The sequence below is a fragment of the Nesoenas mayeri genome (genome assembly GCF_963082525.1).
Source record: "Nesoenas mayeri genome assembly, chromosome: 1".
Taxonomy (NCBI): Eukaryota; Metazoa; Chordata; class Aves; order Columbiformes; family Columbidae; genus Nesoenas; species Nesoenas mayeri.
The window spans coordinates 55452362-55693027 of record NC_137541.1 but is presented as its reverse complement, the minus strand read 5'-3'; the positions used below and the strand labels follow the sequence as shown (position 1 = coordinate 55693027).

Below are 240666 nucleotides of genomic sequence, written 5' to 3'. Positions count from 1 at the left end.
CACAGGATACGCCAGTATTCTCCTCTTGGAGCTGGCACCTTTTGTTCAAGTGAGCTGATCATTTAAGACACAAAAGTGCAGAAATGTACTTTTCGTTATTGTTAAAATAACTCCCTGAGGAGTAACATTTAATAGCCCAGGACACACTGCTCAGTTAATGGCCACTCAACCTCCAGGTGAATGAGACTAATTTTTTAACATTACCAAGGTTAGGCTAGCCCAGTAATTAAGGTAATCAGTTACAGATGATCTCTGTTGTTCATCTGTTATTCTATATAAAACTTCCTGGAACTCAAGGGACAGATTTTCACAATGAAGAATTTGTTGCCAACAATGGATATGCCTTGATTTTCTTGTCCATTCGCACTGGCATGTTTTTAGTTTTGCAGTTACAGATGCCATCAGTTGACTTTGGCTGGCACGTTCGTCCTTCAGGAAAAAAAAATCAACCAATGCCGAAATTATGTATGATAAAGTCATCTGAGTACTTATCTTAATCCTTTATCTCTTGTGGCTTTTGAAGCAGTGCAGCATACAGCTGGAGAACGATGCCTGAAACCACTTTGGATTAAACAGAGGATCAGTCAGCCATTGCACAATACCTATTACCATGTTTACTTAGCTTTAATTTAACTGGGGTCCATCTGTGCTGCACTGCTTAATGTCAGTGAAATTCCTTTCAGCTCGCTATATTTAAGAAGTTTGTAAAGTGATTTGAGAAGCAAAATAATGTTATAAATGTAAAGACTAGTTAAAGAAAGCTTCTTTTATCAGAACTTTTTTAGCTTGCAGAAAGTCCTAAGGGCTTGTGTCTTATTTTTATAAGCATGTTTGAAATATTTTGATCAGATATTTTAAACTTGAAATTGTTAAAATTCATTTAATAGATTTTTAAAGTAAAATGTGTAAATATAGAACTGTATTTATTATTACAGTGAAATGCAACCACAGTAAAGGACATGAGATTAAGGCCTGTACAGTTTCATATTGATATTTGCTATATTTTCTGCTCATATATATTACTAAATTCATTATCTGTAAATAATATAATGTAAATGTGTAGTGATTGTAAATAGGTTACATGCTTTCCTTTCTATCAGTGTTCCAAACATACGTAAGTTGTAATAAAATGTGACTACACAGTGAAGAGCATTTAATCAGGACCTAACAACACCTCACAAAATAGCGTGCATCCTCAATTAATCCTTCCCAAGCTGTTGTAATACTTACACTAACCTCCTCAGATGTCCGAAACTCTTGGCCAAGTAGAAATTACAGGTTGCGTGCTCTCATTAGGTGCCCAGGGAGAACAAATAAAATGAAGAATAGTGTTTCATCTGAAGACAGACTGTCTTTTACCAAAACTTCGCTCGCAGACCCTTACGAACAGATTCTGCTCGCTGTCTGTGTCCCGGTGACAACTTCTCACACTTGCCACGTGTGAGACTGGCACCTCCAACCGTGTGACAAGGACAAGTGGCAGGTCTTGCGATGGATGTGGGTGAGTTGCCAGCAAGCTGCAGAGCTCACTGGACCACATGAGGTTCTGCTGTCCTAGGCTGCTGCTTCTGGTGAGACAGCAAATTCTCCCACATGCTTCCTTACTTTCTCTCCAGTCCCTTATGTGGCTGGCAGAGCGGGTCAGGGGATTACCAAACAGCTGGCAAAGCTCATCTGATGTACAGCAGAGAGGCAATAGCACCATCACATATGAAATGCAGAGGATGCAGATGCTGAGGGCAAATGAAAGGTGTTGCCCAGAACATGGGACTTGGCAAGAGTCAGGTTGTTCAGTCTGCACGGGAAGTTACAGCTCAGTTAAATAAAAGACGGGCAGCATGAGCACAGTCATGTCATCATCTGGGCTTTGAGGAAAGGCAAGACAGGGGATGCAATCCCTTTAGGAATGACTGTAGCACAGGACAGTTGCATGTGCTTGGTTTCTCAGATATTGTGATTGTAGGTCATTTCTGAAAGAACCTGAAAGAAAGGGGTAAAATACCAATGAAGTAAAAACTCTGAGAAAGCAATTGTTTTGTCAGGAATTCACTCCATATAGTAAATAACAGATTTAAAATATTTTTTTAAAAATTTCCTAGATGCAAATTGATCTTAGCAGGGAGTGTGCAGGTTCTCAGCATAGATAAGGGGGCTAGAGCAGATGGGGTCATTTCAGCCAGAAGGGCCAGTGGAGAAGTAATAATTTTAGTTTCAGACTAATCTTATTCAGATGGGACAGAACCAACAGTGAATGGGGATCAGAAAGACATTAATTACCTTTAGGAAGAAAAAAAACCCAAAGCATTGCATAGATAGCACAGGGAAGTGCATGAGCCAGGGAGCAGAGAGGGCTTCAAGAGACAAAAAGCAAACAGGAGCAGAGTTTGATGAGATATTAAGAAAGGCGGTGGAGTTTTGTGAAAGATGAAGAGCTCAGAGTGGATACAAAAGGATAGAAGCAGTGTGATGGCTGAGGAGATTGAAATGTTGAGTAAAGAAGCAGTGAAGATGCTTTCACATGTTTATTTGCACCAGACAGCATATGTAATATTAGAGCTGGGAGCCATAAGGGAGAAGAATGAAATTGTGTTATTTGAGGAGGGGGATACTGTAGTTTGAACATGGAAGGGAAAGAGAATAACTGCAAAGGAAGGATAGGCTGGTTAGTGAAAGCCTCAATGCAGAAAGGGAAAAAAAAAGGCATCAAGGTTATACATCTTGGTACATGGAAGGAAATTTTTATTTTTGTACCAAATAGTGAGCAGTAGTGCCTGTGGTCACAACATCAGTGTTCCAGGCAATGTACTATCACACATAAGTACAGGTGACTTCTCCCTTAAAGCACTCATGCCACTGACGCGTAGCGTTATCTGCAATAACAACTGAAGGAGAGTTTCCTGCAGGCTCATGCAATGGGTTATTTAGGTAGAGCAGACAGAGCACGCCACCCACTTGCTGCTCTGGCACACCAAATACATCACTGAGTTTTATCTGGGAACTTGGTCCTCAGGGAAGCTGCAGATACCTGAATGGCCAAGGAAAAAAATCTTGTCAGAGATGCAAGTGAAAGCCATAAGGAAAACTGATGACCTGTAATAAAAATGGATGAGGATAAAGGCCAAACCTGAGCAGATGCCAGCAGAGAATTACAGAGAATGATGCTGCAGGAGAAATGCTGCATCAGCAGGGCATGCGGCTTCAGACCTCGTTCCCAAAATGGGGGAGAACATCCCTGGGTAATTTGGTGGTCATACTTGATCTCGAATTGAGACCAACAAATTGCACAGTCCTTGATGTTGCTCCTGCTCCATGTTTGCTTTCTGCCTTAGTGGCCTACATATATTAGACAGCAAGAAAGGTGCTGCCACACAAAATATCAAACTATCTATCTCCTATCATCTACAATAGGAATTTCAGCTTTACAGTATTGGGCACCACTGATTTCCTCTGACTGCTGTATGAAAAAATGGAACGAATAATCTCATTATCAGACATTTCTCTGTCATCAGTTTAAGTTGCTGTATGAAAGTTAAGGTCTTGCTGAAAAACCTCATTACTCAGCCACTTAAGAAAGGCTCAAATAATTAAAAATGTTTGTGGCAAACTAATGTCTTCCCATGCTTTCTTGAAGGAAGAACAAGTGGAGATGGAAGAGTAAGAACGTGAATACAGGAAAGCTAACCATAAAAGATCAGAACTAGGATCACAGCAGTGTTAGAAAATCCTTTCCAGATCCATGAGGCACAGGAGTTGTGCAGATCCTCAGGTGCTGGAGGAGAACATAGCTCTCAAACAAGTAGACCTGTATGGCTTCCACCAGCAAAGTATGGACCAACATCTCCACCAACCACAATAAGCACCTCATGCTGTCTTTGAATAACATGCCAAACAAGAGACAAATCTGTCATTCTGCAACAATGTTATTGTTAATAATGTGGGTATTGTTGTATGTTATCTAAGCCTAGGAACTTGATTCAACTCTTTGTCTGTCTTTGCTGGAAGAGAGTCACAGACACGTGAGATTAGAAATTTTAAAGAAAAATGCAAATTTACCTGTGCTAATAAATGAAGTAGAAGGAATTCCATGTGTTATACCTAACGCTTGCAAGCTTACTGGAACGAAAAGACAGTATCAACATCAAAACATCTTGTTCACATAATGAGAATCACAGACTTGTGCTCCAGTGTCTCTGGAGACATAGGAAATTTGAGTATGTTCCCTCCATAAAACAATTTGTTGTGGCATTGTCAAAATTATCTAAGGATCCAATCTCAGTCATAGGAAAAAACAAACATTAAGAATATTCCTCTAGAGAGCTGGCCCACAGCCAGGATTTCTGAAAAACTCAATCACAGACAAAGAGTCCACTCAAAAATCCCTATTTAATCTTTTCACAGGTGGCAACATTTTCCACTTGTCAAGCAAAAAATATGCTTCATCGACTAGGGAAAAAACTGTCCATCTGTGAATCTAAATACTTCCATTAAGTACTACACATGCATGTACCAAGAGTCTTCTCCAACTGGCCTTGAAAGTCTCAGGACTCCAAAACTAATCTGTGAAGGAAGTTTCAAGCATCTCCTTTTGCATCTGGTGTGATTCTTGATACCTAATCACTGTTTTGACAGGTGTCTGCAGTTATTAATTTGGTTCCATGCATAACAAGAGCTTCTCAGGGCTATCTATAGAGTCACTGTAGTTATTATCAGTATTTCCAGTTTATGAACTGACCTTTTCCTGGAGGAAGGAGCTCTTCTGGCCTTCTAAGAAAAAAAAGTGATTGGGGAGATTGTTCTACCAGAAACAGAGGTTTCTTCTCCTGTAGGAAGTACCACAACCTTCTGTGAAATCCTCCTGGCCCCCTTTTCTGGTTAACTATGAAAATGAACTCCAAGAAGTTTTGTGTAGCCAGGGAATAAATTTGAGGATTTGAAATCAGTCTTGAATCTGCAATGTTAACAAATGCCTCAGCATTTCTCTCCCTGAACATCGTCATCAGTCAGCAAACGAAAGAGGAGCCAGGATTATTGTTCCAGGGAGGTACATAGAACGGAGGATTGATGAGAAGGTGTCTAAACCATGGCAAACCAGCCAAGTGGAAGAGGCAGCCATCAGCATCTTAATTCATGAAGCAGAGAAATAGTTCCCTGACTTAGTCAAGTGCCCTATTATGAATGCAAAGTATGGATATACACTTGTCCCAGTACACAGACAGTCTTCCATCTTGTTGGATTTTCCTGGGAGTTGTTTTGGTTTGAGGTTTTTTTTTGCAGGTTTGAACAACTGGCAATATCCTGGAGTTTGTGAGATTTCAGCATATTCCTCAATACTGAAGTGTAACTGTGTACAAATTTCATACACAGATTTATCTGAGCTGACTATTCCTCAAGGAAACCGGCCTTTCCTTGCCACTAGGGTAGTCACAGTTCTACGTTTTCTCTTTTGTTTGGTGATGACATACAGAATCATAGGGTCATAAAACTGTTTTGTTCAAAAGACCTTTAAGATCATTGAGTCCAACCATTAACTTAGCACTACCAAGTCCACCACTAAACCATGTCCCTAAGAACCTCATCTGTGCATCTTTTAAACATCTCCAGGAATGGTGACTCAACCACTTCCCTGGGCAGCCTGTCCCAATGCCTGACAACCCTTTCCATGAAGAAATTTTTCCTAATATCCAATCTAAACCTCCCCTGGCACAACTTGAGGCCATTTCCTCTTGTCCTATCACTTGCTACTTGGGATAAGAGACCAACCTCCTCCATGTTACAACCTCCTTTCAGGTAGTTGTAGGCAGCGATAAGGTCTCCCCTCAGCCTCCTTTTCTTCAGGCTAAACAGCCCCAGTTCCCTCAGCTGCTCCTCATCAGACTTGTGCTCCAGACCCCTCACCAGCTTTGTTGCCCTTCTCTGAACTCTCTCCAGCACCTCAATGTCTTTCTTGTAGTGAGGGGCCCAAAACTGAACACGGGATTCAAGGTGGGGCCTCACCAGTGCTGAGTAGAATGGAACGATCTCTTCCTTAGTCCTGCTGGCCACACTATTCCTGATACAAGCCAGGATGGTGTTGGCCTTTTTGGCTACCTGGGCACACTGCTGGCTCATGTTCAGCTGCTGTCAATCAACACCCCCAGATCCTTTTTCTCCTCCTAAGCCTGTAGTGCTGCCTGGGGCTGTTGTGACCCAAGTGCAGGACCGAGCACTTGGCCTTGTTGAACCTCATACAACTGGCCTCAGCCCACTGATCCAGCCAGTCCAGATCCATCTGTAGAGCCTTCCCACCCTCCAGCAGATCAACACTCCCACCCAACTTGGTGTTGTCTGCAAACTTACTGAGGATGCATTTGATCATCAATAAAGTTATGAAACAGAACCGGCCCCAACACTGAGCCCTGGAGAACACCACTGTGACTGGCAGCTAACAGGGTTTAAGTCCATTCACCACATCTTTTGTAGGCAGTTGCCACATTTGCTAGTGTTCGAACAGCTTGAAAGTCTAACATGGACACAAAGCGTCTGCTCCTCTGGATACTCTGTACTGTTCAACCTGGTCACCCAAGTGGGCTTCTCAAGGCAGAGGAACGTATCCTATTCTAGCGGGCATGGGAAGCTAGAGACACCAAGCCCTGAGACATTGGGAAAGGGTATCTATCTAAGGAATCGTGACATTCTTGCTTCGGAGTAAGGACACAGGATGGAATCAAAGCTAAGAACACCTTCAGCAGAGTTTGGCATGCATTCAGTATCACAAAGAAAAAGATTCAATGTGTTTTGTGAGAGAAAAATACAATTTCACCATAGTAGTTGGGCAAGGAGGCAAAGTCAGGACAGACTGGAAACTCTAAGATCACCATGGGCCAGAAAGGTTGTACAAATTACCTTAGAGAAATGGAGACTACAGGTCAGACAAATATTATTTTGGTATAGAATTCTTCATAGAACATTCCCCGGCTCTCCAGTCCGAGCCCTCATGTTGGAGGCTTTTGTCTGTGCGGTGACTGGTGCCAAAACATTCGCCGCAGGAATTGCCACCTCTGGGACTGGATGCAGCCTCCATTAGCCCTCCTTGCTCCAGGCTTAAAGTGCTGCGAGCAGAGCACTTAGCATAAATCGCCCATCTCTAAGACAGCAAACACAAAGAGATTGTACAGAGGTGGATGAGTGGAATTTTGAAGGAACACAAGGAGAGATAACCTTTGAAGAAGCTGGAGCAAAAGTATTTTTAAAATCTTATAGTCACCGAGTGCCTCATTCCAAAAAGCAGCAAAGAAAAACGGAAACGGCAGTGGGTAAACTGTGTGTGCACCAATGTACTGGGCACAGGGGAGGGCGGTACAGCGCCCGTTATTGCTATTGTAAAAGGGGAAAGAAACATCTCTAGTCTTAAATAAAGACGTGTGTTCATCCACACTATGAGACTGTTTGTGGAGCATCAGTCAAAGAAAGAGGATAACGATACTCACGCAGAAACAAAGCATTACCATGAAAAACAAAAAAAACACACCTTTATACACAGTTCAGTAGGAAACAAAAAACAATAAATCATTGTGTTCTATCGGCTTCATCAAGTGTTAAGTTTTGTGAACTGAAAAACTAGTCTAAATTCAAATACTTTTTTTTTCTTCTATTCACTCCACTTAAATAGGAATCAGTGACACTAGCTTGTACAGAACTGAAATACAGGTCAAAGTAAATGACCAGTGTTAATTATTTAGTTCTGTTCTTCAATACCGCTTTTCTGCCCACAAGAACTGTTAGGCCCTCCCTTGAACAAACATTCTCCTTTTACCGTACTCTTGACACTACTCTTCACACAACACTGCTGATGAACACAGGCCTTTCCAGGTCTTTAAGCAATTTTTCTTTCCTCAGAGGGCTTTACAGTAGTAAGAAATCTATTTCATGAGCCACAGGTGAACTGTTCTCAGTATCGATCTCTCTCTACTTTCATTATTATCTGTGTTAGGAGAGCACTTTGGTCATGGACCAGCATCCCACTGCTCTAAGCACTGCATAAATACAAAAGGAAAAAGGCTGCTTGGAAGCTCCCAGAGCTAAACTGTGTCTGAATGCAAGTAAGCATGAAGAGAAAGGGAAAAAATGGGTAAGAAAGCCCACAGGCCTTCCCAGCTTGGAATTCAGAGGCTTTGCAAGAAGCTTCTGCACTTCAGTGGATTTCAGAATGTTTTTATTTCCATACCAAATATTTCTTTTCACACAATAGAACTTCTCACATTTGTAGGCAGTGAACTACAGCATAGTCCTAAAAACCGTTGCTTTATGGTAGAGTGAAGCACTTCTCATCAAATCTGGGACCTCATAAATGATACACTAGGTCTGATTTTTTTTTTTTTAGAAGGTAAATAAGTGACGAACAATAGAGCCATTGTCCACTAAGTACCATTCTTACACCAAGAGCCTTTCACAATGACAGAAGCATCATAAAAGTGCTTTGATCTACGAAGGATCAAATATCTTTGTTTCCTATTAACATAACTTTCTTTCCCAATGGAGCACAGAGCATTTCTGATAATGGCACTCTATTAGGATAATTAGAAAAAGATTGTTCAGCTCCATTTTCCCCTTAGAGCTCCCTGGCAAATTTCTCCTTTCGTGTCATTCAGATTTTCTACCCCAAATACCTCTGTCATAAGGAAAAAATTTAAAAGTTTCACATTTTATTGGCTCAGAAGTTTAGACTGCCAATGTGATGTTAACCAGCCATTAAAAGATTCTGAAGAAGGACTTAGACTTAAAATTAAGCCATCACCTTTTAAAAACTAATAGGTTTTTATTAATCTGAGAAAGATTTTTGATAACTATGTCATAGATCTTTTAATAAGGTAACAGGAATGTGACCTGGGTTTGTTTGCAAGGGAGCCATGAGAAAGCGTTACAGGAAACGCTTGTCCCAAGGGGGTGGAGGGTGTAATACAACCAACAGCAGAGTTCGTACAACAGATGACAGACAAAGGAAGACACTTCCTAAGAGACTATTCCCAGACATCTGATGGGAAACCTTGATTTCTTACTTTGTCTTGCCATTGCCATGCGATACTCGGGCTTTTGCCTCTTCCATCCGGGATGTAGATCTGCGGTTGCAGGCAGTTAGGGCCAGCTGGAGAAAGTTGGTCTTTTTTCACCAGACACCCAGTGTCACCATGCACCCAGGTGTGCCTCACTGCCCTTGTGAAGCACTTATTGCCCTCTTCAGTTTCTGGTTCAGTGAGTCGTTCCTTTTCCAGAAAGCTCGTAACAAGAAGTTGAGGAAATTCCCTGTGCAGGTTTTGGCAATTCTGGAGGAAGGGGTGTTCCCAGGCTCTCCCATGTTGGTGGTGGTGGAGATGGGCACAAGGCTGGCACTGGGAGCCCTTAACCTTCAACGGTTTTCCATCTGAAACACAGTATCCTTGGTCAGCATGATGGTTGCCAGTCACGGCAAAACACTCCAAACTGTGCAAGGGAAATAATCAATGAAGAAATCAACTTATAAAACTGATGAAAGGGCTCCAGCATTATAAAATAAAAGGCACAGAAAACAGACCCTAACCAAGCTGGGGAAACACGGACTTAGGAATCATGGCCAGAAGGCTCTCATCTGTACCAACGAGCGGTCAGGAAATCAAGGAAACTAAGTGCATTGGGACTTACTTTCGTTCTTATCTATGCATTTATTGTTCTATAAAAAGCACATGTTCCTGTTTGCTTCAGCTGTCTAAAAAGGTAAGCTTTACACCCAAAGTATTTGGAAGACCAGAGATGGGACAGGGATGTCCTGAACCTGCTGAAGTGTTACAGTTTCCAATTCCAAAATCTTAAGGCAGGTGGGACATCAGAAAGTGTGACGGAGAAGCCAATAAAATGGTCAGTACTGCAGCCCACTTTGACAGCAGCCTCCCAACCCACATGTGTAACCTAAATACTGCAACCCAGCCAGTGTACAGGTGCACAAACTACATCAGAGATGTGTGATGAGACTTAGACTCCTCAAAAGTGAAAATGCTGTAGAATGTACCACCATCTGTACACATTCAACTGCTTAGTAAAACTGGGATCTTCATTGCCACTACCACCACCAGTTTCTATAAGCCATATGGAGAAATAATCACTTTATTAGGAAAGCATCCCCTCTTTCACTCTGCATAACTGTTTACATACTTGTTCTTTAATCACTACAGTCCTAAGAAGGATGACATTTCATGCTGGCTCATGGGACCTGAAGGAAAAGAGATGTGAGCTGCACTGGAGGGCTGCAGCTGAAGGGCACATAGGCAGTGCCAGCAGCTCAGCTTAGACATCTCACTGCCTCCAAGAAAAAGCGTCAGGATCCCATCGTCAGCAGTTTGGGCACTCAGGGCTTCCAGGATCCCAGTTCCATCCAGAAAAAGCCAGGAGGTTCCCATCAGTGTGCATGGCTCTGTGAGCACCTCTGGCTCTAGAGCACCAGCACACGACCTGACTTGTGCCTTTAGATGAAGTGGCTACGTCTGTGCTGTGAATGAAACAGTCTGGGGCTATTCTCTGCCTCAGGGCATAATTACTATGCACACTTACAATCCGTCCATTCCCTCTTTCTCTCAAAACAAAGCAGTCTTGTCCATAAACCATATTGGGAATAGTGTCTGGTCCACGCTAATTTGCCAAATGATACCTGCAACAGATGTTGTGTGGGTCAAAACCACACCAGGGAGCCTGCTAACAGCGTGTTGAATGTTAGCCTGCGCTCCAGTCCATATATTGCCCAAACACACTAATATAACCAATGTTTCTGGAGTTTCTGGCACAAATCAGATGGGTCCAGGGTTTAGGCTTAGTGTCCCATCAGTGTGTCCAGCAGACCTGGACACAGTGTATCCCAGGCAACCAGGTCCATTTCTGACTTTGCTTAGAGACTTCCCAGTCCACCCCATTGTCTCATTGCCTGTGACGTAGCGAAGACAAAAAACCAATTTTGGATAAGGCCCAGTAGCCCACCAGTGGGTGCTTTGTGACTGTATCAAGGCTTCTTGACTGTAGGTTTCTACGGATGGTTCTCTACACAGTCATTTGTCCCAGTTATGATTTTAGAACTTCCACCACATCAGAAATCAGTGAATCAGAAATCACAAACAGGGAGTGAGCTCAGGTCCCAGCATTGTACCTTCATGTTCTCTACCCACCTACATGTTGGATGAGAGAAGGCCAGGCTGAAACAGTTTTCTTTGCTCATTTCGACAAATGCTTTTCATAATTTAAAGCTTCTGGACTGCTTAGTAGAATTGGACAGAAAAAAAGGTAGAAAGATATACAACTATAGTAATCAAGTATAACCTTTGATCTAGGTTGATCTGATAAAGCCCTGGCACAGGGCCTTCAAAAACAATTCAACATAATGCTCTGGAAGGATTATGCTGAACAAGTGATAAAACCACAGAGCTTGCGTTCAATGACACTTCACAGACACTGACCCACCCACGTGCTCATTTCAGACAAAAACATTGACTATTTGCCTCACAGATTAATTCCAATAGTCATTTTCCTATCTCCCATCACACAATTCTAAATCCACTTACATTATTTATGGTGCAATATCTTTGTTTCTCCACATTGTCCTCCTGACAATCTATCAGATTATACTGAGGCTTTACAACCAAGAAAATACATGGAAGCAAGAGTCCCTGCTTACTGAGTCAAAACTGTTCCAGTCGGAGTTGGTACACAAGCGCAACATGCCAGTCCCCCCAGACATTGCTCAGCTGGAGCAAACAGGCCCACTATAAAAACAAGGAGCAGAAATTCTTTGCAGACTAAACAAGATTCTTGCCCATCATTCAGTCTTAGGCTTTATCCAAGTCTCCCACATTTGGTTTCTGACAATTTAGCAGAAAATAGGCCACGAGTTGCTGGCTGAAAAATGTTTTAAGGGCAAACCAGTCTTGCCTCTTTTTTTCTGTATCCAGGGACAGAGGGGAAAAAGAAAAACACAAAATCACCTTACCCTTTCTCTGAGGGAATTACTGTCACCAACCCATGCTTGCTTTTATGATCTTATCCAACTTCTGCTTAAACACACATCTACACAATATTCTTCCAGTTAGTGCTTTGTGTTGTCCACAATGCTTTTATCAAACATTTGTGCTGTAGGGAGCACAGTAACACACCATTAAAACCTTTGGTTTCAGATCTACATGGAATGAATGCACTGCAAAGATCAATAAAATCCTCTGGATAGTAAAAAGCACATTATCTTCTGCAAATAGGCTGAGGCCTCATTGGTGGACAGGGAACGCCAAATGCTGCTGTGAACAACTGTTCCCAGCACAGCACATGTACCCCAAAGCCCTTGTCTATATACTCTGAAGTTTATCGTGGGTTTCTTAGTCCATAGGGAGTGCTCTTGCCAAAAACATCTCCTGCATTAGTCATCAAACCTTCAGATAACCTGCACTGGTGTCTTTAGGCACAGTCTAAACCATCTTAAGACTTTTGTAAATATCATTTTTTTAAACCACTGAGTTTGTCCTCTGTGCAGGCGGATCTTTCATTGATCCTCACTCAATGACTTCACAGGAATTATGGTGTCACGCCTGTAACCGCACAGCTTACAACCACTGTCCTTTTGAAAGTATGTGTCAGTCTTGTCGGTCTATTTAAGTCATGTAAGGAAGGCACTGCCACTCTTTCCTGTTGTCTCAACAAGAAATTACAGAAGTTTGTCTTTTCTTGGCTGTACAGAGATCTGAACAGTGCAGGTCTTGACAGTGACCTTCCTAACACAATGTATCTAACCACTCCCGGCAGAAAAAGGTGCCTTAACATTTCTTCTAGAAGAGAAAGGAAGCTCATGAAAGGTTTCAGAGGGAGTAGGAAGCCTCAGGAGGGAAAGGTGAAAGCTGATGGGAAAGGCAGACATGATTGCAGGGGGCAGGAACTGAAAAACATGGGCTATTTCCACATCACATCATCATAACTAAACCTTCCTCATACAAGATTGTATGAACGATTGTATGAACAGTTCTTCCGCATTCCTATTCGTGTCATGTTAACTCCGGTCAATACAAGAGAAAACACCATTGTCCTCGAGACCCATACTAAGAAGTTCCCCAACCACCTCTCCTCAGCCACACAAATTTCTCAAACTGACCAGAAAAGGGACTGACGTAACTACAAGGGTCACAAATGAGAGCCAGAATGACAGCTGTCATGAAAATAAAACCCAAATATAGGTATGAGTGAGGATCATCATCTCAAAGAACAAATGTTCCTCACAGATTGCCTGTGACCATCACACGCTGAGGTAGCAGTGAGGAATCAGTTAAAAATAATTACCTTTTTCAAAGATGCTGAGTTTTCCTCAGCTCAGACTCTATGAAGGAAATAACTCATACGACAGCAACACTGTGTTTTCTGTGCTATTTTCTGCTAGATCAGCCCCCACCATCTGCACTGAAAAGCTTCTTCCCATTTACTCTTTGTCCACACTTTATTGAGCCATGGTACGGTCACTTGTGCCAGTACCCCAGGTGCAGCACCGCAAACTTATGATTGGATTTTATGCTCCCATTAACAGAGAGCAAACAGACACATAGATAATTCATTGCCAACAATTCTACAAGGTTAAGTTTCAGTTACAAGCCATACTTGGCTTTATTATCTGCTACTCAGGACAACAACAAATAGTAGTACGCAATAAAAAGGAAAAGTAGCAGTTAACGTCTATATGTTCTTTTAAGCCAAATTTTGATCTTGGATTCCTAGCAAACATTAAGCCACTTTACAGATAAGGATTAGCTAACACGCCTGCTCTGTTCTTCAGGGCAAGATAGCCCCTGGCACGAAATAGTGGCTGACTCTGAAAAACAAACCTTTTCTGCTCTCATCTCATTCCCGACCGCTCCCTAAAACCAGCAGTAGGATGACCCCAGTCTTGGGTGAAACAGCAGGACGTCTAAGGCCATCTGCTGGCTTCATTCTAGATCTCTCAGGTAAGATACAGCTCCACCTATTCCTATGCACTATAACTGACTCAGTAACCTACTTGGAATTTCTAAAGGATTTGAAAGATGCTGAAAATTTTTCAAGTCAACGCTGCTACATCTTTCTTGGTGCTCTATCCAAGCTAGCTAGGGGCATCACCACATCTGCAATAGCACACCTGTTAAAGGCCAGAGGTATAACTAGTATATCTTATATGCTGGATGAATTAGGTAGACATAGTCAACAGTCTTTTCATTAGATACATAACCCACACATTTATTAGCTTGTAACTTAATACCACCAAGACATAGATGCTTACATTCAATTCACTTAGAAACTCTCTTTGAAATTTTTTTGATACAAAGATGTGACACAGCATCTAGCAAAACTATTCAAATTATTTCCTTTTGAGATTCCCAGCACCAAGGAAATAAAGTACTTTATTAGGCAGATGCTGAAAAGTAAACTAGGCTTTAAGAAACAACTGACAAGGAAACTCCATAAGCATAAATGGGCTTGATTACCTGCAGTTTGTTAAAAATTCTGTATTCCTAAAACAATGTAAATACTGCACTTTCTCCCTAACCCACCAAAATCAGTGTTAGTGAAACAGCCTGTGATTTTCTGAGGATATAGAAATGGTGCCCTTCAAACCAAAAGGATGGAATTCAGTTTGTTCCATAACAGTTCAGGAAGCTACTGCCTATCAGGAAAACAAACAAACAAAAAACCCACAACATCAAAGCACAGAAAACTAACAGAGATGTGACCAGAGTCAGTCAGCATCACACCTGCAAAGGGAAATGGGACTGCAAGTGGTTTGACCAGCTGACCATTGCTTGGGAGCCCTATATTTGAAATCCAAAGAAATATTTCTAGTGGGGAGAAATTACATTATCGATCAGATTGTGTTTCCATGTTCACATGGAAGAAGCCTGCTTAGCATCCTAAAAAGCTGGTCAGATGACTGATGCACTCATCCCTCAGTTGAATTGCTCCATGACATAAATTTGGGTGATCAGACTTCTGATTTACTCACACGAAACAGAAACATTGTTGCCTTGTAATTCTGAATGACATTTCTTGGGACATGAACTCAAATTACTTGTGAGGAGGAAATGGCTTAGTCAAGTCTGACCAGCTTAAGGAGAGATGCAGGTCCATGAGAGCTCTGGAGCCCCAGGGACACAAGTCCATCCCACAGATCTACTGATGGGCAAGTCAAGAATTAGGGTTTTTTCTTCCATCAAAAAATTCATTCAAGTCTATCCTACTATATACACTATTTGGTTATAATCTATTTTGATTATTTGAAAAATCACCTTTCACTGATGATTTGCCTGCTTCCAAGAGGCAACTTTCTGTGATTGCTGCCCATTCATGGTGCGTGTTTCCTATTGCTCCTCCTCCCTAGAGGCCAGAATCTCTGATACCTCTGACTGAAGGGTCCTCCATTTTAATTGTCGTGTGAGCATCTTGGACAGCAGACTTTCTCTAGGGATTTGCATCTTACAGATTTTGAAGACTATAACTGTGACAGCAACTGCAGTGACACTGAAGACTTTATGTATCTTAAGCCCACATTAGGACCATCAACTGCTTCCTCAAACACATTACAAGTGAATTTTCCATCATCAAGGAACGTTCAAGTCATCCACAGATTGCTAACTGTACATTGCTGAGAAACATGGTCATTAATGCTACTGGGATGATTGCACCCCTGTGAAAGTCATCATGGTTTGCAATTTTAAAACATCCCACCTCAGGAGTGCTCCAACTCTGATCACTTCTGCTTGTCTCAGGAAGGCTTCCTTTGACACTTGCTACATACCTGCTCAAGCAGGACCACCTGGAACTGATTGCCAGGGCCACATCCAGATGGATTTTGAATGTCTTCAAGGATGAGGACTCCACCATCTCATTTGGCCAACTTGTGCCAGTGCTCGGTCATTTTCACAGTAAAAAAGTGTTTCCTGATGTTTAGCCCAAACCTCCTATGTTTCAGTTTCTGCCCATTGCTTCTAGTGCTCACTGGGCACCAAGAACTTGGCTCCATACCCTTTACACCCTACTTTTGTACACATTGATAAAATCCTCCCCATGAGCCTTCTTTAGGCTGAAGAGTCCCAGCTCTCACAGCCTTTCCTTATGCTTGAGGTGCTCCAATCCCTTAAATTAACTTCATGGTCCTTCAGCAGGCTCTCTCCAGTATCTCCATCCCTCTCTTGTACTGAGGAGCCAGAACTAGACACTTACTCCAGGTGTGGTCTCATCAGTGCAGAGGTGAGGGTTCACTTACCTTGACATACTGGCAATGCTCTTCCTAATGTAGTCCAGGAGATTACTGGCCACCTTTGCCACAGGGGCACACATTGCTGGCTCATGTTCAACTTGGTGTCCACCAGGAACCACAGGGCCTTTTCTACAAAGCTGATTTCCAGTCTGTGATGGTACTGGGGCTTATCTCTCCCCAGATGCAGGACCCTGCACTTCTGTTTGTTGAACATCTAAAGGTTCCTGCCAGCCCATTTCTCCAGCCTGTTGAGGTCTGTTGGTACAGCAGCACAACCCTCTTGCACGTCATTTCTCACAATTTTTTGTCACTAGCAAATGTGCTGTGCGTACAGCCTGCCCCATCATCCAAATGATTAATGAAGACAGAACTATAGCCCGTGTTGACCCCTGGGCTACACCGCAAGTGACTGACCTCCAACTAGACTTTGTAGCACCAATCAGCACCCTCTGGGCTCAGCTGTTGAGCCAGTTTTCAGTCTACCTCACCATCTGCTCATCCAGCCCACAACCCACCAGCTTCTCTGTGAGGTTGCCACACCACTTCCCACAGGTATTGTCCATGGAAGAACCCTGCATCTTGCCCCCACGTAATTCTGCAGTCTAGTGTCCTTACAGACACCTAACTTGGTATGAGAGACAGCATCACAGTGGCTGTTAAGTGGGTTGTCAGACACAAGAGACATTGCTTATTGAATCTTCAATGTCAAATACCAGCATCCACATATGCTTATAAGCACTGGTCAGGTTCTGAGGCACAGCTCTAACTCCTCATGTAGTCACAAGATACACCAGTGCTCCAAAAAATAAAGGTACCGGGATAATAACTGTGAGCATGGGTGAACAGGAGGAAGCATGGTTTAATTGGGTAAAAAGATCTATTCTTTATGTAACTACATGTTTGGTATCTTCGCAGTTTTATATAACCCAACCAGGAAAAACTGTCCATAATGAGTTAAGCCAAGGCTTTGTTTTTCCTCTCTTCACTCAAGCCTTGTAATCTGGATAGAAAATATAGAAAAGCTTGCTCTTTGTCTTCACAGTATATCCTACAAGCATGAAGGATAAGCAGCTTGAGAATCTACCATCGAAGCACAGAATGCAATTCATGTGGGAACAGCACTAACTTAGCACTATGAGCAGAAACGAAAATCAACTAGGTAGCCTCACATGACCAGTGACTGCAATTCAAAAGCCTGGATGCTGCTGCAAAACAACTTGCTAGATGTGGAGGCCAACAGATTTAGCTCGTAGCATTCAAAACTTCTGACATAAGGAGCCTGATGATCACTCGTAGTCCAACACATCTTACTGACATCTGATGTGCAATAAGGCTTAATAACTAGAGCTTATATGAAAGATGGAGACTTTTTACCAATGGCTGTAGTGGCAGGAGAAGTGGCAGCAATTTTAAACTAAAAGAGGGTAGGTTTAGATTTGACCTAAGGAATCATCTTTTTTTTAGGATGAGGGTGGTGAGGCACTGGAACAGGTTGCCCAAGGAAATTCTAAAACAAGTTCTACGAAACCTCATTGATATGTTCCACATTGATTGTATCCCACATCCACAATAAGGAGCTCAACCACATTCACTTGGCCTTTTGATCAAAATAACAAAAGACAACATTTTTTTTTAAAAAGGGTCAGTTTGTATTGAAAATATCTCTATAAAAACACCCGTAATACTACAAGGTAGTACCAACACAAAACAGATCAATATCAACTTTCTTTAAAGTGTTAAACTTTATTATAAATTAAAATTTCTTTACAAAAAATTGCACATAATTGACCACTCTTAGGTTCTGATGCACTGGCATTTGCAATAGTTTCTTTAATCTTCAAGTTTAATAGTCTCTGCCGTGAGTCCAATGCAGAAAGGGGCAGTAAGCAACCCTCTTAGAGCCTTCAAGTGCAAGAAGCATACTTGTGGCCACGGCAGTTACACTTTCCTTAAGAGCGGCTGCTTTTGTTTTAAATCCTGTAATGAAAAAGTCTCAAAAAAGGTTTAAAAAAGGAAAAACCCAAAATGGACTACTTGCTTTTTACTGTAAACACGGCCCAGTAAATTAATCCCAAACACAGATCTCTCAGGCATCAGCGAGAGTGTCAAGTGAATCAGGAAGAGCAAAACAAAGAAAACAGAAAATAAAAACATAAAAAAATAATGTCTGTCATTTTGATTAACTATACTTACGTACATGACGTTATGAGAATCTGGCAGGGCCCAGAAGCAAGGCCAGACAGGGAGTTCATTTTTCCACAGGAGGGTCATGTTAATTGTTTCCAGGTTGAAGGAGAGCAGACTGGAGACTCAATACGCTCAGCAATACTCATCTGCCTTACACAGATCTTAGGCATGGATCAGCCTGAAGAATCATTCAACTGATTTTGGCATTTAATAGGACTTATGGCTGACCGTACCCAGCGTTCAGCGATTCTTGCTTTCTGTTCTGTAAGTGTTTAAATTTAAAAGCTCATCTAGGCTGACTCCAACCTCTTGGCACTTGGAAACTAGTTTTCTCAGGTTATCAGTTTTACCTCCTCCTGATGCTTCAAACAAGAGTTGCTGTAAGAGATGGGGAAGCAGATATAAGATTTAGCCAGAGCTTGAGCATCACCACATCTATGGATATGGGATATGCAGAAAATTTATATGAAACCTCAAACTGAATCATAAGGAGAAAACATTACATCTTTCCACAGTGTTGCACATAGAGGTAACTTCTGAAGGGCTCTCTGATATAAGTGATGGACCTGTAAAATAAAAATGAGTATTAAAAGTCAGCACAATTTTGTGCATTTAAAATGAGAGATTTGAAGCACAAAAATCTCTTGTAATAATTTTTAAAATCTGTTTTTAAAAAAGGTTCAAAATCAAACATTAAATCGCTACTAAGAGCAAAGGCAAGTTTATGTCTGATGTTAATTCTGACCCCTGTATGCACATGATTGACTACACAACGTTTCATTTTTCTTCCCAACACTCTTGCCTCATTCATTGCACAGGATGGAACACGCTCAGGGAATGAAGCACCTTACTGAATATTTCTCCTTTCCTACTCAATACGTAGTCTCAAGTTCTTGCTTATTGCATATCACTTCAACCCTGCAATGAAAATAACTTTCACAGTCTTTTTTTCCTTCAGCATCTACCTAGTCCTTTAATGATCGTTATGTGCCTGTCTAAAAAAAAAACAAAAAAAAAACCACAGAACAGTTTTACCATTTTATGCTCAGAAATAGAGAACCAAAATGTTTAATCCAAGTATTTACTCAAGTCTTCTTCAACTACTGGTATGTGAAGTACCAATTCCAATCACAGAGTCATTAGAGGAGGTATTTGTTGCATTTTAAATACTCATGCCCATTTTTACATTTTTTTAAAAAAACCTTTACGTGACCTGCTTATGGGAACAAACGACAGGTTTTCCAGGAACAGGAAATCCAGAATCTGAATCACTATTCAATTTTAAAACAATATCCTACCTGTTTACTAGAAAATCCAGTTATCTGGAACAGCCACTGATCTACATAAACAGTTTTAAGTGCTCACTACATCCCAAACTAATTACCCCCCAAAAAACACAACTGCACTGTATGCACCCACCTAAGTGATTTTACTCCACACTGTATAGTTATTCAGGTGGTTACAGAAGAAAACCACAAGATCCTGTCTGGGTATAATCCAGTCACAGTGTTTTACATACACCTTCACTCTAACCGGTTCATTTTCTTTAAGGCCTTTTTGATTCATTTGAAATATATTTTTCTAAATTCCTAACCAAACATAACAGGCATCTTTTAAAACAGTGGCCTCACTATAGGCAACAGTGCCTTCAAATGTAGCCCATCTAATCCAATGACTGAAGCACAGATCTGTAACTAATTACAGATTACACCAAACCAACACGGAGACGGAACTGATGCTAAATAGGCAACCATGCCTTTGATATCTCCTGACTTTGAACTATTTAATCTTACAAGCCAAATAACTGTCTGCTTGTGGGGTGTACTTTTTAAACATTGTAGGAGACAATAAAAAAGGAAGAAAGATTTCATGTGAGTCTAACAATAGCCATGCTATCTAGTACGGATCAGTTAAAGCTTGAATACCATTTCAAAGACAGACTACAGACCGAAAAGAAAGATGCTGAGAATCAGCCACTACAAGAATAATATGAAATAAGATACAGCAGAGCTCTAGCTCAGAAACACCACAAACAAGTGGTGAGTCACAAATCCAGGGCCTTCTGTACCCCAAAATACAAAGCATCTTTCCGCAGGCAGAATAATATTTTGAAGGTGGTAGCAACACTACCAGGAATATAGAACCATTCTGTTTCAACTGAAAAACTATTTGGTTGCTGTGCTCTCTTGCATTTGTATACAGAGTGATAAGAATATTTCCCTTCCCAAGGTACCAATGAGTAAACTTGTCACTTTTGGAGAAAAAACTGATGTCTTTGGTGTGGTTGGGAACTATTCAAACTCTTTACATGGATTGGATTGGCTTGGCAGACTCACCCTTCCAACTACTTGTAAAGATAGTCAAGATAGTCACTAGCATCTTCCAGCATAGCAATCCTTCCTTCCCTCTACTGTATTTCAAGTGGCAGAAATAATACAGCCCCCTGAGCAAGGGAAATACGCACGCAAAGAGTCTGCGCAAGTACTCATGATGAAATCCATTCTACCTTGATCACCGAAGGTATTTCTCACACATGAGGCAAATGCCTCAGTGCCTACATGTAGAGTATTTCAACTGTCTAGAAAAAGTGAGTTTGAGAGATGATTGTTGCTTTGGATAAAGCCAAGGTATGAAAAGTTTTACAGCATTTTATAATTACTCATTTTAGTAATCTGTGTTGACTTACTTCTCTTTGTCCCCTTAGAAAGCATTCGGCAGCAATGGCTCTGAGGAAAAGAAATATACAAAAATACTTATTCTTGCATGATTTTAAATGCCATTAGTGGCAGAATACTGACTGACTGTGGAATGGAATTACAAATTCCTTGAGAAGAAACTAACTTCCAATGATGTTAATCTACAGTGAGAAGACAAAAATAGCCATTTTTTAAAAACAACCTTACATGAGCAAGACATTTCAGTGGTTCCCCATTATGAACAAACACTGAAGAAAAAGATCAGTTCAGCATCACTGGATAATGGAGATTACTGCTATTGTGATATATAAAGGGGGAGGGGGTAGAGAGGGGGAGACAGAAGTCAATAGTTGAATTAAAAAGGCAACTTGTAAATACATCATTCATATTTATCTGCATAATATCCATTCACATAAGTTTCCCCAAGAGGGAAATTCCATTTCTTATTTTAAGGAAGTGACAGTACCTCTGTCTGTTGTAACAGTTACTGTTTAAATACTAAGATAATGAAAGAGAAACTTCCAGTACAAGCCCAACTGGAAGGACATTTCTGATTTACCTTTGTGATGTAAACCTTATAAACAAAAGCAATATCTATGAAAACAGATGTATGACTGTTGCATTACATTTTCCAGATGGCCAGGCATGTTGGGATATTATATGTAAACATCTTGGCTTGCAGTTTCAGAATTTGAACATTGCTCTCCTCCCAGTATTGCAGCAGCAGTCTGTAAAAGGCATTCATGAAAAAGGAACACTGCTCTAATCACAATCTAAAGATAAAAACATAGTACACAAAATATAGTATATCTCATCTGAGCCTAGAGTTGCAAGTAGGAAAAAAAACAAGCCACCATATACAAAACTGACTGAACATGCTCCCAGAACAAAAAAAAAGTTAAGGTACTCTTTCAGAGAACAACTAAGTGTGAAAGCAGAGAGAACATATGATCTTGGCACTAACAAGATCCACTGTTAGCATGCATAAGGTAACTCTTTGAAAGGAGGCTAATTAGTTTTACAGTTGTGCTGGTTTTGGCTGGGATAGAGTTTATTTTCCTCATAGCAGTTGGTATGGGGCTATGTTCCAGATTTGTGCTGGAAACAGTGTAGAAAACACAGGGATGTTTTAGCTGCTGAGCAGTGCTCACACAGAGTCAAGACCTTTTCTGCCTCTCACACCATCCCACCAATGAGCTAGGGGTACACAAGAAGCTGGGAGGGGACACAGCTGGGACAGCTGAGCCAACTGACCAAAGGGATATTCCACACCACATGACATCATGCTCAGTATACATGTGGGTAGAAGAAGGAGGGAGGGGGGCACATGTGGAGTGATGGCATCTGTTTTCCCAAGTAACCATTATGGCTGATGAAGCCCTGATGGCCTGGAGAGGGCTGAACAACTGCCTGCCCATGGGAAGTGGTGCATGAATTCCTTGTTTTGCTTTGCTGGCATGTGCAGATTTTGCTTTACCTATTGAACTGTCTTTATCTCAACTCATGAGTTTTCTCACTCTTACCCTTCCAATTATCTTCCCCATTCCACTAGGAGCAGTGAGCAAGTGGCTGCATGGTGCTTAGGTGCTCGCTATAGCAGTTGGGTGGCAAGGGGACACTGTTCAGTCAGTTCTGCTCACCCATTTGATGTAGTATTGACATTGTCTAAGGAAGCTGCAAGTTCCTCTAGACAGAATCACAACTTGATTTAAAATGCAGCCATGCAACCTCGTGTGCCAAAGGCAGGTATGTCATATTATTTCTCCACACTCCCAACCATACACACTTATCTCAGAACTTTTCAAAATTATTCAATTAAACATTCATCAGTTCACTGCAGCTGAATAAAGTAAAACACAGACTCTCTAATCCTGGAAGAGTACATTTTGAAATGCTGTTTAAGTAACAATCAGTATGATGCTTTTTGCTTACTAAGAGATTTTTTTTCCAAAGAACAGTTATCTTTGTTAAATAAATGTCAAGCTAAGCCTTAAGGTAGGATTGTTATACATTAGTATACCCATTTTTATTTGGTTTATGCTGGAACTATACTTTTAATAGATCATTGAGTAACAACACTATTTTAATATATATGTGACATTTCTCTACACACTTGAAATTTTGACCATTTGTACTCATCAGATAAAATGCAGAGTTAATTCCAGTATAATTATAACCTTTCCATGGACAGAACAGAACTCTGTCAAACACAAGTCAGATTGAGATGATGTCAGAAGGCACAACATGCCTCAAGCAACATGCAGTAATAGAGGAAGAGTTTCACTTTTGCAGTAGAAAGCAAATCATGCATGTCTTGCACAAACAACAGTAGTTACGTTAACCAGCTGTTTGTCTTGATTACAAGTATTTTTACATACCTCAGTGCAAGTCCAGGATTAGCAGGCATGGTAGAACAAAACCGTTCCAAGGTTTTGGAATGTTGAGATTTTGGAATGCAGCTCAAATAAAAAAGAATAACCTGTAGAATTTGAGTTATAGCATTAATCTACTTTATAGCTGTCTAACTTTGCTAAGAATAATGGAATGACAAACTAGGAACATGACTAAAGTGAGCTACCACCTACAAACCTTATTCCTCAAGAGTACAGAAATCAATTTGTGTAATAAGAAGTTAGTGTCAAGTTGCTAACACCATGTATTTTAGTCCTTCTAGCCTGCATTTATTGAGTAAAGAGAAATGCACTGGATATTTGCAAAATGGGACCCAGGATTTCTATAAGCTTTATTCCATCTATATATGCTCAACTCGCTTTTATTCCTACTTCTACTTTATTGCTTCTGTTTCTTAACCACTGTAATTTTTATGATCAAAACTGACAAGCCTAAATACTGTTTCCATCTGTAAGTGTTACAGCTCTGCAGACCCTTTTTGCTCAACCATCTCTTCCCTCCCTTACACAGTTTCTCTTTTCTATAAGAAATAAGAGTTGGTCATTAACAGCTGCATTCACCATACTAAAGCACATCACAAAGTTTTATTTACCTTACATGCCCTTTATTCAAAAGATCACTGCTAGACAGTCTTCTGCTCAGAACACCACTCTCCTCAGATACTTGTTTCTTTTCTACTAATTCCTAGCTCTCAGTGTTGTGCTGTATTTGAACAAGTCAATTACAGGCACCTACTAAAAGGCCATAAGTTTTTGTTTAATTTAAACTTTCCACAGACACATTTTTACCTTATTATGAAACTCATAATTGGTCCAATAATCAGCAGTACTAAAAGGAATTGGGTATCGTGTGGGGACTGTAACCAGACATCTGTTCACTAGGTCGGTAAAAAGCTTGAACTCTTGGGCTTTGTTGTTGGATCCAACAACTTTGCTATTGATAAAAACAAGGTAACTGGAAGGAGAAAAAAAAAAATAAAATAAAATGATGGTTCTGGTAGCCTTCCCTTAATAGTTTTGAGATTAACTTACTTCCCTCCCTCAAAAACTTACTCCAGCCAGATGTTCTGAACAGTTTCCTGCTGCATCACTGCCCCTAGAGCTGCTTCGTAAGCATCCAGTGCTTCACCAAAACTTGCATGAAGAGACTGGCATAAACTGTTGATATGGAAAGTTAAAAAGTGTCATATGTCATAAACAATACATGTTCTTACATATTAACCATAAGAAACAAGAACCTCCTATTCTGAGATACAAAAAAACCCAGAGATATCAATTTAGCAGCATTATGGACTAATTTAACAGTTCACTTATTAAAATGGGTAAGTCTCAACTGCAGATAATAAGGAATAATACAGAAATCATGCAACTTAAAAAGCAGCTCTTAAATAGAAACAAAATATTACTAATTGTCTTCTACTCTTGTAAAGCACCGTTTTACTAATCCTTGTAATAGGGATGCTCTGGCTGCTACAGAATGGAGACAATTATCAAGCTTCCATTTGGAACAACAAATTTCAAAGTCAGATTAAAACCACTTGACAAAAGGTATCAGACAGGGACAAGAACTAGTTCTGACACAAATACTACTGGAGATCTGGGGTAGAAATATCATATCATTTGAAAAAAAACCCAACAAACCTGACAAGAATGTTCAAAAACCCCCTTTTCTTCCACAGCTTCTCAAAGAAACATACGGTCCAACCAACATATAAAACCTCACAAAAGACAGTAGAAGACTGGTTGGTTTTTTTTTTGTTTTTTTTTTTTTTTACAAAGATTCAGTGAACAATCCTTAATGTGTAAAGTTAATAGTGAAAATAAGGCAATACAGTATGTCATAAGAGGAGGGGAAAACAACAACAAAAAAAACCTACAAACAAACCCCCACAAACCAACATACAACACACCTCTCCCAAAGACGACGACTACAGAAATGCAAAATAAGATAGAGCTGATGTTGTTCCCTTGCTACAGAACCCTCCCGATAGTTATAGATGGCTAATACTTTGGTGCTTGCCAATCCTGGATATCAGTGCTAAGGAAATGTTCGAAGAAAAAAAAAAAACAAAACCAAAACCAAAAACAAACAAAAACTGTATACATGACAAAGATCTGCCACCTTTGCAACCTCTCGCCGAGGAAAAGGTCACTTTGCTATGGAGGGGCATCTGTGGCTAGTTCCAGCTTTTATAGACTGTTGATAACCGGCTGAAACAATGAGTCAGGGTAGGTGGAGAGAACAAGGCTAAACAAAGTTAAACAGAACGGGGGAATGCTTGTATAATAAAAGAGAGACAACTGAAAGCCAGAAGGAAAAAGAACACTACTAGTAGTAGCAATGTAAAAGTAAAACAAAAAATCATTTTGTGATATGAACACACCTATTACTGTTCCCATAGGGAAGAATTTCTGAAAGATTTCTCAAGTGGCAAATTTAAGTTGACGTACAATTCACAGTTCCATAAAATTGTCTCTGTTGTGCAGCAGACAGGTAGTTTCTCTAAGGACTGGCAGATCATTTATTGAAAGAACCTTAAGCCATACACCCTCAGACAAATTTTCTGCTTTTGAAAATGCAATTTACTCAGACTCAACAGCTGTTTCTCAGAAACACTTCAGAAAGTCTCACCAGTAGATCTGCCACAGATACGGGATTTGCTGGTTTACAACATCATCGGTAAGATGCTCTTTATAGAGAGGTGATGTAAATTCAATTGGCATTGGAAAATTCAAGAGATATCTACAAGAGAAAAAAATAGTAGCAGATGACAATATGGAAGAGTCCTATGTGGATGTAACATTTACTTCTGAAATCCAGCTCATGGGACATATTAAAAAGATGCACTTTCCCTAGATTTTAGTTTAACTCCAGAAAATTTATATAAAAAAACATTATATGGAAATATAGAAGCAGTTTATGTAGAAAGCATTTACTCCCTCATTACGTATATGTTACATGTTCCTTTCTGTCTCTGACCTCTCCCCTCACATCATAAAATTTAATCAAGTAAGGTACAATCGCATACCTACAGTCAGCTAAGTAGCATCGCCAGTACTAAATTTAATGCAAAAAAACATAAGCAGGAATAAAAACTAACACCTAACTTGGAAACAAAAAAAAAACCCAAACAAACCACATTTCAAAGCCTCATCTGCATAAGCTTTAGCACAGAAGGTCTCCCTTTGAAGGCCTTCAGAAGCATCTATTTTGACTATAGGAAACTTGCATATTTCAAACCTTCAGTAGCCTGTGCCTTTAAATAATTATCTGCTGATTAACAGCATGCTGGACATCTGCATTGAGGCCTTTTGCAAGTGCCTAAATATAGTATTTTAGGGTGCAATTTTAGGCTTCTAGCTTTGCACAAATCAAATCGACTTTGGCATACATATGACCGATTTTCCATTTCCCAAAACTTGATATTAAACTTGCCGGCTGTTTCATCTTTAAATATTTGAGGTTTTACAATTCAGTGTATTTGCACAAACAACGAGCACAAACCTTATAAACTACCAAAACATAATTCACTGAAGTTTTATCAAAACATGTCAAGCTAAAAATAGTGGAGTTTAAAAGTTCTAGACTGTCTTGTTTTTCAAGAAAACGCCAATATTACCTAAATTTAAATAGAAAAATAATATTCTAAGTGTACCTTAAGAGATCCATGGGACTGTGCTGTTGGCATGTATTCTCAAAGAAAGCTGCCACAAATTCTTGCAACAGTGGAAGAATACTGCTTGACCTTTCCTGTTTTTGGGTTTTATTATTTTAAAATAAAAACAAATAAAGTCAGATATCAACCTGAAAATGATAGGAACGATTTAAGCATAATAAATAACCAGCGGTGTCTCTATCTCTGCAATGCTCCATTGTCTTCGCTCCCTCAAGAATGAAGTCTAACTGGGTCAGCCTGCAGGTAGCAGAAAGCCGAAAACAAGTTACAGGGTTTCCTGTTAACATCTGTTCTTGCGTAAGGATATTAATGCTGGATTAGAACAATCCAAACTATAAATTTATGACTGCACGTAATTCCTTCTATTATCTTTAGCCATGTTGCTAATCTTGCCACTTCTATTTTTCCCATCTATATCAAAGAGAACTAAACATTACCAAAAAATCATGAAGATCAATTGATTTGAAAAGTATTTAAAATAACACATTATCAAGCCAGCAGATCAACAAAATGACTTGGAGAGGAGTATTACCTGTGAAACAAGGAATTTACACAACTGATAAAAAATTTCTGCATTCTGAGGATTCTTCTCAAATGCTCCAATCCACACTTCGTAGGCATTGTCACTCTGCCCCATCTGCAAATACAAGGTGGCCAAACTCTCCAAGAGCTGACAGTTGTTAGGGCAGAGCTCCAATAAAGATCTACAATGTTCTGCAGCAGACTCCCACCTTAAAGAAAATTAAAGGTAAGTTTTCAAAAAAGAAGAGTTGTGTAGTCCAATTAAAAATGTCTTGAAACAACTTACCTTTCAAGAAGTTTCAGCAAAGCTATCATGTTTTTGTAAAGAGGAAAACAGATAGCTATTCTTTTGTCAGCCTCAAGGCTTTCATCAGTACATGCTTTGACTGCATCTTCAAAACAAAAGTACAAAAATCAAGCATTTAGACCTCAAGCAATGTCAAAGTTATTTGAAGTCTTAACATAATAAAAAGTCTCATGTAACATAATGAAAATACCAAAATGTGGAAAAACATTTGAGAGTACTGCTTTTGCAAAGTATTAAAAAAAAAAAAACAACAAACCAAAAGCTCTCTTAACACTTATCACCACAGTACAAAGACAAAAGCCTTTCAGAAGATTCACCCCTCATTCATTTAAAAAACAGGAAACATCCTACCAACTAAGAGTTAAAGCCACATTACAGACAGCAGTGCATCACTATATTTAAAAATTCACTCCAGGATTTCCAGCATAGCTGCTGAAAGCTATTGAAACAAAAGCTAATATATTATTTTTCTTCTCAGCACAATAAAAAGTTACCCAATAATGACCACCCAGCTACCATGGCTAGACTGCCTTCATTCCCACAGCTGGGCTACTCAACCTGTCCCTGAGTACTTCTACGCTGCATCACCATCTGCAGCACAGATATATTTTCAGTGGCAATTCAATATTGCTGGTAGCTAACATGCTAAGTACTGACATTTACACAACCCCATTATAAAGTCTACCTCTGGCAGCACCACAAGTCAAGAATTCAATTTCTTCTAGTATCTTCATTTTATATCTTGAAGAATTATTCAGCTTGCTTAAACTCTGAATGAAACACACACATACATTGCTCTGCCTCTTCTAAGGAAATACATTAATCTTCCAGGGAATTAACTTTCCAACAGACACATCCCACTGAGGGGACAGAGGGTGAGAGGGACAACAGAAGCTTGGCTTTATGCTTGCATAAGCCCAAGAAAACTAGCAATGTCATACTGGTCTTTATCTTATTAGAATATCATCATTCCAAGAAAGACCTATGGCTTTGAACCATAGATTAAAAACCCAGGGTGTATGGGTGTTAAGTATCTGAGAACATGCACTTTTCCCCAGTGCTCTGTTCAAATCAAGATGAAATATGAGTCCAAATGGCTTTGGCTTAACATGGTCATCAACAATATTGTGCTGCCTTGAAATTCCAAAAGTTGGATAGTATTTCTTGATTTATAACAAGTGAGTGATGTATTAGGTAGTTTACCTCCTTAATCTTACCTTCAAACATAGCTAACAGCATATCAGGATCGGTCTTCACATCTTCAGCTGTTTGCCATGGTATTAAAAATGGCTCTTTGTTCATCATCCTTGAAGGACTGACATTGGCTGGATCATAGAACTTGGCTGGGAGACAACCGAATTCACTCAGATGTATGTAAGCCAGCCAAGCCAAGCAACGGTCACTTACAACAAGGTGTTTTGATATTGTCTTTTCATTTGCTGATTTTAAAGCATTCTGTAAAGGTTAAAAGAAATATAATGTATTTCAACCACAAAATTTTTAAGATCTAATAATGAGAAAAGGAAACAGAAAGAGTAATTTTTAATATTCTCAAATCTTTTCAATAGAAAACACAGGAAGTAATTCTTAACATCCATCATGATTCTATTTGGTTTAAGTTAATACATTACTAGATTCAAACAGTATGCATAATTTCTAGTAACATGTTTAGAAAAACTGTAGAAGATTATTATTTTGAAAAGTGAACAGAGTTTGAAAACATCCATCTCCCAACATGTGTTCCGTCTCTCTGCTTAATTCTTGGACAATTATTTCCAGTTACACAGAACTAATACATGAGCTCTAGAGACAACCCATGTGCAAGCTGGACTCATCTTGCTACATCCTACTGATTTTATGGTCTGGGGGTTGTTTGTTGTTTAGGGGTTTTTTTCATAAATTTCTAGTTATACAGCTACTAAGTCACAGCTCTCCAAGCCTACTGAAAGCACCACCATGTCTAGAGATATTGTTTAAAAAAAAAGTGTTGGAAACATTACTGAGACCAAGGACACTGCTTCAAATTTTCCTCCCAGTCATATGCAAAACTAGAATAGCCCAGTTAAATTGGCAGATCCCAAAGAAAATCATTAGAGCACGCAATCAGACAAAGTCTAAATACAATTGCTCCTAAAACATAACAATCTCATGGCTAGTGATGTGCCAACATTTTTTCTGGATAAATGCAGTACGATCAAACAATGCACTTTCAAGGGAATGGAAATACTTGCAAATTCAGGCAAAATTAAGAAGGAGGACACTTGTCCTGCAAAAACTGTTGTTTCAAAAACATTTTACTTATTCACCCTTCCAAATATTCAGCAAATTTCCTTTTAAGTTTATAAAGAGACACATTACTACTCACTCTGGAGTAGCATTTACTTAGAAATTATCTTCTTTTACATATGGTTTCCACAAGACATTCTTTTCAACTACGCATTTCAGATTAACATTAAAAAAATGGGGAAAGGTAAAGGCAACTAACCCGTGTTATTCCCCCAAATTGATTTCCAAATCAACTTGATACAAGCTTTTTTCTCCCTCTGTTCTTTTGGTTCATTCAGTCAAACATACAGAGTTACATTTATCAGTACTGCTGTGTTCAGAACAGCTTTTGGAGGAAGTCAACACAGCATTACACTTTTCTATTTAAACTGGACGTAGAAGAAAACATTATGGTTTTAAACGACACAACTGAGAAATATGTTTTAGGGTGTAGCAAGCAGCCGGTGCCACCTGCTGGGAGGAACGAAACATTTGCCATTGAAAATACAGCAGCTCCCACTTTTAGGAGAAGCCAACATCAGCATTTGATTTCTCACCTTCGTCCACCACTTCTGACTATAGAACAGCAACCGAAGTTCTTTCTACAATCACAATAAAAGCCTGAGATAACTAATTTTGGAGCAGGGCAATGCTGGTAGATATCATATTATGTTCTTCCCAAGAATGACTGGTTTGATAATTGTGTGTATCAATAAACATTCAAGCACCTGAGGCAAGATATTACTCAAAAGCCCTTCTCTGCGGAAATGTATTCTACTGCTTACCAGAAATAAAGCAACTCCCTGGGAATGATTTCAAGCTGTAGTGGTCTAGACTGTTAGCTACACAAGCAAAGCAAAATAGAAAACAAAAACCCCAAAAGTATATCCAAATTTTACAATGGCATCATATCTCAAAAACAGGAGTCTCTAGGAGAATTTACTTGGCAAATAAATGAAGTAACAATTCTTCTAAAGTTGACACTATCAGAGTCACAGTCATTAGAAAGGTGAAGGTGTGAAGACAATTCCTGGGGTAGTAACCTGGAAGTTACCTGCAGCAGAACAAGAGCATTCTGATGTCTTCCTGTAAACAGGCTTAAGTGGACCCTGTACAGGAGAGTCTCCAGCAGCTGAAAGGACACAAGATTTGGATTTTCTTCTCTCACTTCCATTAGGAACTGCAGCGTCCTCCCACACACATAGTCTTTTCCATCAAAGGAATTCTCCAAATTCAAAAACTAGAAAGAAATCATTCATGTTTGTAATGAATTACTATAGTCAGAATACTACTAAAATCTTCCAGGTTTAAGTTTAAAAATCATATGAATCACAAACTTCAGATAAGGTCTTCCACCACTTTATGAACCATATTTCCCTTCCTCACACCAAATTTTCACATGAAATATCAAAAAATACTGTTAAAATATTAAAGATTAATTAGTCAAAGAATTTTTTCAAGCTTAAGTAACAAAAAATAAGAAATGTAACATTTTGATTTTAAATAACTCTTAATACCTGAGGAAAAGTGATGATTTCTACAAATATCCTGCAAACAGAACTTCGAATTGCTTAACTTTCTGAGCAACTTCTGAGTTTTCAAAAAGCTGCAGTGTATTTCATTTCACACTGTCACACATACTCGTTTGCTACAGTAGAAAACACACACTTAAGTAAATATTTCACATATACTTTTTTTTTTTTAAACTTACTGTCCACCAGATTTGGTAAGAGGCAGCATATTCCACTGCTGTTTCACACATTTCCTGTATCTCCTCCTTGGTTCCTCTTTTTGAGAAGAGTCTAAGGTAATGACACCAAATTTCAGAGTTTTCTTTGTTGTTCTCAAGGGCTCGAGCCAAAACATTTAAAGTAGAATCTAAACACTCAGATGATGACCTATAAAAATTAAAAAAGCATTCACATCAACTGTGTTAGCATCACAACTTACACAATATAAAATATTAAAATGGATGGTTATAATTAAAATGGAAGTGACACACTATCAGCCATCTTTTTTCTTTTAAACATGTCCTTTACTATGAGAGTTTCAAAGTTTGAGTAAGTTTCTATCCTTCAAAGGTTATTATTAGATGCAATTATCATAGTGGATAGAAAAATAAATATTCTAGGAAAAGAATGCAGATTCATATCAGAGTCCAATTTAATTGAAAATGGGTAAGATTCATCTGTAAGGATAAGTCTCAAGCTGCAATCACATAAAGGCATTTACAACATACAGACTCAACGCAAGTAGAAATTTCAAAGGCTGAGCAAGTTAAAGTCGGAATTTTTGTTACATTTTTATTTACTTTCTACAATCAAATTTAAGCCTTTATTTCAGGTTGCTATGCATGCCATGCAGGTTTTTTCTGCCTCTAAACCATTAAATAAAGGAGATCATACTTTTTGAGGTAATTATTACAAGATGATACAAGATTAGCTCAAATAACTGACTATGTTGCAAACCACAGAGCTGAGCTTTAATGCATAAACAAACTTCCATAAAACCACAGAAAGCTTCTGAGGTCACATTTATTTTAAAACCATCTTTAGAAATTACTTTGCGTTGCCATTTATGAGAGGAAAAGCACATGTCCGAAAACGAAACTAATACAGTCAACTGTGTTTAAGTCTCAAACCTTCTCCAACATTCAGATCATGATTGCCACCTACCAAACCATTCAGTTTCTTCAGAGTACTAGAAAAGGGAGGAGGAGGTGGTTGTTTTAAGAAAAGGATGCATTGTCTCCCATTAGGTTTTCTGCCTTCTTTTCTTGGTCTTTTGAAAGAGAGATGGTCCTCTCCATTCCCTTTCCTCCCTGCTGCAGCTGCTTAAGCTAGTACCTCACTATTAAAATCAAAGTCCACTTCTAAAATGAAATCATCATGACAGAACCCGTACCGAAATTATCTGATTGCCAATAAAAACATGATACCTTGCAGAATAATTTAAATAACAAACTAGAAAAACTTAGAAATCCAAAAGTTAAAAAATTACAAAATAAGACAACAAGTGCTCAGCTGCACCATTTCTACAGAGATAAAACCACTGTTCTTATAAAAAAGCTTTCCAATGAAAGTAATTTCAAACATTATTCCAACCATTCACTCAAGAGAGGAGAAACTGATTTGAGTTTATTGGTCTACTACGTTATCACTGAAAGTACAACATTCCACTGTAATCTTGGGAACACAGTAGCTTGTGCACTTTTCAAACACAAATCACTTCTCCCACGCTACTTTCCATCAGCTTCCATCCTGAATCAGAACCTATCTAAAGATAAACCACCAGTGTAATTTGTTACATACTATACTGCCTACAATAGGAAATCTAATCTATTTTTTAGCCTGCTTTTAAGTAATACATTATTTGTGGCATTGTTGAAGGAAGTTCTTTAACATCAGAAAGGAAACTTGATCATAGCAGCATGGGTAAGGCATAGATCAAATCCAAAATGTAGCAGACTTACCCTTCATTTTGATTCAAGTATTTGTATGCAAGTTTAATCCAAAGCTGTACATCACAGGGGTTTTCTTGAACACTTGCCTCCAAGTTGGAAATGTCATCAGTCTCACTTGTGAAATACCGGACGTCATCTGGAGTCACCACAGCATCAAGAGCTGGGATTCTTTTTTTATGTTCTGTGGGATTGGCTGCAAATGAAAAAAATTTTACAAAAAGATGTTTCATTTTAAAAATGAAGTGACCTATAAGATAAGAACCCATACAAAATGTGGCAGTTATATATTTCAAGCATAGTCATTGACCAGAACAAAACACAGTTATTTCAACATCCTCTAAAACTTACAACTGTGTAGTCCGTAGAAAACTGGTTATATTTCATATGTGAAGGCAAAAAATAAAGGCTGCTTTAACCAACAGACACTAATTAAGGCAGTTCATTAAGCAGCATTAGGAAATGAACATATCTGACAAAGAAAAATTCATATAAATTCTGAGTCTCTGAAAATAATTTTTACAGGATTTGCTAACAAATACTAAAGCTCTCACTTGCATGAGTCACATGTGGAAACACTGTTGGGTTACTGATGCTCTAGCAAGCTTCCAAGTCTAAAATGCCATTTAACAGCAGCTTTTATTTAATTTCTGACCTCAACACCGAATACTAACTCTATACAAATTCAAAATAATCAAGCACATAAAGTTATACTACTTTTAGTTCTGGGAGGGTAAAAGTAAAATTTAAAAAATCCTAAAGGTCTATGAGCAAAGCTGAAACATTCTAGGAAAATAGTTCCTTATACTCCTTTTAAGAACAGGTGAGTAGAAATTCCACTTTAACTTCCAGACACACATTATACTAGATTTTTTTTTTCCTTAACTACAACAAATTTCGGTAAAACTTTACCCAAACAATTATGCAAAAAAAAGTTTACATGCAGGAAATACAAAGTCAAGAGAGCTACTAAAAGCATCAGTTTTCTTAAGAATCACTTTAAAAATTAGGGGATGGGAAGAGATTGGTAGGTATTTTCCCCCAGTACTCATTTTTAATGGATGCCACACATCCAGATTACCATATTTAATAGGTCCACCACACTGTTCCTCTTCACTGCTGCTACTATCTAACAGAGGTTTTCTCCAGTACTTTGGTCTCCATTTCCTTTTATCTTTCCACGTTGTAAATGGAGGTGCTGTAAACAAGCAAAGTAGAAGAAACTCTTACTTTTCTGTATTCAAGATTAAAACCTTTTTGCTAATAAATATTTTAGATAAAAACATCCTGTGAGTGAAATTCAAGTGTGTAAGTATCAGCCCTACTTATTTAAAAGCTATTGTGCTTAAGTGCATAAATCAATTTACCAGATTGAGACTCAAACTATTATTGCCTTAAAACAGACTCTGCTGCCTTTCATTTATGATAATCAGAGTCTATAATACTGAGATAAACTACTAAAAAAATTATTCTTGGTTCACAAAATCATCAAGGTATTATACAATATGAAGGTTTTAAAAAATTTATTTAATCTACAAAGTTACTTACTGTGACTTTTACTCTCATTGACATTACTGGCCAGAAGAACAGCCATCTGATCCACTGACATACGGTCTCTGTTTATACCAAAAAGTTTTTCAACATATTTTTCTGAAACAATAATATTTTTATCTTGGGTAAATACATACATGAAAATGGATAGGTAACTTAACAGAAATTTAGCACAATCTATGCTAAATTCATGAAATGTGACTGCTTTAAGAGGTATCGTAACATATTAGAAAAAAGAAAGGCAAAACTGAAAGTTCTGTTCTGCAATTTGCCTATATGGCAACAGCATTATTATAAAACTCCAGATTCACTGAAGCAGACCAGTCCAGTAGTTACAAAAAGCAGTAAGGAAAGGGAGAAGGAAAGATTCCATGCCCAAGGCTCCCCAATCCCCCTTTTTGAGTGAAATGTTCCACAGATCAATGATTTTTTCTTTCTGTAAAGACATCACGGTAACTATCACTACAAAAGACTGAACTGCACAACTGCAGAAACCTATTTTTTCATATAGCTGTATCTTATACATTGCTTTACATCAACCTCCTTGCACCCAGAGCTTTTAATGAAAGCCATTGCCTTCAGAAATGAATGTTTGTGAACAAAAGACTCTTAACCTGTGGCAGTGCTGATTTCCTCATCAGTGCTTTTTTCTGAACAGCCAATCAGTTCTAAATCGTAAGATAGAATATCTTGAAACAGTTGCGTACGGCTAAGAGTGCAGTCTTTCATGTGCTGCCTAAAACAAGAAATAAGCAATTTATATTTATCACAACAAAAATTTTATAAGGCTTGTAACTAGAAAGCTGGTTTTAGTGCATGCTAGGGTGAGGTATAAAGTAAACAATACCCACAGAAAACACTATAGCCTACTCTGAAATTTCTCTTAAATATGCCGCAGTCTTCTCTAAACTTAAACCTGCATCAGTAACTTAATCCTAGTCTTCATTATTTCACTACAGGCTAACTCTTTAAAATAAACCTCTACATTCTCATTTTGCACTAACATAAACATAGTATTTAGAACTTCCCATGTCAAACAAGGTAGTTATAAATAAAAAGTAATACCCAATTCTTATAAGACTGAAACTCTGGTTTGATGGTAACAGCTAAAAACTAATCCAAAAAGGTGTCTGCCTCTGAAAAGGACAAAAACAAAAACAAACAAACAAAGTCCACTCGTATTACATATTTCCAGTAGTGAGAAGATTCCAAACTGCATTTATTCCTGACCAATTCATATCCATTTGCTCTTGTACCAACTTTTTAGATATAGTATGCAACATTAACAAACTATTTCTAATATAATTTAACACCAAGCTTCAAAGAAACAAACTTAGCAAGTATTTGCCCAGAAAATTAGAATTCCACTACTACAATAGTTTTTTTTACATAATCATATAATATTTGGTATATGCTTTTGTTTTGTTAGCAGCATGATACATGTTTAGTGTGCTTAAGAGTATCAACCACTACCTGAGGTTCCATGATGGTCTGAAGTTATGCTGAAGCTATAAACCAAGGAGTCCCATCTGAATTACAAGGCAACCAAAAGGTGAAATATTCTCTAACAGTCCATACTGCTTTTCTAAATTTACATCTAAATAGCCTCCTTTCTTCATGGTTTAGATGAAGGAGTTTTTGTCCTGCCAACCAAGTATCTGCAATAGGGTATTAAAAATAACCTTTTCTAGAACTTGTGCACAGGGTCATAAATCTACACCTTTTAAATGAATGAAAAACATTCCTATTTTGGTCTTTAAGTCAGAAATCTAAAAGAAAGATTTAGTCCAAATAAAAAGTTAAAAAGAACTCACCACTGGCAGTCATCATCATTACATGTGCCTGTTAAATCAAACCGGCAGAAACACTGTTTTGGCTCAATCATATTGCTATATGTTACTGAACTGAGGTACAGTTTTTCCTTAGTTCGAAAATACGGACTAAACCTAAAAAGAAACAGTGAATTATGACAAAGCTTACAAGGTAAGACATCAGTATTACTAAACAAAACATGTTTTAAAATAATCACTTCTTCTGTATTAAACCTCTTATTTCCAAGACCCTACTACTAACCAAAAGCACCACTGACCTATGAGTTAAGAAGAAGGTGAAAACAGTGGGAAAGAGAGAGAACAAAACAGTATTTCTCAACCTAAACAGATTCTGCTATAACATTCTCTTCTTCGTTAGGTGTAGAACTTAATTAATATAAAAACAGGAAGGGCAGTAATCATTCAGTAGTAAAAGTGAACCACTGAAACTGAATTTTAGTTTAGTTCTAAAAAAACCCTGCACTCATGCTTCGGTCAGCATAAGATCATCGTCAAATGGAAGTATAAAGAGAATCATTAAAGATTAATCTGAAAACAGTGAAAAAATCCACATCAGATTTTAGAACATATAAACAAACAAAAAGTCTGAGATGAGCAGACTAATGCTTTTTTAAAATCTTTAGGTAAAGTTTGACTATGTCAATTCAGGGACTTCTAGCTCCTTAGGTAATTGAAGTCATAACCTACAAGTTAAAATGAATACTCGTTTATGATGCATTCTCAATCTTTTGCTGCTTAAGAACACAGAAATCAAAAACCTGAAGTACATGGTAGTTGCTGCTCTAGTTTAAATTCCAAACTCTTGTTTCCTAAAAGTTAATGTTCAGGAACCAAGCTCTCTTTAGACAGAAGACAGCTGTGGTCTCAAATTGATTATATTTGCAGGTGCCTACTTTAAGTCAAGATGAATGACTGTGCTCATGCCTCTTTCCACTGAGCAGGAATCCAAAAGTAGGTGATTCGCTCGATCTTGACTCAGACAATGTAAATCCTAGCGAAGTTTAAGGACTGCATAATTGAAATACATTTCTGTTAATTATTTCCTGTATTTTAGATTGCTTCATAATGGCTATGAAAATCTTAACTGTTATTTTTTAATTTAGTTATACAAAACAACAACCCAGTTGCAGGGAACAGTACACAATACAACATAAAAGCAGCATACTGCACTAAAGCAAGGGACTCCTGCCAGAAAAAGGAATTTAAGCCTAGTTTAGGGAACATAATAATAGAATAGTTTCAGGACAGTCAAGTTTCTCACTGCAACTTGTCTTTCTGTACATGCCTGGCTATGAAGGAAGAGCACTGAAGAATACTTGAACAAGAACACATACAGACAGAATTCAAACAGCTGCTACGGTCTTCATACCTGTAGGATTTAAATACTAGAAGAGGACTATGATACGGTCCAAACGGAAATGGTTTCACTTCAGTTTGTTTATTTTGCGACGTAACAAAATCCATATCCACTGAAATTTCCTAGGAAACAGATAAACAGATATATAGCAACTGCAATACCACCTAATAAAGACAACCTTCAGCTTTAGTTTTAAAGCATTTACCTGACCACATAACAGATCTTCCTTGGGTACTATAGAGGCAGTACTTTTCTGTAGCAGCTCTTTCAAGCTGTCAGCTTTAGCATAAAGTTTTTTCAGTTCATCAACATTTAACCCAAGGAACAACTCAGGCTCCTCTGATGCCTTTTTAGAAAGTTTGTTTATAGTTTCTTGTTTTGGAGTGTCCATGTGTTTAAGATTTGGTTTAGTAAAAGAATTAGATTCTCTGAAAGACCTCCTTCGTTCTCGGTTTGAATTAGACAGAACTTCATCATCAAAGTAGTTTTCCTCACTGTCCAAAGACAATTTATCTTGTGTAAGATCATGAAGCGACGGCTGAGGTAATGAAAAGTCAGATTCCTCTTCTGCATGAGGTGCAATATTTGATTGTTCCTTAGTTTGAAGTGCGCGGGCCTCCTTAAGTTTCTGAATCTTCAGAGCATACTCATACTCCAGTTGCTGTAGCCGCTTTTTCTCTAGTGCAATCAATTCCGCTGAATGCTTTTTTGGACTTGACGCAGGCGAGGTCTCCAATTTCAACATTTTGCTTGGCTGAAAGGAAAAAAAATCCCTTTATTTCATGTTCACATTTACTGATCTATTGACAGGAGGTAAATGAAACATGGGCAAGATATTTAATTTAGAGTTTATAAAAACGTATTTTAAACTCCTGCCAGAAAAATTCAACAAACAGCAGGAAAACCACAAAAGGGTTTGCCATGATTCGACTTGCATGTTTGCAGGTTTTCCAATAAAAATTACGATACATCACATACAGGGTTTCAACAGAAGCTCTAGCCGCATTTAGAAGGTGAGCCATAAAACAAGTATGCAGAGAGTGTTGCGGGGGGGAACACACAAAAAAATTTAGTCTTCTTTTTCTATATTTGTTTTTCAAAATGAGAAGATCAGATCCCCACTTCAGCATCTTTGCTAGATAGTTTTAACAAAATAATTGATGTCTACAGGTACTAAGTATCTCCTTCACAGGCATATAGTTCCTGTTATTACTCAGCTATGAATGACATTCCCTTGGCACAGAAATGAAGGTATTGAACAGCCTTAAAATATTTAATGCTTTTTCTGTTGAATTCTCAAAAACATAGGAATCCCATAAGAAGATTCCTACAGTGCTTTTGAAATGTTTACCTATTTCCCTGAGATCTCATTTGAACTAAGTTTTCTAATCAAAGCTGCTACTGCTTTTCAAGTACAGCAAGGTTTAAAAGCATGCAGACTTACTCCAAGATGATGTTGCTCCAGTTTTCTTTTCCCAATTTCCTTACTTGCTACTGCTTTCGCTCGAGCAAGTTCTTCCCCATATTTTAATGCCAGAGCTTTTTTTACCGTAACTCGTTGTTGAACTTTATGAATCTGGAAAAAGAAAATAAAGAAATACTACAGTAAGATGCAAACTTTCAGATATGACCACATAATAAAATATAATCAGAAAAGACAGGGGAATTAATGATTAATTCAAAGAAAGACTACTGCCTCCAAAAATCAGGCTTCCCATTTCAAGATTTCAAGCTCTAGAAAACAGAAACATTTCAAAATTAAAGTTACTTGTTCCTGAAGCTTCTTGAGAAACATCTTGTTAGCATTCAAAATCTTCTCTGTTGCTTGCAGTTGTTCCGCCAGCTTGTTAATCTTATTTTCAGCAATTCGAACATTCTCTCTTTTTTTGGCCTCTTGTTGCAATAAATGTTTCAGGACAGATTCATCTTTCATCAATAGAAGTCTAGAAGCAGAAAAGCCACGTAAGAAATATTTTTCCAAAGGAACTTTCTCAGAGCTATTGCTGCTCCTCTGAAACACTAGTTATTTAAAACCCAGCTCTTCTTCACTTGTCAACAAACAACATTCCAAGTTTTTCCAGGAAGTCATAACATCCATGACACATTAAGTACATATGACAGATTTCCATATCCCAAGTCCACAATGTCAGTGTAAAGGAGATGAAAAACATTCTAGTTATGAGGACAAGGGAAGGTAAGCAAGTGATTTATCTTTGATATTGCTTTTAAAATTAAGACATCCAAGACACAGATATTCTCGCTTTCTGTTAAGTAACAACCCAACGCTTAACTTAAGGCACATACACGCATTAGCAGATTACATGCCATAGTATTACAGTGCAAGAGTGGAGTAATCAAAAAGTTATGCATGAAAAGAAGAAAGATAAAGACCTAGATAGATGGGTGTGAATAAAGGCAGGGTGGAAGAGTGTCCCTCAATTTATGTCTGACCAGGAACCAGCCTGCTCACAAGACCACACAGAAACAATCACGTGGCAACAGAAGTAGAGAAGGATGCAAAGCACTTGTATTTTCCAAGGTAACTTGGAAGGAGGGTGAAAAACAGGGAAGAGGCATGCTAAAAGAGAAAAGGTGTACAGGAAACACTTCAAACAGCATACGTGTCTGCAAAAACATTCATTTTTACATATTAGTCACACCACCCTCAAAGGTAGGACTTATGACAGTGAAATACGTACCTGTTTTTCTCAAGCTTTGCTTCTGCTTCTGTAACTTGTTTTGTCACTACTGCTATTCTCCCAACTCCATCAACTTCACCATCAGAATTTGCAGGGGAAGAATTGTTCCTCAAAGGATCAGATTTAATTAAGCGTTGCTTCTCACGACTAAAACAGATATTAAAAGCAAATATGTTCAGTATCTTCAACGTTCATTTAATTGTGTACTCCAAATACTTTTAAAATCTTCAGAAAAGTAGCAGGACAAGATTTCAGGTTAAAATACAAAGAACTTTCCACAACTGCAATCAACTACTGTAAGACAGCACAAATCCAAACACTTTCTTTAGACTCTTATGTTTTCTTACTAAAAACTGAGTAGGGGGAAAAGCCTGAAGGTAATGGCAAGGTTTTCAAACTGATTTTCCTTCCAGTTACAAAATAGACTAGTGTGAAGGACTACAAAGAACATACATTTTACTTTAACAATTCAACTCTGTACCTGGCAATCTCTTCTTTTAAGAGTCTGTATTCTATCTTCTTCTCTTCTGGTAAAGCTTCTGGAGTTCTCATTGGATCATTTTCTTTTTCTGATTTTGGAGGGGCTTTGATTTTTGAGGCCTGTTACAACAAGGTTCAAGTCAATACTAGTCCCACAGCTATTTACTCCTATTTTTAAGAAGCACTTCAGCACAAACTTAAAGCTGTCCAAGGCTAATCATATCTTTTAAGCCAGTATTTTTTTTCTAGTAATGAAATACATACTGAATTTTAGTTGAAAAATGAAATCAAAATACATTAAAAATTCTATCTTCAGGATACCATCTTAACCAAAAAAATAATTTTAATTACCTTCTTTAATCCAAATTACAATGTAATGGTCCAGATAGGAGTAACGTACTCACTCTTGCCCATTTCTGATGTAATCCAGCATGTCTTGATCAAATTCTGAAGTTTAAACTCCACATACAAAGCAAAATCATTACAAAATAAAATGCTGATAATGTTTACCTCAACATTTCTCCTTGCTTCTTTTATCATAGATTCCAGACCTCCAAATACACTGTTAGTGGAGTTAGATGGCTCTCCATCAGACTCGCTATCATCTGAATCATTTAATGTGACCACAACAGACTTGTGTTTTGGAAGCTGTGGGGAGAAAGAAAAAAGTTTTATAGCAAGAAGAAAAAGCTACAGAGACAGATACAACTAAGTTTATGTTCACTAGAACACCAAAAGGAGGTTAATTCCTCTTGTTCACATGGCACACCAATTCCACATAATAAGAAAAAAAAAAAAAACTAAATATTTGTGCATCTCTACTACAAGCCAGAGATACTGTACCCATTCTTGATACCGTAACATGAAAAGCACTCTAACATTTTCAACCTGTTCCCAAGTATCTGCAGCATATTCACATCTCTATGGTCATAACAGACAAATCTCAAAACCTTTGACTCCTATACTTCATAAATTATTTCAAGGGTAATGAAAATTATCTGCCATTTGCAAGCAATTTTTTAAAGTAATGAGAGGTAACAATTAATCAAGCCTGCACTAGAAATGCTGTGACAGACATAACAGAACCTCCTCATCCTTCAGCCACGCAGCTGAGATGCCGCTTGTCCTGCAGTTATACTTTAGCTGACCTTACAGTGAGCTGCTCAGGCAGTTAAATTGGCACAACACTAACAGTACATAAAGACCATATGAAAAAAGATTCATCACTTTTCGCCAACATCACTAACTGAAACAGCTCACTGAGGATCAGATGACTGTTGATTACAGCACAAAGATGCAGAAACGAGCAGATAATTTAGATTAACCTCAAATGCTCTGGAGTTACAGCCTGAAAAGAAGCAACATAGTTTACATTTCCAGGACTGCTCTTCCCATCTCCAGTGTAAGTCTGGGCAACTACACTTACATAATTAACCTCTACCTCAGGACAGGACCTCTTCAAAGCTCTCAAGTCTTTTAAAGTACACACCTCACAAAACTTCCTGCTTTTTCAAGGGAAAAATATACAATTTTTTACATTCTCTTTCTGGACAGTTCTTAAAATAACGATTGTAGCTACTGCTCCTGAATATATTACAGCTCCATCATTTTTACGCCACCATAGCATAGGTAGGTGAAATTCCAGTTTGCATTAGTGCAAGAAAACAGAACAAGGCACTGGTCCTCTCCTCATAAATATTCTCTGACTGCAGCTCCATGGAGACCTAAATTAATCAGGCAAGGCACCCCACCCTTCTCATCTTTAGATGCCAGATACACCCCTTCCCTTTCACTGGCTCTTGGTATTAAATGACCAAAGCTGCCAAGCTGCTTTGGGCACAGGTGTATAGGTTAAACCATCCCTAACTGCCTTCCTCCTTTTCTTCTACAGGAAAAGCTAATAGTGGAGAGGGTCAAAGTCAGCTTTTCTCAGGTGTTTTTTTTGATGTGGTTCAGCAAACTGTTTAACAATCAGTAAAGTAATCCCAGGTAACTCCCATCACACTGCCTTCAGTAAGATTAGCTTCTAGTGCAGGGGAACCACAGCCTCAGCTGTAATGCAAGGATCTCTCTCCATGATGTTCTCAGACGTACTGTCAATCTGTGACGAACATATCCCTGAGTGTCCACAACTACTTTGGAAAAGGGTTACAAGAAGTAATTGAAAAAGTAAACTAGTATCTGTAGACAGAGAGGTCCTCAACTCCACAGAAGAAATCCCAAGATTTGTAAACTTAGAACCTCCTCTAAAATAAGGTACAGTATACTCAAGTCTGCAAGCTACCAAGACTCCAAAACTATAAAATCAGATCTCAAAAACCTGAATTTTCATTTTCTATACCTTTGTGATTTTCCAATTTCTGGATATATTCAACAATGCTCCCAGGAAAACTATCAGTTTTTAAGGTCAAACTTAAATTCTCATGAATTCACTTTTTTTAGGCTCTACACTACTAAAGGCAAAAAAATCATAAGTATTCAATGCAAATTGTTTCTAAAAGCTTAAACTAACAAAAGTAATTGATATTATTTTCACATCCAATTGTTTTCACAGAGGATGGAAGTTGTGGCCATTCTTCTGTGAACACTATGTGGCCACAAGTTCTTAACACATACACACATCTCTTTAATATATAAATATTCTATATCCCAAGCTATTTAAAGAAAATTGTTAATAAATGCAAAAATGCTTTGTTTCTCTAATTAATTTTTTGTAAAAATTACACTAGCCAAGTCAGCTGATTCAAATACAAGGTATATCTGTCATCTTCAACTAAGCTAACCATCATTAGCAACAGGCACTAAATTTCAGTTGCAGATTTTTAACATTTACATAATGCCTTTAAATAGCACGGCTGATAAAAGACACTTCTTACATTACTAAAATAAGCCAACAGCTCCCTGGTAACACACGTTCTCCCTCATTCATGCAGCAGCAGTTCATGAGGTCTCAGGACAACAGAATACATGGTAATTCAGAAGACTTACAAATATGTAAGTAAACATGAAATTATTATAGAAATTATTTAAGCATGCCCACATTGAACAATTACTCTAATATCTAGAATTTAAAGTAGATTGTATAGATGGGTATAGACAAAAAAAAAAAATACATTCACTTTAAGCTTAAGAGCAGAGTTTTCCTACAGAATGGAAAGTAGGCCTTAGAATGCCCCAAGAGGAACATTCAGGTCTGTACCATGTTAAACTTCTTTTTTCCTATTATGGAATCAGGTGACCAAGTAATCATAGAGTCTGTATTTATAAGCAAGAAAGCTGCTGGCCAGCTACAGCTAGATTTGATAGTGATATTATAGTACCTATGATATACAGGGAGCTTGGGCCAAATTTCAAAGATACAGTGATTTAATATTGGTCCATATTTTTGAAATAACCTGTATATCCCTCCAAATTTAGTAAAACGAATAGTTTATTAGAGATACCATCCACTGAGAGAAAGGCAAAGGTATGGACTCAATCATACTATTCATTACAGAATCTGCATGCAAAAGAGCTACGAAACCCAAGCTTTGTATGATGTGTTGTTAAAATGCAATCCATCCAACATGTATGGTTCTCTGCCACAAAGAGAACAGAAGATTACACGGCCTTCCAGTCTGGCATAACACAGGCAAGTATGTTTTTATAACACAATTCCAACAATCCATGAAGACTGTAGACATCTCAAATCAAGTGCTAGCTGCACATACCTCCCATAACCATTCAAATGAAGGTCAGGTTACAGAATATGGCTTGAGCTAATGTAATGAAGACTGCCACGGCATGAAGAGAATACTCTCTTCTGTGTCTTCCAGCCCCACTCACAGACATGCCATCTGCCACCACTTCTGTGCTAGCTCTGATGCTCACACAAATTTCACTGAAAAAATTCAACTCCCCCTAGAAGGAAAAGTCCTTTTCCCCACCCCCAAGGTTAGTTTTCTAATTAGTTTAGTATGCTGAATAACTTAAGCACCAAGATTGATGCTCCAGACCCCAGTTTAAAAGAAGGAAGACAGTATTTGGTCAGGAGCAGGACAAAGAGCAAGACCACCTCTTTTTTTTGGCAACAAATAGTGACTATATTGGCTCAGCTACCCCTGAATAGCACCCTTTAGGCTGTGCTCATCTGGCAAAGAAATGACTTGAGCTACATATATGTACAGTCTCTTTAAGTTCAGATGAGTGCTAGCATGTTCTGATGCTCTCTTAAGCTGCAAGTTCTTATTTCAGTGTCAAATTCTTTCTAGAGAGCATATGGATTATGAAAGTTACTAGTAATTCAAATGTTTAACTCAAGCTCCACCATTCTGTGCTACACCACTAGAAAACCTTAAGTCTATTTGCTGTTCATTTGAGCCGAGGAAAACTTCAATTCATGGTCTTATTAATAAAAAGCATCAATATTTCCTTACTGTGATCACTGCCCGTGGAGGCCTGGGTACTCTAACAAACTTTGTATTTTGTACCCGCGGATGAGACACAGTGTTAATACTGACAGCAGAGAGATTACTTCTTGGCACAGACTGCAAATTATCTGGAACAGGAGGGGAAGGTGGACCACTGTTACTTGAGGTTTCCTAAGAAAATAAAACAGAAATACGGTCATAAAAACACACTACACACATCTGTTTTAAAAGACAAGTGTCAATGAGGTTGTTCCATACATGCCTTGGAGCCTGGAACTGTAATTTAAGCAAACTATCTAAACATATTACAAAAATCTTGCAATTCTGCAATAATATCCAAAAACACACACAAGAATATGCCAGTTATTCAAAGGTTAACTGAAAAACATATGTGACCTTTTAATGAGGTCAAAACCAATGTAAATTTTGCTTCTTACTCCAAAAAAGTAAAAAAAAAGGAACAACAACCCCCCCCCAAAAAAAGCCACAGAGAAAACAAAACACAAAAACCAGAACAGTTAACCTCTAACTCCTTTTGCTAGAAGGCTGAAACAACATTAAGCATCTTGTTTTCTAACTAACAGCTGATAAACCACAAACTTTTTTTTCAGAAAATAAAATCCCCATTCCCCTGAACATACTCAATTTTTAGTACCTTGAAGTTTCGTAATTCCTTCAGAAATAAAAGACAAGCTGCAATTCTCAACTCAAAGGGTGTTCCAGGGTGGGGGTTTTTTTTGTTTCTTTTGGAGGGCAGAAGGTGATGGAAATTCAGAGTTGGATTTTTTTTTAAGTTGTGAGAAAGGCAGCATAAAATAAAGCCTGAAATCCTCACTTAGTAGGCTGCATTTAAGTTTTGGTCAAGATTGCCATCTAGAGGTTTACATTCAAAAACCAACAGAGTACCTCAGATCTGAAAGCTCGTTTGTTGGCTAGAGATTTGAGTAATTCTTCTCTTAAGAGCATCTCCTCTTCTTCTTCCTCATCTGCAAATGGAGGCTTTGGTGGCTGTTCAGGTTCTTCAGGGGGAAGAGGTGGAAGAGGTGGAGGTGGCTCAAGAGAAAGACAAGAAATACCCTCCACATAAAGTTGGCTCAAAGATGGTACAGGCTGAGATAAAAAGGAAAAAAAGGTTTGAAACTTCAGAATTACAACTACTTTATGATTATTTAGCAGAGGTTGAGACATAAATTATTTCATGGTTTAAAACTAACTCAAACTGCTGTGTATTTAGACCACTGCCAAAGGCTGCTGCTAAACAGTATGTAATTATTCAAAGACGATAAACAAAACACCAAGGTTACATTTGGATAATACAGTAGCACAGACATACAAACTAAACATAAATGAGAACTCAGAACCAGAGATAGTCTAGCCACACAAATATGAGTGACCAAAAATGTTCAGACTGCTTGAAAAACAGTCCTAAATCAGTTTTATGTCTATGTCTAAGCTAAAAACATTCACCATTTCCCTTAATCAAAAATTCAGAAGCTGTCATGGCAGGGAAACGCAACTTTCTACTGCTTTACTAAGAAGGGTAAGAATCATTCAGTGAAAAAAAGTGGCTGGAAAAAAAACATGTGAATTTCCACATGGACTTTAGGTGAGAAGATAGACAGCATATAGACAAAATGCACGAAGTTTGAAAGAAGGATTGTGATGAGCTACATTTTTGTTTACTTCCACCCCCCCAGGTAACAAGTCAGAGAATAAGCATATCCACATACATGACCCAGAGATAAGAGGCAAAGTTGCCTTGCACTAATAATTCCAATTCATTAATTTTCCTTGTGTGCTTCAGGCAATTTTTGCTCTCTGTTATGAAACAGCGTAACTCTAACAATGGGGAGGAAAGTTTTAGCTCAAACAGGGAGAACTTCCATTAAACGTGAATTGGATCAGCCAAAAGACAGCTAAAATAAGTTTTTAGAAAGCAAACAAGTCTATCAGATAGTTCCAAGGGAATCACCAAAGAATCATATTACAAACAGAATGTAAATTTAATCTCAATTTTAGTATTAGAAATAATATGGGAATTAAGAATTGTCAACATCTGAAACAACACACACCCTTCAAGGTTACTTACTAGAACTGGAGGTGGCAGCGGCAAGGAAATTGGTGGTACTGGAGGTGGAAAATATCCTATGGGACACTCATAGAAAGGAGGCTGCACTGGAGAAGACGCTGTAATTATAAAAGTATTGTGTGTAAAAAAATATGGCAGGTAACTACTAAGCATCAATTCATGCTTATCACAGAATGACAGAATGTTAGGGATTGGAAAGGACCTCGAAACATCATCTAGTCCAATTCCCCTGCCAGAGCAGGAACACCTAGATGAGGCTACGCAGGAATGTGTCCAGGTGGGTTTTGAATGTCTCCAGAGTAGGAGAATCCACAATCCCCCTGGGCAGCCTGTTCCAGTGCTCTGTCACCGTCACTGTGAAGAAGTTTCTTCTCAAATTTAAGTGGAACCTCTTGTGTTCCAGTTTGAACCTATTACCCCTTGTCCTATCGTTGGTTGTCACCAAGAAGAGCCTGGCTCCATTCTCATGACACTCACCCTTTACATATTTATAAACATTAATAAGACCACCCCTCAGTCTCCTCCAAGCTAAATAGACCCAGCTCCCTCAGCCTTTCCTCATAAGGGAGAAGCTCAACTCCCTTAATCATCTTTGTTGCCCTGCACTGGACTTTCTCCAGCAGTTCCCTGTCCTTTTTGAACTGATTTAACACAGCAGGAGAAAATGTTTTCACTATGCACCAATTTGAAAAGTAACATCAGACACAAAGTGCATTTATTTCTTACATATATGCATATAAAAAGAGTAGTTATCTGTCCTTTTTCTGCTTTATATACAATATGCAAGTACAGGCAAAGAGTACTACTGGGGGAGGGGGGCAAAGAGACCACTGGAACGCCCCAGCACCTCTTTGCAGAACTCCTGTCTATCTAGTCAACACCCTGAGACTCTTTATTTCTACACAGTTGTTTGGGAATTTAAAAGAATAAACTCTCCAGTACTGCAATGAAAATGGTATAACATTGTAGACCTTGAAAATACCACTACAGTAAAGGCAGGGAGGAAAGAGCATTAAAACAAGGCAGAACTAGCTCACTTTAAAATGGTAGTTCTGTAAATGTCGCATCTCAAAATAAAGATTTTCCTTGTAAAATGATAGCTCATTTCCTACTTTTAAACTATTTTTATCAATCACCATATAAGAAAACTGTAAGTCTTACCTGGAGAGTTAGTTTCACTATCTGTATCCATAGCAACTTCATCATAATTATCATACTGATACATGCCTCCTGCCCTATCTGTAGACTGCTTATCCAAAGACCATCTCAAGTCCGTATCTGAAGACTAAACACAAAGAAAAGTGTATTTTATTTAGTTGGTCTTTTTAAACACCTATTAGGTCATTACGTATCTGGTAAATTGCCATGGTTATATATTTCTGAAAGACTGAAAGAGAATTAAATACTTTACTGTTTCTGTTAATCTGTCGTGGCAATTATCAGGAGTGCTTAAACTAGCCTTGTTAGACACAACACAAAATTGCACAAGGATCATCTTCACTGTGACAAAGGCTGCGCGTTTAGGTGAAACACGTTGTGCTGACATCTCAGGCAGAGAATCTTTCTGTTGTCCCAGATGGAGCCACATATCACACTGAAACATGTCCAGAGACTGTCGACTAATAAATCAGATTTCTCAAAGAAGGCCTAACACCACATGGGTGTCAACCAATGTTCAGTGAACGAAGAAAATGCGCAAGAACATGAAAGTGTGATTTCTTACACTCCTCAATTTGTATCTTTCAGAGGCAGAAATTCTGGTAGCTTTCAGAATTTCTGCTGTTTACAGTTAAAACACATTTAGCCTTCATTTTCCACTCATCATTATTATAAATGTGATCCTTCTATAACATGACCTCAAATAGGGAGGTCCATTTCTCTTAGAGTTTCACTTCTCACCCCAGCATCAGTAGCTCCAAACACTAGAAGCATGTAGCTACAGCAGCTATACTGCTTCTATGACAAAAGAATTAATGCTGAAGAAACACTGTAATTTTTTTCAGTAACATTTTAGAGACACAACATTAGTGATACAAGTGTCTTTTGCTAATCTCAAGATGATAGAATGAAGACAGCCCATAAGTGAAGCATGATGACCACTGCAGTAACTATTTCTTCATAAATTTAACACCCTTCTGAAGCTGAGGTAACTCACTATCTTTTGTGTGTGGGCATATTTTGTAACTTGACAAATTCAAAAAATACTACAAAGAAACCAAACCTCAGAGGACAATTTGAAAGAAGCAGACCACTGAAGTTGTATAAACACAAGAACTTTGAAAACGTAGAGACAAAACTGCAATCTGACAGAAGACAGACAAGAAGGTTTGGTTGGTTTGTTTGTGTTAAATGACAGACTGATCACAACGTTCAAAATATCTTTAGGCACAAAATATTTCACCACTGACTTGCAAAATCATGCAAAACTGATTTTACCAAACCCAAAGGGAATGTCTGTCTAGCTTGGGATTAAAACACTGTAAACACGGAAATATTTTGAGCTTTTCTTTTAAGGGGGGCAAGGATAGGAGGGACATAGAGCCAAGAGAGGCATAAAACCAGAAATCACTCCTGAATCACAAATATAACACCTGAAAAACATAATAAATTTGTTACCCTGCTTCTCGATCTCCTCTTTCCTCCAACTAGCTTCATAAATCGATTGTACTGCTCCTCTTGATTTGAGAGGTCCCTGATTTTTCTGATTTCTTCTTCTCTCTTTCTTCTCTCCTCTTCCTCTTCTTGTTTCCTCTGATCTTCCTCTTTCTGACGCCTGTCCAGCTCCTTTTGCTGTTGCATCTTCTTTGATGTCTTTGTCTGTTGTTTCCTCAAAGTTTGCTTGCCTTAAAAGAAAAAGATACATGATTAACTTCACCTTACCTAAAAGGTTCCCCCTAATCCTAGATTCTTCATGAGCTTTGAGTAGATGTATGGGCTCTTAGAATTATTAAAGGCTCACTGCTCAATGTTTCACATAACATTCTATGTTTTTTATTTCAGAGGTCATGACATTGGTAGCTATTTCAGTAACATTAAATTTATTACCTGTAGCACTAGGTTTTTTTGTTGAATGTGCTTTTGTACTGGCTTTGACTTTCGGGGTTACACTTTTCGTTTTTGTTAATTTCTCCTTGCTTTCCTTCATCACCTGTTGTTCTTTTTGTTGCCATTTTTTACTAGCAGACTGAAGTGCAAGAAGCCTAAGTTGCAATTCAGACATCTCCTCCTCATCATCAAGCAGCTTCTTGAGAAGAAAGAATAAGACAAGAAGTCAAGAAACATCACTGAGTAACTAAACCTTTCTTGAAAAAGTCTTTTGAAGTCTGTCCCAACATTTTTACCAGGAGAAAGCTTAAAAATCTTACTGTAGTGTTATCATTCCTTAAGAATGCACTGTTTCTATTACTGAAACATTTCTGGACTGTAATATGGAAAAAGCCATCAGAGTATCATAATGTAATTATGTCTCATCTACAGAGAAATACTTTCTTACCTTTTCAGATGTAACATCTGAACTGCTAAGCTTTCGCACTGATGTTTGTTCCTTGTCTTCTGCACCTTCCAAAAGAAAAATACCGTATTTTTGAATACACTGATTCTCATGAGGCAAAGCTACATTAAAATGATGCACAGAATTTAATCCATACAAACTTATTTTACCAGTATGTACCAGGTACATAGTGTAAAACAGAATAGCAGTTATACATATGAAAGCACATCAACAAACAATAATAGAAACTTGGCATGTCTGATGAAATACACATCATAGCGATGCCACAAGCCTAAGGTAAGATTTGTCATTTTTTAATAATTCTGTCTTAAGTTTGACACGGACTTCCTCAAGCAGAAAAACACACAGACTTGGAGACAAGGGGAAGAGATTACTTCTTGCCATTTGTTTTATGCTACCATCTCATATCTGCTGCTGTTCTCAGCATCTCATATTACACTGGCAGCTATTCTGAGTAACTGATCAGCCTTTTGCAGAATTAAATATAAAGGCCCAAAGCTGCAGTAAGAACACTCTTGCTCCATTTCATGCCAAAGGACAATAGAAAAGAGTTATCCTATGGAAATTAATAATAAATAGTAATGCTTTCCTGTTAAACATTAAGATGTTGACATATTAATTTGTTAGACTGCCCAATGCCATCTATCCGTATATATATATATGTATATAAACACACTATTTTTTATATATAATATACATAATACCACATATTTACACTATTATATAATTTATTATAGCTAGTAATTATTAATATAAGTGGTAGAAAAATTATAATTGTATTGACATAATTTATACATAATCACATATATATGCCTATGTGCATCAGAGAAAGGAAACATATAGAGAGAAGGCTAGAGATCTTTTGCTATATTAGCCTTTCTTCAAAGAGATTCATTCCCACACAAAATTTGAATTTATAGAAAATAAGTTTGTACACTGTAGAGCTTTTACTCTTCCTAGCATTTTATAAAAAGTCACATTCACAAGGACACTATTTTAAATACACCAAGATCTTATATCTAAAGAAAAATCACATCTAGCAAATGCTCAGCGCCTTCCTGCTTACATATGCATGTATTTTCTAAAACCACACATACAAAATGAAGGAAAATAATATCTAATACCCATATGTGTAATAAAATACAAACCAGTTATTACGCTAAGCAAAGATCCTAACCAGATCACAGGACTGAAGTAGGGAGACACAGATGGTACACTAGTTTCTGTGATGCAGACAGACATATTCAGGGACATACTACACAAACTAAAATGCTTTTTCAAACCAGAAAGGGACAACACAGGCAGAACAGACTAATGGGCAACAAGGGAAGGAAAGTGAGGAATACTGTAAAGCCTCTGTCAGAGCAGCTGAACCACAGAGAATGAATTCTGGAAGCACCAACTTCCCTGAGTTTCAAGAGGAGTTCTTCATCATTTAAAAATAAATATAACGGGAAAACCAAATGTCACCTATTTCCTAATAAATGCATAATCAAGTAGTATACATTCCTTTGAGGTACATGAATCTGCAACAGCTGAAATCAGCTGAGCTGTTCTACTTTCGAAACGTGTATTACATTGTCATAAATGGCCACTCATACATAATCTGCTTTCAGATCATTTTCATGTCATATATTTGAGTGGTGTGCAAAAACTAAGATGTTCTTAATGTGTGTGCTATAGTGGCTATTTTCACCATCATATGAACTATATTTTCAACTTCAGTGTTTCTCAGTTTTGAAGCTGGATTTTGTTTGAGACTGTTCAGCTTTTTAAATAGCTCTTTTACTTCTGCCTTGCTATGTTCTCTTCCTGCAGGCTACTGGCTTTTCTTCTATGGTCAAAATCTGTTGGTTTAGCTTATGTCTCTCATTAAAAAAAACTGCATTACCTCTTAAAGACTAATAGAACATATTTTTTTTCCTTTTTTTAATAGTAAAGAAGTAAGTGGAAAAATGCCTAGGATGAGGTGGGGTTTGACTACTAAATATCAGTCTTCTCTTTTGATTTCTTTACAGGCTCTGTCTTATAAATTCTCATTCTGAAGTTACACGTAAATCATTCTGACTTTCAGTGTTCTAGCCCTAACCTTCTTCATATTCCTACCAGTTACTCATCTGTGTCCTTAATCCGTCCATTTACTACTTTGCCTCTTCCCAAATTGATAGTTTACACACATTAACAAATTAGCTAACACAAGATGACAAGTGATATCCACGAGCACACCCTCAACCACAGCAAACACTTATTAGAACTAGATGATGCCTCAGAACAGGAACTTTGAATCTGCAGCAAAATAAGGCAGCTAACTTAAACATAAGCTCAAGGACTTTTATGACAGGTGAGCTGAACACTGTAACTTGTTTCTTGCTAACCGGTTGATGCATCTGAGCAATCATCCTCCTTGAGCTGCTATCCAGAATCACCTGTACAAGATACTTATTCTACCCTTTGGCTATATTTCTTCTACTAATCCTCTCTATTTCTGTGCCATGATTTCTTCTCTATTTGTGAATATCATTTATGATCAAATTCTGGTGAAAATATCTCATACAGGCTCATTACACTGAAGAATACAAACAACAAAGATGAAATACAGAAAAATATGTCTATATATGTCATCTTTTCAGCTTAAAAAACCCACATTTTGCTTCTGTAAAAAAAAAAAAAAAAACCACACAAACAAGGGAAAAAAAAACTAAAGAAAACCTTAAGCTAATGATTTCTGCTATGAACAGCAATTAAAACCTTCAAGTCTTACCCTCATGCTTTTTGCCAAACTATCTGTTAGTCGATGAAAACATATTAGTTAAAAAAAAAACACACACAAAAACATGCATCCAAGCGTGTTTATGTAATTCAAGGAATTACATTTACTATACTTAATTCCTGTTTTATGTAACCCAGTTACATAAAACAGGAATTAAGTACATTAAATCTATAACTTAAAACATTTAAGACTTTAAAATTAGTATTTCAATTAAAGTACAACTTTCCCCCACACTTAATAAATCTGACAGATAATGGCAAGTAAAAACAAATTTAGAAGCTAAAACAACTTGGCAAGTATTTACCTTGGCCAGATTCTGTGACTTCAGATTTTTGTGATGGCTGTTTTGTTCCTTCTTTGCCTTTTTTTAATCTGCTCCTCTCAGCTGGAGTAGGCAGTTTCTGTCTGAGAGGTTTCAGTTCAAATGCCTGAAAGGCTATAACCGGATTTTTCTCCTCAGGAGATACTTCTTTTATAGCATCCGTTGTAATACTGTTATTTTCTACAGTTATTTGGTCCTCAGTGTCCACTTTTTTATCATCATCTTGCTGTTCACTTTCCTCCTTGTTGCTCAAAGCCAGTCTTTCATCTTTATTAATGCATTCGAGCTCTAATTGTATCTGCTTATACTTCAAGAGCAGATCCTCAAAACTTTCTTCCACGGAGTTTTCATTTTTAGAAGAGTAGTTCTGCTTTCTAGAGGGGGACCTTCCAAAAGTTTTGGCTGAATTACTGGTCAAGAAAACTACAACAAAACCATGTATAACCTTAAAACAGTAGCGATAACACCACTGAACTCTAAATCATGACAAACAGAAGATCCCCCTCATATACTTTAATTTACCTTAAGGCTAGCTTGAAAAATATCCCTTACAAATATGAGCAGCATGCAAAAGATATATCCCTTATTATATATTGACAGCTTAAAGGAACATTTTCTCAAACTAACAATTTGAAATACCCTACTTATGACAAGAATTTCTTGAGTTGCTGAGAAATCTTGACTCTTGCTCACACCATCCTCTCAGAAACAACAGCTGTAATGCTGAGAAGGCTCCCTATCACAAAGAGTAAGTCATATTTCCAGCGTTCGTAACTCAAGTATTGACTCCCCACCTGACATTCTGGAAGAGACAGGTTAAATTCACGCTCATTTTATCCTTTCATAAAATGCCAAGTCTAGCCACAGCACAATTATACAGTGCAGTAACTCTACCTCAACAAAATAATCACAGAATAATCAACATCTGAAGGGAATAAAAACAGGTGGTTAAAGACTTGCAATCAAAACATTTAAAAAATGCTAAAATAGGACTGGGAATTACTAATTACTCAGAAAAGCTTGTCTATCCATGCCCAGGGGACAGATTTGCTTGAAAACACGTTGACCAAGGCAGGCAATGGTTATATTACAGAGTTTAAGTTCTCACTATTAGAGGTTCACTTTCTCTTACCTTAACCTGACACCTGAAAGGCTAAACTATCCTGTAAAATACTCATGCTCCAGGGGAAATCTTTTAGGATACCAAGTCAGGTTTGACTCGTTTGACTTTCAGTATCAACCCTGCTGTGATAACAGCTGACTCACTCCCAGTTATGTGAAATGCTTTTTCAGCAATGTCATCTCTTAAACCAATACATGGAGTAAAACTAAATGCTAAAATAAAGTCTTCTCTGAATGCAGATATACTGAATCCAGAGGAAGAAAAATTTATGTTTGTATGCTGCTCACAACATTCATCAACATCTTGGATGTTCTGCTATGTTAGCTTCTAACATAATAATAAAGAATTTTGGTACGTATCCTACAAAAATAACTTCTGGAATGTTTTGCTAAACAATACTTTCTTAAGCATCAGCATAAAAAGCATAAACTAGTAAACTACATAAAATCCAGAAGGCAACCAAAGAATCTATAAATATGCTGAACATACTAAGAGCTGTGTGCAGTATAACGGCAAATTGTGTAGTAAGTGTATTTGCCAAATCCACTTCCAACACATTTCTACTTCCAAAAAGACAACTATAATAGTGATTTTGTGAGTCACAGCAAACTCTGAAGCTAATGAAATTATTTAACATCATTTATAAAAATAAGCCTATTATTTGATATATAAATACTTCAAGAGCTTCTGGAGTCATCTGAAGTTGGATAACAAGACAAAGCTTTGAAATATTTTTTGTGCTTAGGACGCTAAAATTTCTAAAGCTCCCACAATCAGAATTAATCAGAAATTCTGTGCTTCACATATGTAGAAATGGTTTTCGTGGTTCTACACATATCATGCAAGACTACATGGAGTGTTGTGAAAGGCAGACACACATATATGCATTAAAACAACAGTTATTCTTCAACTTTCAAGGATAAAGAAAAAAGTCACCTCTCTCTCTTAACAGACAAAAATTTCACTTTTGGGAAAGAATTCCAAATACCACTCCAGGCCACAAGCCTCCTTGTACCAGTTGATGTGAAGGTCTCCTCTGAAGTCACATGCTCATGAACTATGCCCCCATCTCCACGAATATTAGCAACACAGAGGCACCTTAATATTTAGGAATCTTGTAATATTGACTCCTTTAGGTGGCAAGGATATGAAAATTACAGACAAGAACTTACTTTGAGAGAAAATCAGGGGCCTTCCTTAACTATATGATCCATAAACAACTGAATGTCAGTTGTTAAAGAGCAAAAGTATTAGAATCTTCTCTATCACGCTTACACAGAAAAGCAATCTTAAGTATCAGGGAAAAAAAGATTGTCATTTTCTCCTTGTGAGTTGAAAATGGAATTATCAGTTTCTGAATGTTCTTTTAACTACAAGGGAGAAGGAAGCTCTATATCAGTATTAACAAGCATTGCAAGGTCTGTTCAGGACGATCAGTGCATTTGTCCTGCAAATTACTCATTACACAGAAAGGAACCATTTCCTAGGACTTAGAGCAACACTGCACATTAAGAGACTTAAAATCTGTTTTCAGCACTAGAACTGTCTCACTGTGCGACCTCAGGCAAATCAAATCTTCATGTGCTGCCTCTTGAAACAACATCCTTCAACAAAGATCATCATCAACATAAAACATCTTATATCTAAAATAACATAAAGATCCCGTAAGTAGTTTTCAAAGCTCTAAGTGCTGTGTCAAGTAGGAAAAATTCCAGTTCCTTGCATCAACCAGCACAGTCAGCAAACAGTACACATCCTTTGACTGTTGGTACAGAGAACAATAAAACACTGCAAGATTCTGAAGAATAGGTTTTAACCACCAGTACTTTCGCTCAGTGTTTTTTACACTTGTCTACACTTTCAGTTAAGCAACAATGTAGTTACGTCAAGTTTCAGTACCAGCCTGTCCCTGAGTTACGCTTGAAGTCGATTCTTCATGTTTTTTCTATGGCAAACCTGGAAAATGAGAGGAGCTTTCTTCCATCACTTTAGCAGTTCCTACTCCTAAAAGGTAATATCAGAGTTCTACTAAAAGCTACCTAACCAACCCTAAGAGCAATCAGTGGAAAACAACCTACAAGGACTGCCTGGTATTGCTTTACAGAGAAATATCGCTTTCTTATATTATGCTAACTCCCATATAAGCCACATTATGTGCATACAGTCCCAGTTTAACTCAGGTTTAGCTCTAAAGCTAGCTTTAGCTATGTGTAATAGCCTCTAAAGGGCTGGAAGCAAAACTGAAAAAACAGTGGATCCCTTATTGCCCAATAAGGGAAATTAACAAGCTTCAGGTTTTAGCTTTACAACTGTGACACTTTAATTACACACATTAAAACTGCTGCACCAAAGGCTGACCCTGCTTCAAAATAGTCACACTTGGGGCTAGAAAAGTAGTCAACTGGCATCCAACCGACTAAGGCTTTGTTTCAGGCTATGCTTTTTCTTTTTTACCCTACACGGGACTGATCAGCCAGCGTACTAGCCAGGTCATGGCAGTAATCCGGCCTCCCAGCAGCCTCTCCTTGAGAAGCAGCGCCTGCTGCCCCAGCCAGCCCCTGGGACTGGAAAGAAAGCGTCCCCTCCCTTTAGCGCTACGGGATCCCCAGGGCCAGGGCGGGAGGGAAGTGCGTCCCTTGCCAGCGCTTTCGGCCACGTCCCGCGGCACTGACACACCCCGGCCCACCCGCCTCCGCTCCCTCTCACGTCTCAAGGATACATTTCCGAGGCGAGGGCTCCCTCCAGCCCTGGCTGCCACTGAATCCGGAACCACCTCCCCCTCCGGGCGGCCTTCCCGGAGGGTTGCCTCCCCGATCGCCGCCGCCTCGGCTCCTGCCCCACCACCCTCCGCCCCCGTACAGCCGTCCTCGGAAGCGGAATCGGTCCAAGGCATTGTGGCTGCGCTCCCAGAAGGAGAGCCGGGGGCCCGTCTCGGAGTGCGAGCCCGACTGCATCCGCGGCGCCGGCATGGGCGGCGGGTGGGAGCGGAACGAGTCCTTGGGCCGGTACCCGCCGTGGCCGTGCAGGTGCCCCATCTCCGGCGGGGGCTGGTGCCGCGAGCGGGGGAAGCGCTGGCCGGAGGAGCAGAGGGAGGCGCCCCCGCGGAGGCCGGCAGGCGGCCTGCGCCTCGAGTAGGGCCTGCTGCTGACGAGGCTGCCGCCGGGCTCAGAGCCACCGCCGCCGCCGGGCCTGAAGCCGTTGTTGTCATCGTCGCTGATTTCGCCGTCTTCCAGCTCCCCTTCTTCCTTCGGGGAGAGCCCGCTAGGATCCAGCGCCGCCTCCGCAGGCGCGGCCTCCGCGGCCGCCATGGGGCCCAGGCCAACGCTCTCGGCTCGGCAGCGCGCGGCTCCGCTCGGCCACTTTCGTTTCCTGCGCAGGGCGGCCCGCGCCGCGCCCCCTCCTCGCGCTGCCCCAGCCCCACGCGCTCTCGCGAGACCACGCCCAGTCCTCCTGCCTGGGAAGGGAGGGGCGGTGCGTCAGAAATAAAAGAGAGGGGTGGGGCAACTCCCCGAGCGCGGAGTGTCCTGGGTAATGGAGTTCGCAGCGAGCCCGTGTGAGGCAGGGGGCGGGGAAAGCCGCTGGCTCAGCCTATAGCGGGGCTGTGGCGGGGGGTGGAGGCCAATGGGCGTTCTACCCGCCATGTTGGTAGAGGAGACCGAGCGGGAAGGCCGCCATCTTGTTGAAGGGAAGCGAGCGGTCTGAAGGAGGCGGGTTGTGAAACAATGCTGACCGGCTCTGCTGCTCTCTAGTGCAGGATTGTCAATGGCAACTTCACTTAGCAACGTTCGGGTCAGCGCCAACGATGGCGCTTATGGGGCAGGAGCCCTTGTGGGTGCCTATTCTCATGGGCCGCAGACTCCTTGAGACCACGTATGGAATATTGTGTCCGATTCTGGGCCCTTCACTTCAAGGACAGGGAACTGCTGGAGACAGTCCAGTGCAGGGCAACAAAGATGATCAAGGGAGTGGAGCATCTCCCCTATGAGGAAAGGCTGAGAGAGCTGGATCTCTCTAGCTTGGAGAAGAGGAGACTGAGGGGTGACCTCATTAATGTTTATAAATATGTAAAGGATGAGTGTCATGAGGATGGAGCCAGGCTCTTCTCGGTGACAACCAGTGATAGAACAAGGGGCAGTGGGTATAAAGTGGAGCACAGGAGGTTCAACAAGAAACTTCTTCTCAGTGAGGGTTACTGAGCACTGGAACAGGCTGCCCAGGGAGGTTGTGGAGTCTCCTTCTCTGGAGACATTCAAAACCCACCTGGACACATTCCTGTGTAACCTCATCTAGGTGTTCCTGCTCTGGCAGGGGGATTGGACTAGATGATCTTTTGAGGTCACTTCCAATCCCTAACATTCTGTGATTCCTTCTCCTTTAGTGGGGCCTATGTCCTGCGGACCACCAAACAGCATGTAAATTTGCTAAAGACAAAAAGCAGTGGGTGTTCTGGCAGCACCCAGCACCCTGGGTAGGCATCGTTAACCCAGCAGCTCTGTCTCAGAAGCTAAAGTGCTGTTAAAATGATTAAGAAAGTGGTTTCTGGGAAGCCTTCCTGACCTGTAGTTGCTTTGAAGTTCAGATAGGCCCTAATGGCTTCTGTGACAGGAGTAAAAAGTAAGCATCAGAGAGGGTAAAGCAATTACATAAATAATTTGTTTCAATTTCACTTAGTTTAGAGTATTCTGGTGCTACCTTTTTTGTTTCAGAGACTTGGCCTCCTACCAGCATGTTGTCAGAAGAGCACTGATGGCTTACTTGGGTAGGAGAAACTTTTTGAATAAAGCCTTTCAGCCTTTCTAAGTCAAATGGTTGTACCTGGAAAACTCCCAAAACTTGACGTTCAAAACTAGCACAGTCCCTGAGCATTTCTTTGCAATGATTATGCATGCTAAATGTCTTTGCAGATTTTCCATGGTTTTAAAACTTGGAAAAAGACTGCTGCCTTTTTGTGCTTTTCCTGAAAGTGAATTATGAAGGGGTTTTGTATAGATGAACTACAAAAGCACAAGTACCAAATTAAAATTCAGAATAATGTTACTGTTTATTATTCTTCTTTCCCTCTAGGTTTTCTTTAGATCCAACAAGAATAGGAGAGTGGATAATGTATATGCTTTGTAAAGCACAAAATGTTGTGCCAAACAAACGTTTCTTTGCTCAAAACACTTTGCATCCTCTTGTTTTAACTGAACTGGACAAACTACATGACTTAAAATAGATACATTTTCAATGACTTGGCTTCACACAAAACTCAGGGTAATGGAATGTGTATATCATGTCCTTAATTTCTCCTATTTAAAAAAGTGTGGAGTCTATTAAAATATTTACAAGAAACAATAAAGCAAGTTAAAAGTTTGCCTTTTTATTTTTTAAAGGTATTCATCATACTACCGTAGTGTGTTATTTGCATCAGTTCTTCTATTCAAATAGATGTTACCTCTAGAAATGATGCTTCCTTGATGGCTTATGCTGTTTTACATATCCCCCAGTACTAAGAACATCCTCAAAAGGCCCACAGATGTGACACAGGACCTACGGAAAACTCTGAAGTAGCAGCTAGAGGTTGGTCTAGTTTATTAAACGGTGCTTGGTGCCTGTGTTTGTGTCTGAAATTTGATCTGCTGTAGTTACAAAGAAGTTTCAGTATCACTACATCTAAGCTGCAGAAGTTTCCCTCCCAGCAGACGTTTGCTTACTTGGGCATCTGAGAGCTTTGTATATATCTGGTTCCAGTTTGCTTTGCATTATTACCTTTATTAGTATCAGCATCTTTTAGCGTGGGAAAGAAGACATTTATAGAACTGCAAAGAAGCAGCCACTCTATGGGAAATGAACCTTATGTGGATATTCCTGCTTTATTGATTGTTACTGTATGTTTGCCTTGAGTTAATTCAACAAACGTGCTGAATTTATTCAACACTACTGTATGATCTGTATTGTAAATTTCTAGCTGAGATACTTAACCATCTGAAAAAGAAGGTCCTGAGAATCTTCCAGTGGTTTTGTGTATCCTATGGTATCATATATCCCTCCTTTGATTTCAGTCATCAGATACTGCCTGCTTTTTTCTCTCATCTAGGGTTATCAGGCAAATAATTTTATGTCTAAATTTTCAGGAAGAAGTGGATTCATCAACTGTACTCAGTTGATAAACAGGGAAATTTATAGTGTTAAACTCTCTTCTGTAAGGGGAAGAAAATGGCATGTGTAAATAGAATGTGTTGATCTGGTGGTTTTGGTATCTACACATGTGAACAAGAAGTCATAAACATTTGAAAACTGCAAGAGAGCTGCCATTCAAAGAGAAAATTTTAAGAAACTTCCTTGCTTATGGCATGGGTAAGAGATGAAGAATTTTTTTGTGAGGTTTCATTGCAATTTATAAATTTAAGACAAAATCCAAAGTAAAGATATTTTATCTTAGCTGCATTTTACTTCATTTCTCTTTAAAAGAGATCTGATATAGCTGCTGGAGCACAAATTTTTGTGTTAAATACTGAATATGTTTTCAGTAAAATACAAATGTAATAATTTAAAATATAGGAAAGCATATGTCTTAATACTGGAGCATAGAATTTATTTTTTATCACATTCCTGAATATTATCTGCACCTCTAGACATGGGCAAAAAAGCAGTGGAGAAATAGCAAGTTTGTGAAGATGTACTTGGGTTACTGAAATTTGTCTACATAAGCAGCTAAGACTTACTGAATTAAAGATATCTTCAAGATCTTTTCTTGTGGCTCTGCTCATGCAGTTGGTAACAAGTTCTGTGTTTGAAGGTAAATAGCAAAGGTCACGGGATGATTATAGATTATACATCTTTAATGCAACTAAGGCTAATATGCATGCTTTACAAATTTGAGCCATGACTATTAGTGCAACTATCCTAATTCTAGCATCATTATTTCTATTACAGTTTTAAATATCCCTGATATAAAAATTAACATATTCTCATTTTCTCATGATGCCTGTCTCAAGCTCTTTATCCAAAGCTGAAAAATAATACTGGAGTTAGTGGTCTCAGTGACATTTTTGCTTTTAGTGACCTTTTTTCTGGTCCACAAAACATTAAAAAATCAAATTTTCAAAGTCTGAGGCAGAAAATGAGTAACATGTTTACCACATAAATTAAATGGTTACAAGTAAAGTGGAATCTTGTTTTTCAGAAGCACAATCTGAGCTTTAAGGAATGGGCCACATTTCAGAATATAAAAGATGCTAAGTGCCTTGTGGTTCTATAGTGTTCACCTGAGGCTAATTACATTATTTTTGTTATTTTTCTTCCATTCCTGCTTTTTAAGTGTCAGTTACAATTGTCTGATACCAACAGTCTAGCCAAGTTTAAACTTAATTCACTTTACCTTAAATTGAAACTCATATTGGTGAATTTGGTCTGGCAGGGATGGAGTTTCTTCATCGCAGCCTATATGGTGCTGTGTTTGGGCTGTGTGGCTAACACAGCGCAGATCCCACACCTGTGTTTCGGCTGTTGCTGAGCCCTCCCTGCACAGCCACAGGGCTCCCTCTTTTTTTTCCACTCTGCCCATGTCCCCATGAGCAAGAGATATGGGGAGGGGACGCAGCTGGGACAGCTGACCCAAACGGGCCAAAGGGACATTCCACACCACAGAACCTGGCGCTCAGCAAGAAAAACCATTAGGGGAAGAAGAAGAAGGATAGTGGGGGGTTGTCTTCCAAGCTGACCATTGCTCAAAGACTGGCTGGGCATCAGGCTGCTTGTGGGAGACGGCAAGTGATTCCCTTTGCGACACTTGTTTTTTTATTCTTACCTCACCTGTTTACCTGGTTTTTATCTCAATCCAATATTTTTCTCACTTTTGTGCTTCCTGTTAACCCCCAGCCCCCTTAGTGGAAGGATGTGGATGAGCGAGTTGGCTGTGTGGCTGCTTAGCTGCTGGCAAGGGTCAGCCAACACAGTTGGATATATAACCTGTATGCACAGCATATACACATGCTACCAGTTAGCGCTCATTCATACTCACTTTTTTTTCCCACCCAAACTTCTGACAGGCTGAATTGTAATAACTTTTGTACAATATTTTTTTCTGGAACTAAGAGACTTCAATGCCTTTTGTTTGCTGGTATGTTTATTTTATTCTTGGTATTCAAACAATTATAATTTTAAATACAATGGACTCTGAATAATGAGGATTTTTTTTTCTAATCAAGAAAATGAGGTGGTTAAATATTGAATTTGGGAAAATGGTGAGGATAAAGAGCAAAATGCTTCTTCGTAGGTTCTGAAGGTGTCAAATTTTATGCTGAAGGCATTCTACAGAAATAGTTCAACACTATATAGATTTTATTTGAATTTCTGGGAATTATATGCAGTTAATCTGTAATCTGACATTATGCAAGTTGCACAATTTCACGTCAGTTTTTTGCTCTGTTTCCTACATAATTTCTTATTGTTATTTTGTTCTTTAAAACAAACAAACAAACACCAAACAAACAAAAAAAGCCACCACACCTGTGTGAAATCTTCCTAAGAAAGAGGTTTATATCCCAGGAGGAATATCCAACTTCAAAATAAGCGTCAGGTGTAAGCAAGTACTTCCTGAACACATTTGATACCTTCAAAAGATATGTGAAGTTAAAAAGAAATAAAAATTAGAGGAGACAGATTGAAAAGAAGAATGAAGAATCACATTCAAACAGCAGACAGAGCTTCACAATGATATATGAAAATACTTGTCTAATCAGCAGCTCAGAATCAAATAATATTTGACCAAGAGACATATCTGAGCAAATTATATTGAATACCTTAAGGAATCTTCCCTTGGATTAGTTAAAAATACAAGATAAAAATGTGAAATATTTATATGAAATAAGAGACTAAAATGAGATATTTTTCTGAAGACTATTTATAAAAGCTTTTCAAATCAAAAAGTAGTCTGTAATCTTTACTTTGGTACTTATGCTGAGTTAATGCTAAAATATGAATCAGCCCCATTGATACACTCTCAGACATCCACTCAGTGATGAGAAAAATCTCAATTTTATGACCACTCAGTTTTTCAGTACTTGTCAGTTACTAATGAAGACCTTTAAAATCTGGAAGATGTTAAAATGGTCTTTTAAGTTTTCAGCTCAGATAGTTGTGTGAATGTCACGGAAGATTGGCGAGAAGGACTGTAAACATGCTGAAGCGAGTTGCAGCTGGCCTGTCGAATAACACATATATCACACTAATTGTTTGGCCTTGTGTGTCGGACAAGTAGAACATCTGTGTTTAGATAACAGGCCTGTGAGAGACTTACAAGCACCTTATCGAACATGCTTGAGATTCCTGCCATGCTGCAGGAAAGATGAAAGCACCACGGTAAACTGTGCCTGCGTGAATTCCAGACTCACAGGCAGAAACAGCAGGTCTGGTGATCCTCTAGCAAGGACCAAGCTTGGCGGTGTCCATGTCCCCCCTCCTCTGCCCGGGTGCTGCTTTGGGGGTCCCCTGGTTCACAAGGCAACAAAATTTGCTCTTTGAATTTCATCCATGGTTCTGTGGTTGTTCCTGCACCATGCCTGTGTCAGCTCACACAGTAATAATGGTGTCTGATGGAAGAGCTGGGTCTATGAGTTCAGTCTTCCCAGTGCATACAAGTGCATACAAGAAGCCTTTTTCTTTTGGCAGAAGCTTTATTTTTAGGAACATAAAATAATTGCTGCAGATAACTTTAGATGGAACACATTCAACTTGAGTAGCAGTTAACTTCTTCCTCTTAAATGCTGCTAAAGAGAATAGCAGTTTCCTCTAGACAACCTCAGTGCCCTCTCTATTATCCGCAGATTTACAACTGAGGATACTGTGTTGACACTAGACTCTCTACACAAGCCCCTCTGTAAGGACTCATAGACATAATGGCATGTCGAGAAGTAAGCAAGCAAGGTCAGAAATTGAACCATAGAACTTATGCCCTCTTTAAGTCAAAGAAGACTGCAGGCTTTTTCTGTTGAGTTTGTATTGTACTTGAAGCTTATTCTTCTATTGTGCTTGTACATTTAGCCCAGGGTCAACTCCAAAGACACTGGTGAGTGTGTAATGCATATTTTTGCCCTTTGGTGGCACGACTGCTGTTCCTTAATTAGGATAAGAGAATCGTAGGATGTCCTGAGTTGGAAGGGACCCACAAGGACCATTGAGTCCAGCTCCTGTCCCTGCATATGACAACCCCAAATTCACACCATGTGTCTGAGGGCTTGTCCAGTCTCTTCTTGAACACTGTCAGGCTTGAGGCCGTGACACCTCCCTGGGGAGCCTGGTCCAGTGCTCCACCACCCTCTGGGGGAAGAACCTTTTCCTGATGTCCAACCTAAACCTCACCTGGCAGATCTTCCTGCCATTCCCTTGGGTTCTGTTGTTGTTCACCAGAGAGGAGAGATCAGCACCTGCCCCTCCTCCTCCTCTTGTGTGGAAGCTGTAGCCACCACAAGGTCTCCCCTCAGTCTCCTCCAGGCTGAACAAACCCAGTGACTTTAGCTGCTTCTCATACAGCTTCCTCTCCAAACCCTTCACCAACTTCATGGCCCTCTTCTGGACACTCTCCAGTAGCTTTATCTCCTTTTTATACTGTGGTGCCCAAAAATGCACACAGTATGATCAAAATAAAGAGCTAGAAAGATCTGGTTGTGTTTTCCTTTCATTTCTCATTCTACCATATGGATGTATTTTTACTAACAAAAAATATCGTAGAGTTTAATTTCTCTTCAGATAAAAGATCAAGACAGTTGTTATTCATAGTACGTGGATGCTACAGACTATTTCATGTTAGAGAGATTTAACAGATCAAATGTTCGTGATAATTTTTTACACTTTAATAGGTATGCAAGTATATATATAGATGGTTAAGTGCAACAATTTCCATTTTTTTGTTATTTTCATGTTTTTCCTAAATGCTTTTTAAATACTTCAAATATTACTTAAAACAAAAAATCTGAAAATAAGGGCTCAAGTTAACGTGGCTTAATATAAGCAGTTGTACCTTTTCTATGGTAACACTGCCATAGGTTGGGTTGCACACAGAATGTTGGAAGGAGAAAGAAATGAAAAAAAATAAACCTCACATTAACTTCACATGAGACATTTTTTCTGATGACATGCATGAAACTGTACTATAGCATTTTCATATAGAAGAAACATATAGTAGCAATACCCTGTTATGTCCTGCAGTTTTTCTCAGTTCTTAAAATTCCTCAATATAAACATTTTTAAAGTAGTGTTTCCTACAGCATATACTCAGAGCAGAGGATAATAAAATTGGTCTTGGACACAAGTCACATTTTAGTTGTTGCAATAATAAAAGGAGCCTTTATTAAACATCTTTTTGGATGGAGGGAACAAAGGGTCACAAGACAGTACTCATTTATTTGTATTGGTAACGAGTGGAGATTTGAGCTGTTGGAGACATGGGGGATAAGAATAATAACTCCTCCTTTTTGACCAGGAAATAGTTTTCTTTATCTTAACCTGTCCTTCAGAATTGTATTTCTGGATGACTGAGACTGCATTTTTTATCTAGGAAATAAATGACTTATCATGTCACTTTGCATATTACTTAAATAGTAATTTCTCAAGTGCAAATACTGCAGAATGTATTAACCGTCTTCTTGTGTATTTCGACAAAATGCTTTCCAAGTAAACCAGTTTAACTGGTGTTAAATTGCATTGGGTTACATGGCAAGGTTTTGGTAGTGGGAGGGCAGCTGCAGGGGTGGCTTTTGTTAGAAGGCACCAGCAGCTGTCTCCATGTCAGACAGAGCCAGTTCCAGCCTGCTCCAAGACAGACCTGCACTGGCCAAAGCTAAGCAATGTTGGTAGGACCTCGATGATAATGTATTTAAGAAATACATTTTCACCAGGGGCCACATCAGCCTCGCAATTGCCTTCAAAGGGCCGAATGTGATTTTAGGACTGTATAAATGTAACTACTCCTACATTCACACAGACCTAAAATCACATTCGGCCCTTTGAAGGCAACTGCGAGGCTGATGTGACTCCCCTGGTGAAAATGAGTTTGACACCCCTGCATTATTGGGTTGTTTGGCTTTGACTGCCTCTTTTTTAATGTGTTCACTCAAATCATGAATGGCTTCAGAATGGTCTGGGATGGACATAAAACATTATTTTCGAATGAAGGTAGATATTTTACCTTTATGAGCCAGCATAAAGTGAAGTGTTAACCTGTTTTGAAAGGGGGATTGTACAGATATCAGTCATTTAATTCATTTGACAAGCAGAATGTGCAGGATTGTTAACAATTTGCTTTAAATAGTAACTAATGAACAATTTTTCAAATGATTCTTGTCACCTCGTATATGGGAACCATAATAGTCCCAAGTTTTTCAGGCTCTGAGATAAGTTGCCTTTTCTGAGAATATTCAGAAGGGAGAAAGGACAAATACTGAATAGCTGGGGTTATATACCCGATATAACATGATCCAAATGAGTCCCATGAGAGCCACAGGTATGCTAATGTATCATGAATTAAATAGGCTCCCAAGGAAGTAGCTATAGAAGACAACATCAACTCACAGTTTCGTAAGTTATCAAATAAATATCTAGTATAATTTTGATAATTAATTGTTTCAGTACAATTACTCTGTCCCAGGTAGCATGTTCCATTTACTTTCAAGTAAGAAATGTTCCCAGGGGCAACTAATCCCAGGTTGTGGGTAGGAGTTGGATCTTCACACACTGCTGTATTGGTTAAACTTGGATCAGTTCTCATTTATTGTCAGTGGGAATGTTCTTGGATAAGGAATTTCTGCCCTCTGGGGATTCCAGACTGGTCTTTTTACTGACAAATTACATGCTATAGAAAGCATAGTGACACCTTCACTAGAGTGATAAGGGAAATGGGAAGATATCCAAGATTTTGAAATGTGTAGGTCTTTAGCATAATGGTAGGCAAACTGAAGAAAGGTACTTTAATAGTGTATGTGATGATATAAAGACTTTTGACTCTTGGAGGACAGGGCATCTTTATGTTTGTTGATCATGAGTTGTCCGTGTGTCACCCTGCTGTAGACTCAAGTCTCCAGGTTGCCAAGAGTGGCACATTCAGAGGGAGGTTCTAGAAGGGCTTCTTTTACCTGTGAGTGAATAGTCCTCACACATTTTGTTAGAACCCTGCAATAATTCGACATTCAGCAGTGTGGATTACGAAGAGGTCAGTGCTGGAGCTGCACACAGGTCCTATTTATTTAGCACTATAAATTTATTGTCGAAGTCTTCTCTCTTAGTTAATGGAGAAAGACAACTTTCTCTACTGGTTGTTTCAGTTCATCTAATGTCAAGTGACTTCAGAGGGGGATACATAGCAGAAATTGCTTTGTATTAATTAATAAGAGGAGAATGGCTTCCACAGGCTGAACTTAACTTTTATATGTACAACACCAGTGTCCTTAGGACAATGAATCTGTGACTATCATGCCATGAGCCATTTCTGCAAAAGTTTCAGTACCTCACATGAGCCAGCAGCTACTAGTGGCACAATTGTTGTATAGAGAACTTTTAATTACTAGTTACCTTTTGGATGTATCTTCTAGTGAAACTTTAAGATCAGTTTTCAAAAAAAAAAAAAACTTCAGAAGCTCTTCTGTGTGGCAGCACCAACTCTGGAAGAGTTCTTGAGTTCCTCACTTGCAAGAAATAAATTGAAAGCCTTTGATAAAAGTTATTGGAGGTTTGGATTTTTAGGAAAAAAAAGCTTTTTTAAAAATGCAAGTACTGTGCTCACAAAGACTGGAACAGCCCCAGCGTGCCTTAGGCTTACAACTAGAACAGTGGCTAACATAAAAGAAATTAAACATGTAAGATGAATTCCAGATAGTTGCACAGATGTACAGGTGGGAAGCTCAAATAATTAACATAAAAGCAGGCTGGGTGAAGGCTCAAGACAGAAGAATGCAAAATATATCAAAAAAATCATGATCTGTTCTACTAAAATAATCACGAATGTTAAAAATATTTGCTTTTTATTTGTGTCTTCAGATTTCTCCTGAGAAGATTTTGTTTGAATCCAAGTCACTCTCCTTTCTGCATTCATATGATCCAATGCCTATGTCATCAAGAAAAAATACCAAATGTATCAAGACATGGCAGCCATGAGATAACTTCCTGTTATAGCAATGTCTTAGACTTCCCAACATGGAAGTATCTCAGATTTATGTAGAAAAGCAGAGCATTAAATTTTTTTTAATTTTTGTTATAACCATGCTAGGAAATAAATACAGACTCCTTTCACAGATTAAGAATGCATTTTTTTTTCCACAGCTAGTCAAAAATACAATCTTTTCTGAGATTAAAACAGTGGTACCTTAGAGTGTTGTACACAGTGAGGGTGCTCTGCAACTTCAGTACCAATTTATGACACTGGGTGGATCTCTGAAGTCAGAAAAACAAGAAAATAATTATTTAATTGACGCTGTCTTGGCATGGGAAGCGTGAATTGGGATCCACCCTGTTTGTCAGCATCTTGATTTCTTAATTTTTTTATATACTTCATGACAGGATGCTTTGCTGTGGCATCACTTTACTGTGTGACTGAAAGAATGGGAATAAATTATCACAGCAAAGCAGCAGAATATATAGTTATTCTTTTTCCTGAGAAACTTCAGTTGTTGAAAACGTTTGGAATCTAACCTTCCTCTGGACTGCATTTGCAAGTATTTTCCTTTTAAAAAACTACACTTATGCCTTCACAGATATTTGGGCACCCATTGCCAACTGAAATCAATGGGAGCTTGGCAATCCTGTACAAATCAAGGCCTAGTCACTAATAACCTGGAAGGCAATATTTTTTATTAAGACTTTATTCCATATCTAGATTTAGCTTTGTTTCATCTCCTTGCCCCCCAGTATCACTTACAAATTATTTTAAACAAAGTTAATAATAATCTTAAATCTTTAGCAGTATTTACCAGAATTGTCCAATTCCGCTAAATACCCTAGAGGTAAATGTGATGTAGTTCTTTTGCTGAAAATCTTAAAATCTAACTGTGATCAATGCAGAAAAAGAAATATGTATGTGCATAGTGACTTCACTTCTGCTCTGTCTGCCTAAACAGGTCAAACTGCTGATTTGAATCATTATGTGTGACAAGTTACACCCACTTGTGTTGAGGCAGACATGGAAGGACATATGTTTTCACTGCCTAAAAATGTATTTAACTTAATGATTCTGAATCACTCAAAAGTTATCCTGTTTCAATCCTGTTCCTTCACATAGCTGTCATTCTGTCAACACAGACTGTGGTCTACCTAGCATAGTAATACAGAACAACGAAGCAGCTTTGATGCAAGTCCCATGGTTGTTCTCATCCACCGTATGTCTGTATTCATTTCTCAAAGCAGTTCTGGTGTACATGGGCTAGATTCCTCCTGGGTGAGCCAAACCTCCCAGTTGCCCTCCAGACACACTCCAAGGCTTAAGGGGTCTAACCCCACATGTAGCCCATGCCATCGCAAAGTGCTGCAGCATGTCCTGCAGCATGTACCTAACAAATGCGAATTAGAGGTTCTCTAGCATGGCAGAGCTCTCACACATCATGGTCTGTCTGATGCTCTAGAGAGCCAAATGCCATGGGAGTGTTTGCCTCAGCTGCCAGCTCTCAATCCATTCATGAAACTCTGCTGATCCTTCCTCAGTCATCCACATTCCTTGTGCATAGTCCTTTCACCTCTTTACTTGCCTTTCTTCCTATGATTCTATCCCACTATTACCTTATTTTCACAATCTAGTTCAATCTCTTTAACTTTCCTGCTGTGTAAAATGCCTTCCACCTCTCAGAAATCCACTAACAACATCAGTTGTTCATCTGAAAGTGACAAAGGTATCATGAAAACAGTAGGATAACTCAAGGACAGTGCCAGGAGGTTGCTAACCTCAGGACTGCTACCACATATAAGAGGATCGCTGAGCAATAATGTATTAAAGTTAAAGCAAGTGGTCTTCTCAAAGAACTGAACACTCCAGGGGGATGTGTCTTGGACTGGGAACTGGATGGTAACGTGGATCCCCTCAACACTCTCTCACTTTTAGGGAGCTCAAAAGGACCAAAGGACAGAGGGAGTTCACTGGTAGAACTCAGAACCATTATTCAAACATGGAGTGTTTCACTGATGGCCTTGAAGACTTTGATCACTGTTTTGGCTACAGTGGACAGTCTATGCAAAGCTGGTTAGCCACTGGTGAGTAGGAGCTGAGGGTTACCAGACTCCACAAGGTAGTGAGTGCTCTTTTCAACACAAGTATGGATTCTGAAATTTGTGCAAGAATGGTAAAGGAACGAAGCCAGGTCAGAGATACCTTCAAAAGGTGCCCCTCCACATCTGAAAATTTGATACGCATCGTTGATTACCCCATGTGTTATGATTATGCAGTTCCACAAGCCTGAGGTCACCTCCCATCCCTTTGAACTTCCAGTCAACCATGGACAAAGCAGCTAGAGCAGCAAGGTCTTCAGAAGCACTTTCTCCCACTGCTTCCTCAGTGAAAAAGACATCCGGGAGGACTGGAGGCGACTTTGTTCATGGCATCTTCCTAGCATTGCTGCTGCAGGTGCTGGATGAAGGCTCTTCTTCCCCACGTCTTCCTTGCAGTGTGTGTCGTTCAAACTTGGACAATGGAGGTAGATCAGAGAGCACAAGCCCTTGTGTCACTTGGAAATGGTACAAATAATTACACCTAGAGGGCTTTCAAATGCCATTTCTTATACTAATGATAATAATATGGGCACTGGTATGTTAATGCTGCTGTCATGAATTAAATGAAGAGGTTGGTGTTTCCAGAGGGACCCACAGAAAGGTTTGTATCTTCCTTTCAGATAATTTTGAGTGTAATAGAGATGTGCAGCACTCAGCCAGATTCTATCTCATCCAAAATAAACTCCCCAGACCAAATATACTGGAGGTATCAAAAGCCAGAACACCCACTACCTTCAATATATTGATCCTTTCATATTTCACGGAATCATTTGCTAGAGTAGATGAATCCAGAGTAAAGATATAGTTTAAAAGTAGGTTATGTGTAATAAATTATTCCACCACTAGAAAAAGACAAAGCAATTGGATATTTACCTTCTACCATTTGTTGCTTTATAGCCCACAATCCAAATCCTGCTATGAATGGTTTTCCTACAGTGTTGATCACTGACATCTTTGAATGCCTCAAAAATGTTACGAGTTCACCTGTATAGCAACTCCCATGGTAAGAAAATTATTTTTTGCAATTTGGTTAGTATTTTCACATGTGACTACTAATTTTGGGTGCTCTACTTGAGAAAGGTATTTACCTGCACTATTATGCTTTTCCTGCTGTTTTCTGTAGATTATCTAATGATACTATCAGCATATAATTTTACAGTCTTATTGTTATTTCTACAGGTGTGAATATTATTCAAGGACCTTGCAAGTAGCCATACTTAGAACAATGTTAATGATGTTTCCAGGTTTTTATTCTCGTATATTTAATAGTACTTTTTCTTTAAACAGTTTTTGGTTATTGAAAAGACAAGTTTAACAAGGAAGATGCTTATATTATTATTTGAGTTTCAAGCTACATTATTCATAATGCATTCTATCAAGTACAAAGCCTATGAAGGCAACTGAAAAAGCACCAATATTCTCTTAAGTAAATATATGTATAGATATAAATTCTTGTGAAGTGCAACAAGAAAAGTAGACCATAAAAGTTTGTGTCCAAGTATGGTATTTTCTCCTGTAATAACTAAGTAAAGGAAACAAAAATCAAGAATCATCATAGGGTTTTTCTTCTTTCATTGCCATATTAGGTATAAGACAAACGAAACTTGTCTCCAAACATAATTTTAATAACGTGATCCATTCAGATTTTCAAAAACAATGGCCAGCTCTTTTTATCTTTCTTCTTGCCTCTACTGTAAAAAATATTTTTTATCCTGTAAAAAAAGACTACTAAGAGAGGTGAAATGGATTATTCCACGGTCAGATCAGCATTTCCTATTAATGTTATACCACTAAGAAAAAAGAATAGCATAACGAAAACAGATCCCTTACACAGATTAATGTTTTAAGCAGTGAAGAGAAATGGGGAGTACTACCTCAGAGCAAAACAGAACAGAAAGTCTACTTGTAAAATCTTCATGAAAAATTTGAAATTTTATGCTGCATTATGACAAACCTACGAAAGTCTAATACATTCCTAGGAAAAGAATAAATGTAAAAGTGATTAGGATGCCATGTGCATGCTATAATCTTCAGTTTGTCATGCTGCCTTTACATTCCTGTCTCCTATTAAATAATATCTATTTTTACTTCTAGACTCTGCATTGGTTATGCTTTGCATCCTATAGATCTAGGTGAAAGGTAAGAAGAAACTATTCTAAATATTGGGTGGAATATAATTCTAACAATCTTTTTTAGATTTAAACTTCTCAGATTTTTATTATTTCAAGTATTTATTTTTATAGGAAAGTACAGAGAAAAGCTTTCAAGTCTATTTGTCTCAAGCAACTGTTACTTGCCATTTTTTTAATTATCAGGCTTAGCAACTCTATCAATTATAAGTGTGCATAAAGAATGTGTTTCTTTGTAAGCAAAAATGGTTTATTAAATATATGTATTGAAGGTATTAAATATACATAATATTCTTCTTACTGATTCAAGATGGCATTTTAAGTATGTGAATTCTAATTTCACAATATTGTAAACATCTAGATGGACATTTAGATATTTTTTTTTTCAAACTTTTGCCCACATTAAAAGTACTGGGTTTTTGTTTGGTTGATTTTTTTATTGCACAACCTAGTAAAAACAAAGAGCAACATTTAGAAAAGAAGACTCTAAACATTGGTTTTGGGTCAATGGCAGCAACTGCTGTAGAATCATGACTTTAAAAAACGTGGCTGCTTCTTTTGGTTTCTAAATGTAGAAAGAAGACAATCTGCAGGTTCCTTTCTTCTACATGTCCTAATTTGCTTGTGACATTTAATGTCTACCAAGCAACTCCAGGAAAATACATGGGTTTCATATAATCAACAACACTGAAAGAGGAATATACAAAGCCACATTTAACGAAAGTCTCAGACCTGAAAGAGGAGGAAAAGCCAACATTATCCATGTAGTGGTTGTTAAAGACTTCATGACTAGAAGCACCTGTCTCGCACCAGGCGTTGAGAACAGTAGTCTATTGCTCATGTAAATTGCAACAGCAGCAGCATCTGTTGCTTTTAGCCAAGACACAAGGTCTGTGACTAAGCCAGTGCAATAGTCTGCCACATCTCTCTAAATCAACCCAAGTGCTACTTAACACAGGTATGGGATCTGTGAAGGAAGCTGAAGGGTCCTTTAGAGCTCCACAAACTGCCCCCTCTTCACACCAGCTTGTGTGTTACCATTAATCACAGTCCCACAGTTGTACAGTCCCACAGGTATCAGCCAGGGCTGTATGATTCCTGCAGGAACCTTTGTTTCGCCACCAGAAATTCCATTATCAGTCTGTTACAGTTGGGGAGGAGGAAGGGAAGTAAGTAATAAATCAAATAAAGCAATTTATTACAGTTAAGCGTGTATTTGAATGAATAATTTTATGGTTACAGCTAAGCAAGCAGCTAGTTGTTCAGCCATGAGTCTAAGTAGAGTTGATCTTGTTCTGGTTGAAAAATTCAGCTACTTAAATTTTGGCAGGAGCATCTAAGCAATGTTGTATTGGTGTTATCCTTCAAAAGGTGTCCTGCTCTTACAAAGCAGCCTGTCTACTGAGCCCCTGATTCTTAGATTTCAAATCCAGACCTCAGGTGGAGGTTTAATGAAAATTTGAGAGGTGAGAAGGAAGACCAGATATATCCAAGTCAGTCCTGCTACATTAATGCTTTGGGGGTCTCTAGTTCAGAGAAAATTTGGGTGTTCCCACTCTTTATTATCAATACATATAGCAGAAAATAAGATAAAGCCTGTCCAACCTTGTGTAAGGCACCTGGTCCAAGTTTTTCATCTAACTGCCTTGAGCCAATACATTGTAAATACCCAACTTCAACCTCTGGAATAGGCCGACTGGCTTCAGTTAAAACCAACTATATGTAATTCTTTGCAGAGTATGTTCCCTAGTTTAGACAACATCTGAAAAAGAAACTCTGAGTGATAAGTGAATATTTCTTTCAGGACAACACGAAAATATAATTAAGTAACTGTTGCAAAAGAATCCACGACCTGGACTGCATACACATCCTGTTAGAAATTTACGCCACATACAGAATGAAAAATAACAAAACATGCCTCAAAGATGAATCAGGAGCCAATAAGCCAAAACGAGTCTTAAATTCAGTAGGGAAATCATCAGCTCTTATATCAAGTTAACTAGAAATTTTGGGCTTAAAACTACTCCTGTTCCTCAAAGTATCATGAGAGCCTATAACTAAATGTGCCACTTGTATGTCAAAGATCTTTTCATTGACTTTTTCCTATTACTCTGCCTGCCACTGAATACTTAAGATTCTATTCTGCTGCTGCTTCAGGTGCATGTAAACAACCATCTGAGGTTATTGATGTTCATGAGGCCACGCACCTGTATCAGTGTTTGTAAACTTGGAGGTTCTTGGTTTACCTTCACTGAAGAAATGTTGAGTACATAAATGCTACTTCGAAACTGTCTTCTGTGATGCCTGCAGTCTTGTTTATTTCATGGGCAGCTTCCTCAAAATGAAGAGAGGGTTCCTGAGAAGTTGTGGAGCTTCATGTCATGCTGTGCTTTGTTCACAAAGCCTCTGATGTGTGGAAGTGGGAACCGTGGAGTCCCAGTAACTCGTGTTAGTGTATTTATTTATAGTGGAGCATTTTGGGAGTAATTCTGGCATGGCCACAGAAAATCTACCAGGTAGGTCTGGCTCATTTTCCTCCCAGGTTAACTTTGCAAAAATGTTTCAAGTCTCTTTCTTCTCATGTTAATGAACTTCACAATGTTGCATCACATTCCCATCCAAGTACTCATCAGTATCACTAATCATCAAGTGATCTCGTAATTTTGACAGTGGTGTCATCCCTGTTTTCATTTCACAAACAGGCAGATTTGATTTATGTTTAACCAGTGTTTATTCCTTTGGCATGTACATTGATCGCTCTGGCGGACAGGCCAGACATGGGCCCAGCAGTAGGGAGATGTCTGGTTCAGGGATGGCTTCTTGTCACAGAGGAGCCACACTTCAGGCTCTGAAGATGATTAAGGGCCTAGAGCACCTTTCTTATGAGAGACTGAGAGTGCTGGGTCTGGTCAGCCTGGAGAAGAGAAGGCTGAAAAAGGGATCTCATCAATGTTTATAAATATCTCAAGGGTGGATGTCAAGAGGATGGGACCAGACTCCTTCAGTGGTGCCCAGTGATAGGATGAAGGGCAACGGGCACAGACTGAAGCACAGGAGGTTCTATCTGAATAAGAGGAGGAACTTTGTTACTTTGAGGGTGCCAGAGCCCTGGAACAGGCTGCCCAGAGAGGCTGTGGAGTCTCCTTCTATGGAGACATTCAAAAGCCCCCTGGACACATTCCTGTGCGATCTGCTCTGGTGAACCTGCTTTAGCAGGGGGGTTGGACTGGATGATCTCCAGAGGCCCCTTCCAACTCCAACCATTCTGTGACTGTGTGATTCTATGGGCCTTTGAGCAGGACAGACCCTGGTCGCGCTGAGCACTATGCCCAGGGAGCCCACTGGAGGCTGGGAAGCGCTCCGGGCAGGGGACTGCAGCCCGAGCTCTGTACCGGGGCTGTGGGGGGCGATGCGCTTGCACGCCCGCGCGTCAGCCCGGGCCTGCGGGGACAGGCCGGGTAAGAGGGCTGGGGGCGCACGGCCCTGTCTGCCAGGGAGGCCGGCTGCGTCCTTTCAGCGGCAGCGCAGCAGCCGCCGGCTCTCCCCGCGGAGCGGCAGAGGACGGGGGACCGCGCGCTGTGGGTGCGGACTGCTGCCGGGAACGCGACAGCGCCTGGCGCAGGGACCCGTGCCAGGACCAGAAAGGAGAAGGGTCTCCGCTGAGGGATAACTGCGCAGGCAGCGAGAGTGACGGGCCGCAGGAGCGCCGCTGCGGCGGGGAGGGGAGGGCACAGCGCGGGTGCGGCCGCAGTGGGACCGAGTCCGGCCCAGAGCACGGTGCAGGCCGCTAGCTCTGTGCCCCTCCCGCCGGCAGAGCTGCAGGCCGCAGCAGGCGGCGGCCGGGCGAGCATGCGCGGAGCGGCGGCGGGGCGGGTTGGTGCCGGCGCTGGTGGGACGGTGGAGCAGGTCGGTGTCGGAGCCCGGCGGTGCGAGGGGTCGGAGACAGGGCAGGGGTGTCCGGTCACCGAGCGCCGCGCAGGCCGGCTTCGAGCGGGCCGGGGGTGGCCGCAGCTGCCTCTCCATGAGCGCCTTGGTGCGGCCTCGCAGCGCCCCGAGGTGTCGGGGCCGAGAGGCGGCCGCGGAAGCGCTGCGGGCCGGGCTGGGCCGCGGCTCGGGCCGGGCGGGAGGAAGAGAAGGAGACGGAGGAGGAGGAGGTAGCGGTGTCGGTGATGCGCTGCGCGTTGTGCTTCCCCGCCAGGTGTTGTCCTTCTGGCTTCCTGTGTTCTATGAGCCGGGGGATTTCTTCAGAGACTACCTCAAGATGATGGCGAATATCGTCATCCTGAACTTGATCATTTGTATTTCTCTGGCTTTCTGGATCGTGTCCATAACTGCAAGTAGGTACTACGGTGAGTCCAGAGTCTGTGGCTGGGGAGAGGCGCGCTGCCCACTGCCTTCCAGCCTCGGCGAGCTGGAGATAGAGAACTGGAAGAGGGGTGTACATAGCCCCTGCCAACCTCAGGAGAGCTGGAAACCTGACAGCAGCTGAGAATGGTTTAGAAGGTATCAACAGCCACTGTGCCCTCCTGTGCAGCTCTGCTCAGAACTGCCGTTGAATTTAAAATGTTCTTATCCTTTGTGATTTACCTCCCTAAAAGAAAGCAAATAAGATAAAAATGAAAAAGTGAAAGAGCAAGCTGTTAGAGGTCTTTCCTCTATTAATGACAGCGTGGAGATGTGCACTGACCTTCAAAACAGTCTTAGGAATGTACATGCAAGCTCTGAACAGAGCATGTGAGAATTCACTGGTCAAGGTAGAGAGAAATACATGCATAGAGTCTCTGGCATGAGTGTATGTAGTCAGCTGTGTTCTGTTCAGGCAAGTCAGGCTGTGGATTAGTTGGGTGTAGTTGCAGGGACACTAGTACTTTCCGTGGTCTGGCATTTCAGATCTAGAACTGTTTTTATAGCAATGTGCAGAAGTGGCAGTACTGCCTTCAGCATCGGTTCAAGCCTACAAGTGTTTAACCACTTTCCCAGGACAGGTAAACACCTGTCCTTAAGACTTGAGCCAACTTCATGCAGGAAGAGCTCTGGCATCATTGCAGTGTTGCTGTAAGTGCCTGGGGATGCATTATGAACACATCCAAGTGCCTCACCTTGGATCTAGAATAAATAGTGTAAGCAGACTTTTGCAGTGGGAATTGGATGCCCCTGATCAGTGTTTTTCAGTGCTTTAGATTTTATTAGGCTTGATACATCATTAAACCTGTGTTATCTGGACACTGCTAATTTGGTTTCCGGTGAGGTGCCAGACACGTAGAAGGTATGCATAAGCAGGCTTCACAAACAGGTTTTGTTAGTGTCATTTAGAGCTGGCCAGGTTGGATTTAAACACACTCACTTGTGCTTGTCTGCTCTCTATAGGTATAGCTCTCTGAGTTTTGCCTCTAATTAGGATATTCCGGTCCTTGCTTTAGAATGGTTTAGAATTGACAGTGTAGAGTGGAGAGGCCCGATATGAGGTAAATCAGGATAGGGACTGATACAAAAGAGGAGATTGCAGACAAATCCTCTGTTTTTGTGGAAAATTACTATGGAACAGGTCGGACATACAACTTTTGTTGTCTGTTTGCCTGAGACTGCGGACAGACCTTGGCTTGAGGAGGTGAATGAAGCATATAATAGGAGTGGGTTTAATGAAGTGGAAGAGAGAACTTAAATAATTTCAGCCTGTAAAAGCAATGAAATTCAGTCCTTGACCATAAATATAAAAATACTACAAACATGCCTTTGTTAATTTATAGTTTATAGGTCATAGTAATGCTTAAGCACCAAGCAGTGACCAAAATTTTGATAAAATGGAAGTATTAAAGAATCCATAATAAACAACAACAACAAAGTGTTCTTAGTCTTAACTACTTACATTTAGTAGTAATTTACTTCTAATACTTCTTTTTTTTACACCCCCCCAAGAGAATAAAAAAATGTCAGTTTAAAAATGACCTTAAAAAGATGAAAATTCTGTTTGTGATTAGAAATACCACACTACAGCCCTGGAGATCTTCTCATAAATGGCTGGTGGTCCTTTTCAGTTTTTGAGTCAACCCTTGGCTACAAAACTCACCTGCACACCATTTACAGCAATGGGGCTTTTCAGTACACAGAAAAGAAGTTTTCATCTTGCGAGTCTTTGTGCTTGCAATGGCAAGTGTTTTACTGTGAAATATGTTTGTCCTACTTTGCATCAGGGAGCCTGGATATCTGCAAAGCTTTAGGTACTGCTGACGCAAAGGTCTTGTTGGAAACTTGCATGTTTAGCTTTCCAGCAAAAGAAGCTGCTGTGCCTGTGTGAAATCTTTCTTCTGTGAGATAGAGACCCACTTTAATGTTAGACTTGTGGTGTCTTATATTTATATAGCAGATGTGATAAATAACTTCTCATGATTTGGGGGTTTTTATTAGCTCAAAAGCTACCTTAATGATGAGCTTTACTTTTTAAAAGTTTTTGGGTCTTTTAAACAAAATCTGTCACTTGAAATCTTGCTGAGATGATCATCAGCTGAAACTGTATTTTTGAAAGTCGTACATCAAGTTTCAAAGGATTGAAAGGGCTCATGTTTCAGAAAGTGGTCACACCACTTTCACCTGGTCAACTGGCTTTCTTTGTTGTTTTTCTGGTAGTGAAATTCTGTCAGAGTAAGTAGTGTAGCTCAGGATATAATCAATAGCTTTCTCCTCTCTCTGACTGCAAAGATGGAAGACACTTAAACTGTAGTATGAAAGAACAGTTTCTTCTCAAACTTTTAAATTTTGGTATTCTTTAAGATGTACTTTTGGCATCTTTTGCAATGAAATTTATGTCTTCCAATTTAAAGTCAAAATGAGGTAATAGAATATAAAGGTTGTAAGAATCATATTGTTAAGGCAGTAATTTATCAAGTCAGGTAATAACATACCTTTTAACTGGACAAAACCAACTCCTTTAGTAACTGCTTTTGTTTTAGTAAATGTTCTGGAATTTTAGAAGGACACAAATATGTTTAGGACAATGTTGATAAATCGTCTCCTTAAAATAAAGTTGCTGTGGACACTAGTGCTTCATGGAATGATATGGAATTTTGACAGCTGAGTGACTTATTCTTTTCTGTTCTGCAGGCTTGTTTAAATCATAGTGACTTGAATGACTAAGTAAAGCAAATAAACTGGATACTCAGGAAAAAGCTTTTTAGAAAGCACTGTAGATATTTTGATGAGGAAATATCTTGATTTTTTTGTTTTCAATTTTGTTTGTAAAAGTAAATCTTTTGCAGTTTTGAAAACCAGCATTTTTTTGTTTGGGAGTAGTTCAAATGGTCTGTCTTGGCAGTTTAAGAATTATAAGTGAAGGATATAATGAAAAGCAATCCTTTTCTCTAAAAAGTTTGGGGTTTGACTGATTTCTAGTTAAATACTTCAAAACATTCTACATTGGGTTGATTTTCTGTGTAACAAGGAGGATAACAGGTAAGCCATTTTTGCATAGATGTTAATACTAGACCTGAAATGACTTCTTTCTCTTCAGTTCCCAAAAAGCAGTATGCTTTCCAAATACAGAAGCTTTGATTATGTAGAATTGGTTTTATATGACAGCAAGGAATTGATAGATTTAAACCATGCAGTGTATTGCAGTTGTTAACTCTGTGAAAAAATGAATAAGCTACAATCAAATATTTGAGTAACTGTAACACAGGAAGCTCAGTTTTATTAAAATATGCTAACTAGTAAACAAAGTGTAGAGGAAGATCAGAGCTATCTTGTTAATTTTGCCATCCCCATATTCACGTATACTGTTCACTTAGCAAATATGTAAAGCTAAAATCCATAGTCATGTGAAAACACAAGGCAAGACTTGAGTTGTAGCTATTTTGTTGTAGCTGCTCTCAGAGAACAAAAATCAGTGGAAAGGATTCCCCCACTATGTGGGGCACAGGAACTCATAGAAACAGAAGGGTGTCTCCTAGCTTAAACAGGTCTTCAGTCTATGCTGAATATACCATCCCACAAAGACAATAATTTCTCATACAGACATATTGTGCAAGTGAGAAGAAATAATCTTGTCACTGAATGTTTGGTTGCACTGTTCTAGATAAAGTTGAGAAAAAATAACAGGGAGGACAGTGGAAGGTAGAAGTGGAAAAAAATTAGTCTAGAGAATCCTCGGAGAAGTAAAGATCTCTGAGAGTAAATGTGCATTACAAAACATGAAATTGTTCAATGCAGCTTGCTTTTCATAGAATCATGGAATATAATAGCTTGGGTTGAAAGAGACCTTAAAGATCATCTAGTTCCAACCTCTCTCCTATGTGCAGGGACACCTTCCACTAGACCAGGTTGCCGAGAGCCCCCTTCAGCCTGGCCTTGAACACTTCCAGGGATGGGGCATCCACAGCTTCTCAGGGCAACCTGTTCCAGTGCCTCACAGCCCTCATGGTGAAGAGTATCTTTCTTATATCTAATCTAAATCTACTTTCTTTCAGTTTAAAGTTATTACCACTAGTCCTATCGCTACATGTCCTTGTTAAAGTCCCTTTCCAGCTTTCTTGTAGGTCCCCTTTAGGTACTGGAAAGCTACTATAAGGTCTCCCCAGAGCCTTCTCTTCTTCAGGCTGAACAACCTAAAGTGTCTTAGCCTGTCTGCACAGGAGAGGTGCTCCAGCCCTCCTCTGGACTCACTCTAGCTTGTCCATGTCCCTCTTATGTTGGGGGCCCCAGAGCTGGATGCAGCGCTGCAGGTAGAGTCTCACCAGAGCAGATGGGCAGGATCACCTCCCTTGACCTGCTGGTCACAGTTGTTTTGATCCAGCCTGGGATACAAGTCTCTGCAGTGCTCCAAACCAGAGTGTGCAGCTAGCTGTCTTATAGTGCTGCCAGGTTGGGAAGAGACTGTACATCCATGCATGTGCAGTGGAGAGAGACTACACAAAACAAAGAATAAGAAGTCTGAATCATATGTGATTCTCAGCTAGGTGAGATTTTCTGTAGAAATAGACAGGACAAGGAAAACTGCATTAGGTAATTTCAGGCTTGCTTGTGGATAAGTATTCAGGTGGAAGCCAGACTATATAACAGACTTGTATGTCATGTAGCTGCTTTTCCTTAAATACAGGATTTATGGTGTGTATTGTTCTTCATTTAAAATTATGATTCAAGGAATGAAATGGCTTGCTGAAGTAAGCTCAGTTTTTAAGTGTTCCTAGGTTCCTATGAATGTTTCTAGGACTACACCTTTTGGTGAAAAAATTCAGTACTAATAAAGTCATAAGAACATCCACTGTAAAGGTAGTGGATATGTTCTCAGGTCCTGAAGAATGTAAATTCTGCTTGTTGAGGAGTTATGCTCCTATGATGGAGAGAGAGACCCAAAAGCTTGGTTTCCATGGATAAAGGGATCAGATAGTAATGCAAGAAGAACAGAGCAGCAGGGCAAATATATATGTTTTACACCAGAGCTGTCTATAGTTAATGTACTGCATGGCTGAAGAGGTCAGTAGCTTGGTTTGGTAGAGGCAGGTAATCAGGGGAGGAGAATTACACCTTCCAGTGCACTTAATATATTCACATCTTCTTTGGAAATCAGATGCTTTTCACTCTGTCAAAAATCAATAGACTGATAGAAGTTGTAAAATCCTGGTGTCTCTTTGCTATGAGTACTGCATGTACTTGCAGTCATCCCATTTTAAAATGCCCATAGCAGAATTAGAAAGGAACAGTGAGGACAGCAAAGATGATCAGAGCAGGTCACAGCATCCATTTGAAGAGGACTTAAACAGGTAAAAATATTTCACCATAAAAGGGGACATCTATATAGGTCAGGAATGTCAGGAAGAATGTGAATAGGAAATCACTATTCAGTCATAAAATCTAGCAGCTGTCTGATGAAACTTGGGGTATCAGGATCTTTGTTGTTCACTTTTTTGAAAGACCTTTTTCAGAGCATCTAAAACCAAAATTGAGTTCTGTGGGTGGCTGTGGAGATGAAAATTGTAACTGTTTTAAAAATGGATTGGACAAATACATGGGGCATTTTAGAAAAGCCAACAAAAAAGTTCCCAATAAAGCAGGGAAGATCAGTCTGTAGCTGTTCCTTATACTCCTTCCTTTTACATGTGCAGCTCGCCACTGCCAGGTGGGATTCTGAGTTGGGCATGTGTTTGGCTTGAGCCATTTTGGAAGTTCTTGTATAGACATGAAACTACTTCTGATGTATTCTTTCAGACAAGGATCAGCACTCTTTCTATTAACATAGTGTAAAATTCCAGTCAGTGGCATGGACAACTAAGTGACAACATTAGGCACATCCTGGAAATAATTTAGAATACACAGATGATGAAAAAATTGCCTGGTTTTCATAGCCAAAAGATATCAAGCTAAAGCTTTTGATAAACAAAAATTACTTTTCCTAAAACACTGGTATTTGGAAAGTCTTGAAAAACAAGGTAAAGCTTCCAATATATTGTTACAATTTTCCTTCTATTACAATGTTAAAAAGCATTAGTGACCATAGACAGTGTTGTTCATTCTCTTTATTGCTGCCATATTTTCTGATACTTCATGAAAGAATCATAACAATTATTAAAAAAATCAAATTTGTTGTTGTAGTTACCAGAGAATCAGTCATAACATGATCTACCAGGGAAGCTGTCGCACTAATTTATTTATTTAAAGTTGCTTTGCCGCCTCTGTACATGTTTTGTTAACTGGAATTTTAGTTTGAATCTTATTCAGGTATGAAACTGAATTGTACATAGCTCACTGTGGATGTATGGGCTGGGTTTTTTTCTAAAATCTGAACTTACCTTTTATATCCAAATCAGGTTTCAACTGCTTTTAACATTTTGAATGTTAATCTTTGAAGTTTATAAATCACTTTTAGAATGGAAAATATCACAATATTTCTTTCTTGACACGTTTGCTATTTCTTTGTAATTAATTTTAGTTCATTTAATGTATTTTCTTTATTCTTTGAAAGGCTGAATAGAAAAATTGAGTAGATAATTGCAGATATTTTGGTCTTCCATTCATAAGAATATATTACTTCAAAAGGGTAAAAAGTTTAATCTCTATTAAGATCAGGTTTTAAATATATACTAGAAGGTAATTGCTTTTAAGATATAAAGGCATTAAAAAGACTGATAAGGATGACCTGTAACCATTTTATTTGATTTATCAGGTACTTTACAACCCATTTCTCCATGGCGCTTGCTTTTTTCGGTCTTGGTTCCACTAGTGATTGCTACACAGGGTTTTAGGAAGAAGAGTCTAGATCACAGTGGTGCATTGGGAGGTATGCTTTTTTCTGAGACTATTCATTTAATAAACTACGGTCCTTTTTATGGTACATAATATTATTTTAAGACTTTCCTGCCTCATTTTATTATAGTAAAATTATAAATGTAAGCATATATACCTTAATAGATTTTTTTTGTTCTCATGCCTGAGTCAGGTTAATTTTTGCTGCTCTTTGTAATTCATTTGATTAATATTGTCAATAGATTTATATAAATCTATAAGAACATTTTAAACTTCAGAACAGCATGCAGTTAAATTGCATGTTTTTGTTTTGCATGTAGATGGATTCACAGAAACGTAACTAAATGGTAGAGTTAGTTGTAAAGAAATACCATAAAACTGAGCCATGTCAGCAGCCTGCCTGCCCAGTAGCAGACCAGTAAAGATAACATGGTTCTCCTTTCTGTAATATGTGCAGCTTCAGGCATTTTTTTGCCTCGCCAAAATAAGAAGAAAATTAAATTTGTGCTTCACTTTAAGCAAGTCACTATTTCAACAAAGTTTTTCTTGACCACATGAGAAAAACTCCAACATAATGTACACAGTCTCTGTTGGAATCTGATGCAAGATTTCCACATGAGGAAACTTACCTTTGTCTGAATTGACGGTCAATGGAAAGAAACAGGACCTCAAATCCTTTTCTTCTATGTCACCCATTTTGCAAATCTTGTAAAAATTGTAAATCGTATTCTTCAGGTAGGGTACTTAAATTTCAATTAGACATCCTTTGGCTTTTTTTTTTTTTGCTTAGTCTTTTTTTTTTGCAGAGTATTACTGGTTTGTGGCAAGAGAAAGGCTTAAAAATCACAGACTTTAGCAGCAGCAGCAGTAAAATTAGCAATTTAACAATAAAATTTAACAGAAAATTATAAAGGTAACTGTCACTGGAATTCTCGTACACGTACTAGGTGCTTCGATAATTCTCTTATTGCGTGGTTGTCTTAGGTTTAGCATGAAGATACTCTTCATATTCAAGAGATTCAAAATACTTAATTACTTTGCAAAGCAGACATTGTTATATGAAGGAACTTCATATACTTTTTTTTTCTTCATAGGATTGGTAGTTGGATTTATCCTTACAGTTGCAAATTACAGTTTCTTCACTTCTTTGCTTGTATTTTTTGTTACTTCTTCAAAACTTACTAAATGGAAAAAAGATATAAAGAAGCAAATAGATCCAGAATACAAAGAAGGTAAGCCATAACATTTTAATTCTTTCAGATCCCTTGTGGAGAATAAAAGCTGCATGTTCCTCTTGCTTTCAAAGGGTCAGATGAGATACAACATCCAGAGGAGGGAACACTCTTATCATGTCTCCCCCTCACCCTTATCCCTGTGAACTTTAGCAAGAGACTTTACTTTTGCTTCTGTTCTATTGAATACATTGCTATCTAGTTTCTGATTTGAAAGTGTCTTTTGAAATTTAACTTTATATTTGTGTATTTTCCTTTTGTCTCATGCTGTTGCCTGTCAAATTGTTTTGCTTGAAAATACTAAAATTTAGTTCTTTGTCACTTCAGGTGGACAGAGGAACTGGGTGCAAGTAGTCTCTAACGGTGGTGTTCCTACTGAGCTGGCTCTCTTATATATGATAGAAAATGGACCTGGTGAAATTCCAATAGACTTTTCAAAGGAATACACAGCATCATGGATGTGCTTATCCCTTTTGGGAGCTTTGGCGTGCTCTGCTGGTGACACATGGGCTTCAGAGATTGGTAGTGTAATGAGTAAAAGCAAGCCAAGGTTGATAACAACCTGGAAAAAGGTTCCAGTAGGTGAGGTGTTACCTGTTCTGCATGTTCTTGTCTTAATGTTTTGCTGATCTGTTTTGAATTACTCATCCAACTTGAAAAGCTAAAAATCCCAGAAAAACAAACATCAGAAATCTGGGATTCAAAAATACTAGCAGGAATGCATTTTGAAATGGAATTTACTCAGTTGTGTTCCTGGTGCATCTTGTTGGTGAAATGCACCAATGTAGCATCTAGGGAGCTAAAATCTTCCATAGTGAGTGCTGTCACTTGTCATCTCTGGTACTGTTTAAAGTGTTTATATTGCCAATAATATAAAGAATACGAGTTATCATCTGAAGTTTTCAGACATTAAGATTTTAATCAGTAGAAGAATATACATATGTTCAATACAGACACTACAGAAAATTCACTTCTTAACCAAATCTCTCATTTCCTTTAATATCTTACCAAGGGTGGGTAAAGTGAACCTTCAATCTGTGGAACCTTGTCTGCACAGTGGATGATACTGCTACCTTAAAGCAGCATGTCTTTTTTGAGTTTTGCTGACATCTGAGTTTTAGATCTTATGGGATACGATTTAAATGCATAGGCATTTTTTTTTCTATACATATTCTTTAGATTTTTAGTCAGCTGTCAGACATCTTCCTTTCTATGGATTTTGTCCCTTTTAAAAAATTTGCTGGTGAAATATATCTTGGTATACTTTTTTCTGAAAGGGGCATTATTTTAAATAACATGCACATCTGAAGCTTTATATTTTTAGAGCAAATATATTTTTCTCCCCTCCATCCCCCCCACCCCATACACAAATAACGGGTGACATTTCGAGGTTCACTGCCTGGGTGTCTAGGTAACTCGCCTTAGAGAAACTAAAAGTAATAGTAATAGGCTGTAATGGTACAGGTTCAGCTTCTCAGCAGCATAATGGGAATTGTAAATAAAAGCTGTAGTAACAGAGCCTTGTGGATGGAAGAGGATCTTCTGATCACTGTAAACAGTTTTAATTTCATATAAAATGATTGAACAAATGTAAATCTTTAAGAAAAAAAAGGTAAAATCAGCTTGGTTTTGTTTGTTTTAGGTACTAATGGAGCAATTACATTAGTGGGCCTGGTCTCAAGTTTGCTTGGGGGCATGACCGTAGGTATAGCCTACTTCATAACGCAGCTCATTTTCGTGACTGATCTGGAAATATCTGCTCCACAATGGCCCGTTATTGTGTTTGGTGCAGCAGCTGGCTTACTGGGATCGATTGTTGATTCATATTTGGGAGCTACGATGCAATACAGCGGTAAGATTCTGCTCTTTTTTTTTTTTTTTTTTTCCCATTCTCCTAATGGAACCTAAAAATGGAAATGAATTTCAAGAAGGGCTGAGGACGTGATTTTTAAATGGAAAAATACAGAATTAGCAACACAAAGATCAAGCGGAGCTGAAGGGATGGACGTGATAATGAAAACAAGAGCAAGGGCAGTTGGTCCTTTTCCACATTTTGATTTGTTTATCTTATGTTACTGTCTTACTGAGGACTGAAAGACACCAGAGATCTCCAACACGTTACCTTGGAAAAAGCAATTGCTGCCCTCTCCTTTTCTGTATATCTAATTATGGTAACATTTTATAAAAGAAAATGTCAGCTTAATTTTATCCATTTACTCAGATTAAGTTTTAACTGCGGAAGCTCCATTTCTAACTCTGAAGACTTAACAATAGTCTCAGCTTTAAGAATTAAATAAAAAGAGCTCCAGGAAAGTGTGCACAGTATTTTATGTTCTGTTTTTTTCACCACTTAATAGAATACTGTTTCCTGTAAATTAAACTTAACACAAACTAGCTGTGACTTAATAAATAAATTAATAGAATCATGTCAATTTTTAAAAAAATATTGTTGGCTGGCTGCTTCTAAACAATTTTATAACCTATTTACTTGTTGTCTTTAAAGATCATTGTCTGCTAATAAACACTACAGACAACTTTTAGGCTAAACTGTAAACTTACCCTATGTTAAAAATTGCTTAAGGACCATATCTGACACTATTCTGTTTAACAGCTGGGTTAGAGAGAGAACTCAAGTTTTCATATGATGTTGTCAGTACACTTACTCGTTGGAAGTCAAGGTTTCAATGTGCAGATGAACTGCCTGAGAGGTAGAAGCCCTTTATAGTTACCATCACAGTGAGAACTGCAAACTGTTGTTGATGCTGTAGGTTTGGCTTTCCAGCAGTTTTTATGTACTGTTCCTTATAGTTCCAGGCAAGTCCAAAATATAATGGAGTGTTTAACCATTTGAGGAATTTTTAGATACAGTATTTCTATAGAAAAAAAGGAAACACTTAAGCACTCAGACAATGTTTCATTCTCCTAATGAGGGAGACGCATTAAGAGAATGTGGTAAACCTCGCTAATGCATGTCTGCATTTATCAGCATCTATTTCTTCACTTCAGGTACTTTTCCATGCTCAGCAATTTACCTTGCTGGCTGCAGCAGGGACAAGTATGCAAGTTCCACAATTTCTTTTACAAATTCATAAGCACTTTTGAAGCATATGTATACTACATACACATATCTGCTATGGTATATGTATGCTGTGATATAAATGAATTAGTGCTGCTCATGTGGGGCACACTGTTAGGTTTTGTGTCCTTCCTTACTTGAACCCACTTTTCCAATCCACTCCATGTGGTCTCGTAAGAAATAGTCCAATCTCTCTGCAGCGTATTGAAAACCAATAAATATGGCAGCAGCAATAAAGAATAGTCTTTTTTTGTAAACGTTATGCTACCACTGCTAATCTATTCTGCCAGTGCTTTTTCCAGTCGGTAATCTTCCTAGATTTGGTTTGTGTAATAGTCTGTGGTACCTGCTATTTCTAAGAGAAGGTCCTTCCCTGCCCACCCATTTATTTAATAAAACTTTGTCTGAATAGCTGCACAGAATTAGATTAAAATTTCCCTGTGTTATCAGTCTGAAGATTCTGTATTCTATTCTGTAAATAACAAAGCTAATGGAAGAACTTACTTTCCCACTTCTTTATCCTCTGAATCTGTGCTTTATGTGCATATGTGTATACGTTTATAAAAATTTATTCTTAGTTTTTCTCTCAAGAAACTTAGGATTTTCTGAATCATGGCAAGTGTTAAGAGTTAAACTATCAAACTTTGAAGTTTGATTTTTCTGTAGCTCTTTTGCATTATGCAAAGCTAGGTTTAAATTTATGATTGAAAGATAACAGTAATACTAGCTATATACCTGCCAAGCAGGTTTGTGGTGTGGAGTTTTGTTTGAGTTGTGTCTGAAGTGCTGAAATTTTTTTGTAATAAAGCAGCAGCTCAAAGTGAAATTTCCATGTTGTGGGTATTAGCAGATATTCAAATCTACAGAGAAAAAATAATGTTAATATAAAATGTACTGATTTGTTTTGGAACCTTTCTTCACGTCAACATTAAATTTGTGCATATGCATGTAGCATTATTCTTCGCTATAGTGTGAGTTGGCATTAAAATCAAGTGTGCTAAAATTCTGTTCTTTCATCAGCATATAAAATAATGCAGCTGGACAAAACATAGGATAATTGTGTGTGTACAGTAACAGCTAATGATACACAATATTAGAGTACCAGTAATAAAGAGGTAGAGCAATAAATGGCTTATGCACTAGGACAAAAATCCAGCTGCTGCTGGTATAAAACTGCTGTGTAAACAGAAGTAATAAATTCAGCCTCTGTGAGGAGCTTGTTTTCAGTCAGATCAAGTATTTATGTTATTTCCATAATTTTCTTTTGAAAACAAAAAGATCTTGACAGGAAATACATGTTCCTAATCAGTTGTTTCTGTTCTGTTCAAAATAGTGTCCTTTCCTTGAACGGCTCTCAGAATAGCTTTTTTCTCTTTTGACTTAGCTTGTTTTGTTCCTTTCTTTGCTATCAAACTACATAAAGAGAGAGGCAGGCCTGACGGAAGTGTAACTTTTCAAAAGTAGTATCCCATTCTTTGAAGCTACCAGATTAAACTAACTGTGATTTAGTTTGATCTGTTTGAGGTTTAACGTCATAATGGTAAATTGAATTTAGGAAGTTCCCTATACTTGGTTGCTAAGTTTCTTTTGAGTTTGGTTGGCTTTGTAAAAATGAAGTCTTTGTCTTTTCCCAGGTTTTGACGAGAATATTGGCATGGTTGTCAACCACCAAACGAAAGACTCCAAGCACATATCTGGAAAACCCATATTAGACAACAATGCAGTAAATCTTTTTTCTTCTATAATCATAGCTTTGGTGCTTCCATGTACTGCGTTGTATTTCTGGCCCAGGCGTTGAAGTGGTTTAAGGTTTTCTGCATGTGATTCATTTATGTTCTGTCTTACTCAAAGACTCCAAAGAGTTGTCTTCAAACTCTCTTGAAGAGATGGATGTGGAACTTTCAGAGAGCCAAAGGACTTTCCATCTCAACTTAATAAGGCTGTAAGACTCATACAGTGGTTGGCATCTCTCAGGGCAAGGAAGGGGTTTTGTCAGTGTGCTTTTGTTGCTCTTTAAATGGACGTAGATCATCGCCAAGTGAGGTGGAGCACTTCATTTATCCTCATGGAGCGAAAGGGTTGGCGTCTGTGTTCTCTCCAGTCCCCCGCATCTGGAAGGGCAAGAGGCTGGAAATAGAAGTCTCATCTACATCCATCAGTGTAATGGTGCATTGTGGCTGCTATCCAAGCCAGACACAAAATACACTGCCACTTTCTGTAGGCAGTGGTAACATGGGTGAAATGGGTGAATTCTGGTATTTCCCATAATGTATGGTACATATTTTGGGGGAAGAGGGAGAGAAGGGAGAAGCCTTGTTGCCTGTTCTGTATCCTGATAGACAGAACCTCTGCTTCCTTGAGAACAGGGTTGGCAAAAGTGATGCTACTACATAATGTTTGAAGAAAAAGACTAAATTTAAAATAAAAACTCAGTAGTTTTTCCAGTAAGAATAATAAATTTGGCTGTACTTTTTTGATGTATTTATTTCCAAACTAATGATATTTATGAAGATTGTCAATACTGTGGTACTTACTAAATTATCTAAAATTAGAGATTACAGTTGTGAATTCACGTTCATCTCTTTAGAAACAGAATATTTTTTCTGTAAGCATGGAATTGTTCATCATTTTTAGTGTTCTGACCAAACTATACTCCTTGATTCTTTCTCAGCAATGGAAGTGTTTCCCATCTTGTTCAGGGTAGTTATCCGGAGATGATGGCCTCAGCCAAAGAAGCAACAGAGGTTATCCTTGCAGTGAATGTGGAAAAATCTCACTTATAAACCATTTCAAGATGAGAATTTAACTTCTTGTGCTCAGGCTCCTATGTTAGGTGATTCCATCTTCCATCATTAATTTATAAAAGAGCTGAAAGTAGTTCAGCCAGCACAGATTGTATTTAGAGATACCCTTATAATAACCTGTCACTGTCAACAGGTACGGCCCATACTGTTAACTTAGAAATTTATTTTATCTTTAGAGGTGAGTATTTTGTATTAAGCTTCTGATTGTTTTGACAAATGTCTTGTATATGTTGCCTGTCTTAATTCACTTGTATTATGTGTTATGTCACCTTTTATGAGAATATTAAAAAATCTAAGTACCTTCCTTGTTGAGTTTACTCTTTTGAAATCTAGTCTATATAAATATGGAATTTATCACTGGAACTAGTTCACTGTATTATCCAGTTATACAGATGAGATTTTAAACTAGTAAAAGCTTTCTGAAAAGAACAAAAGAACAAATTGTGTGGCTGCTGTATATCTGTTCCTATGGAAAGGTCCAAAATTATAAAAGTAATATATCCACTTAAACTGTAACAATAAGCACTTGAGATTTTTATACATTGTTTGGATTTATGCTGCTTCTAAATAAACACTGTACGAGTTGTCTTATAAGATATTACTAATATTGTTTTAATTTCTAGAATTAAGAAAGACACGACTTTTGTAATATACTTTTTCTTTCAGTTAAATGCTTTATATTTGTGTTCTTTTGTTTCCTGAAACAAAGTATACTTTCGAACACTGAAGTGGACATGGTCAGCTTTTCATTATTTAGTATGAGTCTCATTTGAAAACCAGCTTGCCATGGTGAGAAGACATCAGTGATTTTTAAGTCCATAGCAGTATGAAATGCCTTGATCTTTTATCATATGAATGAATGTGACCTGAATGAACTTCTGCAAGTCAGAATTTTTAATCTGTCATGTCTTAGTGATGACACTGAACTGCTTTTGAAATTCCTGCTCATAAATCTCCAGGGTTTAGAAAGACCTGAGTATTCTTGAACTCTAAAAAGGACAGCATTAATGCTGGGTATATTATATTGGGTGGCGTATAGCTTACGCAAATATTGTTACATTTAACTATTTAGTAGCTTTAGTAAAACTGTCAGCTGGTTGGGGGGGGAGGGCAGGCAGGGGATACAGGGAAGAAGTTACAGAACATGGCAACCTGCCTGTAAAATGATGTGTATCACTAAGAGCAGCTTCTGAGCTCGGAAAGGAGCAGACGGAGATACCACCCATCCACAAGCTGCTTGGAGAGACAGAAAATGCAGCAAGTAAAAGGGAAAGTGATAAAAAGAGGAGGAGCTAAGAGAAAACCAAGAAAATGGATAATTTGAAGATGCAAAATAGGTCAAGCAAATTTAATTCCATTCTTTAAACATCCAAATAGTTTTTTTGCTTAGACCCATCAGTACCATTGGTGTATATGCAATAACTCCATCACTGATTTTTCTTTCATTTTGAAGTGACACCAATATTTCCATAGCATGCTCAGTATTTTTTTTTTAATTGAAGAGGTTACAGCTGTGAAGCTTTGGTCCTCACTCTTGGCTTGATTTTTAGTTGTGTTTGAAGTTCAAGTAAGAATATGATTATGACATAACTGCATATGAGAAATCTTTAGGCAGGTCTCGCTTAGGCTTCATGTCTTGATCCTGAGTGTTGGAGTGTACTGGTATTGGAGTCAAAAATACTCTGTTATTTGCTGTATTTCTGTTTTGTTGTTACAACTATAGATTGGCTTGGGTCTGTGCATGCTGCTCTTGAGTGGTACATCATTGTACAGGGTGTTTCAAAAAGATGGACCCAATTTCAAAGCCCCTTGCTTTGAAATTGGGTCCATCTTTTTGAAAAATGCTGTAGATGTGACCCACAGTTCCCTGGGACAGCAAAATAAAGTGGTATAAAAATGAAGGGGGTATAACACCTTTATTGAGTATTAAGTAGTAGATGATGTTGAGAAGACTGTTTTCTGCCAATGAAGGGCTGAAACATTCCAAAATACTGTTGGTGTTTTACAGAACCTGATTTTGGCACTGCATAACCGTGGCAATAGATAGATATTCACATTAAAATCTGTTAGGAATGAACATCTTGGATTTGTAAGTAGAATTTGTTTCCTCTAACAGTGCTTTACTCCCCACTCAGCCTTTTTAAAAGTTTCATTATCCAGCATCTTAAATTGCAGTAAGTAACTCTTCTTCAAGGAGAAATTAACCTGGTTTACAGAAAGTTTATTCACTTAAAGCTTTGTAGCTACATTATATTCTCCACCTTTGGCTTTTGTCAGAACTGGATAATAACTCTCAATTTAAATATTGCTTCTGTTGGGGAGCGGGGTGCAGCTCTCACAATTATGGGCCTGTTGTAATGCATAAATTGCGGCAGGTACATGAATTGATTCAGACTATGTGGATCACTGCAGTGCTCTCAAGCCTGCAGCTACCTTCAGTAAATATTAATGCAAATCCCAAATGAGGATTAAATATGAGAATGTGGAAATAAAACTCTCAGGCAAATGGCAACTTGTACTTGGATACTCCCAAGTCTATAAAACCTGAGTCCAAGTAAAGAAATTCCACTGGGAGAGCATTTATTCAATAGCTTTTCTACAACTTTCATCCCCCAGGAGAAAATGGGTCCATTTTAATATCTTGGTACTTCAACCATGAACTAAATCAGAATCATAGGACAGCCTGATCCAACCTTTTGCAGGAAAGGAAGCCTAGATTAGACTGTCTAGCACCCTGTCCAGTAACATCTTGAAAACCTCCAGTGATGGGGACTCCACCACATCCCTAAATGTCAGTTTTCCTTGAAACACGATAAGATGGATTAACAGGAAAGCAGAAGACCATGATTATATGAGTTCAGGCTGGGAAACCAGCCACGTAACTGACCATATGAAGTAGTAATGTCATACGTGTTATCACTTTGAAAATATCTTTAGAATAAACATACCCTCCCTTAGCAGACCTTCTAGCAGGATTGTTTGCTCTGTGCTGCTCTGGGTTCTGTCATCTTAGAGCTGGGGCAAGCACTGGTTCCTAATCAGTGGTAGATGAAAAGACTGGGTTGAGCTGAACCGTGGCGGAACCAGCCTGACCCATGTTGAGGGAAGGGGTTTTGGAAAGGGGAATCCCACCAACCCGGAAACAATTGCCCATTTTTGGGAACCTATCTGGCTGGACTTGCAGAGCCACTCGTGAAGCCTATATAACTTGTTTGTGCCTGTCTTTCCCGGTGGCTGCTTTTTTTGTGGCTTTGTTCATGCAAGCGTAAAGCAAAATTAAACACTGCAATGTGATCACCACCCAAATTGGTCTTGGAGGTGGAAACTCACATCACTACCAGGGATGACAGGAGTTTAAAAAAAGTATTAATGCATTCTGCAACTAGAGGATATGTCAGTGGAAAGCAAGAAAGCAGTAAGAAAAGTCTTCAGGTGCTCCTTTCTTAATATCCTCTAATAGTAACTAGTTTTGTAAGGACTTTGCAACTGCAGCCCTAGTTGCAAAGCTGAGAAGGTAGAAGGACATCATATAAACTCAGGTCGGCCCTAAGAAATTACATCATGCATGTAATGCAGAAGTAAACACCTGTGCACAAACTTCTTGGTACAGAGGCCAAGCTCAGCACCCCAACCTTGTGGCTCCGCAAACTGTGAAGAATAAAATGTTTTTAATTCTCTCTTCCAATTAACCCAGCTAGAGCCTTCATACAACCTCTTGGGTTCTCAACATGTTTGTTTGAATAAATGCATCAATCAACCTCTACCCTTAAAACCCAGCACAGCTATACATTTACAGAAGCATTAAATCCCCCCATGAAACAGCCCACATCACCACTTCTTACTAATATTTGGCTGGTATCAATCCTGGAGGCAACAGCAGTGACTGTGCTCTGTTGTTTCTTGCCGAAGGTGTCCTGCTGCAGTGCCTTCCTCAGAGTTAAGCGCAGTACTAGAGAAGCAATGACTTCCGTCATCCCGGTTTCTTTGTCACCACTACTCGTTATCCTGATATTTCGTTATTCCATCGGTTGACTTCCTAAGTCCTGAAACCATTCCACTGTCGAAAGCTGCTGCAATCAAATGCTCTCCCAAAGCAACTGTAGTTTCAGTCTGCCTTCAGACTGCCAAGTGCCTCTGGTTATGCTGCTCCCAATATATATGCATCATCTTGTTGCATTAAGTGCCTCTTCCTACTATAATTTAAAATCAAAAAGTGGAAGGAGATGGTTCCTGATGCATGGGGATAAGAAGCATGAGTGTAATTCGCTTCTGGAATTCTGGAAGCCCTGTGTCTTCTGGTAGGTGCCATAGGAAAATGAAGAGACGGGTGTCAGCATCTGACATTGCACTCAGCGATGTCTGTCCAAGAGGCTCTATAGTTGACAACCTGTGCAAAGCTATGCCAGAAAATTTAAAAAAAAAAAAAAAAAGAAAAAAAGTGTGCAAAGACATTATCACAAGACAAAAAATGGAACCATAATTTAATTTATTGTACTTCAGAGCTTGAAGTGAAAGGAACACAAATATTCTCACACTGGGTTGCTTAAAGATTTTTAATACATCGCTTATATTCAGATAGATTTGCTTAGGAGTGGATTAACATACAATTCACTTAGGTTCAGAACTCGCCTGAAATAAGAATGTAATCTAGATGTTGAGCTTAGATGGCTTTCCTCTTTCTCTTATTACCTCTAGTGAAGCCAGTCTTTAACTATATGTTTTTGTTTCCCACAATGGTAAACTGGCAATCTGCCTTCACTTATTCTTCCATGTGAGCAACTCTATTCGTTCTTAAGGTATAACAAAGCCAAGAGGACAGAAGCAAGGATAAACCCATGTGTAGTTTTGAAAATACTTTGCCCAATTCTTTCTTGTAAGTGTTTTTGCACTAGGATGCAAACTCTAGCTTGATTACAATGTGCTGAAGTACATTAACTTATACTCTTAAATCGGACATAGGGAAACTGTTCTCCTGCCTCCCGCCCTCTGTGCAAATGCAGGAACACAGGCCTTGCATCATGCCCAGCTTAAGTGAGCTTCTTAGAGCATTTCAGAAGGAGAAAAAACTCCACAAAATACATAAGGGCTTAATTCAATTAACCCCTGTCTAGTGACTTTTGCCACAAATTTCTTCTTTGTTAGAAAATTTCAGTATTTTCATAGTCAATGAGTTAAATTTTACTCCTGATATTTGGCACATTTAAAGTGAAAGAGATGTTGTATCCTTGATTTTTTACCTGCATTCTTGACTATGTTTTTACTGTGACAGGGCAGTGTTGTTATCCTCTATTTTCTTAAGAGTATTGAGAATACTGTTCCTATTGAAAAAAGTAAACCTTCCATGTACCCACTTAATACTTATGCTAAAAACTAAATTACCGGTGGTACCAAACCATTATCTGCCACAGGAGAAAAGCGAGTGCTTAAGAATTTCCTAAGTGGTCAAACTGAGAAGGAGAAATGAACTAATGCAACAGCTTGTGTCATGTTAAGGAATGCAAATCAACAAATCATTTAATGGCAATTTGAATTCCAGCAGGCACGTATTTATTCATTTAAACATTGTCCTGAAGAATGAGAGGTGTTAACACTTAACCGCTGCTGACATTTGTACATAGTGTAACAGCAAAATTCTACTAGATTTAATAAGCAATGCTATAATGACTGCTTTTCGACACCTCTGATATTCAAACATTAAAACTGTCAAGAGTGTTCTCTTGAGGCCTAGCCATTTGCTGAACTTAAAATCCAACTTTTTAAAAAGCTTTTTTTAATAATGATTTGGTTTATATGAAAGTGGTAGAACATTTTAGATCAGTGTTTTTCTTCACACTGTTACCAGGAGAAAATTTTAAGGTTACTCATACTTTTTGTCCAAGAAGAAAATATAAAAAATGTAAGGTCAAAAGCTTTTTTTTTTTTAATTTAAAAGGAGTTAAAGTTATTGAAAATTACTGTTAAATCTCACTTAAATTCCCTTAAATTATGTCTGTGTACACATACAGCAGCCTGTATGTGCATACAGCAGCTCTACGTTGGTATTTAAGCTAGAAGGCAAAAGAAAAAGGACTGTGATAGTGATGTATATATAGCAGTCTACGCCCGTGTCATCACAGAACACCTGCATGTATGGCATTTAAGGGCTGTTGTCCCTAATTCTTTGCAATTGTAATAATTTAAGTATTATTTTAATTGTTAAATACCCTCTCCTGGTTGGTTTTTTTTTTCCCTGCCATTATCTGAGGAATCCAGTTTTCTTCATTCCAGTTTCCTTTATCTCTTTCTCTATTTAACTGCTTCAACTCCCGGGCTGGAGTCCATAGCTCCTCTCTGATCCTCATGAATCAGAGGAACCACAGAACAGTGGCTCTTTTCACAGCAGCAGATACAAAGTTAGTGTTTACTCTTCAGTGCATGGCACAGAGCTGATCTGTTTTGTGCAGTTATTTTTTCTTTGCTAGTGCAAATAGTCATATAAAAATACTATTTGATGTCCTCTAGGGCCTATAATTGCTCTCGTCCCATCCAAGTTTAGGGAAAAGTGAAATGTAAACCAACAAAAGCTGACAGCTAGGGTTGAAAGCTGCAGAAAGCTGAGCTCTACTTCTGCACTAAGGATGCAGAGTGCGAAGGTGCAAGAGTTTAAAGCAAAGTGACACCTTTAGATTTGAAGGCAAGCCTAAAAAAAAAAAATATCAGCTCAGCATCTTCCCCCAGAATTGAACCATCAGTCCTATGTGAGACCATATCAGGACACAATAGGGACACATCCACTTCAGGATTATTTTACATTTCTACCAAAGAGCACCCAGAATAGGCTGCTTCCCATTGTTTTTCAGATAGGAAAGCTGAAAAGCAGGAAAGTAAATTAGCTTTGTCAAATCACCTGCACTTTTATTGTTCTGTTTTCAGTAAAAAGTGATCTGCTTAGTAATTTTTGTAAAGACTCCTTGTAATGAGAGCACTTTTTATTTCTACTATGCCAGAGCAGTCTTAATTTGAAGTGTCACAGCCCGATCGAAGATTTCAGCAGGGTTATTTTCCTGTGCCCTGTTTTCAGCACAGGGTTTGTACAAATCTTTGCACAGTCGATAACCTTGTTGTAGTTTTGCCAAGGTTGGCGGTATCAGGCACTCCAGTATAGCTCAAGTTCATCAGCGTCTGACCCTGCTAGATAGAGAACAGAGAGATACTGGTCAGCACAATGTGCAAGCACACAATTTTGTGCATAAGAGTATTTCCACTGAAGAATTAGTAATTGATGGCCATTCTAGAGTTGTTTAAAGTTAAGCAGACTCTGAACAGCCTCTCTGAACTGCAGTCAGCACGCTCCTCTGCATACACCACTAGCAGATGGACCCTGCTCATGCAAATAAAGCTCATTAAGTGCATGCACAGCTGCAGGATTAAGTTAATCAGTTTTATATTTGATAAATTATGCTTAATCCTCAAACATAAAGTAACTAATTAAAAATGATTGCATTATTATTATTGCCATCAGTTCAGATCGTCCCTACCCGGGTGCTTATTTTCAGCCCCAAAAAAAGCAGTCTTCAGTAGTCTTCAAAGGAGGTTTTAAAGAAATTAATATGGATAGGCTATTTCAAATTGCTGTACCCAGAAACCAAGTGTAGTAAAACTCCTTTAAATTATATAGTACTAAAGCAATCCAGGTTGAAAACAAACTGAAAGATCTCCAGGTGAAGTGGGCATTTAGAGAATAGCTAAAATTACTCAGATAGAAAGCTGAAGCCAATATTATTTGCCTAAACGACAAGGTCTAATTCAGATGAGAATTAGTCAGGGAGACGTCATAATCAAATTAGACAGGAGGTGAGGCTGATTAACGGCAACAATATGTTTGGGCTTGATGGTCTGTGAACTTTGTGAACTGACCACTTAGACAAGCCTAGAAATGTATCTGAATAAGCAGTGACTCTCAAAACAGTGTGCCTAATTTGTGAGTGAAAACATTCTCATCAGTATTGGTGGGAGTTATTGGTGCATAATGTAGCCATTTAACCACACACTAATCACATGGCAGACAAATGACATTATTATGCAATTACAGAGTCTTATAGAAAGTCTCAACAACTAATTAAACAACAAAGGTGATCAATATTCCAGTTTTATATCCCACTGAAAACGCTGGCACCCCCAGACACCAGAAAGTACCTTTTTGTGCTAGGTTACAAGAGATCTGTCCTCTCTGCAGCGTTGCTTCCTGAATTTGGCCGGTGCTGGGAGAGCTTTATGGAGCAGTGTAGCTACGTCCCACCCACTTTCACTTGCACCGCATGGGATCACATCACCAGGCTGCAGCAAAGTAAATGTAACGATAAGCAGCAATCTAGGACTTAACATCTGACAAATTTCCTGTGGTTTTTTTTATACAGCTATGCAAATGTACTGCCCTGCTACCTTAGCTCATCCTGTCCTCTGTTTTGCATGAGAAAAAAAGCCAACAAAATATTTTACAAAGAACAAGAGTTATCACCAGCTACCTGTTGACAGAAGCACAGTTTAATATCAAAGGAAGCACTTATTTGTCTTGAATTTGCCATTAGGTACACATAGTTTCTTCATCTGCTAACAGTGTTATATTTAAAATTTAGTCAGACACAAAAATACCTAAGCAGCCTTAAGTGATCTGACTCAAAACAACTTGCAGGCCTTTGATGGTGAACAGAAGTGATTTCCTGATAAAAAATGCAGGATTACTTGTGGGACTATGGTGGGTCTGTGGGTTCCCTGATGGAGGGCATGGGAACAGAAATTAGCCTTGAAGATATTAAGGCCTACCTGTGAGAAAGATGGGAGTAAAGGAGTATCCGAAGATATTAAGGTGTACCCGTGAGAAAGAAGGGATGTACCTGTGAGAGAGAAGGGAGTAGAAGAGTAACATTGATGATAGCAAAATTAACCAATGAGGTGTTACTGCTGTAACTTGTAACCAATAGTGAAGAGACACATGAATTGGTAAAACTGTATAAAAATGCACTTGTGGCAATAAATGGCATCTACTACTTTCATCCTGGAAGAACTTGGTCTATGTCGTTTGTCCGTCTCAGCTGCGACAATTACTAAATATAGTAGGATTTCCAAAGTGATTTCCCTCAGCAAAGCTCTGCTATGGTATTAATGTTGCAAGAACAGCTCTGGAAGAATTTAAGCCATATTTCTATTATTGCTACAGGTCTGTGTGCTCTGCACATTTAATTCTGCTTGCTGAGAAGACTGTCTGAATGCTTTACAGTAATTCCTGAGGTAGGACTGGGACAGCACGTCTGGGTTGACTTCTACCAGGCTGAACTGTGAGCACCAGGGGGGCAATCTCACTCTGCCCTGTGAATTATTTGCTTCTATGAATTATTTGAACTCTTCTGATTGTTGCAAACAGGTTATGTTACCTTCCTGGGAGCTTCCTTGGAGCTTTGTGGGCCAGGTTCCTTAGCCAGTGCACTGGGAGTCCAGTGAGAAACATCACGAGATGGGGCCAGAGGCAGGAATGGGGAGCTGGCTGCAACATGTGTCCACAGATCATCAGACAGGACTGTAGACTGGCAAGCCAATCTACCCTCAAGTCTCAAGTCCATCCAGCAAGACCAGTTGGTGAGGACAGCAGGGCACAGAGCAAGGTGCAGGCACGCCTACGGCATGGCTTAGACAAGGTCTGGGTGCTCAGGCTGGGGCTGCGCTCCTGAGCCATGGGTAGAGGGCGTTGGTGGGGGGGTCCTGGACAAAACTGGTCAGGGCCATTAAGAAGGTCTGTTCATGCATGAGGAGCCCTTTTTTCACTCTTCCAGAGGGCAATTCAGATCGGAAGATTATCTTAGGTGTTGTGAATTGTCTTTTTCCATTATGAACTACCAGTGAAGCCTACAGGTCTCAGGTACAACAATCCCAGGTCCTGCAGCACCTGAAGGCAGGAGCCTAAAGCTGGCTGCCTGAATATACCTGTCCCTCACACACCCAGGCTGCAAAGAGGCAGCAGAGAGATGCCCTTGTACAGAAGAGCACCTTATTCTCTTACATGGTGCAGCCTTCTATAACCAAGGGTTCTCTTGTATAATTTACACAGAGGGAGCGGGCAGAAGATGTAACCTGTCACACTGGTGTAACCTAGGGCAATTTGGTTGTATAGATGTGAGGACCCAGGTAAATGTGATATAGAATCAAGAGATCTTGGATGGTTCCTTGATGCTGAATTTATTCTGCCATTTATAGGGACAAGTCTGATACTGATGAAATCTATGAGGTTTTGCAATGAAAGATCCTATGAGGTATAGTGCAAAGAGCAAAGGTTAGCACTGTCTTCTATATGACTTGCATGCTGGGTTACTGCTGTCTGTTTCACTCATAAGTGTTCTGGTGATTTAAAAGTTTACAGCATTGTTCATTTCTTTCTCCTCGACTTTTCTGCACTGGAGGTTGTACTGTAGCTTCCTTTCACCGTGCTTCAGTGATGTCTGCTCATTATATCTGCTGGTGAAGTACGTGTATTTTGCACAGATCAAAGATGACAAACAGTCAGTGAATGTCTAATGAAACACATTACCTAAGAATCAGTCATCTCCTTTTCAATACTGATGCCACAGGCACCCACAGTGCTGCAGAGGGAGGGTGTGGGAACCATCCAAAGGGCCTCCCCTGAAGGACATTGTGCTTTACAGTGACAAAATGTCTGATGGCTGGATGTGCAAACCTGCCAAGGGGGATGGTTTTTACCAATTAACTAAGAAACCGCTTAATATAAATAATGGCTTTCCAAAGGAGCTCCCACTTGAAGAGTCATATGTTGTTATTTGAACGACTATAACGAGCTTAATCTTACCCTTAATCTCACCTTTCATATACACATATAAAATTACATAAACACACATAAAATTACACAAACACACGTATCTCTCCATATATCCAGGCACACAGTGTACATACACCGCTCTGCTTGCTCTGCAGAGGCTGTCTGACCCACTGCAGGCCCGTAGCCTCCTCTGGGGTACAATGCAGCAGCAACCCGGTGCCGTGCTCTCACTCACTGATGGGCAGGTGGAGGATTTTGGCCAGAAACTCAGCAGTGTTGTCTCTTGTTACAATGTGGTTCTCAAAAACATAATCCTAATCTCGTCGGGCAACCTGGAACCCAGCAGGAATTCTCATGTTAATCATCTCCTCACTTAGCAGAGGAGGTTTTGTTTTCTGCAGAACTAACATGACTGGTTTAAAACCCCCAACCCCTCATCCTGCTCTGAAGCATCAGCTGCTTCAGGCCTGGGGGGAAAGGAGTCATATTTATGCACTTTTCTAGACAGAAAATGAGACTGGTATTTCTATCACTACAACTCTCAACTTCTAACAACAAGAGGTTTTGCATTTTAAAAGAAAATACTTAACTGGTCGAAGCAGTAAAATGATGATTTGGTTTATGCAATATCTTTTTCTGACAGTAATATGCAGTTGCCTTGATAAACTATACTTCTTATTTTTTCCTCATTGTGTCCAAGTGACTTTCTTGAAGCTGAGTTACTTAGTGTAATTAAAAGAAAAACTGCCTTTAGATTAGAAATTTCTATGGGAAGAAATGATAAGGGGAAGGAATAGTCTGGCTGATTCTATTTTATTTGTTCAATCAGTAGAAATGAAAGCCCTTTCTTTAAGACTTCACCTGATAATCCTGGTGTCCAGTCACTTGCCCTTTATACAGCCAAGCATGTAATTGTTATTATTTGTTTACATGCTCATTGTCATTATCTATACTGCAAAGCACTTTAATAAACACTTTGCAAAGAAATAATCTATGAAATTAAAGTATTTTAAGGCTGGAGCAATAAGTTTCGTATCAATGGTAGAAACTGAATGATATTAAAAATGGCTTATCCATTTTTTTAACTTGTTTTGAACATTGCTTTAGGATAAACTGCTTCAATTTAAACCATACAATGTAGTCCTAGGATTGCTCCACTTAGATCCATGTTTAGAATGCAAGTTTTCCTCCAAATTTCAGAAGTCTTAGGTGAATGCACTACATTTTAGTGAGATGTGATTCGCATTTGGGCCATTAATAATTCTGACTGGCTTTTTTTTCATCAATAAATATGATGAACACAATATTGAAAAAATAAATTCTATTATCCAAAAATTATTATTAAGTTTCAGAGCTGGCAGAGATGGTCAGTCTCCTGTGAACCGGGCCTGGTGGCTGCCTGGAATATAATATAACCTGTATCTGGCCAGTTATGCAATCGGACTCCCCATCAACCCTCATGGAAAGCTGCCAGAAAATGAGGAATCATTTGTTTCACTTTGCAGTTTGTCTTGTTTTTTAAACTTGTGTTTCATTTTGAATCTGAATTTGTCTGGCTTTGGATTCCTGCTATGAGTTCTTTATTTGTGCCTGTCTCTGCTACAGCATTGGTTAGCTGACCAAAGTGAGCCCTTTACTGCTCTCTACCCTATTTTTAAACTATGTACCACACTCCAATATCAGTTTTATCAATGCTATACACTGAGACAAAATCATCTCTTCATTACTTCTTTATGGCATATCCAGGAATTACCTCAGCCTTTTTGCTGCAGTCATCTACTGAGATACTTGTTAGGTTTTGACTCTCACATTCTTTATGCTACCTAAAAGTTGCCACTCTTATATACTTTACAATACTTTTCAGGAGATGGCTTTTTGTATAGTTCTTCTTGGCTGCCTTATTCCTGTCACTGTTTATGACACTGACAGTGCCACATCACTTCAGGTTTGATTAGCACTGATTTTACATTTACTTTCCAGGCCATTTAGGAAACAAATGGAGCCCCAAAAGAAACATCAGTTTTCAAAGACAATTGTCACACTGACAGCTACTTTGAACCGTTCATCCAGTTCTTGGTGCACTGAATCTGTGGTTTATGGCATTATAATTTTTTTTCTGAATATTAACATGTATTGCTAAGTCAAACACCTTAAAAAATGAGTACAACTATGTCATTTTCCTCTAACAGCCAAGCCTGCAACCTCACCTCAGGTTTCTCCGACGAGACCTGTTTTTCCATTAGATTTTGTTGACTGGCACACATAGTATTCAAATGCTTCATTTAATTGTAAGACATTGTTTTGCATCATTACTTTTCTTCTTGTCATCATCTGCTCCTCCCCAAGCTGAAGGTGTGACTGCTCCGGTGAGTCTGTGCCTGTACAGAAGGTTGTACAAGCCTACACACAACAGGCAATTATCATTACCAAAGAGTCGGTCTGTCAACAGGCTGGTTGCTGTTATGCCCATGACAATTTGGATGAAGATGCATAGTTCATCAAGTACATTTTCCATGATGCAAAGCAGATTGGTTTTGCTCAGAGAAGCTCATTCCTGTCCTCACCCATGCAATTACCATTGCTTACCTGCAGCCCAGTAGTACGGAAACAAGTCTGCTTTAGCATGTCCCTGAGGAACATCATTAGCACCCAAGCTACCTTCCATATTCTTGCTCCCGCAATAGGACTTCATGGAAAATTCACTGGCTAATCAGCCAGTAAGTACAAACCCTTTCTTATATTATTACTGCTGGGACTGACCTGCAGTCAGCACTCTGCAAGATTTCAGCAGGGATCAGCTTGCACATTGTTCTCCCTCAGAGCAGATTCTGAGGGAACCTACAGTGCCACTGACTTCCCTGTCTTCTGCTGCAAAACAGAGCAGCAAGTTACTCTGATGGGAAGTTTCATCCTTTATACATCCCATGAAGTAAATACAGACCTGACCACAGCTGCACTGGCCTTTTGTATTTGAAAACATTGCCATGATTGTTTAAACAAGGCTTGCCAAGGACTCAGATTAATCTAGGTAGTTTACAATTACATGGCTCTCATTTTCACTTTTTAAATTTTGACATAACCTTACTAGTTCTGCCTTCCTCCGGAATTTCCCTGGTCTGCCAGCGTGTGTTTAAAATGAGCACTTCTGCTTTTTTTTTTTTTTTTTTTTTAATTCTTAACACTGTTTTACCATATATCTAGTAAACAGACTTTTGGGAGAGAGAGGTATTGGCTTTTGTAACTATGACATCTGAAAAACCTATTAACTTCATAAGCAGTGGCTTTACCCTCTACTGTCCAGCAGCCCTGTTCACATTCTGCCTGTCATTATCTTAAATAACTACTAATTGCATTCCACTTCCCCTGCCTTCACTCTATTTTTTTAATCTTAACTTCTGTTCCTACTCATCCAGGTAGGGCATTTAGCAAAAGTTACTTCTTCATATTTCTTCTTAGCGGAGTCCCAATTATGATCTCCACTTTTCTTTGTAAGCAAAAGGTTTTCTTCCCAATTCTGTGATTCTATGATCAGGTCCCAAGCTAGTACTATGATCAGAGGGCTGCAACACCTTTCCTATGAGGCCAGGCTGAGAGAGTTGGGGTTGTTCAGCCTGGAGAAGAGGAGGCTCCAGGGAGAACTTATTGCAGCCTTTCAGTACTTAAAGGGGGCTTTTAAGAAAGATGGGGACAGTGAAATGTGACACTTTAGGTGGCTCTGGCAGAACTTCCTGTTCTCAGCCAGACTGGCATTTAATTAAGTACTGGTAGCTGAAGTTTTGGAAGGTACAGGACTTCTCATACAAGAAAATCAGTAATCACAGGTTCCACATGAGTGGAAGGAAAACAGAAATGATGGAATACAACCGTTACTTGTAGTAGCCTACTGTGAGTGTGAGCTTACTGAGATGTGGTGCATCTTCTGACCCTGCACGACAGCAGAGGACCTTGGAGAAACACGGTCTGACAGAACTGACCTTCAGGCAGTGTCTTATGCTTTGCTGTGCTCTCTGTTAGAAGAACAATGCTCACAGTTGCACTGTTGGGTGCTTTCAGTGCATGGATTTCTTACAGGGTGTCTCTCCTGTAGCTCTTTTCAAAGCTTTAGCTCTCATTCTCACTGGAAGATAGCCTATATTTACATCACAGTGTTCAGTATAATAATACACTTGAGTTAAGATTGATGTCAAATCACCCATGCAGAAAATGCCCTTTTAACCAATAAAATATAGCTAATATCTACTCAAAGGAGAACTGAAAAGTACAAACCAGGTGTATTCTTCAGTATAATCCTGTCTATTTATAAAGAATGTACAGTGAACCTGCTTTTCTGGAGACAGTAAAAAGCTACAAGAGCGTGAAGGTTTTTTGTGAACGGTTTTCATGACAGCCTTGCACACAGCCCTGTGTCTCAGCAGATGTGTTTGCTACCGGTTACCAGGAAAACCTCAGCCTGCTGGGCCTTGCAAGCAACTCGTGCTTGTGAGCATCGATTTCCATTGTCTCTGGCAACCTTAATCTGATCCCGGTCCTTCCTCCTCCTTCTATTCAGCCTGAAAGATGAATAACATGTCAGTCAGCTTTACTGCCTGTACACAGAAGCCATGACTGACAGAAGCCAGCATTGCTTTCCAGCAAGACAGTATTTTTATAGTAACTTGCTAGAATCACTTATGTGCTAATAAAACTGGGAATTTATTTAAAGAAAAGATACTCCTGAAGACTGTGTCTGCATTGATTTTTTACCTTGCCCTATTTCCTTTATTTACATCTGAAGATAATAAAAAGGTTTGCTTATTTACATCTGGAGATAATAAAAAGGTTTATTTATTTACATCTGGAGAAAATAAAAACAAATCTATTTTGCATGTGAATGTAATGCTGTTCAGCAATCAGGCTTCTTGCTCCAGGAAATTTGATTTTTGTTCTCTTGGATGCATTATGTTCTTTCCTCTATTCTTTCTCACACAACAGACCATTAATATTATCTGACACAGAAAAAGGAAATTACACTATGATGTCTTTTCATAAGCATTCTTTCTCTTACCACTAAATGATCACTAGAGAGAAGTTACGCTGCAGCAGTTTGGATTGGTTTGTGAGGACTGCTTTCAAGTAAGGAATGATATCCACTTTTACAAGGCAGTTATCTAGTTCTTGAGTGCATGAAACACTACCAGACCCCTACAATCAAGCAACTCAACAGACTTTTCAGCAGGCCCTGTTACAATAGGACAAGGGGTAATAGTTTTAAATTAAAGGATGGGAGATTCAGGCTACACGAGGAAGAAATTCTTTACAATGAGGGTGGTAAACCACTGTCCCAGGTTGCCCAGAGAGGTGGTAGATGCCCCATCCCTGGAGACACTCAAGGTCGGGCTGGACAAGGCTCTGAGCAACCTGATCTAGTTGAAGATGTCCCTGCTCATTGCAGGGGGTTGGACTGGATGACCTTCGAAGGTCCCTTCCAATCCAAACTATTTTATGATTCTAAGAACATAATTCTTGTGCCTTTTTCATCAGCTGCTCCTACATATATTTTAAAGCATTATGGACTGCTTATTTTGCAAATGTTTTGAGACTCATATAACATAGTTCACACATACAGGACCAGTGAAGTTGGAACAAAACCAGTGCTTGTGATGCTTACAATCTGTTCCTTGTAGGCTTTACCCTGTTACAAGGAGATGCTTGGTAGATAGATTTGCCGCATTTGGAAACCTTAATATGACATTTAAATGCAAATTAATAGGCACTTATAAACCTTGCCTGGATTCCCATCTCTACCGACGGTCTATTGGTCGGGCCTGGAGCATCACCCCTCACCGCTCCACCCATCACGGCTTTTGGGGACCGACCTGTGGAGCAGCTCTCTCCCTCCCACCCCAGGGCGGACCCCTCTAAGCCGCTGCCTTCGCCCCAGCCACCGCTCCGGCTGCCCTTTACGGGCAATGGAAAAATCCAGCCGCTGCCGGGAAGTGACTCACGGGGCCGGGCTGCCCCTCAGCCACGAACCGCCGCCTGTCGGGCCGGGCCGGGCGCGGGCCACCAGCGGCCACGTCGGGCACGTAGCAGCGAACCAAACCGAAGCCAAACACGCCGGACGCAGCCTGACCCGAACCGCTCCAGGCCCACCCCGCGCAGCCCCCGCCCCGCCAGGCCCGGAGGAGGGGCCCGAGGAGACGTCGCCACCGCCACCACCCCCAGTCCGCCCCGCCCCCAGCCCCGCCCCCAGCCCGCCTTCTCCCTCCCCTCCGCCACTCGTGGGCGGGGCGTCTCGTCTCCCTCGCGTCCGCCCCTCCCATTGGCGGCGCGGGGGTGCGCGCGTGACCGAGCGGCGCGTGACGTAGGAGGAAGAAGACGCCATTAGGGGGAGCGGGGCCGTCGGTTACGGTGAACGTTCTGGTTCTCGGTGCCTCTCCCTCCTTCTCCGTCCGTATCGCCGGGGCCGCGGCGGCACCACCTTCCTCTCTCCTCCCCGCCCCACGAGATACCTCTTTCGCTCCCCAGCGGGTCCCCGTCCCGGTGGGTGGAGGTGGCGGCGGCGCCCCGCGGCCTCGGTGCGGACCGTTGATGTGAGGAGGCGGCCCGGCTCGGTTCGGTTCGGCGGCAGGGCGCGGATGGCGGCGGGGGCCGGCGCAGCGGCCGGGGGCCGCAGCTTCTCCTTCAAGGTGGTGCTGCTCGGGGAGGGCTGCGTGGGGAAAACCTCCCTGGTGCTGCGCTACTGCGAGAACAAGTTCAACGACAAGCACATCACCACCCTGCAGGTGCGGGCCGCGCCGGGGGCGGGGTGGGGAGCCCTTGCCCGGGGCGACCGGGCAAGAGCGGGGTGTTGCGGGGGGTGGGATCCCTTCCCTTGCGCACTGCCTGGGGTTGCTGGCCGGTGGCAGCCCGCCCCTGCGTTGCTGTGTGCCGCTTGCCGACCTGCGCCTTCTGCCCCGGTGCTCGGGGAAGTGTTACTCCCTAAACCTGCGCTGAGGTGCTTGCCGTCTTGTTTGTCGCTTAACGGTGGCTGGAGTGACCACTGCCTCTCTAAATGGTGGCTGTCCCCTGCCGAGTTTGCTGGAAGCTATTTTTCTGGCTCTTTTTGCACCTCAGGCTGAAGCTTTCAGTGCTTACAAGGGCTCGTTTCTGCTCTGGATGTTAACTGTCTGTTTTTTCCTGTTATATGTATCAACGTCTTCGTTTTAATCTTGGGATACAGAAGCATGATTTGAAAGTAATGTTGTTATTGTAGTCGTTGGTTGTGGACTGATGACTAAGTGTTTCATAGGTGGTGCATTTCTGTTAATTATAGTCTTCCTCATGTTCTCAAACCCTAACGCTTGAACTACCTAAACAGTACTGTTTAAAGAGAACAGATTTCACCAAATGGCTTATGAGATTAAGGCTTATGATTTAATAACAGAAAAGATTCTTAAGGCTTACTTGCTTGTTATGTTATCTCCCTGAATTTTGGCCCAGTTCTCAGTAGTACTGTCTGCTAACTTACAAAGAACTAAAAAGTGATGTTCCACATATGAATGTGTGACAGGGTGTCTGCCTGAATGTTTTTTTCATTACCTGCTAGCACTGAGTGGCATGTGTGCCGTGGTACAAAGTGAAATGCTTATATTGTATGTGATCTCAGAAAACATGTTTTAAATGTAGTGTTGTGGGTTATATTTTAAGACATTGGGTATGTCTCTGCTTGCTTAACCTTTTTATTTGCAGTTACACCAGTTGCACAGCATCTTTCTTAGCAGTTGTGAGGATGTATATGAAAGTGTGGTTTTAGCACGGTAATGCATACTGCTCTCAGTACATTCTTTTTCTTTGTAAATAAAGAAACAAACCCTGCCACCATGTGGGCTACTAGTGGGTTTTGAATGACTTTTGAAGGTCTGTGAACTATGAAATAAATAGTAGGTGATGCCAAAGAAGAGCCTCATGGTAGTGGTGCACTATTCCTGCATGCTCAGGAGAAAATTCTTGTGGGCTGGGTATGTTGGAAGTATTTAATAGTGAAGCTTTCCCTTAAAACTAAAGAAACATTAGAGATGCACTAGAAACAGTACAGTGAATGTTTCATAAGCAGATACTGTTGCTCCATTTTTACTATAAAGAGCTAAACAGAGGATGTTTTAAACTTAATTACCCTGTGTTCATATTTTGCTGTTGGATGGGTCTCTTGGTAGGTTTACTGGGTATGATGTGGTATTTATGGCAAGGTGATTGCAACTCTGCTATAGAGGTAACTGATATTTGTTATGCTACAGGAAAGACTAGTAGCTTGTAGGTGTTAGAGCTGCAGTTGTAACTTACATCTGAAGTGTAGCATTGAGCAAACAGTCATTTGAAGTGCATCAATATCATCATGTGTAGCTGAATTCTTATATCCCATGTAGAAAGAGGGGAGCTGAGTAGTTTATCATGTGATGCAGCTCACTGCTGTGGTTTGTTTTTTGTTGTTAATCATATTCTTTAAAGCTCTAGTGTAAAACCTAAAATCAGAAGCAAAAAGCAAGTTGGAATACAGACTTGCGTCACAGATGTCAAAAAGGGACCTTTAAGTGGCTCCGAAATGTAGACAGTAAACTGTCTCTAGATACCATGGCTTGAGAGCTGTTGGTTTTGAGTGTCTGGAGGGAGCGTGCGTGTGTGTGTGTGTGTGCTTGTAGAGGAGTGGAAGCACGTGCTTACACCTAATATTGAGATTTTGTTTCTCAACTGTAATTAGGTTTCTTGTTGCTGCCTGTATCTTTTAAGCATCTGCACTGTTTCTCAACTCATTTGCTTTTCTGTTCTGAGCTTCCTTAGCCACATATACATCTTATTGATTGTAAAATACAATGTCAATTGCTGTTGAATCATGTGTACTTGTGAAGTATTATGTCTATTATTCTTGCTTTCCTACGTTTTAGAGTTCTAGAAGAAAGTTTTAGTAAGTTCTTCCACTAGTAAGTTAAATCATCTCTTAAAATAAGGAGAAACTAGGATATCTGATTAAGCAATGAAGTAACATTTTTGTGTTTTGTTTTTTTTTAAGGTTATGGGCTTTATCTGATAAGGTGGCTTTGTCTTATGGCATCAGCTCAAAGTATTGCAGCAACTTAGTTTTGTTCCAGTAAAGCCAACATTAGATAAATACTTAGTTTCTGATTCAGTAAAGAAGACATGGTGATGCACTGTATGAAAAGATCACTAGATACTGAGACAAGAGGCTCTCCATCCACAGTTATCTGTCGCTGACTTAAAAAAAAAAAAAAAAAAAAGTACTGCAGCATACTTTATTCTAGTATAATTGCAACAAAAAGGGTGATGAGACTATAGCCTACTGGAAGCTTTATTTAGTGATGTTGGCTGGTGCTTCCTGCAGTGTGAGCCCAGTGATGGTGGAAGAGTGCAGGAAGCCTTTAAATTGGCCAGTGTGAATCTTCTATGTGTATCTGTGCTTCTCTATCTGAATTCTAACACCTAAGTATTATTCTGTTGTGAAGTTAACCTGTGCACACCCAAACAGAAGAGTTTCTTTTGTGCTAGTAACAAAGTTTTTAGTGAAAGGGAGCTGTTTTTCTTCTATTCCGACTCCAACCCACCTTACCTAAATGCTAGCTGGAGGGAAATGAACTGAAACTTCCTTTGGGGTTAGGAGGCTGCTGGGATGTATTGCTATAGTTATGTTAGCTTCAAGTCATATACCCAGGATGCTGATGACCTGCAAATTGAAATTAAGGTAGCTATAGATTCACATAAGAAAACATTTATCTAGAAGAATGAGAAAAAGCTGATACAGGGAAGGTAGGGGTTTTGCAGGCAATGAGCATTATCCATGCCCTGTTGTCAGACCTGGTAGGACAGTTAAAGTTGGTTCCCATTGTTTGAAATATTGAGCTAAGTGTTCTTGATAAAATGATTCTAGGCTATAAATTGATATCAAGTGAACTGTACTGGAATTATTCCAGTAATAAAACTACTGTCAAACTATTTTTTTTTTTAATTCAGCTTTCTGCTAGTTAATTACTCAAGATAAATAAAAGTCTTGTGTACCAAATTCTCAAGCATGGGGAGGACTGTGAAATATTTAACCCAAGAGAGCCACTGATGTGGTGCAAATCATACTGTACAGATCCTAATTGCTTTGGTGCATATCTGGAGGGGGCGGGGGGGAGGGGACAATGCAGAGAGATCCAGTGCTATATGCAGTGTTCATATACATGGCTTGCCTCTGTTGCTGAAGTAGTCCAGGGGCAGGTGACATACACCTGCTTTTATTCAGTGACTTTCAAGAGATTATTTTCAGACTGGTGTTCCTTGTGTTTGACTTGGACCCCTTTACCAGCTCTTAACAGGGCCTGATGGACATGTGAAACTGAGCTCTTAGATAGAAAATCTTTTTCTTTCTTTTAATTCTACAGGCACATAAAGAGCATGGGATTTTATCTCTTATCACATTATCCTTTTAAGTGTATAAGTATTCTTCAGACCAGTCATAAGACAGTAGAGTCAAAATACCAAAATTAATAGCTTTGTTCAAGGACCTGTTTTTAAGATTATTTTTCTCTAACTGTGGTCATATACGTTTGTGGGTTTTTGGAAGCGCTAGTAAAAAACAAATTCCCATAGTAATAAAAATAATATGGAAACAAGTTACTGATTGTAAATTGAGTCACAACTCAGACTTAAGTCTGTAGTACTCAATTTGGTAAATCCTTGGGAGAGTAGGAAAAATGTTAAATTCCCTTCTATATGTAATTACGTAATGCTGTCTAGACTGTAGTGACTTCCAAGGCTTTGACATTCTTGGCAACTGACTTTTTTCCTAAACTATCTCAGAACAGTACTTAAGGTACTTCTTTCCATGTTGAGTTCCCCAAAAATTTCTAAAAAAATGTGTGGTCTTGCTGATCATCTCATTTTTTTGCTCTCTAACCTCAGAATGAGTGAAGAGTAGTAACTGTGCTCTTCTGTGAGTCAAATGGAACTTGGAGGGGGTGGGGTGTTAAAGAAGATACTGGCTGGTTTGCCTTTGGCATGTTTGCCTCTGTGGCTTTAAAATACACTCTACTGGTGGTTAATATGCCAAACTTACCCATATCTATTAACTCAAGAACAGAGCCTGCTAACAGTGTTCTTGAAGTATATGAACACAAAGAAGTAGAATGAAGCATTTAATCTTCAGTACAGTATTGACTGTTTCTTGCAGCATGTTCACAAAGCCTTCTGCTCATGACTACATCAAATACCAGGTTCCAGTCTTGTTATCAGGCAAGCTTTTTGCATAAACTTGCTTGTAATCAAGATATCTGATATAGAATATTGTTTTTTGATTGATTTTGTTTTTTTTTTTCCTAGGGGCTGAAGTCTTTAGGTAGACTGAGGTTTAATTTGTACAAATTGATCAGGGTTTAATGCAGAGGGCAAGTATAGTTGGCAGTCTCCTGTGGATTATTTTTTAAAATTTTTTTTTCAGGAGACACTAGGAAGTCTTTCTTGAATGTATGGGTCTTCTAATACTTGGACATATAGAAAAGGAAATACTCTGTTCTTAGTGCTAAAAGACCATATTGCAATCAAAAGCTATAGAGGCCTGAAGGACTGGTGATGCTTAAGTAGAACTTTTCCATGGTGATAAGCATACTTTAATATTTGATAGATAGCACAACTACATTTACTATTATTTGGGCCAATGTCTAAAGCCATGATGACATAACTTTATGGATATTTAGTTCTGTGTGTTTTTAAATATAAATCCAGTTTCTGTGAAGGATTTTTCTGCCCTTTGGTACAGACACTTATGTGAAATTCATCAACTGAGCAGATTTGATTGTCAGTGTTGTGACAAAGCAAGTGGCGCTTAGAAGAGTGCTTTCTTTGAGATTTGCTATAGAATATCAAGTACTGTAGTATAGCAGATCATTAAAATATTGTCAGGCAAGCTTGGTTCATTCTGCCTAACCATAGCTTCTCTTAATATGGTGAATTAAAACTTCTGAAGTCACTGCCAAGATTTTGACTTTTACACTGGTGTAGTAGAACAAATGATCATATGCAGACTAGACACCGATCAGATAATTGTTAGGGACAGCTAGCTGGCTACTTTCTGAAGAGTTTTTGATAAAGAATTGAAGTTTTCCTGATATTTAAGATTTGCTACTCTTCTGTTAAGCCGTCTGTTACAAGTAGGTTGAAGTGTTAAATACTTTTAATGTGCTGTCTGGAACTTTTTCTGAAGTTGACTTATGCCACCTCACTGTAGACTGAAAGGGTAGCATTAAAGCTTTATGTTGAATACAGTGGACATAATGATTAGTTCTCTATCTCCTCTTGGAAAGTTTCTGGGTGTTTTTCTTTCTTCTGGTCTGTCTTTTCTCCATCCTAGTGGTGTCAAACTCATTTTTACCAGGGCTCACATCGGCCTTGCGGTTGCCTTTAAAGGGAGTAGGAGTAGTTACATTTATACGGTCCTAAAATTACATTCAGCCCTTTGAAAGCAACCACAAGGCTGATGTGGCCCCTGGTGAAAAGGAGTTTGACACCCTTGCTCTGCCTATCAGACTTTGTAGAAAGCTTTGGGGAAGGGTACAGTTTACTTCAAAAGACAAAAGTCTATTGAATCATCTCTCCGTAGGTCATACAAATGTCCTGATGTTAGGGAAGTAGCTGAAGAGCAGGAGCTGCTCTAGCAGTTGAGTGTTGGATAAGTTTAATACAGGCAGCACTCCAGAGAGGTACTTTCACAGCAGTTTAGGTTGGCGTAAGCTCAGCTGCCATGGTCATCCGTATGTGTACCAGTTGCTTGAACCGGCCTGCTGCTTAGCTACGCGAGCAACTGGTCTGTCCCATGACACTTTCCACATACATGTTACTTGTGCAATGCCTGGTCCATGCTAGTACAGAGAGCTCATGTTGAGCTGCTACAGTCCAGCTTAAAGTAATCTAGAATGAATGTCTCATAAGACAGCACCACTGAGTACTTGTTTGTATCTAAATACAAGTTGAGGTGAAACTGAAAGGAAAACTGAGTATAGGATAAGACAAAAGAGAAAGGTTAACCCTGGGCAACTGAATTTTCTGGTGTTAACCTGTTACTTCTAGTCTTCAGAACAGAGGGAGCAGGTTTCTAATGGATCAGCTCCTTCACAGCATGTTCTAGCCTATTAAACTTGTATTAAATTATACCTGAGTTTAGCCACTGAATTATGCACTTGGTAACAGAGGTGATGTTTGATGGTAACAGAGGTGTGATAGGCTTGGAGAAGAACAAACATACTCTTGAGTTACTGAAATTAGACTGATCTTGCAGTATGTTCTTGTCCTGTAAAATGTTTTCAGAAGATAATGTATTGGAATTCTTAGAGCGACTTGTATGCTTATTCTGAGCCTTTCTTATACTGCCACTTGCTTTGCTTTTGTATGTTAGCTGAGAAGCATATCGCTGATCCTTTTAGGACCAGTGTCTGGGGAAAGAAAAATGAAGGAAAAACAAACAAACCACCACTGCTCTGAAAAAGCCCCCCTCAAAACAGAGGGAGAGAATTGTGGGCTCACCTCGTGGTGGGGGAGAAAGGAAAAGATACACACAAGGAGATTTCCAGAATACTAGTGTTCTGAGATCTTTAATGGTAAACTCAGACTATTTTATTTTGTTCTTGTAACTCAGTAATAGTGAACTACTTTGCCTAATTCCTGCGAATTAAAAATCCTGTTTTTCTGGTTCCTACCCAAACTTCATGTGCTCACGTGAAATGCTGTAAGTTCAGCTTGGATTTACCAGTGTTGTGAATTCAGACTCTTGCCACACAGTTCTCTTATCCTTTTTAAATAATTCATATCAACAGCAAAAAGATGTAGTAAATTATTGGCTTAAGCCAAATTTATTTAGAAGAGACTCCTGGCAAAGTGTAGTGAAATGACTAACTGGTTTAGTGTTGACTCAGCCTTCTGGCTTAAAGAGTATTTTGATCCAGAATTCTGTTTTTTATTGTTTCAGATGGCTTTATTAGTAAATTAATCTGAAGTCAAATAAGACATTTGTGTGTAAAACTTAACCCTGATCTGTTTGTGGTTTTTTTTCCAGGCATCTTTTCTTACAAAGAAGCTAAATATTGGTGGAAAAAGAGTAAACCTTGCAATATGGGTACGTTTACTTTCCTGATTTCCCTCCCCTACCTAATTAGAATATTTTCCTGAGAAATTATGTAGGTTTACTAGAACCCAAATGTTAGACACTTCTTAATAAAGTAAAATTTCAAAGTATTTGGAGTTTCTTGATTATTTGTTTTATCTTAACTGCTAACAAGTGTATTTTTAAATGCAGGATACAGCTGGTCAAGAAAGATTTCATGCATTGGGCCCCATCTACTATAGGGATTCTAATGGCGCTATTCTAGTATATGATATAACAGATGAAGACTCTTTTCAAAAGGTACTGGGTGGATTTTTATCTCTGAGGTGTAAACTGATTGAAACATAACTTGTGATATGAGCATGTAAATGGGAATCTTCTGTTTCCAGCAATAGCAATATATATTATGTCTGCAAATTTGGACCATGTAATGGAAGTATACACCTTATTAGTATTCTTTTAAAGGCTGACTTCTTCAGTCTACTAGAGTTTTAGCAGAGTTAGTCAAAGAACACCAGATAAATGAGTTACCTGTGACAGACCATAAATATAAGCCAGTACTGTTGTGATAACATGCAGTATTGATATCTACTATATAAACCAAATTACTAAAAGATATTTAGTGGCATGGCCTTTGACATATCTGAGAACTCTGTAATACAAGATAATTGAAACATTACTTTCTCAGTGATAATAGATGTTTGGACTTCAAATCCTCATCCAAATGTATTTGGTTAACTATTTTACAGCAGTATTGCTTGATCAGTCTGGGCAGGTGAGTTTTTTCCAACCCTGTGTCAAATCAGTGCTATCACTCCCTAGTATGTTCCAGCTGAAAACTAATGACACTCTTTACTAAGTGAGTAGTTTGTCTCCAATTAGCTTGTCACAAAACCAGTAGCACTTCTGTGTAGAGGAGTAAGAAAAGGAATAAGAAATTGTGGTTATATGGGCAAGGCTTGGGTTAGCAGTGGTAGAAGTAGTATAAGGGTACAGTTCCACAACAGCTTGAGTAATTTAAGTAGTCTGATGTGGGGCAAGTAAAGCACTTGTGCTAGCAGTTAAACTCTTATCCCTTATCTGCAGAATTGTGCTGACTTGTGAGTACTACTTCACCTTGTGCCTTTTCATGTTGAGCCCTACTTTGTAAAATTCTGTGATATCAAAACAGTTTCTCAGAAAAAAGAGGGAACGTTAATTTGCATAAGTTTTTGTATAACTACATCTGTATCATGTATGCTAACTATTTTTGGGTTCTTGAAGTGGTTGCCGCTCTTCCCAACTTAAATTCCCTTAAAACAGCAGTCCCTAAGTCAGTGCAGTGATCATACAACTTGAAAGCATGATAACAGATACTATCAGCTGACTCAACATTCTTGACACATCTGTTCTCTAAGGAAACATTTGTTATAAGCTAACCTGAACAACTCAGTTCAGGTACCTCCACCTTTAAAGTACTGTTTGTGATCTGTCGGTAAGTGTTGATAAGAGATCAGGTACCTGACCTAAAATGGCCAATGCAGTGAACTTGTTCCTTGGAGTGGGGCTAACATGAGTGTGGCAAGTTATTTCTAGAGTAGCTTAATTTTATCTTAGTCATTTGCTCTTAATTTCAGTGGTAAACTAAAACCTACTGAACAAGAGCCATGCATAGCTGTCTAAAGAATATTTTGCCCATCTGTGTTGCTCTAAACATGTTTATTTCAGGTTCAGCATAAACACTTAATGAAGAAAATGGGTCAGTTCTGCAATACCTGAGCTAGTAATGTAGTGAGTGAAAATAAAATTACCTCTATTCTTTTTGCAGGTAAAAAACTGGGTTAAGGAATTAAGAAAAATGTTGGGAAATGAAATCTGTTTATGTATAGTAGGTAAGTATTTTTTTAACATGAGATTCTAATGACTGAATCAGATATTTCTTTTGATTAATAGCATATTTCAAACAACTGCTTTGACAGCTTGTCCATGGGAAGGGGTAAAGTTTGTTAACTTGATAATTAATGTTTTCTTGGAGCTACAAGTTTCAGAAGATCACATTGAGGAAAATAAGAGTTTCTTGGAAAAACAAGGTGTTTAATGAAACAATGTCAGAAGTGCATGGTACAGACACCTGCAGATTGTAGTTTAACAATGAGAAACGTAAACCTCAAATGTGTATTATCCCTTCTTGCAAGTACTCAAATGTCATGTTTTTTACTGTTCTTAGTGGCATAAACTAGGTGCTTGTCTCTTTACATAACCAAATGCTTGGGGGTGGAGTGAGTCTTAAAGCTTGGATATTTCAAGGCAAACAGTAACCAACATAAATACTGGGTTTAGATTTTAAAATCAGATCTTGTGGTTAACCCTTTCAGGAAGGTAGGTGTATGCATATTCTACAAAAACTACCTCTGCAGCACAGATAAACTGCCTAGTAAATTAAAAAGGAAAGCAGAAGGCTGGATCAGTGGCTTATATGGAGATATTTAGCTATCCTAATCTCTCTACAGAAGCAGGACTTCATCTTCAGTGTCTGTAAAAGCTTGAGTGAAAGGGGATTCTTAAATCATGTTGTTGTCTTCCAAATTTAGAACTGTAAGTGTCAGTCTTTACTGGCAAAGCTTGTAAGAAAATGATGGGGTACAATGATTACATGCCTGCTTTCTTTTGGGTGATTTTGGAGTACTAAGACTTGAAAGATAACTTGTTTCCAACAGGTAACAAAATAGACTTGGAAAAAGAGAGACATGTTTCAGTGCAAGAAGCAGAAACGTAAGTCACACCAATTATTAATAGAAACAGTCATTGCAGAATTATGCTGGAGTAATAAACCTGTGATGCTGTTAATGACTGGCAGACATAAACCAGCAGTGCCCAGCTGGTTGCTGTGTTAAGTGTTCTGCTGGTATTTGCGTCCCAAAATGTCCTTCCTGACCAAAATGTAACTTGAGAGTTGTACATGATTAAAGTCAACATTAGCACTTTAAATGCATTACTAGACACAAAATTTTATATATTTCATCTAGTGTTTTTCATGTATCTTGGCGGTTTTAACCAGATAATTCCCTTTTTACATTAAATCAGCATTTGTAGATTAACTGAACTCAGCATAAAACCTCTTGAGATCTTCTTTCTGCTTCATATGAAGTGGCTTAGAAAGATTGAGTCCTTCAGTACAATGAAGTTCTGTATCTATGTTCCTACAGGTATGCTGAATCTGTTGGAGCAAAACATTATCATACTTCAGCTAAACAGAACAAAGGAATTGAAGAACTGTTTCTTGACCTTTGTAAAAGTAGGTATTATCTAGTTTGTTGGTAAAGAGGTCACTCACAAAATGCTCAAGGCTTCAAAAGGCTTAAAATTGAATGGAAAAAACTTCATGTGAGCTATTAAGAAGAACTGACTATCTGAGTGTACTTGAAGCCACCTATATACTGTAACAGCTATGGAAGCTTTATGTATGGATGCTTACAATATTGTGAATTCATGCTGTACTTCAAAAGTGTCTTTCTGTCACTTTGGAGTACTGACTGCTGTTTCACTCAGCATGTGTAAATAGTAACTTCAGAGTTCATGTGACTGGTCTGACTGTTGCCTGCTCCGTGCCCTTTGTTTCACCCTCTTTCAAAATTCTCCTCAAATTATGTCAACTGCAAATCATAAACTCAGAGTTGTAATGTTGCAAATTTTACCCAGCAGTCTAAGCAAATGGTAAATGTCACAGAATGTAGGATTAAAAACATTGTAACACAGGGAAGCTGTCTCATTCTATGTGCTCTTGTGATACAAGAATCTAAGCAAAACTTCTCCTGTGTGTCTGAAGAGTAGGTTGAGGATTTTTTGGGGGGAGGGTAGTGGGGTGGTGTGTGGGGGTTTTTGTTTGTTTTCTTTTTTTAAGATGTTTTTTATGCGGGTGGGTAAATCTAGTTTTTGAAGTCACTTTCTCCAGCACATCTGACCATCTAAGGTCTCATTTAGTCATCAGGGTCTACTGAATGCTTTGTGCCTTAGGAAGAAGATTTAAGTATGTTCTTGCAGCTATGCCATGTGATACCTGAGTACTTACTTCTGTATAATAAACAGGAGAACTAGTCTTGCTGAATTTTGTGGATATAATTCAAATAGATTAAGATCTCAAAGGCTTGTGTAAAAATGCAGTGGAATGTCATCTAATACATTTCTTCCTTTACAGGAATGATAGAAACTGCTCAAGTGGATGAAAGAGCAAGAGGCAATGGTTCCAGTCAGTCAGGAACAGCAAGGCGAGGTGTACAGATCATTGATGATGAGCCACAAGTACAGAGCAGTGGAGGGTGCTGTTCTTCTGGATAATTATAAGACTGTGCATCACTGCCCTCTCAATATGAAGACTGCCATATTCCAAGTCACGCATTCTTTACCAATGGAGTAATAGAATTAACAGTATTTAAAAATAATCACATATAACACTGCAGAGACCTTAAGTGCTAAACTAGTGGCGTCTGTGACCAGAGAATTGGCATTTTCTACAGTGGTTAACAAAGCAATTACCAATGGCCTTTTTACATATTTTTCTTTAATGAGGAGTAATATGCATGTAGAAAAGACCTACTTAAAGGCTTCATTTATATTCTTTTAAATCAGATCATTATTTAATAACTTATACACATTGTTGTTGGAATGGTATATGTTTTTGCAGCTCTTTGTATTTTGTGGTAGATTGAATTGTATCACTTCTAAAATGCAAATTGATTTTTTTTTAATTAGCAGATATCTGAAGTAATATTTTTGCAAGGCCTCTACAAGCCTATAACTGTCAACTACTTTGATATATTCTGTTCATCCTGTATGCCAAGCTGGTAAAATGTTGTAAATTACATATTAAATATTTTATCTGCTTTTACAATTGCAGGTGAAGAAATATGTACATCAGTCTTGTCAGTGATTGTGAAGTGAATAAGTCAGTGAAAGATGCAAGCTTTTCATGTGTACTGTTGAATTGCTCATTCTATTCCCCCTACCTGAAAACAGCTTTTTTTTTTTTTTGTATGTTCATAGCTACAGCACTTTTTTTAAGCCTTTTCTGGCAAACAGCAGTGTTTAGAGTACACCCTTAGTGGGAAGGGAAGGCTTCCTTAGGCTGCTGTTTAACATTGAGGTGTTTGACTCCCAGCTGAAACAGTTGGCGCATGCATATATCTTGCCTCTGCAGTTACTTTGGCCTCTCAGGATATCCCCAGAAAGTCAAAGCAACTTTAGCTCTCATCTGTCTGGTAGCCAGTAAACCAGATGCATGGGAAACTCTTAAGCTGCATTAATACATGTGTCCTAAGGCAGCATTATAAACTATTAATGAGCATAATTTCTTTCCCCTGTATCACAGGTTTTGAGTGAACAAATTAATTGGTGTTAACTAGAACTGCTTCTGATTTGGAGTGATTAAGTAGAAGATATGAAACTTCCTAGATGTAATTGTAACTTTAAGGATACTAGACAGAACTGAATTTACTCCTGACTTGCTCTTTCTCTTGTAAAGTGTATTGAAACCCACTTAAGTTTGGGGAGGAGGGTTTTCAGAAACAAAGTGTATAAACTACTATCACAAAGGAACACAAATGGTGGTAGCTGAAACTTCAGAATGTTTTGTGCTCTGACTTTTTTTTACTTAAGTTGTCATGCTTGGAAAATCAGTAAAGGTGATGTCTACGACAAAATAGAATATTCCTTGGCCTTCCTTTTTCTGAAGGGTGGAATTAGTATCGCATATGAATGCATTGAATGGTGTGGGTATGTTCTGGTGCACAAAAGGAGGAGCAGTAACTAATCAATCTGATGTGTATAAGAAATGTGCTGTCTGACATAATAGATGGCTTTGATGGAGATTGGTCCTCATGCACTTTCTCCCTTTCTTACTGCCTGAACTGTGGTGTAGATAGTTTCTATTAAGCTACCATTGCCGTGCTCTTCTGACATGGTTGTATGCATGATGGACAATGGTGATCTGTTCATGCTAGTGAAGATAAAGTTTGACTGCACAGAGCATTGGTGTGAATCTGAAGTCCATGGTGATATGTGTGAATATGTCAAGCTCGCAAACACCATTAACATTCTTGTATTTTGTCTAACTTAACAGCGAGCCGTGTTCTGAAGTTGAAAATCAGGTTAGTTTGATCTAAAACCAGTACCTTCCAATCCATACAGTTAGATGAAATTCAATCTTATAAGTGATACAATATTGATCTGAGGAGTGAAATTGGCAAGACTATGTTCAAGACTGGAATCACCTCGTAATAGGAGGTCCAGGCTTTTTAATTCAAATTCCCTTTTTGCAGACATGGAAAAAAAGCCAACCAAACAAAAATGCAACCAAAAAACCCCCACAAAACTAAAAAACCCTAATTTTGACTAGTGAAACTTCCTCAACAACTAGACTTCATAAGCAGATGCGTCCTGAGGGCTTACCTACACCAGAGGATACATATTCTCTCCAGAGCAGAGCTTCTGCCACTTCATTGAAGTGGACAGATGCAATTCTGATCTGGGAATTAATTATCCAAGAGATGTTGTGTTTGACTACTTTGAAATAGAGGCAGTGTGTAGAATGTATCTTTCTGCCTGCAGCTAAAGAGTTTTTCTTTATTGTATTCTGTGGTATGGGCGTTCTGTGTGATTTCTCTCAATTACGAAACTAACAAGGCAGTATTGAAACTAAATCTTAAGTATCTTACAAAACTAAAACTACTAGTACTGAAAATTAATGTGAGGGTAAGGAAGCTGACAATTTTGTAGGATTAAAAAAGGTTCTGGTTGCTATTAGCAAAATACTTTTAAAAATAAGTTACCAGAAATTATTTTTCTTAAGGAAGCTACAGCATGAAAATACTCGGAAACCTTCCTGTCTAAGCTGCAGTTTGGTTGGACTTTGTTTAAGGAAACTTAAAACCCGTGCTTAGCACAGTATTATATTACCTTACAGAAGAAGTATAGTTGTATGAAGTCAGGGAAGTTGTCCTCCAAGACAAAACATTATGAATTGTGTAGACTGCTTAACATAAGATTTCAGCTATTCATTGTTAGCAGGTAAAATGTAACAGTTCCAGGAAAAAGCATCTTTATTTAAGATATCTAGAGTGTTTTTTGTATTAAATGTATAGGAAAGCACAGAGAGTGTGCATTTCTAGATTTGAGCAGGTTCTTACTCCAGTAACCTGGTATTACTACTGTGTGGCTTAGTTTTAAGAGTCTTGCATTTGCTGGAATCTGTCTAGATTGCCTGGTTTGTGTGTCTTAAGGAAAAGTGTTTTCTTGCTAACTTCTGTTGCTGAAAACAAGCTATTTTTCATTCTTCTGAGAAGAGTGCAAGAGAACAACTTGGTCTGTCTTTAGAAAATACCTCTACTGTGGGATAGATAATACCAGGCAGACAGCTACTATAGCATAAAGTAAACACCAAGCACACTTCCTCAGAGTAGATCTTGACAAACGTTAAGTCAGACATTTTTTGTTACAGTATATGATTACAAATACCTTTCTAAAAAAAAATGAAGTATTTACTCCAAGTCTTGATGCTGCTGCTATGAGTACTTGAGCTACCTATGTAACTTTATCACTTACTGAAATAAAATCCAACAAACCAAAGTCCAAAAACTTTAATGCAGCAGTGTGTATCTCTTATTAGCAGTTTTCGTGTTGCACTTAGGCTATAGTTCAAAAGTTATAAAAGACCAGACAGATTCAGATGAAGAGACACTAATGAATTCAGATGTGTAGTACTTGGAGATGTGTGTAACTAGCTGTAAAGGCTGGGGACAATTACTTGGATTTGCAGTGAACTTACATAGGGTACCAAAATGGGGACATCCAGTGTCCAGATGAACAGCATTGGCTTGTCTCTTGAGTGTTGCCTTGATTACACACTCTTTTTCAATGTTCACACATTATGGACAGGCGTTCTTGCTTACTACCACTTGAAAAACTGTCCCTTAGCCCTTTTTATCCTGCTGCTTTTGTTGTTCTAGGTGTTTAACTTGTTTTGTTCAAGCCTACAGCTCTTGAAGAAAACTAGTAATTCAATTTGTACTTTAGATCCAAGCCAGATGAAAAAAGCTTTGCATAAAGGTATGAAGTCACAGGAGGTGATCAGAGCTCAAATGAGTTCTCTGAAAGTGTTTGATGTTGTCAGAAAAAAACAGTTTGAAGAAGGTGAGAGGCATGGAAGTCCTGCTTGAGGATAAAGGGAGGTCAGGAATCTCCATGACCTGAAAGCAGTTAAGTGGTATGAATGAGAGAGTATGGGAATAAGAGAGTTGGAGCCAGCCACCTCTGTTATTTTTCTTTTTGTGGAAGGAAAAGGAAAAGTAGAAAGAAAAAGGCAAGTAGGAAAAATTGAAGGTGCTGGTAGGGGTCTGCTGAGTGAGATGCCATTTCTTGGTGGAGTTGCTGGCATGGCTTCTCAGCAATGGTAGTTGCCTAATTCAAGACTTTCCTAAGATTACTTCCTAGGTGGTTTTTCATTCATTGAAATACCGTTATTGCTTCATTAAAGAGAATACAACTAACTTTGAATGGGCTTTCAGAAACAATACTAACATACTTAATTTTACTAGAATATGCTAATTTATGAGCTGTTTACAGTTAACTGACTTTGTTAAGTCTAAGTTTCCATCAGAGTATAGGCTTTATTTTCCTGGTAAGTGAGGAAATGTCTTTCAGTGAGGATAACTTTTACTGCAGTTGTGGTGAGGATTTGCAGATGAAGACAGAGATCCTTGGCACCAGTTGCTGCACAAGCTCAGCAAAGACAGCCCCAAAACTCACTCTTTGTGCTGGGCACTGTTGCTCATGCTACTTCAGGTCATTCTGCTCCACACCAGGATTCTTCCTCTGAGACCAACCTGTGTGTCTTGGTGACGTAGCCATGTACTGAATCTAGGCTTTTTCTGTCAAATAATACTGAATTATAATTTTCGTGTATTTTTTGAGCTGTCATTGGCCACTGTATTGAGCAGAATGAGATGGAAAAGCAGATTTTCAGAGTTGGGGAGAATCTGGAATGTTTCTTGAGTTAACTTGGAAAGTGAGAATCTATGATGAAGGTATTATTCTGTCCAAGATAACTGAAAATATTTTGGCTTGGCAAAAGTTTTACTAATCTGAATAAAATTATAAATTGCTCTACTTGCAAAATGAAAATTTCAAGCTGATCTTTTTTGATTCTAGATTTTTTTCCAAGGCTTAAGTTTACCAAACTTGGCCAAAACCTTCAATTGATTGGCATATTCTGCAACCCTAAAATAATGTCTGTAACTGTAGGGAGGAACTGTGTACTCATTTGTATTCTACTGGATATTTTGAAGCTTTGTTTGTATTTATTTGATATCAGGATGTTGATAGACTGCAAAAATAATTGTTTTCATCTATTCCCACTGCTTTGCGCACTTATGCAAACAGCATGACCTGATGCAGCTGCAGAGCGAATGTGAAGAGAGGGCTTCAGACCCTCTCCTTGCTTGTTGGCTGCACTGATCCTTCTTCTTTATGAATTACTAAAGGAAACTTCCATGCCAGAGATCCCCCTGGACAAGAAAGGAAACACATGTGTTCTCTGCTTGCTTCTCTAGTTTATTTAGACAGTGATAGGCACTACAGCAATAATACCCAGTTCCTCAGTTTGAGAATATTGGGGTTTTTTTTTTCCTAAAGAGAAGCTTTTCTTCTTGACAAATCAGTTTTTGCAGTCTATCTAGTACCACTGATCTTTTGCAAGAGGTTCTAATGCTTCATTGTAGGTCTCCCAGAAGCAATGCAGTTTGAAAGTTATGACAGAGGATGATGGCTAACAGTATTCCAACAGTCTTCTCCAGCAATCATATCCTGCCTCCAAACCAGTGAAGAGAGACTATGGTAAGCTTAGTAAGTCCTTGCTACCTCTGGTACCTAACTCCTGATTCTTGGATATTGGAAGTCACATAGAAGAAATCCAGGTTGAGAGGATTGGAGAGAGCAAGTACTACTTTCTCATCCGTTGCCAAGTAGTTGATACTGTGTGACAGACCCAAACTGATGTACTAGATCTCTTTTGAGCTGTTGAAACTGTTAAATTGCAGCCCTTTGACTTCAAGTTTACTATCACTTCATTCTGAAAGGTCAACAAATTTGGGACTCACAGTGGAAGAGAAAAAGTAGTTTCTCTTTTTCAGAACAGGAAACATAAGAAACTGCCTAATCAGGCTTTTCTTAGTGGAAAGAGAAGAGGAAAGAACTTGATACCTAAATCTTAAAGAGCTGTCAGTGCTATTTGATCATACAGGCATTATAATGACTGTGTTACTGGATTTTTCTCATCAGATAAGCTCATTGAGCTTATCAGGTTCAATTGAATAGAATACTTTTCTATGAACCCAGGGAAAATGTTAGCAGGGCAAAACCCAACACTGCAAAGGACACAACATTTTTAATATGAGGTAACTTGACATTGTTAAATGTTGTAGAAATATTCTATTTGTGAATAAAAGAAATTTTGGAGGAAAGAAGTACCTAGCAGAGGCTTTACAAACCTTAACTCTCTCAGTGTGTTGCTGCAGCTGGAGTTCTTAAATACATTTTGGAGTATTTTACATACGAGTGCAATTGCAAGAAGATATTTCTATACAAAATTGATTTCAAATGATCCATCAATGAGAGAAACAAGGACTTGTTTAGCATGGCTGCTATTTTATCAATGCCTAATACTAAAAGTGCAAATGCATGTTGGTGGAAATGGATCAATAGAAACCAGTAAAAATGTGTACTGAAAATGAATACAAGAAAACAGAGCTGGAAATTCTTGTTACTGTCGTATCTGAAAATTATTCTCTCATATTTCAGTAAGTCACAGAATTTGAAACTTTATGAATAAAGTGATCCTGAAAATTACTGGAGGTTGGGGGCAGTGGCCTGGCTTGCAAAGAGATTTGGTGAAAACTGGGACCGCAGGTTTTATGTTACAAATACAGTGACAAATTTCTGAACCCATCTGAGTATGATATGATGAAAGATGGCTTTAGGATGCCAAACCAGGCTCAGTGAGGTTGCTCTACATTATGCTAGCATATACCCCAGAAACCATAGTGTGAGCAGGGATCCCTTAAAATGCAGTTTTGATTCTCAAAACTGGTCTTTGGCAGCCCAGAACAGTTCATGAGGAAGAAGCATTTGCTGTTGAACCACATTTGCCAGTGTAATGACAGCCCCAGGCATGCTGCCTGTGTGCTAATGCAGCAGCAAAAACAAGTCAAATGTGGAACCAAGGGTCAGGACTGGGATTTTTCCACCAGTTATGTGTTTGTATTCTACCAATATCCTGCCTCTACAATGAATGTTTGTGCACACTTCCTTAGTGAAAATTGCTGTTCAGCTGTGCTGATGCTGTGGATTTGAACGGGATGGACATCGTGAGTGAAAGCAGCAAGCAACAGGAAAAGCAGGGCAAGATCAGGGGAGTTTGCACAAGTTCCTGCTTCGGCTGTTCTTAGCCCTTTCACTTGCACTTTTTAAAAGTGAGTATCTGTATCTACTATCTTTGCGGCAGAAAAGTTTTCTATTTCGTGAGATGTCTTTTTTTGTGAAGAAACTAAAATCTTAAGAGTTTTTTAGGGTAAAAGTGTAGTTCCTTCACAGATCTGTCAGCATTTCATTAAAGAGGCTATAATAAGTGGTGAAGAGCAAGTGTGCTGCCTGTAGTTACACCCTGCAATCAGAGTCCTACGGTGAATGTTTCAAATAGCAAGAAGCAGCAGAGTATCCAATGCACCTCTGATTGCCAGTCTACTCTCCCCTTGTTCTGTGACACAGAGTAATTGCAAAACAATCTTCAATGCTAAGATGTGCCCATACTGGTTAGATGAGTTGGTTTGAGGTTTAAAATGACACTAAATTGTACTTTGATTGGCGCATTCAAGGAATCTTTAACTGTTGGATGCACCAGTCAAAGTATGTGCCTACTGCAATGTTTGGCACCATGGGACACTGATTCTTTTTCAGAGATTTAGGGCTTTCAGCTTGGGAAATGATCTCTGAAATGGATTATGATGGCAAGCTAAGAGAAAGAAGGAAGTACTGTTTTAGTAGAACAGACCTATCCTTAGTGTTGCTTTTTCAACGGCCAGGCCGAAATACAGTATTGACTATCCCCACCTTAAAACAATTGTTCCGTTAGTTTCCTGCTCTTTTCAGGAAGTGTTGTAATGCACATGTACAAGCGATGGGGTTCCTACTATTTGTCTTTGCTTTCTGCATTCCTAGTCCTGGCAATACTAGTTGGTGCCAACTACCAAGCAACAGATCAGTTTCTGTTTAGTCATCACTCTTGGGTAACTTCCAGCTTGTCTCTGTGGAGCCTGATGCAATCATGAATCTCTCCTTGCATGACAAATGCAGAGCATTTCACGTTGGTATCTGCTCTGCTTCTTTTATATAAAAAAAAAAAAAATGAAATGTTTCTTGTCCCACTGAGAGAATGAAACTAGTGTAAACTTGTGATCAGTTGTACCAATTGTTATGTTTTTCTTATGACAATGTTTTGGGGTGTTTCATATTCTGGAATTCTATTAATCCTTGATATGCACAGATAAAAAACTACCATGGTCACAAACAAGAACTCACAACTGTGGTTGTGGATGTACAAAATGTGACATAGTGCAAATACTTGAAGAAAGCTTATCATCCAGTGTACTGCCTTCATGTCTTGTTACATCTCCATGCCTTCACACTCTAAATACAAATAAATACTGATGAAGAAAGGGATTTCCTTCCTTTTAGTTTCAGTCTACGCGTACTTAATTTATTTGTCCCTAACCTCATGGCAGAATGCAGCCAAGTGTGGAACATTACTATAATTGTATGCTGTATCTACTTGTGCAGGTTAAGTGGTTTTTTGTTTGTTTGGTTGGTTTTTTTTTTAGTGTTTTCTTAGAGGAACAGGTTTAAAAGGCTATGATATCTTCATATCTCAGTTTCCACATTGAGGTAGAGACAATAAGTAGAAAAGATTCTAATTTGTCCCAGAGGCTACGCTTTTACTGGCAAATAAATTAGGCCAGGGTGGATAAGGAGCTCTGGCCTTGAGAACAAATGGCACAGCACAGCTTTCATCCATGTGGCTGAATCCTCTTCTGCCCTTTAAATCATATTTACATGCTGCCTGCTTGGAGTGGTTGGGCTGTTCCCCACACTGTGTCTAGATATTAGTCTATGAGAAACATAAATAGTACAAGCCATAGTTATATAAAAGAGCACAGCAATGATTGAACAGCAAGGCCTGACTGTAGATCAGTACCCCAGGCTTAGGTTAACTGAGTGGCTGTAACCAGGGCCTGATCCCTCTCCTGCCCTCCTCATTGCGGAGTAGGACAGCAGGATTTTCTTTTTCTTACCTTTTCCTCTTGTATGTGGAAAACAAGACCATGTGACAGCTAAACCCTGGGATATCTCCTCTATTGTCTGTAATATAATAGTACCTCTTAGAATATGAGGAACTCAAGAGAAGCCTGGTCTGCAGCTCCCTCCTGGGTGTCTGTCTGTACCCAGAGACCAGGATGGCACCCCTTTCACTGTCTCTTCATGATCTGTGACAAACTGGAGTAGTCTGGAAAAATTGTGGGTTGCATCTGTCACAGCAAGGCTTGGAATATATCCTTGGAATATATTTTCTCTTAGAAGAAGATCAAAGGGAAGGATATTTTTGGCACCATTTATCTTTGTTTTTCTGCTGTGGGGATTTTTGTTTATACAAATTAAGCCTGTGATGGAAGGACTTGACAGAATCTGCACTTGCCTTGTGCGGGTGAGGTTTTCATGTGGTTGAGCATGTGGGCAGCTGACATTTCTGAATACAGGAATGGATCTTGGAGCTCTGCTGAAATCGCTGTGTGAACAACAATAGCAGCTGCAGCTCTTGGCATAGCAATAATAGCTACACTTGCAGCTGTGACAGCAACAGAAACCACAGGAAAGCCAGGAACACTTTCTGGCTTCACACTTGGTACTGGCTGGGGTGGTGTGACTGCCTTCATGTGACAGAAGATCTCTTATTAGAGCAGATGGCTCAGAAAAGAGTGGGCCAGCAAGGTGAGGATACCTTCCTTCTTAGATTCCCATCTGTGTAGTGTACCAAGGCTTAGACTTTTGTGTAGAGCTACAGAATGCCCTGTTATTTTCTTAATTAGCTTATGGAAAAGGGTGAGGAACCTGGTAGCATTGTGCCAGCCTATAGAACTTGGTGTTGTGGATCATTCAGGTTTGCAAACTGAAACAATGTAAGGCACCATAACAGGCTGGGGACTGACTGGCTGGAAAGCAGCTTTGCAGAGAAAGACCTGAGTGTCATGGTGCACAAGTTGGCTATGAGCCAGCAAAGAAGGCCAATGGCATTGTGGGTTGCATCCGGAAGAGCATTGCCAGCAGGTTGAGGGAGATGGTTCTTCCCCTCAGCCCTGGTGAAAGGCTGGGAGTGCTGGGTCTGGTGCTGGGCTCCCCAGTACAACAAACACGGGCATCCTGAAGTGAGGCCTGTGAAGGGCTATCAAAGATGATTAGGAAACTGCACCACTTGTCACACAAAGAGAGGCTGATGGAACTGGGACCGTTTGGTCTTGAGAAGGCAGAGATCTTGCAAATGTTTAAAAATACATGATGAAAAGGAGTAAAGAAGGCAGAGCTGGACTCTTGGTGGTGTTCAGTTGTCCTGGTTTTGTTAAAAACAAGACCAGTTTATCTTTTAGTGAATTTTCCTTTCAGTTAAGTTCTTCTAAGTAACTGCACTTTTCTGAATTTCGCTGCATGTTTTTTCAGACAGGAGTTGCTAATGGTAGCAATGGTATGCAGAAGAGAGCCAGGTTTAGACTTATTGCTATGGCTGCCAAGGTTACTGATGAATTTTGCACATCCCATAAGTGAGGGGATGTATTTGCACAGAGGGGCAAACAGAACAGGTGACTAAAACTGACCAACTAAGTATCCCATCCCATCCACGTTATACACCCTATAAAAGTAGGAGATCATGAGGATTTCACTCTCTTTGACCATGGCCAGCGTCTGGGGAGGACCCTGCCTGTTGTGCCTGCCATCCAAGGCCTGCTTCCAGACTGTACATCCCTGAATCCAGTTCTGGTTTGCTGCGGAGTCCAGCCCAGGACTTCTGGATGCCTGCCCTGCAGCCACTAGAGCAACTGGGCAGTGCTGCACTACCCTGGGAAATTCAAGATTGGTTTTGTATATTTTGTATTATTTTCTCTATTTTATTAGTAGCATTAGTAAAGCATTTTTAACTTTTTCCATCTTGCAAATCTCTCTCCCTTTTCCTCCTATGCCCTTTCCTTAGTGGGGAGGGTGGGGGGCTAACAGAGAGCATCTGCCACAGTTTGTCGCCCTGCAGTAAATGGTGACACCAGTGAAAGGACAAGATAAAATCGACACAAATTGAAATGCAAGAAATTTCATTCAAGCATAAGAAAAATCCTTTTCACTCCAAGGGTGGCCAAACACTGGAACAGTTTGACTGAGGATATTGTGATGTCTCTATCCTTGGAGATACTCAAAACCCAACTGGACCAAGCCCTGAGCAATCTGCTCTGCTCTACAATCTGATCTGCAATCTGCTCTGGGAAAGAGGGTTGGACTTAAATGATCTCTACAGATCTCTGCCAACCTTGACCTTTCAGTGACCCTGTGACATTGCAACCTCATAGCAAAGAGTCATTTTCCTCTCCATCTTGCATCTCCATCATGGCTATGCAATGATAGTTTGCAAAAGAACAAGGGACATGGGTCCAAGACGGATGTCTGGTAGATTAGGCAATTACCTAGAAGGTGGTTAAGTATCTCATAGAGTAAATTGGTCTGTGGGACTGAGGTCTATGAAATGCTCCTCCTTCTTGACAGTGAGGCAAGTGGTGACTGGGATGCTGAGTGCAGCGTGATAGGACGGGAGACCCAGGAAGAGTCCTGTGGGACCTGTTGATCATTCACCAAAGAAACTTAGAGCAGAAACTCCTTTCCTTTGTCTGGTGGAAGAAGAAAGGAGCTTCATTGAATCCATTTCCATCAAAAGAAAGTCTCAATGCCAAGCCTGAGAAGTGTCTCAAGCTTGGCTTTAAAGACTTCTCTGGGAAATAAAAAGAACAACCCTGGCTGTTGTGTGAGAACTATCCCTTCCAACTCAGGACATTGTATGATTCTAAGATTTTTCAACCATCCTCAGTGGAGAAAATGGAGAACACTTGTCTGGCTTGGAGCAGGATTTGTGTAAGCTTGTCATAATGAGCGTATCTCTAACCCCTGTGCCTTAGTTTTGGTCTCTCTTTTGATCCTCCAGCTGAGAATCATGCTTCTCAGCTGACTGCAGGGTGCCTCTGCAGTTGTGTTCCTCTGTCTGCCAAGAGGTCATACACTCTGTCACAGAGGAAAAGTGACCCTGAGCAATCTGACCCAACTACTAAATTAGTCCTTCTTCGAATAGCTGACATAAAACAATTCCTTCCAACCTACATTATTTTATGATCATGCGAAAAATACTCAGTCTCACTGAACAATCAAAGAATTGATAAGAAACAGCAAATGGAAGCAGACAGAACAGACAAAGAAACAATAAGACAACGTGGTGGTCAGCACCATCACAGGTGGTTTTAGTTCATCAACCATCTATTTGATAGCGGTTTTTGGGGTACATCTTCCAGCAAAAGGGAGGACAGGGTTTAAAGAAAAATAATGAGACAGCTTGGTGCTCTTCGAAGGGAGTTTTTTGACCTGCAGGAAGGTCAGCTTGAGGAAAAAGCCTTCCACACAACTTCTTGCTTGAAAATTTTACAAATAATAGGCAGAGTCTAGTGCTGAGTTGACCTGATGTGGAAGCTGGCCCTTTGGCAGTGAGTGGGAAATGTTTTATGTTGGATCCCAGAGAAGGGTGAGAGTTGCTAGACAGACAGGAGGAGCTAGATGAGAGGATTGAAGTTATATCGGCTAGATGAATGACCTTTGCAAAAGCATTCTGCAGGAGTCCAAACAGATCAGAATGGTGTTGGTCACTGTCGGGAAACAGAATGTTACAAGAAAAAAATGTTTAGCTGTGTGGATAGACAGGAAAAGCTATGCTTTGGAGCTGTTGTCTGGAAGAGAACTAGCTACATGAAAAAGAAAATCCAGAGAGATATCTAAGACTAAGGCATCAATCAAGCTGTCAGGCCTTGGAGACAGATGGGTATTGATATTGAAGAGAGAGCGATGGGTGCCAAGAGGAGTCTGGAGGAGGGTAAAACCATCTTGACTGTTAGCTGCCTGCAGAAGATAAGATTTTAATTTGGATCAGGATTAATGGCTGCAGTAGAAATAAAACAGTGAGTCATGAGACAAATATTTATTGACACAATTACGTACAAAGAGAGGGAATCTTTCATTGAATATGCTAATGATCAAGTCCAAGAAACAGAACTAGAAGATGGGCAGTCATGCTGGTGAAGAGAGCAGACTTCAAGCAGTCCATTGTAGATTGCGATAAAGCTTAATAAAGGGAATCTCAAAGCTTAAGATGGGAATCTTAATTCTGAGCTTCTCCTAGGAAAGAAACTTTGAAATAAACCTTGACAAAGCAGTTTCAGCCAAGCACCAGGATGAGAGTATGCAATGGAGCCAAGCGAAGGAAGTCTCCAGTGTTCATTGCAGGCTTCGGGGAGCTGAGAGGCAAAAAGGAAATTGAGAGAGGAATGGGATTACACGTGGGTGTGTAACTAATGTATGATTACATTGAAAAGAGAAAGAAATAAAGGAAAGTGATAAGAAAGGGAAAGGATGAACATGAAAACACGTGAGACCAAGTGAGATGAAACCAATGCAGATGTGGAAGAAGGCAAATGACAATTTCACCTCTCAAAGCAATTAATTTACGGTGATGCATTTTTAATGTGCAGCCTTCTTCCTTGTATTCACCTTAACACTCAGTTGTACTCTTACTAAATTCAGAGAAGGGACCACCATAGCTATGACATCCATTTTTGCTATGTCCATACAGATTTCCAGACCCAGATATTGCTACCACGGACTTGTCTTTTGACTACAGTTCTATTTTCTCATCTTTATGCACATGCATATACAGAGTCACAGCAGGCTCTCACAATTTTTAAGCAAATTAGTATTTGTTTTGAGACTCGCAAATGTGTTTTTCCATGGTAAAAAGTACAGTATGGGTGTTAATCTAGCCAAATAAGTATTTAATTTTATAGAATCATAGAATAGTTTGGGTTGGAAGGGACCTTCAAAGCTCATCTAATCCAACCCCCCTGCCATGAGCAGGGACATCTTCAACCAGATCAGGTTGCTCAAAGCCCTGTCCAGCCCAACCTTGAATGTCTCCAGGGATGGGGCATCTACCACCTCTCTGGGCAACCTGTGCCAGTGTTTCACCATCCTCAGTGTAAAAGATTTCTTCCTCATGTCTGGCCGGAATCTTCTCTGTTTTGGTTTAAAACCATTACCTCTTGTTCTCTTGCAACAGGCCCTGCTAAAAAGTACATCTTCATCTTCCTCATAGGCCCTGTAAGGCCACAATAAGGCCTCCCCAGAGCCTTCTCTCCTCCAGGCTGAACACCCCCAACTCTCTCAGCCTGTCCTCACAGCAGAGCTGTTCCAGCCCTCTGATCATTTCTGTGGCTCCTCTGGCCCCTCTCCAACAGGTCCATGTCTTTTCTGTGCTGAGGCCTCCAGAGCTGGATGCAGAACTACAGGTGGAGTCTCACCAGAGCGGAGTAGAGGGGCAGAATCACCTCCATTTACCTGCTGGCCACGCTGCTTTGATCCAGCCCAATTTAAGAAGTTAGAAACAAATTATGATGACATTTTCTGACAAAGAAGACTTAATTAGTTTTGCTCCTTCAGCACAGCAAATCACTTCCCTGTGAGCATCTCATTCATCTGTTTGAACTAAGCAATATTTGAGGATATATTTTATGATGAGGTGTTGGACTATAACAAATGCCTTAAAAATTATCTCAGCAGGGTCAAATGTTGCAGGCATTAAGTGAAACCTATTTCACACAGAATCACAGAATGTTAGGGATTGGAAGGGACCTCAAAAGATCATCTAGTCCAATCCCCCTGTCAGAGCAGGAACACCTAGATGAGGTTACACAGGAATGTGTCCAGGTGGGTTTTGAATGTCTCCAGAGTAGGAGACTCCACAACCCCCCTGGGCAGCCTGTTCCAGTGCTCTGTCACCCTCACTGAGAAGAAGTTTCTTCTCAAATTTAAGTGGAACCTCTTGTGTTCCAGTTTGTACCCATTGCCCCTTGTCCTATCATTGGTTGTCATCAAGAAGAGCCTGGCTCCATCCTCGTGACACTCACCCTTTATATATTTGTAAACATTAATGAGGTCACCCCTCAGTCTCCTCCAAGCTAAAGAGACCCAGCTCCCTCAGCCTTTCCTCATAAGGGAGAAGCTTCACTCCCTTCATCAAATTTGTGGCTGTGCGCTGGACTGTCTCCATCAGTTCCCTGTCCTTCTGGAACTGAGGAGCCCAGAAGCGGACACAATATTGTTTTCTATTTAAGTAACAAATCGCCATTTTCTTCTCTTTCCCAGCCGCCGCCCTCGGGCGCCCCCGCGTGGCGTGGGCGGGGCTCCCCGCCTGGCCCCGCCTCCGTTGCCGGAGCCCCGCCCCCCAGCTGGGCCCAGCCGTTCCGCGCGGCGCCGTCGCGCCTTTCCCCGGCCCGCGCGGCGGGGGCGTCTCTGCCCGAGTGCGCTTGCGCCGCCCACGCTGTCGCGGAGGGGCTGACGGGGGTTGTTGTGGGGCGGCGGGGGAAGCACGTGAAGAGCGCAACGTCATCATAAACACTCGTAGGCAACATGGCGGCGCCTCCGAGCGGCAAGGTAACGGGGGCGGGCTGGGCCCGGGTCCTGCGTGGGCGGCGGTGGCTGCCGGCCTCTCCCCTCGGGGGCCCCGAGGCGCTGGGGTCGGTGGGAGCCGCGGGAAGAGGCCGGCGGGCCCTTGCGTGGCCGTGCGGGGACTTTTTCTCCCTGCGGTGTGCGGGTGTGGGGTCTCCTCACAGGGCCGCGGGACCCGGGCCCACCTCTCCGGGCAGGGGCCGCGCTGTCCTCCGGCGGGCCTGGCGCTGGCAGGAGGCCGCGGGCCCTCTGCGCCTCCGTGCGCGGGATGGGGTCGCGGCCGGCGGCTGGAACGCGGGCCCTGCCCGAGGCGGGTGCGGCGGCCACAGCGCAGCGCCTCTCGCCCGGCCCGGCCGCCTCCCGCGCCGCCCCTGCTCACCTCCGGGCTGCGCGGAAAGCCGGCCGCGGTGTACGAGGAGGCCGCTCTTTGCCGGAGGCAGACAGCCCCGGGCCCGGGGGCTGGTATCCGCAGAGCAGGCTCGGAGGCTGAGCTGGAGGAACGAGACTCGTCCCGTCTACGTGGCGGCGTGTCCCTGAGATGCCCGGAGACGTCAGTGGGATTTCTCCCGGCCTGGGCGCTGGTAGCGTGCGAGTACCAGCCCCGGGGTGGGTATAAAGCCCTGTCAGTTGGATAATTTGGTAATGTAAAGATTTTTACATGCCACCTATCTTTGCCGAGTGTAATTGAATGAAATAGAAGAGCTCTACAAGAATTCAAATGTCCTGGTTTGAGGTCACAGAAGAGAAGTCTCTGCCTCTCTCTACCCTCACCAACAGATCTGAATTGTGTCCATATGATTTTACTGTAGAAACATTCCTATTCTGCAACTCTGCCCTCTAAAAGCGTTACTTTGCTATGCTGAGCTCCCGAGCACATGGATCCTTTAGAATTTAACATCTCAGTGCCTGACTGCATGTGGGCAGGGTTAGAGAGTGGTAGTCTTTGATTTCACTTTTCTAGCATATGGCAGCAAATGATTATTTCAACTCATGCTGATTTATGCATAAGCAAACATATTCAATTAGCCATGTCTGTGCTGCTTAGAGGTTGCCGAGGAGTGTATTTAGCTAGCAGGAAAATTCAGTAGAGATCTTGCTTGTGTCAGTTTACTATATCCATTTCAACCAGAACTGGTGGAACAGGCAGTTTGTTCAGCTGGAGTTGTTACAACTTAAAACTGAAGTTCTTTGTTGTTATTAGGTGCTATAAATGTGAAGATAAGCATGCTGCCCTCCCAGCTGTTTCTAGCTATATACATCCAGTTTTTATGTATACAGAGAAGAGTTACTCTTCTGGTTTTGTCCATCTTAAGCTCAGTATAGCAGTTCATTGGATGATGGTAAATATTTTCATTTTGCGGCTTTTTTTTTTTTTTTTTTCACACAGGTTTTTATCAGGATCTTCTTTGGGAAGTTTTTCCTGAAAACACCTATATTATCAAAGTTTATATGAGACATTAAAGCTGTTGTGGATTTGTTGTTTGTAAATTTGCTATGTATTTGTTTTTCCCTTAAAAAGAAGCCTGTTTGCCTGACACTAGATCTTTAAGACATTGCAAAACTCTGTTTCAGTTATTCCACGTCCGCAATACTAATGCAACTTGTTAATACAGCTTCTAATTCAGTAACATTCTTTGCTGTGCCTCTTTTGATATAGAGAAGAGATGACAGTTGTGTTTTCTCAGATTTCACGAAGTGGCTGGGCTGTTTTGAAGTTTCATTGCTCTGGGTAGGAGCTGTTCCATCCCATCCTCCTCTAGATCTCCCCACCTGTGTGTTGCACTTCTGCTTGCTTGGATACTCTACTCATATGATCTCTCAGTGGTTTGATTTAGCAAGCTGAAGTAATACATAAACCTGTGTTTGCTTATTTTTGGCTGAGTTGGTTTTCTGTTGGTTCACATTGGATCACAAATTGTTCCTTTGCGTGGCAGCAAGATTTTAGACAGGCTCACAAGCTGTTGAAACTTCACTCCAGGTGGAATAAACACAGTGTAAGTTGGTGCAGACCCAACATTCTCACTTAAAGCATTTTGCACTTCGGTGTGTTTCCAAGCTATGAGTGTCCTAAATTAATTACACTTTTCCTTCTGCCTGTGCAGTGTTGTAATGAAGTGTTTGAGTTGGTAGATTTCTGAAGGAGTAGTAGGCATTAGTTTGTAAAGTGCTTCAGGCTCATTTGGCAGATCTTATCACATAAAAGTAATGTATTTTAATGTGCATGTTGTTTTCTGCAAAATACTACACAAAATAATTCCCACGGAATGCACATAGTAATCTATTAAGCAGATGGGGTAGCCTGCATTACTTCAGCTTTCATTTAATCTTGTTTCTGCAAACCGTATAAGGTTGTGGTTTCTGTTATATTTTACCCTGTTTGCCTTCCCCTTCTCTATCACACTTTTTAAAAATTTCCCAGACATCATTAATATCAGTGGATTCACAACCCCGCTGTTTCATATTGTCTTTGGTTTATGCCCAATACATGAATAGGATATAAATTATGAATTTGGTTACCTCATGTAACTGTATGTAGTACTTTACTTGTTTTTTTGTCCCATTTCTTTTTCTTCTTACTGTTTCATGTCTCGGAAGGTTTTTCTCAGTGTTTTTCTCTATATGGTTAACTTAGTTCTGGAAAACTTAATGCTGTTGAGTTCTGGAGTCTGATTCATTCTTTATTAATGACCATCTCTACTGGAACAGTGAGTGCCTCACTTTTTTGCCCTTCCTCAGAATTGCCAGTTTTTTCCACAAGTAACTTGGCAGTAAGGTCTCTTGTTTTCAGTGCGATTGACTTTGTGCGTGAAAGCAGGTATGTTTTCTCACTTTTTGTTGCTTGGCAAGTAGCAGTTTCCTTTCCTTATTTTGGAGAACCACTTCTGGACTCACCCTTATAACAGAAAACTGTGTTAGAAAATGAAGTAAAAAGCTGTGTATGGGGAGAAGCACAACTTCAATTTTAGTTCGTTGTTGCATAGGTTATTATTACAGCTGATCTAAAGACAGTAACAATTTTTGGTTTATGCTCTTGGAGTTCAGAATGTCTCCAGCACATGGGCTGTTAGATCTTTCTCAAATTACCAATTGGCACATGCGCTGTCAGAGAAGTTATTTTTCACTTGCCTGTGCCCTTGCTCTTGAAGTTAAAGCTTCAGAGCTTTAGCTGTCCAAATGTCTGAGCTTCAGTTCTAAGCCCAGATGTTTGGCCAGTTCAGCAACTAGAAGCATTTGAGTAGCACAGTAGCTACTGCTAAACAATGGTGTAAATGCTGTAGTGTTGTGGGGTGGGGTGTGTGTTTGCTGTTATTTAGTAGCCAACAAGAGAAGAAATTTAAAACATGGTCTGTTAAAATTAGCTTTACATCCTTCAGGTAGTTTGTTGGCACAGATATAGAGGATTTTTTTAGATGTGTATGTATTCTGTGGTGCAGGCCATGTCCTGCTGCACTTTCTACTAGTTAAATTAGGTGGGAACAGAGACTCCTATACTATGCATTGTTATGCCATTTTATTAAGCACTTGATTTAGAGTCTTCATTATAACTTTTTCAGCGTTTATCATTTACTATATACAGAATGATAATTTTTTGTGAACATATTGTACTTTATAGGTTTTCTTTGTGAACAGAAGCCTTTACCTGCCTTTGTCTCTTTTGAACTTAGTTGAGGTTTCATTATGCTCAAATGTAAAGCAGTTCACTGATAATTCTGAAATTTCTGTATAGTTTTTCTGTTCTCTATACATTAAGGATTTCTCTTGCAGAGATGTTCACAGTAGAAACTGTGAACCACCTCAAGCTCTTACTCTCAGTAACCTGAATAGACTTGTATTTTCACTGATAACACACTGTTCTTGCGTAAGTAGCAGAAGTACTTTGTGGTTCAAGAAGTCTTCAGTAGACCTAAGGTGGAACTTGAAAACCTTACTGCTTTCAAGCAGGAAACATTTCTTATGATATGTGGTTTTTGATGTTGCAAGCATTCTCATTCTTGTCACAACATGAACAATATTTATGGGATCTCCCCTGCCGGCATCCTGCTTTGAAACTTCGTGTTTGTGAGACTTTTACTCTTTTAAGACTAGCAGGGCATGAAATTGCACTGTTTTAAGAAAAAGGTTGAGCCATAGGTTCAGCAAATAAAACTTATATAAGGGTATGCCTTTATATTTTTACTAAAATTCAAATGCATGAGTTGTAAGATATTGTCTGTGGAGCAGAAGATCACATTAGTCAAGTAGTTTTAGCTTGATGCTTTGCAGAGCACTCAGATATGGTGGTACCTGGTCATTGAACACAGACTACTGAGGTAGCAGGTATTTTGATGTGCCCAGTGACAGTTTAGCAGTGGATGTGTGAATAAGGTCTGGAGAAACCTCAGCTATTTAAAAGAGTAAGGTAGAAATTAAAGCAGCATCATGCAGATTTTTTAAATTGAGTTATATTTCTTCTAATTTAAAGCACAGCTCTAAACTACGATACTTTCTGTTGAGCGTGTAAGGTCTCTCAGAACAACCATTACCTAAATGGAATTTATTTTGTTGGTCTATAGTTATTTCCTGACTGTTCTGCTTACCTTCTGTGAGGATCTGAAAACAAGATGCTGTACAGCTGCTCTACCTGTTGTTAATGTTTACAGATAGACCCAGTTCTCCTTAATTTGTAATCTGTGGAGTATTCCAACTTTCTTACTTGGTCCCTTTCTTTTGAGCATGCCTGTTTGGTTCTTCAACCGATTAATCCACAGTGAGGTCTTTTACCTCATTTTCTAATATGAGGCAAAAATTAAGTAAATGCTATTGAAAAGTTGTTAAAATCAGGCTTTGCACAGTGCCATAATTACTTAATGACCCCAGAGCAGTGGCTAATTCACTGTGTAAGTGCTGGGTCTGTCATGAGAAGCTGGATGGTATCTTGGCAGATGATGCTGGCTGCAAGCTGTGCTCTCTGGCAGGAGAGCGAGTTGGGTAAGAACACAGAGAGAGAGAGAGTATGAAGTGTCTAAAACATGGGGCTAGCTAGCTAGCTGAGAGAGTTGCAGTGCCTCTCCATTCTCTTACATAGCCTGTGTTTGGCAGGTGGTTAGTGTGTGACAGAGATAAGAGCAAGAGTATAAGGTATGAATGGTCAGTGCATATGACATCAGCTAGTACTTAACTGCCCAGCACAGGCGGGGTGGAAAATATGTGGGCGAGGAGTGCAGGACCACCTCATTCGGCGATAGTGCCGGATCCTAGCTGACCGTTTTGTTGCCTGTTCCTCATTGTCTTTGGGTGCAGTGTTGTCATCTTTCATGAGCTGGTAGCACAGGACAATAAATTGTGATTGTTGATGTGGTATGCTGATGGCCTTCTACTCATGTATGTCCTTGGCAATAAAAATGTACAAATATTACGTGTCAACTGCTCATTATAAGCAGGATAATAAACTGGAGATATGAATTGTCCATACTGTGTCCTTATAGTATTAAGAGTGATACCATTTATTTATCAGAAAATTTTAGTGGGACAACAGTGGGACTTCAGAACATTATTTTCTGTGGAACATGGAATATAAATACTTGAACAATTTTCCAGAATCCTAACTAGAATATGCCGTGACATGTAAATGGAGCCTACATCTTGCTTTCTTTTTTCTTCTTCTTTTTCTTTTTTTTTTTTTAAAATAGTGGTTCCCTGTTTTTACAGACCCTCTGTGAGTATATGAGATGGAATAGCTGCAGCCTCTGTGCAGCACAGTGTTTTTAATGACTGATGAGAATGAATTGTGAATTTGCCTTTGACTTCTGTAGTGCCTATGGAAAAACAACCCCAACAGGTCAAGGTGGTTTAGCAGCATTTGGAAACTTTTGCATCAATTTTTAGCTTTTGGCAGGATTCTGAATCAACTAGGCAACAGATCTAGTTTTCATTCTATACAACTGGAAAAAGAAATGTGGTGTAAGTCATGCTTGCAGACTACAAGCATGGACTTGCTTGACAAGCAGGAAAGACCTATGAGCATAAGCCTCTCAGGTACATGTTATTTCAAACTTGAAATTTTGAGATGACTAAACATTAATACTTAAATCATACAAACTTATTTTTTTCCTCTACTTTCTCCATAATTTCTTTATAGAAAAAAAATTGTCAACTGAGTGCTTTTACAGTGATAAGTTTCCTTAGGTAGTCATGCTTGTGATTTGAAGCATTTGAGAAACTTAAGGATACTGTAGATGGATAAATCTGGAAACTGGTTTGCATAGAACTAGCTTTAAGCTAGTAAGTCATCTGAAAACCTTTGAGTAATTCTCATATATGTACAGCTACAAGGAAGAATGAAAATTTGTTTGAAATTAAGTAATTTTCAAAGTTGTTTACCTCCTGTCACATTATATCTTCATTTGCTTTGGTTATGTTGGTGTATGCCTTTGACACACTTTTCTATTCTTTTTTTCCTTTGTGTTTTTGTTATGGGACCATCAGGGTCTGGTTTTCACGTGCATAATAATGTTTAAACCTGAACATGCGCCTCAGTGGAGAGTTCAGCAGATATAGGTGTAAAAGAAAATAGAACTACCATTATTTAAAACTGTAGTTAGGCCTTTCATGGCTGACAACTTTTTTGGCCTCAAGCGTCTAAGCAACATATGCTGCTTTTCTTCCTTGGGGTTCTGTTTCCATGACCAGTCAGTTGACTGTGCAGAGCTACTCTCCAGACTTCTGAGCATTTTCTTGCTTGTTGAAGGACGGGGCAGGGAGCTGGAAGTTATGAAGAACAAGGCAGAATTTTTCAGTTGCATGACAGCTGTGACAGTGTGTACAAGCCTCTCTCATCTGACTGTCACATATTCTCCCTCTGAAGTGCAACTTTTGCCATTAACCCTGAGTGTAGGTTTGGACCATTATTTAATCTAAGGCTGCAATTTTTTTTTTTCTGTGAAGTTCATATATTGTACACTAGACTGTCCATTTGTAACATAAATTAAGGTTATAATTTCAACATGCTTAGATGGTAAGTGGGAGGGAAAGGCAGACTGTGTAATAAAGACTTTTAATCTCTTAAAAGCTGTGTAGTATTTCCATATGAACCCCTGCTGCTGATTGAAAAATACTAGGTATTGAATGCATTTTTAGTTATTTACTTGCAAAGGAATAATAGTTGCAGTATTGCTTAGAGGAAATTTAAGAAGTTTAATTTTCTATTGTTTCACCCCTAAGAAGGTAGAAGTGTTCACTTCAGCTTATATAGATGAGTCAAAATGATAATGAGTACCACAAGCAGAGAGAAACAATTGTAAAATTGTGTTTATTTCATTACCTGCATTGTTACAGGTTATATACGAGCAAGAAGGAGTTTTTATTCATTCATCCTGTGGAAAAAATGATGACCAGGACAGCTTAATATCGGGAATACTACGTGTCATAGAAAAGGTACTTGCATAATGCAGTTATGGAAACTTTGGGGTTTTTTTGGTGAAGTGTGTAATGTGTTTGTCTAATCTTATATGTCTTTAAGCATAGGATTTCATAAACGAACAAACATCACATAATGTTCGATATAGTCCGCATCATTTATATATAAGTTGTACCATAATTATACCATTATTAAATAGGAGTATGTACTTTGTTGTGTACTACTAAATTTTGTTATGATTGTTTGTGTTGTAGGAAAATGAAGTAATAGTAGACTGGAGACCGCTGGATGATACTTTGGATACGTCTAATATCCTCTGTGCTGGAAAGGTATGTTAGCTATCAGTGTTCTTCATGCTGTTTCTCCAGAGATTTTATTTTTTAAGTTATGTGTAGATGATCTCATAACTGGAAGCAAAATATATTTATGTGATTGTCATGAGTATTAATAGCTACATGTAGGAATCATATTTGTGGACTGCAGCCCAGTTCACATTATTGGGATACGTGTGTAGGTGTCTGTATTTAGTTTTTACTTAGTTCATATATAAAATAGAAGGGGACTATCTGTATGAACAGTGAAGACCAAATGAGTTTATCACAGTCATTGGTCCCCTTGCATATACTATGTTGTAGTCTGGTGATTCACTCTCTATAATTAGACTCAAAACAGAGAGGTACTGTTCTAATACAAAATAAAAATAGAACTCTGTGGAGGTTCCAAGATCCAGTGATATATGGTATTTAAGCAGTATTAAGAGGATGTGACTAAAGAAGAAGGATTTCATTTTTACATTGAAATAAAAAGTTTATTATGTTGATTGATAGAATCTGCAAAAGAGGCTAGGATCTTTTAGTGCCGTGTTAAAGTTATTAAGTGAAACCTCTCTTCTTAGTCTCAGTCATAACTCCAAGTTGAACTGTACCATGGTTCTTAGGATTTTAATCCTACAGATTCTTTTGATCTGTGAAAATGAAGATACTTATTCTTCTTGTTGAATCTGAGAAACTAGATCAATTTTCATGCCTTGTGGTTTTTTATAGTAACTTTTTTTTTTCCCCCCCTCAGGATTCTAGTTCTGTTGTGGAGTGGACTCAAACCCCTAAAGAAAAATGTTCCCGAGGAGCAGACCGTCCAAGCAGTTATGAAGCAGAATGGGACATGGTCACCACAGTCTCTTTTAAAAAGAAACCTCATTCAAATGGAGGTACTTAAAAATAAGTGTGGTGGGTTTTTCTTGTTTTGTTTTTGTTATGGTAACTTGTAACTGAAGAATTGCCTGTTATATATGGTGAAATCAAATTTATTAGGAATTTAAAAGCTGGGAGTCGTTTGTGATAAGAGGTGAATCTCTGTGGAAAAAAATTAACAATGGAGTAGCTCTCTGCCTCCAATCTATTTTTCTTTAAATTGCTAGAGAATTGTATGGAAAATAAATGTTGTCTAACTCCTTGCTGTGATGGTCATAGATGATGCATTAATCTGCATTGGGCTCTTGCATTCTTTCAAGCAAATGGAATTTGAACTAGATGTCATGTTAGAAAGAAAATGAAAAAATAAGTGGTTTACTACTGAAATGCCTTTCCATACTGCAACAGCAGGGGGAGATGAAATGTGCAGTTATGTGGAACATAGGTCTTTTTTCTATGGTCTGTTTTACTTTGGCAAAGTACTTTTCTAGCTATGTCATTTTTGGTACAGTCTCTCAGTAGATATGTTGTTTTAAAAAAAAAAAAAAAAGTGGGGGGAAAAAGGACAGTGATTCTCAAGTAATCTCTTTTCTCCAATTCTCCCATAGTATTTTTCTTTATAATGCTTGTTTTCTGTGTATTATTTCTCAGGCTGTAGCTGAGAACCATTGTACTTGTTTCACCAAATCAGTCATGGTTTTAAATGTTATCTATATCGTGTATGAGTGCAGGGTTTGGACTTAAGGTTATGAATGTTTTTGGACAACGCACAGTCCCTGCTCCTAGAATACTGTGTTTGAGAGGAGATTTTAGTACTAGCACAATATAAAGCTAAAACCAGCATCTCTGGGAGGCACAGGATGGTTTATTACATTACTGGTTTGTAATGATTTTTCATCCAATCAATCCAAGTCAGCAGCACTCACTGACACTCAGTGAGCAGTGAGTGCTGCTGATTTGGATTATGCTCTTTGCCACTTCTTGTGTATTTCCAGTTGCTGTAATTTGATGGGGGCAGGCTAGGGGATGTGCCAGATTCCCTCTGGCAATTTTGTGTCCTCTGGTAGGGTAAAATTTGAACGTATACAGTTTTGTGCAGAGCGTATACATACTTGCACAGTATGTGAGAGAGGCTGCATGGGGAGATTTTCAAATTCTTCTCCCTTTGGTAGCAGTCTTACAACATCTGGCTAATACTGTATGCAATATATAGCATATAGTATTGTAATGTATATCATGTTTAGTTTGAGTAAGTAGTAATACCTGATTGGAGATAGTTGTGGGATTAGTCTTGCTGCTGGAATTTGATATAGCAGTTGTACATTTAACTGCTGGATCACTTTTGTAAACTGTAGGCACAGCTTTAGGGGAGCAGTCTAATGGACTTCATCATTATTTTAGAAGTCTGCAGAAGACAAGGAAACACGAAGAGAAATCCAGGAATAGGAATTACAGTAGTTGTGGTATGGCATTTGATTATCAGAACCATTGCTGAGTTTCATGGTTTGGGTTTGTTTTTTAGGAATGGCGATAGATATGATGCATTTGTAATTGCTAACAGTAGAAGTCAAACTAAAATCATGTGGTAATTTTGTTTTTAAGATGTTACAACTCATGCAAATGGAGAAAGCAAGTGGTCGTTCCTGTTCAGTTTGACAGATCTGAAATCAATCAAACAAAACAAAGAAGGCATGGGATGGTCATATTTGGTGTTCTGTCTGAAGGATGATGTGAAGCTTCCAGCTCTTCACTTTCATCATGGAGATAGCAAGCTATTGATTAAATGCCTTGAAAAGCATGTTGTGCTGAATGAGTAAGTATCAGACAACTCTTAGTTCTGGTTTAAAATATGGATTATTGGTGTATGTTCTTAATTCTGTAATTAATTTCAAATTAGTGCTTCCTAATGTATTTTCTCTTCCCTTTTTTATTAGTGGAATCAATTTTCCAGGTGACTGAAATGGTAATTTCACATACACATTTGGAATGTAGGCTGAAATTTTAAAGTTTTTGGCTGAATTTATGAACAAGTTTAGCATCTGTTCAAGTGTTACTAGCTCCATAATACCACAGTAGCTCCCTCTAGTGAATACAGAAGCTTCTCGTGAACAGACAGTGTAAAGTTAAGTGCTTATTCATGAACCGCTTCTGTTAAATTGTTTCACACTTGATCCTTACTATTCAAATCAACTTTCTGAATGTAAATGTAGTCCCTATCATGGTGTTAAATATTTGGCTTTTGTTGTGTATTTGTATTGTGTTACCTCCAGGTTTTTCACTTGGGTAAAAGGCTTTTTGAACAGCATAGCATAAATGCTCTCAGTAAGTAGACATGAATATAATTTAAGAAGACAACAGGGTAAATAAGAGTAGGCAGAGCATGAAGAAACAATGAGGTATAACAGGTACACCTGCAACAGGTGTTAGATCAGTGTAACAAGTATTCTGTTTTTGAAAGTGTTCTGTTAACATCACTTGCAACATAATATTCCAGTGACAGATTTGAAGGCAAATAGTGAAATGTCTGTGTGAATCCTTATAGGGGGCTCTTCTCACATTAGTAGCATCAGTGAGGTCAGAGTTGCCTTCAAAAAGTGTGGGGGTGCTAGGCTGGAGAGCAAGCCAGAGGACATGAGGGCTCTGTGTTCATTTAACTGATTTGTGGAAGGCTTTGACAGTGTCAAAGTGTGATGTTGGAGTTGAAGGTGTCAACTGCTTGGAGAAGGTAACATGGTCAGCATGAGTAGTTGGTGAGATAGTACTGGCTGTAGCATTGTATGTGAGATTTTAAGGGGAAAATTCAAAAAGACTGAAGGAGGAGCTATTAGAGGGATGAGATAAAGGTGTAAGTAAGACTGTTCTCTGTAGATTAGGAAATCCTGGATGACAACTTAATCCTAAATTTTTTTCTCTACATTCCCTTTGAGTTCTTCCTCAAATATCCTTTCATTTTGTTTACTAATTTCACAGCTTCTGTAGGTGCAGGGGAGTGGTGTTGCCCTGCCATCCCCCTGCCTCTCTCTCCTTCCTCCCAAGGAAACTGTTCCTTTTCGAGCGTAGTGTTCTGTGTTTACTTATTTGTGGATGTGTTCCGATTAGTTGCTGGGGTGCTAGGGCAGGTTTTTGAGGCAACCTGTGTAGCAAACAGAGGAAAAACACCTGTATGGCATCATGAGTTGCTGAAAGCTTTATACTCGATGTGATCTGTAGCCTATGTACTGTGTACCCTGTTTCCCCGAAAATAAGCCCTAGCATGATTTTTCAGGATTTTGAGGATGCTTGAAATATAAGCTTTACTCTAAAAATAAGTGCTAGTGACAGTTTATAAAAATAATTTACATAGTGTCGAGGCAGCTATACATGTAAAAAAGGAAAATTAATTGACAATAGAATGCAGCAGGACAGATAGACCAGGTGATGCGGACATTCTTGATGAACAGGACCAAGTTTTAAGTAGGCCTAGTGAGTGCATTTGACCATGTAGCAAACTGATTTGCATTGACTAAACTTGTTCTTCGGATTAACTATCAACTAGAAACTCAAAATTTTAGATGATTTTTCTCTTTTACCTTCGTTTCAGCTAATCCATTTGAGGCTTTGAAAGAAGCTGCTTTTAAAAATTGCCACTATTTAAAGAGCTTATTATTTTGATATTTTTACATGTGTATATACACACACATATATATATACATAAAAAACAATAGCAACAGAAAAGTTGCTCATTAAAATATGTAGTACTGCAACTACAGATCTGTAGTTATATTTGCCTTAATTTTGGCAGATTTCCATGTAGTTAATGTGGAGACACCCGGACAATTTAATATTTTTTGCTCAAAGGCGTAAAATATTTACAACAAGCTACTGCTCTGCTATGTAACAAGTTACTTTGTCTTTTCATATTCAGGAAGTTTTTTGATGATTTAACTTTATGGTTGAAAGTTGTGTGTGTTTGTTTGTTTGTTTGTTTTTAATAAAAGTCAGGAATCTAAACTAGCATACCGGAATGCCTTAAACCATTTTATGATATTAAACACCTAAGCTCCCTTAAGTTCGACATCTAGGTTCTGTCCAGCACTTGTTTGTCAGTTTGTTACTGCACATGTTAGGCACTTTGTGTTACTAACAGACATTATTTCCAGTTCTTTTGAGTCATAGGCTGCAAAAAATTCAACTCCACATTTCTATGTAAAATCATTGCTTATTGGCGAGTCACTGAAATAAAACAAAACAGGTAGTGATTTTGGTTCCTGTTTCAAACACTGTCTTTTTCAGATTGCTTGTGGTGAGCAAAAAGGCTCTTACCATTCTTCCTTTATTTGACCCAGTGGATTCTTAGTTCTTGTCCTTTATAGCCTCTTGCCAGGTGATACAGATATTCTTCTTGGGACAGTGGAAAGCAGTAGCTGTCAGGTGGAGAAGAAACTGTATGAAGAGAGGCAGTCATGTCCTTGTGTGTCTATTTTTAAAAGAAGGCAGTGGTGTAGGGTTTGTGCAGTCCGACCCAGCAGCTGTGCACTGTGGTGTCCAGGGCTGCTTACCCCATGGAGTTCTCTGCCGAAGGTAAGACAGAGAAACTTGGGGTGATGTTGAAGCATTCAGGATGTGCTGAGCTGCTTATAATTGCCACCTCAAACACTTCTAAGCATTGATGAATGCAACAGTAGATACTTCAGGAACTCTAGAACATAAAAGCTGAGGCAGCTATAGAAATTAAATTTGAATGAAGTTAAAGCATTGAGCTGAGCAGGAACTTCCATGTAGAGTCTTCTCAGTTCTGCTTCTTGCACCAAATTATTTTCTGTGGTCTAGTCATGAATTATGATTATTTTTTTTAAGGAAAAAGAAAAGAACAAATGTGCTACAAAAGCTGTAGAAATAGCAGATTGCAGTCTCTATACATTTCTGTTGTTTCCTAATGGCTATTTATGCTTTAGTACATGATGTATCTAAGCTCACAACCTCTTCTAGGAAAAGATGTTTTCTCAGCTTTCTGGATACCATAAACGAATACTTGGCAGCATAACTACTTGTTATCCCCATCCTCTAGTTTATAATATATGGGATATTGAGGTTAAGACAGAAAGTTTAGCATTTCTCTAAAATATCTGTCATAAATATTTTCTTGCTCTATTCCTATTATCTCGAAAGTTTTTGCCCTTCTCTACTGCCCCTCTTTATAAAATGTGACATCATTGCTGAAATCAGTGTGTGTGAAGTGACTAAACTCAAACAAAATATTTGTAGTTTATTGCTTTAAACATGATGTGCTTCCTAGTTTGGCACCAGTCTAACATTGAGAAAAGACCACATGTACAGCTGACACTTTCTAACTTTCAGTATTATGAGTGTTTAATAAAGTGTCTAGCTCACAAATTTGTTTTGAACATTACTCAAGTAGCTCTTGATACCCAACTGACTGTCCAGAGAGAATGCTTAATTAAAATGGGGATATGGTACAAAGTTTTTGTTCTTCTAGTTAAGGAAGACATAAAACATGACTCAGCCTTTGCCCCTGTGCTGCTTTTTTTGCAAAAGCCAGTTGAGCTTCATTAACTGTTGCTACCTCAGAACTATGACGGTGGTGTCTGGCTGTCTCAAAATGAGATCTCTTGTTGCATTTCATATCCGTCCATGTTAAGAGTGTCCTGTCCTGTTGGAATGGCAGAGAGATAAGGCTTATTAAAGTTCTTATCTTTGACTTTAATAACATGGTAGATGATGCAGGTACTAATAAAAATAAAAGTAATTTTTCTTTCGAAGACTAGAAATAGTGGATTTAAACTTTAGGAGAGAGCAGTAAGAAGTACTTTATAAATTTAGATCTGTTTGGTCGGTTAGCCAGAAGGCAAAATGCTTGGCTTTCCCCTGCCTGGCTACCAGCTCTGAGGCTTAAATGTCTGCCTGGCTTCTGAGCTGTTCTCTCTTCTGTCATGTATTGAGCTGTAAACTGGTGATTCAGGAGCCAGGTAATGAATTGATGCGGTATATGTGCTGGAGGAGTGGAGATAATGTGATGTTTGGGATAGGGGTGAGAGTAAAAAAACAGATCGAATAGGAAGAGCAGCACAGTTCCACTGTCTTTGTTGTTATTGTTTTCATCTGCCTGTGCAGGCCTGCCAGAGAAGCAAATGTTAAATTGAGAACAAGAGTGTACAAATACAGTGAGTTAGGCCAACTTGGGTTTGTGGTCATTTAGCTTTTGGAGTCTACACAGAAATACATTTGCAGGGCTGTACTGAGAGGGTTCTGTTTCACAGTACAATGGCTGTGCTGTTTACAAGCTCCTGTCAGTATGAATCTTTAGAATTAACCAACAGTGTTGGTTAGAAATTTGTTGATGTACTTTCATACATTGAAAAGCAGTTTGTATTCCTTTATGTAGTGTTTTACAGGGTGCCTTAATGTAAGATTTACTAGGCTGTAGAAAGAATTCCTTAACTGTATATGGTGACACAGGCGCTTTTCACTTCCTCTTTTATATTAAACTCTACCATGTATGTGTTGAAGCTGATCATGTCTCACTAAATTTTCTTTCTGTATCACATCCATTATAAAATATAGAAAACTATAGTTGAAGAAAACTTTGTTTACATGTGGGTGACAAATATTATCTTCCAGAGCAACATTGTCAAAAGCATCATGATTTTTCAAAGGATGCAAGAGTACAATTCAGAATGAACATGATGATGACTAATCTTGTGAAAAAGGAAAGTCCTGTTTTGTAGTGTGTTAGCTTGTGAACTTGTGCCAAGACCTAAGGGTGATCTTCCATCAGACCTGCTTTCTTTCCACAAAGCCTGAAATGTGACTTCAAAAAGCAGTAAATGTTCTAAAAACATTTTCAGGAAGAACTAGTGGTACTTATAGAAACTGTTTTTTAATTTTATTGCAGATCTCCACAGGATAAACGAATACTTCTTGTGAATTCTCAGAACAAGTCTCTGTCTCAGTCTTTTGAAAATCTCTTTGATGAACCATCATATGGCTTATTACAAGTATGTATTATCTTCGACTTTTTTATTCTGAAGACATTTATTAAAGACTGTACCCTACCATGTCACAGAAATATTCCCTGAATCATTGCCATTGTAGGAACATTGTTTGTATCCTAAACCAAATGTTTGCTTATAAGTTGTTTTCTATGTTATAATAATTTCTTAACTTCACTGTGGTACTATTTCACACCTGTTCAAGTTAATATTGTCTGTGATTCTGTATATTTGGGTACAGATAGTTTTAGACAGGGAAAGAAGGAAAAACTTGAGTTACCAAAACATATTAATAGGAATTTTCTAAATGTTCCTTGACTAAATATTATTTTCCTTTATATTTTCTGAGAGCTTTGAAGGGATGGTATCTATACAGCAGCAAAGAGCACAATATTGCCTTAAAGAGGTTTTTTTTTAAAGAGGTGTTAGAGCTGCTTATCATTTGGTGGGGTTTGTGGACTCATGAAAGGCAGCAGCAAAATGTCCAGTGACTTGATTGAGGCCAGAGTTCTGAGTCACTGATTTGTTTAATTAAAGAAAATTTTCATGAGTGTATTACATCAGTTTCTGGACTTAGTTGTCACATCAATTTTTGTGTGAGATTCCTAGCAGAGTACATGGTGATTCGAGATGTGTTTTCTCTATGAAGGTTAAGGAAGATGTTTTGTGGCATTAATCACTGGAAAGTAAACAGTAGATCTGATCCACTTTTATAGGTAGGTCAGGTTTACTGAGCACACTGCTATTCAGTCTTTTAAATCAATGAGTAGTATTATCTTAATACTTGAGGTATTTTTTTTTATTTAGGTAATGAATGTACTATATGAAACTACTGGTACACACAACTTCAATAACTTTGAGACTTAGTCTTGTTGTTTGGTTTCTTAGAGTACGAGAATTCTGAATAATCTGAGGATTTTCATATTTTACCTGTTTTCCTTGTTATAACACAGAAATTGAAGAAAGATCCATACACAGTAACAATGGGAAGATTTTCCAAAGTTACCAACTATATTTTTGACAGTTTGCGGTTAAGTGACCCTTCAAATCAAAGGCGACCACCATCAGAAATGGCAGACTTTCTTAATGATGCTATTCCAGGACTAAAGATAAATCAGCAGGAAGAACCAGGATTTGAAGTCATTACACGAGTGAGTTGTGTAAATGAATATGATACAGATGCATTGATTCTTTTTTGATGCACACCTTTAAAGGAGCGGTAGGACTTGAAGCTTGGTGACTTATCCTGTTTATGCTTGGTGATTGTGGCACATACTGTCCTACCATTTATTCACAACAGCAAGATCCTTATCAGCTACTTCTAGAATGTTGTTTTTATGCCTGCATATTTGAGTTTTGCTTTGAAAGAAAGTTTGTTTTTGCTGAAATGAGGAGTATTGTTATCTTGGAGTCGTTACCCTGAAAAGTGACCCATTCCATGTTTACTGTTTCCTCTGTGGTCAGATAGAGCTACGTTAAGTAAAGTCAGTGTATACAAGTTAATAACCATCTTCCTTGGCCAGTCACTTTAACATTTCAGTTTGTTTTAAGAAGGCTAGGAAGATTAAGTATTTAATTGGGTGATTAATGTCTAGGTTGCAGAAATGTATAGATTTATGTATGACTTGAACCAAAGTTAGAATGAAGTTGTAGTTGGATCATGAATCCCTTTGTGTGGGCTTTTACAGGTAGGTGGAAAAGGTTTATTTTAAAATGCTTGTAATTTACTATTTAAGTAGCTCACATGTTTTTAGAGTGTTAAACTGTTTTGAATGTTGTTTTTTTTTTCTTGAGTTCAAAATAGTGTTAACAACATATCAGTAGTTGTGTGAACTATGAAATTCTAAGAACTTGCTGCCTAGCACTTAATCAGTTAATTTATCGATGAGAAAAAGTATAATGAATGCTACATATTTAAAGTAACACTGACCTATATGTCTTAATGTGGCAAATACCTTAAAATTCTGAAGAACTGAAACACAAATTGATTTGATGGTTGTCATCATCACAATACTTTTAGAAAGTAAGAAATTAGCATCTGCTGAATTCTGCTGTGCTTAAACATGCAATTTAGGAGCTGAGAGAGTCTAACCACAAATGGTGTAAACTTGGTTGGGTATTAGGAGTTCTGAAAAACATGTATAGTTTTGGATTTTTTTTTAAGGTGCAGTGTACTTAAATTGATCTTGTAGTCACACTGTCACATCCCTGTCGTTTTTCAGTTCTCTCCTAAGATGCACTGGTATGTATCAGAAAAGCGCTTTTGAAGTGAAGCTCCCTATTGCCCTTGCTTGCTGTGTTGGGCACACATAGTACATTTCTGATTGCATAGAGGCTTTTTAGTCCATGGGAATCTAGTTCAGATGTGTTTGTGGAGGTAGAAGGTTATTTAAAACACACACATACATCCTCCTCCAAAATCTGAAATCTTAATATGTATACCCTGGTCCTCAGAACAGAGAATCTTACTCTAAAGATCTGCTTGTGTTGGTCCACACTATTTGTTAATGTGGACACAGCTGTAGATCCTTAGAGTTGCTGACAGAGATGTGCACGCATGAAAGTGCAGTTGCATTGAGTATAAGAAGCTGGTAAGCTTAGTACTGTTTGCACAGTTGTTTAAATTGAAGCATTTCAGTGGGATTCACATAACATCTTTGTGTTTCAGATCGATCTAGGAAAACAGCCTGAAGTTAGTAGAAGAGAGCCTGTGTCAGCTGAAGAATGGGCTAAGAATATGGATTCTGATGGAAGAATTTTAAATGTTGACTACATAAAGCAGTCGATATTTAAAGGGGTAACTTGTTTTTCTAAAGTCAGCAACACCTGTGGCTTGTTTCTGGCTCCTTTTTCTTTCCTTCCCAAGCCATGGTTGTGCTGTTTTCATTATACTTGTGATGCTTCATGCAGAATTTTGAGCATGAGCCAGTAAGTGTTGTTGGAGAGACTGCATAAAGCATGATTTTGTACTAATCAAATTAAGTCTTGCCACCATACAAAGCGCTCTACAAGGAGGTAGATCTCGTGGCTGGCTCAAGTGAATGAGTTGAAAATACAAAGGCTGATGTGGTAAATAAATCCAGGTGCCTTTTGGGAAAATGCCAGTGCTTCTGCGTTAGGATATCGGGTTTATTCTTTTCGAGGCTGTTTTCTTATTCTACTCCAGCAAAAGCTTATAGTCTTTGCCCAGCAGGTTGCCTGGATTTGGCTCTCATCAGAGCAGTCCTAAACACTTCTGGTGATGTTTATTATTGAACTGAGTGTTTTTGCTCAGTATGGATGTGAGTTAGGTCTCAGTGGTAGAAATCTTTAAAAATTTAGTTATGTCCCATAGCTATTCTACTTAATGTTACTTTAATATTGCTCTCCTTCTTTTTTTTTTTTTTTAATAGGAATCCAGTTGACTTAATGCATTCTTTGTGTACCTGTCGATACAGGTTTGCAAGTGTGCAGTCTTGCACTCTTGGAGTTTGAGTAGAAGTAGAGAATGATAACATGGATATTACAGTTTTTAAAAGACCTATACATATTAAGTAATATGTGAAGAAGGGTAGAGTGAAACTAATGAGACCCTTTTCACTTTTTGTGTTATTTAATATACCTGTGCATGAGGTGCCTGCTTAAGGACCCTTCTGCAATCATGAGAATTGCTACAAACCTTTTCTTCCTGTAGCCAATTTCTCTGTCATCTGTTGTCCATTGCCAGAAAAGTGAGTGCTCAATTTTATTTATGAATCAAGATCCCAGTAACTTCCAGCACGTTAAGTTCAACTCCTCTTTAAAGAAAAAAGTTAAAATGCCTCTCTTAAACTTTTTGCCTGTCATTGGAAAAGTTCTGGTTGCTACATTTTTTTGCAGTGGTTGATGCTATTCACTGCACCATCTCTTTGCCTTAATCTAGTGGTAAATAAAGAAATTTATTGAGGAATCAAGCTGGCCTTGGACTGGTAAATGAGGGAGTCTGATAGCAAGAGTGCCTCATTCTTAGGAGTAACTACAGGAGTTGAAAGAAACTCTTTTGATGAGAGTAGGATATGATTCAGCTAGTACATTTTTGTCATCTACAAATGATGAGCATTACTTGGAAAGATTTCTGACAAATAGTGTCCTTGCGTGGACATCAGCATTTGTGATTGCTTGGAAGATTCATCTACATGTTGGCCATGTCTTGTTAGATTAATTTGTTTGTTTGTTTGTTTTTTAATAAATAAATGGAAGTCTGATCCCCAAGATCAGTTTGCGGTGAGACCAGAAGTTTGGCAGTTAAGCAGCACTATGTTTAAATGTATAAATTCTCGAGGTACTTTTTTTGCTTCATGAAGTTGGTGATGACCATAAGGTTCCTATTTCCAGCAGTGAAGCAAAAATATAGCAAGAAATATCTTTCATACAGTTTCTTTTTTTTTAATCTTCTGTGAATCCAGTGCTTCTATACTTGTCTGCTTATTCATATTCTCTTCCTCTTGTTTCCTTCAGTTGTCATACCGTATCTTTTTTGGCTACAATGTAAAAAGAAGCTTACTTATAAAAATTCTCTTTAAAGTTGATACTTTAGTAAGTGTTATATCACTATAGGAACATTTTCTCACAAAATCAAAATAGTCTTTTTGTTGTTTCATATCTGTTTTTCCCTAGGGTCTCTGCCATACTTTAAGAAAAGAAGCATGGAAATTTCTGTTGGGGTATTTTCCTTGGAACAGCACTAAAGAAGAGAGAGCAAATCTACAAAAAATGAAAACGTGAGTACAGTGAGTTTTTTGTTACAAAATAAATTAAAAAGCTACTTTTTTTCTTAAGGCATATAGTGATGTAGAAGGCTTTTTAGAAACTTGGAAGCCAGCTGCTGAAGGCTGTTGAATGCAAGGAAGTGTGTGGGATTTTCTTAAAAATGATTGTTATACTAAAGTAAAAATGTATAAATAGGATGGTTTTATCCCATTTATGCCAAAGAACACCTGAAATGAATGAATGCTTAAATGAAAAAGAGAAATGAAATAATTAATCATGTTTTGGTTTCATAATTATCTTTCTTCTTCAGGGATGAATATTTCAGGATGAAACTGCAGTGGAAATCTGTCAGTGAGGAACAGGAGAAACGAAATTCAAGATTAAGAGATTACCGGAGTCTTATAGGTAAATTTAGATTTGGAAACATACCTAATGGTACAGATTCACACACTTTTACAATTTGGTATTAAGTTGAAAAAATGTAGCCATTTGAGTAACCTGTATGAAGAAGCACTCAAAACTAACATGCTGCTGTTTTCAGAGCTGTCTGAACTTCGTTATGTACTTAATACTAAAAGTTTCTTAGCCAGAGCAATTCAGAGCTTTACACATCAATGTTATAGAATGGCTGGATTTTTTAACTTCCTTAAGAACAGAAAACTCTTTATTTCATGTTATTTCATGATGTAATTTTACTGGGAATGTCATTAAAATAAGGACATACAGTAGGAGTGTGAAAACTTTTCTGACCATATTTAAAAATTTCTTACAGGGATTTGTATATGTGCATTGTGACTTGTGGAGCTTTATACCTACTTGTAAAAATTTCATCAAGTTCTGCTGACTATTAGCAGTTTGTATCCTCAGTTCTCTTTGTTAATGAGATTTGGGTACTGACATTTAGGATTACTAAACAGTTATTTCAGGAGACAGGAGAAGATTTTTGTGTTGTTCTAAGATATGGACTAAACTTATTTCAGCCAGTTATTCAACAGGAAAGCTGAAAGATTTGAGAAAGCCTAATCTTAGTAGTTAAGTGTGTGTGTGTGTTAACAGAAAAAAAAATAATCAGAGTTAAACAAGTTTAAGTTTTGTTTCTGTTTTAGCAGTTCTGTTCCTTTTAAGCATTTGAAATGTAAATGACAATACTAGGCTTATGTTGTAAAATAGTTCCAAAACTACAAAATACTCCTTTTATTAAAGTGTGCTCAAAATTTTGCTTATTTCAATACATGAGTCTCGAATTTCACATTATTGAGGAGTATGCTGTGTGCTTGGTATGTTTGAGGCATGAAAACTGCCTGATGAAACAGGCAGTTTCAGCTCACTATGGGTTATAAGAACTTGCTACACAGAATATATAAACAGGCTGTGGTGAATTATCACAGCGTCTTTGAACTGATTGTGTGGTAACTTTCCTACTGTGGCCTATGCTGCATCACATAAGTATTCATAAATGGCATTGCATAGCTAACTCACACAAAATTGTTCTTAATCCCTCTAAGTGTAAAATATTTTCACTGAATTATAATCAGGAATTTTTCCATAAATATTAACAAAAAAAGGGACAAAAAGCCTTGAAATCTGTTTATTAGCAAATCCTTTTATTTCAGACAGAAAGGATTTTCTTTATTTTGAAATATTATTTATTTTTAAATGACATTCAGTTATGGAGTTGTCTTAAGCACTTCAAAGCTCTGCAACAGTGTTTGAAGGAAAAAAAAATCATCAGCTTAAAAAACCATTCTGAATTCATTTGATGCTGGCTTTGTAGAACCTGTTTTGAAGGTGTTTTTAATCTGAACTGTTTTCTTAGAAAAAGATGTAAACAGGACAGATCGAACAAATAAATTCTACGAAGGCGAAGATAATCCAGGATTGATTTTACTTCATGATATTTTGATGACCTATTGCATGTATGACTTTGACTTAGGTAAGTTTATGTTCCTCTGAATGTAAAAGGCTTTTTAGTTTCTGATCTGCAGCTTTGCTTATGTTAAGGCCTGTTAATACAATTGAACTTGTATTGATCACAATGCTCTTTGCAAATGTCAAGGCATGTTTTAATAATGCAGACAACTTTGTTCAATTTCTCATCCTATTTCTTCTTCTGTGCTATCTGATGCTTATCACAAGCATCTGAATTCATGAGCTGAGGTGGGGTTGAGAATTTAGTGGCAGTTTATCTTCAGTATAGGTCTACTGTTGATGTGTGGGGTTTTATTTGCTTGTTTTAGAATTGAAGCAAGTTTTCGGACTTTTGAATGAGTTCGGGTCTTTGGAGCTTGAATGTGCTACCATTTTTAAGACTGATATATCAATAAAAATTATAAACCATCTGCACCAGCTGTAATTAAAGCTTGGCACAATGAACCAGGTGTTTGTAAACACGGGTATTCTTATGAATACTTTAAAAGCTGGTTCTGGAGGAGTACACTTAGCAGTCTGTCAAAAATTATGCTTCAGCGTATGCATCTGTTGCAGAAGGAAGATTGTATAACATCTTGCTTTAATCACAGTGTACACGAGATGACTAAGTCTTGGCTTCTGTTCGGAAAGAGGGGAAAAAATACTTCTAGCTGCTTCCCCTGTCCACTGCTGGCATGGCATTTGGCTGTTCTGTACCTGGGGTTTTTTTTTGTATTCTGTCTCAGGAAAGTGTTGAGATTCTAAAATCCCATTTGTGCCAGATTTTGCAGGCAAAAAGTAGGAGCAAATTTTTAATTACTAGTAAATTCACTGCGGAGCCGTAGCACTAGTCAGCTTTTGTCCTTCTGTCATTGTCGAGAGTTTAGATTGCAGGGTGACAATAAAACCCTGGCAGATGTATTGTTAACCTCGTCTCCCACCCCTTCCCCCTTTTGCCCCTCCCTCTCCCCCCTTCCCACTCAGGGCAGGCGATCGGGAGGGAAAGAAGGACACAGAGAAGAAAGTTGGAAAAATTAAAAATGTTTTACTAATGCTACTAATAAGAATAGAGAAAATAATACAAAATATACAAAACCGATCTTGAAAAGTCTCAGCAACTGCAGAGCCGGCACCTGAAGTCCTGGATTGGACTCTGCAGCCAAACGAAGCTGGATTCAGTCTCTCACTAGGCCTCAGTTCGCAGGGATGACTAGCAAGGTCCTCTCCTAATGTCGGCCATAAGCAGAAGGGACAAAGAAGGCAAAAGGCAAAAAGGGACGAGATCCTCATGATCTCCCACTTTTATATGAAGTATTCACGTGAATGGAATGTTATACACAGTTGGTCAGTTTCTTGGTCACCAGTTTCTCATTGCCCCTCTTGCGAGATGTCCATCCATGCTTACCAATAACTTCACATTCCATTGCTATGTTTACCAAAACAGGTATCTGGTTCTCCAGGAAAATGCAGCTAATATGAAGGCTTTAGCTGACAGGCAAAATCACTAAAAGAGAAACTTGTTTTTTAACAAAACCAGGACAGTCATGTCTGTCGAGATACTTCATCTTTGGCTTGAAAAAGAAGGTGAAGACTAGAACTGATGGACATTGTTTAATCACATAACTCTGTTCCACACATCTTTCTGTATGTCAGCCTGTCAACCTGCATTAATGCACAGTGATGTATAAGTGAAATTAAAGCGCGTTAACCACCCACTCTGTTAAAAATTATGTAGATGCCTTAAATGTATGGATTGGGCAAGCCTTCTGTTTCATAAACAAGCAAGAATAATGGAAATATAGTACGTTTGATATTGTATGTCTCCAGTGCTTCTAACCTACTCAAGCTTTGGTACAATGCAGCTCTTAATCCTTTGACAGCAACTGTAGAGAGATCTGAATAATGCCATTACCTGCCACATAGGGGAGGGGACAGAACAGCCTTTAATGCAATATTTTTCTAAATGAATTCCTCAAGTCTGGATTAATGACACTCGTTTTATTATTGAGAGACTTTTAAACTGTCTTGAACAGAATTTTTTATGCATTTATTCTTAATGTGTGTATTCTGTATTAAATGTGTGGGGAATAAAACATTTTTTCTTTTGACCTTTTAATTCTTAATTATTGTTTTCTGTTCCTTGTTCCATTTTTCTTCTCACAGCTACTCCATATTTTCACAGTCATTGACTCCAATCCTCTTTTCAGTTATTTAGTTATAATTGCATTGTTAAGAAATGGAATTGGCCAAGCTTGAGTCTGAGAAATGTCATGTTGTGTTGAACCAACCACTGGTGATAGAAATACACGTAAATCGTGCTTTCCCTTTCTTAGAGAGGTCATCAGTAATAGGGCAGTAGATAAGCTGACTTGAGCATCAGTAGTAAGGCAGCTGGAAGAGTTGGGAAGAAGGGGAGAAATGAGCTAGCCTTAAAAAATCCTTGTCCTCTTAATTAGGCTGTTAATAACAAATAAGGAAGCTGGAAGAAACATTAAAGAACTATAAAATTTTGAAAATGTTTTGTATACAACTAAAATTTTTAGCTTTTTGTAAAAAAGCTAAAAGCATGATATGCTCTAAAAGTGGACATTTCATTCACCAGTTAAGTGTAGGTTTTTTCTTAAGGCATGTGAATGCTTTTTAGGGCATATGAACTTGATTCATCATTTCTGGGCACAGAAACCTAAAGGTACTTGCTTGGATCGGATCTGATCATGTGTTTCTTTCATGCTTCTCACAAGCAGTACTTTACTGTTAATCCCCTTCTGCAGTTTTGATAGGTAGTAGTGGTTTTTTTTGTTGTTGGCTGCTTGGTTCCATAGATGGTCTTAGGCCTTAGTGTATTTAAAATACCATCCAAGCAGAACAGTGCCTGCTTCCCTGAATACAGGAATCCTTAAAGCATATTCGGTGCCAGAAAAAAGAAATGTTAAGCGCAAAATTTTCTTCCTAAAAGCTATTGCACCATATGTTTGCTCGGTATTGAAAATCAACATCTCTTCTGCAAATCTATTTGAAAAGAAAATCTTCACTTGTGGGGGAAAAAGTGGGAAGACATTTAAAAGATTTAAAATGTATAGAACAAAGGAACCAATTACAGATGGAGTGGAGAATAAATATAAGTCTGTATTTGTGATAGTGCAAGGTATATATTTAATCTTCTTAAAAATATCAATATGTGCTTCTGAGCTCTAAATGGGAACTTTTTTTACTAAAAATCTATTCTGCTGTCAGCTCAGTTTGAATGTATTTCAACAACTACAAAAACAATGCATTTGTTTTATGTTTTCTTTAGGTTGGCAGAAACTGCTGCTAAATCTTTTTAGAGCTGCTAGATGTTGTTTATTATTAATACAGAAATGTCTTTACTGGTGGTTGAGTTGGAAAGTTATACTATCTGTATAAACTTGGAATGCAAGCATTCATTTCACTCAGTCATTCAATGCGTTTGAAAAGTTACTGTTGAACTGCTGGGTTTAACTAAATCCTGTTTGCTTTTTTTCTCCCCCTGCCCCCCTTTTCTTCATGAAGGTTACGTCCAGGGGATGAGTGACTTGCTGTCACCTGTCTTGTATGTCATGGAGAATGAAGTAGATGCCTTTTGGTGCTTTGTATCGTACATGGAACAAATGGTAAAATTAGGCCCACATAAACATATAAGCTATGGATAGCATTTGGGGTTAATACAAATTTCACTGGGTTTTTGTCAATTTTTTTTTTAAAGCAGTCCTGTTATGTTTGAAGTCAATGTGTTGCTTTGTTTTTTTCTGATTGACACAGGTTATGGTGGGTTTATTATACTATTACTGTGCAATACAGAAAAACTAAGCTCCGTGGAAATTCCGAAGTATAATAACTCAGACGCATCACAGACAAATTTGTATCAATCAGGAGTCCTCTAGCCGGATTTTGTTCAAGATAATGGTTCCCTGTAATACTTACCTTTTGGCATTTATTAAATGCAACTTAGACTTTCCACAAACCAAAGCTTTTATGCATTGTGCATGTGGTGAAACAACATGACTGGTATGAGAATAATAATAATAATAATAATAAAGTTGTCTTTTTGTTTGAGTGGTACTGTTTAGAGGTACAGAACATAGGCTGATTTAAAATATTATTTATTACATGCAAAAGCATGATGAAAGAAATGCAGTTCACTGCTTCAGTTAAACCTTTCAGTAAAAAAGCAGACATTTTCATTAGATAGACGTATAATTAAATATCCGTATGTTAAATACCTAAAGGATGAGGACCACTGTTGCAATAACAAAAGGGTTTTTTTAAATTAAAAATAGCTGTAAATCTCAAAATTGTCATTGAGTTAATAAAAATGACAGTGCTAATATTTTATTCCATCCAGCATCAGAATTTTGAAGAACAGATGCAGGGTATGAAGACACAACTAATTCAACTGAGTACTTTGCTTCGCTTACTAGACAGTGGATTTTGCAGTTATTTAGGTAGGTGTAGTATTTGTGCACAATAACTAAAACAACCTGCTATGTTCTATGTGCATTGATACCCTTACCAGTTTTTAACCATAATTCCAATAGTAGTAATATATGAATACAGGACTTGTAAATTAATAATGCCTGAAAGATTTCAATAATTGCTCAATGCTTATTGAAAAACAGGGGCATCCTGTTACTGCTTTTAAATATATGCCATCCTCTGGCAAATATCTTTCATTCTAAAAAGGGTTTACCATCTTAAAAATCAGTGGTTTGATTATGTATCTGTAAAGTGTGTTGTTCTCCCTACCCACCCAGTGTTGTCTTAATCAAATTTGGTGTTTATGAAATGTAACACTCTTTTTCCTAGAATCTCAAGACTCAGGCTACCTTTATTTTTGCTTCCGATGGCTTCTTATCAGATTTAAAAGGGAATTCAGCTTTCAAGATATACTTCGACTTTGGGAGGTAAGAATATATTTCATCACACAAACTCCAGCAGTCTTTGGACTTTAGAACAAAAAGCATAGACCATGCTACAAAGTGGCTAATACTCTAATACGTATATGAGTATTTTTAAAAACTGATTCAGTGCAATGAGGTGAGGACATATTAAAATCATTGAATGGTTTGGGTTGGAAGGGACCTTCAAAGGTCATCTAGTCCAACCCCCTGCCATGAGCAGGGACATCTTCAACTAGATCAGGTTAGTCAGAGCACTGTCCAGCCTTGAATGTCTCCAGGGATGGGGCATCTACCGCCTCTCTGGGCAACCTGTGCTAATGTTTCGCCACCCTTAGTGTAAAACATTTCTTCCTCATGTCTAGCCTGAAGCTTCCCTGTTGTGGTTTAAAACCATTACCCCTTGTTCTGTTGCAACAGGCCCTGCTAAAAAGTCTGTCCCCATCTTTCTCATAGGCCTTGAAAGGCCACAATGAGGTCTCTCCAGAGCCTTCTCTTCTCCAGGCTGAACAACCCCAACTCTCTCAGCCTGGCCTCATAGCAGAGCTGTTCCAGCCCTCTGATCATTTCTGTGGCCTCTTCTGGCCCCTCTCCAACAGGTCCATGTCTTTCCTGTGCTGAGGGCTCCAGAGCTGGATGCAGGACCCCAGGTGGGGTCTGACCAGATGGGAGCAGAGGGGCAAAATCACCTCCCTTGACCTGCTGGCCACGCTGCTTTGATGCAGCTGAAGATACAACTGGCCTTCTGGCCTGCAAGTGCACATCACTGACTCGTGTCCAGTCTTTCATCCACCAGTACCCCCAAGTCATCCTCCACAGGGCTGCTCTCAATCCCTTCATCCCCCTGCCTGTATTGATACCAGGGGTTGCCCTAACCCAGGTGCAGGACCTTGCACTTGGCCTTGTTGAACCTCATGAGGTTCACATGGGCCCACTTCTCAAGCTTGTCCCAGTCGCTCTGGATGGCATCCTGTCCCTCAGGTGTGTCAACTGCACCACTCAGCTTGGTGTCATCCACAAACTTACTGAGAGTGCACATGAACCCATTGCCCCTAAGGGACACCACTTGTTACTGGTGTCCATCCAGTCATGGTGCCATTGACTGCTACTCTCTGGGTGACTACATCAGCCAATGACCTCAGGCCTCTGGGATGCATATCATGAAGCATATGTTATGTCTTTTTAGCCAAAACATGAACTTGGGAAGTTAATGAAAAATATTTATAAGAACTGGTGGGGATAAATTGGCTTTTTCAAAAAGGTTTGTACAGGATTTTTTTTTATTTGGACAGATGAAGCTCTCAAGTGTAAGTGGTTAAGTGGAGACTATCAGTGAATTTTTAATGTAAAAGAGTCTATGCCAGAAGAAATAACATTTGTGTGTGTGTCTGATTAGTTGCTTCATATTAGTAGTACTTCATAGATTTATTGGAATGAAGCACTGGCAACATATTTTTTGTGTTAGCCAAAACCACTAAGAGGATGATGTAAAGTAAAACATCAAAATGTGGAAGTTCTGATAATTCCAGGTTAATGAGATCTTAGGTGATCTTGGGATCAGATGGAGTAATTAAGATGAACTAATATTTTTGTTGAACGCTCTTTCATTCTTTGTTCCAAGAAGATTGAGAAGTGTGTCAGCGCTACAGGTTTATTGTCTAAGATGCATTTAACAAGAGCACAGTAGCCACTGAAAACTCCCAAACAAGAGAATAAATGTTCAGATGAATGGAAGGAGTATTTTCTAGGACATAGCATCATATAGAGTTGTGCTGGGGAACAGAAGGTTAATGAAAAGAACAGGACTGAGATGCATAAAATTTATACTATAATGAAAAACAATGTTGTTTGTGGTATAATGAAAAATAATGTTGATGCTTTTATTCACTTTTTCCACTAATGAAAAAGGAGTCACATAAAGAGGAGGACCAGTATTTAAAATTGTCCAAAGTAAATATATTTTAGCTTTTTATCATCACTTGGTGGAATTTACTATCATAGAGTGTTGAGGTGGTATTTTAACTGAAGAGGACTACAAAGTTTATGAATAACATTCATAAATAAGGGAACCAAAATATATAAAACCAAAATAATTCTCTTATTTCAAGGTATAAATGATAATGATTTGGGGGGAAAAAAATCACCCTTTTTTTTTTTCCCCCCGTAGTGTTATCTTCACAGTACTTTTTTAAAGACTAATTTTTCTTTTTAAATTGATGACAACAATATTTGTATTCATAGCTTATAATCCCAGGCTAGCATGTTTTTATCACCTCTGCTTTAATGCGTGTATACGTGTGCATACAGAAAAGAAATGCACTATATTTCTAACTCCTAAGTATATTTTTTCTGTCTTAGGAAGATGAGGGAAACCTACTGATATATGATAGTCTTGTAGGTTCCTTCCAGCACATCATAATGCATGTTTACTGCAAGTATTCGATTTCTTTCCTAGGAGATATGGAATGGGGAAGGGGATATTTAGTTCTCTTTTTAAAAACAAACTAATTAAGGCATTATGTTTTATATGAAGGCTAGTGTCACCTTTGTCACAGTTGAAGTTCAGTGTACAATACTGTTTTATTTGTTTTTTTTCCTTCCTGTACATACCTATCCAGCTTCAATGGTATCGGTGGAGTGTGTATGTGGGATTTACAAGAGCAGGCTGTAGGCATAGGAGACAGTTTTCCCCTTTGTAATCAGCAGAGGGAAATGAACTGCCTTTAGGATGTTTCAGTCTGAGCAAAATTTGTCTGCTGTTTTGTAATCCTTTGTTGGAAGGATGATCCGGAAAATTACAGGCCTGTCAGTCTGACCTCGGTGCCAGGGAAGGCCCTGTAACAGATCATCCTGAGTGACATCATGTGTCACACGCATGACAAACAAACTATTAAGCCCAGTCATCATGGGTTTATGGAAGGCAGGTCCTGCTTGACCAACCTTCTATGACAAGGTGACCCACCTAGTGGATGAGGTGAAAGGCTGTGGATGTTGTGTATTTAGACTTCAGTAAAGCCTCTGACACCCTATCCCACAGCATTCTCCTGGAGAAGCTGGCAGCTCATGGCCTGGATGGGTGTACTCTGTGATGGATAAAGAACTGGCTGGAGGACCTGGCCCAAAGAGCTGTGGTGAACAGAGCCAAATCCAGTTGGTGGCTGGTCATGAGTGGTGTTCCCCAGGGCTCAGTATTGGGGCCAGTTCTGTTTAACCACTTTATTAATGATCTAGGTGTGGGGATTGAGTGTACCCTCAGTAAGTGTACAGGCAACACCAAATTGGGTGGGAGTGTTGATATGCTGAAGGGTAGGAGGGCTCTTCAGAGGGATCTGGAACAACTGGCTTTGTTTGGCTGAGGCCAATTGTATGAGGTTCAACAAGGCCAGGTCCTGCACTTGGGTCGCAACAACCCCAGGCAGCGCTACAGGCTCGGGGAAGAGTGGCTGGAAAGCTGCCTGGCAAAGAGAGATCTGGGGGTGTTGATTGACAGCCAGCTGAACATGAGCCAGCAGTGTGCCCAGGTGGCCAGAAAGGCCAACAGCATCCTGGTTTGTATCAGGAATAGTGTGGCCAGCAAGACTAGGGAACTGATCATCCTCCTGTACTCAGCACTGGTGAGGCCCTGTGTTCAGTTTTGGGCCCCTTGCTACAAGAAAGACATTGAGATGCTAGAGGGAGTGCAGAGGAGGATGACGAAGCTGATGAGGGGTCTGGAGCACAAGTCTGATGAGGAGCAGCTGAGGGAACTGGGGCTGTTTAGCCTGGAGAAAAGGAGGCTGAGGGGAGACCTTATCAGTATCTACAACTACCTGAAAGGAGGTTGTAGCCTGGAGAGTGTTGGTCTCTTCTCCCAAGTAGCAAGTGATAGGACAAGAGGAAATGGCCTCAAGTTGTGCCAGGGAAGGTTTAGATTGGATATTAGGAAACATTTCTTTTTGGAAAGGTTTGTAAAGCACTGGTATTTGGGCTCTTGTAGTGAGGGGATCGGGAGCAACTTTCGCACCTTATTTGATAACCATTAGGACCTTTTGGAGGGATTGCTGAGCATTATATGCTTCTACCAATTCACTGTTAATGCAGACACACTAACCCACACAAATAATTACTTAGGTTTAGTTACTTATGTGTAATTTTGAGTAGGAGAATTTCACATGAGCTGAGGCAGAGCACATGCATGCACAAGACTGCAGGCTTAGGCAGCTCACTAGCATTAGGGTGGAGAACCTGGTAGACACAGGAGTCTTGAAGAATCAGATTAGCATTTGGTGACTCATAGTCGCAGTTGTCACTAGTTGGCTAAAAGAAATATGTCAAATAATTGCACAAATACTTGCCTTCAAAAATAACTTATTTTTTTAAGCCACTTAACTTGAGGGCTTACTTATTTTCTAAGAACTGCCTTTCTTTTCAGAGGAAAAGCGTAAGCATTTCAAAAGTGATTTTCATATTTTAACAGGTGATGTGGACAGAATTGCCTTGCCAGAATTTTCATCTTCTCCTTTGTTGTGCTATCTTAGAATCTGAAAAACAGCAAATAATGGACAAGCACTATGGCTTTAATGAAATATTAAAGGTACTGAGTTCTTATGCATTATTTAAATATTAATTAACTTTTTGGAGTTAATGCAATACGCTTGTATTTCATGTTGGGGAGGAGGAAAGGGTGTGTGCAATCTTGTGAAGGGTTAAACGCGAACTGAATGTCTGTCCTTCGTGTTTTCAAAATGGTTTATTTGATGTCTGTGTTTACTGATAAGATCATTAACAAAAGAAAAACTGTTCTCCCACTTAGACTGCTGCTTACTGTGATCTTAGTTTTTGATTTTTATTCTGTAATCTTATTTGTTATCTCTTTGAAAATGTGAGCTGGGGGTACCTAGGAGGGCTAGATAATTTGGCACATTTAGAAGTATCATGGATTCCTCTTGCAGGTCTTGAATACTGGTGAAAGCCAGCTGTTGCATGCATGCTACAGCATTTACTCCTGATTTATCAAAGCAAATCGAATATGTTTAGCACTTCATAGCTTAAGGGGCAAGTTTATAAGGTGACACTTATTAGCAGTGCAGTGTAGTATTAGTGCATTTTACAGTGAAGTGTATTTACTATTTATTGTACTCACTGTTCTTTCTGAATATATTTTTAGCATATTAATGAACTGTCTATGAAAATTGATGTGGAATATATACTCTGCAAAGCAGAAGCAATTTCTATGCAGATGATGAATTGCAAGGTAAAGATATTTTGAATATATTTACTGAGAGCTTTAATAGACAGTAAAAGTATGTAGTTGGCTGAAATTATACATATATTAATATGAGTTGCGACATAACTAAATGCATGGGTATTATAAAGAATATGCTATATCTATACAGCACCTGTATTCTAACAGTCTGTAAGCAAGAGTGATTCTTTTTATAGAGTAATATTGTTCACTGGGGCAAAGCTGGATTGTACCTTTTGTTGTGATTTCTTAGCTCTTACTAGAGAGCCTCAGTACAAGTAATTCATTCAGTGTGCCTGAGAACGTTTGAGGTGAAAGGTGCATTGCACTGAAAGCATGTGAGACTTATTAGACAGAAACTAATGGTTCACTCAAAAAAATTAATTTCAATAACATGAAATGTAATTATAATAGTTGTTTAGACTTTTATTTTTGCAGTGAAGATGATGTTGTTATTCAGGAAGTGATACATGAGCCTGCCCTCTTGGCTGTCTTTTCAAAAAGCAGATACAGAAAACGGTAACTTAAATGGAACTAATGCTGAGAGATGCTTTCAGTACAGCTAAATTCAAATGAATGATTACTTACTGGGGATGGGAGATGGAGCATGGGGAACCTTGTTGTTAACTTTTTTTCATTTTATTACCGTGACTTTTAATATTCCCCCCGCATCTGTCTTCCTTTCTAGGAATTGCCTCAAGCAGTCAGTGAGATCCTGGGGATAGAAAACAGTTCTGTAACACCAGATTCAGATAATGGAGAGGATGAAAGTGCAGCTGTGTTGAGTTGTCCCACGTCATTGTATCAGAGTGTCTCAACACCTGTAACTGCTGCCAATGGAACAACAGACAGCACTCAACAGATGCCTGAGACGCTGAGCTGAACACCTGTGTAATTACAGCTGGTTAAATTGAAGAAAGACTTTTACTGAGCACGTTTTTTTTTCAAGCACTTGAGAGATGGATATTTAAATTTGGTGTTGATTAAGCTTTAAGGTTGGAAAGAAAATCTGTACTGTAATGCTCTTGCATTAAAGCTTTACAACATGACTCAACTATTTTTGTAGTTTCTTCTACCAAAATAGCCTTTTGTTTTCAATAACATTCCTTAATATTTTTGTAGCCAAGTGCATTTTCTTTTTGCTGGTGAACTGGAAGTGGATGGTGATTAAGAAAGAATTTGAAAATAATGCATTTGCTGAGCTTTCACACATATTGATGTAAGACAGTGTGAGCTCTTTGATTTGAGCAGAATCACAAAAGGCCAGCTGAAGCTGCTGTACAACATTTTCAAGCTGAAAAGATGCTGATGTGTTAAAGAAGGATTGTTTTGTAAATGAATGGGTTTTTCCCTATCTCAAATGTTTACAAAAATACTTCTATGTATTTGTTGCTGGTTGAATGTAGATTTGAAATGGACATTCATACTTACACGAGTTAATGTCCAAATACTGAATTTTGTGTAACAGGGAGTGGATGAACAGTATATTTTTACATTAACATATCTTCACTTTATATATGCATATATATATTTACACACATACACACACTATATACACAAATGTTTGTGAATACTAAAAGGATAGTCATATTTTCAATATCTGAATAAACTTGACTGTTTGTTCATATGAATCAGTTTGACCAAATTAATGCACAGCTCCAACTTGGGCTCTTTTTCGAAACTTTTCTAACTGAAGGTAACTTTCATGTGAATACATTCAGTCCTACACTTGAGGTAGTTTTGCAGTTGATTTCTTGCAAACTTTACTGATATTTATCTTTGCTAATATATTAACTGATCAATTAACTACTTACACTGTTTATATGACAAGATTATTTGGAGAACTAATAAGCAGGTTATAAAAAAATAAACCACAAACCAAAACAGGAATCACAATTAACATTAATGCATTTTTTGTATATGCAAAAGGCAGTGTGAGTTTATTCCATGCCATGCTGATGTCCTTTGACGTTATGTGAAATTTAACATAACTGATTAAGTGTATTCATTATTTGGTAACTATTGTACATATATAAAATAAAAATCAAAGCTGATTTAGTGTTTTTAATTAAATCATATTTAGAGAAAAAAATCTAGTTGTCTGGTGGTTGATATAAGAATATGAGATAGAGGGGATAGCTAACAATGGTTAGTCCATCGATATTATATACTTTGTGAGTAATGAAGAGCAGTGGGAATACTTGTTTATTACAGAGTGGAACATACTTTTCTTCACTAAGCTGTTGATTTGTGGCATGAGGTGGAGCATTCTTTTCTGGAGCAGTTTACTTTTACAAATGTTATTTGTGACATCTGAAGTAAATACAAGTAATACCAAAAGCCTTTAATAGATAAATCAAGTTGTTGCAATAATTTGAGACCTGATTAAACTTCTCTCACCAGTTGCGAGCAAACACTGGAGAGCTGAATCAGTATAGATTTTGTTTTTAATATCGTCAATGTGCTATCTCTCATCAGTTAATAAAATGTCTTATGTGGTGCAGATCAAGGGTTCACAGCTTGGCGTATGTGCAGCCTTTCATTTCCTGTCCAGGAAATGATGGTGAAGCATCTTGCTTTTGTTCACTGTTGAGCTTTGTGCTTTTTGGCAGTTCGTTTAATGTGGCGTAGAATACAAAAAGGCATTAGAACTTACATAATCGACGCTTTGGTTCAAATATACTAACCAAGTTAGTTTCAGTGGTTTTGGAGCACCTAGTTCACTTTGAAGTATACATGCAAAATCTTTTTGTCAAAAATTACATTAAAATGAAACTGTGGAAGGCGGGGAGGGAGGTATCTGAAACAGAGAAATGCAACGGACAAGTCTGTCAACTAACTATGGATGGTTTGGAGTTATTCAGGATATGCACCCACAAAAATTACATGAAACCCATTAAGATTTAAAAGAAAATAATAATTGACCATGAATATTCAAATATATAGGAAATGCCTATTTAAGTGAAATTCTGTAATTTCTTGGAATTACAGCTATGACTGCTAAGAAATACTGTTAGCCTTTAAAACAACCCCAGGCAGCGCTACAGGCTCAGGGAAGAGTGGCTGGAAAGCTGCCTGGCAAAGAGAGATCTGGGGGTGTTGATTGACAGCCAGCTGAACATGAGCCAGCAGTGTGCCCAGGTGGCCAGAAAGGCCAACAGCATCCTGGTTTGTATCAGGAATAGTGTGGCCAGCAAGACTAGGGAACTGATCATCCTCCTGTACTCAGCACTGGTGAGGCCCTGTGTTCAGTTTTGGGCCCCTTGCTACAAGAAAGACATTGAGATGCTAGAGGGAGTGCAGAGGAGGATGACAAAGCTGATGAGGGGTCTGGAGCACAAGTCTGATGAGGAGCAGCTGAGGGAACTGGGGCTGTTTAGCCTGGAGAAAAGGAGGCTGAGGGGAGACCTTATCAGTATCTACAACTACCTGAAAGGAGGTTGTAGCCTGGAGAGTGTTGGTCTCTTCTCCCAAGTAGCAAGTGATAGGACAAGAGGAAATGGCCTTTTTGGGTATGATTGTTGATCTTTTCCCTTTGTATTAAGCACTCAGATGTCAAAGATGAGAAGGTTGCTCTTTAAATTAAGAGTGAGCAGCTGCTGAGAAGGCTCGGAGTAGGCAGGCTTGCTCTGCTCCCCTGCAGTAGGATCAAATGCCTCTTGCAGGGTTCAGTACCTGTAGTTTCCTTCCAGCTGACAGGCAGCCTTGCAAAGAGTTGTGATCAAGAAGGAACCTCATCTTCTACCAAGCTGTTCCTGATTTTTAGGGATGGATTTAGCCTAAGCTGGGACTACAAACACTGCGAGAGGCCTTAATCAGAATCATGATGGCTGAAAAAATGCCATGGGTTAGAGGTTCATCTGTTTCTTTTGTAGAGGAATGATTTAGATAACTTAGCATTAACAAATACAAATCAACTATAAAAGAGACAATACTTATTTAGTTCCTGCAAACCTATTTTGTTTTTTTTTTGATGCTTGACTTGAAAAGAATTACCTTTTGGAGGCAAGTATTTAAAACTCATACTTTTCAGTCGTAGCAGTATTCCAGTGTTATCTGTTGCAAGGTAAAAATTAAATTTATGTAGGAGTTTCCTGAAGAGAGATTTTTGTTATTTTGCCTGTTTGGGCAATTTTATTTGTTAGAAAGTACGTTCTTGAGGGCTTTTTCTTCTCTTTGAGGGCAAGAGGATAACTTACGAAAAGGAGACTAGGCTGAAGCTTCTTGGGCATTTGGAGCAATGTGAATGTTTATAGAATTGTTGTGACACTGGGAGGTCAAAAACTATAAAAGGATGATACTAAGTTGCCCATAGTAATCACTTAATGCTTCAGTTTTATTAAGTACACTTAGAAAATGTGTGCCTGTCCTGGTCACCCCTAATAGCTGGTTTGCACCCAGTGAACATTGGAACCAGTGGCCTTAAAGCCCATGTCAGGAGTGGAGGATTTGTATTCATTGTTGTGTGTAATCTTCCTAAAGAATATAAAGGTTAACGTATATGCTGTAACAGGTCCTGATTGCTTTAAGAACCAGATGTGGGAATAACAGTGATGTTGATTGTATTAGCAATGTTTCTGTTTTGATCTGTAGTTTAACTAAAATTAGGATACTCAACAAGCCCAGTTTTGTCACTAACAAGTTTTTTGTTAAAACTTCTGCATTTTTTGAGTAGACAAATTTAAGATGCTGATGGTGTCTTTTCAATTATTCTCTCTAGTTTTTCCTCACATATTATACTCTATGAAATACTTTGGCTCCATTCAGCCAAAGCAGTGAGGAATCAGATCCCTCACTACTTTCAAATATATTCTTGAGCACCAAATCAAAGCTCCATTGCTGAAACTTTTCAAAAAGCCATAAAAAGTATTCTAGCTTCTACTTTTTGATACAGTGTTTTAGTTCAAAATAAGTGAGGCACTTTTTCCTCACTTCTCTAATTTTTTGTTCCAAGACTCTTGCATAACTTGAAAAAAAGATTTTATTGTAAAAGATTCAGTATCCTGGTGTGATGCGAATGAAGTCTTACCAAGTTTGGGATAGAATTTCTGTAGGTCAAATCTATGTTTTCCTCAAATTGTTCCTTGTTAGACAACAGAAATGTCAATGCTGAAGAGGTTAGTGAAATTTTAAAAGTGCATCTGAGAATTGATTCACATGACAAATGTGATTGGAAAAAGGTGTCTAAGTGGGCTGTGTGCAGGGATAATCATTTGTGTAGGAAATGTGTTAACTGTTCCTCAGATGCCATTTTAGTCAGTATTCTTGTTTAGATGCAACTTAAAAGTGCAGTTTAGTCCGTGGCCTGTAGGAAAGTGTTGGTAACACTATTTTGTCTGTGACTGGCCAAATATTTCAATATGTTTTTCAAATCTGTTGCCTGTTTTCTGAACACTTCTAGTCAGTGGCTGGTACCGTCTACATCTGTGGTGAAAGAATCGTGGCAGGGAGGTCAGTGCATGTTGTTAGGGGAGAAACTCCATGAGCTGCTCTATGGTGGCTGGGATTAAAGCAGGAAATCCTAACCCTTGATTCTTAACATACATTTATGTACCTATATCTAGCTCGATAGTTTACGTCACTGTATATGAGCATTGAAAAGGTGATAGGAGACACAGAGACATAACTGAGCACTTAACAGCCAGATCTCACACATGTGTGCTATTATATTTGATTTAAAGATGCTTTCAAACGATTTTTTTATGGTGTTAAAAGATGATTGTGCTTCATGCTTAGTGGGACTTCATAATGTCTGCTATTCAATTACGTTATTGCAGTGCAGGCCTCATATAAATTAAGATTGCATTTCATTTTTCATTGAAGTGGGGATTTTAATCTTAAACATTTTTAAAGCATATGTGCTGTTTTTTTCATGTTGAATCACTATATCTTTGGCACAAATTCAATTTTCTAGTGAACTGCAAACAAAAATATGTTGTAGGATGTCACTTTTTGCCTCATCCAAGATGAATTTCACAGCTGAATCAAATATATATTTCAATCTGTCCGTGTAATTCAAATAAATGAAGTCTTCTAGATGGGTTATGTTTTGAAGGAATTCGATTATAGTATATATTTTGACTATACAGGCTATGTGTACCCTACCTGAACATTAGTTCTTTGGCTGTTTCCACATATGTACCTTGTTATTAACCAACTAACAGCAGAGCCCCATTGTGCAGAGCTTATTATTTTGCCCAGGTTAGCAGTTCAGCAAAGGGTGGTCACTTGTTTCTGTGTGTGGTGTGGTTGACCCCAGCCAGCAGCCAAGCACCGCCCGGCCTCTCACCCACCACCCTTTCCCCTGGGATGTGGAGAAAACAGAAGGAATCACAGAATGTCAGGGATTGGAAGGGACCTCAAAAGATCATCTGGTCCAATCCCCCTGCCTGAGCAGGAACACCTAGATGAGGTTACACAGGAATGTGTCCACACGGGTTTTGAATGTCTCCAGAGAAGGAGACTCCACAACCCCCCTGGGCAGCCTGTTCCAGTGTTCTGTCACCCTCACTGAGAAGTTTCTTCTCAAATTTAAGTGGAACCTCTTGTGTTCCAGTTTGTACCCATTACCCCTTGTCCTATCATTGGCTGTCACTGAGAAGAGCCTGGCTCCATCCTCGTGACACTCACCCTTTATATATTTGTAAACATTAATGAGGTCACCCCTCAGTCTCCTCCAAGCTAAATAGACCCAGCTCCTTCAGCCTTTTCTCATAAGGGAGCTTCTCCACTCCCTTAATCATCTTTGTTGCCCTTTGCTGGACCCTCTCCAGCAGTTCCCTGTCCTCCTTGAACTGAGGAGCCCAGAACTGGACACAATATTCCAGATGTGGTCTCACCAGGGCAGAGTAGAGGGGCAGAAGAACCTCTCTTGACCTACTAACCACTCCCCTTCTAATACACCCCAGGTACCATTGGCCTTCCTGGCCACAACGGCACAGTGCTGGCTCATGGTCATCCTGCTGTCCACCAGAACCCCCAGGTCCCTTTCCCCTACGCTGCTCTCTAATAGGTCATTCCCCAGCTTATACTGGAAAATAGAAGCAAGCAAGAAGGCTCATGGACTGAGACGATGACAATTTAACAGGGAAAGCAAATGCTGCTCCTGCAAGCAAAGCACGAAGAGGATTTTTGTCACTGCTGCCCATCAGCAGGTGGATGTCCAGGCCCTTCCTGGAAAGCAAGGACCCCACACAGGTTCCTTGGAAAGATAAACACCACCACCATGAGTGTCCTTGCTTCTTCCTCCCCCTCTCCCTGAGCTGTTACTGCTGTGGCGTGTGGTGTGGAATACCCCTCTGGGCAGTTTGGGTCAGCTGCTCTGTCTGTGTCCCCTCTCAACGTCTTGCCCACCCCCCAGGGAAGAAGTGAGAAAGGTCCAATGCTGTGCAGGGAGGGTTCAGCAGCAGCCAAAACACCCATGTGTCATCTACACTGCTCCAGGCACAAACCATACAGGCTGCGATAAGGAAAGTTAACTCCATCCCAGCCTGACCCTGTTTGGTGTGATGAGAGCCATTCTTAATGGCGTCTGAGATCATGATAGAAATAAATTAATCCTTCATATTGAAGATGACACTTTTAAAGTGCCCATTTAGACCTTACACAAAAAAATACTTGTATTATATAAGCAACTTACATTCAGCTGTTCTGTTGGTTGTCATAATTGATGAGATGCAACAGCAGAGATTCTTCCAAAACACTCTTCACGTATTAATTGGTCTAGACGTCCTCTAGGTTACATGGGTTCATGCCAGCTTTCTGCATTAGCCTTGGAGGGCTTCCACACACTCTTCTGGTTTTACTGTTAAAGTAACTGATGAAGGAGACCAAGGAAGTCTTTGAAGTCCAGATATTTGGGCTCAGGAACTTGATAATTTTTCGAACAACAAAATAATACAGCTACTGCTACCAAAAGTGGCACTGCTGATTCTTTGTTCTCTGCCCTGTGCTGCTATACTTTTTACGCTGGTGTGATTAATTTGTGCAATGTCTGGTGAACCACATAAAGGAGCTGATAAATTTAAGACTTAACCAGTCCTTCTAGCCAGAGCAATCATACCACAAATTTTTGTCACTATGAGGTATGTACTTGAGTGTAAACATACAGAAAGTTTGTTAAAATTAGAGATTTGCAATATTGGAAGATACTTTTAAAAGCTCATGAATAATAAACTAGCTAGACTGCCTCCTGTTGGAAGGCATGTTCGTCTTCTGCCAGATGCTTGTCTAATCCCTTTGGAGAACACCTTTGCAGATCCTGCAGTCTGTGGTATAGGCACTTTTGAGGTGTTGGTGGACTTCCAGGGCAGACTGAATGGTCACCCACAGCTGGTGATTTTCTGTAAATTCTGAGTTCCTCCATAAGAGCTCTTTCTACTCTTGTAATGGTGCAGCTGGTTGCCTATAAGTAGCCCTCCCCCTGCCACAATCTGCTTAAATTTTGGAATGGTTACAGCATCTCTGAGGTAGGTACAGTCTGGGAATTTAGGGGTGGTCTCTACATGGGCATTTAGGCTATTATTAAATCGTTTACAAGTGAGGGTAGGTACCTGTGGATCTCCTGTTCTCTGCACCCTGCCATTTAACAGTGAACCCACTCCTTTGTCCAATCTTTTAGTTTCATCTGGACTTGGTTTCCTTATCTGTCTTGTGAGAATGTTATAAGAGACCACATCAGATGCTTTGCTACCACCAAGATGAATGACATATATTATTTTGCCTTGGTCCACAGGACTGTCATAAGAGGAAATGAGATTTGTCAATTTGTTCTCAGCAAATCCATCTTGACTGTTTAATCATCTGTTATCATCTAGGTCTTTATAAATAGTCTTGATACCTCTGTTTTCTCAAACAAATGAAATTAGACCAGTCCAGCCCTTCCTCCTCTTATTGAAAATGGACATATTTTTGGCTTTTTTTCCGCTCTTTTGTCACTTATCCATCCCCTAAGTTCCTAAAACAGCTATTGGTGGCAGAGATTTAATGAGCCTACTCTGGAAACGTGGCTTCAGTGCCATGTCATTTCCTACAATCAGACTTACCCCAAGTATTCACTAACATAGTTTTATCTTGTTAAAAGCTAAGAGCATACCTTCGTGCTCTTGCTGTTAGTTATGATAGACCCCTCGTCACACTTGATTCTTTGAGTACAGAATGATGTAAAAACAAACAAAAAATCCCTCAAGTATTTAATGCCTTTTGGAAAAAAAAAAAAAGTTGTTTTTCTGTTTTGTCCTTTCCTCTGTTCAGTCGTGATCTAATACTTCAATCCATATGTTAATGTGTTATGCTGCCTGTATTTTGTATCTTGGTCCTAGTTTTCATCTCCTGTAAGCTACTTTTTTTGAAGATAATGAGAAACAAATGACTTATACTGCTAGTAAAAGTGTAGTAGAAGACTACACTTCCTTTACAATGGAACAGTTTCCAGATGAAACTATTTTTTTCCTGAAGTAATGAAATAATTGTCTTTCTGCACTAGGTTGCCTCCCCTTGTATGTTGAAACAACTGAATTTACTGAGGTCCCCTTTTCTCCAATTGTCAGTTTCCGCCTTCTTCTCTGACTTTTGGCTGGAAATTGTGAATTCATTTGATGTTCATTCTTCATGTAGTCCATCATCTGCCTAATGTTTTCAACAGCTTCTCACTGTTGGCTCAAATTAAATATACCACAGCCTCTCTTTTAATTGTTTTCTTCCAAATCGTGGATCAAAATTGATCATTGGTATTCCCAGACCATCCTAGCCAGTCTGTAATTTGGTAGATATCCTTTTGCAACAGCTGTTGGTTGATTAAAGTCTTCTTAATACTGTTAGAACATGGGATGATTTTGTTGTTTGCTTAAAACCCTGTGCTTCCTATATCTTGGTAATTTAAAAATTAGGTCTATATTCTCATCACATATTTTTCAGCAGACCTGTCTCATTCAGAGAAATAGATTTTTGAGTTGGTGTTTGTATCTTTCATAATCTGGGAAAAGACTGTACATCTTTCCTTGTTTTATGAAGCCCCTTTGGCTAGTCAATTATTTTGCAAAGTACTTGTTTTACCAAATAAGTGATGATGTCGTTATGTATTGAGACATATTTTCTCTTTGTGTCAACATCTCTTACATCAATAATAGAAGTAAATGTTCTTCTTTTTGCCTTTTTGACTTCACATTGAATAATGTTGTTTTCACTTTTAGATCTTTGTGAAGTCCACCTTTCTTTGTGCTTTTTTTTGATACTTTTCATAGCTTCGTTTCTTTCCCTGTTCTGCCACATTTATGACTTCGAAGTTCTCCTTCCTGCTGTAACACACCTGTAGACAAAGACTTGGTGGTGATCTGGTGGAGTCAGAGGTGAATTCAGATTATTTCTTGGCATATACTAGCTACTCTGCACTGTGAATTTTATCCTCTTGTTAAAATCAAATGGAAGTTCTTAAGGTTGCTAGTAAATGTCACAAAACTATGGTAAATGTTACAAATAGTTTTAAGGAAAATTGTGCTGAAACGGACAATTGGTATTTTTAAAGGGGGAAAATGACTCAAACATTGAGTCTTGCTTCAGATTTAAATTTCCCCTTGAGAATTCTGCATTTTTTAAGCTTAAAAAGTGCATAGCTTAAAGTTCAAACAATGGTGACTGTTCTCTCATAGGAGGAGAGGAAAACATCTGTACGTAAACTAAAGAAGATCTTGGAGTTTCTGATCATAGGCAACAAGATACCTTTTGGAAATAAAAGTAAACTTATCTCTGTGTGCCAGACAGCTTCCTTTATTTCTATCAGCATTAACTTCATCTCCCAAAGTGAAATAAGATTGCCATGTGGCACCCTGACATACATTATTACACAGATATTTTTGAATCGCTGCTTCCATGAACTCCCAGATTTTTGGCTAGGGATTTTAAGTGTTCACTTGTGTTATCTGTATGGCACTGGGAGCTATATTGCACCAGCCAACTAAGTTGGTGCAAAAGTAATGGTCATTTTTGCATTCTTGAAATTTGCCATTTGATACTGGAATACATTCTTGAAAAAATGTGGTTATGTTACACATAATTTTAATGCACTTTTCTCGCTTTATGTCTTTTTCCTACTGACTTATTACTTGCTGTGTATTTTATATTTATTTTAGACTATGGAAATGATGTTAGACAAAAAGCCAATTTGAGTGATTTTCTTATTCAAGTTCAAAACGCATCATAAAGCAGTGGAGACAACTTGCAACATCAACAATGCATTTGGCTCAGGAACTGCTAATGAATGTACAGTGCAGTGATGGTTCAAAGAGTTTTGCAAAGGAGACGAGAGCCTTGAAGAAGAGGAGTGTAGCAGCCAGCCTTGGGAAGTTGACAAGGACCAACTGAGAGCATCACCAAAGCTGATCCTCTTACAACTACACAAGAAGTTGCTGAAGAACTCAGCGTTGACCATTATAGGGCTGTTTGGCACTTGAAGCAAATTGGAAAGTTAAAAAAGCTTGATAAGCAGGTGCCTCATGGGCTGACCAAAACTAGAAATAAAGGCATATTGAAGTGTTGTCTTCTCTTATTCTGTGTAGCAACAATGAACCATTTCTTGATTGGATTGTGATGTGTGACAAAAAGTGGATTTTATACAACATCTGGTGATGATCAACTCAGTGGGTGGACCGAGAAGAACCTCCAAAGCACTTCCCAAAGCCAAACTTGCAGCAAAAAAAGGTCCCGGTCACTGTTTGGTGGTCTGCTGCCAGTCTGATTCGCTACAGCTTTCTGAATCGTAGTGAGAAACAGTTACATCTGAGAAGTCTGCTCAGCAAATGGATGAGATGCACTGAAATTTGCAATGCTGCAGCTGGCATTGGTCAACAGAAAGGGCCCCGTTCTTCATGACAATGCATGCCCACACGTCGCACAACTGACACTTTGAAAGTTGAACCAATTGGGCTATGAAATTTTCCCTCATGTGCCATATTCACCTGACCTCTCACCAACCGACTGCCACTTCTTCAAGCATCTTGACAACATTTTGCAGAGAAAATGCTTTCACAACCAGCAGGATGCAGAAAATGCTTTCCAAGAGTTTGTTGAATCCTGAAGCACAGATTTTTATGCTGCAGGAATAAACGAACATATTTCTCATTGGCAAAAATATGTTGATTGTAATGGTTCCTATTTTGAGTAACAAAGATGTGTCTGAGCCTGGTTATAATGAATTAAAATTCATGGTCCAAAACAGCAATTACTTTTGCACCAACCTAATAGTTGAACTCTAAACAAAATCTGTAGTTTACCAGTAATCCTAGAACCATATGCCAGCTTTGTTGTACTGTAGCTAGAACAAAGAAGAAATAAACATTTTTAGTGAAAAATTGTGTGAACTTCAAGCTGGCATTGATATGAGAAAGTCCACCTACAAAATACAAGCTGCAAAAGAAGAACTTCCTCTCCAGAGAGAATCAGTCTCTCTGCAGAATTCATGGGCAGGCAGCATGGTTACAATAGCTGGATCATTTCTGTCCTCCTTCCCTGTTACATAGCACCTGCTGACATAATGAACCTTTGTTTGTTTTGCGTTCATGAGTCATCATGAAGAGGCTGTGAGAGACAGAAAAGCTTTGCCGTGCTCTAGTTACCGCACAGAGCTGTGAGAGATAGCGAGGCTACGGGCTCGCTGATTTGTGTGATGTCCCAGGTGCAGAGCTAGCATCTAACAGTAGATAAAATCATGCTCTGTCATGCTGGTAGGAGAAAAGTCTGCTCAGTAGAGCTTTCTTTCATTGCTGGAGCATCCAGAGAGTGCTAAGTGATCTCACTCTCATAAATTGTTCAGCTGTATGAACTGTATCTAGGTATCTCAGGCATAGCAGGTATGAATATAAAAGCCCAAAGACTCTAAGTTGCTTTCCCATTATTAAAAACAATGAATAAACATGACATAGAATATCTCTTGATAACTTAGGATATGAGACTGGACTGTCACATGTTGACACACTTTTCCCTAACTGGGAGAATGAAGTAAAACTTTGTGGGTTAGCAGAATGAAAATGATTGACTTGCATTACAGGATCAGGTAGAGGAAACAAATATTATTACAATCTTATTGTCAAGCAGAAGAAAGGATTCTTATTAGATTTCACTCATGGGAAACTCTGGAAAAGTGGAGCCAAAGGATTATATTCAGGCCTCCCATGAGTTTGGAGGAAGCTGTGAACATGTCCTGGTCCTAAACACTGAGCATGACCACCCATTTTAAGAATGGGATCATCTGACTGGCAATGGCCCATTTAGACTGGAAGCTTTTGCTGTTTTTTGTTAGCTGCGATAAACAGTACATTCCTGTGATACTACATGGGGGCTATGAAACAGTCTCAAATCTTTTGTTGTGCTTCTGTGTTGGTCTTTTTAAGAGCAAAATGAACCCTTTAATGATGCAGCTATGTAAATGCTAGTTATAAGATGCTAAGTGTAGCAAGGCTAAAGGCATGGAGGTTCTGATGGGAGGCACTTCTCAGCTGAGCTAGATGTGACATGAAGCCTAGTACTATGAACAATACTTCCTGGTACATGCCTTGTGCAGCTCCCCGCTCAGTGTCTTGGCTTCAGTGGATCTGATTTTCATTTTTTCCTCTCAATCTACGTGATCACAGAATCACAGAATGAATGGAGTTGGAAGGGACCTCTGGAGATCATCTAGTCCAACCCACCTGATAAAGCAGGTTCACCTGGAGTAGATTGCACAGGAATGTGATCTATATGTGTACCAAGTTAAGGACACATGATGGCAGCTCTTGTGTTCAGTGAGGTTGCCCCAGTTCGAGGATGCTGCAGAGGAAAGCACTGTCCGTGAACTGCAAGAGGAAGCAGTGACTGTTTTCCTCCCCTACCTGATGTGTTAGAAGAGTGAAAACTCTGTATTCGAAGGAAACTTGAAACTGGAACAAATTCAATGTTGTTCCTCTATAAGGACAGGCTGAGAGAGTTGGGGTTGTTCAGCCTGGAGAAGAGAAGGCTCCAGGGAGACTTTATTGAAGCCTTTCAGTACTTAAAGGGGTCTATAAGAAAGATGGGGACAGACTGCGCAGCAGGGCCTGTTGCGATAGGACAAGGGGTAATGGTTTTAAACTAAAAGGGGAGATTCAGGCCAGACATAAGGAAGAAATTTTTTACAATGAGGGTGGTGAAACACTGGCCCAGGTTGCCCAGAGAGGTGGTAGATGCCCCATTCCTGGAGACACTCAAGGCCAGGCTGGACAGGGCTCTGAGCAACCTAATCTAGTTGAAGATGTCCCTGCTCCTGGCAGGGGGTTGGACTAGATGAGCTTTGAAGATCCCTTCCAACCCAAACTATTCTATGGTTCTATGATTGCTCAGTCCTACACTCTGTAAGGTAGCCTATTTATTCAAAGTAGGTCATGGAAAAGTTTTGTGAAATGGGAGAAGCAGGGTGAGAAAGTGATGAAATGAGTGTTTGACATCCCCATGTTAGTGTAAGAGAAATTAAAAATCTTAAATCAATTTCTCAAGTATATTTAAGAGACTAAGACACTACCTTAACATTGCAGTCAAGATATTGTTTCAGCAGTTACCTTCTGCTCATTTAGCATTTCTGAGTTTATAGTAGTCCAAAATTAAGTAGTAAACAAATTATTGAAATAAGTTTTGATGAGTATTTCAGAGACAAGTGGTCATATACATATAACCATAAAAGATCTTCGGGATCTCTGAGGGATTTTTTTACCTTCACAGGTGATTAATTGCTTTATCAATGTTGTGGTTGGAAGAGAGTCTCATGACCTAAGCCTGGCCCTTATGCAGCCATTGCTGTCTCAATTAAAAAGCTTTTTCCAGCTAAACATTCTCTTTCACTGGAAGTACTCTTTGCATGTCATCAGTCACCCTTCAATTTATAAGGTATGGTAAAGTCTTTTATTGCAAGATATAATTCCTATCCCTTAATACATCTTCTCTGAGCCAGCCTATGTTTTCAAAGCACTACAGAGAGATAGAGAAGCTTCTACATCAAAGAATTTCTCACATCAAAATCCCACCATGACTTTTCTGTGTAGAAACTCAGCTCCTACTCTTCTTTGGCACGCTGTTCCCATGTCCCCACTTGGCCCTGTCCTGGCACTGCTGGCTCTGTTCATCCCCAGGGCCTGCCAGAGCTCTTGTGGCCACGGTGCCAGGGTGACCCTGGTCTCTGCCCTGTCCCGGGTGAAATCATCATAGAATGTCCTGAGTTGGAAGGGACCCACAAGGATCATCCAGTCCAACTCCTGTCCCTGCACAGGACAACCCCAAATTCACACCATGTGTCTGAGAGCTTGTCCAGTCTTTTCTTGAACAGTGTAAGGCTTGGGGCCGTGACACCTCCCTGGGGAGCCTGTTCCAGTGCTCCACCACCCTCTGAGTGAAGAACCTTCTCCTGATGGCTAGAGGCCAAGCTAGTTTGGCTTCCCGGGCGGGGTTCTAAGCGGTGTTCCCCTGCCCGAGGCCGCCCCCCGGGCCGGGCTGTGTCCCGCTGCGGGTCCCTGCGGGCAGCGGCGAGAGGGGCAGGTGAAGGCGTCGCCGCCGGGGCGGGCGGGGGGACTGTTCCCGCAGCGCGGTCCTTTGCCGTTGCGGTCGGCACAGCTGCCCCGGGATTCCCGCCGCCCTCCCGGCCCGGGGGGCTCCAGCCGGGGCGGGGGCGGCGAGGCTGGGCAGTGCCCGGCGGCGACACCGCTCCCCGGTCCCGTCCCGCCCCGGCGGTGCGCGGCGGTGGCTGAGGTAAGCGGGGACCGTGGGCGTTCATCTGCCGACGGCTCTCGTCACCCGGAGACGGGTGTCCCCTAATCGGGTTTCCATCAGCCTCCGCGGGGGGGTATAAAAGGAGCCGCCGCGGGGCCAGACGGGCAGAGCGTGGCGCTGCCCCCCGCCCGCCCCGCCGGCCCCATGCAGCCCGCCATGATGATGTTCTCCAGTAAGTACTGGGCGCGGAGGGGCTTCTCGCTGGACTCGGCCCTGCCGGAGGAGCGCCCCGCCGTCGGCAGCCTCACCGTAAGTGGCGGGGCTGGGAGCGGGGCTTCTCCGCTGGGCCCACCCCCGGCGGCGGCGGCTGCGGCTGCGGGGACCCCGCGGGGGCAGGGGCGGCAGCTGCCGGGGCAGGGGAGCGGCGAGAGGGGTCGGGTTCAGCTGGCCCATACCGGGGCTCCGGTGTCTCTTCCTCTCACCTTTAGGGGCAGGTGAATAGTTTTTCAGCCCTCGTTCAAAACGCTGCTTTAAACGTGTCTTCAAACAGTAGTAAAAGTTTCATTAGAAATGAAAGCCTTACTGCAGGAATTAACCATATTGCTATTGGAATAATATAAAAGCATTGATGTCCAGTTAGGGCATTTTAATGATTTTAATGATTTTAATGATAACCTTATATATATATAATAATAACTTAAATAATTCCTGCCGACTTTATGCACTAGTGCTGTGTCAGCAGAATCCGCCCTTTCAAGGCACTCACAAACCTTGCAGCACGATGTGCGAAACATTTTTGGCAATATGCAAATTGTATGCACTTAAACTGCGTTGGTGCCTGTGGTGCTTTCACCGCTGAGCAGCTGGATTTGGGGTTTCCCAGCTCCCACCGACTAGCCGGGGTGCAGGAGCGCGGGAGCATCGTGCAGGAGATATGTATTTCCCTGTTGCAAACCCCGTTGGGAGGTAGGAGCAGATCTCTGTAAGATGGCGATATGGGTGCGACAGGTGCTTGGGTCCCTTTCAAGCACAGGATAAACTCCTGTATGCTCACAAGCAAATGTATTTGAACAGATGTGCTTTAATAAGAAAAAAGAATGTTAATAGGTAATAATAATGTAAACTGCTCTGGATATGTGAGATAGTTAGAATTATGAAGACTTTGCCTCCTATAAAATTTTGCAACACATGAAGATTGGGATCACTTGAGTAGAACCAAGACTATACACCAGTTTGTATCAGTTGTGAACTGGCCTACTGTCTGCATAGTAAAATGTGAAACATCCCTATTTATGCACACTTTGCTTCTATCGGAAATATTGAATTGAATGGGATAAATCTGTTTTACTGTCTCTATATTTGAGTTACTTTCTTCACTGAGTTCTGCTACAGATGACTTTTATTCGTGAGTACTTGTGCTTGCTCCAGATAATCTGTTTTCATTAGGAAAGTTGATCTGCTAGTCATGATTTCACGATGAAGTGTACTAATGAGCATGGCTGATAAGATTTGAGTTCTTGCAATATCACAGTATCTTCTACTGTGCTCATAACAAATAGGTATTCTGTTTTTTATGTGCTTGAGAGGGTCTTTTCAGTCATAAATTCAGGTAACGCTCACTTGAGAGTATTAGGGAACCTGTGACAGTTTTGGAAAGTGCCAAGTGCTCTCATTTCCCAGGGGAATCAATGATATTGAGATTCTCAGGCACTCATTTGATTACATGACCCTCAGCACATAGCTTCCAGAAAGCAGCACACAGTGAAAAATCACGTATGCTGTAAAAAAAGCATCTTTGTCAGTTTATGTGGATGTTGTGTGTGCTTGATGCGTGTGAAAATGACTCAGTCAAATCCCAAATATTATTTAAGTCAAAACAAAAGTGACCTTTCCTAAACTATCCCTGAGCAAACCTCCTATGAAGCAGAATCAAATAAGCTCAATTACTGAAAAATAAACGTATTTGAAAACCCTCATATATATAATTCTACAGTCATAACTGCTTTTCCAGATTGTTTCTGTGTAGCCTAGCCTAATAAATGATGAGAAAAGACCACAGAGACTTTTTAGCATGTCCAGTAACTAGTTTAAGTGTGGCTGGTTTAACCTGGGCTGTTTAAAGAGTGGCCTTTGGTAAGTTTATGCAATATAACTAGCCCTCTTTCTAATTCACTGCATTCTTATACCTTAAGAAAAAATCTCAGAAGATCCAGTGGGAGCTGACTTGAGGGCTGTGTGTGCTCTGTTCAGTAGAGGGAGATATTTCAGAGTGGACTAGGATCAGGTAAAAAATTAAACCAATTTGACATGAACCATGTGGATGCATTAAAATGGACGTGATGCAAATACCTCGTCACTGTCAACGATACCAAATTTTAAGAAAACCATTTAATTTAATCCAGATTGAAAAGGAATCAGGCTGAACCTTATTAATTTTTTGCTGGGTCATGAAGCCCTTGATAAAATATTGTAAAATCATCTAGAATCACAAGGAGAGTTTTTGCTAAAGTCTGTCATTGCAGGTCCATAGACATTGTGCAAGAGGGATAACCTACCTGTAAGGAAAATATGAGAATAGAGGGTTAACTTGGCTTTTATCAGGTGTTACATGTTTTAAAACGTCGATTGTTTTGGGGTTATTTTCTGTCAGCTGCTTTACAGTTTACCAAAAGACAATTTAATCCACATGAAGTAGTTGTATATGATTCCTAATTTACATCTTCACATTTTTAGTGACTATATTATGGAGGATAAAAAAGCAGTTAGCACCTTACTGGAGATTTGGTATCTCCAGGACTCACAATGTGGGTAATGGAAAAAGCAGGATGTTTTCTAAAAATCCTGGTCAGTCTTAGAAAAATTGTCTATAAAGGACATACTGTTGGCATCCTGGAAAGATTTAAGCTGATAAGATTATATGTTTTGGAAAATGCTGGCAGAAATTCGGCTTCAAGCAGTCTTTGACCCACAAATTGAGAGAAGAATGCAGGAGTGACTAAGGATGGTGTGGTTTTTCTGTTTTCTTGAGTTCTTCAGCCAGCTCATCTGGGATGTACAATCTAAGCTTGTATTTCTGTGCTTGTGTTTATAAACAAGAGGCTTTGTTTTCTCAGGAAAAATGACCTTACATGACAACATTACTTGTACTACAACAGAGAACATGAAGTTTATGTTTTAAATTTAGTCATTAATGCAAAAATACAGAGCAGTATAAATCATCATAAATTGACTGGTACAGATTAGAATAGCATCACTTCAGTTTTGCAGCAATATTCAGGTTAGGGTAGCATCACTACAGGCTTTGCAGTAATTCAGACCATCTCCATGTGCTTCGTATTGTTAGCATTGCACTAATAATAGCTTCATGTTTGTATCCCAAACATTCATATGCTTTTCCTTAAGATCCTTTTAACAGACTGGCCTCTTATACAATTGTCTCTAACAGCTGCCTTTGACCTGTGGTTCTGGTTAGAAGCAAATGCATTACCTTTTAAATAAAGTCTGGATGAGTTCCATACAGCTATTTTCCAGCAAAAATTTCTCTTTGTGTAAAAGGACTAAATTTTGGGAAGCGCCTGTTTGTGTCTGAAATGGTACTGTTCTTTGTCCATTTGTAGCTAAACAGATCGAGTTCTGGGAAAAATGAGGAAAAGAAAGGGAATAAGGGAAATGGGAAAGGTGAATCTGTTTCTGAAGGTGGAAAGACAGCTGTGGTGTTTTCCTTGAAGAATGAAGTTGGTGGATTGGTGAAAGCTCTTCGACTCTTCCAGGTAAAGCTTACAAATCATTATACTGACTGGACTAAGGAAGGCTACTGAGGTCAGGTTGGTTGTTGGCATAAATCTAATGAACCATAATAGAAGGAATAGAGAGCAGTTACACTCTGCAGAACCGAATAAAAGTAACTTAAAACTTTATGGACCATTCAACAAAGCATTTTGGGCTCATGAAGAGTTTTCTGGATTACAGGTTAACAGTGATGCCAACGTTCACACTATTTGCTTTAGATTTCCGACGCGTGATTCTCAACATGGTAAATTAGATTTGAAGTTGTCTATGGAGACCACAGTGAAAGGAGGCACTTTCAGAGAGCAGTTCAGAATCTGGATTACATACAGTCAGGTGGTAGTGGCAGCCTTGCTGCAGGACAATGTTTGGTCATGAAGGTAAATGCACCTTTAAGTGCTTGCAGGGTCAGGGCTTATATGTATCTAACTAGAATGTAAATAGTGAAGTGTTGGTTTCTAAGACCAAACCATCAGAGGGGTGTAAGTGTGGAAGCACTGGGCATTGCCAATCCTAACTCACAGGAGCTGGCTCTGGGAGCAGATTCCCAAGGCTGATGTCGATATCTACGTTCTCCAGCCCAGGAAAAGAGGGTGAGTTAAACCTCCCAGGAGGGAGGCTGCCAGAAACCAGGTTGTTTGACAGAAAACTGAGAGGAATTGTAATACCTGACAACTCTTTCCAAGAAGAATTTTTTCCTAATATCCAATCTAAACCTTCCCTGGCACAACTTGAGGCCATTTCCTCTTGTCCTATCGCTTGTTACTTGGGAGAAGAGACCAACACCCTCCATGCTACAACCTCCTTTCAGGTGGCTGTAGACAGCAATAAGGTCTCCTCTCAGCCTCCTTTTCTCCAGGCTAAACAGCCCCAGTTCCCTCAGCTGCTCCTCATCAGACTTGTGCTCCAGACTCCTCACCAGCTTTCTTTCCCTCCTCTGAACTCTCTCTAGTACCTCAGTGTCTTTCTTGTAGTGAGGGGCTCAAAACTGAACACAGGATTCAAGGTGCGGCCTCACCGGCGCCGAGTACCATGGCACAATCACTTCCCTAGCTCTGCTAGCCACACTATTTCTGATACAAGCCAGGATGCTGTTGGCCTTTTTGGCCACCTGGGCACACTGCTGGCTCATGTTCAGCTGGCCGTCAATCAACACCCCCAAATCCCTCTTTGCCAGGCAGCTTTCCAGCCACTCTTCCCTGAGCCTGTAGCGCCTGGGGTTGTTGTGACCCAAGTGCAGGACCCAGCACTTGGCCTTGTTGAACCTCATACAATTGGCCTCAGCCCATTGATCCAGGCAGTTCAGATCCCTCTGTAGAGCCTTCCTACCCTCCAGCAGAGCAACGCTCCCACTCAATTTGGTGTTGTGTGCAAACTTACTGAGAGTGCACTCAATGCACCCCCATTCACGGAGTTACTTAATGATTTGAATACCATAAAGGGGAGTTTCGGGTTTTGTTCTCTTCTCAGCCTAGGGTAGATCGAAGCCACTTGTCTGACTTCCCAACAGAATGCCTAAAACTGGTGGCTCTGTGTCAGCTGAGAACATGCAGGGGAGTCCTGTGGCCTCTGTTATTCAGGAGTAGATCGTCAAAATGATCCTGCTCGGCTTTGTAATCTGCCAGTTTACAAATAGCAGATTCAGAACGCTCAGCAGTTGGAGTGTTTTCCTTCCATGGATTTGTTATGTGAATGGGTTAGCTAAGGACATACACCATATACGTACCTTTTGGAGCATGCCAGTTAAAGAATTATATACCCATATCCAGAGGTGTAAAAGCAGAGACTGCTGGTTGGCTGTACCAGGGAGACCTTCACCTGAAATGGACATTTCTGCAAAATATGGCAGGCAGGTGGAAGTACAAGCACAGAGTTCTCCCCATTTGGAAGTTAAAAAATGTTTTATTGGCTTCACTGAGTAAGTGAAAGAATAGTTGTGAAAAGTAACAGATAGTTTGTGTTTGGCAAAAAAAGGAAAAGTCAGAGTCAATAGAAATATTGGTTGAAAGTAGCTGTCTAGTCCAACCTCCTGTTTTGAAGCAAGGCTATCACAATACTAGATCAGGTCAGCCATAACACATTGTGGTTGCCTGTCACTGTACGACACCCTTGGCAGACCAGTGGTTGTGGTGGGAGAGATACCCCATAAGAAAATTTTAATGCTAGAACTATTTACACATTTATGTGTTTAGTTTTGATGAGGACATTATAGTAGAGAATAAACTGAATCAGATTTTAATTTTATTACCACTCCAGGTAATCCATAGTTGCTGCAAGAGAGAGAGATGAGGAGTCTTATATAGTAATTCTTAAAAAAAAAATATTTTCTCCCTTGTATTTATGAGAGATGCTGAAGTAGTACACATTTAATAGCGTCTAAGTAATCATACTCAAATACAGTTAAATTAACTGCATTATTGTGCACATTGCCTAATAAAATTGCATTTCATGTTTAACGAAGGTAAATATACAATTGCATTATAGTTGTTTCCTCTTTAAAAATTATGAAATAATATTGTCCTTTATAAAAGATTGCCTTTTTAGATGAAATTAGGTCATAAGTTAACTTTCTTCATTAAACACAATAGTATTAATTTTACATTCAATATACAGATTTTTTTTTGTCTTTGTTATTAAAGAAGTGTGACTAACCAGTTATGTAGGTCTAGAGGGAGTACTTTAAATGAAAACACTTTTTAATAACCAGGAAAATCTTTCCTAAGGAACATGCCATCAATATTCCCCTTCTAGCTGGTATGCCTACATTTCATATGCTATTTCATCCTTCCACAGGAGAAACATGTGAGTATGGTTCATATTGAATCACGAAAATCGAAGAGAAGGAGCTCGGAGGTGGAAATTTTTGTGGACTGTGACTGCAGTAAGAAAGAATTTAATGAACTAATCCAGTTGCTCAAATTTCAAACTAATATTGTATCTCTCGATCCACCGGAAAACATCTGGACTGATGAAGAAGGCAAGGCTGCTTTTCTCTCACTTGGTTTAGACACTGGCAAATGTTTTGCATGGGTATCTCCATGGTCTTACGCTCCAGTACATTCAACTCACATTCTGTCTTCTGCAGATCTCGACTGTGTCCCTTGGTTCCCCAGGAAGATATCTGAATTAGACAAATGCTCGCAGAGAGTTTTGATGTATGGATCTGAGCTGGATGCAGATCACCCGGTAAGTGTAACATAAAATTGTATTGTAGATAATTTGTTCAGGTTATTTGCCAGTCAAATAAAAAGCCTGGTGACTGCAGATTTTGAGTACTTTTTTGAGCATGTGTTTTTCAGAAGATGGGGGTTTAGTTCTCTTCAATGGTTTCAGTGAATTAATATTCCTTTTCTGTAGTAGGACACCCAAAAAGAAGGTCCTCCAGAAAACTTAGTTACTCTTGAACAGCTGTGACCCCTTTTGTACTGCTTCATTTATTTATTTTTTTTAAATTAACTACTTGACGGAAGCTTTCGGACTCTGATGAGTTTAGGTCCATGTGACCTTCAGTCCCATCACAGCTCTTAGTTAAGAGCCGATACTAACGTAGGTGTCAGAGAAGAAAGAATTATAAAGGAAGGCTTCCTTGTGCACTCAAGAGATAATTGCAAAATAAATCAGAGAAACACATTCCCATTTCTGCATGAATGCAGCAGATGGGATGGGAAGGTGTCTCACATTGTTTCCTGACTTGGGTGACAGGAGACATTTCACACAAGCCGAGTCTGCAGTGTTGCCAAATGCTCAGTGCAAAAGGCAAAAAATTGGATTTGTTATTGTTTTATTTATTTTGGCTGATGTCCATAAATGCTTAACTTATGAGAGTCAAGATGACGGATGATGATAAGCATTTGTGTAATAACATTTTCATTTGTTATAAATCCAAGATTCTACCTTGGGACTAGTGGACTGAAAGACACTGGTGGTAGCTAGTTGTATTCATTCCTACTCCAAAGTAAAATAGGCTGGATAAAACTGGTATAGTAGGAAACTTCCATCTGAAAAGAAATAGGTAATGAACTAAGATGTCTGACCATAAGGTTGTCTTGTAATAGAATCACATTGAACTGTATCTGTAGGTGAGAGTCTCGTGTGGGTTTTGTTGCACATGTTTTGTTGGTATTGTGCAAGGTGGTGAAAAATGGCCCCAAAGAGACTGTAAATGACAGCAGAAGGATCAATTCAGAAGATCATAGAATAGTTTGGGTTGTGCAAGGACCTTCAAAGGTCATCTAGTCCAACCCCCTGCCGTGAGCAGGGACATCTTCAACTGGATCAGGTTGCTCAGAGCCCTGTCCAGCCCGGCCTTGAATGTCTCCAGCGATGGAGCATCTATCACCTCTCTGGGCAACCTGTGCCAGTGTTTCACCACCCTCATTGTAAAAAATTTCTCCCTCGTGTCTAGCCTGAATGTCCCCTCTTTTAGTTTAAAACCATCACCCCTTGTCCTATCACAACAGACCCTGCTAGAAAGTCTGTCTCCATCTTTCTTACAGTCCCCTTTTAGGTACTGAAAGGCCACAATAATGTCTCCCTGGAGCCTTGTCTTCTCCATGCTGAACAACCCCAACTCTCTCAGCCATAGGAGTGGTGTTACATCCCTCTCATCATCTTGGTGGCCTCCTCTGGCCCCTCTCCAACAGGTCCATGTCTTTCCTGTACTGAGGGCTCCAGAGCTGGATGCAGGACTCCAGGTGGGGTTTCACCAGAGCAGAATAGAGAGGATTCTCTGGTGATGCATCTATGCTATACCATGTTATTACAGTGCCTGTGCCGACTCCTCCCTGGTGACTGCCTTGGCTGAGGAGAGGCAGGTAATCCTGGTGGCCCTGGGTTTGGGACTCTATGTCAGTGCAGAAATGACATTTGGACTGCTACCTTCTGTCCTGTCTGCTCCACAGCTCCTACAGTGGCTGTGCTGTGGCAGGGGCTCAGGCACAGACCCTCATGTCTGTGCACTCAAGCAAATGGATGTCAACGTGATGTCCTCTGGCAGCCCCACTTTCCTGTCCCTGGTGTCACCTGCTCTTGGATCTGCCATGACAAGCATCATTTTCTCACTTGTTTCCCAGCCACCTCTACTATGTGTGAGCCCTTCCCACACCGTGGGCCTGCAGCTGGGGAGCGTCTTCCTGGATCCTGGTTTCTGCCATGTACTTCCTGATGATAAACAAGGATTTACCTTGCATTTTCTTAGAATGGAAAAATCTGTTGATTGCCTTTAACCGTTAACAGTAATTTGGTTCAAACAGAGCTCTTAGTGGCAGGCTCATTCTAGCCTTGAGTCAATGACTGTGATGGGCCATTTGATACTGTTTTATGTTCTGAGCTGGTGCCTTCATTAAATACTTGAGTGCTCTGCTGAAAATCTGCTTTCAGTTTTACAATGAAAAAAGACATTTGCATTACATGAATATATATTTTACACTTGGGGAACTCTTATAAACATAATTTACACACCATTTGTTAGCGTATGCAGCATGCTAGGTATTAGGGATGGGGGAAAAAGCTGTAAAATTTGTGACTGACCTTTCAAAGGCTACTTCTGGTGCCTGCCCTGCTCCTCAGCAGTGGCGTGTCGGTGCCAGAGGACCAAAGTGAATTACTCTATTACAGAACCAGCACAGCACTTCAGCAGCATAGCCTTAACCCACTCCATATTGACTAATGTTTTCAGTCTCAGTTTCACTACTCATGACAGTGTTTTCAGACCCTTGTGCTGCCTTCCATCCCATTTGGGCTCTCGAACAGTCTGCAGCTGAGTAACTCAGTGCTTTTGTCAGAAGGTATTAAGTGGACAAAGAGGCTCTGCCAGACTGCAGCAACTTTTTCCCAGTCAAAAGACTTTTCTGTGTGGGAGTGGAGGCTTGAAGGTTTTCTTCAGTCCTTTGACATCCTCCCTTTCTCTGCCTCAGTAGCACAGCTTTGGTAATGGGAAAATAAAATGCCTTCTGAGTTTTCCGGGAACTCACACAAATATTTCAAATCAAACAATGTTATCTTTTCGTTTCCTTCAGTGATTTGTGTTTGTGCATGTGAGCAATAAGGAAAAAATGCATTTTACTTCTCAGCTCTGACTAGGGGAAAACTTAAACGCACTTTCTGGGCTACTAACTAGGGAACTCAGATAAACTTTTTACCCTTTTTTATCTTCAAGAGTTTGACAGTCCTGCCTTCAAAATAGATAACTCTATTTGTAGTCCAAAACCTGAAGTGTCTTTTACAGGTACAGAAGAGATTTTATTTTAGTTTTGAATAGCTCAAAGGGTTGTGACTGGCTGCTATGTATGTATTGTACAGCTCTTTTTTTGCACTTACTATGCAAAAGGTATGAGCCTACTGTAGTCCGTGAGCCATTCTTCTGTAACTCAAATGGGACCAATATGCATACTTGCTGCTTGAGGCTGGTGGTTCAGTCTCTAATGCGTTGGTTAAGATGGCAACTGCCGAAGTAGAATTTTCAAAATGAATTGTGTGCGAATTCTGGGTGTTTGATTCTTCCGGTGAAGAAAGATGTATTAAGGACAGGCCAGTCATTCTGCTTTCCCTGTGTGTATATCTCCATTCAGATTAATGAAAACCTGAGTGAGATGAAATGACAAGGAAAAAGTTTCCTTTTTCCAGCATCTTGGGTGATTTTCTGTAGCTATGCACAAACTTGTCTTGAAAAAAACTCCCATGGGACTTTGGTGGGGAAAAAGTGAAAAAATCCTTATCTTCCCTTGCAGTCAGTAGATGGTGTTAATCAAAATACAATACAATTAGGTACTAAATAAACACTTTAATGATTTATTTTGTAATTCTTACAGCTAATTTTCTGTCCTGATTGTAAATTACTCTCTTCTTCTTTGCTTAAGGGATTTAAAGACAATGTCTATCGACAGAGAAGAAAGTACTTTGTGGATGTTGCCATGAGCTATAAATAGTAAGTACTGGCATAACTCTTCCCCATGCTGCTGACTAGTTAGAATTCATGCTGTACTTAATTCTGTAGGATGAAGTTTAACAGTAGAAAAAGTCATCCTTTAAACTTTGACTAATTTAGTGTAGGCTATAAACGACAAACCTGATGCTAGAAATCCCATTACATTTTTGGTACAGATATGGGCAAGCAGAGCATTTGAAAGGTAAGCACTTCCTCCTCAGCATTTTATTCATAGATGCTTAAACATCAGACACTCTTTTACCAATGCTTGGATGTCTTAAGGACAAACTCAGGCACTAGTGAATCACACATACCTAGTGTCCCCACAAAGCTGAATGAGCTTACGAAAAACTGAAATTATTATTTTCTTTTCATGTGCTTACTATACTGGCCGCTGCAAAGTGCCATATATCAGTTTTACCAACACAGCTCTAAACTTCTCAGAATTCAGTCAATGGATTTCTACGTAGTTAGTGAAGATGGTGTCTGTGCACAAATACACTTGATATGTACTCTTATTTTGATTTTTTTTTTTCCCATGTCAAGCCCGTATTTTCAAATTACTGTCATCCCTGGAAGTTAACTTTCTGGGCTACCTACAAATACCTCCTGTGTTGCAATTTTCTTGTCACAGAAGCATCCGACTAATTCTAATCATACTCTAGATTTTATTTGCAACAGGCCCACACTCTTGTTCTCAACGGAAAGAACACACTAATTTCATCTTTTCCATTTTACCACACTTTTTCAGGTTTTTCATTTTTCTCCTTTGAGATTTGTACCCATGCTGTTTAAAGAATATAAAACACAACAATTTTTGCTCCCTTCATAGAAGGCACATCTTGTCAGGAAGCAATTAATAAATGGATTTTTGAAGGTTTTTCAGTTCTGTTTTTGTTTGTTTGTTCATTTTTAATATGAGGGTAATATACAGGCTGCAGAAGGCTTGGAGAACAGGAGAATTAACTCTGCTTTGCGAGAATATAATCTTGATTATATTCCTCCTTTACTCTTGTCCCATTCCTGTCATTAAGCTATTACCAATCAATGTGTGCTAGTGTTAGTTCCCATTTTTCTGCCCATGGTTTAACTGGATGCTCATGACAATCATCCAGCACACTGAGCTGCTGCCTGCTGGGGTCAGGGCACTAACTGGTAGAGAAGCATCCTAGGCTGACCCAGGTACCTTCTAAATTTAGCCATCTTTCAAATGTAAATTGAGACAGTTTTTTTGTTTGTTTAGAGTTGATTGATTTATTATATATATATATATATATATATGTATATATTCAGTTTAATGCTTGCTGTAGAGTTACTTCTTCTTGCCTAGCATTTATTGCAGTCTGAAATGTCAAGCAGGTGCCTGTGGATGAGAGCAGCCTGTGTGCTCCTAGAGCTCTTTCAGTAAGTCAGATAGTTCTCTGTTTACCCATGAAGGTAGCAGTAGTGCCGTGCATTTCACAGCTGCTAAGTTGCTCCCTTCTCCTTCTCAGCTGCCTAAGTGTTGTACAGATCATGCAGCTGGCTCACTAAGCAGTGGTTTGTCCTCTGCTATGAAGGTTTTTTTTTTTTCACCCTGAAACCAATGAGGAATGTCTTTTCACAAAAAGCATGTAGAGTAATCCTGCATATTCCCAGAAAAACAGATAAAGGAAAAATCTTTTATTTTTTTAGATTTTGAAGGCTCAAGAACCATTTCTGCAGGCACATTGCAAAAATCAAACAACCCAAACCAGAGGTTATTCGGGAGTCAGATCTTGTACTTCAGCAAAACTGCTCAGAAGTACTCCTTCATCCTACTGACTTTTTCAAACCTTTAAAAGATTTTAAACTCTTCCTATTATTATTAGCAGAGGGAAAACAAGGTGCTTCAAATATTTTCACCCAGGGACCACAAAATGGCTGGGAGGCCAGTGGTTAGGGCTGTTACCTGAGATATGGCAAAATCTCGTTCATGCTCCTTGTGTCTGCTGCAGTGGTTGTTCTAACCCCAGGGATGTGCCATATCTGCTGGGCTGAACAGTTGGTCTCTCTCTGGGAACTCCTGTGGAGAAGCCCAGGGAGACATTTACTCCCAGCATCCCAGAGCTCAGCCTAAGCCAGGCTGACAAAAGGTAGATCAGTTCAGGGAGGACATCGTGCTGCTACAGCTAAGCTGCTTCTGCTGCCCTGGGGAGCTCAGAATTAATGTAGGTGTCTCAACGCTAGATTGCAGTCTCATCACACCCTGTTTAGTGGTCTCATGTCTATTTGCTTGTTTATACAAAAAAGAACAGCTCTGTTGTAAGGACTGCTTCCCTTAGAGATAAGTTCAAAGCATTGTCTTGAACCTCTCAGTGTCTTCCAGGTAAGCGACCTTCCTAATTTTTCACTGAGTCTTAATGTGTTTCTACTTTTCATTTTCCAGTGTAAAAAACCCTCCACACTTCTTTCCTTAAAACACATAACAAAGAGATTTGGCTGCAAGAAATTGGCTCTGTAAAAAAATTGTGGAGTTGAAAATACTGAATCAGCATTTCTTTTATGAATTGCTGCTGTTCTATAGTGGTAGATGTTTTGCCTTGGTTGAACATAAAGAGGTTTCTGTAGTGGGGACAGAGAGAAAAAAACACTAAGAAATTAACTTGGAGGAGCAGATATGTGCTGGATGTTAGAAGGAAAGACATGCCAATAGAGTACAGCAGTGAAGTTCAGCTGTATGAAATAAATGGACCAAAAAAAAAATTAATCCCTCCTTCACTTAGTTTCTATCCTAAAGATAGTTAAAATGTGTTAATCTTGCTAATTAGTCCTCTGAGACTGATCAGGGATTGCAAAAGTGTTGAGAAAATTAAATCTGGAGGAAAAATGTGAGGTTTAAGTGGGAATTCATAATATAAGTTGATAGCTTATCACCATAGCAAAATGGAAAGACCCTATTTTAATAAGGGGAAATAAAAATTCAGGATAAATTAGCTTGTAGAGTCATCTTTCTCAGTCACAAGAAAACTGGCTATGCGGGCTGGCCACTCCTGTGATTTATGGAAAAGTTTGGGTGCCAGGTGAGCCTTGCTTGTTGAAGTAAGAGAGTGAGAAAAATGAGATTTGCAGAGCTGAGTGAGAACAGCACAGGTCCTCCCTCAAGTCTGGCTGCCTTGATCCTCTCAATAAAGAAAGCAATATCATGATCAGCTGGAAATAAGATCAGCTCTCCCAGGCATAAATCCTATTAAGGAATTAACGTTCAGCGAACCTTACTTCAGTACTAATGAATTAATTGAAACAATAACTAAGTTATAAACCTTTTAGTGAGCAGTGAACAAGCTTCAGATCCTTTATTGTGTTTATCCCTCTCTAGTGACAGGCTAAATAGAAACCTGAGTTTTTCCCCTGGTGCACACATTTCTTCCTCTTTGCTGGGCCAGTGCTGACTGTACTGGCAGCATCTGTGGCAGAGGTTGGGTCTAAGGAAAAGGGATGAGGCCACTGCACCGTGTTCTGGCAACCCCAGGTGGATGGAGTAGCAACCTGCTCATGTCCGTCATGTACGGTACACTTTAGAGTAGCTGTGTTTTGCTTTCCATGAGCTGGCAGGCAGCTTAATGCTGATAAAGTGCAAAAGTGAAGACAGATACTAGACCTGAAGGGCTGACTCCCACCGCAGAGTGGGCATAGACCCAGCACAGCTTCTGTTGGTGAGAAATGCATCACTAAATGGGTTGCAATTCTCATCATGTCTGCAAAAGAGTGACTGAAGGGGAACTCGTGGATATATTAAATGTTCAGTGAGTCCTTAACGAGTACCTCATACAAGGTAACCTCGGAGTGGCAGATACTTCCATGGATCAAAATCCTTTGACACAGTTGAAAGGCAAGGGGATTAAATACTAAGTTTTCAATAAAGGTGAGTGGACAGCCACAATGAATGTAGGATGGATGCTCTTCTCCTGTGCATGCAGGAACTGCAAAGCAGCAGTTGCATGTGACGTGAGGGCTCATTCCTTCTCACCTCGTACAGTGGAGACAGGATTACAAACCGGGTGACAGCTGGGATGGAGAGCCAAGCCCCAGCAGAAGCCCAGTGCTGCATGTCTCCTGCTGCAGTGGGATTCCCTGTGCCTGATATTCCCATTTGGCTGCTGTCTGCAACACTGTGGAAGCCACAGCACTGGGCTGGGAGCACCCATGTTGCCCGCCCTGTGGCAAGGGAACGGGAGACAGGGGCTGATGGAGTGGAAGGAGATCCTGTGAATCCCTTTGCTGCTCTGTACTTGCTTACAGTGTGGGAAAAGAGGATACCTCAGGAGAAGGCAGGTTGCACAGATTACATACTAGAGTATATGAACATTAAATCCAGAGAAAGATTTTTATAGTTCCCAGGGGGAATTAGTGATGTGATGTGAAGGCCCATGACCATGGGAGATTCCTTCCAGCTAAATATAAGGCAGTGCAAATTGGAAGGAGCCCTTCACACTCTTCACGCAGGCAGCCGGTTTTGAGTTAGCTGTAACCACTCAAAGCAAATCTTGGGTGTCAGAGACAGACTAGCAGGTACCCTGGAAGATTCCTGCTTTTGTAATTTCTGTGCATTTGTGTTAGGGGGAGGAGGCAGAGGAACAGTGCAGAAGAAAAAAAAGAGATGTATTTAGAAGCTTAGTTTCACCCATCATTGGCTGTTGGCTCTGAAGTGACTCTCCTCATAACGTAGTCCTGCATGAATTTGGGGTTCCAAATGTATCTGCACATGTAAACAACAGTCTAAACAATAAATAAATAAATATATATATATATATATATTTTTTTTTTATTTGATCCACACATTTCTAAACATTTATGCAATTGCCTACTGTTCATTTTGTAAAATGCTAGGTAATGGTACTGTGTTATGTATTTTAAAGAATGCATAGAGCAAGCAGTTTGCTGATGGTCTAACTGAATCTACAGGTTAGGCAGAATCAGGACCTTCAGCTAAGCACTTGCAAAGGCATCAGTGGCAATAAACAGAGAAATATTACTCTGCTATATGAACACGGTGTATAAGAAATCCATCTTTCTACTTTGATAAGTACAAAGATCAAGAAGTATACTCATTCCTTAAGAAGAAGTATGGTCCTTGAGAAATAAATGTAATATGTATAACATAACGTCAAGAAACAATTCTAAGAAAAAAGAATCTAGTTGTCATTTTAAAATAGTTTTTAATAGTTTTAATAGGCTCTGTCTGCTTTTCTTTGTTTAAAGAATACTTTTCACGGAAATTTTGTCGTCCAGAATCTGTCCACAATCTGGCTATATACAAATGTATTTTGTATTATTTTATTTTTTACAGTGGTCAACCCATTCCCAGAGTGGAGTACACAGCTGAAGAAGTTAAAACATGGGGGGTGGTATTTAGAGAACTCAGTAAACTCTATCCCACCCATGCTTGTCGTGAATATTTAAAAAACTTTCCTCTGCTGACCAAGTACTGTGGATACAGAGAGGACAATGTGCCTCAGCTGGAAGACGTTTCTATTTTTCTTAAAGGTAAGAATTCATATTTGGTTTGTCAATAGATACAGTTTCATGAAAACTCTGTTTCTGTTAATATGAAATACAACGCACAATGAATGAAAAGACCCCCAGCATTGTCAGTGGTCTTTGGCTTAGTCTGGAGTATCATTCTGACTTTGACATTCTCTGTGACAGAAAGTTTGTTGAGTCAAGACAGTTGTATACATGTACCTGCAGGTATGAAGATGAGAGGAATTCAACAGCTGTATCAACACGTATCACATTATGTTTTCTTGCACAGGGACAAAAGTTAGCTCTACTTTTGTCCTTCCCAAAGAGTGGGTGTTCTGATAACCACAGCAGGCATCCCCCAAATACCCAGGCAGGTAAAAGAGGGAATAAAATGCCCAAATAGTGGAATCTAAACAGTAGAACGTTTGGCACATTGTTGTACAGCCTAGGTGAAGACAAGACTTTCCTGAGTGCCCAAGACCTCATGAAGCTAGTCATATTTGTATGTTGAAAAAATACAGTGGGACTCCATAGGTGATTTGGTACTTCTCTTTCATGTTATTTTTTAGGGTGCCAGGATATGACATATTTAAGTTTGAAATTAACCTTCTTTTTCATCTGTACTGGAAATGTATCCTATACAGAAAGAGAAGTGGCAGATGTGAACCTGCAGTTTTTAACTCTAGAGGAAAAGCTGATAAAGAGTTCAGTTCATATTTTCTCTTCAAGGATCTCTTCAGATACATATGCTTGTTCCTTAACCCTCTTGCTCAGGAGCTTCTGGAGCTCATGAACTAACATATTATAAAGACTACTGTTTGTAAAAAAATGTTATGTGCTGTTAAGTGTTATGAGAAAAAATAGCAAAGTGTTTTGTCCCAAATGTGCATGGAAATTTTTTAACTAAGATAAATATGAAATTTGCAATGAAAGTCTTGCTTTCCCTTTGAATTTGCTTGTGTCCTTCTGGGTCTTTCATATATTGTATTATGGTCTCTAAAGAATGATGCCAAAGTTTACAGGTTCTTTCTCCCTAACAAGAAACTCAAAACCTCACACTTCTTTCGGAAGTATATTTGCAGACTAAATGCAATAATAGTAGCGTCTGTTGAAGAAAAAACTTGGAACATTCTCATGTGAATCTGGGAGAGAAATGTGCTTTTCAAAGTCACTGAGTCTGAAATTATTCCCCACTGGGACTAATTTGACAAAGGAACACTCATATATTTAAATGAGGACCTCAACTATGAAAGTCAGTATTTTACTATTACAAACAGTATTTTATCTGTAAAAATGCGGACAGATTAGATTTGACCCTACTCTGTTTTGTTAGTTTTTAATATATTTTACAGAACTCATCTTCTGTTTTAGAAACTTCTCTCCCATTTGGTATCAGACATAAAAATCAGATACTCTGTGATTTGAGAACATCACTTATGGTACCTTACTATCTTTTCTAGACAAAGGTATTTGAACCAACTTTGAAATATCTCTATCTGTTTCCATTAAACATATGCTAGCAATGCAAAATAGTTCTTGTATGTCATAGGTGAAAATTATGTGTGCTCATCTTGAGCCAAGATTGTCCGTGTTATGCCTCCGGTAGAATAATTAGCTACAGGTAATTACCTGTCCTCAGAAACTGCTATAGTGATGTATAATAGAGTCTTTTTGTTATCTCCTTCACTTCAGAAAGGTCTGGCTTCACAGTGAGACCTGTTGCCGGATACCTGTCTCCTCGGGATTTTTTAGCTGGCTTAGCGTATAGAGTTTTTCATTGTACTCAGTATATACGACATGGCTCAGATCCTCTCTACACACCGGAACCGTAAGTTGCTACATTTGCTTTAGTGCTGAAAAAAAATAAGTTCACTGTATTCTTAAAAGTGCCTGTTGAGTTTGCCAAGATTGAAAAGAGGAATCTCCTCACAAAGGTCAAAATTTAGTTAACACTGTTGATGACAAAATCCTTCACATTAGTGAGCCAGAGTTTATTTCAAAGCTTCTTTTGGATTTTTTACAAGGGTCTTAAATAACTACATTATTTATATAGTGGGTAAAATATTCTATCATCTAGATTATTTTTCAGTAGAATATAGAGCTTTCTACTAAAAATTTTGAAGAAGTGGCTATAAAATTTTATTTTTTTGGTGGACAGCTAATGAAATAACTTGGTAAAAAGGCCCCGAATCCCTTGAAAAAAGTTTATTTCAGAATTAGAATTTAATCTTCTTGTGTCCTCATTTATCTTTTGTGGACCAAACTCCACATCTGAACTTCATTTCTCTCCTATAACACAACTCAAGCAAGTCATGAGGCACTATCCTCTCACCCAAAGATGATATTAGATATGAAGACTGTTACAGGGAACATGGTAGAAATAAGAGACACTTTAATTATGACTTTCATGGGACAGCATTTCAGCCTTCCCAAACGACAATATTGCGAGTTTGGATGAAATATTTTGGCATTTGGTCTCTTGATGAAAAGCGGGGGGAAAAAAATCAAAGCTATTGTGTTTCTTGTCTTGTGTTATGTATGGCGTGCTCTGTGCAGTAATAACAGAACAATACATGTCAGATAATACAGAGGCAGTTTTACCAAAGGCATCCACTGATCTTGTAACCGCAGAATGGCATTTTCGCAGTGAATCAGCCACCAGGCGGTTAGCGTGAAATTGTAGCTGTGGATTGGTCAGTTTGGACTATTTGAATGTATTTTATTTCTGCCAAAATTTGCACAAAGAGTTCATACATATATATTCAGCTCCAGTATGTAAACATTTGGACCCATGCCTAACTTTGATTTCGTGAATAGACTGCTGAAACCATGGAGTAGTATTTTTGAAGGTAAGAGGATTAATGGAACCGCATATTAAGCTGCACGTAAAGATGCTCCAACATTATCCTGTCAGGAGTCACCAGGTGGTGCTGTTGGACATTTATCTACTTTGTTACTCAGCGTGTGAACTGGGTACAGTATTTCCTGAAATGCTACGAGGCTGGTTTCGTGTGCGTGTTTTGCTTGGAAAAGAGGTGGCAATCCCTGGAGGAATTCACTCACTTTTGTAACCTCTGTAATTAGAACTTTAGTCTCTTCAATTTTTAGGCAAATTGCTACAACATAAAATTGTGGAAGAAGAGCTTTGGTATATATGCTGGACTTGTCTATCTGAAAATATCTGTAGTATTTAAAAAAAAAGAAATTATACTTAGGAAGTACCAGGTTTTGCACCAATGATTTCCTGTCTTGTGGGAAGCCAGTGTCTCAGCCAATGTTCAGCAAAAGAATTATGACATTTATTAACTTAATACAAACTAGAAGAATATTTTTATCTATTGATAGTGGATTTAGGTACATAACTCCAACAAAAACAAAGGAAGGAATATCATCCAGGAAACGATTAAGTGCATCTATGATTTTGCTGATGTTCTCTGGTTCATTGATCTGTATATTTGAGACCCCTGTAGTTTTCAGGATGCTGCTTACATTCAGAATTATGCAGTGTATCATAGCTGATCCTTAGTAGTAACAGCAACTACTTTTTTGTAGCCTATCTGGTCATGGTGTCTGAAAAGTCACTGTGGATTAATAATAGTTCAGTTAGAATGAAGATTTTTATTCTTTGTTTGAACTGAACTTAAAAATCCAGGTTAAGATCTAAACACCTCTAAGTATGACTAACAGAGGAATTAAGTTGTCATTTCTGATGATGTTACTCTCTTCTTGCAGCCCTACTTGTTCACATAAATTAAATAATGTGTACTGACTATCAGGAACTCCAGAGGAAAATCTTGAAAATCCCCTTTAAAATGTATTTTTTTACATAAGATGGAGCATGTAGTAAGTGTTATCAGAAATGTAGAGTGAAATCTTGACTTTTTTGAAACCAACGGCAAAACTAAATTGACTTGAGTGGGGACAGCTCTTCATCTTCCGCAGCAGCTGCAGTGCCCTGAGATCTGGTTGATATATGGGGCCATAATGAGGTTTGCTGCGGGTCCCTGGCTTGGTGAATGTTGCATTTCAATGATATAAACCTGGTAAAAAGATTCCCTTTGACTTCAGTGGGCTTTCCATCAGATTTAGCACCCAGGCTATAGAGCTAGATACAAATTAGAGAGTTCATTTGGTTTGATCTGTATCACTACTATATGCATTTTAAAACATTTCTTCCTGAGTTTCATTATGTTTCCACTACATTCACAGAACTATATGGATTTCCTCTGCTCTGCTAACTAATTTACTCCAAGAAAAATCTTTTGCTGTGAAAAGTGCATTACAAAAATCTTATTTTCTCTGAGCAATGTGTGTGAATAAATTAAAGGAACTTAATTATTTTCTGAATAAAACAAAAGAATCAAGCCTTGGTAGCTAAGTGAAGAATTACATTGTTTAGACTATCTATAAAAGACCAGACTGGCATAAAAATCTAAGAGACTCCAATGACAATCCCAAATGCTGGTTCATGGTTCTTCTTGGAAGATTTGTTTGTTTTATTTTTTGTTTGTATGTTTTTGTTTCAAGCTCCCCTCTTCATAACTGTGCGTTCAAAGTACTATTTTTGCATAGTTTTAATGGAAGAATCTATAAACTAAAGGCACGAGAAAAGTATCTTCTGCCTCCTCACCCTCTTCCCCTTGCCAGCAGAGACAAGTTTATGGGGCTGGTCTCTTTCTGTCCTGATTTTGTCTGCAAGGATGGAATTGACACTAAGAGCCCATGTCTAGTGGCTAGTAGTGATGCTACTGTAAAAGCCTGGCTGGAGACAAGCGTGCTTACGTGAAGCCAGGAACTTGAAGCCAGTCCCACTATGTCTTTGCTCTTGTTATTAGAGCTACTGATATGAAGTTAAATATACCTGGACTGATGCAGTGCTGCATACGTGAAGTGCTCAGCAATCTGTGAAGTGAAGATTTGAACTGGAGGTAGAGCTCTGGTCTTTCAGAGAATGGGCTTTGTGGCTCATTGGTGTATTGGAAGGTGATGGCTGGAGGAGTCAAGTTCTTCCAGTGAATTGTGTGGCACTGGGAATTCTCTGGGTATGTCTGTCAGACTGCAAACTCCGTTTCTCTGCTGTCTTTTTTATTGTTAGTGAACTAAATCTTGCAGGAGATGACAGAAGAAATTGTTGTGACTGAAACTGACTTAATTAAAGAATTAATTAAAGAAGGGTCATTAACCTTTGCTGATTATCCTCTCAAGCGGTGCAAATCATCTCCTGAACAAAGGGCTGGATACCATATAGAAACAGCCAATTTTTCAAGTCTGAGCTCCAGTGAGGAAGGAGAACTATCAAAGCTATGGGTCTTGTGGTAGGGAGCTCTGATTATCTTGCAAGACTCAGAGTATCACTGAAGAGAAGTCTTCTTACCAGCTGCTTTTGAAGAAATCAGGGATATCCCAGACTCTGAAAGGACCTGCAATAATGTAGGAAACATGAGAGGAAAGATCTTACTTTCAGGAGGAAGGACAAGATTTACCAGGCATTGGAAAACAAATGCAAACCATTTACCTTATGTAAGTGTGATGTCTGATACTATTCCTGGCCAGCTGTACACATCAAACATGTTTTGTAGGTGTTGACTAAAAATATTGGTGCGCAGTAAACTTGAGCATTCAGTCTCTATTGCTACAACTGAACCCCTAGTTCGTGTCCATGGACCGTGTTTATTTTATCATGTCAGACACAAGAGTATCTGTTTACTTCCCCTACTTCTTTGGGAAATATGTACATCTAGGAAGGAAGACAAATTAGATTTGGTAATTCTTCTGTACTGTTGAATGAATTACTCATATATGAAATCAGCTCAGATTTGTCACACACAACTTTACAGTCTCATCAAAAAGTGTGAATATAACATGAGCAAATGTTGCTGAGCACCTGTTAGTGAGGCCATCTGGGCTGAGAAGAGAGACTTGGATGTGACCCACCAATACTGGAACTATATTTTTAAGCTTTGGTGAGGCAAACTAGGAATGCCCAAAATGCTAATCTTCATTTGCATGTATTCAGAAATGACTATCTACTACCATCTACCTCGACACAGTTGATGTAGACTTCTTGGTGAAGAGTATTGAGTAAGGAGGCTTTATATAGAAGGTTGTTTTTCTGTTCATGATTTATCTGAAGTGTCAGGTTCTGTGTCTTTTCAAACAAAAATAGTTTATAAAAGACAAATTGGATGATTTTGGATAGAAGGTAGAAAACTTGATGTTTTCTCCCTGCCTTTAAAACATTTGTTTACAGCTTAGGAAAAAGAGAGAAATGTCTTTGAAGAGGCAAAAGCAAAGGAAATGTCAGATCTTATTTTAAAGTGAACTTTACTACCAAGCCCATTATTTTCTGTGAACAAATGCACCAAAACTTTCAGAATTGTTTGAGAGCTTTTGTAGATGATGCATGTGCACTTTCGTTAGGTTGGTTAGCAGTTTTTCGTACACTTATATCTGCACTTTGTCATGACTAATAATGCACTTACAGGTGTGGACAGCAGTTCTTTCTGAAACAATTTGGGTTCTCTGCTTTTTCTGAAATCTGCTTGGTGAAAAGTGGACCACGTAAGAAAAGTACGCAGTAATTGCAGTAGGAACTCAGGACTAAATGAAAAATTAAGCACACAGAAACCTCTGTAAATATTGCCCTGAATTTCTAGTGGCAAGTGGCAAAATGCTTGAGGAGCTGTACTCAGGTGTGGAAAGGGGAACGGAGAAGAGAAAGAGGGAATGTTGGATTTTGAACTTGATTCATGTGGAGAGAAATGCTCAAAATTGTACTTGTGAGACATATGTCTTGCATTTGGGCAGTTCAGTCTTCACGGTACGAAACCTAGAAGACATCAGTGATCAGGCCCTCCCACTCAATTTGGAAATGATGGGGAAATCACAGAACGGGTGGGGTTAAATGACACATAACACATTTAATGGAAGCAAATGTGTATGTTTCTATGGAACCATACACAGGGAAGAACTGCTACACTGTAAAAAACATGTTTCATGGTAAGACACTCCAAGTAAAAGTCAGACCCATGTAAAATGACATCTATTATATGAATTATGGAATGATTATGGCATTAATTTTTGTAATGACCCTTTTCGTTTCCATTCCCTTAGGGATACGTGCCATGAACTCCTGGGACATGTGCCTCTACTTGCTGATCCTAAGTTTGCACAGTTTTCACAAGAGATAGGACTTGCTTCACTGGGAGCATCTGATGAAGATGTTCAGAAATTAGCCACTGTGAGTCAAAATCTTTTTGTGACACGCTCTCTCATCTGTCCTCCTCTTTGGTTGACGAAGTGACATGCATTGTCTTATTATTGCCGACTACGATTTCAGGTTGCGGATGACTATGATGTGACAATCACAGAGCTTTAGGTACTTTTCCATTGTTTTTAGCAGGAGCAAAGCTGAACACGCTGGTCTTCAGACAGGCAGTTTTACTTGTTATGTGCAATAATCACCGGTTTTCAGGGCTAGCTGAGATGGATTTTGTCTACTTTAAGGTGCTGAAAACACATAAACAAGGTAATTTTGAAAAAAAAAGAATTGGTGCGTGCTCTCTGCTCTACACTGTTAGCTCCTCCACAGGTGTCCACTTTGGCTCTTAGCACTGGTATTTCTGTGCTCACTGTTCTATTTTGCAGCTGTTCACTGTGTTGTAGTGTGTGATGTATTTTAAGGTGGTGTTGCATCCTTGCTACTGCTCCTGTTGGAGAATATGTAGTTACTAAGCAAAGGCTGTGGAGCAGTAAATCTAGACCAAGGTCAAATGCCTCAGCCAATGGATGTGAGATGAATTTTGAGTTGCATCAGATAAGGCACGTATCAGCAGATAGAGTAAACTATGACAACTAGCAAAAGAACAGGTTACTTTAAATCTTATCCAGCATATACTGCTTTCCTATATGAGAAGGACAATGAGAATTTAAAGGGTTGGAAATAACTTGGACATGGAAATAGCTTGGACACGGAAATAACTTGGGCATGGTGTTGAAGGCAGATTCAAACAAGGTTCGGTTAAGCTGTGATAATTTTGATGCACTGGCTTAGCAGTGGCTTAGAGTCCCATCTGCTGAAAAAGGAGTTTCTACCTGTTTGTTAGTTTTTTCTTCCTTAACCCACCAGAAGTGGCCACCAAGTTTATTTGATCAATGGGCCTCGCTCCTTAGTGTTAGAAAGGCTCAATGTCTTGCTCATGGCCAGTTCCACTCACGTGCTTCAGGGTATGTTCCTTGGCTTTTTGATGGATGTCCACAGAGAATAAACTGTTGTTTGTATGGAAGAATCATGAAAGTTGTGTGTCTATTTGCACATTTGCTAGGAAGGGACTTAGTAAGAAGGAGACCTACCTTGTCATGATGTGCAGCCTCAAGAGGAACTAGCTAACTAACTGTCTGTCCTTGTCCATACTTTACCAAAAACAGTATGTCCAAGTCTTTCACCCCAAAATAACCTTGGATGGCATGGGCTTGTTGCAGAGGACAGTGTTGGGACTGATCTGCTTGGGGAGAAATATTAATATAAAGTGACCTCTGAATATTATATAAGTGCTTTTACTCTTCCTCCTCACCAAAGTTCCCAGTTATGACTGACTGTGTCATCGGAACAATGAGCTGCTCCTGAATCACGAAGCCAAAAATAAAATAAGACAGCTAAATCACTTTCCCTTATCACACTAAGAATTTGATATCTGAGTCAAAGTTGATTTCTCCTCCCATGCTGGAAATAGCTCTTTCAAGCAGAAGTTACATTTAGAGAGAGACTTATGGTAACCCAGGTGGTGTTATTTTTCGTAGAAGAACAGTGAGGGGCTGTACTCCCCAGGGGCAGGTGTTTGACAAAATACAGAGATGTTCCTTGCCCTAAAATTTGCAATGTAAACAGTCAACTTGAGAGCAAGCAGAAAGAACACCTCTCAGCAGTGAGGGTGAGGAGGAGGCTGAGAAATTCATTCAGCTGGGCACCAAATGTCACCTCAGGTGCTATTAACTGACTTTTGCAATGTTCAGTCCCATTTCTATCCTATAAAACAACCAAAGATGCAGTGAGCTGAGAAATGCCAGCCAAGACTCTTAACACAGAAAAGCACTGCAGGTGCCAGTGAGGCAACTCAAAGTAAATAAAGAAAAACAAATGAATGGAGAGGGAACATGCATATTAATGAGCTTGAAGCAATATGCCCAAAGCAAGGTTGCCATTAGCATGACCTGTTTCAAAAGATGGTGACATTAACAGCTGAGCCTTTATAGGGAGAACAATGGCTTTAGAAAGAGAGGGAAACACCTCTTAGGAATTCAGACCAGGAAGGGAAGAATTATTACAGGTGATTTCATAATCTTCCAATCCGTTCTGCTCTCAAAAGCCACCACATATTGGCCTTGATAGATCTGCTCTTGGTGCCACATCAGTCCTGAGCTGCAAAGCAAACATGCAGATGTTTTTGTCCCTGCAGAGCTGACACAGTGGGTGTAGAACAAGCTGGAACCTGGTCCCTGGGCAGACTAGGAGTGTTTGCTAAATTGCAATTAGTCACATCTGTAGAACCCCACTGAGAGCAGGGATTAAATGGGAAAGCATTGCAGAGGCCCTGGTGCTGGCCAGCTGGAGGGGAAAGGACAGCTGCAGGGGAAGGGAACTGAAAAAGAAGGAACTGAGGTCTCTTTATCCTCTTGTTTGAGTCTGGTAGTCAGACTATTAGGGCAAGGAGAAAGGAGTGGCTTCTGCTCCTTTTTTAAACTTAATCATTCTTGCTGTGAAGGTCAAATATTGAAAGAGCCAAAAGATTGTCTTTGCAGTGTTTTTTGAGAGATGCAGTCTCCTTTGCAGTGTTTTAGGGGAGTGAGAAAGAGGGAAGACAAAAAACAAATGACTGAGAGGTAGGTTATTGAAACATGACAAAATATTTGCAGAATCCACTTTTTTTTTTACTTGTAGTGTAGTATAACACAGTTACTAGTTGAGGAAATACAATATTGGCCATGCGTATCTGGGTACTAATTGCCATCATCATCATCATTAGTGTCTTGGGCTACTCTGTGTGATTTCCTAAAGATGCTTTTGAGTTGCTTTTTCAAGCATGCCTGGTCTTTCTACTTTTGCATAGTACAAAAATAAGCAAAGACTGTCTTTTCTGCTTAGCTATCAAACCGTAAGCTGTAGGGAGGACTTGACATGAGGTGTTTCAGCTAATTTATATAATATATCATTTACAACACATTTAACAGCATTACATTTTGTCAGGAAAATTGTACAAAAAATATGCCTTGGTTTACATTTTGGTATTACCTTGTAATTTGTGGACTTGGGAGCCAGATAGCAGCTGTCCTTGTAAAGCTGCAAGTTGATAAGCAGGATCCTGTCTCTCTTGTTAATGGCAGAAGTGACTCCCAGCTCCTGCCAGGTTGTTTCAGCATAGCTCAGGTTGTTCCTTCATGAGACGGTGTGTATAGGATGTGTTTGTGTATATAAAATTCAGTGGGGCATGTTAATTGGTGGTGGTTCAGAAAAGAGAAGGCTAGCAGAGAGTCTGTAGTTTATATGCAGTTTATCACAAAATCTTTCCACTCAAGATTTTGGTCATCAGGGACTATTCAGTTGCACTAAGTTTTTTCCTATTGTTTTTTACTGGAAGTCACATTCAAACCTTCAGTTCTCTGGAACTGTAAAATTGTAACTTTTTCACCTTTCTTGATAGTATTTGTTCTGATATTTGAAAAGCATGGGACAACAGAAATAAAGAAATTTCTCTTGTTTTTGCTGTCCTTTATGTGGAAAACCACAATAGCAAATTACTTCTGAATTTGAAAGAATTGTGTGTGATGAGGTCTTGCAAATGCATTTCAGGCTTGTTATGAATCTGAATGTTTTACCATGCTTGGATGATGACTGAGGTCAATGGTTTATTTCTAAAGCTGAGTTTAATTTATGTGTGTACATATGTCAAACAAAATATTTTAAAGATACATGCTGTGATAAAAACAATGTTCAGAAGTGCTTCCCTGGGAGAGGTCAGTGGTAATTCCTGTGAGTTTATTGCTTGTCTTCCCTCAGGATCTATGTTATCTGGTCTTGTTGGCTTAATTTTAGTTCTTCTCCCATGCTGAACAACTGTCACATAGTTCAGGACAATTACACATTATATTTGCTGAGGAGATAAACGGAATGGAAGAAACAGGAGCATTGCAGATAAAGACTGAGTTGCATTTGGTAACTTAAAGTAGGTGCAACATTCATGGTCTCACTAGACAGAGCAGACTGTTGCAGACTCTCATCTTCACAAACAACAGATTAGATTTCCCAGAGGGGCTATTTGAGAGCGCTAGGCCATAAGTCCAGCTCGTGAACTGGATTACTGTCTTCCTCCATGAATGAACAGAGAGCTGAGAAGAAAGCTACACAAATATTTGGGATTTCGAACATTCTCACTGTGCATCTGAAAAATCAAGACTGTTCGCATGTTTCCCATTTATAGTTGCAAAATGATAGTAAACCAAACACTGTGGTAAGCCTGTGATCATCTCCCCTGCTGAAGCTATCCTGCCATATAAAAATAATTACCTATTGGCCAACTGAAACCTTGTATTATAGCCCAAGAGCTCTGGCATTCACTGAGCATATTCAAGTTTAACATTTGAATCTCTGCTCAGTCTTTTTCCTGTCTCCCAGTCGCATGCCATGATTGTGTGACAAATGCCAGGAGTGAGCACAGTGAGTACCCTGAGCCCAGTGGTGACATAATGGAGTTTCTTGCAAAGGAGTTGCTTTCAGCTACACCTGTAGTTAATGAATAAAGCAGCTGCAGCATGAAGAGCTGGGAGTGAGTATGATTTAACAACTGCTGGAGTAAATTTTGACAGACTTACAGGAGACACATGGGTTGACTCTGATTTGGGATGTGTGTCACTTAGGGAAGATGAACCTATTACCAGGGTAAAAGCTAGCACTATAAAGCTAAAATCAGGTTTGATGGATCTCTACAGCCAGACACTGTCTGGCCACACAGCATGAGTCTGGAAATACTGTGATCCATATTGTTCAGCACTAGATGGCCTGGGCTACATTTCTATTCGTTACTTTGACCAGGCAAAAACACCCATGTGTGGATGTATTTGGAAATTGCCCAACTGCAAAACCTAAAACTGATACAAGAAGCGGAAGGTGAAACCTTGTGGCTTTCCTAATCATTACAAAGTCATACAGGCCTGTTTAAATCAGGAGAGCTAGGTAACCTTCTGATGGATTACTCTCCTTTGACTGGTGAGGTGTTGCTGGGCACACTGACTGCTGCTCTAAAAGCATGCCCTAATTTGTGGGTTTGCTCTGTTCTAAAGGAATTAATCACAGGTAACAGTCTCAATATTTTAAGGATTTCTTTCAGCAATACTTTTTGATCAAGTAACTGAAGCATGGATGTCAGATCCTTCTTACAGTATGCGTAATCAAAGAGGTGAGCAGAAAAGATATTACATATATCACCAAAGAGAACTAAAGGGGAAAAAAAACCTTGCAGATTCCAGGGATCAATATTTAATATTTTAGAATACTGCAGTGTTCCCTTGTAGTGTGTTTTCACATTCATTGCATCAGAGATTCATGGCACAAGAACAAAATATCAGCAGTGATACCTAACTAGCTTTGTAGCTCAAAACCAAATGGCTCTGTACTATATAAAAATAAGCTAACACTACAGGGAGAATATGAAGGGTTCTGCTGCTAAAATAAGAGCAAATGCTCAGTGTTTTCTGCAGGAATTGTGACTGTTTGTTGAGGCTTTTGTTCTGGGTTTGGGGAGAGTCTGTTTCCAGGTTTGGGTCTGTAAGACTGCAGTGCTGGTCAGGCCACATGGCTGGTGCCTTGTGCCCAAGTGCAGTCATAAATAGCTACTTAGGAGAGATGTAAGAACAAGGTGAACATAAATGATTCTTCTAAAATGTTTTCCAAGTTTCTGACCACTCAGAAATTCAGAGGACTCTTGAGCCAAATGTGGTTTCTCTGTATTTAATTATCCTGATAGGCTTTCTGTCCAGAGACAGCTGTTTATCTTTGATGGCATGGACATTTTTAGTACTTGCAGTAACTTTAGCAAAGAGCTCTATGGCTCAACTCTTCACTGTCTGGTGAAATGTATCTCTCTGTTGTTTCTAACCTGATTCCTACTAGCTTTTTTTGTATTTGAAGAGAGAATGATCAAATAATCTCTGTATGCTTTCCCTATGCCGTCATTACTTTACAGAATTGATTCATTTTTTTGCCTTAGTTGTCTCCTTTTCTGGATTGAAAATCAATTGTTTGTTTAGTTATTTGTCATGTGGAAGATGCTCTGTAACTTTGAGCATGTTATTCCTTCCCTGAACCCTTTCTACCTTTTCAGATAGAACTGGAAAAGGAAGAGGACATCTCAATCACCAGGCTGAGGAATGGGGTAAACGAGCAGTTCAAACCCTAATCTGACTTTGGTTGAGAGGAGAACTGTGGAGTTAAGCCAGTTTTGTGTGTGCTTGGTACAGAATTGGAAGCCTTTTGTGTGGCAGGAAGAGTGGACCCAGTGATGTGGTTTGGTGCTTAGAGATGGGAGAAATGGGCTGCATCCAGGTGCAGGAGGGAAGTAGAATTCAGTGCATCCATCTTTGTCAACCAGCATCACTATTCAAGGATTACGAGTCCCTGCATTTTCTGATTAGCAAAAGGTACAAAAGATCCTGTTGTGGCAAATTCTGTGGGGGAATGGGAGAGGTCACTCAGATGGTGAAGAAATCATGTGTCAACCACTGAAGTGGAGAAGGGGAGCTGGACTATGGATGTCAGAATTTAAAAAATTTATTTATTTTTTGATTTGTAGAGGGTGGTTTAAAATACTGTTTTGCAGAATATTTTTAAATACAAACCTCCTGCTTTAACTAGTTTCTGGGCTAAGTAGGTCGATGTAGGACGTGTTACATCTGGAAACGAAACATTTTGTGCTTTGTACTGTGTCACTCACAAGTTAAGAATGTGAAGAAGGGTTCAGCTGTTGCTATGAGGGTGCCCAGTTGGTCAGGTCAGGGACCTGCTTCTTAAGAGGGTCTCAGGTTGCCCTAACACAAAATTCTGCACTCACGAGTAACTAGAAATACTGTAGTTTTATAAAATACTTGTATGTTTGTATGCTTGGGCCCAACACTGTAATGAGGAAGCTAGATGCAAGAGGGAACTAATTTGACTTAATTAGGAGCAGGGAAGGAATTATAAATTTCGCTGTAGAAATAATATAGTTTCTTTTAGACAGGATGTGGTTTAGGAAGATCAAGCCCTAAGCAGTTAGAAACACTAAAGAAAAAGCCTCTAATAAAATAGCAAATTACAGCCAGACACTGGTTTTGTTTTTATTTCTTGTAGCATTATGTTTCCGAAAGTGGTTAGATCATAATCTGTGAGGTTACTGAACTGCAAATGCAAATTTACATGCGCAGAAGTAATACATTTTGACATATAGGTTAACAAGAGAATGGTGCAAATTTCACACAGTGCTGGCTTGCTAATTACGTTTGTTTATTTTCAGAAGCAACTTCATTTTCATTAAGAAATTGCAGATTCTGCAGTAGTAATCTTTGCTGGTAGTTCAATAGCTCACACTCTGAAGTGTGCTCTGCTAGAACAGTAATGAAAGTGAGCCTCAAAAAAATAGCTCAGGAAGAATTTGTGGAACTTGGGAGTGCACGCAAGTGGCAAGAATCTGCAGAAAGGGACCTGGGGGTGTTGATTGACAGCTGGTTGAACATGAGCCAGCAGTGTGCCCAGGTGCCCAAAAAGGCCAAGAGCATCCTGATTTGTATCAGGAACAGTGTGGCCAGCAGGACTAGGGAACTGATTGTCCCTCTGTACTTGGCACTGGTGAGGCTGCACCTTGAATCCTGTTTTGGGCCCCTCACTACAAGAAAGACGTTGAGGTGCTGGAGAGAGTGCAGAGAAGGGCAATAAAGTTGGCAAGGGGTCTGGAGCACAAATCTGATGAGGAGCAGCTGAGGGAACTGGGGCTGTTTAGCCTGGAGAAAAGGAGGCTGAGGGGGGAGACCTGATCACTGTCTACAACTACCTGAAAGGAGGTTGTAGCATGGAGGGGGTTGGTCTCTTCTCCCAAGTACCAAGTGATAGGACAAGAGGAAATGGCCTCAAGTTGCACAAGGGGAGGTTTAGATTGGGTATTAGGAAAAAATTCTTCATGGAAAGTGTTGTCAGGCACTGAAACAGGCTGCCCATGGAACTGATGGAGTCACCATCCCTGGAGGTGTTTAAAAGGTATATAGATGAGGTTCTTAGGGACATGGTTTAGTGCCAGAGTTAGGTTATGGTTGGACTTTATGATCCTGAGTGTCTCTTCCAACCAAAACGGTTCTATTTCAGTGTTGGATCCAGTTGAGATAGGTTGAGGAATAGATGGAAGGTGTTTATGAATTTTGATAGAGTTTTTTGCCTATTTATTTTATCTTGACCTAGAGTAGGAAAATGTATTAGCAAAAAGGTATGAAGTGGATTTTATAGAACAAAGGTAACTGGGACAAAAGAAAGGACCCAGCATAAGCTTTAAGTGAGCAACAATTGCACAGGTGTTTTGGATAACAACTATAAACAAAGGATGTAAGTTACAAGAATAAAGGTTTAAATAAAGAAAATAGGAAAAAAGCAGTAGAGGAAAGGTTCAGAATATATTGCTACTGCTCTTCCCAGATGGCCTGTGCCTTCCCTGATATGTTGAAGGAGAGAGATAATCCTGGGCTTTGAGTAGATATTATTCATACTGACATTGCCACACTGATTTTTCTTTGGTCATAGCTCATACATGTCAAACACCCTTGTAAAAAGCATTAATGTACAGTCCAGAACTGTGGGGATCTCATGCTGCTAAAGCTTTGTTTGTTTACCATAGTATATCCCGTACTACGTTGGAAGTATTCTTAGAGAAACCTATCAGTGTCAAAGCAAACTAACAAAGTAAATTTTATACTTTATTATTACTAAAATCCATAAGATTCTGTAACATGGAGTGGTAATTGAGGCATTTGTACAAGACATGGGAACCCTCTGGCAGATGTATGGGGAAGTGAAAGAGTTCAGGCTATGACAACTCATGTCAGCCATGTCGGGGTCTCACTGAGGACCAGGGGAACGTCTGTGCTGTGGGTGGTGCACAGATGGAGGAGCTGACTTTATCCATGGAGCCAGTGCAGCCAAAGAGTGCTGTGCAAAAAAACCCCAAACCTTTGGTGACTGCAGGTGGGGTTCTCTTGCGAGCAGCCATCTGAGTGCAACTGCCTGGTGCTCTGGCTGGGTCCTGTGTTGCTTTTGGGGTGGGCCAGCCCCAGGTTCCCCTTGCTCGGGATCTGTGCACTCTGCTGCACTGTGCAGGGCAACCACCATTGCAACCCTGCACACTTGGCCCTCCTTTTCGGGGTCTTCTGGAGAAGAAAGCCAGGAGATTCTGCTGTCAGGCAGAAACCAAACCGATTATGTGTAATAAAGGAAAGCCTCAAACCATGCACTGATCTTTTTATTGTTTGGAATATTTCAGTGTATAATTTTGCTTCCAGAAGGGACATTCATACATGTAGCTCCTATGCATAACCCAAATACCCTCTTCTTATGAAAAGAGTCTTAAAAATCATGTCTGTACAGAGCTGAAAAGATCCTAACTTAATATTCACAACCATACACAGTCTGAAAAATTTTAAATACTCACTCAATGTCTGAGCATATTGCATGTGTTCAGTCTAATTCTCTCACCCAGCATGTTCCTGGGTATTTTCTTTCTATGCACAGATAGAAGTATGGAAGTAAGACAAAATATGGCTGATATCCATAAAGAGCTAACTATGCCTAGGGCTTAATTACTTAATGCTACAGCTTTGGAAAAGTGGTTCTTGTGCCTGTCATCATCTTTCTATCAAATGGCATCAAAGTGCTGGATGGAATATGGTCCCATACATTTTTAACTGAGATATTTTTAGGCAATCTAGCATAATGATTTTGTAAATATAGCTTAATTATATATTTTAGGTCCAACTCGGACACCACAGAAGGCCAAGGGGAGGTTTGCCATTACTTTAAATGATTTTAGGTCTGTAGACTACATACTACCTTCATTTCTATGTATACAGTCTCCTAAAAGGCAATATGATTGGACATATGCAAATGATAGTAGGATTTGTTGCTATAAAATTTATATTAATCCTTTACTTGCCAAACCCTGTTATTTAGGAATATGGGTTTCTGCAGGGAACGAATCAGCTCTGGAGGACATGATTTTGCAGTTGTGTCTCTTTCTCTGTCTGAATCAAGTTCACATGGTATAGCATGCAACACATTCTGTTAGCTGCTACTTAGTGCTGGCAGGCCTTCTGATGGTATTGTATAAAGGGCTTTTTGAATTGTTGATGATTTTTGAAAGTTAAAGCAAATACTCTAAACCTGAGAACATGGTTGAAGCCAAAGAAAATTTATGGAGAAGGGCCTTGTGTCCCTTAATTTGGGTTGTTTTGGTTTGATTCCAGCAATGGCAGAAGTAGTCTACGTGTGAGGTCAACATAACATCAACAGGATAGCACCGTTTTATGAACAGTTTGAACAACCTCCACCATCAATTTGTTTGTTAGGTTCAAGCTTGGTTTGGGATTTTTCTTTTGCATAAGATGAAATATTGGTTTTGCAAGATAACTTTGTTTCAGTTAGCAACCATGAGCTTTATATTTATATATTTATATAGAGAACTTTCTATAGTTCATCAATGTGGCATTGATAAAAATGATGTCTACTAATAGTGCTAGATAAAACAGTTTGAACTCAGAGCTTTTTCATGACATGCCGGAAAGAGTGGATATTCCCAGACTATCCTTTGTTTCCCCATAAAACATATTACTCTTTTTCTAAAGGTTTTTCCTTCCTCCCTTGAATCAGTAGGCTGTAATTGTTACAATTATATATTTTGACTATATTAAAATTGTAGCTAAAATTGTAGTTTGACAAGGCATTTTACATTTCCAGATTGTAAACACCTTAATAGGATTACTTTTTCAAATTTGAATAAACATATTAGCTTATGAATGGATCCATATTATACAGCTGCACTGAATTTAGGACCTAAATGAGCACAGAGATCTTGCATATCAGTGGGAACCTGATCACTAATGACCATTTCACATTTGGTAAGTCACTCCTAGACCACAGCCACTGTAAATTCCTTGGACTTTGGTACAGTGAAGAGCTGTGATCTCGCTGCTTACAGATACTTGCTCAGTATAACTTCTTCCCATCTTACTGAATACATGTTCATGAGATTTGCTCTGTGTTTACAGACTTCTGGCAAATAACTCAGTGGTGACTCAGCTGACTACCCTGTGGTTATGAAAGATTCATTTTACATGCCCTCGCTGCTGAAAATCAGGGACGTACAAGGAGATGCTCAACTATACTTGAAAAAGATTTTGTTTGGGGCTGTGAAAAACATCTTCATTTTGGATATATGTTTTTAGTAACAAAATTAATAGATATTTAGAATTCCATGAGCTATATTTCTTCTTTGATCTGTTTGTCAGCTGTCAGCTTGACATGAATAGAACTTACACCTCTGTGTGGATGCCTACTATATTTTTTTTTTGCAAGGCAGGTTAAGCAGATGCATTAAGAACCACAAAAGCTTTTGGGAGTCCCCTTGCATTTATGTTATTAAAAGAACATTGACTTTAAATGCAGTGTTGCTGTTGGAAACTGCAATGTTTTAAAACAAGTCTTAGCTGTTAAACCAGTTTTCAGTAAACAGACACAAGAAGGTGTTTTTTTTTTAATGTTTAGAAAGTTAGGGTGGATGCTGTTATTTTTGGAATGAAGTCCTACCCTTTTTTGCTCCTCAAAAATAAATTTGAAGTGGATACAACTCTGAAGAAATAGTGGTTTTTTTCTTTGAAATAAGACTTTTAAAACTTTGTTATCCATTGTCCCTGTCTCTTCAATGTGTTTCTGCCCCCACAATTTCAGGGTTTGCAAAAGTTCTGAAATCCAACCCCAGAAAGCTACTCCCCTTTCTGAAGATATGACTCCCCCTCATTAGCAGATGTGTTAGGACTTTTGCTGTGGAGTGTGTACACAAGAACTTCATACCCCTTTTTGCTCAGTTGTCATGGGGGGCTCAATGATTCTTCTGCATCACTCCCTGCAGTGCAGTCTCCGTGTGCAGTAATTGGCCTGGCAATTAGGTGGGACGCAGCCTGCTCCAGCGAACAACATCATGAGAAGCACCGCACATGCCTGGTGCCTTTCCCAAGGGAATATCTGTCAGGGACGATGTTGGGGGTCGGTCTCTGGGCTGCCCAAGGGTAGTTATTAAAGAGGTCTTGTACCCCACAGTAGTTCATTCTGACGGTGGGCTGACAGAGGACAGTGATTCAGTAAATTCTTTGCTTATAAAATGATGTTTGCCTGTGAATTGTTGCTGCACCTTTGCTTCTTGTCAATTTGTGGATTTACCGTATCAGTCTGTAAAAAGCTTCTCCGAGGATAAGCAGAAGAGGCTTCGGTGCCAGTTTTCCTCTTGTGCAGTTTCCTTAGAGCATTGCAGCATGGACAGACTCTGGTTCCCCAGCCTGAAGAGTTTTTCTTGGTATTTCTGGGAGTGTTGCAACCTTATGCCTTTTCTTCTTAGTCTCCTTCTTAACATGCTTGCTGGTGAGTGGAAGCTGGTCTTTCTAGAGAAGGGGAAACTATGCTGGACCAGTGCTGAGGTCCACAGGTAATTGTGGGAAACAGGTCCTGGGGGCTGGGATAGGCTTTTGTAGAGATGCTGGCAATGGCTGTTGGAGGAAGGAAAGTGGCTGAAGTTGTTCTTGTCTGTTCTGTGGATGTTCTTCCAAGCAATGCAGTTCACAACTGGGGCAACAGTCCTAGGGTTGATGACTCCTCATAAAATGAGACTTCTGTCAGGTGAAGAACAGCTAAATGATCTCTTGTATCTGTGCGTGTTCTAAATTCTGCTCTCTCTTGGGTCATGCCAACCTGTCAGTGTTCAAGTTCCTGGCCCTTTGCTAGAGAAGTCGTATTCTCCAAGCTGTAGCATAAGATGCAATGCTGAGGGAGCATTTCTGGGCTACCAGCCCTTGCCTAGTGTATAAAATCAGTAATGTTCATGCTTTGATCGGTTTTGTTAACACAAAGTCCTCATTTGAAAGAGTAGCAAGATAAAGATCGGGAAAACAGGAATGACAGAGCCCTAAAGACAGACGCAGCTTGCAGCCTGTAAGTTGTGAAGGATCGTGGTGGATTAAGTGTGTCACGTGAGGCAGTACAGACTGAAGAGTGTGGTTTCTTTTTAGCTTGACTTTCACAGGACCCCATCTCTTGGGAGTCCCAGCTGACATGTCAAAAGACATGATTGTGCCTCCTGTGTTAGCTGTGTGAAAGCTCTAGATGGATGAAAGTCGAAGCAAGAGCTTGAAAAAGAAATGAGCAAATATTCATTTCGGCTACCATAGGGAGTGCTGGACGTGAATTCATGTTACGTGTTGTAAAATAAAGTGGAAAGGGAATGGCCTGTTATTGCACATCATTTGTTCTTAATAACTCCATATGAAATTAATAAACCTTAAACCCCCGGGTTTTAGAAGTTGTTCAATATACGAGTCAAATTATAGGAAAGGGGAAACAGGAAAGGTAAGGCATTAGGTCTTCAATGCCTTATGGTCTAAGAAGTAGTTCATAGTTTCTGTGGTCTCATCTCCTTAGCTGCATATTCAGCACTATTCGTTAATTATGTTGAAAAAACTAGAAATTCTTTTTCTGAGGAAGCTGAGCAAGTTGAGGCAAGCGTGCTTTTGTGGGATTGATTTTTCCTGTTACCTCTGTGAGCACTGTCTTTGGTGGAGGGGAATCACTGCCTTGCAAGGAAACACCAGCCTTTTAAATAGAAACAATTTCTGCTTAAGTGTTGAGTGTCCCAGTTCTGCAGCTCCAAGGGTCTCTAAGGTTTTCCACTGAAATAAAATGAGAGGATTTGAATAGACCACCTTTGTGCAGAGCAAGCCTAAACTCAGATTATTTAGGAGTAATTAAAACATGGAGTGGGAAATCCATGGTTCCAACTCTGTGAGAACTTATTTTGGAGCAGCAAAACCAGAAAGATCTTAGAATTGCTCCATCCTCCATTCTCTTTGCCTGCTCTTTAGAGTAGCAAGAGGGCCTTCTTCATGTGAGAATGAACAACAGAAAGAGACATTCTCTCAAGGGACACAGAGGTGTTAGTGGGAGTGTCCTCCAGATTGTATCCCAAAAGACAGGATACACCTGCAAGGTAGACAAGTGCCATACACATTGTCTTGGCTTGGTTGGGCTCCCTGGTGTTGGGGGTATAGAGTCACCTCCTTACCGATACCAATGTAGGATTGTGTTGCTTGAGGTACATTTTCTGCTTCCTTACAAACTCATGATGATAATTTTATTTTGGTTACCATTATGATTTTTTCTTGAGAAAAAAAGAAACACATAATTACAAAGCATTCACAAGGGGTTAAGCCCCATTGTGCTCCCTGCAGTGCATGTTTTCTCTGAGCATTCCAAGCTTCTGCATTAGCGAAATTTGCATGTAGTGATGCTGTGTGCTATGGCTGTCAACAGAAACGTGAAGGCCGGTGTGCGTCTATCCCCCAGTGCTTTAATGAGCGGCACCGCATCTACTCAGACTTTTGTTTCTAAAGAGATTGTTCCAAGCATTCACTCTTAATGAAAGGTCTGAATGCAAAACAGACAGATGAGGAAGAAAGGAGAATATTGTTAAATATATACACTTTGAAATCCTGGAAGGAAACCTCATTTCAGTGAGCCTAAATACATTTCAAAGTGGCAGACTAAACAAAATACTTCAAGAAGGTAACTCTGAAAAATTAAACTTTGTTTTCTTTTTTAGAAATGCTATTGGCTGTGAATAGGGTCACTGCCTTTGTTGGAGGGAGGCAAATCATCTATAATGGAAGACTTAGCTATTGAATTTTACTTCTTTTCTGCTTTTGATCTATTCACAAGCTCATCATGAGATTTATTTGTTGTTCAAAAATCTCCCTGAATTTCTACTCAATAATGTTCCTGTGTGAATAGCTGTCAAATAGCCAGTATTGCTTGATGTCTGGACTCCAACATTGGGCTGTACTGGCTAGTTGCCTGGGTTACCTGTGTTATATCTATCTGTTTCTTTTAGTGAAACATTGCTGATACTACTCAACAAACTGTGAATTTTGAATAATTCAGTGAAATGTGAAATGCCACCTGTTTTTCTTGGTGACTATTGATATCACTGAGACTGAAAAATAAGCAGCTATTCACAAACGTATTTGTGCCAGGTCTCAATGACTAAAGAAAGCACAAGCAGAATCACCAAGATCTCTGAATCAATATTTGCTTGCTCTTGTGCAACTTTTACAAGGGGCAAGAAAACACCTTTACTTCATTAATTCTTAGGATTAATTTCTAACAATGGGATTTTTCAAAATGTCTTTCAGTTGTATGTAACTATCTTCCTATGAGATAGTTGCAACTATATTAGAGATTAAATCTCTACGTAAATAATTTTAAGATATTAAAGGTCTTCTTTTCTAAAGAAAAAGGAATTAATCTTTGCATATTGTGAACATATCACATGCATCTGAATTGAGTGATCCATTCAAATATATTTTGAAACAATAAATCCAGCAGAAAGAATGTGAAGATGTTTACGTAAGGATATTTATTTGGCACTGGTCTTGCAAGTACTTACACACATTAGTAGTCGTATTGTCTTCAGTACAACTAATTTCATATGTATATAAAGTGATTGTGCTACTGGGTGTCAGCTTGGGGCTGTAGCCCCATCCCATTAGCAGTTCCTGTAGTGATGAATATTCCTGTCCATGTGCTAGGTTTGCAGTCATACAGTTACTCAATCTTTCCTCTTCCCCCTTGCCACAGGGAACGCAAGTGAATCAGCTCTTGATGTGGTTGTTGTTCTCAGGACTCATTCTGGCAACATCTTTACAAGGTACTTCTAAAGAGCAGATAGAATCTCGTGTTATACATCACGCTGAAAATTGCCAAGTGAACACAAATATTGGTCTCTAAGCTATACCATGAGAACACTAAGCCAAGTGGAATGGCTTGAAAGGCCTTTTTATGGACAAGTCAGATTTTGAAGTACTGACTTGGTAACATTAGAATCGAGCACCCTACACAAACTCTTTGCACAGGTCCCAGGAGGGAAATTCCTAAATGCAGAATGATGTGATGTAAGAAGTGATTTTCAAAGCCTTAGAAACCAGTCAGCTGAGACTTGAACCTATCAAGCCTTTGAAATTTTTTAAACACCCTTGAATATGTTTTTTTTTTTTTTTTAATTATTATTAGCTGTCATAGCTGTCACTGATTTTTATCTTTTTGTTTTGGTAGCCCAGTTTATAATGCAGGACAGTGCCTGAACATGAAGAAAAGACATTGTGTTTACCCTGGAGAACAGCCTTGGAGTTTGCCAGGGCTTGATCTGTTTTGTATGTTTCCTGTCAATAATAGGACTAATTATGTGACTTCTACAATTACATATATACTGGGCCAGACCAGCTATCCCAGAATCTTGTCTTCACTGGCAAATTGCAGATGCCTGGAGGACAGTGTAGCTCTAAAATCATATGGTGGTGATATTTCACTGGTATTCAGCTTTAGTTGCCAATAACTTTTGATTCAGGGACTCAAAGTGATCTTCTACCTTAGTTATTAAAAGCCCTTGACAGGATTTTCTTCTGTGGATCTGTTTAGTCATTTTTGAACCCATGTAGACAGTGTTTCATGAGCATAACTACAAATTATTTTTCATATAATTCAGTTAAATAAAAGAAATACATTGAAATCGTATCCTACTATCCTAATCTTGATCATTACCCTGATGTTTCTTGGCTTAAAAAGTATTTTTAATCCTTCATTTGGCACTTCAATTCTTCATCTTATTTTGCTTATTTGGATAATGGAATGGCATTTTAGTGGAAGGCTTTTCAAGAACTACAGAATTTATACAATGTGAAAAGACACCTTTCCTACCTCAAGAGCCTACCTATACCTATAGGTAGCAAAGCCATACCTCACCCCAAAGATGAGGTGGAACTGGAAGGAGGCAAAAGGACATTGCTGTAGCTTGTAGAGGAGCCACATGTTCAGGGCCACAGGCTGTGGAATGTGCTGGGGACAGGTCCAATATTTGAAATGAGAACAGGGGAGCCTGCATGCCCCCATTTGTGCTTGTGTTCTCCAGCCTGCACGTAACAATGTGATAATCAGCTATTTACCTTCAGTTGAGGCTTTAAAAAAATTTATTCCTCTCAACAGCCATTTCTTTGTTCAGTCATTCCCACTCCAGTGCAGTGGTCCTGTGTATAAGATAGAATACCACAATTAGTATAGTTTACAACCCAAAGAGAAGCATATAGCGGGTATTTATGTATCTGATCTATAAGAAGTGTTTCTATATAGTTAATATTTAAGCTCCTTATCAGTATGGCTCGATGTTTGTAGACTTGACAGTGCAGCTTGCATTACGAGACTCCACAGACAGTGCGCTGAGGTGTCTCTGTGCGCCTGTCTGTGAGTGGGAGGGTGGGGGGAAATCATGTATTGCTGACTAATGATCTGAAGATGGCAGCATTGGGTGAGCTATCTCATTTTTTTAGGTAAGCAGTGCTCTTGTTCAATACAGAAATTGTAGTTGTTGCATATGGCAAATTTATCAAAAAAATCAGCTTTTCATTTGAAGAGCTTTTCTTGATGCTATGGCTTAATACCACAAGTTAGTAGTAGACAGTCGTGTTTTATCATCTGGTCATTTTGTGTGCAATTTATTTGACTTAGTTACACCGGGAATGCAAGTCTTATCAGTACTGAAGATAGGCTCTCATCAGCAAGTGTTGACTCGTAAATACGACTTCCTTTTAGAATAATAATTTTTCAACTTAAGTAAGAAAGATCCCTCTTTGTGTGCTGTCTGTCCATCAAGGAGGGAGTGAAATCGAGGTGTCCCTCTGTCTTGTGCACACCCTGCCCCCGGGCACTCGGTATAGCCTTCTCCTGTGCCAGCTTTAGCTCTCTGCTTTTTGCCGCTTCCTTCCCTGTGAATGTGCATCCTCAGGGAAGTGGAGAGCATTTCTCCTCCCTCCCTCCACTGGCTGGATAGCTTTCTGAGCTCCTGGCAGCAGCATGACATCGCTTTGGTCCTTCTCAGCATGGGGAAGGTGTCCCACATGACTGTGATCACTGTGTTTCTTTTCAGGAGCCCGGTCCTGCTGTGTATCTGTTGGGATGTTCATGTTCAGAGCATAGTTGCTACTACCAGATGGGGTCTTTTAAGAGAGTTGAGGGGGAGGTGGCAAATTCAAAGATGTTAGTGGGTTTTAAGTGTGAAGCTGAGTGGTTCATTGCTGACGGTGGCAGCAAGGGCTGCAGCCCCCTGAAGGTTTTTCTAGCAAAATATTTAGGGAGGAAAGCCAAATTTGTACTCTTCTTGAAGGTGGGTCTCTCAGCTTCACTCAGCTCCTACAGTGATGCCTTTACCATTTTGTCTGTCTGGCCATTTGTTCCTGAGGCATCTTGTTTGGCCTTTCTTTAAGTGGTAACATCAGAACATCAGCTCATTGCATTTAACAAAAATATGGAGCTTGGCTTACCAGAATGAATACCAAAGCCAGAGCTGGAGCTTTGATTTTGTTGTTTGACGATGCTGTGCTTTTGCCTCCTCTTGTGGATATCTGTGCCTTTGCTGTGATGGGATCTGATTCAAGACATTTGAAGTCACTGCAACCTTTCCTTCTTCCCAGCTGACTTAGCAGGTTTGGATCAGACACAGGGCTCATGTTTTCATTCTTTTTTATTACACCCTTCTACATAGTGCCATGCTGCATGAATCACTAGCTCTACAAGAACTTTTATGAGAGGCAGAGAAATGAATCATTTCTCAATTTCTAAACATTTGTTGAACTTAAAAGAGCTGTTAATTTCTGCTCTTTTGCATTTAGTATGATATTTGGCCTGGAAGAGTAGTGGTTTAAAGAGGAAATGGACCAAAAAAACCCCATCATGTTAGGATCCATTCTCAAGTTATTCAGAAAAACTTAATATTTAGTACCAAACGCTGGGTTGTTTCTTATCCTAAATTATTATTTCCCGCAAATACATGTAAATCTGTTAGGTTCAGTGATGTCCCTTTGCAGAAAAACTGAAGTTGTCAGATACTGTAATAAGCACACACACACACACACACATATATATATATATACACAGTATTTTTGTATAAGCTAGAAATCGACTTCTTAAAACCTTCATATTCTTAATCACATTTGTTGATCTAACATCAAAAAACAGTCTCGATGTGTCACAACAAAGCCAAAATAAAACTATCTGGGATTCTTACGATCTTCCTAATATTTAACTTTGTTTGTTGGTACAGCAAAGTTAGATCCAGTACTGTTATGCTGATTTAGCTCATCTCTTTTATAGCTTCTCAGCAGTTTTACAGCTCGGAAGTGTTACCTGATTGAATGTAGACCTAGAGAACAATGGTAAAGGGTTCTTCAAGTGAACACATTCAACTGACTGTAATTTTCCTTCTGTAATTTGAGAAACCAAGTGGCATATTGGTTCTTCATTTATGACAGTAAAATCTAGTGAAGACCTTGGCTCAAGAAGACTCTTAAGCACGTACTTATAAGTTCATTCTAACTCAAGACAGCATTTAAATATGTGACAGACTTCAAAGTGGCATTGGCTTGAGCTTACAGCCGAGTGCTCTGAACTAGATCTTCAGAGGTTCCTAGACAGGCAGACCAGCTACCTTGTAGGATTTTATTTTAAGGCACCTCATTTATTTCAGAAAGTTTCAAAAATCTCTGCAGATTACTCTCAGTGCCTTTGATACCTAAATGAACTTGCTTGTCTGTTCCCAACTGACCATTCCTGTGAACTGCTTGGGTACCCAGAATAAAAGCAGAATCTCACATTTTTGTACAAAGGTCCCTTACTGCAGAACATGACATTTAAAGTACTTAGCAGTAAAACATTCTTTATCCGAATTTATATTAAAGATATGAAATTCTGAAGAAAAGAGTTAATCAAGTGAATATGGTACTGATTGTAATTGCTGAAATACCTGTTTGCAACTACATTATATGTATCTGTATATCTGTATATTTTACAGTGCTATTTTTTTACGATTGAATTTGGCCTTTGCAAGCAAGAAGGACAGCTACGTGCTTATGGGGCAGGACTTCTGTCTTCTATTGGCGAATTAAAGGTATGTGCCCTTAAAGCAAAATCAGCTTTCTTTTAATCTTAACAAAATAATAGTTGGATTTAAGTTTTTTAGCTTTCAAATAACAAATTTTAAAGTTTTCTAGATAAAAAGCTTACTTCAAAAATGTGATATTGACCTAAAAGCTTTGTTTGAAATATCAGCTGGCACTTGAAGCATGAAATGGATTTGTCAGCACCGAAGTACCAAAGCAACTATAAACTACAAAACTTGTTTCTGTTTGAATTTGCATTTCTTGTAAAAGGAGGCTCATAGGTTCTAACAGGTAAGGGTGCCTTGGGCTCTGAAAGCTTTGTTTGGAAGAAAAGCATACATTTTTAATACACACCAAAAAAATTGTTTTGAAATCGGACATGATTCGATTGTAAGTAATCCAATGTATTTCAATAGATTAGTTATTGATGTTAGAAGAACAACATTTATTAAGGTCCTGATTCAGTAGATTAATCATATTTAAAATTAAAGAGTGCATATAAACTCACGCTAGACTTGAAGTACATGCCTATGTGACAGTACATAGAGCCCTATTCTTGAAAAGGTGAAAATATTTAACCTTGCACAGTGTGTGCGTAGTTGTAGTGGATCTTCTATTGCCTCTTTCTATGCCTAGGAAAGAAACAAAAAGGTATTTTGTCACTAGTGTTTTGGGCCGTAATACATCTCTGTTGGAGAGATGGGAGGGAAGGGGAAGTAGATGGAGGAGTGCTATGGGGACCCAAATGAACTCTTGGTGGCTTCTCAGGTAAACATTTGGTTTAGACAGTGTATACAGAATAGTATTTACAAAGTGTTTTGCAAGATACCTGCTGTCTATTTGTGTTTAAATATCTTCCCATGCTCCTGGCCTGGCTTCCAGTGAACTACCTGGCAGTTTAATAGAAGTATCTCAGTCTCTTTTTGCTGTTTGTTTCACCTGTAACTGAGCGTGTTCATGGTGAAGCTCATTAGTCAAATTGCTATTCTTTCATTAGTAGGAAAAAGATTGAAGAAAATTACTTTCTCAAATATTTTTTTCTTTGATTGTACTACAGTTGCTCTAAGTCCAGTGCTTATGTCAGCCACAGAAGCATTCTGTATCAGCCTGGCAATATTTTATAGCCATAGTGCAAAGGTGGTTAAATGAAAAAGGATGAACATTGTCCTGCTTGTTTTCCTCTGGCCCAACAATATTCAGTGCTGAGCCCCAAACTCTGGCCAGGATTCTGCAGAGAATCAGGCCTTTTATTTAAACTAACAGTTCCAATCATTAGGTGATGACCCTGAAAATACCTGTCACGTCATTTACAAATTCTAAGGGCATAAAAGTGAGGAAATGACTAGTCAGGAACATAATAAATCTTCTACTATCAATGTCATAAACAAACACATTATTCTTGTCAGCTGTGCATATTTTGTTACCACATGTTTGTGATCTCAAATCTGTGTTCTTCACTCAGCAATAACGTATAAGTGCAAGGAATAATCTTTTTGAAAAGCAACAGTAAAAATTAAATAATGTGCACATTAGTAGACTATATTGATCTGCTTCAAAGGTATGGCCATATATATCATAATAATTTTGCCATGAATCAATAATATGATACACTTTTCTATTATACTACCTATATATTTCATAGATTTGAAGCCAGAAGGGACTGTTATATCATCTAGTTTGACCTCTTGTGTATCATAAGCTGTTAAATTTCACCAGATCTTGCATATACCATGCACAGGGACTTAAATTAGACATTTCAGTTATTAAGAGACTAAGAATGTGTGTGCTGGAGGCACAGAACAGCACCCTACCACGAATAGGCGTTGTCTCCATGAAGGAACTGCTAAGGTGAAAAATATCTGGAAAGTCTTTGTGGGGCTGTGCTCCAGGGTAGAAAAGAAGGTAAAAGGTAAGGAAGAAAATGTAAAAAGCTACTAAGTTTTTTGCCAATCTGACCATGGAAGCAGCTCTTTCTAGGCCAGAAACCTGGCAATGACTGTGCTGCTTGTCAACAAGATACATCAGGCAGATGCTTAGGAAAGAGAATGTCTGAGCACCCATGACACTGGTGCACAGCCTTGGATCAAGCCATTGCCAGTCTCTGAGGTTTCCTGGGAAATCAACCTCCTTTGCCTCTGCCCTTATCTTCTAACATCACTAGGGAGGGAAAGTTTCTTCCTTGACCTGAAGGTGTCTGAAAGATAATGTTAATATAGCAGACTGTACTTGAGATCCTGATGATATCGATATCCTGATTGTAACTGAAATGCTAATGGATGGCAGCAATTGCTCTGAAAAAGATGAGAACAATACTGGCTATTTCTGTGGTGAGTGGGGATGAATAGGAGACTCATATTGCATGGCCATGAAGTGTGACCCTTGTCTGTGCAACCCCAATACTTCTCACAGGAGTCAGAGTAAAGAAGTCCTTTCAGGAATAACTACTGCCATTCTTAACACAGCAGAGATTGGGGGCCCATAGTGCCTTCTATGAATAAGTTAAAATACTTATTTATCTTTGTCACTAGGAAGGCAGATCTTGCTTCAGTGTTAAATTTTGCCACCTTGACTTTACAGACATTTGATATTACAGGAATATGTGTTTTTCAGCAAGAAGCCTTTCTCCAGCTGCCCTCCCTATCAGCCCTCTTTTCAATGCAACATTATTCACAAGAAACACAACAGTGGCCAATTTTATGTATAATTTCTAGAAATATCTACAAATAAGTGAGTTGCACTATTTGCAAGGTGGAGGTGGCCAGCAGTATTTGTGCCTTTCAGATGAGAGAATGGCTTGTTCAGTCTTCCCTGTTTCTATATTACACTGCTCCACTCTGCAAATCTGGTCAACGGCTTTAGCAACAAGGAACGGCAAAAGCTAGAGGAATGTTTGCACCAGCCGATCATTATAGGATTCCCTTCAAGTTGTTTTCCCCGCTCAGTATTTAGACTTCAAATTTTGGGTACTGAAAAATGCAACTCCTGATGTGCATGCTACGGAAGCATCAAGCAAAAAATGTTAAAAGCACAACAAAATAAGGAGAAAGAGAAGATGAAAAAGAAAGCCTGGGGGAAAACGAATAATACAGTAAGTAGTTATAAAATGTTCTGCCTAATATAGTCAGGTTAACTCTAGCTAACGCTATTACTTGGTATATATTTGGGGCTTAGAGATAAGGCAGAAATAATGTACATTTTCATTATTAAAACTATTTCTAAAATACAGTCCAAATGTCTCTGGAAACTTTAATCCATTTACTTTATATGATGCTCTCTTGAACCCTTTCATTAAAGGAGTCTCCTATCAGCTTCAGTTGGCTGTAGATCAAGTCTTATATGCCTATTATATGCTTTTATATTTAACAGAGGTAGACTTCAGATCTTTCTGTATAGATTTTTAAAGTCAAATACAATATCCACTCATGTTTTGTTTTAATGATAGTTTGTGTTAAGAAGAGGCAACATTAGCCTTTGTAACCAAAAAGATTCAAATAGAAGTTTTGGTTCTGTTTTCTGAAGAGGATGAAGGTGGTGGAGAAAAAAACTCCTGGATCCTAGATGCTTATTTTAGTGCATTTTGGTTTGTTTTGTTAATAGAGAGTCTTTTCCTATTTGTCCAAACAGTACATAAAATTACACTGGTAACATAAGAAGTTTCTTGTCAAATCAGGTTTCAAATCTGAAAGTGTCCCATGTTGTAGATAAGCAGAAAAACATTTAAGAGCAAGTTTTCCAAGATTCCATGTTTTCCCACAGAATAGCAGGGAGGTAAAATAAGTACTGGCACACAGGCAACTTCTCACCTATGTTCTTATTCTGCTCTCCTGTGCTTCTCAGACATTTATAACTCATCTTAAGTTTTCTCCTTGCTATCTGAGGGTTTTGCTTTTTGAGTTTTGTGTAGTTGTTTTTTTTTGTTGTTGTTTTTTGTTTGTTTTTTGTGAAACTGAAAAGCTCCAAGTTGTATTATTGCACTATTACTCTCTATTTCTTATACTCAAAGGAGAAATTACAAGACCAGTGTCTTTTTTAATGTGTCAGTGATAGTGGTCACTTCAGGAATAATTCATGGCTGCTCAGTGTGAATGCCTGGTGCCATCTGGGATGCCCCAGCATATCTGACCAGCTCTCCAGCTGTTACTCCACAAGCATCTAAGTCTTCTTTAGATTCTGTGCTATATCTTCCATCCCTGTACCGATGCATCAGACATCCTAGGTCCGAGAGACCTAAACCACTCTCTTAATATTTGATCTAGCTGCAAGTGGAGGTATTTCTTTAGAGTTATGCTGGTTTCCAGTATGGGTAGTTGTCTAATTCTTAAGCTGTCCAGTTGAATGATACTGCTGCTTTTCCTGGGAATCAGTGATGATTCATTTGGAAGTTTAACTCCAACTTCTTGTTGCATGAACTGAAGGAGAATCACCAATAGCTGTACTAGGATAAGCAGTAGAGTTTGTATGAATGGGCCATTAGAGACACTTACCACAAATCCACAAGATGGTAAGATGCTCTATTTGACCAAAAGCTATTTTCCATATGATTGTTAGCCGTGGCATCTCATTGGAGGTTTCTGATGGAGAAATCCCTGTTGGATACTTACTCATTTGAGTTCACTGAAGAACTGAATGTCCAACCAAAACACAAGTGAATAGCATTCATTAAAAAAATTCAGGCCTGAACTTCAAAGCTTTTGGACTCACTAGACAAAGTTTTTCATTGAGATTCTGTACCTTGGAATTTTGAGAGTGCCAAGGACCAACATTTTGGAGTACTGTAATGTTTCTGTAAAAAACAAATGCTAGTTCAGCTTTGAGTCAGTGTCCTGACCACCCAAGTTGACACCAGACAGTTTATGGTCTGTCTGGAGGCTTGCCTGCAAGCTTGGGTCAGTTGCTGATCTCTGGCATTGCTGGTGTCAGCGTATCAACTCAATAGTAGATGTTACAGATGCCAGGCTGCAGAATTTGAAAATGCTATCCAGACTTGCAAAGATGTTTCCCTTTGCTTTGGTAGCCATGACAATGCCTACTTCATCCAAGAGCCAAAAGACTGTGTCCTAGAGGGGAGATAGGTATCTTTAGTGGGAATTCATCAGAATTCAGGCTCTTCATTTCCAATCTGCAATCCTAAGAATAAATGATCGTTTGTCACCTAATGTTGAACACCTATCTGAATTCTTTAGCCTCTGTTCCCAGGTTGTGTGTTTCCTGGTGTTCGCATGTTCCAGTCTCTGCTCCTGCATAAACTAAACTAGGATCCAGAAAACAGGAATTTCATATAGATAATCTGAGGGGAATAACGAGAAAGGCTTTCTCAGACAACATCCACTGTGATAAAGAATTAGCTCTTCTCTTTAAACTCTCCCCTTTTATAAAAATAGGGCTCAGTGCTTAGAGAAGTTGTTCATGATGTAGGAGCCACAGGCTGAATCCCTTGTTGCCTCTGATGGCTTCAATCTGAAGCAGTGAGCCTGTCCCAGCAGAGGGCATTACTGAGAGGAGGAGAGAACAACACTGTCACCCTTTCTGTCACAGCTGTCACAGTACAGGAAAGAATCCCTGAGCCAGATGTGTCACCTGCTGATTCAGTTCCTAAGAAAACATGGCTAGTATCACTTTCTTGATTCCCTGCACAGGGCTTTACTCAGTCCACTCAGAGTTTTGAAACTTTGTGCTTTAGACATTTGACGTATCAGGTCTCAATTGGAAGTACAAAGGCACCTTAAGAGATGTTTTTATCTACAGTTAACCTCCCAGGGAACCTATTATAATTCCCAGTGAAGAAAAACAAATTCCTTTCAATAGAAGGATGTAAATACCTAAGTTTGCAGGCACTCAGCCACATCATGGCTCTGCAAGAGGATGGTGGCAACAAGGCTGTAGATAGAGACCAAATAAGGTGAGCCTATTCCTGCAATGCATTTAGAAGAGGATGCTGGTTAAGACTGGACCATTTTTGATTTTTTGTTTTCAAACCTTTTTAATTGATGGCTGGCTAGAAACAGCAAACCTTGTCAGAAGGAAAAGATACATGTACTAAAGTTAATTCCTTGACATGTTAAGATTCCATGCATTAATTTTTTATGTATTTATTTTTGGATAGAGAGGAGGTGGAAGGAAGAGGTTCTTGTTCCAGTTTTATGTCCTGCTATTTGGAGACTGCAGGTTGAGAGCTACTGAGATATTTTCAGAGCCTTTCACAGGGATTTAGGAATGAGCATAAGCAAGAGCTCAGAAAAAAGATGTGGTGAATACCTTGAGGTTAATACCTTACTCTGCTGTAAAGAATGTCCCTGCAGAAAGAAAGTAAAGGAATAAGAGACACCTTCAGTCCTCAGGGATCTGCTCCCTTCCTCTCATTTCTTTATGCTTTTCATGCGCATCTTCACTATCGGTAGATATTAGGGGACTAAAGAAGGTTGAAAGTTGACCTAAATATGCTCTCCTTCCTTACCTTGTACTTCTGTACAGAGCACTGAGAATGAAAATACTTGTGCTCTAAAAGTTAAGGTAGATCCAAAAGCTAACGCAAGTATTCAAACGGAAAGGGGAGCTAGAAAAAGATTGTGTTGGAAAATGTCTCAGTACCTGATTTTAAGTTTTGAAACCTCAGATTATATGAATGGTTTGGTCGGACTCAATTCACCCACCAAGACTATGATCATTTCTGCTAAAGTGACGTTTTGGGAACATACATATTTGTAGTTGTACAGATAATATTTCAAGAATGTTATTTGATAACTTTCTTGTTTCCAGCTGAAGATTTAGGTCTGCATGCCTACATGGCAAAAGCATTTCTAATCTCCTCTTTATTATTTTAATAATTATTTTGGGAAAGAAAATTACTCTCATAAAAAGACCTTTTTTAAGAAACAAATTTATTCAGAAACAGATTTATTCTGATCAAACTGAAAAATCATTGTATGTAAAACAAGAGAGACTATCAACTAATGGGAAATATACATCACGGTGATATAAAATCTGCATGTATGAACAGTTGTCTAGATGCACAGCAATATCAAAATATGGTTTTAACAGATCCTGTGGTGTGTTTTGCAGCATGCTCTCTCTGACAAGGCCAATGTGAAAACATTCGATCCAAAGACAACCTGTTTGCAAGAATGTCTTATCACCACTTTCCAGGAAGCTTACTTTGTTTCAGAAAGTTTTGAAGAAGCCAAAGAAAAGATGAGGTAAATTATTTCCCTTGACTCAAAAATCTAATTTTCTCTTCTTTAGTGGTTGAAATAAAAGAGTTGTTAATTTTCTTTTTTCTTTCAGAGACTTCGCCAAATCAATCAATCGTCCCTTCTCTGTCTATTTCAATCCATATACACAAAGCATTGAGATTCTGAAGGATACCAGGAGCATAGAAAACGTTGTCCAGGACCTGCGCAGTGATCTGAACACTGTATGTGATGCTTTAAGCAAAATGAACAGATATTTAGGGATTTGATATGTGTGACACTGTGATTTTCCATGAGCTGCTTTTTCTGTAGCCGGTCTAGTAACATCACGTGAAATGGCTAACTTCTCAAACCCATCAATTTTCCCTTTACAGCTTGGCCTGTGGCTTGCATCATTGTGTAACTCCGTCTAATTGTCACGTGCAGACAAACCAAGGCAATGCTGATTTGTAAATGTAACATGGAATGTGGCAGAATATAATCATCAGTTCCTCAACACAATGTCATGTACAAGTACAGGATTAAAAACTTGCCTGGCAATGGTTTGGTTTCCACAAAATGCATCACTTGAATGTGTAAGAAATGGTGTTGCTGATTTCATTAGGTCTGAGTTTATTTCTTTATGATCTCTCTCATAACAATCCAGAAAAAAATATTTGCAACATTTTCATTTCCTTTGTAAGAGAATCTGTATTTCTTTCTATAGTGGTGAAGACAATGTTTTGCCCATATATCTGTAACAGAACTGAGTGACTCTTGTGACTGAACAATACAATTTATACACCAATGCTGAGATCGGGAAGGCTATGTATCAGTGCTAAAAGTTCTGTGGAGATTACAGATTATGAGAACTCACAACTGACAACTGTTCAATGTGGCTGACTAGTTGTAACACAATAAAAAAACCCCAAACCTTTGACAATTCATGTAGAAAGGCAGTTGTAGTTCATGCGTGTGTTATCTGTGACAGTCCTGAGCACGCTTCCTCTGTGAGGGCTCTTGGGGAATAAGAGAGGAAGTGCTCATGTTAATTCTGGGTTAGATGTGAATATAAAGCCCTTCTACATCACAGTGTGCCTTCCGCATTCCCTTGTCTTTTGAATGTACTCCTCCTGCATTTCATGCATAATTTGCCTTTCCTCATTATGCCACATTCAACCTTGACATGGCCGTGCATGACTGAGTCTATGCTGTATCAGTATCAGCACATATAAAAGGGTGAATATGGAAGCTGTTATTTAATTATAGCCAAGATGATTATCAGTTAGTAATTTACTTGCGTGGTGATTAAATCATAGAGACACCCAAGCTGCCTAGCTTGTACCAGGATGGATGCAGGTAATGCCTGAGTTAATAAACTCTAAGTTAGCAAGGTCTGACAGAACTACAAGTTCTGTCTGGGGAGCACAGTGCAGAAATATTTGAGCCGATTCTTATCTGGAAGCAATTATTATGCATGTCTTTCCTTTATCTGGGTTATTCTATTCTCCTATTAACCAAGATAATGGAGAGTTGACTATATTGTATGGACCCCTCTTAATGGAAAGCACATGCCTTATGCAGATCATGTCAGTATGGGTGAAAGTGTCATAGCTTCTCTACATATATGGAAAATAGGTATCTATTGAAGCTGCTCTCCCAGCTGAAAGAGTCACGCAGATTCTCTTTAATTGTTGCCAGCAATTTCAGGATAAAAAGAGCATCACTTGATAGAACTAGCATAGCCTTAAATAAGAGGCAATCTATAAGGATAATTTTCACTGGGAAATCTGCCATCTCCTCAAAGATAACTATGAGATAAGAGAAAATGCCTTTTTTTTTTTTTTTTTCCCCTCTGCATGGTCCCTGCTGCATTGTTATGCTGCTGTTAATAGGGTGTGCAAAATTCTAGTTTTAGATTTAACTGTGACTGCTGTTGGTACAAATGAAGAGCTATTGAATTATCCCACAGGGATCAGCATGCTGGAGGAGTTTTTTAACTTTCTGGTATCAGTGCTGTGTCTGTTAGCTAATGCTTATCACAGAGGAATCACTGGCAACCTTGGCATGGAACTTTCTCCCTCTTTCTTCCCATGGAATCTGATGAACCTCTTGTAGCCCTTTCTGAAGAAAACAGACTGTAGTGAGATTTGCTTTAACTGGTCTGAAAAAATAATTGCACAAGGAATAGTAGATCTTGTTCCATTCAAGAACTGACAAAGCATTGTTGCTTGCTTGAGTAAAATAAAACCCCAATGAGTAACAAATATCCGAAGCTTATGAAGTTACCGAGGCTTTCCCTTGAATCAGAATTATGCAGGAAAATTTAAAATACTTATAATACCTGGATTTATTATTGACTTTTCTGAATAGCTTAAAATAATAATTCCACGGCAGTAAAACAATAGAAGCATATCTTTGTTTTGTTTTGTGCTGTTAGGAAGTAAATCTTATTATGGATTAGGGAGAAACCCTTGAAATCCAATAGTCATTTTAGGACTAATGATGGCGAGGAAACTGTCTACAATGAAGATATAATGTCAATGAAACAGAACATTGTCAAAGGATAATGGGCTCCTGCTGCTAGATATATGCTTAATCCAATGATTTTATTTCTATTATACAACATGATTAAAAATAAATTAAATATAATGGGCTAAGGAATAATAGTGATTTAGAGAGACAATTGTTCATTGTTCCTACATAGCAAAGCTGCCGCCTTACAGGCTGCAGAGCAAACTGACTTCGGGCTTCAGCCAGTGAGAAGCCAGGACTGGGAAGGAATGCTTTAAAAAGTGCACTATTGCACTTTTATGAATCAAATAGTTCCAGCTTAGCTAAAATACTTCTCTGCGTTTTTTATTAGCAAATTAAGATCAGCCATGCAGCAATCTCCTTGGATGACAAGCTCATTTAGGCATAATGAGGGAATTATTGACAGTTATCAAATTACACTAACGTTTCATTTAAAACAGGCCATATTTATCTAAGGTGGTTGTTTAGCTTTAGTGAACTGGACTCTGGAAATTGGACTTCGGGCTTAGGCTCATTTATTTTCTGTGTAATTCTGAACTGATGCTTTATGGGTCTGAGATATATGTGCTTGCTTTGCCTGCACAGAGTAAATGGGCCCGAGCTTAATGAATGTAAAGCATTGCAGTGTTTACTACCATGCGAAGTCTAAAATGAAAACCACTCTGAGACACTGCAGCAAATACAAATACCAAGTTTCATTTGCAAACCAAGACATGGTTTGTGCATTTCATTTCATTTGTTCCACAGAGGGGACGGAGTGAGGAAGGTGTTAACACAATATATTGTGTTTTCCCTCTCTACTCTTCGAGAGCTGTTTAGAATCCTGTTTTAAGTTTAGGCCTTCAATACACTTTCACAGAATAGAGCGTTTTTTTACTCCTTTCTTCTTGTTATCATCTCCTAATGTGATGGAGAAAATTCCAGAAAGTTACTGTACTGTAATGCACATTTACTGATACCCTGCAATGGATTACGGAAGAAAGTTTCACATTTTTGAAAGGACAGCCTGGCTTGGGGAGCTAAAGCTGCTGAAGGCTTTCACCTACAGGCTGCTGGTACAAATCCAGCCCAGTCAGCAGCTGCTGAAAGCTATCACCAGCCAGCAGCAGCCTGGCTTCTGTGTGATGAACTGGGAAGCTGGGATTGCTCGGTTTGGAGTTGAGGTTACTGAGGGGAGACAAGATAACCTTCTTCAAACACATAGAAATAACTGCAAAAACTGAAAAGACAAACTGTTCTCTGGCCTGAAGAACTAATGGACGTAAATTGCAGGGAAGGAGCATTAAGTTATGTAACAGTGAAACATGGTGGGCAGATTGCTTAGGGAGACAGCAGAGCCTCCATCATTTTTTAACAAAACAGGTTAGCCAGCTGTCTCTCGGCAATGATATTACCACAGTCAGTCCTGCCTTGAGATCAGGAAAGAGGCTATACAATGTCTTGAAATCTCTTAGAGCGACTGCCTGGAAAAGGGTTCAGCAGTAATGGTCAGCAGCCACCACTGCAGAGTGTTTGTACATCTGTTGCACCTCTGTCTCCTCCTTTGGTCTTCGGTCAACCCTAAAGAGTGGTTCTTCATCTTCGCTTCTTCCCTCAGGAAACAAATAGGATCCATAGTCTAAGTGTGGCCTTAAATGCTGACTATAGTGCTCTAGTTTAAGTTCATAAGCCATTTGAGAGAGCTGTGTGTGTGAGTTACCCGCTAGTTACAGCTACCCAGAGGCAAAGAGTGGTAGTGAGCAGCTAGATATTTGTCCTTTTTGTAGATGAGGTTTAAAGCTGCTCAACTTTGCATAAACAAAATAGAAATGCATATTTAATTCTATCTGTACCTGCATTTGCGCTGTCAGGAAGACTGAACAATCTGAGGAACCTGGAGCTCTTCCAAGCTTCTGAGCTTGAGGGCTCCAGCCACCCATCAACCCTGTGTCTTGGTGAAGTCCAGGCACAGAGGAGACTGTTCTTCCTAATCCCCCTGGTTTCCAAGGGACTCATCTAGAAGGGAGCTTTGGTTCAG

At 39.4% G+C, this 240666-nt stretch overlaps 5 protein-coding genes across 10 annotated transcripts; 4 read left to right on the top strand and 1 right to left on the bottom strand.

Moving 5' to 3' along the window:
* Positions 1-17985: 17985 nt before the first annotated feature.
* Positions 17986-59330, bottom strand: ZFC3H1 (zinc finger C3H1-type containing). 5 transcript variants are annotated; one of them, XM_080364080.1, is made up of 35 exons: positions 58640-59330; positions 54780-55199; positions 51688-51752; positions 51240-51438; positions 50811-51037; positions 49356-49479; positions 48195-48292; positions 47012-47215; positions 46112-46276; positions 42207-42344; positions 41698-41816; positions 41217-41363; positions 40286-40460; positions 39962-40093; positions 38723-39271; positions 38530-38639; positions 37143-37274; positions 35943-36064; positions 35326-35427; positions 34859-34975; positions 33790-33973; positions 32029-32215; positions 31372-31557; positions 29270-29507; positions 28032-28137; positions 27756-27954; positions 27203-27297; positions 26179-26289; positions 24600-24704; positions 24336-24501; positions 23514-23614; positions 21762-21863; positions 21126-21165; positions 18943-19005; positions 17986-18817 (listed from the first exon to the last, which is right to left on the bottom strand). In XM_080364080.1, exons 1-35 carry the CDS (start codon positions 59226-59228, stop codon positions 18680-18682), a joined length of 5955 nt encoding a protein of 1984 aa, XP_080220206.1. In that variant the 5' UTR covers positions 59229-59330; the 3' UTR covers positions 17986-18679. The 5 variants fall into 5 exon arrangements, 4 of the variants coding, with proteins under 4 accessions (XP_080220206.1, XP_080220207.1, XP_080220208.1 ...); XM_080364081.1 differs by having other exon boundaries at positions 51240-51435; XM_080364083.1 differs by having other exon boundaries at positions 18697-18817; positions 18912-19005.
* Positions 59331-78153: 18823 nt separating this feature from the next.
* Positions 78154-93184, top strand: TMEM19 (transmembrane protein 19). The gene is made up of 7 exons (XM_080363628.1): positions 78154-78179; positions 78472-78622; positions 85426-85539; positions 86600-86737; positions 87065-87319; positions 88380-88589; positions 91448-93184. Exons 2-7 carry the CDS (start codon positions 78535-78537, stop codon positions 91609-91611), a joined length of 969 nt encoding a protein of 322 aa, XP_080219754.1. The 5' UTR covers positions 78154-78179; positions 78472-78534; the 3' UTR covers positions 91612-93184.
* Positions 93185-109762: 16578 nt separating this feature from the next.
* Positions 109763-122463, top strand: RAB21 (RAB21, member RAS oncogene family). 2 transcript variants are annotated; one of them, XM_080342075.1, is made up of 7 exons: positions 109763-110185; positions 117478-117537; positions 117718-117825; positions 119333-119396; positions 120222-120276; positions 120711-120799; positions 121700-122463. In XM_080342075.1, exons 1-7 carry the CDS (start codon positions 110039-110041, stop codon positions 121837-121839), a joined length of 663 nt encoding a protein of 220 aa, XP_080198201.1. In that variant the 5' UTR covers positions 109763-110038; the 3' UTR covers positions 121840-122463. The 2 variants fall into 2 exon arrangements, with proteins under 2 accessions (XP_080198201.1, XP_080198202.1); XM_080342076.1 differs by lacking the exon at positions 117718-117825.
* A 14842-nt stretch (positions 122464-137305) lies between these two features.
* TBC1D15 (TBC1 domain family member 15) lies at positions 137306-172123 on the top strand. The gene is made up of 17 exons (XM_080363812.1): positions 137306-137382; positions 144712-144810; positions 145048-145122; positions 145862-146000; positions 147586-147796; positions 152876-152978; positions 153926-154123; positions 155641-155769; positions 157608-157711; positions 158011-158105; positions 159517-159633; positions 163140-163240; positions 163972-164071; positions 164433-164530; positions 168981-169097; positions 169671-169757; positions 170437-172123. Exons 1-17 carry the CDS (start codon positions 137359-137361, stop codon positions 170629-170631), a joined length of 1992 nt encoding a protein of 663 aa, XP_080219938.1. The 5' UTR covers positions 137306-137358; the 3' UTR covers positions 170632-172123.
* A 13531-nt stretch (positions 172124-185654) lies between these two features.
* Positions 185655-236404, top strand: TPH2 (tryptophan hydroxylase 2; the record flags this gene model as incomplete). Its single annotated transcript, XM_080353318.1, has 11 exons — positions 185655-185759; positions 189068-189220; positions 192030-192213; positions 192322-192422; positions 196094-196161; positions 201470-201666; positions 203338-203473; positions 208759-208885; positions 228861-228956; positions 236008-236141; positions 236230-236404. 11 exons carry the CDS (start codon positions 185655-185657, stop codon positions 236402-236404), a joined length of 1476 nt encoding a protein of 491 aa, XP_080209444.1.
* Between the last annotated feature and the right edge of the window lie 4262 nt (positions 236405-240666).

What these genes read in the sequence shown, in the direction of transcription:
- RAB21 (XM_080342075.1), top strand. Translation starts at nt 110,039, where the DNA reads ATGGCGGCGGGGGCCGGCGCAGCGGCCGGGGGCCGCAGCTTCTCCTTC. An exon ending in AATCTGTTTATGTATAGTAG is followed by an intron (nt 119,397 to 120,221) that starts GTAAGTATTTTT and finishes TGTTTCCAACAG; the next exon opens with GTAACAAAATAGACTTGGAA. An exon ending in TCAGTGCAAGAAGCAGAAAC is followed by an intron (nt 120,277 to 120,710) that starts GTAAGTCACACC and finishes ATGTTCCTACAG; the next exon opens with GTATGCTGAATCTGTTGGAG.
- ZFC3H1 (XM_080364080.1), bottom strand. Translation starts at nt 59,228, where the DNA reads ATGGCGGCCGCGGAGGCCGCGCCTGCGGAGGCGGCGCTGGATCCTAGC. An exon ending in CGCTGCCACCTCCAGTTCTA is followed by an intron (nt 47,216 to 48,194) that starts GTAAGTAACCTT and finishes TTTTTATCTCAG; the next exon opens with CCTGTACCATCTTTGAGCCA. An exon ending in AATCCTGGACTTGCACTGAG is followed by an intron (nt 21,864 to 23,513) that starts GTATGTAAAAAT and finishes TGCCTTTTACAG; the next exon opens with ACTGCTGCTGCAATACTGGG.
- TMEM19 (XM_080363628.1), top strand. Translation starts at nt 78,535, where the DNA reads ATGATGGCGAATATCGTCATCCTGAACTTGATCATTTGTATTTCTCTG. An exon ending in AACTGCAAGTAGGTACTACG is followed by an intron (nt 78,623 to 85,425) that starts GTGAGTCCAGAG and finishes TTGATTTATCAG; the next exon opens with GTACTTTACAACCCATTTCT. An exon ending in AGATCCAGAATACAAAGAAG is followed by an intron (nt 86,738 to 87,064) that starts GTAAGCCATAAC and finishes TTGTCACTTCAG; the next exon opens with GTGGACAGAGGAACTGGGTG.
- TBC1D15 (XM_080363812.1), top strand. Translation starts at nt 137,359, where the DNA reads ATGGCGGCGCCTCCGAGCGGCAAG. An exon ending in TACTACGTGTCATAGAAAAG is followed by an intron (nt 144,811 to 145,047) that starts GTACTTGCATAA and finishes TTTGTGTTGTAG; the next exon opens with GAAAATGAAGTAATAGTAGA. An exon ending in ATATACTTCGACTTTGGGAG is followed by an intron (nt 164,531 to 168,980) that starts GTAAGAATATAT and finishes ATATTTTAACAG; the next exon opens with GTGATGTGGACAGAATTGCC.